Below are 237996 nucleotides of genomic sequence, written 5' to 3'. Positions count from 1 at the left end.
TGGCTAGTGTTGTCTTTTTAGTAAGACAGGAATAGGCCGGGAGCGGTAGCTCACACCTGTAATCACAGCACTTTGGGAGGCCGAGGTGGGCGGATCACAAGGTCAGGAGATTGAGACTATCCTGGCCAACATGGTGAAACCCCGTCTCTACTAAAAATGGAAAAAAAAAAAAAAATCAGCTGGGTGTGGTGGTGCACGCCTGTAGTCCCAGCCACTTGGGAGGCTGAGACAGGAGAATTGCTTGAACCCAGGAGGCGAAGATTGCAGTGAGCCGAGATCGCGCCACTGCACTACAGCCTGGGCGACAGTTCGAGACTCCGTCTCAGAAAAAAAGGAAGGAATCGATTTTGGGGGGAATGAGTAGCTATGTTTTAGCCATGTTAAATTTGTCTCTTAAGCATTCGATTTCAGATACAAAGAATGCAGTTAGACCTTAAAATCTGGAGGTCACAGAAGAGGTGAGGGCTACAGGTAGAAACGTGAGAACCATTTATACACACTTCGTACTTAAAACCATGAAACTGAATGAGATCACTTAGCTCTGACAGGGAGGATAGAGAAACGAAGTATAAGCAACGTGCTCGTGAGTACAGGAGAAAAAGGATGGCTCAGCAGAAGAGACTGAGAAAAACAAGTGACTAGGAAGTGCCCGAATTCAAGATTCCATTTCTGAGGACACAGTAGGTCACGGACAGCCTCTGTAGCAGCTAGGGGGAGAAAGCAAATCATTGCAAAAATCATGTTCAAAGCCTCTGGAGAGCTGTGGAAGCAACCACACTGAAACTGCAGAGAGGAAAGAGCCATGTAACGGCTGATCCTGCCTGTTTTTCTGGAGACATCTGCCAGTTCTAGGCATGCGCTAAGAGCTGGGCTTTCCCCAGGGAAAAGGCGTCATCTAGAGGGAAGAAAAACTAGCAGAGCTTTGGGTGGTCACGTGGGGTTGGTATGAGAAACTGCAAACTCAGAGAAGCCCCAAACGTCTGGCCGGCTTTTCACCCTGGGGCATTTGCTGTTTCAGGTGGGGTCATGCTGCAGGCTGGGGAACTGGATGGAGGCTTTTAAACGCTTAAGTCTCCCATAGGGTACAATGTCCTGCTAGACGGAAGGGCTTTCCACAAGATATTTGTTATTTAGTCTACCCTCAAGATATTTGCTATTTTGGGGACAGGTATAGTGGCTCACACCTGTAATCCCAGCACTTTGGAAGGCCAAGGCAGGTGGGCCACTTGAGGTCAGGAGTTCGAGACCAGCCTGGCCAATATAGCAAAACACTGTCCCTACTAAAAATACAAAAATTAGCCAGGCATAATCCCCAATAATACAAAATTTAGCGAGCTGTAATCCCAGCTACTCAGAGGCTGAGGCACAAGAATCTCTTGAACCTGGAAGGCAGAGACGGCAGTGAGCCAAGACTGTGTCACTGCACTCCAGCCTGGCAACAGAGCAAGACTCCATTTTGAAAAAATTTTTAAAGGTTATTTGCTATTTGTGAATCTACATGGAGGCAGGAGGCTGAGGATCTAAATTCAAAACATGGAGGGGCCAACCTGACTCTCTTTCTGTCTTTCTCAACTGAGGAGACAAATCTTCTAAGCTCCTAGTTAAAAGTCTAGAAGGACAAACATGAATCAAGAGTGGACAGGCCCTTGCAAAAACTCCAGCCCAGGCTGGGTGAGGTGGCTCATGCCTGTAATCCCAGTGCTTTTGGACGTTGAGGCAAGAGGATTGCTTGAGGCCAGGAGCTCAAGGCCAGCCTGGGCAACATTGTGAGACCCATTCTCTACAAAACATTAGCCAGGGCATGGTGGCATGCACCTATAGTCCCCACTACGTGAGAGGCTGAGGCAGGAAGATCACTTTAGACGGGGACTTCAAGGTTGCAATGAGCTGTAAACTGTCACTGCACTCCAGCCTGGGCAACAGAAGGAGACCCTGCATCTCAGCTCAACCCCTGGCTGGATTGAAGTAATTAGTCCCGAGTCCTGTCTGCCTCACAGAGGAAAGAGGACCTTTCTATGGTAACAGTATCATTTGCAGTCTCTATGGTTCTTATATATGCAATGCTTGGCATGTAACAAAGAAAGTTACTAGAGGGCAAAGAGTCAAGAAAATATCACCAGCAATCAAGAGAAAACATAAATAGAAGCAGTCCCCTAGACAACCCAGATAATGGATTTAAGAAACAAGGACTTTATAACTAGTGTGTTAAATGAATAAACTGGATAAAAAGATGGAAAATTTCAACTGAATGTTGGAATCTGCGAAAAAGATTCAAATAGACAACTTAAAATTGAAAGACGCAATATCTGAAATTAACTTATTTGGATGGATTGAAAATGTACCAGACACAGCAGATGTCAGAATTAGTGAATAGGTCAATAGAAAAATATCCACACTAAAGCAAAGAGAAAGTAGACTGGAAACATAAAGCAGCTGATAAAAGACACTTGGGACACAGTCAAGAGTTTAAATAATTATAATAGGAATCAGGAAAGGAGTGGAAGGGAGAGAGGGGTAGAAGTAATATTAGAAGAGAGAATGGCTACAATTTCCCTAAATTGTTAAAAGACATCAAGTTACAGATTTAGGAAGTTCAGTGAACACCAAGGAGATACAGAGAAGGTTACTCTGTAGTTACACTGTGCTCAAACCGCTAAAAACACCGGGGAAAGTCCTTCAGATAACCAGAATTACAAGGACACAGTACTTCCAGAGGAACATTAATAAGATTTACAGCTAACTTTTCCATTAAAAACTGGGGAACCAGAAGACAATAGAATGGTGAAAAAAAAAAACAACCTCTGCCAATCTAGAATTCTATTCCAGTGAATATATCCTGTAAACTTTAAAGTTAAAAGACTTTTCAGGCCAAGCACGGTGGCTCATGCCTCTAATCCCAGCACTTTGGGAGGCCGAGATGGGCAGATCGCTTGAGGTCAGGAGTTCAAGACCAGCTGACCAACACAGCGAAACCCCATCTCTACTAAAAAATACAAACATTAGCCCAGTGTGTTGGCAGGTGCCTGTAATCCCCGCTATTCAGGAGGCTGAGGCAGGAGAATTGCTTGAACCGAGGAGGCGGAGATTGCAGTGAGCCAAGACTGTGTCACTGCACTCCAGCCTGGGCAACAGAGCAAGACTCCATCTCAAAAAAAAAAAAAAAAAAAGACTTTAGACAAGCAAAATTTGAGAAAAGTAATTACCAGACTAGTTCTATAGAAAATGTGAAAAGTCCTACAGGCTAAAAGAAGATGATCCTAGGAAGAAGCGTGAAATGACAGAAACTGATGACAAAGTCAAAAAATAATGAAGAGCACCGGAAAGGTATGGGGATATATAAAAGAATACTATTTAAAACAACAACAATAATAATGCCTTGTGGGGTTTTAAGATACACAGAAATAAAATATTGATCATACTAGTCCACAGATTAGGATTGGGCATTAAACGAAGTTTCCTGTGTCATTCAGACAGTGCTAGACCATAATGTGGGGTGTTTTGCAGAATGTATAATTAAAAATCTAACAGTACAACTAATGAGAATGGAAAGAAGGATCAAATCAGCTGAGTGCAGTGGCTCAAGCCTGTAATCCCAGCACTTTGAGTGGCCGAGGCAGAAGGATTACTTGAAGCCAGGAGTGTTGGCAACAAATTAATACCCTGTCTCTATAAAAAATTAAAAAATAAGCCAGGCATAGTGGCGAGTGCCTGTAGTCCCAGCTCCTCGGGAGGCTGAGGTGGGAGAATCACTTGAACCCAAGAGTTTGAGGCTCCAGTGAGCTATGATGGCACCACTGTACTCCAGCCTGAGTGGCAGAGCAAGACACTGTCTCTGAAAATAAATACACAGATTAATAATAACTAATAAATAAAATAAAAATCACCACTTTGCAACCACCATAATATTAATGAATCCAAGCAAGAATCATCACTGATTGCTAAAGCAGGTGAAGGAACTGTCTGATGACAGTAGCGTATTTACATAGCCCCGAAGTTTTCTCCAGGAATTACTTATTAATTATAAGAGGAAGAATCGTGATTTCATATTGGAGAAACCTAGTGGGACCTTAATCATGACCAAAGTGAACAGAGCCAGTAATGGGATGAATAAAACCCCTGTGCCTCCTGACATGAGGCACGGAAAAGATCGAAGATTACCCGGTCCATATTCCTGCCAAAAACAGAGCCTAAACCGAATCATGAAGAAGCCTCATAAACTGAAGAGCATTTGCTAGAATAACTGGCCTCTACTTTTCAAAAATATCAAGGCCATGAAGGACAAAACCTGTCCGAGGAATTGTCCCAGATAAAGGAAGACTGAAGCAGGCCAGGTGCGGTGACTCACTCCAGTAATCCTAGCAGTTTGAGAAGCCAGGGGTGGGGGGTTGCTTGAGGAGAGGAGTTCAAGACCAGCCTGACCAACATAGTGAGACCCCCGTCTCTACTAAAAATACAAAAAATCAGCTGGGCCTGGTGGTGCGTGCCTGTAATCCCAGCTACTCAGGAGGCTGAGGCAGGAGAATCGGTGGAAGCTGGGAGGCGGAGGTTGCGGTGAGCCGAGATCGCACCATTGCACTCCAGCCTGGGTGACAGTGAGACTCTGACAAGAAAAAAAAAAGAAAGAAGGAAGCAAGAAAGGGAGGGGAAGGGAGGGGAGGTGGAGACCAGAAGGAAGGGGAGGGGAGGAGGAGGAGAGGGAGGAGGGGAGGAGGAGGGGAGGGAGGAGGAGGGGAGGGAGGAGGAGGGGAGGGAGGAGGAGGGGAGGGAGGAAGGGAGGAGGAGGGGAGGGAGGAGGAGGGGAGGGAGGAGGGGAGGAGGAGGGGAGGGAGGAGGGGAGGGGAGAGGTGGAGGGGGGACGGGAGAGGCGGAGGGAGGAGGGGAGGGAGGAGGGGAGGAGGAGGGGAGGGGAGAGGTGGAGGGAGGAGGGGAGGAGGAGGGGAGGGAGGAGGGGAGGAGGAGGGGAGGGAGGAGGGGAGGGGAGAGGTGGAGGGGGGACGGGAGAGGCGGAGGGAGGAGGGGAGGAGGAGGGGAGGGAGGAAGGGAGGGGAGAGGTGGAGGGGGGACGGGAGAGGCGGAGGGAGGAGGGGAGGGGAGGGGAGAAGGGGGAGGAGGGATGAGAGGGTGGGTGGAGACCGGAGGGGAGGGGACGGAGGAAGACTGAAGAGACATGTCAACAAAATGCAATGCATGATCCCTGATGAGATCCGGGACTGGGGAATTTTGCTTTAAAGGACCTTATAGAGACAGCTGGTGAAATGCGACTAGGAATGTACAGATGCTCCTCAACTTGTGATAGGGCTGTGTCCTGATAAAACCCGTTGTTAAAAGTATTACAAGTTGAAAATGCATTTACTACCCTGATATACCGGTCACAAAGATGAAAAATCGTAACTCAAACTATCGTGAAATCCAGACGCTCCTCGACTTACCATAGGGTAAGATTTAACGATAAGGTAAGTCCTAATAAGCTCATCACAAAGCTGAAGAATCAGAGTTGAACAATCATAAGCTGGAGACCATCTATATAAGTATCTGTAAATGCCTCAGTTTTCAGAATTGCACTATGGTTCCATAAGTGAATGTCTTTGTTCCTGAGAGATACACACTGAGGTGTTGTGAGACAGAGGGTCCTGATTTCTGTTCAGAAGAAAGCACACTGAAAAAGCAATGAGAAATGTCAGCAAAGTGGAGCTGAGTGAAGCGTGTGTGCAGTTCCTTTATACTCTTCTCACCACTTTTCTGTAAGTCTGAAATTATTTCAAAATAAAAGTTTTGTTTGTTTGTTTGTTTTTTAAGCAAATGTAGCTGGGCATGGACTTGGGAGGCTGAGGCAGGACGACAGCTTGAGTCCAGGAGCCGGAGGTCACCGTGGGCTGTGATGATTAGTTATTATTTATCTATGTATTTATTTTCAGAGACAGTTACACCGCACTCCGGCCTGGATGATGGAGCAAGACCCCGTATCTAAAAATCATAAATAAATAAAAATATAAAGGTGAATGAAGGACAAAATACAATGATAAAAAAGGCTTGATGAATCCAAAGAAAGGCAGGCAAAGGAGAAGTGAAGGAATAAAGAGCAGATGAACAAAAAGAAAACATGCAGCAAGACAGGACTGGAACCCGATTACATGAGTGATTATGTTGCATCAGTAATTATAAAGAGCAAACTCAGTTATAGTAATAATTACTAAATGCTAGTTATGTTAATACAGCAAATGTAAATAAATACTCCAATTAAGTGACAAAGATTATCGGACTATTAAAAAACAAGACTCAACTACACGTTACTTACAAGAGACACATTTTAAATGCAGTCCTGCACCACATAATATCATTTCAGTCAACAGACCACATATATACACATATATGATGGTGTCCCATAAGATTATAATACCACATTTTTACTGTACCTTTTCTATGTTTAGATAACACAAGAAATGTTGTGTTACAATTGCCTACAGTATGCAGTACAGTAACATGTTGTACACGTTTGTAGCCTAAACTATACAGCACAGACCCCAGTTGTAGTCAATACTCGATTTAAGTACAATCCAGGGTGTTCACACAGCAATGAAATCACCTTACAACACATTTCTCAGAATGTATCCCTGTTGGTAAGTGACATGTGACTATCTAAAGGCACAGATAGTTTGAAAACGAAACAACAGAAAAAGAATGCTAATCAAGGCTGGGTACAGTGGCTCACGCCTGTAATCCCAGCACCTGAGGTCAGGAGTTCGAGATGAGCTTGGCCAACATGGTGAAACCCCGTCTTTACTAAAAATTCAAAAATTAGCTGGACATGGTGGCTCGTGTCTGTAATCCCAGCTCCTCGAGAGGCTGAGGCAGGAGAATAGCTTTAACCCGGGAGGTGGAGGTTGCAGTGAGCCCAGATCGGGCCACTGCACTCCAGCCTGGGCAGTAAGAGTGAAACTTTTTGTCTCAAAAATAATATAAACATTCAGAACGCTTGCTGTAAAGGGGAGTCGAGTGAGACTTGGGGTCAAGAAAAGGTTTATCAAATACATCAGGAAAGCAGGTGGGAGACATCAGACTGGGTGCGAGTAACTAGTGCATTTGGTGGTTAGAAGAAAAGCAAAAGCTCTCGTCTGCGTCTGTGGAAGGGGGAGGAAGGAAATGGGCAGCGGACTTGAGGAGAGAAAATATACAGATCAGTGATACTGGAAGAAGACCATAACTACAGAGGTGTAATAGGATACTTAGGTTGAATGTTAATCTAAGACTTGTGGTCATAAATCAGTAGTGAGTCTGCTCAGCTCAGTGGTATGCTTCTTTTTATTTTATTTTATTTTATTTTAAGACAGAGTCTCGCTCTGTTGCCCAGGCTGGAGTGCAGTGATGTGGTCTCAGCTCACTGCAACCTCCTTCTTCCGGATTCAAGCAATTCCCCTGCCTCAGCCTCCCAAGTAGCTGGGACTACAGGCATGCACCACCACACCTGGCTATGTGTTTCTATTTTAGTAGAGACGGGGTTTCACCATGTTGCCCAGGCTGGTCTCGAAATCCCGACCTCAGGTGATCCACCCAACTCAGTCTCCCAAAGTGCTAGGATTACAGGCAGGAGCCATTGCGCCCAGCCCAGTTGTATGATTTTTAAGAGTTGAGATGGGATTCTAGGCAAGTACCACAGAGAGAAAAAGAAGAAAGGGATTGAGTAAGGGTGTTTACAAGGCTGTGGTGACAGTGTTGAACTGGGAAATCTAAACTAGAGAAGAAAGGAGATAGGGACTCAAGAGTGGAATCGTTAGCGAGAAGTGGGAGAAGGCTGGATGGTGGCAGAGAACGGCAGGAGTGGGCAAAAATAGAAGGAGCTTGTGTCAGGGAATAGGGTATTTGAAATCGGACGTTTGGATGTGTCGCAGTTATTGGTGATGACGAAACTTTGGATATGATCATATGACTTGACGGTTGAGAAGAGATGGGAAATCAAGACAACTGAACTAACGTAGTCACTTGGAAATCGGCGTGTTCAATGTCTGTGCAGGTTAAGGCGTCAGGAATGATCAGCGGGAATAGTGGTAGCTCCAGGTGCTAAAATCAGTGAATCAAGGGAGTGACCAGGAGGGTGACAGCAGTGAGAAGCGCTATCAGCAGCAGCACCTAGGGGCAGCTCTTTCAGGGAGAGAAAGAGGTTTGGGTAGATACGAACCTCAGTAACCCAAGAAGATTAGTATGGAAGTAGCCAACCACACACCGGCTTTTGGAGTTACGGTGCCTAAGGATGATTTAAAAGATGTTCCCCAGCAGCTTGGCCCACGCTAAGACTGGAGAGGCTTCCAGTTGAGCCTTCGTGACCACACTGCTGATGTGCTAGTTTTAAGGGAACACAGTGAGCCTGCTTTTGAGTATTTTGTTCCCTTTTTTTTTTTCACTTGTCTTAGGTTTGAACTTATGAACATGCTTATTTTGCGTCTTCATAGACATACTGAAATTTGAGGGGCACTCATAGACACTTGCTCCTAATTTATAAGACTTTCTCAACTGATTAGTCTCACAAGGATGAACTTTGTTTTACCAAAGGGGTGAGCATTTTTCAGTCATTTGTGATCTTTCACAAAATGAAAACTGCTGGAAAGTAAATATTTTCCTTCCCACTTCCAAGGTAATTCGGGGGCTGGGGGGCAGGAGACGTTGCCACGCTAGCACACAGTGGAAACGATTTTGTTGAATAATATGCAGAATTCAGCCCGGTACCACGTCACCTCATACAGGAACGGATGCCGAAATGAGACGGACTATTTCTGTGAAGCTCTCACGACACTCTCTGTTTCCTTTTTTCCAATAAAAATAAGCAGTATTTGAGTATTGAAACCTTTATTCCCATTTTACTGGAAAGGAAACACAGAACATGAACAATTTACTAGTCAGAAAAACAGTGTTTTATAACCCAAAACAAATATTTGCCAAGAGCTGTAAATTGCTTAAATCGCTTAAACTGGAGATTTCAGTGAGATTTTCAGCAGTAACTAGATTACTAAGCTCCTTAGTTTTATACATTCAAGGCCTAGAAGTGTTTTTCCTACAAAGCATAACTGAAAGGTAGTTTCACTAATGGTTTACAATTCAAATACCAAAGCTGCAAACCATTTAGGGAGTCACCAATTACATATTTTGTACACTTTCAAAAGGCTTACAGCTGGGATGGGTTGTTTATTTTTCAAAGCATGACTGCTTTAAAATCATGTTCATTAGCCTGCCACCTAGGAAGCAGTAAGCATTTACTTGCAGAATGAACAAGCAAGCAAGTTGTCTTGTGTTACGAAGTATCATACGGTTCTTCATTTCAGTTTCTTCATTCGCAGACTACCAGGCTCATTTCATGCCTGCACTTAGAACTGAGTTTTCAGGGAGCAGGAACTCTCCAACATCGTCATCAGAGATACCCAAGAACAGCCATGAACGGGACAGTCGGGGAAGTAGTCAGTGCTTTGTTGTAGATTTGTTGGATAGAGGCACGGGATCATTTCATGTTGCTGAGGAGAAAGGAGAAGTCGTCTCCTCCCACCTGATTAAAAATAGAGATTTTTTAATTTCCTCGAAGTACGGAATCTCAAAAGAGGTAGCTCTAAGGAGAATCCCTCTGGGTCTGAGTGCATCCTCTCGCAGGGGCCTGTTCTATTCTTGGACTGCTTTCCTCAATAGAGAAATCTCTCTGAGCCAAAATCGGCCTCCCCCAACTCCATCCTGTCGGCCCCAGTTTTCTGCTCGGAGACTTCCAGGCCAGTCCCCACTCCTCCTTCAGCCAGTCGGGCCCGCACCCGCGCCAGGCAGGGCCAGCCCTCTCCTCCTCCCGCGCGGCGCAGCACAGGCCCGGGGCGCGCGACCCCAGGCCCTCCGAGCCCCGCGGCCCGCCGCATACTCGCGGCTGGGGGCCCCCGTTCGCGTGGCCCTTCGGGTTACTCCACTAAAGAGCCGCCGCGTCGCCCCATCTCGGCGCGAATCTGAAAGCGTTTTCGGGAAAGAAGATGTTGGGGGCACTGGTGAGTACACTGCACAAGTGACAAAATGTTTTCAGCTCCCGGAGGCGAAGGGTGCAGAGCCGCTCTGAGTCATGAGCCCGGGCGGCGACCTCGCGCAGTCAGCTCCTCGGTCCGCGTCCCCGGGTACGAGGAAAGGCCACAGGGGGCTTCTCTCCGAAAGCGGGTCCCGGACCCCGTGCGGGCTGGCGGGGGCGGGCGGATGACGAGGCGCGGGGGCGTGGATGGGTCTGCGAGGCGGCGGGTCCGGGCGAGTCTCAGGCTCCGGGGCTCCCTCGCTGGCGGCGGCGCGAGGATGGCGCGCCCGGGGGTGAGGGCGCGGCGGGTCACAGGCACTCACAGCCTGCGGCGCAGCAGCCCGGCAGGCACACGCACACGTGCACGCGCGCCCCGCACCAGCCCCCCGTGCGGCCCCCGGCTCGGGGAGGCGGTGGCGGTGGGGGCCGGGGGCGCGCGGGCCGGCGCCGGGCTGGGCCCCGGGGACCCCGCGGGCGGCGGGCGGGCGGGGAAGGCGCTCGAGGGCCAGCCCGCGCGGCTCCCATCCTCCGGGCCGGCCTCGGGCTCTGCGGGGCGAGGGGAGGCGCCCGCGGGCTCCGGGCGCCGCGGGCGGGACACGGGCGCCGGGCGCAGGCGGGCTCCTCCGGCGCGCGCGGGCGCTGAGCGTGGCCTGTCCCGCAGGTCTGGATGCTGGTGGCCGGCTTCCTGCTGGTGCTGCCGCCGGGCTGGGCCGCGGGCGCCCCGAGGGCGGGCAGGCGCCCGGCGCGGCCGCGGGGCTGCGCCGACCGGCCGGAGGAGCTCCTGGAGCAGCTGTACGGGCGCCTGGCGGCCGGCGTGCTCAGCGCCTTCCACCACGCGCTGCAGCTGGGGCCGCGCGAGCAGGCGCGCAACGCGAGCTGCCCGGCCGGGGGCAGATCCGCCGACCGCCGCTTCCGGCCGCCCACCAACCTGCGCAGCGTGTCCCCCTGGGCCTACAGGTGAGCGGCGGGCGCGGCGGGCGCGTCCGGGCGGGGCCGGGCAGGTGGGGAGGGTGGAGCGGGGCCGGGCAGAGGCGGGGCGGGGCGGGGGGGCGACGCGGAGGGGGCGTGGCACGCGGGGCGGGGCGGGGCGAGACACGGGAGGGCGGGGGGGGGGTGCGGGAGGCGCTGCGGTGGGGCGGGGAGGGGCGGGGCAGTTGGCGCGCCGGCGGCCAACTCCGAAACCGCGAAGGCCCGCCCAGCACCTCCCTCGAGAGTCCTGCTTTCCCTCTTCACCCTCCAGCATTGCCTTTGCAACACGCGTCTGTCGAGCCTCTCATCTCCGCCAGGCTGGCTGGGGTCACAAGGCGCTGGTCAGGGACCCTGTGATGTGGACCATGCTCTGTACAGGGGGCCCAGGGAGGTGCTGCTGGACGTGCGCGGTCCTGTCCACGTATTTCCTGAGTCATCCTGTAGTCCAGAGGTGGCTGGAGTGGAGCCCCTCCAGCTCAGTAGCCTGAGAAGGGAAGAGTGGGGATCATTGGGAAGGAAAGCACACCACCCGGCCGAGCATGTTATGACGTGAACAGTTTCCAGGGTGTTCTGGCCTGGAACAGAGGTCATTTCAGAAGAAAGGGACAGCCTGCAAAAGGGGGAGGCTGGAGAAGTTGCGGGCGTGCAGGCGGGGTGCAGCGACGGTGTCCTCGGCAGGCCCCTGTCGCCGTCCCCCATCTAGCTGGAGCAGGAGGAGCTGCCCTAGGGGGTGAGACCTCACACGGCTGCAGAGGTCGAGAACGACTTCGTGAAAGAGCTGAGTCTCGATGGAGGAGAGCAAGTCGCCTGCAAAGGCAGTGCTGAGGGAAGGGACAGCTGATGGCGAGCGGGTACAAAGCGCTTGGAAGCTGGGGAGAGCCGGAAGCCGGGCGGGGGCTGGGGGCAGAGGCGAGGTGTTTGCCTGTGGTGTGGGCGTCGATGTCAGGCTGGAGACAGGCGCCGGAGCTGGATCCCGGCTTTGTCAGCAGTGCGCAGCTTGACACTCATGCCTGGAATCCCAGCACTTTGGGAGGCCGAGGCAGGAGGATTGCAGTCCAGGATTTCGGGACCAGCCTGGGAAACACAGCGAAACCCCGTTTCTCCAAACAATTGTTCAAGATTAGCCAAGAGTGCTGTCTGGTGCCTGTGCTCCCAGCTACTCCAGAGGCTGAAGTGGGAGGACTGGTTGAACCCGGGAGGTTCCGGCTGCAGTGAGCTGTGATGGCGCCACTGCCTTCCAGCCTGGGTGACAGAGCAAGACCCTGTCTCTAAAATAAAAATTAAAGAAAAAGCAAAAAAATAAAAATAAAAAAGCTTAATAGTTATGATCAAAGAAGCCAGCCAGCCGCTCTGGTTTAGGACGGTGTCCCACGGGGCATGGCCTGGACTGTGAGCTACAGCGCTTCCATCCAACGGACCTAGGGCTTCACTGGGGCAGCGTGGTGGGAGGCGGAGATTAGCATCACCGTGAACGATGCTTACTGAAGAAGACAAGTGCAGTGGGGAGTCAGGGCAAATGTGCTGCCTTTTTCTAAAACACATCTGGGCTTCCTCAGAGCCTCTACCTGCTGGCTGCTGGGTAGGGGGATTTCCTTTTACTCGACAACACTCAAGACCCCTAGCCACATGTTAGGGCCTCTTGCTGCCTGGCCACTCTGCAGAGGACCCAGCGCACTGTGGCGAGCCTCCTCAGAGCCCCTGCACACGGGGAAGTCGGGTGGGAGCCCTTCCACCCTTCTCACTCCTGTCCTTCAGCTGGAGCCTGCAGGGCACACGCGAGGTGCCACGCATTCTGGTGATTTGTGCTCTTGCTTTTCCTCTCTCTTTCCTCCATTTCCAGGACCCAAACGGTTGGGCCACGGCATTCTTCTTTCTCCAACCTTGTGTTATGCATCTGATATGCCAAATAGGATTAAAGCCACGTGGGGGATCTCTCCGAACCAGAGTCTAGCTTCTCTGGACACAAGCTGCTGACCCGGCATCTTCCTATATTAGACTGGAACTCTCAGGCAAACCGATGCCCGCCCACAGGCTGGACCGAGGGCCTAAGAGTAGCACATGGCCTCCCGAAGGCATGGGCCCATGTTTCTGGCTTGGGTTGTTGATGATATTTGAGCAAAATAGGAAAATAGACTTAGGAACAAGTGCTGTGGGAGGCAATCATGGCTTTAGTATCAAGCCTGTTGCGTTTTGCCTGAAAGGCATGCAGGTGACGAGAACTGAGCAGAGCTCAGGAGACAGAGCAGAGCTGGGGACACACAGAGCTAGCAGCCCTGGCGCTCTGTGCGTGGGAAGTCAAATTAGCTGCCCTTGCTACAGATGTGTCACCCCAGGCAGGATCCGGGAGCAGAGGGAGGTTATGGATGACGATGACGCACAGGTTCGGGGAGCATGGTCTGGGCCACCCGAAAAAGCCCATGTGTGGAGCCTCAGTGCTGGGTGGTCCCAGGAGCAGGAGTGACAGCTGCAGCAGGTGGCTGAAGGTGTCACGTGCATCATTTTTCATATTTAACAACAGTGATGAGATCACTTTCCATGGGTAAATGGAGGTGGGAGGCTTATATTTGCTGAAGGAGAGAGTCTCCAGGGGATGGCTGCTGGGCTGGGACCTCAGAATGCCGACTGCCAAAGCTGCTCCTGCCTTTTTCTGCCAGGAGAGCCCTCTCTGCCCTCCTCCTTGTGATGGCCTCTCACCATCTCCTGGGTTATTGGGAAGATTAGAAAAAGCGAGACCCAGCCAGGCCCAGTGGCTCACACCTGTAAATCCCAGCTATTCAGGAGGCCAAGGCAGGAGGATCACTTGAGCTGAGGAGTTTGAGACCAGCCTGGGCAACATAGTGAGACCCCATCACTACAAAACAATTACCAATGAGTCGGGCGCGGTGGCTCACGCCTGTAATCCTAGCACTTTGGGAGGCCGAGGCAGTGGATTGCCTGAGCTCAGGAGTTTGAGACCAGCCTGGACAACACGGTGAAACCCCATCTCTAGTAAAATACAAAAAAAAAAAAAAAAATTAATCGAGCATGGTGGTATGCGCCTGTACTCCCAGCTACTTGGGAGGCTGAGGCAGAATTGCTTGAACCTGGGACATGAAGGGTACAGTGAGCCAAGATTGACCCCCTACACTCCAGCCTGGGTGACAGAGTAAGACTCCGTCTCCAAAAAACAAATAAAAATGATTAGCCAGGTGTGGTTGTGTTTGCCTGTGGTCCCAGCTACTTGGGAAGCGTGAGCCGGGGATGCTGTAGTGAGGACTGTACCACTGCACTCCGGCCTCGGCGACAGCCTGAGAAAAGGAAAAGTGAGCCTGTGCAAGTGAGAGTCTCCTAAAAGGTGTTGTGGAAGGACACGCTTTTTTTCTTCTTTGTGAGACAATCTTGCTGTGCCACCCAGGCTGGAGTGCAGTGACACAAACACAGCTCACTGCATGCAGCCTTGACCTCCTGGGCTCAAGTGACACTCCTGCCCCAGCCTCTCATAGTGCTGGGATGCTGGGATTACAGGCACGAGCCATAGTGCCAGGCCAGGCCTTGTTCCTTGGTGGAGTGTCTGAGGGTAGGGCCGGGGGGGGAGGAGTTCCCACCTGCAGGCTGGGCACAGGGTCGGGTGGGCTTTCTTTCCCTCCCTCCCTCCCTCCCTTCTTTCTTTCTCCCTCTCTCTCTCTTTCTTCCTTTCTTTTCTTCTTTCCTCTTGCTCTTCTTTCCCTTCTTTTGAGACAGGGTCTTACTCTGTCACCAAGACTGGAGTGCAGTGGCGTGACCTCAGCTCACTGCAGCCACCACCTCCCGGGTTCAAGTGATTCTCCTGTCTCAGCCTCCAGAGTAGCTGGGATTATAAAGGCATGCCACCACACCTGGCTAATTTTTGTATTTTTAGTAGAGACAAGGTTTTGCCATGTTGGCCAGGCTGGTCTCGTACTCCTGGCCTCAAGTGATCAGCCAGCCTTGGCCTCCTGAGTTGCAGGCAGGACAGGCCTGAGCCGCTGCACTCAGCCTCAGGGTGGTGTTTCTGAAGGCTCAGCAGTCAGAGAGAGTGCCGACAAAGACAGATGGGGAGATGGACTGAAAATCAGGAGTACTGGCCGGGCGCGGTGGCTCAAGCCTGTAATCCCAGCACTTTGGGAGGCCGAGGCGGGTGGATCACAAGGTCGAGAGATCGAGACCAACCTGGTCAACATGGTGAAACCCCGTCTCTACTAAAAATACAAAAAATTAGCTGGGCATGGTGGCGCGTGCCTATAATCCCAGCTACTCAGGAGGCTGAGGCAGGAGAATTGCCTGAACCCAGGAGGCGGAGGTTGCGGTGAGCCGAGATCGCGCCATTGCACTCCGGCCTGGGTAACAAGAGCGAAACTCCGTCTCAAAAAAAAAAAAAAAAAAAAAGAAAATCAGGAGTACTGACGGGCACAGCAAGGATCACTTTAGGAGGATCAGTTTTAAACCAGGCATGTGGAAGGTGGCGTTCATATGGATGGAATGGAGACATGGTCATTCAGTAGATGATGTTGGGACAGCCTGGGCCTCCCTCGCTCCTCTGTGAAAATAAATTCCAGATGAATGAAAGATTTAAGAGTAAAAAATAAAACCACAGAAGTAGAGAAAAACACAAGCAATTATATTTATAATCCTGGAGTGGAGGAGGCCCTAGTTAGCTTCGCACAGTCCCCAAAAGTCATAAAAGACAAGGTTGAGAAATGAAGTTACATAATTATGCACCGTTTCTTCTTGGCAAAGCAAAATGAGAAAATACAAAGGGCAAACTGGGAAAGAGTGTTTGCAACCCAAGTCACAAAGAGCTCATTCCGAAAGAGCTTCCATAAATCAGGAAGAAAAGGACCAGTGATGTCACGGAAAGATGAGCGAAGATCGGACTGTTCCCAGGAAAGGAAGGTCAGATGACTCAACTGCTCGACACAGGAGGCAGCGCTGGCCTCAGGCATCAGCAAAGTGCATGTGGAGATTACACTGAGAAGCCCTTTTTTTTCCCCTGGCACCCAGCAGGCTACACTGGCAAGGTGGTGAAGGAAAGGCATTCTCATCCAAGTCCAGGGGGATGAATCGGCACAACTTTTATGGAGGAGGATTTGGCATTAAATATCGAGATTTGAAACTGACACACCTTTGACTTAGTATTTCCCCTTTAGACGCACTTGCCCACGTGCCAAATGATATGTGTACAAGGATATGTGTTCATTGCTGTACTAGCAAGAGATGGAAAGCTACCTAAACACCCACCAAAAAGCAGTTAGATGTTATATACTACAAGGAAGAAGGAGGCAGCTCTAAAAGTCATAACTGGATCAATCAAGCGCCAGAAAGAAGCGGGGAAAGGTGTATATAGCATGCTGCTGTTTTCTTTTGCTTTTGCTTTTTTTCTTTTTGAGACGGAGTTTCACTCTTGTTGACCAGGCTGGAGTGTAATGGTGAGATCTCGGCTCACCGTGGCCTCTGCCTCCTGAGTTCAAGTAATTCTCCTGCTTCAGCCTTCCGAGTAGCTGGGATTACAGGCACGTGCCACCATATCTGGCTAATTTTGTATTTTTAGTAGAGACGGGGTTTCTCCATGTTGGTCAGGCTGGTCTTGAACTCCTGACCTCAGGTGATCCGCCCACCTCGGCCTCCCAAAGTGCTGGAATTACAGGTGTGAGCACCGCACCCGGCCACATGCTGCCATTTCTATGTTAAAAGGGAAAATATGACATAACGTGTATACAAGATAAATTCTGTTTTAAATGCCTATATATATGTACACACACGGCATCCTTAAAACGTGGATATCGTGGTGCCTCTTATGAGGGGCTCTGAAGGTGACCTTCTTTTTACTATTGTATTTTTTAAACTTTCTGCCATGTGAACATATTCCTTATTTCAAAGACACGTTAATTTATTTTTTATTTATTTATTTTTTTTGAGACAGTCTTGCTCTGTCTCCAGGAGCCAAGCTGGAGTGCCGTGGCGTGAACTTGGCTCACTGCAAACTCCGACTCCTGAGTAGCTGGGACTACAGGTGTGCGCCATGACACTCAGCTAATTTTTTTTTTTTTTTTTTTTTTTTTTAGTTTTTTAGTTTTTTTTTTTTTTTTTTTGAGACGGAGTTTCGCTCTTGTTACCCAGGCTGGAGTGTAATGGCACGATCTCGGCTCACCGCAACCTCCGCCTCCTGGGCTCAGGCAATTCTCCTGCCTCAGCCTCCTGAGTAGCTGGGATTACAGGCACGCGCCACCGTGCCCAGCTAATTTTTTGTATTTTAAGTAGAGACAGGGTTTCACTATGTTGACCAGGATGGTCTCGATCTCTTGACCTCGTGATCCACCCGCCTCGGCCTTCCAAAGTGCTGGGATTACAGGCTTGAGCCACCGTGCCCGGCCGACACTCAGCTAATTTTTGTATTTTAGTAGAGACGGGGTTTCACCAAGTTAGCCAGCATGGTCTTGATCTGACCTTGTGATCCGCCCACCTCAGCCTCCCAAAGTGCTGGGATTACAGGCATGAGCCACCGCGCCCGGCTAGACGTGTTAACTTTTAAGTTGACAGCAGAAAGGGAAATTCTCCAACAATGAGGAAAAAACAGATGCTGAGAAACTAAAGCTTCAGCACAAAGGACAGCCTGGGACATACCAAGGGCATTGGTTGAAGGGCACAATTTGCTTTTTTTTTTTTTTTTTTTTTTGAGACGGAGTTTCACTCTTGTTACCCAGGCCGGAGTGCAATGGCGCGATCTCGGCTCACCGCAACCTCCGCCTCCTGGGTTCAGGCAATTCTCCTGCCTCAGCCTCCCGAGTAGCTGGGATTACAGGCACGCGCCACCATGCCCAGCTAATTTTTTTATGTTTAGTAGAGACGGGGTTTCACCATGTTGACCAGGATGGTCTCGATCTCTTGAGCTCCTGATCCTCCCGCCTCGGCCTCCCAAGTGCTGGGATTACAGGCATGAGTCACCACGCCTGGCCACCATTTGCTCTTAAAGGCTCTGGGGCTTCCTGAAGAGGCACCACAGACATCTGGATGCCTTTTCAGAGCCCCTGCCACTCCACAGCTGGTTTGTGCTCCTGGTTTGGAGCCCAGGCCTGGAGAGATGAGGGCAGTGGCCCCAGGTGACAGACAGGAAATAGTAGAGCCAGGAGCTCATCCTGGACCTGTCTGGTTCCATCTAGCCCACGCCTCACCTGGTGAGCTTAGAAAAGAGCATTCAGCTTTCAGAATATGCAAATATTTGTTCATTTACTTTGTGGCATAATGTTTGTTTCTCTTTAGTTTTGAAAACGAAAATGCCAAAAATAAAGTCAATTGGATTGCTCAGTAAGTTTTTAAAAGTCAAATTGATATATTAAGAAATACGTTGTAAGAACACTGAGGTTAAAAAAAAACCCTGAGGTTTATTACAGTTTAGGATATACATCACTCATTTATGATGAAACCCCAGAAATCAACACCTACCAGAACCGTACTCTAAATATTTTTTAACGGGTTATTTTCCAATTTTTGGTAGTCATCTAAAGATAACTCTTCTCTATGTTATGAGTAATGCACAATAATTTATTTTTAGGCTTTATTTGTTACTTTTTTCTTTAACTGTTTTCCTCTAGACAATTTAAGAGACTACACCTAAATTTATTTTATAGTAAACAACTCTGTGAATAGCTGTAGTCAGGAGGAAAACAGAGACACAGAACCAGGACTGTCCTAGCCTGTTTTCTGTTGCTATCACAGACACCACAGATGGGGTAATTTATAGAGTACAAGTTGGCCAGGCCCGGTGGCTCACACCTGTAATCCCAGCACTTTGGGAGGCCGAGGTGGGTGGATCACCTGAGATCAGGAGTTGGAGACCGGCCTGACCAACATGGTGAAACCTCATCTCTACTAAAAGTTCAAAATTAGCCGAGCTTGGTAGCACATGCCAGTAATCTCAGCTACTCAGGAGGCTGAGGCAGGAGAATCGCTTGACCCCAGGAGGTGGAGATTGCACTGAGCCAAGATCACCCCATTGCACTCCAGCCTGGGTGACAAGAGCGAAATTCCAACTCAAAAAAAAAAAAAAAAAAAAAAAAGAGTACAGATTTATTCTGCTCAGGGCCTGGGGGCTGGAAAGCCCAAGAGTGTGGTGCTGGCATCTGGTGAGAGTCCTCCCACACTGGAAGGTGGAAGCAAGTGGGTGAGACAGAGAGGGAAGGTGGAACTCACCCTTTTCCCAGGAACCCCTCCCAGGATGGCAGAGCCCTCCTGACCAATCACCTCTTCAAGGCCCCGCCTCCCACAGTGTTACCATGGCAACCGAATTCTTCACCCGTCAACTGTTGGGGGGGACACAGTCAAACTGCAGCAGGGAGTAAAGGAGAGTAGGGAGAACAGGGGATGGGAGGTCAAGCGACTTTCAAATAGACACCGTAGGTCACTAATGGCATTGGAAGAGACCCTCCCCAGCAGCCCAGTGCAGCCACAATGCAGGCACCCTGGCCGAAAGCAGCTGACAGTTTCCTGTGGAGAACCCAAGTTACCAGAACTTTCAGCAGATGACAGTTGAGAAGACGGGAACTCAGAAGAAAACAAATTCCCTTCAGGGATTTCATTTGAAAAGCGCCACCTTGGGAAACAGATGTGTGAAGCCGGGAACTGGAAGTCACCTGAACGTCTGCTGATAGGCAGCTGGTCAGATGAAATACTAAACAGCTGTGAAGATGGATGGCTCTCCGTGGACCTAAGGACATCCCCTACTTACTAAATGTGCCCTGGTTCGGCTTCCAGTTACCTGGGGGCAGTTGAGCAATGGCCCATTCACTGCGACCCTCAGGCTCTGGTAAGTCCATCATCTGGTATTGGGCAGTGCTGTAGTTTAGCAATGTCGTCATCAGGAAAGGCTGGATTTATTAAAAGGATATTTTTACTTACCCCTCCTCTAACCCTTACATGTAGCTGGCCCAAGCATCCTGTTTCTGTGTGGGCTGTCCATTAATCCATTAGACCGATGTTGAAACCCAGGGTCACATTCATTCATCAAATATTGACTGGGGGCTGGTGGGCAGGCCTCTGAAGACAGCTGGGACTCACGGACCCTGACACTTGCCCTGCAGTCACAAGGTACTGTTGGCACCACTTTCTCTCCGTCAAATCTTTCTTTAAAAAAAATTTATCCAAGGGGTTATAACAGAGCAGCAAACCCCACCTGCAGGCTGAGGCCGCGCTCCCAGCCGTGGCCGACAGGGGGCAGCACGGCGCCAGAGTCCTCGCCCGACGCCCTGGCCGCCCCCCCAACCCCACCGCGTGGTCTCTGAATTTGGGGACAGGGTTGTTTTTCTTTCTTCCCTTTTCTTTTTTCTTTTTCTTTTATTTCTCTCTCTCCCCCTCCCTCTCCCTCCCATCTCTTTCTCTCTCTCCCTTCCCCTCTCTCTCTTCTCTTTTCTTTCATCGATTTCTTTCTCTTTGGAATTTGGGGACCGGAGGTGCTTTTCTTCTCTTTATTTTTTCTTTCTTTCTCCTTCTTTGCCTGCCTTTTTCTTTCTTTCTTCTTTTTTTTTTTTTTTAATGACATTTTCCTTGGGTCCCTGCCTCCAAACTATGGGTTATTTTCTCTCGTCTGAAAGCAAACGAAGCCTCGCCTTCAGGGAGGATCTGTACGCAGCACGTGGGCGCAGGTGCGGTGACCTTTCACGCCACCCTCTAATGATAACGCTTGGTTGACAAAACGGGGGTGTTAGAGAAAGGGACAGGAAGGAAAAAGGAGAGAGGGCTCGGCTGCCTGGCTGGGACGGTGTCAGCCACAGCCTGTGAGAGGGCTGCTGGAGCACTGCCCATCATCCATTCTCGGAGGAAAGGAGCCCCGCGTTGTTTAAAGCAGCTCATTTAAGAAGGGTTGGTATCTTCCCCTTAAACGGTGTGTGTGGATAAATGACCTTGAATTGGCCAAGGTGTGGCGCAGACTCCCCCCTTGCCCCAGTTTCTTAAAATACCGCAGGCTCTACTGCCCTTATCACTGTTTCACAGGGTAAAAATAAAAGCATTGTCAGGGGCATTGTCAGGGGATTAACGGCTCTCGGTCTGAAAATAGGTATGTTCGTATTGCTTTGATAGCTATGTTCCCCTTACTGCCTGGGTTTTACTTTAGCATTCTTAGAGTAACCAGGGCTGGTGATACTATTTCATTCCGTCAGCGCCTCTTGCCATGCTCCTCACCTGAATCAAACGCATGTGCCCTCATGCCAACAGAATGATCTGGGCAAGTTCAGGAAGTTCTGCACATGGTGTGCAGTGAAATTCCTTATGGTGTCTGTGTTCCAGAGGCGACACATGAAAAACTGGCAGTGAGCACACCGCTCGCTAAATTCGTCAGAGGCCAAGGAGAAAAGAATCTCCTAGAGCTCCTCCGGAATGAAAGAGTCCAGGCTAATGTTCTGATCGTGATTATTCCTCATAACCAGGGTTGTGGCGACAACTGACTGACTGGGGGTCCTGGTGGGGGACTCCTGGCTTGGTGTACACAGGCGCATGCCCCAAGGACGGACACTTCAAAGATGGCTCTGAACCCAGATTCTGCAGCTTCCCCCGGGGCGGATAGTTAAGCCACCTCCTGGGCATGAGTGGTGTTTTTCCTTTGAAGAGACGCTTCCCAGCTGCACTGAATGTGTGGCATTTGCCATGGCAGAAGAATGAAACCCTTTAAGAAATCTGGGTTCTCATTCTCATTTCTTTTTCTCTTTCCCTCTGTAAAACTTTTTTTTTTTTTTTTTTTTCTGAATTATCTTCCAAATTCTTTTCCAAAGCATTCATCTTTCTCTCCTCTTCCCCTACCTCCCAGATGAAGGACTTTCCCCGGAATAAATGGATTTCCTGGTTAAGCTTCACCGCTTAACCAAGTACCTGACTGGTTGCTAAACAGCCACAAACCACGGCACCGCATGTGTTACTACCGTGCGGCTTAGGCAGCTCGGCTGTGTGGGGCACTGCCAGCCGCTAGGTTAACCCAGGAGAGCTGGAAGACTGGACAAGCCCCCTGCTCTGTCGGTGCCTCAGTTTCCCCATGAGTGAAAAGAGAGGGTGGGCAGGCTAAGCTTTCTTGCTCCCAGTAGCCCTGAGCCAGCTCAGTTGGCAGAGGAGCAGGGTTCATTCTGGAGTCCTGACCTTGATGTTAAACTCAGGATCGCACCAAAGTCAACCTCAGTCCCCAGATAGGGCAGGACTGACCGCTAGTTCTCCTTGGCCTGGGGAAGCCAGTGGGGATCAGTGCCTTGGGCAGACCTCGCTGCTATCCCAGGCTGATTTTTCCATGTCCTCTTTCATGAGAAATGCACAACTGATATTTTCTTGTAGGGGCCAGAAAAGCATTTTTCAGAGTTTCTTGGCAGCACATATTGAAGATCTTTGGTTCCCTTCCCTGGGGCCTTAGCGCATGGAAGGAGGGTGGAGCTGATGGGTCTGCTGGCCATAGCTTGGCAACAGGGGAGCTGTTTGTGGTCTCCAGTTACTCCCTGGCCGGCCGACAGAGCCCTACTATACCCAGCCCTGGCCTCACAGCCGGCCTGGCTACACACGGTGCTTCCAACGTGGGGGCCCTGCCCCTTCCTTGCCCTGTGGTCTTATAACCGTTCCCTCTCCCAGCTGCTGGGCTTGTTCCAAAGGGAAAATGAGAGATCAGAAAGCGAACACAAACCCGTCTTCATGACTCATGACTTCTCTTAAACATTTCGACCAACTGGTATACCGGGGCTGTCTATTAGAATTATCTGGGGAGCTTTTAAAAACTACGAATCCCCAGCTCCACTCTAGAGCAGAATCTCTGGGGGTGGGGGGACCCTGATAACTATTTTTTATAAGCTCATTTATGTGCCTCCAGGGAAGCCATCCCATTGGCAATACTGATTGCTTACTGGGTTAATAATGACCTTCTGTATTCATTGGAGGAAATGCAGAAAAAGTCCTGGGCTGGTACAGTCATGAAATTCACACCCACTTGGGAAAATGCCATCGTCCAATTGTTTGCTATCAGCTGCAAATTGATAGATCCACGGTTAGCCAATGGCTAGCTAGCCTTTAGGGATAGCGCTTCTGTTGCTGACCGTGTGGACTACCCGGCTTAAATGAGTACAACAGATCACTTGGACAGCGTGGAGAGCTTCCGACTCCTTGGGTGTGGTGTTAAGTCTGAGAATTTGCATTTATTTATTTTTTTTTTTTATTTTTTTTTTTTTTGAGACAGAGTCTCGCTCTGTCACCAGGCTGTAGTGCAGTGGCATGATCTTGGTTCACCGCAACCTCCGCCTCCCAGGTCCAAGCAATTCTTGTGCCTGAGCCTTAGTAGAGACGGGGTGTCACTATCTTGGCCAGGGTGGCCTTGATCTCTTGACCTCATGATCCACCCACCTTGGCATCCCAAAGTGCTGGGATTACAGGCATGAGCCACCACGCTCAGCCTAAAATTTTTTTTTTTTTTTAACTTAAAACTTTTGAGCTATAGATGTATCTATATATATCTTTTTTTGTTTTTATTTTTTTGAGACAGTTACATTCTGTCACCTAGAGTGCAGTGGTGTGATCATGGCTCACTGCGGCGCGATCTTGGCTCACTGCAACCTCCGCCTCCCAGGTTCAAGCGATCCTCCCACCTCAGCATAAGGAGCTAAGGTGAGACTACAGGCATGCACCACCACACCTGGCTAAATTTTATCCTTTCAAATATTTTTTTGTAGAGATGGGGGTCTCACTGTTGCCCAGGGTGGTCTTGAACTCCTGAGCTCAAGTGGCTCCCAAAAGGCTGGAATTACAGGCAGGAGCCACCACACCCTGCCAGAAGCTACATTTTTAACAAGAGTCCCATTTGGGCTTCCTGCAGGTGGTCTGAAAACCACATTTTGGAAATCTTGTTTATGCGGCCTTCTTTTATCTCCTGCAAAGGTTAGTGTTTTTCAGAGGACCCTCAGCTCTTGGAGAGGGATGCTGCATGTCCCTCAGTGTCCCCAGGGGACAGCAGATGTCTTGGTATTACCATGGTTGTATAACGTCTTGAAATCTGCTGGAGTGATCTGCCCCCTCATTCTTTTTCAAAATTGTCTTGAGTATTCTTGGCCTTTTTCTTGTCTCTCTATGAATTTTAGGATTAGCTTGCCAAGTTCTCAGATAAATCTTTCTGGAATTTGGTTAGAATTGCACTGACTTTATAGATTAATTGGAATTTTCCAAGACCTTAGAGACTGAATGTATTATTGCCAGTGTCTTTTCTAAGCATAAAACATGGGTGAAAATGTTATCTATCAGTCCTGCCGTCAGGACGTTGGGGGAAGTGCTCATCAAATCCATCTCCTTCACTTTGGAGAGAACCAGACAAGGTGGCATTCTCTGCCCAAGGTTACTGGGTGTTGATTAAGTTGGGCCACAGTTTTAGGTCCCAGACTCTTTTTTTTTTTTTTTTTTTTTTTTTTGAGACAGAGTTTCGCTCTTGTTGCCCAGGTTGGAGTGCAATGGCGCGATCTCGGCTCACCGCAACCTCCGCCTCCTGGGTTCAGGCAATTCTCCTGCCTCAGCCTCCTGAGTAGCTGGGATTACAGGCACATGCCACCATGCCCAGCTGATTTTTTGTATTTTTAGTAGAGACGGGGTTTCACCATGTTGACCAGGATGGTCTCGATCTCTCGACCTCGTGATCCACCCGCCTCGGCCTCCCAAAGTGCTGGGATTACAGGCTTGAGCCACCGCGCCCGGCCGGTCCCAGACTCTTAATGACTCCATCCTCCCTTTTTTTTTTTTTTTTTTTTTTTTGAGATGGAGTCTTGCTCTTGTTACCCAGGCTGGAGTGCAGTGGCGCGATATTGGCTCACTGCAACCTCCGCCTCCTGGGTTCAAGCGATTCTCCTGCCTCAGCCTCCCGAGTAGCTGTGACTACAGGTGCATGCCACCATGCCCGGCTAATTTTCGTATTTTTAGTAGAGATGGGGGGGGGGAGTTCACCATATTGCTCAGGCTGGTCTTGAACTCCTGACCTCATGATCTACCACCTCTGCCTCCCAAAGTGCTGGGATTACAGGCATAAGCCACCGCACCCGGCCTCCATCCCCCTTTTTAAGAGAGTCTGCTGGGTTGAACTCATTGACCTTCGGATCTGGCGAGCCACACTACCGAGGCAGCCTGGCTCCATGGACACATTTCGGTGCTGGCCAGAGTTGGAGAAGGCATTTCCTCTGCATTGTTCCGGGCTGGGGTCTTTCCCCTGCTGTGAGAGAAAGTCATCCTGAGCCCCTGCTGCTCTGAAATAATTTCATGTTTCACAAGGTGGGAGGGTGAGCCACATCAAGGCACATGTGCCAGCCAGTGCCCCGGCTATCCTTGGGCATCAGTTAGAGGACACATCAGGTGGCCCAATCCTCCCTCGGAATGCGTTCATTGTTTTCTGAGCTCCGGAGCCGCTTCAAATTGTTTCCTAGCACGTCTGGCCCCGGGGCAGGGCTCTTTTTCTGTCTCTGCTGTCACATTCCTCTCCCAGCTCAGTTTCCATCACCTCTAATCATCCCTGGAGGACTCGTCCTTTGTTCCTGGATTAAGCCGGCCACCTGTCACTCGCTCCAGCCAAGCTTCCCACATGGCCAGGGACACTTTTGAGATCCCACGAGAGGGGAAGATTGATGTGTTTCAAGCATGCCCCCGTGCCAAGCTTCCGCAAGCAGCACGCAGAAAATGTGAAGACAGAAGCATGGCAGCAGGAGGCGCGGGGCAGGGCGGAGCACCGTGTGGTTCTTGTCCCTGTTTGCTAAGAGAAAAGGCTCCCGTTGCACTTTCTCGCTGGGTCGTCTTCTCTCTCTCTCTCTCTCTCTCTCTCTCTCTCTCTCTCTCTCTCTCTCTCTTTTTTTTTTTTTTTGCGGCAGTTTTCCTTAACCAGAAAGCACACCTAGCTGTTGATGTCCACAGATGCCAGGCAGGAGGCTATAGGGTGAGGGACTTCGGATCTGTGTCTGTGCCAGCGAGGGCCCACGGCTTCTCTCGTGACCTCTTTCCTGTGTCCCCGCTGGGTCCTTCTGAAGGCGCAGGCCTTGTCTTTCTGCTGCTCTGGGGCTGCAGGCCTCATGCCGCTGCGCCCTGGGCAGCACCGCATGGTACATGCATGGCACCCCCCTTGGCGGCACCTTTCATAGCGAGAGAACAGCCTGAAACCTGCCCAGCTCATGCCTCTGACCTCCCGCGGCCCAGGGAGCCATGGGAGGAGGGGTCTTGTCAGAGGCCTCAGCCCAGAGGCCTTCCAGCGCTGGGGCAATGCCAGTCCCAAGCCCTCTAGAGGGCTGCAGATGATTTTTTGGCCAGTGAAACTCTGACCCTGACTGCATCCAAGCCACGGTCACCTACAAAACTACCAGGAGTGACGCCTGAGTGACAGTTGTTTCATGAACTCACAGGATGGTGAGACATGAGCAGTCACCTACATACCGAGGGCATGGAAAGACCCGTCCCAGGTGACGAGAACTCAGAGGGCCCGGTGATCCCCGTAGGTAAACTGATCCCACCCGTGAGGAGACTGAGTCCACGGAGGGATGCCTGAGCCGCTCGCCCGCCCGCCTTTGGTCTTCCTGCCACAACCTCTGTGCCGTTCTGACCGCGCCTTTCCAAACCCACATCTCACGTGTGTGCAGCTGCCCGGTGCCCTTCAGGACTTCCCAGAAGCAAGATCACATCCAGACTAACTGCTGGAGTCTGGAGGGCGCCTGTGCACCTCTGAAATAGCTTACCAAGGTTTCAGCCTGGCGCATGCCACGTGTGTGTGAGTACACACACACCTGCCCACGCCCACGCAGATGCCTGCATTCGCCCACGCCCACGCAGATGCCTGCCCTCGCCCACGCCCACACAGATGCCCGCACTCACACACCCGCCCACACTCACGCAGATGCCCGCACTCACACACACCTGCCCACCCTCACACAGGTGCCCGAACTCCCACCCACGCTAAGAGATGCCCGCACTCGCACACACCTGCCCACACTCACAGATGCCTGCACTCGCACCCGCCCATGCTCACAGATGCCCACACTCACACACCCGCCCATGCTCACACAGATGCCCGTACTCCCACCCACGCTCACGGATGCCCGGACTCGCACACACCTGCCCACACAGATACCCACACACATCTACCCACGCTCACACAGATGCCTGCACTCACACACACCTGCCCACCCTCACACAGATGCCCACACATATCTGCCCATGCTCACATAGATGTCAGCACCACACACACCTGCCCATGCTCACACAGATGCCTACACTCACACACCCGCCCATGCTCACCTGTCCACACTCACGCACACCCACCCATGCTCACACAAATGCCTGCACCCACACACTTGCCCACCCTCACACAGATGCCCACACTCACACCCGCCCACACACATGCCCACTTACACACCTGCCCACCCTCACACAGATGCCCACACTCACACCCGCCCACACACATGCCCACACTTGCACACCTGCCCACGCTCAGATGCCCACACTCACACACATCTGCCCACGTTCACACAGATGCCCACACCTGCCCATGCTCAGATGCCCACATTCACCTGCCCATGCTCACAGATACCCACACACACCTGCCATGCTCACAGATGCCCACACACCTGCCCATGCTCACGGATGCCCATACACCTGCCCATGCTCACAGATGCTCACACTCACACACACCTGCCCACGCTCACAGATACCCACACACATCTGCCCATGCTCACACAGATGCCCACATGCACACACACCTGCCCACGCTCACACAGATGTCTTCATGCACACACACCTGCCCACGCTCACAGATGCCCGCACCCACACACACCTGCCCACCCTCACACAGATGCCCGCATTCACACACCTGCCCATGCTCACAGATACCCACAGACATCTGCCCACGCTCACACAGATGCCCACATGCACACACACCTGCCCACACTCACACCCCTGCCTGCACTCACACCTGCCCACCCTCACACAGATGCCCACACACACACCTGCCCACACACATGCCCACACTTGCACATCTGCCCACGCTTACACAGATGCCCACATGCACACACACCTGCCCACCCTCACACAGATGCCCTCATGCACACACACCTGCCCACACTCACACCCCTGCCTGCAATCACACACCTGCCCATGCTTACACAGATGCCCGCACCCACACCTGCCTACACTCACACATCTGCTCACACACACCTGTCCACGCTCACAGATGCCCACACAAACCTTTCCACGCTCATACAGATGCTCACACACACCTGTCCACGCTCACACAGATGCCCACGCTCACACCTCACACACATGCCCGTGCTCACACCCCTGCCCACACTCACATGCCCATGCTCACACCCCTGCCCACGCACACATGACCGTGCTCACACCTGCCCCCCACATGCCTGTGCTCACACACCTGCCCACACACACATGCCCGTGCTCACACCCCTGCTCCCCCCCACACATGCCCGTGCTCACACCCCTGCCCACACACACATGCCCGTGCTCACACCCCTGCCCACACACACGCCCATGCTCACACCCCTGCTCACATTCACATGCCCGTGCTCACACCCCTGCCCACACTCACATGCTCATGCTCACACCCCTGCCCACACACACATGCCCATGCTCACACCTGCCCACACACATGCCCATGCTCATGCACCTGCCCCCCCACACATGCCTGTGCTCATACCTGCTCACGCTCACACCCCTGCCCCCACACCCCTGCCCATGCTCATACACCTGCCCACTCACACCTGCCCACTCATACACCCACACACCTGCCTGTGCTCACATACCTGCCCACTCACTGACACACACATGCACATGCTCACACACGTCTGCACTCACACACACCTGGCCAAACACATACCTGCCCACACACCCACCCACAGCTGTCCACATTCACACACATCTGCCCATGTTCACACTCCTGCCCACACTCACACACACCTGTCCACACTCACACACATCTCATACACAGATGCCCACACACCCATAGATGCCCACACTCATACACACCTGCCCACGCTCACACATACCTCACACTCACATGCCTGGCTCACACCCACACAGATGCCCACACTCTACACACCTGCCCATGCTCACACACAGCTGCCCACACTCACATGCTCACACACGTTCACGCTCACAATCAAATTTCTGTGATTGTCCCATAAGTGATTTTTTTTTTTTTTTTTTTTTGAGACAGAATCTCACTCTGTCTCCCAGGCTGAAGTGCAGTGGCACAATCTCGGCTCACTGCAACTTCCACCTCCTGGGTTCAAGTGACTCTCCTGCCTCAGCCTCCTGAGTAGCTGGGATTAGAGGCACCTGCCACCACACCTGGCTAACTTTTTTTGTATTTTTAGTAGAGACAGGGTTTCACCATGTTGGCCAGGCTGGTCGAGAACGCCTGACCTCATGATCCGCCTGCCCCTGCCTTCTAAAGTGCTGGGATTATAGGCATGACGCCCGGTCTCCATAAATGATTTTTAAAACTTAAAGTTTTCTCTGTATTTTCTTTTTAACACTTCATTTTAAATAATTTCAAACTAACACAACAGTTGTGAAATTAAGACGAATTCCCACATACGGGTTGCCTGGATTCCCCAAATGTCAGCGTCATCACTCAGCACAGTGCTCAAGATCAGGGCATGAACACTGACATGACACTGTCATCTGCCCCACAGGCCTTCTTTAGGGGGTCCCACAAACACCCGCTTCTGCCCTGGGATCCAACCTCTACTGGACACTGCTTTTGTGGAATGTCCCTGAGTCCGGGTGGGCTGTGTTTGCTAAGTGATCGTGCAGGTGGTGACACTGGGAGTGGAAGCGGCTGGCTTCATGTCACTGCGCCAGGAAGGCAGGTGTGGGCCCGGCCAGGACGCCCCAATTTGTGTTCCTCTACTCGGGGCTGTCATGTAGGCCCCCTCCCTCTTGTTTTTCTCCCGAAACCACACGGGATATGTCAAGTTTCCTACATTCTGTCTTTTGCTGGTCACATCCTCATAGTGCCATTTCTCCCTACTTCTGGTAGCCTGGCTCCATCAAGTTCAAGTTCAGGTTTGACCCACTTCCCTCAAGCCTCTGCCTTTCGTGGACCGAGGATGCACCCCGTTACCACCATCAGCCTTCTCCCTGGGAAGTCGGTGCACCCTGCTCTCCTCTGCCTCTATTCTCGCCCATGCACCCACCCCTGGATCATCTTATTTAATCACCATCTGTCAGCGGACAACTTAAAACTCTGCCTTCAACCAAGAGCTCCTTCTGGGGCTCCAGACCATCTTCCACTCCATAGTCTGAGGGCTTTTTCTAAAATTCCCTCTGAGGGGAACTCTTTCTCCTTGTACTTCCTAGTGGTGACAGTCCTTTGACCCTGTGCTTTGACCTCACACCGAAATGCCCTTCTCCCTTCTTCACCTGGCTAAATTCCCCAGGAGCTACCCGGTGGCCACGGGCGGAGTGAGCGCACTCTGTGTTCACCAGCACCTTTATCCCCAGAGAGTGAGTGCTCGGGCACAGGTGCTTCGTCTGTAGCCCCATTGCCTGAAATGGCACTCAGATATCTGTGGGATAAATGTTGAAAGCGATTGGCGATATTACAAATCCTAGGTATTTATGATTACCTTTTCCGTCTAACATTAAGTCAGGGTCTTATACTGACCTCAGGGTATAGGAACAGGAAGCTCGTACAGCCCAGGATCAGCTTCACCCGCTTCCTGGCTGCAGAGCTCCTCCTCTAGAGGGCGCTGAGACAGGGGCATCAGGGCACCAGGTGCAATCACAGCCCAGTCCCTGCCCTTCCCAAGCAGGGCAGACTAGGATCAGGTGTGTTCACAGGTTATGAGCACATGGGGAAGGAAGCAGCTCAACTTGAGGGCCTCTGAAAACTCTTAAGATAATGAATTGGTCCTTAAAATATGGCGAGACTTCGTGGAGTTGACAGTGGCTTGGAGAAGGGGGCATCCTGGCCTTGGGGCCTGCCAGGGGCCTTCCACTTGGAGGTGCCTGGAGCATGGGATGCCAGAGGGAGAGAATGACCCCATGTGTCCTGGTGTGGATAAAGCTATCGTGCCTCAGAGGCCCCCAGCTGCAGAACTGAGGAAACAGCAGCCACAAGGAGCTGAAAAAGAATTTTTTTTCCAGCCTGGGGAACACAGTGAGGCACTCTCTCTACAAAAAAATTGAAAAAAAAAAAAAAATTAGCTGGACATGGTGGTGCACACCTGTAGTCGAAGCTGCTTGGGAGGCTGAGGTGGGAGGATCACTTGAGCCAGGGAGGCCAAGGCTGCAATGAGCCATGATGGTGGCACTGCACTCCAGCCTGGGCGACAGGCCTCACTCCGTCACCCAGGCTGGAGGGCAGCGGCACGAGAACTGTAAAAATAAAAAAATTCTACAACTCTATGTGTATGTTGCAGGAAAGCATGAATAAATGAAGTCAGATTTTGCTTTTTTGTGTTTTTGCTTCAGAGACAACCTGTGCATTTTGCAGGCGGACCCCCCCGCCCTCTCCATTGCCTTCACCCTGGACTCCCACCTCGGGGGCTCCACGGCCAGCAGGGCCACCTGGCCAAGCTCCTGACCTCTGCACTGCCCCATCCTCCAGCCACCCCGACTGGAAGCCTTGGAGTCATTGCTGACTTTCCCTCCAACCTCATCCCCCACATTCACAGTGGCCTGGTGCTTGGAAACGCCCCTCTGGGGTTCAGGGAGCGCACGGGGTGACGGGGTGTGGCCCTGTGTTACCAGTTTCCTCTGAGTGCAGCCTGGTCGGCTGCCTGGACCCAGGACGGCCTCAGGCTCTTCCCACACGAGGCTCCCCCACAGGCCTCCTCCTTAGGACCTAGCACATAGGTGTCACTGGATCCATTTCCACTGGCAAGAACACACTGCATCCAGCCTCTTTACCTCCCAGACATGCTCTAGCCCCCCAGACACAAATGGAGGAGAATCCTGTGCCTTCCTGAGCCCCCCCACTTCACAGGCCGCTGAGAGCTGGCACTCGGCACCGCATCTCCGCGATGGAGAGAGCTCTCATCCTTCATTCCTGTGAGATCCCTGCAGGCCTCTGGCTCCTGGCCCGGTCAGCACTGTCCGCCCCCAGCCCCTCTTTCTCTAGACCTGCCCCAAGCCTGTCCTTGAAACCCACCATAGCTGTCCCCAGCCCAGGCCCCAAGTGGATGCATCCGTTGGGGGCTGCACAGCCTTGCAGTGGGGAGGCGGCGGCTCTGGTGGCACCTATGCACGTGGCATAGATTTTTCTGAGCACATGAGCCCAGACTCTGGAAGTCGTTTTCCGGTCCGGGTCAGGGTCGGCAAGCAGCGCAAGGGAGCGCGCAGCGGATCTGCGGCCTGCGGGGCCTCGCACGCACGTACCCGCAGGCTGAGGCAGGACAGGACCGTCCCGCCGCCCTCCCCGGTGCCTCTCACCAGGGATCTCAGCGCCCGGCGCCGGGCTGTCCCCAGGCGCGACCTCAGCAGTGCTCTCTCCCTGCAGAATCTCCTACGACCCGGCGAGGTACCCCAGGTACCTGCCCGAAGCTTACTGCCTGTGCCGGGGCTGCCTGACCGGGCTGTTCGGCGAGGAGGACGTGCGCTTCCGCAGCGCCCCGGTCTACATGCCCACCGTGGTCCTGCGCCGCACGTCCGCCTGCGCGGGCGGCCGGTCGGTCTACACCGAGGCCTACGTCACCATCCCCGTGGGCTGCACCTGCGTCCCCGAGCCGGAGAAGGACGCAGACAGCATCAACTCCAGCATCGACAAACAGGGCGCCAAGCTCCTGCTGGGTCCCAATGACGCGCCCGCTGGCCCGTGAGCCCCGGTCCTGCCCCAGGAGGTTTCCCGAAGCGCTACGCTGGAGCCGCCTGGAGGGCTCGGTCAGCGACCTCTGCAGAGTGCGCACCGAGCAAACCGAGCGCCTGAGCACCGGCGCCGCCTTTCCATGGACTCAGCAGCTTCACCTGACATGGGCATCCCTGGCTTGCTTTTAGCTACAAGCGGGCAGGGTGGCTGGAAGCTGATGGGAAACGATCCGGCACGGGCATCCTGTGTGTGCCCCGCATGGAGGGTTTGGAAAAGTTCACGGAGGCTTCTGGAGGAACCTCCCAGGCCCGGGGTTGCGGGTGCAGGGCGTGACCCACTGCTGCGTGCTTGCCAAAGAGATAGAGACGCATATGCTTTTTAAAAGAATCTAAAAATAATTTTAAGTAGAGCGACTATATACCTACTTTTTAAATCAACTGTTTTGAATAGAGGCAGAGCTATTTTATATTAGCAAATTAGAGTTACTCTATTACATTTCTTACTTGACATATAAACATTGTTTTTTACTTCTTCTGGAAGTTTTTAAAGCATAAGTGGAATCCTTGGATAATTTTTTTAGCTGGCACACTGTGGCCTGGGTCTCTGAATTCAGCCTGTCACTGACGGCTGACAGTGACGAAATGGACACGTCTGATCTGACCCACTCTTCCTTGCCCTGAAGGTCTTCACTGGCCTCCAGGCGGACCAAAGGGATGCACAGGCATGCCCCAGGGCCTGCGAAGGGTTCCAAAGGTCTCAAACTTGGTTTTAGTCCTGAGTACATAAACTGAGTTTCAAACTTGTACATTTTTTTTTTTCCCTTTTGATAGCCACTGGGGCCCATCTGTGGTTAAGAGGTGGTGAGATAGGAAGTGGAACATGACATCTTTGCCAGTTGTCAGAAGAATCCAAGCAGGTACTGGCTGACTTGTAAGGGCTTTGGGAGCAAGCCAAACATGAGGAGAAAGTGGGCCACGTTAGAATCTGCAGAGATCAATCTGGAGGCTTCTGTTTCTACATTCCGCCATGAGAGCTAGGTCCTTGCTCTTTCGTTTAGGTTGAAAATCTGTCTCTGAACACAATTATTTGTAAAAGTTAGAAGTTCTTTTCAAACCATTAAAACAGTCTTCCTGAAAGATACACTGGCTGTGTGTATTTCTCTCAAATCTCCTTGATGGCCAGACTGATTGTTAAAGGAAATCATGTGTGAACTAAGGTCTTCACATTATCTTGAGGTTTAAATTCATCAAGCTTTGATTTGGTCTTAGAAAGATCAACTTGTCAGGTAAGGTCAATGTCATGGATCTTCTGTGACACCCTCAAGACCAGGAGATGTCTTTTATTCACATGCATTTTGCTCCCAAGCTTCAGCTACTGTGGAAAGACCAACTGGCAGCCTTAGTTTGATCCAGATGAATGGGTCACTCAGAGACTTTTGGCTCCCGCTAAAACTGACAAACTGTGCATGCAAAACACATCACTGAGCAAAATCCACATTTGTTTGAATAAAAAATTCAAAATGGAAAGCAGTAGCTATGGCTAGCTCCACAGACTCTGGGAAATTTTACTTCCCCATTCAAACTCTGGGGGAAAAAGAGGGGGATCCTCTGGCGGTGGTATGTCTAGAGCACATTCCTGTCCAGGAACCAGAAGGTCCAGAGCAACAACACAAATCCATACATGACAAAAAATTGCCTTTTAAAGCAGCGACTTGGGCGCTGTTTCTGTCACCGCTGCTGTTGTCTGACCTTTTCCAGGTCACTCCTCAAATATAAACAGGACGAGCCAGGAGGAAGGGAACACAAGAAGAGGAAATTATCTGCATGAGGAAAATGTCATGATTTTATTCACTGCATTAATGATGAGTTTAACTAACCTCAGCTTCCTAAAAGGTAGCACATTCCCAACACAAGAAATGAGCTTTCTGTCCTAAGATCCAGAAAGACAGTCTCTGTTTTTTCTCTGTACCGTACATTCATCCACTTAGTGATGATCTACTGGGCACCTGCCTGGATCCAGTCACCCAGCTCCTGCAAAGCCGTGGCAAGCAAGACGATCTCCCTCCTCCACTAAAACGATGAAAAGGCAAAGCTGCTCCAGCACCTTGCACCTGGGTGCCGATCTATGAACCCGCTCCCTTCACCTCACTAAGCTTCATTTTCCTTCTGTGTGAAATGAGGTCACAGCACCCCACTCTTAGAGTCCCTGTGAGGATTCAGCACTGTTGATGAAGCACCTGGCACAGTGCCTGGCACATAGTGGGCGTGAACGCATCACCCCAGTCATTTATAAGCCACACTGAAAACAAACATCAAGCTAAGCTTTCTGCATGTTGTGTTGCTTTAGGAGGCATCTGTCACTTACAAGTGACTTTTTTTGTATAAAAGATTAAGTTTAAAATGAAATCTCTGGGCTGGGTGCAGTGGCTTACGCCTGTAATCCCAGCACTTTGGCAGGCGGATCACCTGAGCTCAGGAGTTTAAGACCAGCCTGACCAACACAGTGAAACCCCATCTCTACTACAGATACAAAAAAATTAGCTGGGCTTGATGGTGTGTGACTATAATCCCAACTACTTGGGTGGCTGAGGCAGGAGAATCGCTTGAACCCAGGAGGCAGAGGTGCAGTGAGCCAAGATCGCGTCATTGCACTCCAGCCTGGGCAACAAGAGTAAAACTCCTTCTTGGGAAAAACAAACAAACAAACAAACAAAAAAAAGAAATCACTGACAAATAAAAAAGAAAACAAAATCTAGAATTTTCACTGGGCAGCAGCATTTAAATAGAATATTTTAAAATTACAGGTGGTGGCTAAGTTTGGGAAGGCACTGTTTTAATGAATAATAAGATCTTCCTGGGACAGAATTTTGTTCTCTTGTAAAAACTGAAGGTGGTTTTTTTTTGTGTGTGTGAGGGGGTTTGGGAGTGGGGGGACGGTGCAGAGATGGGAGGTAGGTGTTGTGTTTTATCAAACAAATAAGGAGGTTTACTGGCTAGAGAAATTGTGCCAGCCAAAGTTCAAAGACATCTCCCCACTCCCAGATCCACTTGGCTCATCTCACACATCTCCCTCCATGCCCAGACTTTGTAGAGGAGTAACACATGATACTGTACATTTCAGAGCTTCTTCCCCTCCTTCCAGAAAAGCATGTTTCCTTCACATGAATTCTACCTGGAGGATTCTGTGGAAACCCTTGGAATGGAGATGCTTTGCTGGTTACTGAATATCTTTTTTTTTTTTTTTTTTTTTTTGAGACGGAGTATTGCTCTATCGCCCAGGCTAGAGTGCAGTGGCACGATCTCAGCTCACTGCAACCTCTGCCTCCTGGATTCAAGCAATTCTCCTGCCTCAGCCTCCTGAGTAGCTGAGATTACAGGTGCCCACCACCACGCCTGGCTAATTTTTTGTATTTTTAGTAGAGATGGGGTTTCACCATGTTGGCCAGGCTGGTCTCGAACTTCTGACCCCAAATGATCCACCCACCTCAGACTCCCAAAGTGGTGGGATTACAGGCATGAGCCACAGCACCAGCCCCCAAGTGATAATATTTCAATTATATGGTTGTTCTATACAAATGGAATCATTTGGGAACAGCAACCCAAAAACACTTTGCAAATACCAACAGTTCCATAGTCAGGGACCAGTTATCTCATTATGTCATATCGCATCTCTTTCAGCAGGGAAATTGTCATAATTTTTCTTCTTTTTTTTTTTTTTTTTTTTGAGACAGAGTTTCGCCCTTGTTACCCAGTCTGGAGTGCAATGGTACGATCTCGGCTCACCGCAACCTCCGCCTCCTGGGTTCAGGCAATTCTCCCGCCTCAGCCTCCTGAGTAGCTGGGATTACAGGCACGCGCCACCATGCCCAGCTAATTTTCTGTATTTTAAGTAGAGACGGGGTTTCACCATGTTGACCCCGATGGTCTCGATCTCTTGATCTCGTGATCCACCCGCCTCAGCCTCTCAAAGTGCTGGGATTACAGGCATGAGCCACCGTACCCGGACCCGGAAATTGTCATTTTTAGTAACTGGTGCTAGCTCTGATTTTAGGAAGGAATAGAAGGGGAAAGAGTATAGTACCCCATCTGAAATGGGGTCCTAAAGTTCCCCCTGCCTTTCATCTGTTCTTGCTGTTCAGGTCCGCATCACCCCAGACACACATCTGAGGAGTTTCTGCAAAATACTGGAATTTTGTTAGCAAAACAGAAATTATTATTCTGCCCCTCCCCACTCATCAGGAAGGACTTAAAAAGACGTGGATTGAAGCATTCCTTTTAGGCCGGGCAAGGTAGCTCACGCCTATAATTTCAGCACTTTAGGAGGATGATGCAGGTGGATCACGAGGTCAGGAGATCATGAGGTCATCCTGGTTAACACGGTGAAACCCCAACTCTACTAAAAATACAAAGAATTAGCTGGGTGTGGTGGCCTGTAGTCCCAGCTTTAAAAATCACTCTTTTTGGCTGGGCACAGTGGCTCACCCCTGTAATCCCAGAAACTCTGGGAGGCCAAGACAGGCAGATCACCTGAGATCAGGCGTTCAAGATTAGCCTGGCCAACATAGTGAAACCCTGTCTCTACTAAAAACACAAAAATTTTATTTTTTGTAAATAAAAAATTCCAAAAAACATTTTGGTAAAAATTCAGGAGGCTGAGGCAAGAGAACTGCTTGAACCTGGGAGGCAGAGGCTGCAGTGAGCCAAGATCATGCCACTAAACTCCAGCCTGGGTAACAGAGCAGGCCTCCATCTCAAAAATCAAACAAACAAAAAACATTCCTTTTAAGCTTTGCAGTGCTTTGCTAAGGTACAGGAGGTGAGGGTGCTTTGGGGGTTCCTGATGGCATGACTGACTGTGAGCATTGCGCAGCCCCATGCCTCCCACCTGATTAACTGCCCCAAGGAACACTCTAGACCTAATGAGTTTTATTTCTTTTTTAATATAAGGTTGCAGAGGTACAGAAGGCCTTTTATGAAACCTAGAAGTGGATCATATATAAACACAGATTTCCTAAAATCAAAATCACGCTGAGGTCCAAAGCCATGAAACATGTTGGCTGCTTATTAAACAAAAAAATGTCATTACCTCATTTCATAAGCCTCCTAAGTTACAATGTTTATACATCTTTTGATAGGAATCCAACTTTGTTCCTTCTCTCCCTCCCCTCCTGTGAAGAAATAAGGTTTCTCTTCAACTAAACGCTGGATTTATAGCACAACTGCAATTCTGTTATTTCTAGACTACTATTCGCTCACAGTTCCTAAGTTAAACATTGCATTTCTGTATGTAATTTGTTACTATAATGTAACAAATTACAGTAACAAACTAAATAACCCCTTCCTGCCTTGTTATTATTAACAAAATATAACAAACAAAATAACCCCTACCTTATTATTTCCATATGTACTTTGCTCTGTATGTAATTTGTTACATACTACATACAGAGCAAACTACATATGGAAATAATAAGGTAGGAGTTATTTTTTAAAGAACACTTACTGAATACAGAGGCCAGGTGCTTGTACACTGATAAAAATACCAATGTCTCATAAAAACAGTGACTTTTTGGGTTTGAGACGTTGTTTCGTTCTCATCACCCAGGCTGGAGTACAATGCTGCGATCTCAGCTCACTGCAACCTCTGCCTCCCAGGTTCAAGCGATTCTCTTGCCTCAGCCTCTGAGTAGCTGGGAATACTGGGAATACAGTTGCCTGCCACCACACCCAGCTAATTTTTGTATTTTTAGTAGAGACAGGGTTTCACTATGTTGGCCAGGTTGGTCTCGAACTCCTGACCTCAGGTGATCTGCCCATCTCGGCCTCCCAAAGTGCTGAGGTTATAGGTGTGACCCAATGCACCCAACCAAAAAGAGTGATTTGTTTGTTTGTTGTTGTGTTTTTGGAGATGGAGTTTTGTTTTTGCTGCCCAGGCTGGAGTGCAATGGTGCGATCTTGGCTCACTGCAACCTCCGCCTCCTGGTTTCAAGCAATTCTCCTGCCTCAGCCTCCCAAGTAGCTGAGATTACAGGCATGTGCCACCATGCCCGGCTAATTTTTTTTTCTTTTTGTATTTAGTAGAGATGGGGTTTTACCATGTTGTTCAGACCGGTCTCGAACTCTTGCCCTCAGGTGATACACCTACGTCGGCCTCCCAAAGTGCTGGGATTACAGGCGTGAACCACCACGTCTGGACCACAAAGAGTGATTTTTAAATTAAATTAAAAGTTGTCCAGAAGTTGGGCAGGCGAGGGCTTAGAAACTAGCAAGACCAGGCCTGTTCCCCAACCTGGGCCTCCTTTCTGGCTTGGTCAGAACAGACAGGGTTTTGCTCCAGGGGTGATGAGCCCTGGTTCAATAACACAGGCTCATTTCTGGCTCTCCTCACATCCCTGGCAGGTAGAGGCTGTGGTCCTGCTCCACCCACAGCCAGAGTTTGGAAATGACACATCACTTCCTTTCACATTTTGGGTTTTTTCTGTTCTTGTTTTTGAGACAGGGTCTGGCTCTGTCACTCAGGCTGGAGTGTGGTGGCACAATCATGGGTTCACAGCAGCTTGGCCTCTTGGGCTCAGGTGATCCTCCCACTTCAGCCTCCCAAGTAGCTGGAACCACAGGAGTGTGCCACCATGCCTGGCTAATATATTATATATATATATATAGTATTTTTTGTACAGACAAGATTTCACTATGTTTCCCAGGCTGGTCTCAAATTCCTGGACTCAAGTGATCTGCCTGCCTTGGCCTCCCAAAGTGCTGTGATTATAGGTATGAGCCACCACACCCCGCCTCCTTTCACATTTTGTTGGCTAACGCAAGTCATATGAGGTGGGGAAGTATAATCCTTTCCCAGAAAGAGGGTGCTAATTTTTCAGAAAGTTTTTATTTTGAAATGATTGTAGATTCCCAGGAAATTGCAAAAATATACTGATAGGCCTTATGCCCTTCACCCAGTTTACCTAATGGTAACATCTGATGCAATTACAGGGCAATGTCACAATCAGAAAAAGGACACTGGCTCAACCCACAGACCCCATTCTATGTTCAGCAGTTTCACACGAGCTCATCTCTCTCTCTCTCTCTCTGTGTGTGTGTGTGTGTGTGTGTGTGTGTGTGTCTTTCTACCCAGTGCTGCCACATGTGCAGATTCACGACGAAGCCACCACCACAGACAAGACAAAGAACATACCTGCACCAAGGAGAACTCCCTTTGTGGTCTGCCCAGCCCCTTCTCCCCATCCTGATATTCCCCCTGCACCCACAAGTCTCTCCTCCCTGAGCATGCCACACCTAGACATCCAGTGTGTGACCTTTGCGGGGCGGCTCTTTCACTCAGCATGATGCCCTGGAGACTCAGCCGTGCGGTGTGTTCACTTCCGATTGCTGAGATGTCCTCTGGGGTATGGGCAGAGGAATATTTTCTGCATAGTGAGAATCTAGCATACTCCCCAGCTCCATTTTTTGGTCCTGGTGTTTGATTTACACAATGCACTTTCATTTTCTCGGGCAGTTCAGAGGGAAGGTCCTGAGGCTGAGCCACGTGGGGAGGGCACCTGGGCACCTGTCATCCCTCGCAGCCCCGCTAGAACCTGGAGGAGGAGGAGAGCCCCAGGAAGCTCTCAGATGCTAGTTATTGGATCATTACCTTATTTCATGGAGGTAAGTCTGTCTCCTTGGAGGGCTGGGGTGGGGCATGGGGGTGGGAGTCCTCACAAGTCCTGGGATGCTACCAGACTTCTCTGGCTCGAGGCAGAGGCCAAGGCCCTGTCTCATTCAGCAGCCCTTGGGTAAGCCACGCAACTGTTCTGTTAAATGAGGAGAGTAGACCAAACAGGTTCTAAGGTTTCTTCCAGCTTGAATTCCATGGATTCAGGTTGGCAGAAGACTGAGCTCTAGGGAGGCCCTCCCTAAGGAAACAATAGTGAAGGTCATGTACTTTATTTTGGAAATCAGGCCAGGGAGAGCTCCAGCTTTGGGGGAAGGGGAAGAGATTATAACTTTTCCATCTACTAGGAAAATAGAAAAGGGGGAAGGTGAGAGGCTTCCCGCCTGTGTTATGTCACCATCTGTAATTAGATCAGACAGTCCAGCCCAGAATCATAATTCACGTAACAGCGAAACTCATTTGCCAAGTTCCGGGTGTGTTTTGGAATAAACGTGCACATCTTCACTCCAAGGAGTTCTGCTGCCTGTTCTTCCATGACGGCCCCTGAAGAGAACAAAGCAAGTGAATCCTGAGAGTGACAGCCCAGCAGGAGCTCAGTGCATTGTGAGCTGGGAGAGGGGCCCTAGCAGGACCACTGGGGGCACTTAGGTAACAATTCACAAGTTGGTGGAGGGGGAGCAAGCCTTCTTTACATTCCCTGTCACCTTCTCCAATGTTTTTGCAATTTACCAACTTTTTTCCATGTCTTTTTTATTGAATGAATTATTTTCCTACCTCTACAGAGCCAGGACACTTAGAAATTTAGAAGCAGATTACACACACACACACACACACACACACACACACACACGTATTGTGTGTGTGTGTATGGAAAACAAAAATAATCACTAAAAACTAGCATTTCCCAACGTTGAGCCAAGAGCCTTTTTCAGTAATATTCAATCTTGCAAACAGGTACGAATGCATTCCCACCACCTTTTGCCATCTCCTCCCCATTTTTCCCCGCCCCGGGCCCTCCACGCACGGCCAGCTCCCCTGAGACATCCGGTAAGAGGTGGCATCCATGGCCCTGATTCTTGCCCTCTCTTCCCCTCCACACTCCAGCCTTCATCTTCAAACCAGCTCTGATGCCCCTGCCCTGCCGTGCCCTCCTTGCAGGCCACCGCCCTCCCTGGGGTGGTGGACACCACCGGTGCCGAGAAGTAAAGAGATCGGTCAGTTGCTAACATTTTAGTTCTCAGCAACAGCCCACGGTGCCCAGATCCACGCTCCCCAAAACCTTTTCGGTTACGCTAAAGCAAATGTCTTATGTCTTCAGACAAGTTGTGTTCTGCCATCTTGGGCTTCCAAAGAAAGCCCCAAAGCCCACCGTCCCCTCTGTTAGGCACTGGGGGCTTCCCGCTTCGATACTGTCCTTGTGGGCAGCTGCAACCGTGGCTCCTGACCTTCAGGTCTCTGGGGCATAGTGCAGGTGCCTGGGTCTCTGTTACTCTTCTCAGAGTTAGTGCTTCCTGTCTTTGGTCTATTTTACTTTTTTTTTTTTTTTTTTTTTTTTTTTTTGAGACGGAGTTTCGCTCTTGTTACCCAGGCTGGAGTGCAATGGCGCGATCTCGGCTCACCGCAACCTCCGCCTCCCGGGTTCAAGCGATTCTCCTGCCTCAGCCTCCTGAGTAGCTGGGATTACAGGCACGCGCCACCATGCCCAGCTAGTTTTTGTATTTTTAGTAGAGACGGGGTTTCACCATGTTGACCGGGATGGTCTCGATCTCTTGACCTCGTGATCCACCCGCCTCAGCCTCCCAAAGTGCTGAGATTACAGGCTTGAGCCACCGCGCCCGGCCCTTATTATTATTATTTTTTTAAAGAATCCCCTAAAACTAAAATGTATAGTCCATGAGGCCAGAGCGCCGCCTGCCAGAGCACAAAGCAAAGGGAGCAGCGGAGTGAACGAGTGTGCAGGGAACCGCGGTATGTGTGCAAACAGAGCGGCCCTCCCCACATACGCAGCTCCGTGGCACCAGAACAGGCCCCCCCGGGGCTCCACTCCTGGCCCAGCCCTGCTCCCAGCAGGGTGTCTAGGGGACACGCAAGGCCCTGACGGACTGGGGTATAGCGCCCGGAACAGTACTCAAGGGTGTGGACACCAGGAGTGCCCAGAAGTAAAGAGACCGGCCGGTTGGCAACATTTGAGTTCTCAGATTTTTCTCTGTTATTTGAGACAGTCTTGCTCTGCACCCGGGCTGGAGTGCAGTGGCACCATCACAGCTCACCGTAGTCTCCACCTCCTGGGACTAAGCGATCATCCCACCTCTACCTCCAGTATGGCTGGGACTGTAGGCCCACACAACCACGCCTGGCTGATTTTAAAATTTCTGTTTTTAAAAACAGCCAGGAGTCTTGCTATGTTGCCTAGGCTGGTTTAGAACTCCTGGCCTCATGCAATCCTCCCACCTTAAAGTTCTCCGATTTCCTCTATTGAATTTTGCCATACCTGCCTTAAGAAAGGATATCAAACCCAGACTGGTGGTGCATACCTGTAAGTCCCAGCTACTTGGGAGGCTGAGGTGGGAGGTTGCTTAGCCCAGTGGTTTGAGGTTACAGAGAAAAACAAAAAAAGCGTATCAATCTCAACAGTAAGAAAACTCTTCTACTTTAAGGAACCTAGTCTACTCTTTGAACTCTATAGATCCCAAATTTCTTTTTGATAAAAGTGTAGATGTTGGATCAACAGCACTGCTACTGACGATGATGGAACATAAAAGTAATGCCTGATAGTCATCAAGCAGTCACCATGCACCAGACTCAATGTTGGGTACTTTATGTGTCACTTAATTCTTTAGGACCCTTAATGGCAGAGAATATTATCAGTCCTAGTTTACAGATGAGGAAACCAGGGCACAAAGAGTTAAATCATTTGTTCACAAGTCACACAGGAAGTGGTGGACTCAGGATTTCTTCTTGATCTTTAAGACCTGAATAGCCACTGTCAGTGACTTTCCTGAGGCGTGTAATGCAGCACCTACCTGTGCACAGCAGAATCTTGCCCCGAGTCAGGTACTTGATGGTTTCTGATGTTTTTCTGAGACATTCCTCCGAAAGATAGGGAGGATCTGCTAGTACGATGTCAAAACTATGTGCAGCAATTCTTTCGGGTAAGTCCAATGGATTATTGTAATCATAGAAAATAAACTCCTCTCCATACATGGCAAATCTTTTGTCATATTCAAAGATGTATACAGAAAAGTCTTCTCTGCACATCTCTCTGAGTTTCTGGTAAACACTGGGGGCACTCACACATGCGATTCTAGAAAACAAAATGAACACACTCATGAAACACCTTTAATAGAGAGATTACAGTGTTAACAACTACTTCACTAAAAAATACATATAGGTCTGAATGCTCAGATTTTCTTACAGGAAATAATAATGCAAACTAGTGTAATAGTCAATGTTGAGAAAAAACTTTATAGTGTTTCACTTTTTTTTTTTTTTTTTTTTGAGACGGAGTTTCGCTCTTATTACCCAGGCTGGAGTGCAATGGCGCGATCTCGGCTCACCGCAACCTCCGCCTCCTGGGTTCAGGCAATTCTCCTGCCTCAGCCTCTTGAGTAGCTGGGATTACAGGCACACGCCACCATGCCCAGCTAATTTTTTTTGTATTTTTAGTAGAGATGGGGTTTCACCGTGTTGACCAGGATGGTCTCGATCTCTTGACCTCATGATCCACCCGCCTCGGCCTCCCAAAGTGCTGGGATTACAGGCTTGAGCTACTGCGCCCGGCCTATAGTGTTTCACTTTTAAGGAATTTGGTACTTAAAAGTCTGTATCTTCTACATAGATGATAAAGAGAAGAAAAAGCAAAAAAAAAAAAAAAGTCTGTTTTTTTGTTTTTTTTTGAGATGGAGTCTCGCTCTCTTACCAAGGCTGGAGGGCGGTGGCATGATCTCGGCTCACTGCAACCTCTGCCTCCCGGGTTCAAGTGATTCTCCTGCTACTCCTCCCCAATAGTTGGTATTACAGGCACATGCCACTGCACCTGGGTAATTTTTTTGTATTTTTAGTAAAAATGGGGTTTCATCATGTTGGCCAGGCTGGCCTTGAACTCCTGACCTCAATTGATCTGCCCGCCTCAGCCTCCCAAAGTGCTGGGATTACAGGTGTGAGCCACCTCGCCCAGCCTGTAACTTATAAAGATAAGAAACAGGTTAGAAAACATTAAAAGGAACAGAGATAAGATATTCCACAACGAATAGAGTTCTGAGTGGGTCTCTAAACTCAGTGTTGAAGTGGGTCTTAATTTGTCATGTGCTGCAAATCATGACCTACAATTTTTGCAGATTACAGTTCAGACTTCTTATAAACAATCTGTCATCCAGGAAGGACATTCAAAATATTACATTAGATTATAAGGCAACTAGAGAAACAAAATTTGAATCTCACCTGCCACCTTCTCCTACAGCTGCAATTGCCTCCTGTGCAAGTCGCAGAGCAGTTTCCTGACTATACCAGAACTGACTCAACTGCTGTAACAGAGAAATGGGTTGATAGCATTTTACAACTGGCGTACGCTTTGTTCTTTTAATTTACATCTACTATACCAGTGGTCATATATTTTTTTTAAATTTTTGTTTTGAAAATTAATTTTTCTTTGAAATTAAATTAATACAAGCCCCTAATGAATTAATGGAATCTAGGCATCGATGCCTATTAACATCACAAAAGGAGACCACCGGTGTTCCCTGATAGAACATACCCACACCTTTGTATGAGTTTTGCCAAAAAAAAAAAGAACTTGAATCTGCTTAAGCTTCTAGGTTCAACTAGCAAGTAACAGAATTACAAACACAGAGGATGGAAGAATGAGTTCACTAACACCAGAGGATGCAATTAGCAAAATCCAGACTGTGCCCCTGGTCCACAGCCTCATTTTGCCTTATACATGTTTCCTAAATTACTTGTTTTTCCCTTGGGGGCAAGTTTGTTTTTCATCTTGCTCCTTGTGTTTCATCCTGATTGATGATTTTTAAAAACTTTCTAGTGACCTTTAATTATCTATTCGTATTTATAAATTAATCAGGAGTTTAATGAAAAAGGTAGCATGGTTTTCCTCTGTAATCATACAAACCCATTTCTCCAACAGGCTCTCTCTTCCCTGAATGGCCCTGAATGGCAGGGCTTGGGGCAGCCAGTTGCGTGGGGCATACCAACTGGGGGTTCTCTGCTTTAAAAACCTGCCCTGTGTGGGAACAACTCAAATGCCCATCAACTGATGGATGGACAGACAAAACGTGGTACATCCATACAATGGAATATTATTTGGCCATAAAAAGGAACAAGATACTGATATATGCTATATGGATGAGCGTTGGAAACATTACACTGAACAAAAGAAATCAGACAGAAAAGGCCACATATTGTGCAACTCCATTTATATGAAGTATCCAAAGTAGCAAGTCTACAGAGACAGAAAGTAGATTAGTGGTTGGCGGGCACTGGGAGGATTGGGAAAGCAGGAGGTAGCAGCTGTAGGACATAGGGTTTCTTTTAGAGGGAATGAAAATGTTCTCAAATTGACTGTGGTGACAGTTGGACCCACCTGTGAATTCACTAAAAATCATTCACTTGTACATGTTTAAAAGATGAATTTATGGTATGTGAATTCTATCTCAACAAAACTGAGATCTACTGAAATAAAGAGAGCTTGACTCAGAGTATGGGGGACTTTTGTGTCCTTCCTTCCTGGAAGGAGGTGCCTTTTTCCTATGGTGAAGCTCTGAAGTTATCTTAGACTGTATTCTGTGTCTCTTTCTGGCTTTCCTACCCAAATCAGGGCACCCCAAATCAGATTCTTAGTGAAAACTCCTCTGGGATTCAGCCTGGAGGCAAGTAACTTTGATGCTATTGATGCCTTCAGGATACGATCAGAAATGGAAGAGACCAACTGGCCCAAAGATGTCAGCAGGCCATCCTTGAATTGATCACGCAGAAATCGGCCCATGAGCTACTTTTACCACTTATGTTCACAGGCTCTGAGTTTGAAACCCAGAGTCTCTGGTTCTTTTCTGGAAGGCAGACTCTCATCTGTGCTGCAGTTCTCAGAGAGGCTGGTAGTCTTCTCTGCTGTTCCAAAGACCATCTTACATCCATTTTCTTTCTTCCAGAAATTTACTGAAATTCCTGTCAATAGCATCCTTTGTCTCTCTCTCTTTTTTTTTTTAATCACTGGAATTATTTTTTAAAAACAGATTTACTCTTCATTTAATGGAAAAGAAAAGTGATCACTGAGGTGACTAGTCCACCATCTTGAGTTGAAAAGTAATAATTATACTGAGTAGATACATACCAAAATTTTACCTCTTCAAACTTAACTTTGTAACCTAACATTGCAAGGCATCATAGCTGCGTTTCTTAAATAAAACTAAGAAACTCTATACTTGACCCTTTTTCAGTATTCTAGAGTTTATTATTTCCCCTTTAACAGTGATTTAATTATTCCCGTTTTCACTGTTACAAACATGCCAGAATGACTATTCTAAATATCTCTCTTGTATACGTGTGCATATAACTCTGTGTAGAGATTCTGAGAAATGGAATTCCTAGTTGCAGGGCATACAGAGTCAATATTTTGGTAAATATTGCCAAATTGCCCTCCAAAAAGGTTGGGCCAATTAAAAAAACTACCCACAGTATTTTACTCTTTCAATTTGCACTGCACTGTTGTACAGTTGAGCGTCTTCTCCTGTATTTAATAATTCATTTTTCTTTTTCTTTTGTCAATTGGTTCTAGCCTTCCCTAATTTTTCACGGGGTATACTATTTTATTATTGATTTATAGAAGCTCTTTAAATAGTCAGCGAGAAAAAAAATGATAGGTGTGAAATAGAACTCGCTTGCAGCTAGTACCTAGGTCCAAGGTATTACCTACTTAACAGAAACTATTTCAAAGAACATCAACATCAGACTGAGTTATTCCTGTGATGGAGCAAGACAAAAATATAACCATTCTAAAAAATAAAAATAAAAAAATGGCCATTCTGTAATCATATCTGAGTGCAGATAAAAGAACACTGCGCAAATCACAAAAAATGACAATGAATGCCTCTTTACCAGCTAGCATGAGTGCCTGCTGATACTTCACCAATTACACCTTTAACTTCATTTGATTCCTCCCACCTCCTAGATAATAATTATTCTGGCTTTTTGACAAACTTGCTCCAACACGTAATGCAAGCCAACATCACAAAATAATCTGCTCTTAGAAGCCTCTTACTAAAACGTCCCACAGGCCGCCCATGGTGCACAACCTCTTTTGATAATGAGTTTGCCTACAGGTGTGTTTCCTGGTGTCTTTGGCTGGTGGACACGGACATATGGATACTAACCCTTTGCTCTCAAGCATGATACAAATATTTTCTCCTCATCTTTCTCCTGTCTCTTAAACTTGTTTATGGTATCTTCTGTTATCAATAAGTTTCTAATTTTATATTGTCAACTTTATCAATCTTCTCCTTCATGACTTCTTAGTTTTGACTTGTTTTTCTACCTTAAACCATAAAAATATTATCCTATATTTTCTTTTAATATTGTATTTATTTATTTATTTATTTATTTTTATTGAGACAGAGTCTCACTCTGTTGCCCAGCCTGGAGTGCAGTGGTGCAATCTGGTCTCACTGCAACCTCCACCTCCGAAGTTCAAGCGATTCTCCTGTGTCAGCCTCCCAAGTAGCTGGGATGACAGGCACCCACCACCAGGTCTGGCACATTTTTGTATTTTTAGTAGAGGTGGGGTTTCACCATGTTAATCAGGCTGGTCTCAAACTTCTGACCTCAGGTGATCTGCCTGCCTTGGCTTCCCAAAGCGCTGGGATTACAAGCGTGAGCCACCACACCTGGCCTAATACTTTTATTATTTTTATGTTTAGCTCTTTACTCCACCTTGATTTAATTTTGTGCATGGATTATGATTTTTTTTTTTTCTCCAAATCTAGGATACATCAGGATTCAATTCACACCTGTCACTTTCTCTAGGTGGGTTTCCTTGACTTCCCCTTCACCTCAAAAGTCTGGGGAGGTGTCCTTGCATTTTGCGTCCCATTTTGCTCCAGTCATCACTTCTGTCTTAGAATAGTTTTCTTGAGAGCAAGGGCAGTGTTTTATTTACTGTTCTACTACACCTGACTTTTTTTTTTTTTTTTTTTTTTTTTTTGAGACAGAGTCTCAGTCTCTCACCCAGGCTGGAGTGAAATGGCTCGATCTTGGCTCACTGCAACCTCCGCCTCCTGAGTTCAAGCAATTCTCCTGCCTTAGCCTCCCAAGTAGCTAGGACTACAGGCGTGTGTCACCACACCTGGCTACATATATATATTTTTTAAGTAGAGATGGGGTTTCACTGTGTTAGCCAGGATGGTCTCCATCTCCTGACCTCATGATCCACCTGCCTCGGCCTCCCAAAGTGCTGGGATTACAGGCGTGAGCCACTGTCCCCGGCTTTTTTATTCTTTTTATTTTACGTTCTGGGATACATGTGCAGAACGTGCAGGTTTGTTGTGTAGGTATACATGTACCATGGTGGTTTGGGGCACCAATCAACCCATCATGTAGGTTCTAAGCCCCGCATGCATTAGGGATTTGTCCTCATGCTCTCCCTTCCCTTGTCCCCAGCCCCCTGACAGGCCCCGGTGTGTGATGTTCTCCTTCCTTTGTCCAGGTGTTCTCATTCTCAACTATCACTTATGAGTAAGAACATGCAGTGTTTGGTTTTCTGTTCCTTGTTAGTTTGCTGAGAATGATGGCTTCCAGCTTCATCCACATTCCTGCAAAGGAGATGAACTCATTCTTTTTTATGGCTGCATAGTATTCCATGGTGTGTATGTGCCACATTTTCTTCTTCCAGTCTATCAATGATGGGTATTTGGGTTGGTTCCAAGTCTTTGCTATTGTAAATAGTGCTATAATAAACATACATGTGCATGTGTTTTTATAGTAGAATGGTTTACAATCCTTTGGATATATATCCAGTAATGGGTCAAATGGTATTTCTGGTTCTAGATCCTGGAGGAATCGCCACACTGTCTTCCACAGTGGTTGAACTAATTTACACTCCCATCAACACTGTAAAAGCGTTCCTATTTCTCCACAGCCATGCTAGCATCTGTTGTTCCTGAGTTTTTAATAATTACCATTCTAACTGGCTTAAGATGGCATCTCATTGTGGTTTTGATTTGCAATTCTCTAATGACCAGTGATGAGGAGCTTCTGTTCATGTCTTTTGGCTACATAAATGTCTTTTTTTCTTTTGAGAAGTGTCTGTTCATATCCTTCACCCACTTTTTGATGTTTTTTTTTTTTCCTTGTAAATTTAAGTTCCTTATAGATTCTGGATATTAGACCTTTGTCAGATGAGCAGATTGCAAAAATTTTATTCCATTATGTAGGCTGCCTGTTCACTCTGATGATAGTTTCTTTTGCTGTGAAGAAGCTCTTTAGTTTAATTAGATCCCATTTTGTCAATTTTGGCTTTTCTTGCAATTGCTTTTGGCATTTTAGTCATGAAATCTTTGCCCATACCTATGTCCTGAATGGTATTGCCTAAGTTTTCTTTCAGGGTTTTTACAGTTTTCGGTTTTACATTTAAGTCTTTAATCCATCTTGAGTTAATTTTTGCATAAGGTGTAAGGAAGGGATCCAGTTTCTCTTTTCTACATAGGGCTAACCAGTTTTCCCAGCACCATTTATTAAATGGGGAAACCTTTCCCCATTGCTTGTTTTTGTCAGGTTTGTCAAAGATCAGATGATTGTGGATGTGTGGTTTTATATCTGAGGTTTCTGTTCTGTTCCATTGGTCTATATATCTGTTTGGGCACCAGTGCCATGCTGTTTTAGTTCCATAGCCTTGCAGTATGGTTTGAAGTCAGGTATCATGATGCCTCTAGCTTTGTTCTTTTTGCTTAGAATTGTCTTGGCTATACGAGCTCTTTTTTTGGTTACACATGAAATTTAAAGTAGGCTTTTCTAATTCTATAAAGAAAGTCAATGGTAGCTTGATGGGAACAGCATTGAATCTAAAAATTATATTGGGTGGTATGGCCATTTTCACAATATTGATTCTTACTGTCCACGAGCATGGATTTTTTTTTCCGTTTGTTTATGTCCTCTCTTACTTCCTTGAGCAGTGGTTTGTAGTTCTCCTTAAGGAGGTCCTTCACATCCCTTGTAAGTTGTATTTCTAGGTATTTTATTCTCTTTGTAGCAACTGTGAATGGGAGTTCAGTCATGATTTGGCTCTCTGCTTGTCTATTATTGGACCTTTTAAAAGGTTTATCTGGATGATCTTACTAATATGGAATGATTCTACATCACTCCCAGACACGGTGGGTCACACCTATAATACTAGCACTTTGGGAGGCCGAGGCAGGTGGATCACGAGGTCAGGAGTTCAAGACTAGCCTGGCCAAGATAGTGAAACCCTGTCTCAACTAAAAATAACAAAAATTAGCTGGGCATGGGGGTGGATGCCTGTAATCCCAGCTACTCAGGAGGCTGAGGCAGAGAATTGCTTGAACCTGGGAGGCAGAGGTTGCAGTGAGCCTAGATTGGACCAGTGCATTCCAGCCTGGGTGACAGAGTGAGACTCTGTCTCAAAGAAAAAAAAAAGGTGGCATTCAAAATGACTATAACAATTAAAACAAGGTACAATTCAAAATGGCAAGTGGTATGAATGAAACATATATAGCACATCTTTAAACCAATAAACATTTACTGAATATAATGAAAAACAGAATTGCTTCAAATATTTCCCATCTGGATGTCCGCATGCTATTTACTGAATATTTACTTATAAGCCCAGATTTAAAATGTTTCCAAAGATAAATGTACATATACACGTGGATATATGTATTTATTAATTCACATCTACATCTGTCTATCCATTCTTATCTACAGGAAAAAATGCCTAGCTCTGACCTCTACCTCTGCAAAGGACAGCTGGAAGAAAGCTCCTAGCCTATAGAGAAGGGAAGGGCTTTGAGTTTACTTGATTTGAGAGGTAGCAGACAGTATCTGCTACCATGTACCATAAGTGGTAAGAGCTGTCTGCTCGTTGACTACTGAACTGCCCTTCTTCCCTCACTCCAACACTGTCGGGGCACAATGATAGACTTTGGTTCTCATATTACTCCATAAAGATAAAGAGTCCCACTCCCTTTTTTTTTTTTTTTTTTTTTTTTTTGAGACGGAGTTTCGCTCTTGTTACCCAGGCTGGAGTGCAATGGCGCCATCTCGGCTCACCGCAACCTCCGCCTCCTGGCTTCAGGCAATTCTCCTGCCTCAGCCTCCTGAGTAGCTGGGATTACAGGCATGCGCCACCATGCCCAGCTAATTTTTTGTATTTTTAGTAGAGACGGGGTTTCACCATGTTGACCAGGATGGTCTCGATCTCTCGACCTTGTGATCCACCTGCCTCGGCCTCCCAAAGTGCTGGGATTGCAGGCGTGAGCCACAGCGCCTGGCCCCCCTCCTTTTTAAAGATACTTAAAGATTAAAAAAAAAAAAAACAAAAAACAAAAAATAACAGCAACAACAGAAACTAAAAAAATAATAATAAAGAAAAAAAATAAAGATATTTGAGCCAGGTGCAATGGTTCGTGCCTGTAGTCCCAGCAACTCAGGAGGCTGAGGTGGGAGATCGCTTGAGCCCAGGAGTTCTGGGCTGTAGTGCACTATGGTGATCGGGTGTCTGCACCAAGTTCGGCATCGATATGGTGACCTCCCAGCAGTGAGGGACCACCAGGTTGCCTAAGGAGGGGTGAACCGGCCCAGGTCAGAATCGGAGCACGTCAAAATTCCTGCGCTGATCAGTAGTGGGATCGTGCCTGTGAATAGCCACTGCACTCCAGCCTGGGCAACATAGTGAGACCCCATCTCTTTAAAAAAATAAAAAATAAATAAAGATATTTGAAATACAACCTTATTCTGATTCTAAAGGAAAAGGAATAAGAATGAGAGTAACAAACAAGATTTCACCACTGAGCACTGTGACGTGATTGTAGCAGTCTTGTATTTGAAACTCAAGGAATCATCTGCATTCCAAAACAGCTAAATTTGCAAGTCCAAACAATTAAGATATTTTAAAAACGGAGACATTCACTCTGAAGCCCATTCATCTCCTTCAGCGGTCCACAGATGAAGCACATGTTCTACTTACCTAGATAATAAATGGGCACACATGCTGCACTGCTGACATCACAGGACAAATAAAACTAGACTTCTGATGCTGAGCTCCAGCTTCATTCTTACAGGTCATCATCCTCATCAGGGAGATGATGATGTCTGAGCAACCTCTATCCAAATCGCGCTCCTACTGCACAGCCAAAGCTGGGGCCATGACAGCCTCTGGTGAGGCAAGGGCAGGTATGGCAACAAACTCCAAGTTAGGGTATTTAATGAGCTTCCTAGCAAGCCAGAGGAAGAGCTTTTCAAAGTTGTTGTAACTTTTGGCAGAAATGTCATAGTACCGAAGATTCTTCTTTTGGTGGAAGACAACAGATTTTGCGTTCACTTTCCTGTCCTTAATACCCACTCAGTTGCCCTCAACACAATGGGGATGTTTTTGCATACACGTACCAGATCTCTGTGCCAGTTAGGCACATTCTTGTAAGTAACATCAAACATTATAATGGCATGCTGGGCCTGGATATAATAGCCATCTCTCATTCCACCCAGTTTCTTCTGCCTGGCTGCATCCCATGCAATGAATGGGTCCTCTGGTGTGCAACACAAGGCAATGAACCTCAGTACCCAAGGTAACCACGTACTCCTCAAATTCACCAGACAATTGACATTTCGTAAATGTAGTTTTTTCAGTACCACCATCACCAACAAATACAAGATTGAACTGGACTTGAGACTCTCCTTGGGAGTCATCATGATGCCCATTCCAGAAGCATCTTTATGCCTGTCCAGCTGAGAATCCTGCTCTTAATATGTTACATGAACATGGCTTTAAAAATTAACAGCACTACTAGGCTTATAAAGAAAAACAATAGTCTTCTATCCCATGACTCCTTGCCATTGACCCTCACTCCTCAAAAGCAAGCATTTTCAACTCTTGACTCTTCCTCTGATCATTTATCCCCACATCTCTAAATACTACGTTTTAAATGCTATTCCTTGATAATCCACCTTATATATACTATGTATTTATTGTGACAGATGAGGATTTTGCTCTTATACACATCATTTACATTTCCTTCACCCTGCCAATATAGTTTTTTGAGTTTGTTCGTTTATTTATTTATTTATTTATTTATTTATTTATTTATTTATTTACTGAGACAGAGTCTCACTCTATCGCCCAGGCTGGAGTACAGTGGCATGATCTCGCTCACTGCAACCTCTGCCTCCCAGGCTCAAGTGATCCTCCCACCTCAGCCTCCCAAGTAGCTGGGATCACAGGCATGCACCACCATACCTGGCTAATTTTCATATTTTGAGTAGACATGGGGTTTTGCCATGTTGGTCAGGCTGGTCTCGAACTCCTGACCTCAGGAGATCTACACCCTCATAGGGCTCCCAAAGTGCTGGAATGAGCCACCGTGCCTAGCCCTAATGTAGTTTTAAAGCAAGTTTTGTTTAGTTAGAATTAAGTGTCAGTGTTTATTACTAAGCCAAGTGGTATACTATACTTGTATTTCCTTTCAGTAGAATTTCTTTTTGTTTTTCCTAGAGTAAGTAAATGCATGACTGTTTCATTTGCTTGGTTAGTTTGTACTTATCCCTAATTCTCCTAACATCCTCTATTGGCCTTTCAATATAATTTTCTACATATCGGATATCCTATCACTTTCATTTTTCCCCGCTGATCTCTATCCTGGAACATGCCATCCTCCTACTACAATCTGGATCAACTGCTCTCCAGACTTGCAGCACAACTGTTACACTGGGACATTCTGTGTCACCATCATCCCGGGAATTCCCTCTCCTACTATATGCATCAGATTTCCTGTTCCTTGGAGCTCATGTATTCTTTCTTCTCACTTGCAGCAAACCCTCCTGCAGCTCATGAGAAGGGCACAGGAGGTAAATGTAATGAGACTTGTAATATCTAAAATGTTTTTATTTTATCCTTACATGAGTAATAGGTTAGCTACATATAGAATTCTAGACTATAGTTTGGTATGGTAGTATGTGTGTAATCCCAGCTACTCAGGAAGCTGAGTGGGAGGACTGCTTGAGCCTAGGAGTTTGAGACTAGCCTGGGCAACATAGTGAGACTCCATTTCAAAAAAGAAAACAAAATTCTAGGCTGAACAAAGTTTTCACTCAAAATATGGAAGCCATCATTCTATTTTTTAACATTTCTAATAAAGCTATTGAGAAGTGCCATGTAATTCATAGTCCTGAGACTTTGTAGGAGACCTGTTTTCCTTCTGGAAGGTTCTAGTATCTTGTTTGTCATCTGTATCCATAATTTTCATAATCATCATAATCATGTGTCTTAGTGAGGGTCTTTATTTATTGGAAACTTCTAATATTCTTTAAAGCTTTCCTTCCTTCTTCATTTTTTGTTCCATTTTTCTGGAATCTTATTTGTTGAAAATTGAGCCTACTGGATTTATCTGCTAGTTTTCTAATGTCTACTTTCCTAACTGCACATATTTATAGGGTGCATGTGATATTTTGTTACATGTACAGAATGTATAATAATCAAGTCAGAGTACTTAGGGTATCTATCACCTTGAGTATTTACCATGTGTTGGGAACATTTCAAGTCCTCTCTGCTAGCAATACTGCAATATACAATACACTGTTATGAACTATAGGCACCCTACTCTGCTCTAGAACATTAGATCTTATTCCTTCTATTTAACTATATGTTTGTACTCATTGACCAATCTCTTTTCATCACTCCCATCCCCACAACCCACACAACCTTCCCAGCCTGTGGTATCTATCATTCTATTCTCTATCTTCATGACATCAACATTTTTAGCCTTCATATTTAAAAACATGCAATATTTGTTTTTCTGTGCCTGGCTTATTTCACTTAACATAGTGACCTCCAGTTCCATCCATGTTGCTGCAAATGACATGATTTCACTCTCTTTTTTTTACGGCTAAACAGAGTTCCATTGTGTATATATGCCACATTTTCATTATCCATTAATTTGTTGATGGACAGGTAGATTCCTATCTTTGTTATTGTGAATAGTGCTGCAGGAAACATGTGACAGCAGGTACCTTTTTGATAAACTAATTTCTTTTCTTTTGAATAAATATTCAGTAGTGACATTGCTAGATCATATGGTAGTTCTGGTTTTAGTTTTTTGAGAAATCATCATACTGTTTTCCATAGAGGCTATACTAATTTACATTCCCATCAACAGTGTTAAGAGTTCCCTTTTCTCCACACCTTTACTAATATCTGCTATTTTTAATCTTTTAATAATAGCCATTCTGGGGTAACGTTACATCTCAGTGTGGTTTTGACTTGCATTTCCCTAATGATTAGTAATGTTGAGCCTTTCCTCATATACCAGTTTGTCATTTGTATGTCTTCTTTTGAGAAATGTCTTTTCAGATCCTTTGCCTATATTAATGGGATTATTTGGTTTTTAAATTTTGCTTGAGTTTCTTAAATATTCTAGATATTAGTCCCTTGTCAGATGAATAATTTTCCAACATTGTATACTACTCAATGGGTGGCCTCTCCATTCTGCTGTTTTCTTTGCTGTATAGAAGCATTTAAATTTCATATAGTCCCATTTACCTATTTTTGTTTCTTGTACAGTTTTGAAGTCTTAGCCCTAAAATCTTTGCCTAGACCAATGTTCTGAAGTGTCCCCTATGGTTTTTTCGAGAAGTCTTACAGTTTTAGGCCATATGCTTAAGTCTAATCCATCTTGAGATCACTTTTGCATATGATAAGAGCTAGGGGTCCTGTTTCATTCTTCTGCATATGGATATCTAATATTTCTAGCACCATTTATTGAAGAGGTGTCCTTTCCCCAATGTATGTTCTTGGCACCTTTGTCAAAAATCAGTTGGCTATAGTTATGTGAATTAATTTCTGGGATCTCTATTCTGTTCCATTGGTCTATGTGTCTGTTTTAATACCAGTATCATACTGTTTTGGTTACTATAGCCTTGTAACATAATTTGAACTCAGGTAGTGTGATGCCTCCACCCTTGTTCTATTTGCTTAGGATTACTTTGGCCATTCAGGCTGTTTTTCAGTTCCATAGCCATTTCAAAACTGTTTTTCCATTTCTGTGAAAAATGACATTAGTATTGATAGGGACTGTAGTGAATATACACATTGTTTTGGGTATAATGATTATTTTAACTATGATTATTCTTTCAATCCATGAGCATGGGATGTCTTTCCATTTGTTGCTGTCTTCAATTTCTTTCCTCAGAGTTTTGCAGTTTTCCTTGTAGACACCTTTCACCTCCTTGGTTAAATTTATTGCTAGGTATTTCTTTTTTTGTAGCTATTGTAAATGGGATTGCCGTCTTGATTTCTTTCTCAGCTAGTTCATTAATGGTGTATGGAAATGCTACTGATCTTTGTGTTGATTTTGTATCCTGCAACTTTACTGACTTTATAAGATCTAAAAGTTTTTTCCCAGAGTCTTTAGGTTTCTCTAGGTGTAAGATCATGTCATCTATAAAGAGGAACAAGTTGACTTCCTATTTTCCAATTTAGATGTTTTTTATTTCTCCCCCGCCCCCCATTGTCCCAGTAAGGATTTCGAGTACTATGTTAAATAGCAGTGGTGCATGCTAATCTTGTTCCTGATCTTAGAGGAACGACTTTCAGCTTTTCCCCATTCAGTATGATGTTAGCTGTGGGTTTATCATATATAGTCTTTATTATGATGAGGTATGTTCCTTTATGCCTAGTTTGTTAAAGAGTTTTTTTTTATCATGAAGGGATGTTGAATTTTTTAAAATGCTTTTTCTGCAGCTATTGAGATCAACATATAATATTCTTCAGTTTATTGATATGATGTATTTTGTTTATTGATTTGCAGGTGTTAAACCTTCCTTGCACCTCTAGGATAAATCCCACATGATCATGGTGTAATTTTTTTTATATATACTATTGGATTCTATTTATTAGTATTTTGTTGAGGATTTTTGTGTCTACATCTGGAATGCTGGCCTATAATTTTCTTTATTTCTTACTTACTGGTTTTGGTGTCAGGATAATGCTGGCCTCACAGAACGAGTTAGGGAGAATTCTCTCCACTTCACACTTCTAGAATAATTTAAAGATAATTGGTATTGATAATTCTTTGTAAGTTTGGTAGAATTCAGCAGTAAAGCCACCTGGTCCGGGATTTCAGTTGTAATGTCACCTTTATTTCTGATTGTATTTATTTTTGTCTTTTTTCTCCATTAGACTACCTAGTAGTTTACTAGTTTTGTCTATGTTTTTTTAAAAGCCAACTTTTCACTGATCCTTTGAATTTTTTGTTTATTCTCCATTTTGTTTAGTTCTGTCTGCTCTTTATTATTGCTTTCCTTCTACTAATTTTGGGTCTGGTTTCTTCCTGCCTTTCTAGTTTCTTAAGGTGCACCATTAGATTATTTATTTGAAATCTTCCTACTTCCTAGATATAGATGTTTATTGCTATAAACTTCACTCTTAGCACTGTTTTTGCTGTATTCCATAGGTTTTGGTACGTTATGCTTTGACTTTCCATTGTTTCAAAAAAATTTCTGATTTCCTCTTTAATTTCATCCTTGACCTAATGATCGTTCAGGAGCATATTTAAATTTCTTATATTTTTAGTTTCTGAAGTTCCTCCCGTTACTGACTTCTAGTTTTATTCTGTTATGACCTGAGAAGATACCTGACATTTCAATTTTTCAAAAATTGTTGAGACTTGTTTTCTGTCCTAACATATCCATCCTGGAGAATGCTCCGTATGATGATGAGAAGAATGCATATTCTGTAGCTGTTGGATGATATGTTCTGTGAACATCTCTTAAGTCTATTTGGTCTAAAGTACAATTTAAGTACAATGTTTCTTGGATAATCTGCTATGTAGATGATCTCTCTAATGCTGCAGTATCCAGCTATCACTGTGTTGATGTCTATCTCTCCTTCTAGATGTAATAAGATCTGCTTTATATATCAGGTGCTCCAGTGTTGGGTCCATATATATTTAGAATCATTATATACTCTAGCTGAACTGATCCCTTTATCATTATATAATAACCTAGTTTCTTTGTACTGTTTTTGACTTAAAATCTGCTTTATCTGATATAAGCATAGCTAGTGCTGCTTGTTTTTTTATTTCCTTGTGCATGGAATATGTTTTTCCATCCCTTTACTTTCAGTCTATATGTCTTTACAGGTCAGATGAGTTTCTTGTAGGCACCCCATGTATGTGGATCAGGTTTTTTTGTTGTTGTTTTTTTCTGGTTCATGTTCTCTCATGAGGTTGCAAGGTTTTTTCTTTATGTCTGTTTAGGCAGTCTCTATCTTCTAAGGGGAAAGTGTAATCCATTTACATTCAAGGTTGTCATTGATATGTGAGGGCTTATTCTTATCATTTTATTAATTTATTTCTGGTTGTCTTGTGTATCCTTTGTTCCTTTCTTTCTCTCTTACTGTTTATCATTATGGTTTGGTGGTTTTCTGTGTTTGCTTTACCAGTGGGTTTTATACTTTAGCATGTTTCCATGAATGGTAGATTTCATCCTTTTGGTTCAATGCATAGGACTCTTTAAGTATCTCTTACAGAGCTGGTCTAGAGGTGACGAATTTCCTCAGCTTTTACTTGTCTGGGAGTCTTGATTTCTCTTTCATTTATGAAGAACAATTTTGCTGAGTATACAATCTTTTGCTGGCTTTTTTTTTTTTCTTTCAGCACTTTGAATATATCATCCCATTCTTTCCTGGCATGTAAGATTTCTGCAGAGAATATGCTGGTAGTCTGATGAGGGTTCCCTTATAAGTGAATAGACATTTTTGTCTTGTTTTTCTTTTTTTTTTAATCATTTCATCTTGGATTCATGATAAAATTGTCTTGCTGTTTTTAGAATTCTCTCTTTGCCTTTTGACTCCTGACAGTGTGACAATAATGTGCCATGAAGAAGACTTTTTTGAATTTAATCTGTTTGGGACTCTCTAAGCTTCCTGTATGTGGATGTCTAAATCTCTTGATAGACTTGAGGAAGTTTTCAGCTATTATTTCATTAAATAGGTTTTCTATCCCTTTTGTCTTCTCTTTGCCTTCTGGGACACTGAACATTTTTAAAAAGCGGGCATGGTGGCTGATGCCTGTAATCCCAGCACTTCGGTAGGCCAAGGCAAGTAGATCACTTCAAAACCAGCCTGGCCAACATGGTAAAACCCTGTCTCTATCAAAAATACAAAAAATTACCCAGGCATCATGCCTGTAGGCCAAGAAGCTGAGGCACAAGAACTGCTTGAACCCAGGAAGCAGAGGTTTCAGTGAGCTGAAATTGCATCACTGCACTCCAGCTTGGGTGATAGAGTGAGATTCCACCTCAGAAAAAAAAAACAAATTACAAAAAAAATTGGCCACTTATGGTGTCCCTTACATTACATAGGGGAAGATGGAGCCAGGCTAAGCAGGCCTATACTCTGGACTCCCAGTGGTGGAGGCAGGTGCTGGCTGTGGTTGGCAGGGTCAGGGTAATCCCTGGTTCCCTGGAAAAATGTTCAGGTGGGAACAGCAGTAGCTGTGCTGTTCTTAGGGAGGGCGATGTGGCTTTTAGTGGCAGCAGCCATAAACAGGAGGTTGGGAAGTGAACACTTTAGCCCTAGTCACAGCTATAAGCAGGGTAGCCTTTCCTAAGGGTATGTTTAATTGTGCAGTCCTCCTGGTACTGCAGGCAGTGGGGTTGCTTGACACCAATGGCTCACACTTCAGCTCTAGTGGCAGCAGACCGCAGCAGCCCCAACTGAGTCTGGGGGAAGTCAATGGGGCTCCAGAGATGTGGAGATGCAGGGGCTGTTGGGTGTCATGGCAGGATGCAGTCTTGTCGGGGTTGGGCTCTCAAAATGGTGCCTTGTGTGGGACCTGGCATGTGCTCTCTTGCTGGAGCAATGCCATCACATGGTCTCAGTCAGCTCCCTATATTTGTCTCAGGGCCTGCATGGGTCACAAGGGCTCTTCTGTGGATAGGATTGAAAAATCCATGGTGGGAATATAAACTGCTAGAAGTCACTCAGTTAGCCTTTCCCCACACTGGGTAGCCTCTCCAGGATCCTAACTGATCCCTGTCAAGCAGGTTGCCTCGCTTCCTCTCCTTCCTCACCTTAGGTGTTTCCTGTCACTTCTCTATTGAATTCCAGCACTCTCTCTAAGGTAATCTATTTGAAGTGAGAATACTGTCTCACTATTTTGGTTCTTTTTTGTTGAGGAGGCAAGTACCCAATACCTCTAGTAAGAAATCATGGCTAAATTTTGCCTGTCAGTTTTTATGCTTTCTACATTTTCTCAATTTTATAATCAAACCAAACCAAAGTTTCAAAGTTAGAAAAGGTGTTAATTCTAAGCAGTGGGATTAGGACTAGTTTTTAGAATTAGAAAAAAAGTACATAGTATTTTAAAAATTAAACAGAAGAAAAAAAGAAAAAGACCACCTCAAGAATAATGCAGTACTTCAAATTTCTTATATTTGTTATTTACAGAAGCATCAAGATAGAAGGTAAACAGACATAAAGAAGAGAAATAGTGAGAAAGAGGCCTTAGAATAAGTAGAACATGTGGAGTAAATGGAAAGAAACATGTTTATCACAGTTATTCCAAACAGGGTAAACAGGAAGTTTATATAACTTAGAGATCCAAATTGGACACAAAATGTAAAAGACTATTAAAAATAGATAAGCATGTAGAAGCTTCCCTTCAGTTGCAAAGTGTTGAAGATACGCCCATCATCAAGGACTAGTCACAAACTTCAAACCTTGTCTGTTTCTCAACTATTTCCTTTAAAAATAAATAAATACGGCTGGGCGCGGTGGCTCAAGCCTGTAATCCCAGCACTTTGGGAGGCCGAGGCAGGTGGATCATGAGGTCGAGAGATTGAGACCATCCTGGTCAAGATGATGAAACCCCGTTTCTACTAAAAATACAAAAAATTAGCTGGGCATGGTGGTGTGTGCCTGTAATCCCAGCTACTCAGGAGGCTGAGGCAGGAGAATTGCCTGAAGCCAGGAGGTGTAGGTTGCGGTGAGCCGAGATCGCGCCATTGCACTCCAGCCTGGGTAACGAGAGCGAAACTCCGTCTCAAAAAAATAAATAAATAAATAAATAAATAAACGTAGGCGGGATGCAGTGGCTCATGCCTGTCTTCCCAGCACTTTGAGAGGCCGAGGTGAGCGGATCACTAGGTCAGGAGTTCGAGACCAGCCTGACCAACATGGTGAAACCTTGTCTCTACTGAAAATATAAAAACTAGCTGGGCGTCGTGGCTCATGCCTGTAATCCTAGCTACTGGGGAAGCTGAGGTGGGAGAATCACTTGAACCAGGGAGTCAGAAGTTGCAGTGAGGTGAGATTGTGCCACTGCACTCCAGCCTGGGCAACTGAGTGAGACTCCATCTCAAAAAAACAAAAATAAATTAAATTAAACAAAAATTTATAGGTTCCACATCACGTTACGAGTCTCCTTCAACTTATTTTTTTCGAATCCCTATTGTAATTCAGACTATAAAAATATAATTGAAATATATATTATATACCAGAAGCTATTAATATCTTCTTTAAATCTCTTATCATCAATTCTTCAATACATGTTTTAGTTCCCCCATTTTTGCTCAGTGATAGTATTTTCTCTCACCAGCATTTCTGGGATTCATAAAAGCCAGGAGGGTGTATCTGTATCCAAGAATAAACAGAAGTTTGTGTTGGATATAATAAGGTATTATTGACAGAGGAAGACAAATGCCTATGCAGATGGGGTGGGTCTCCAGTAAAACCCCACCTCCAAGGCAAAGACAGTTTAAAGCCTGAAAGCCAAGCTACAAGTTAAATCCTTGGACCAGACTGAGAACTTGCCTTCCTGTTTGCACACTTTCCTCTGATTGTTCTCTGCCCTTTACCTATTTTATATATACCTACCCTTTCCGACTTGTTTTTTCCACACTGTTGCACCCACCTTTGAATGGTGCCTTCGCTTTAACCTTTTTTGCATACTCACAAACCAGTCAGCACACACTCCCCATTCTGAGTCCATAAAGGGCCCCAGACCCAGCCACATGGGGTAACCATCCCCCAACCCTGCATCCCCTCTCTGCTGAAAGCAGTTTTCATTGTTCATTAGACTTCTTCTCTGCCTTCCTCACCCTCCAATGTCCACCATATCCTCATTCTTCTTGGGCGCAGTACAAGAGCTTGGGAACCGCCAAACATGGGTACAAGCTATAACACAGGCCAGCTGGGGCACACCAGCATGGCTGAGCAAGGCCCGGCCGGGTGTTGCTAGCTAAGGGTCCCTGGCTTGCAAAGTGACCAAGAAGAAAAATCCTGCATCATTATCTCCTTATCTGAAAAACCCCATCTTCTCATCACCAACCAGCCTGACAGAATCAAGAAAAGCTTCATTTACACTGTTGTAAAATGTTCACTGATTGCTTTCTGTCTTAGCTCCCATAGAGAAGTTCAGATCCCAAATGACAGGTGAAAGATTCTGGTTTAAAGTGAGACAAACAAACATTGGACTAAGGCACAGGGTAGGTTCCACATCAATCCTTCCTCATGGCTGTGAAATGTATTTACTTACCCAATTCTCTTCTATTATTCCAATGTTATATTTATCATCCTTGCCTGGGTCAATTTGTTGCTTTTGCTCAGCATAAAATTCCTGGAGAGCTGCTAAGGCGTGGGCAGAAAGCTGGGGTGTCTCATCATCTTCCAAATCACTCATTTCACGAGTTGTTTATAACCTGCAGATCAAGGAATACATGTTCTGTGCAGATTATTTTCCCTTCCCATCCAGTAATAATTTAAAAAAAATTTTTATTTAACAGTAAGGATCCAAACTGAAGTGAGTTTTATACAAGTGTAAACCAAAAATAAAATTCTAAGCCCCCCAGCTGACTGAATAAATCCCTCTTCTGGGCCCAAGTAAACCTGAAAAACCAGTTCTGTCCACTATGGGAAGGACATGCCTCACTATACTCTTATTCCTTTGGAATTCAGGCACAACTGATCAGTATAAACATTAAAACAGGATCTTAAGAGTGACAAAACAGACTCTTTGTAGAAATAAGAGAACAAATTCCAACCTGTTTCTAGTATAGTACACCTGACAGATAACAGGCCCTGACAGAAGTCAAAGATTTTATCCCAAAATATATTTTTTGACCTATTTTGAAATGGCCCTGCAAAGCTGTCTCCTGTGGGGAATATCTACACACTATAGAGAATCTACTTTCCTTTCCAGGTCTTCTCCTGATCCAGGAGAGATTAATTAAGAATCTGTCATTTTTTTGATTTGATAGAGGCATGTAGCATCTCCTTGGTCCTCAAAACCCCTTACGTTAATCCAGACACTCCTTTCCATTGATTCCAAGATAGTAACTTAACTCTTTCAACCAACTGCCAACCAAAACAAATTTTTAATCTATGAGCAGGAAGCCCTCCACTTCCAGTTGTCCTACCTTTCTGAACCATACATGTACGTACCTTACATGTACTGATTGATGTCTTATGTCTCCCTAAAACGTATAAAGCCAATTTCTTCCAAATAGTTTTATTTATATGTACGTCAAACAAATTATGGCATATAAATCATATATCAGTATTTTAGCTAGCTTATATATCCTCAGTATGAGAAACAGATGGTCAACATAAGAGTAAACAATGCTATCCAAAGCAATCTACAGATTCGATGCAATTGCTAATGAATTACAAACACCATTTCTCACAGAATTTAAAAAAAACAATTCTAAAATTCATATGGAACCAAAAAAGAGAATGAATAGCCAAAGCAATCCTAAGCAAAAAAGAACAAAGCCAAAAGCATCCCATTACCTGACTTCAAATTTGACTACAAGGCTATATTGGATACAATGAGTTCTAAATTTCTCTTCAAAGAATCGGAATGTCAGTATGTTCAGTTATTTGTCCACCATTTTAAAGTTCTTCCTTTAAACTACTCCTTGTAGTTTCAGCAAACAACCTTCTCCACCAGTTCTGATCAGTAGTTCACATCATTACCCTGGCCGCCAGCTCCATCCTGACTCATCCTGGTCACCTGCTTTGGTCACCTGCTCCGGTCACCTGCTCTGACCCAGGTCACCGCTGGCTACCTGCTGTGACCTGCCTGTAATCGTTCTTCCCACCAAACCACCCACCCTACCACTCCAGCTGATACCCCTGCTCTCTTGAAAACAGCCAATTGGGATTAGTCTAGCCTGTGTGGTCTAACCCTCATTAATAGGGGAAGGACACAACAGTAGGGGTGATCCCTGTCAGAAATAAGTACCCCTTTTCCTCCCTTGTCTAAGTGTGGGCTCACCATTGCTCCATCCGTGAGCTGTACCCTTCTATAGAAGTAAACTGCCTTGCTGAGAGAATTTATCTTTGAGTGCTATTTCTTCTGAGGCATCAAAATTTTACCTTTAACAATTCTGGTGGCCTGTATGGTGACAAACCGTTCTCCGCTGGGTGGTCTCAGGCACGAGGAGACATATTCCACCACTTCACTGCAGTGGCCTCAGGGGTAAGGAATTGAAACCTACCCAATGTGACGAACAAGCCCAGCCTCTCAGCAATGCAGGATTAAAAAAAAAAAAAAAAAAAAAAAAAAGCCTACAAATACCACGGCAACTAAGCAACTCCATGCACAGACCAAGAAAAAGATACCCCAGTAAAGTATTTCCTTGGTGGTTGGGACCAAGGTAAGAAAAGCCCTGGGGGTTGAGGGGCGTAAATTATTCCTTGGTCAGAATACACCAAGGCAAGAAAAGCTGTGTGGGGTGGGGGGTGTTGTCTGCTCCTCAGAACTTTTAGTCTCTGGAGTAAAAGGGGAAGGATTAAAAAAAATTTTTTTTAGAAAGCACAGAAACCAAATACCAGGATCACTCAGCACATATTCAGTTCTTGTTAATCCCTGAAGCAGGGACTAATTTTATTGGGGAGGAATTTAATGTTAAAGTTAGGCATAGGTCTACAAATTAGCCCAAGAGGATTCCTCACCTCATTAAATCTACTCACCACTGCAGATGAAAAATATATTAATCCTAATGTCTAGTCTAAAGAAGGGAACCAAGGGAAACTCTGAGTCTTTCCAATCCACATCAAGCTAAAGACCCCAGGAGAAGTAGGAAGCAATACCCCATTCCCCTAGAGGGCAGGATAGGGTTGAAACCTATAATTGAAGGCTTTATTAAAGACGGGCTTTTCGAGCCTTGTATGTCCCCTTATAACACCCCGATATTGTCAGTCAAGAATCAGATGGATCATACTGGCTGGATTAGGACCTTAGAGCTATCAACCAAATTGTCCAGACTACCCACCCCACTGTCCCCAATCCTTACACCATTCTCAGCAAGATTCCATATAATCAGCAATGGTTTACTGTAATAGATTTGAAGAATGCTTTTTGGGCACATCCCCTAGCTGAAGATGGCTGAGATATATTTGCTTTTGAGTGGCAGGATCTCCATTCAGGGTGGAAACGACAATATCAATGGACGGTCTTGCCTCAAGGGGTCACAGATTCCCGTAAATTTTTTGGCCAAATCGTAGAACAAGTATTAGAAAAAGTTGTCATCCCAGAGCAAACATGCCTTCTCCAGTATGTGGATGATCTTATATCTGGTGAACAAATAGAGAAGGTAACTAACTTCTCTACACATATTCTTAACCATCTACAGTTTGAGGGGCTATGAGTCTCAAAAAGAAAGCTTCAGTATGTGGAGCCCAAAGTTATTTAGGCCACTTAATTAGTGCAGGTAAGCGAAGAACAGGGCCTGAACGAGTTAAGGGAATCGTGTCCCTATCCTTGCCTCAAACTAAACAAGAACTCAGGAAACCTTTAGGGTTAGTTGGATGCTGCCACTGATGGACTGACTCATATGCCCTACACAGTAAATTGCTGTATCAAAAACTTGCCCAGGAGAAGCCTGACCATCTCCTATGGACTTCTGAGGAAGATGATCAAGTCGAAAGGCTGAAAGGCTCATAACCGCCCCTGTTTTAGCCTTACCCTCCCTAGAAAAGCCATCCCATCTTTTTGTCAACGTAGACAGTGGAGTAGCTTTAGGAGTGCTTACTCAAGAACATGGAGGCTGCTGGGAGCCCGTGGCCTTCCTATCAAAGGTCTTAGATCCAGTCACTTGTGGATGGTCTTAATGCATCCAATCCATTGTAACTACGGCAATATTAGTCAAAGAAAGTGGAAAGTTAACCTTTGGAGGAAAATTGACAGTAAACACCTCTCACCAACTTAGAACTATCTTAAACCAGAAAACAGGAAGATGGCTTACTGACTCAAGAATCTTAAAGTATGAGGCCATTCTGTTAGAAGAAGATGATTTAACATTAATCACTGATAATTCACTCAACCCAGCAGGTTTCCTAACAGGGAATTCAAATCTAAGGAGAGAGCACACATGTTTGGATTTAACTGATTACCATACAAAGTTCGACCAGACCATGGAGAAACTCTCTTGAGGACTGTACAGCACTTATTCATAGATGGTTCCTCCCAGGTGATTGAGGGAAAAAGACACAATGGGTATTCAGTAATTGACAGAGAAACTCTTGTAGAAAGAGAGTCAGGAAGACTGCCTAACAGTTGGTCTGCTGAAACATATGAGCTGTTTGCACTCAGCCAAGGCTTAAAGTATTTACAGAACCAGAAAGGAAGCATTTATACGATTCCAAGTGTGCCTTTGGAGTGACCCATACATTTGGAAAGATTTGGACTGAACAAGGTCCCATTAATAGTAAAGGTCAAGACCTTTTTCATAAGAAGCTAATCACCCAAGCACTGAATAATCTTCAGTTGCTGGAAGAAATAGCTATTGTCCATGTTCCTGGACACCAGCAAAGCCTTTCTTTTGAAAGTCTAGGACAGGCGTCCCCAAACTTTTTACACAGGGGGCCAGTTCACTGTCCCTCAGACGGTTGGAGGGCCGCCACATACTGTGCTCCTCTCACTGACCACCAATGAAAGAGGTGCCCCTTCCTGAAGTGCGGCGGGGGGGCCGGATAAATGGCCTCAGGGGGCCGCATGCGGCCCGTGGGCCGTAGTCTGGGGACGCCTGGTCTAGGAAATAACCTGACAGATCAGACGGCTAAGCTGGCTGCTGTTTCTTCGGAAATGCATATTTTTCACTTAACTCCCTACCTCCCTCCTCCTACCATAATCCCCATTTTCTCTTCCACTGAAAAAGAAAATTTAATAAGAATAGGCACTAAAGAGAATTCAGAAGGAAAATGGATATTGCCAGACCAGAGAGAAATGCTGTCTTATGAGGAAAATCCTATCTCAACTACATCAAGGGACCCACTGGGGGCTCCAACCTATGTGCGATGCAATTCTCGGAGTTTATGGTTGTATGGAAATTTATACCCTGGCCAAACAGGTTACAGATAGTTGCTTAGTATGTAAGAAAACTAATAAACAAACTATAAAAGGATTACCTCTTTCGGGGGAAGGAATCCAGGCTTAAGGCCATTCCAAAGTATCCAAGTTGATTACACAGAAATGCCTCCAACAGGCTGTCTAAAATATTTACTAGTGATAGTAGATCACCTCACTCACTGGGTTGAAGCTATCCCCTTTTCAAATGCAACAGCCAATAATGTAGCCAAGGCCCTAACTGAAAATAAAGTACCCAGGTTTGGGCTAATAGAAAATATTGACTCTGACAATAGAATTCGTTTTACTGCAGACATCATTAAAAAGTTATCCCAAACATTAGACATTAGATGAGAATACTGTATCCCCTGGCACTCACCCTTATCAGGGAGAGCAGAAAGAATGAATCAGACTTGAAAGAGCCACTTAACCAAATTAGTCTTAGAGACTCAGTTACCATGGACCAAGTGATTTCCTATTGCCCTGCTGACAATCCAAAGTGCCCAGCAGTAAGATATTGGTCTTTCTCCTTATGAGATGCTCTACAGATCGCCTTATTTATACTCCACTGCTGACATTCCTACCTTTGAAACAAAAAAATCAATTTCTTAGAAATTATATACTTGGTCTACCTTCTACTTTCTCTTCTCTTAAAACTAAAGGCCTTTTAACACAGACCCTGCCCCTAGAGTTCCCGGTGCATCAGCATCAGCCTGGGGAAGGAAAGAGGAGAAGCTCAAGCTGGCCTGGGAAGGACGTTGCTTAGTGCTCCTAAGTACTGAAACCGCAGTCCGGTCAGCAGAGAGAGGATGGATGCATCACACCTGAGTCAAGAAAGTACCGCCCCCTTTGGAGTCCTGGGCCACAGTCGCAGGAGAAAACCTACCGAACTAAAGCTAAGAAAAATTTAACTCTCTTTCAGCTATGCTATTACTCTCTCTTCTTTCCTTGCTCTATTGCTGACCACCTGGTTATTAATGTAACCCAGTCAATTTCGCCTCAAGCTATTACATTTGATGCTTGCCTTATTATAGCCTGTGGGGACTTGCCTAGTCAAAGACAGCTCTCCACTTCAGAAAAATACCTCTATCCTTCCTTGTTGTCCTCAGACTAGGCATTAGTGAACTGGGACCATTTAGTCTGGGAAGATTGCGATTGAATACTCCAGTGTCAACCACAGGTCTTGCTCTCTCGATACAGAGCTTTTATGCCATAGTTGGTTCAACGTTCTGTGGACCACTAAAGAGCAAGGATGGACTGCTCCAACTAGCAGCTGTAATTTCCTAAAACCATACATTCACTTTACTAAAGGAACAGCTTCCCTTAACTGTCAGCTAACCCAGTGCAATCCTATTATCTCAAACCCTCAAAGTTCTTCCTCCTCTCTAAGCTGGTTCCCTTCACTAAGCTGGTTTTATGGTATGGGGACCGAGGTTTCAGGAAAAGACCCTATCGGATCTTTTAAGATACTTTCTTTGATCCCTCACTGCCTACACCTTCCCCTAAGCCTTCTTCCAAAACCTCTCACAATGAAACAATTGTTCCTCCTCTATTTAAGGACAAGGCCAAGGCAGCTATTGCAGAAGTTAAAGACTTAAAACAAACTTTGGCAGTCAAGACAGGACATCAAGATGCAAATGCCTGGTTGGAATGGATCAAATATTCCGTCTGCATGGTAAACAAAAGCAATCATTATGCTTGTGTGCATGGCAGGCCAGAGGCCCAGATCGCCCCTTTCCCCTAGGATGGTCCTCTAGCCGACTAGGCATGGGCTGTAAAGTAGCTCTTTTCCAGGATTCTACAGCCTGGGGCAACGAGTTGTGCCAAGCTCTTTCTGCTACATCCCGAAGTTCAATACCCTGCAGGTCAGCCCCTGAGGGCCATCCAGCTTCTGTCTCCAGACACTAAGTTCACTTCGTGTCTCTCACGACCAGGAGGGAACTTAGCATTCCTTAGAAACCTAAAGGGATGCAGTGAGCTTAAGACTTTTCAAGAGCTTACCAGTCAATCAGCCCTTGTTCATCCGCGAGCAGACATGTGGTGGTATTGGGGTGGATTTTTACTGGACACTCTGCTAAGTAACCGGAGTGACAGTTGTGCTCTAGTCCAACTGGCTATCCCTTTCACCCTGGCATTTCATCAACTAGAGGGAGGAAAAATACATCGTGAAGCAGGAGAAACCCCTCATGGGTCTTTCAACTCTCACGTCTATTTTGATACAATTGGAGTCCCATGAGGAGTACAAGATAAATTTAAAGCCCGAGATCAAACAGCTGCAAGATTTCAGTCAATATTTTGGTGGGTGGTAATTAATAAAAATGTCGATGGGATAAAACATTTATCACAACCAACAGTGGTTTATTAGCTGCACTAGAGAGGCTGTTAAAGGAATAGCTGAACAATTAGGGACTACTAGCCAGATGGCTTGGGAAAACAGAATAGCCTTAGACATAAAATTGGCCGAAAGAGGAGGAGTTTGCGTCATGATTAAAACTCTGTGTGGTACCTTCACCACAAACAATACCGTCCCTGACGGAAGTATAACAAAGGCATTGCAAGGTCTGACTGCTCTGTTCAGTGAGTTAGCCAACAACTCGAGGGTAAATGACCCCTTCACAGGGTGGCTAGAAAAATGGTTCAGTAAATGGAAAGGAATCACAGCCTCAATTCTTACTTCTCTCACAGCCGCAGTGGGTGTACTCATCCTTGTCGGGTGTTGTGTCATACCATGCATACGTGGGTTGCTGCAGACTCATAAAAGCAACACTTACCAAAACCTCCCTTAACTATCCCCCACCTTATTCAGAGAAGCTTCTTCTTTTAGAAAATCCAGCAGAACAACTAAGCCAAGACACGTTAAGGAAGTTTGAAGAGAAAGAGCTGTAAGGAGAATTCAAGAGGAGGGAATTATTAGCTACAATGAGCTCTAAATTTCTCTTCAAAGCATCAGTGTGTCAGTATGTTCAGTTATTTGTCCTCCATTTTAAAGTTTAGCTTCCCTTGTAGTTTCAATAAACAACCTTCTCCACCAGTTCTGATCAGCAGTTCACATCATTCCCCCTGCCCCCAGCTCCATCCTGACTCATCCTGGTCATCTGCTTTGGTCACCTGCTCCAGTCACCTGCTTTGACCTAGGTCACCCCTGGCAACCTGCTCTGACCTGCCCATAACCATCCTTCCTGCCAAACCACCCACCCCACCACTCCAGCTAGTACCCCTGCTCTCTTTAAAATAGCCAATCGGGATTAGTCTAGCCTGTGTGGTCTAACTCTAGCCAGTAAGAGAATGACACAGGAGTGGAGGTGACTCCCATCAGGAATAAGTACCCCTTTTTCCACCCTTATCCAAGTATGTGCTCACCATTGCTCCATCTGTGAGCCGCATCCTACTATAGAAGTAAACTGCCTTGCTGAGAGGATTTACCTTCGAGTGGTGTTTCTTTTGCGGCATCAAAATTTTACTTATAACAGCTATAATAACCAAAACAGCATGGTACAGGTAAAAAACCAGATACATAATCAATGAAATAGAATGGAGAACCTAGAAATAAAGCCACACATATCCAATCAACTGGTCTTCAAGCAAGTCAACAAAAATAAACAATGCGGAAAGGATATTCTATTCAATCAATGGTGCTGGGAAAACTAGCTAGCCATTTGCAGAAAAGTAAAACTGGACACCTATCTCTTACCAGATACAAAAATTAACTCAAGATGTATTAAAGACTGAAATGTAAGAACTCAAACTATAAAAACTCTAGGAGAAAACCTAAGAAAAACTCTTTTGGACACTGGCTTAGGAAAAGAATTTATGACTATGACCTCAAAAGTAATTGCAACAAAACCAAAAATTGACAATGGGACTTAATTACAGAGCTCTGCACAGCAAAAGCAACAATTAACAGAGTAAAGAGACAATCTACAGAATGGGAAAAAAAATATTTGCAAACTATGCATCCAACAAAGGACTAAAATACAGAATCTACAAGAAACTTAATTAAATCAACAAGAAAAAAAAAGACTCCTATAAAAAAGTGGGCAAAGGACACGATCAAAAGAAGACATACAAGTGGCCAAGAAACATGAAAATATGCTCGGCATCACTAATTGTCAGAGAAGTGCGAATTACAATCACCATGAGATGCTATCTCACACCAGTCAGAACGGCTATTACTAAAAAGTCAAAAAATAACGGATGTTGGCAAAGATATGGAGAAAGGGGAATGCTTATACATCGTTGGTATGAATGTAAATTAGATCAATCCTATGGAAAACAAAAAGACACCTGTACTTTATTGCAGGACTAGTCACAATAGGAAATCCATAAAATTGACCTAAGTGTCTGATCAATGATGGGCTGGATAAAGAAAATGTGGCACATATACAACATGGAATAGTACACAGCCATAAAAAGGAGTGAAATCGTGTCCTTTGCAGCAACATGGATGCAGCTCGAGGCCATTATCCCATGTGAATTAAAAGAGAAACGGAAAACCAAATATCATATGCTCTCACTTGTAAATGGGAGCTAAAGAATGGGTATAAGCAGACATAAAGACAGAAGTAATAGATACTGGGGACTCCAAAAGAAGAGTGGGAAAGAGTGGGGTAAGGACAGAAAAACTACCTATCAGATACTATGTTCAATACTGGGTGATGGGTTCACTAGAAACCCAAACACCAGCATCACCCAATATACCCATGTAAAAAACCTGAACAATGTATGCCCTGAATCTAAACTTAAAAATAAAAGTTTTTAAAATTAAAAAATATACATATTCTAAAAAATAAAAATTAAAAAGAATATAAAGACAAAACAAATAAATCAAAATAATGGAAGTACTTAATGCTGATGAGAATGTAGTGATATTGGTATACTCTCTAATTTAGATAACAATATAAATTGGCATAATCTTTTGGAAAGGAACCTGATAATTTGGACGTAAATATTTCTACTTTCTACCCCAATTCTCATTCCTAAACTTTCTACTCTGAAATAATTAGATTCACAGGAAGTTGCAAAAATAATGGAGATCCCATGTATCTTCCCATCTATTTTTCCACAATGATAACAACTTAGATAACTATAATGCAACGTCAAACCAGGAAATTAAGAGTACAATCCACAGAGCTCGTTCAGTTCACCAGTTTTACACATATTCATTTTCACATGTGTGTGCACATGTGTACAGTTCTATATGCTATCACATGTGTAGATTCATGAAACACTTCCATGGATAAGAGATAGAATAGTCCAGCACCACAGAGATTAGTTGTACTATCTTTTAAAGTCATTCCCATCCTCTCCCACCTCACCCTCCATTCTTAACCCCTGCAAAGCATGGATCTGTTCTCCATTTCAATAATTTTGTCACTTCAAGAATTTTAGATAAATGGAATCACACATTACATAACTCGAGATTGTCATTTTTCACTCAGCATGGTTTAAAATTTACCTATGTTGTTGTATCAATAGCTCATTCCTTTTTATTGATGAGTAGTAATTCATAGTATAGCCACACTTTACTTAACCATTCACCCACTAAAACATTTGGGTTGTTTCTAATTTTAAGCTATTACAAACAGAGCTGCTGTGAACATTCCTGTACATTGTATAGGAATTTTCATTTCTCTGGATAAATGCTCACGAGTATGATGTTGGATTTTATGGTTTGAATATGTTTATTTTGAGAACATCAAAAAACTTATTTCATGATGATAGATTATAAAAGAGGATTTCATCAAATGAAGAACTGAATCCCTGTACTATGAAGTTTACTGTGGCCAGAGAAGCCAGGATTCTCTCTGCAATCATGTACCTTGTTTTTGAAATGCCTCTTGAAGTGAAATATGCAAATTTTAAAACATCTCTATTGAGATATTTTCACATATCATACAATTCATCTATTTAAAGTATACCATTCAGGTGGAATACGGTGGCTCATGCTTGTAATCCTAGAACTTTGGGAGGCTGAAACAGGAGGATCACTTGACCCTAGGAGCTCAAGATCAGCCTAGGAAATACAGAGAGACCATCTTTCTACAAAAATGTTTTTAAAAATTAGCTGAATGTGATGGCATGTGCCTATAGACCCAGCTACATGGGAGGCTGAGGTGGGAGGACTGCTTCAGTCTGGAGGCATAAGTTGCAGTGAGCCAAGATCATACCACTGCACTCCAGCCTGGGCAACAGTATGAGATGCCATCTCAAAAAAAATAAAGATTTAAAAAAATTGCATAATTCAATGATTTTTAGAATATTCGGAGTTGTGCAACCATCACTATAATCAAATTTTAGAACATTTTCAAAACTCCCAAAAGACATCCCATGCCTATTAGCAGTGCACCCCTATCTCACCGTCCACACTTAGCCCTAGGCAACCACTAACCTACTTTGTCTCTATGTATTTGGTTATTCTGGACATAACAAAATCCCATCTACAAATGGAATCATATAATATGTAGTCTTTCTTTAAACGGTTCCGTTTACTTTTGTAAGCAATTGCCAAACTTTTTTTTTTTTAATGTACCATTTTACATTCCCTCCAGCAGTCCCTGAGAGATCCAGTTCCTTTGCATCCTCACTAGGATTTGGTATTTATTTTAGCTATCTCAATATGTGTGTAGTGCTATCTCATGGCAGTGTTAATTCGCATTTCTTGAGTACTTAATGTTGAACATGTTTTCATATTCATATTTGCCATCTGTTTTTATCTCTCGTGAAATTTCTGCTCATGTCTCTTGCTATATAGCACAATGTATCATTTTCTTTTACAGACCTTGCATTTGGTGCTAGGAAGGATTTGTCAACCACTTGGTGCCAAAGAAATTTTTTTGTTTGAGACAGAGTCTCACCGTCTCCCAGGCTGGAGCAATCTTGGCTCACTGCAACCTCTGCCTCCTGGGGTTCAAGTGATTCTCTTGCCTCAGCCTCCCAAGTAGCTGGGATTACAGGTGTGTGCCATGACACCTGGCTAATTTTTATACCTTTGGTAGAGACAGGGTTTCGCCATGTTGGCCAGGCTGGTCTCAAACTCCTGTCTTCAGGTGATCTGCCTGCCTTGGCCCTCCAAAGTGCTGGGATTACAAGCATGAACCACTGCACTTGGCCCCAAATAAGTTTTATGTAAAACTTTTTCTACTATGTCTATAGAACCTTATATTTTAACCTATGATTCATTTTGAATTAATTACTGTTCACATAAGTTAAAGCTTTAGGTCAAGTTCTTTTTTGTTGTTGTTACTGCATGCAGATGTGCAATTGCTCCAACATTTGTGAAGAAGGCTATTTTTGAAACTGCATTTTCACCTTTGCCAAAAATCATTTAGGTACATTTGTATAGGTCTATTTCTGGATTCTCTATTCTGTCCCATTAATCTGTGTCTACTCTGAACATACCATTCTTGATGACTGAAGTCGAATATTGAGTCTTAAAATCAGATGGCATGATTCTTCATATTTTACTCTTCTTATTCAAAAAATGTTTTAATCTAGTTCCTCTGCCTTTCTATATAAAGTTTAGAACATAAACTTGTGTACAGCTACAAAAAGAAATTCCTGGGAATTTGATAAACACTGTGTTAAACCTGTATATCAATTTAGAGAGAATTGACATCTTTATTGTTTTGAGCCTTCCAATCCGTAAAACATGGCACATCGCTCCATTTATCTAGTTCATTGTTTATTTCATGAGCCTTTTATAATTTTCAACACACAGGTTCTACACATGATTTGTTAGACTTACTCCTATTTAGTTTAAGGGATCGGGGGAGGTGGCAATTGTAAATTAATTGTTTCAAATTTGATTCACTGTGTTAAATGTTTATATATAAAAATACTGACTTTTGTGTTTTGATGTATCCTGTAATCATGATGAACTTTTACGTTATTTCCAGTAGATCCCTTAGAGATTCCTTGGAATTTTGTATTTAGAAAATCATCTCTGTAAACAAACCATTTTATTTATTTATTTCCAATTTAGATTCCATTTATTTCCTTTTCTTGCCTTATTGCACTGGCTAGGACTTTTTTTTTCTTTTTTGAGACGGAGGCTCACTCTGTCACTCAGGCTGGAGTGCAATGGCACAATCTCGGCTCACTACAACCTCCACCTCCCAGGTTCAAGTGATTCTCCCTGCATCAACCTCTTGAGTAGCTGGGATTACAGGCACCCACCACCATGCCTGGCCAATTTTTTTTCTTTTTCTTTTTCTTTTTTTTTTTATTGTATTTGGGCTCTGGTGTACATGTGCACATCCCGCATCCTGCAGGACTGTTGCATAGGTACATACATGCCATGGTGGTTTGCTGTCTTCATCCCCCCGCCTCCCACCCCTGCCGTTGCCTACTTTAGGCATTTCTCCCGGTGTTATCCCTCCCCATCCTCACTGCCCTGCCGCTGTCCCTCGCCTCTACCCCCACACCTAGCCCAGTGAGTGCTGTCCTCTTCCCTGTGCCCAAGTGTTCTCACTGTTCATCACCTGCCTATGAGTGAAAACATGTGGTGTTTGGTTTTCTGTTCTTGTGTCAGTTTGCTGAAATTGATGGTTTCTACATTCATCCATGTCTTTACAAAGGACATGAACTCCTCTTTTATGGCTGCCCAGTATTCCATGCTGTAAATGTGCCACATTTTCTTTGTCCAGTCTATCATTGATGGGCATTTGGGTTGGTTTCAGGCCTTTGCTATCATAAACAGCACCGCAACAAACATATGTGTGTGTATGTCTTTATAATAGAGCAATTTATAATCCTTTGGGTATATACCCAGTAATGGGATTGCTGTGTCAAATGGAATTTCTATTTCTAGACCCTTGAGGAATCACCACACTGTCTTCCATAATGGCTGAACTAATTTACACTCTCAGCAACAATGTAAAAGTGTTCCCTTTTCTCCACATCCTCTCTAGCATGTGTTGTCTCCAGGTTTTTTAATGATTGCCATTCTAACTGGTGTGAGACAGTATCTCAATGTGGTTTAGATTTGCATTTCTCTAATGACCAATGATAATGAGCATTTTTTCATATGTTTGTTGGCTGCATATATGCCTTCTTTTGACAAGTGTCTGTTCATATCCTTCACCCACTTTTGAATGGGTTTGTTTTTTTCTTGTAAATCCGCTTTTTAGTTCTTTGTAGATTCTGGATATTAGCCCTTTGTCAGATGGGTAGATTACAAAAAAAAATTTTCCCATTCTGTTGGTTGCCGGTTCACTCTAATGATTGTTTCTTTTGCTGTGAGGAAGCTCTTAAGTTTAATTAGATCCCATTTGTCTATTTTGGCTTTTGTTGCCGTTGCTTTTGGTCTTTTAGTCATTAAGTCCTTGCCTGTGCCTATGTCCTGGATGGTGTTGTCTAGGATTTCTTCTAGGGTTTTTATGGTGTTAGGTCTTGTTTAAATCTTTAATCCATCTGGAGTAAATTTTTGTATAAGGTTTAAGGAAAAGGTCCAGTTTCAGCTTCCTGCATATGGCTAACCAGTTTTCCCATCACCATTTATTAAACAGGGAATCCTTTTCCCAATGCTTGTTTTTGTATGGTTTGTCAAAGATCAGATGGTTGTAGATGTGTGGCATTGTTTCCAAGGCTTCTGTTCTGTTCCATTCGTCTATATCTCTGTTTTGGTACCAGTACCAAGCTGTTTTGATTACTGTAGCCTTGTAGCATAGTTTGAAGTCAGGTAGCATCATGCCTCTAGCTTTGTTCTTTTTGCTTAGGATTGTCTTGGCTATGCAGGCTCTCTTTTGGTTCCATATGAAGTTTAAGGTGTTTTTTTCCATTTCTGTAAAGGTCAACTGTAGCTTGATGGGGATAGCATTGAATCTATAAATTACTTTGGGCAGTATGGTCATTTTCACAATATTGATCCTCCCTAACCATGGGCATGGAATGTTTTTCCATCTGTTTATGTCCTCTCCTATTTCCTTGAGCAGTGGTTTGTAGTTCTCCTTGAAGAGATCTTTTATATCATTTGTCTGTTGTATTCCTAGGTTTTTTTTTTTTTTTTTTTTTTGGTAGCAATTGTAAATGGGAGTTTGCTCATGATTTGGCTGTTTCTCTCTTGTTGGTGTATAGGAAAGCTTGTGATTTCTGCATGTTGATTTTGTGTCCCAAGACTCTGCCAAAGTTGCTTATCAGCTTAAGGAGGTTTTGGGCTGAGATGATGGGGTCCTCTAAATATACGATCATGTCATCTACAAACAGGGACAATTTGACTTCTTCTTTTCCTAATGGAATGTCCTTTATTTCTTTTGCTTGCCTAATTGCTCTGGCTAAAACTTCTAATACTATATTGAATAGTAATGGTGAGAGAGGGCAACCTTGTCTAGTGCCAGTTTTTAAAAGGGAATGCTTCTAGTTTTAGCCCGTTTAGTATGATATTGGCTGTGGGTTTGTCATAAATAACTTTTATTATTTTGAGATACATTCCATCGATATCTAGTTTATTGAGCGTTTTTAGCATAAAAGTGCTGTTGAATTTTGTCGAAGGCCTTCTCTGCATCTATTGAGATAATCATGTGGTTTATGTGATGGATTACATTTACAGATTTGCATATGTTGAACTAGCCTTCATCCCTGAGATGAAGCCCACTTGATCATCGTGGATAAGCTTTTTGATGTGCTGTTGGATTCAGTTTGCCAGTATTTTATTCAAGATTTTTGCATCAATGTTCATCATGGATATTGGCCTGTAGTTTTCTTTTTCAGTTGTGTCTCTGCCAGGTTTTGGTATCAGGATGATATTGGTCTCATAGAAAGAGTTAGGGAGGATTCGCTCTTTTTGTATTGTTTGGAATAGTTTCAAAAGGAATCGTACCAGCTCCTCTTTACACGTCTGGTAGAATTCAGCTGTCAACCCGTCTGGACCTGGACTTTTTTGGTCAGTAGGCTATTAATTGCTGCCTCAACTTCAGACCTTGTTATCGGTCTATTCAGGGTTTCAACTTCTTTCTGGCTTAGTCTTGGGGGTGTGCGAGTGTCCAGGAATTTACCCATTTCTTCCAGATTTACTGGTTTATGTGCATAGAGCTGTTAGTAGTAATCTCTGATGGCAGTTTGTATTTCCAAGGAATTGGTGGTGATCCCCTCTTTATCATTTTTTATTGCATCTATTCGATTCTTCTCTCTTTTCTTTTTCATTAGTCTAGCTAGCGGTCTATTTTATTGATCTTTCCAAAAATCTAGCTCCTGGATTTATTGATTTTTTGAAGGTTCTTTTTGTGTCTCTATCTCCTTCAGTTTTGCTCTTTAGTTATTTCCTGTCTTCTACTTGCTTTTTAGTTTTTTTTTTTTATCTTGCTCCTCTAGCTCTTTCAATTTTGATGATAGTGCCAATTTTAGATCTTTTCTTGTTTCTCATGTGGGCATTTATTGCTATGAATTTCCCTCTACACACTACTTTAAGCGTGTCCCATAGATTCTGGTAAGTTGTGTCTTTGTTCTCATTGGTTTCGAAGAACATTTTTATTTCTGCCTTCATCTCATTGTTTATACATTCATCATTCAGGAGCAAGTTGTTCAGTTTTCATGTGATTGTGCAGTTTTTAGTGCTTTTCTTAATCCTGAGTTCTAATTTGATTGCACTGTGGTCTGAGAGACTGTTTGTTATGATTTCCATTCTTTTGCATTTGCCAAGGAGTGATTTACTTTCAATTATGTGATCAATTTTAGAGTGTGACGTGGTGCTGAGAAGAATGTGTATTCTGTGGATTTCAGGTGGAGTGTTCTGTAAATGTCTATTAGGTCTGCTTGGTCCAGATCTGTGTTCAAGTCCTGGATATCCCTGTTGACTTTCTCTCTCGATCTATCCAATACTGTCAATAGAGTGTTAAAGTCTCCCACTATTATTGTGTGGGAGTCCAAGTCTCTTTGTAGGTCATTAAGAACTTGCTTTATGTATCTGGGTGCTCCTGCATTTGGTGCGTAAATATTTAGGATAGTTAGCTCTTCTTGTTGCATTGATCCTTTTAACCATTATGTAATGCCCTTCTTTGTCTCTTTTGATCTTTGTTGGTTTAAAGTCCATTTTATCAGAGACTAGGATTGCTACTCCTGCTTGGTAGATCTTCTTCCATCTCTTTTTGAGTCTATGTGAGTCTCTGCATGTGAGATGGGTCTCCTGAATACAGCACACCATTGGGTCTTGACATTTTATCCAGTTTGCCAGTTTGTGTTTTTTGATTGGGGCATTTACGCCATTTACATTCAACGTTTATATTGTTATGTTTGAATTTGATCCTGCCATTTTGTTACTGGCTGGCTGTTTTGCCCGTTAGTTGATGTGGTTTCTTCACTGCATCGTTGTTCTTTACCATTTGGTACGTTTTTGCAATGGCTGGTACTAGTTGTTCCTTTCCATGTTTAGTACTTCCTTCAGGAATTCTTGTAAGGCAGGTCTTGTAGTGAAGAAATCTCTCAGCATTTGCTTGTCTGTAAAGGATTTTATTTATCCTTCACTTATGAAGCTTAGTTTGGCCAGATAGGAAATTCTGGGTTGAAAGTTCTTTTCTTTAAGGATGTTGAATATTGGCCCCCACTCCCTTCCAGCTTGTAGAGTTTCTGCCAAGAGATCCTCTGTGAGTCTGATGGTCTTCCCTTTGTGGGTGACTCGACCTTTCTCTCTGGCTGCCCTTGAAGGGGAGGATTTTTCCTTCATGTCAACCCTGATGAATCTGATGATTATGTGCCTTGGGGTTACTCTCCTTGAGGAATATCTTCGTGGTGTCCTCTGTATTTCGTGGATTTGAATGTTGGCCTGCCTTGTTAGGTTGGGGAAGTTCTCTTGGATAATATCATGAGAGTGTTTTCCAACTTGGATTCATTCTCCCTGTCACATTCAGGTACACCGATCAAGTGTAGATTAGGTCTTTTCACATAATCCCATAGTTCTTGGAGGCTTTGTTTCTTTTCACTCTTTTTTCTCCAATCTTGCCTTCTCATTTTATTTCATTGATTTGATCTTCTATTTCTGATATCCTTTCTTCTGCTTGATTGATTTGGCTGTTGAAACGTGTGCATGCCTCGCAAAGTTCTTGTGCTGTGTTTTTCAGCTCCATCAAGTCATTTATGTTCTTCTCTAAGCTGGTTATTCTAGTTAGCATTTTGTCTAACCTTTTTTCAAGGTTCTTAGTTTTTTTGCATTGGGTTAGAACATGGTCTTTTAACTCAGAGAAGTTTATTATTATCCACTTTCTGAAGCCTGCTTCTGCCAATTCATCAAACTCATTTTTTGTCTTGTTTTGTTCCCTTGATGCTGAGGAGTTGTGATCCCTGGAGGGAAGAGGTGTTATGGTCTTTGAAGGTCTCATCCTTTTTGCCCTGGTTTTTTCCCCATCTTCGTGGATTTATCTCCCTTTGACCTTTGAAGTTGGTGATTTCGGGAGAAATCTCTGAGTGAACATCCTTTCTGTTGCGGTTGGAGCTAAACCTTTTTTGGCCTGTAGAGGCACTGCTGGGCTGCCTCGGATTCAGTCAGGTTGCTGGGTGGGTGGTCTTCCCCTGGGGTTTGTTTGCAGGTGAAATTAGCCCCGCCTTCCCAATGGCATCTCTCCTAGCCTGAGCTCAGTCTTCCTGGTTGGGGCCAAACTGGTGTATTCACTGCCAAGCTCTCTGACATGCAGGCTTCAGTTTGAGTTTTGTTGGGAGTGGGGCCTGCCAGCCTTTATGACCTGTTTCCCTGTTTTCAACTCTGCCTCTTTCTGTGGAACAGGTTGTTCCGTCCTACTGGCATCAGTCCAAACTTCTGCCCAGGTCCGGCCAACAGCTTACGGCACCAGGTGGGAGCTATTGCTCAGATTTGCATCGACAAACCACAGTGCCCCTCAGTCTAATGGGGCTCTCATGGACCGTGGGTTGCAGGAGGGATGAGGTAAGCACAGGATCTGAATTGGAGCACTGAGGGGATGAAGTCCCCTGACCCTCCAAGTCAGCTGCATGTTCCAAGTGGGGACGTGCCCTGCCCTGTCTTGGTTAATTCTCCCGGGGCAGCTCTCGCCCTGCTTTGTCTCCTTCCCTGGGCTATTTTGAGAGTCCTTCCAGTCCCCCTGAAACAACCTGGCACCTCACTTGGAATCATGAAGTCCTCTAGCCCTATGCGTCTCATTTGCTGGGAGTTGCATTCTGGTGCTGCCTCCCAATTTTTTTTTTTTTTTTTTTTTGCATTTCTAGTGAAGATGTTGTTTCGCCATGTTGGCTAGGCTGGTCTTGAACTACTGACCTCAGGTGATCTGCCTGTCTCAGCCTCCCAAAGTGCTGGGATTACAGGCATGAGCCACTGCACCTGACTAGGACTTCAAATAAGTTGACTAAGAGTGATAAGAGCAGATATCCTAAACTTGTCCCATATTTTAAGTGGGAAATCATTCAATCTTTCACCATTAAATATGACGCAGCCTCAACCCCCTGGGCTCAAGTGATCTTTCCACCTCAACCTCCCAAGTAGCTGAGACTACAGTCATGTGCCACCATGCCCAGCTAATATTTTTATTTTTTGTAGAGATGGGGTCCCACTTTGGTGCCCATGCTGGTCTCAAACTCCTGAGCTCAAGCAATCCTCCTGCCTCAGCCTTCAAACGTGCTGGGATTACAGGCATGAGCCACTGCACCCAGCCAGTAGATGTTCTATATCAAGATGAGGAAGTTCCCTTTATTAGTAGTTTGCTGAGTTTGGTCATTAATGGGTGTTGAATTTTCATATAACTTTTTGACATCAATTTATATGATCATGTGATTTTTCTTGAATCTCTTGATGTAAATTAAACTGACTGATTTTCTATTAAACCAGTCTCACATTCCTGGAATAGGTCCCACTTAACTGTGGTATGTAATTCTTCTTATGTATTGCTGGATCATATTTAATAATATTTTGCTCATGGTTTTGGCACTTATCTTCATGAGGTAGACTGGTCTATAGTTTTCTGTCTTTGTATTATCTTTGGTTTTGGTAACAGGGTAACATTGGTCTCATCAAATGAACTAGAAATGTCTCCTCTTCTATGTTCTGGAAGAGACTGTTTCAGTGAAATCATATGCTATGGACTCAATCGACCCCCCCCAACTCATTTATATGTTAAAGCAGTAACCCTCATTGTAATTGTATCTGGAGATATTAGGTTGGTGCAAAGGTAATTGTGGTTTCTGCCATTACTTTTACTTTTAAGCCACTTAGTCTATGGTATTTTGTTATAGTAGCCCTAACGTTTAAGGCCTGAATTTTTTTTTTTAAACTGAGTTTCACTATCATCACCCAGGCTGGAGTGTAATGGCTCAATTTTGGTTCACTGCAACCTCTGCCTTCTGGGTTCAAGTGATTCTCCAGCTTCAGCCCCCCAAGTAGCTGGGATTACATGTGCCCAACACCCCACTTGGATAATTTTTGTAATAATCTTTTTAGTGGAGACAGAGTTTTTGTAAAGATTTTGTAATATTTTTAGTAGAGACAGAGTATCACCGTGTTGGCCAGGCTGGTCTCAAACTCCTAACCTCCAGTGATCAGCCTGCCTCAGCCTCCCAAAGTGCTGGGATTACAGGTGTGAGCCAGTGCCATTATTAATTTCATATTGGATACATTCTGGTAGCTTGTAGTTTCAACGAATTCATCCACTTCATCTAAGTTATTAAATTTATCTATACAGAGATGTTTATACTGGTCCCCAATTGTCTCTAATGTCTTTAGGATCTGTACTAATATCCCCATTTCATTCCTAATGTAATTTCTATCTTCTCTTTTTTCTTACTAAAGGTACATCAATGTTATTCATCTCTTTTAAAAATAAGTTTTTGCATCATTGACTTTATTTTCAATTTTATTAATGCCTGCTTTTCATTTCCTTCTTTCCTTCTTTGCATTTATTTTGCTTTTAACTACCTTTTTGACCTAGTTTAGCATACTGTTTTGAGACCTTTCTTCTAATTTATGTGTTTAGTGCTTTAAATCCCCTTTTAGCAACACCCCAGCAAATTTTTATACTTTTTCACTCATTTTCATTCAGGTCAGTGTACTTTTAAATTTATCTCTGGCTCATGTATTATTCAAAAGTACACTGTTTAATTTCCAAGTGTTTAGAGATTTTTCTGTTAGGTTTTCTAGCATGTATAATTTCAACACTTTAAAAATGCTGAAGCTGGTGTAATGTCCCAGGATATGTTCTATGTTGGTGAATGTTCCCTGAATACTTGAAAATAATGTGTATTTTGATGCTGTTGGGTGAAGGGTTATATAAATGTGAATATATCCTTTGGTTAATGGTGTTAAGTCCCCAATATCCTTGCTGGTTTCCCATCTATCTATCAATTGCTGAGAGGGAATTAAGTGCCCAGCTGTAATTGTGGATTTGTCTATTTCCTTTCAGTTCTATCAGTTTTTACTTCATGCTTCATGTAATTTAAATTGTTCTCATTTGTTGCATATATGTTTAGAATTGTTATTCGTTCTTGATGAATTCACTCTTTTTATATTATGTAATTCTGTTGTTGTTGTTCCTGGTGATTTCTTTACATACTCTTATGTTTTCTTTACGTGTTATCAATAAAAGTACTCATGTCTTTTAAAACAAAGTTTCTATGGTATGTATGTTCCTTTCCTTTCACTTTCAATACACACACACCTAATTTTGAAGTGAGTTCCTTGTGGACAGCACAGTTTTCTTTTAAAGAGATCCTTATAGATAATCTCTTTTATTGGTGCATTTGGATAATGTTATTGATATGTTGTGCTTAACCCTGCTATTTCATTATTTGCTGTTTCTTCCCTTGGTTTTCAGTCCTGTTTCATTTTCTAGCTTTCATATATGTTTCTTGAATTTTTTTTTTTTTTTTAGAATTCTTTTATACCAAAAGACAAACAGGCAAAATATGTCAATTGGCACTTCAAAAAAGATGATGTACAAATAATCAAAAATCGTATGAAAAGGTGTTCAATCTTGTCATCAGAGAATGCAAACTATAATCATAATAAGATACCACTATACACCTACCAGACTGACCACAATTAAGAAGTCTAACATCAAGTAGGCATGTAAATATATGAAAAGATGCTAAAAGCAGAAGAATGTAATAGAAAAAAAAAACTCAACTGAAATGTCCAATCACTAGATAGTATATAATGCTGTATATTCCTATAGTTTGTGTGTGTGTGTGTGTGCGTGTGTGTGTGTGTGTGTGTATTCACTATACAGCAGTGAAAACATTTTATGACTCTCTTTCTCCATTGTTGGCTTACTAGCTGTGACTCTGTTACTTAAAAGGTTACTTAAGAATTATGGTATACAGTTGGGTGTGGTAGCTCATGTGTGTAATCCCAGCACTTTGGGAGGCTGAGGTAGGTGGATCACCTGAGGTCAGGAGTGTGAGACCAGCCTGACCAATATGGTGAAGACCTATCTCTACTAAAAGTACAAAAATTAACCAGGTGTGATAGCAGGAGCCTGTAGTCCCAGCTACCCAGGAGGCTTAGACAAAGAGAACTGCTTGAACCTGGGAGGCCAAAAAAAAAAAAAAAAAACCCACAAAACAAAACTTACAATAGTATATATAAATCCTTTTCTTTTCTCCAAAACTTTGTGTTGTTGTTATACATCTTACTTTCACATTTGTTATAAATGCCACACTACATTGTTAAATTAAAAACTCAAATATTTAGCTTTTTATTCATTTGTAGAGATATTTCCAGCTGCTGTCATTGTCATTCTGCTTGAAAGACTTCCTTGAACAGTCCTTGTAGTATATTTCTGATGATGATGCAGTGCTCAGCTTTTTTTCTGAGAATGTCTGTTTAACTGTAGGTGTAGAATTTGAGGTTGACAAGTTTTCCTTTGGTATTTTATAGTCCTCCACAGTCTATTCACTGCATTGTTTCCACACATAAAATCTGCTGTAATTCTTATTTTTTGTCAAGTCTTTCTTTTCTGACGGCTTTTAAGATTTTTCTCTTTATTACTGTTTTTGGGTATTTAACTATGACGTGCCTTGGTGTGGTTTTTTAACATGTTTCTTTTCCTTTGTGTTTATTGAATTTCTTGGATCTGTGGGTTTATAGTTTTTCACCAAATCTGGAAAAACTCTGACCATTATTTCCCAAGTAATCTTCTGCCTCCCTTCCCTTTCAAGGACTCCAATTATACAGGTATGTAGTAGCTTAATATTGTACCACAACTGTCTGATGCTTTCTTCATTTTAAACTTTTTTTCTATTTGTACTTCATTTGTGATAGCTTCTATTTCTAGTCTTCAAGTTTACCAATCTTCTATTGTTTGGCATCTAATTAATCCCATACAGTGTAATTTTTACCACAGACATTTCATCTCAGACATCACCAAAAGTTACATGCGTCTTTATTTGCATATTTCTAGTTAACATGTTCAATCTTTCCTCTAGCTTTTTGAAAGCACAGGATATAAATTTATGTTAGTGTCCTTGTCTGCTACTTCTAACATATATCTACTCTAGGTCAGTTTCAGTGGACTGATTTTTCCCATTATGGGTTCTATTTTCTTGCTTCTTTAAATGTCTGATAATTTTCTTGTTGAATGCCAGACATTGTGAATTCTAACTTTATATTGTATATTTATGCATTCCTATATAAGTATTCTTGAGATTTGCACTGAGACACAGTTTATTTACTTAGAAACGTTTGATTCTTTCAAGTCTCATCTACTGTTAGATAAGAGCAGAGCACTTAGTCTAGACTGATTATACACTACTGAGGCAAAACCCTTTGAAGTACTCTATCCAATGCTCCCTAAATTACGAGGTTTTCCAGTCCAGCTGGTAGAAGAAGACACTATTCTTGACTTTGAATGAGTCAGGTACTGTTCCTTCAAATCTTTTCAGATGTTTCTTTCCCTCTCTTCTAGTAGTTTATCAAGGAGGTCCCTCTGAAGATACCCAGAATTCTTTCTCTATTTTCTCTGGTACTCAGGCTTGCACTGTAGCCATCTTGGCCAGATTCTCAGCTATTGTTAGTGTTAGTGTATTTTATGTGTGGCCCAAGACAATTCTTCTTCCCCTATGGCCCAGGGAAGCCAATAGATTGGACACCCCTGCTCTAGAGTCTATTGGAAGGCTTGGATGGTAAATAATAGTTAATTTCAATGAATTTCAGCTCTCTGCTCAGCAGCAGCAGGTACACTCCTGCCCCCTGACAAGCAGCTATGCATGCATTCTTGTTTTGTGTTATTTATTTATAAAGGTGACAGAGAGAATGGAAAGATCAATGCCATTGAAAAGAAAGTTTAATGTTACAATTCTCCCCAGAAATGAGGGACATGGTATGCCACAGGGGGCCACATGAAACTCTGTCACAAGCAGAGACCAAAAAGCAGAGAGAGGACCTGAGACCATGCCTTTATTGCTAAGTCAGTGGGAAAAATATAGGTGGGGACATCCCCTACTGGGCATAAAGCAAAAACAGACATTCTACGGTTGTTAATGGGACGTCTGTGATATATATTTTGTGCACCCACAAGAGAGGGCTTAAAAAGATGATGCAAACAACTTTGTCCTTTAGTCTGTCCCTGTAATTGATGTATGTCAAATAGGCAAATACAAAATCTAAGTAAACAGAGAATAGTTCCAGGGGCAGCTTGGCTACCCATACATTCTAGAAACACCTTGCATAAAACTTATAGGAGCCACCTATCTCAAATATTGGAATATCTGTCCTGACTGCCTTTGCTGCTGCTTATAAGACAGCCAAAGACACAGGTGGCAGTCATTGTTGCAAGCCCCTCTCCCTCTGGCTAAAGTGACTTCCAGCAGACTTAAAGGGCCAGCACCTTTCCCCAGTGCTTTTACTTTTCTCATTTACTCCTTTGGGAACCCGGATATCTAAGGACTGAGACATTTAAACAGAACTGCATATACAGGGGAATTTAGAAAGTCATCACACAGGGAAAGGCAGGGGCTCAGAAAAGACCTAAGAAGATCTTAAGTTTACAACTCATGCTGATTCCCAGCGAAAGACAGTTTACAACCACCACACCTCACAAATAACAAAACCCCAGCAAAATCTGGTGATGGGGACAATATGTCTTCCAGAGTTATCACATTATTAGATTCAAATACCTAATTTTCAACATAAAAATTACAAGGCACACAAACAGGAAAGTATAGCCCATTCAAAGGAAAAAAATAAATCAACAGAAACCAACCCTGAGAAAGGCTAGATGGTGGGCCTCATAGACAAAGACTTTAAAATAACTATCTTAAAGATTCTCAGATAACTAAAGAATACAGTAAGTAAGGAAAATGATGAATGAACAAAATGAAAACACAGAGACAAAAAACAAAAGAAAACTAAGTAGAAATACTGAAGCTGAAAAATATAATGAAAAACTCACTAGGGGAATTAAAAGCAGTTTTGAGCAGGCAAAAGAAAGAATCAGCAAGCATGAATATTGGAAAAAAGAATATAAGTCCCTTGAAAAAGGAGGAAATGCTGATATATGCTACAATGTGGATAAACCTTGAGGACATTATGCTAAGTGAAATAAGCCAGTCATTTAAAAAAACCCTGCATAATTCCATTTATATGAGGTACCTATAGTAGTCAAAATCAGAGACAGAAAGTAGACTTGTGGTTGCCAGGGATTGGAGGGAGGGAAGAATACAGAGTTGCTTAATGGGTATATTATTTAGTTTTATAAGATGAAGAGAGATGGATTATCTACTTTAAAGGTTATATACTTAGAATTAAAAATAATTTCAGTCAACACAGGAGTTGACTAGACAAGTCCCACCAAAAAATTGTATGAATGCTTGAAATGAATAGTTCTAGTTTACTGCAATAAGCACAAAGAACACATTTTCAGGAAAGCATACCAGGACCTAACAGCCTGGAAAATTTCCAAGTAGAAATTCCAAAGATTAGCTTGTCTGCATGCTGAACTGAGAAAACATGGCAAAATGATCTGCAAACAACTAAAAGGTTTCACTTTGGTATTTCAGAATTGTGACTTCTTTTCATTCCAGAAAAAAATCAGGGAACTATTAAAAACCAATGTTGCCTGGCAAAATCGAAGAGTACAAGTTCCTAATAAAGGCTGCACTACAATACTGCCTAGAACTGACAGAAAAATTAAAGTGTGTTTGTGTTTATATACATGTGTGTCCATATACATATGCAGACACATAATACATGCACACATATGCATATGTATTTATCCTTGACATAGAAGTAACTCCTTTTTTTTGAGAGAAGGTTTCACTCTGTTGCCCAGGCTGGAGTGCAGTGGTGCGATCCGTGGCTCGCTGCAGCTTCAAATTCCCTGGCTCAAGCAATTCTCTCACCTCAGCCTCCTGAGTAGCAGGTGCACCCAACAATGCCCCGCTAATTTTTGTGGAGATGGGGGTCTTGCCACATTGCCCAGGCTGGTCCCAAACTCCTGGACTCAAGTGATACACCCACCTTGTTCTCCCAAAGTGCCAGGATTACGAGCATGAGCCATCGTGCTCAGCCAATTTCATTTTTATTAGTACTTTCTATAGCTGCATCTCTGAAGAATTGTTTTTAAGAAACAGCCTGTAATTTGTTAGCTAATCGCTTAGAAATAAAACATGAAAACCAGCAAAGAACCAGTTGACTTCAAACAAGGAATTCCAAAGAGCAATTTAATAAAATTGTCTTTTTTTTTTTTTTTTTTTTTTGGTGAGACTGAGTCTTACTGTTGCCCAAGCTGGAGTGCAGTGGCATGATCTTGGCTCACTGCAACCTCTGCCTCCCAGGTTCAAGCGATTATCCTGCCTCAGCCTCCCAGGTAGCTGGGACTACAGGTGTGTGCACTCTGTCACCAGGCTGGAGTGCAATGGCACGATTGGCTCACCGCAACCTCTGACTTCCTGGTTCAAGCGATTCTCCTGCCTCACCCTCCCGAGTAGCTGGGATTACAGGCTCGCACCACCACACCCAGCTGATTTTTGTATTTTCGAGTTTCACCATGTTGCCCAGGATGGTCTCCATCTCCTGCCCTCATTATCTGCCTGCCTTGGCCTCCCAAAGTACTGGGATTACAGGCATGAGCCACCACGCCTGGCCAATTTTTTGTATTTTTAGTAGAGATGGGGTTTCACCGTGTTAGTCAGAATGGTCTTGACCTCCTGACCTTGTGATCTGCCTGCCTCGGCCTCCCAAAGTGCTGGGATTACAGGCATGAGCTACCGTACCAGGCCTAAAATTGTCTACCTTCATAGCTGTAAAAGGTGATTAAGTTCCAACCTATGTAAGAATTTGATACCACAATAAAAATTTAAAGTTTATCAAATCAATTCCTTTGATAATCATTTTCTACCATGTAGGAAGCACTGTTTTTGGTGATGAGTCTCAAAGTCCTTATTCTATTGGAGCTTACATTCTAGAGGGGCAGAGACAGACTAAAACAATACATATGAAATAAATGTTAAATGAATAAGATTAATGGAGGAACACATGGAGAGCATAGGCAGCAATTTTAGGAATCATAGAATGTTTCCTATATTGTAAAAGTGAGTTCAAAAGTGCATCACTTCTTCTAATGAAGTGAATGAAATCTGTTAACAAAATAAACATTAAAGATTAAATGAAATGGCCGAGAGTGGTGGCTCACATCTGTAATCCCAGCACTTTGGGAGGCCAAGGCGGGCAGGAGTTTGGGATCAGCCTGGCCAAGACAGTGAAACCCCGTCTCTACTAAAAATACAAAAATTAGCCAGGCATGGTGGCCGGTGCCTGTAGTCCCAGCTATTCAGGAGGCTGAGGCAGGAGAATCACTTGAACTGGGGAGGTGGAGAGATCTTACCATTGCACTCCAGCCTGAGCCACAAGAGTGAGAGTCCATCTCAAAAAAAAAAAAAACTTAAGCAAAATGAACTTATTTTTAGCTATGTTTTAAGTTACTATTTTTATTATTTGTATCTTTATTGTTTTTAGAATTTCTAAGGGGGGGTTGCAAGATTTTTTCAAATCCAAAAGTGCTGTGAAGTACTGTTATATTACTATTATTTTTAAAATTTTTTATGGCTACTCTGGGCATACTGTCTATGGGATAGCCCTGCACCACAAGTGGCAGTTAAAAAGAAATTTTTTTTCTTTAAAAATTTTTACCTATGGATTATATTGTAATTTTATATATATATATATATATATATATATATTTTTTTTTTTTTTTTTTTTGAGACGGAGTTTTCGCTCTTGTCACCCAGGCTGGAGTGCAATGGCGCGATCTCGGCTCACCGCAACCTCCGCCTCCTGGGTTCAGGCAATTCTCCTGCCTCAGCCTCCTGAGTAGCTGGGATTACAGGCATGCACCACTATGCCCAGCTAATTTTTTGTATTTTTAGTAGAGACGGGGTTTCACCTTGTTGACCAGGATGGTCTCGATCTCCTGACCTCATGATCCACCCGCCTTGGCCTCCCAAAGTACTGGGATTACAGGCTTGAGCCACCGCGCCCGGCCCTATATTATTATTAAACTGATCCTGGACCTTATGTAGCTCACACTCTAGATCAGCAGTCCTCACAGAACCAGGAGCCCTTTTGACATCTGGCAATGCCTGGAGACAGTTTTGGTTGCTGTAAATGGAAAGGAGGTTGCTACTGGCATAGAGGCTGCTGAACTTAAAATTCACAGGACAGCGCTCCACGTAAAAGAAGTATCCTGCCCTACAAGCTGCGGCTGAGAAACTCCAGGTTAGGCAGACACATGGCAAACACCAGCGGTAAGGTGGAGGCCTAGCACCACTCTCATTATCAGAGTAGAGGGCGAGTGGAGAGGCGTGAAAGAGCAGGTGGAGCTTCAACTCGGCCTGAGGAAAAGGTAAGGATGAAGAGTGAGGATTTCAGAGGATGGAACAGCGCGAGAAAAGGGGCGGACACGTTGGCTTGCAGCATTAAGCGGGGATTAGCCAGCTTCTGATGGGCTGTGATTCTCTTTTTGTATACAATTATTCAATTTCCATGTTATCAGATTTACAGAGGGCAAAACCACCATACTGTGACTTCCATAATCATTCTCGTGTGAAACTAGGTTAAGAGAGTGTGATCTAGGGGCCGGGCGCGGTGGCTCAAGCCTGTAATCCCAGCACTTTGGGAGGCCGAGGCGGGTGGATCACGAGGTCGAGAGATCGAGACCATCCCGGTCAACATAGTGAAACCCCGTCTCTACTAAAAATACAAAAAATTAGCTGAGCATGGTGGCACGTGCCTGTAATCCCAGCTACTCGGGAGGCTGAGGCAGGAGAATTGCCTGAACCCAGGAGGCGGAGGTTGCGGTGAGCCGAGATCGCGCCATTGCACTCCAGCCTGCAGCCTGGGTAACAAGAGCGAAACTCTGTCTCAAAAAAAAAAAAAAAAAAAAAAAAGAGAGTGTGATCTAGGCCGGGCGCGGTGGCTCAAGCCTGTAATCCCAGCACTTTGGGAGGCCGAGGCGGGTGGATCACGAGGTCAAGAGATCGAGACCATCCTGGTCAACATGGGTGAAACCCCGTCTCTACTAAAAATACAAAAAAATTAGCTGGGCATGGTGGCGCGTGCCTGTCATCCCAGCTACTCAGGAGGCTGAGGCAGGAGAATTGCCTGAACCCAGGAGGCGGAGGTTGCGGTGAGCGGAGATCGCGCCATTGCACTCCAGCCTGGGTAACGAGAGCGAAACTCCGTCTCAAAAAAAAAAAAAAAAAAAAAAAAAAGACAGTGTGATCTCGCAGAAAGAGCATGAACCTAGGAGCTACCCCAGACTTCAGGAAACCGCAGGAGAGCAAAGCTCCCTCCAGGAACGGGGAAGCCTCGATATTCTCATCCTTGTTGTAGATTGCTCTAGGATTCTACCCTTAATCCAATTTACGTCTAGAAAAGGGCCAACGTTTTTCATTCTCTTTGCATCTTTCAGTCCCCCTGCCTCAAACAGTTCTCTCTTGCTTTTCAAAATTCGATTTATTTCTGTTGTTTTAAAATTAACTTTTAAAAGGAGGTAATGCTGACAGTCAAATGCCGGCCGTAGGCGTGCAGCGCGACGTTGCCACGCACCCCCCATCACGACCCCCGCGGGGAAGACCTTCCCGCCCGACACGCGGCTCCCTCCGGGTAGAGGCCCACGGACGTCCCCGCATGTCTCCCGCACCTCGGAAGCGACTGCCCTTTTCCCGCGAAAGCCGCCCGCGTCCTGGTCTCTTCCACCTCCCAAGCCCCGGCACCCGGCAGGGGACCCGCCTCAGAAGCCCCAGCGCCCGGCGCTGCGGACAGCCGCCCTCCAGGGGCGGACAGCAGAGCCCGGCCGGGCACTTCGCGAGCTCCGTCAGCGAACGTCTGAGGGCAAAGATGGAGAGGACAGAGGCCCAGTCCAGCGTCTGCTCGGGAGGGGGGCCTCCACGCGCCGCCATAGCCTGGGGGCTGATTTTCCCCTCGGCGCCAACGTGCGCGGCCCAGGACGCGGCCAGTGCCGGCGACCGGGACACGAGGCCCGGCCGCGGCCAATCAGCAACCCGGGTCCCCTGTCCGGCCGGCGCCAGCTCCCTCCCTCAGGCAGCCGCCAGCCACCGCCAGTCAAAGCTTTCCACCACTGCAGTGCTGGAAAAGGTGAGAAACCGACAGGCAAAAGGAACCCAACCGAGTCCAAAACCCCCGAAGTCCGCGCCCGAACCCGCCACTCACCAGCCGCGCGTGCGCAGTCACCCCGACCAGCCGCGAGCCGCGGGAGGGGCGGGCCGGAGTCGCGCTCGCGCAGGCGCCGACGCAGGCGCAGGCGCACTCGCCTAGGCGCGTGGCTACGCCGGGCAGTTTGCTGGCCGCGTCTCAGTCCCGCGCTGACGACCTTGGGGGCTGTGTCCAGCCCGGAGTCGTTCCCTCACGTGTCTCATCCGTTACCTCCAAGAACGGTGGCAATAAAAATTTAAGGTCCTGGCCGGTCGCGGTGGCTCACACCTGTAATCCCAGCACTTTGGGAGGTCGAGAAGGGGAGATCACCTAAGGTCAGGAAGTTCGAGACCGGCCTGGCCAACATGGTGAAACCCCGTCTGTACTGAAAATACAAAAATTAGCCGAGGGTAGTGGCGCTGGAACCCCAACTACTTGGGTTGGGGGGCGGGGGGCGGGTGAGGAAGGAGAATCCGGGAGGCGGAGGATGCAGTGAGCCGAGATCGCGCCACTAAACTCCACTACACTCTATCAAAAAATAAAATAAATTTAAGATCCTACAGTTAAACCTACTGTTTTGCACTGAATCGTGTCGGTTTTTAAAGTCAAGGCTTCATTGATCTATTGTTTTCTGTCTTTTAATCAAATCAAAACGTTGACTTTAAATGTTGACATCAAATTGAGGCTTTGGTAAAATTTATAGGGTTGGCACGGCGTAAGGGGAATCTTTAAAACTCGCTAATCTTTCAGAGTCCTCGGTGTTGAATGCATTGATCTATATAGATATAGATATAGATATAGATATAGATAGATAGATAGACGTCTACCACTGTTAAGTATATAGGATTTTTGTAAACAATACCTTAATTATCTGGCACACACAGGCACTGATTATATTACAAGGTTTTCTTTCTTTCTTTTCTTTTTTTTTTTTTTTTTTGAGACGTACTTTCATTCTTGTTCCCCAGGCTGGAGTGCAATGGCGCGATCTCGGCTCACCGCAACCTCCGCCTCCTGGGTTCAGGCAATTCTCCTGCCTCAGCCTCCTGAGTAGCTGGGATTACAGGCACGCGCCACCATGCCCAGCTAGTTTTATTATATTTTTAGTAGAGACGGGGTTTCACCATGTTGACCAGGATGGTCTCGATCTCTTAACCTCGTGATCCACCCGCCTCGGCCTCCCAAAGTGCTGGGATTACAGGCGTGAGCCACCGCGCCTGGCCTTATTACAAGGTTTTCTTAGGTTTTGGCAGTTATCAAATTGTAAGTGATACAAAGTATTTGTTTTCAATTCCCCAAGAAATCAATCTATATTATGCTCCTACCTCCCTTTCCTCCATTTTCTTTACCACTTCCGTGATCTTGCCAAGTTATATTCTGCTGAGCAATTTGAAAATCCTTTCTGATATAAGGTAAGGATATAAACGAAATGATCAGCTGGCAAACGATGCCAGTCAGTAAGTAGTTCATTAAACAGCAGGCTTACAATGTTGGGTGTACTATAATTTCTATTTTAAGAACTGTTTCCAGTTTATAATAACCTATGCTACATTTTGACTTTGATTGTTTTGAATTGATGACAAGTCTATTAACCAAATATTTCAAGATGAAGTGTATCCTGGAAAAGGATCAGGAAGAAAATATATAAAACAAACTAAAAGAAATTAACACAAACCAAGAAACAATAACCAACTTTTATAAGGGCATTTTTTACGGAGGTGGTGTTCAATAAAACTGCCTTAGCTTATAATTACTTTAAGAGAGGTTTACATTCAATCAAATTGAGTCTGAACCAGATCATTTTAAGTTTTCAAAGCTTCCATTGCTTTAATTGCATGTAAGACATGCTATCTTCATGTATTTTACTATTTCCTATTTTTACTATTAAAGTGACCACAGATGTTAGAGTTTTTTTTTTTGTTTTTTTTTTTTTAACCTTCACCAGAGCTGATTGCTCAGACAGCATGACAGTAATACAGTAAATGTTTTCCTGGTGGAAACTATGCATTGTAATTTAATGGTTTTTGCAAATCATGAACATGTAAAATATTAAAGGAATACTCATTCTCATTAAAGGGAAATTTTTGTCATTAAATTGGACATGAAGGATCCTTTCAGATCAATTTCAATTCAGCAATTTTCCTTTTGTATTCACCAATGATTTTTGTTCATATTGCTTCTCTTCAGAAATGGTGCAAAACAGAAAGGAAACTAGACTCAGGGCCAGGTGCAGGGCTCACACCAGTAATCCCAGCACTTTGGGAGGCTGAGGCGAGTGGACCACCTGAGGTCAGGGGTTTGAGACCAGCCTGGCCAACATGGCGAAACTGCATCTCTACTAAGTTACAAAAATTAGCCGGGTGTGGTGGCGCACGCCTGTATTCCCAGTTACTTGGGAGGCTGAGGCAGGAGAATCGCTCACACCCAGCAGGTGGAGGTTGTAGTGAGTCCCGATCACGCCACTGCACTCCAGCCTGGGTGACAGAGGGCGTCTCCCGTTTCAAAATAACAAAAACAAACCACACTAGACTCAGTTCTTCTTAACAACAAACAAATTACCTGTAATTACAAAAACAGATTTAGGTGTTTGTTTTTCTTCCATTGATTGAGTGCTTTATCACAGTTACTCAAATTATCCTAAGCATGTTGCAAAGGATATTCTTTAGATTTCTAGTCCTATAAGGTAATTTGAGAAAAGACTGTATTAAATAAAATAAGGAAAATCTGATTAGATTCTTCCGAGTTTCACGATAGGCATTCATGTATTAAAGCCTTCAACTTAATGCACTAAAGAAACCTGTTTTATTTCTCAAAACTTATTTAACAGCAATTATTTTTTTAAAACTACTAAGGCATGAAACTCACTTTGGGAATCAGTGTTAGGATTTTTTCATTGTTGTAGAAAAACAGGTGTATATTCGGCAGAAAATAAAATCGTTGTAGTTTGAATAGCCCCTTGCAAAATTCAAGTGTTACCAATGGGCCAGTATGAAGAGGTGGGGCCTTTAAGAGGTGATTAGGCCAAGAGAATTCCTCCCTTATGAATGAAAATAGGTCCCATTACGAACGGGCTTGAAGGAGGGAGTTGATTGCTTCCTGCCAGCATCTGGTGACAGCTTTCTTGCCTCTTCCACATGATGGAAGGTGAAGGGCGGCCTCCAGAAATGTGAGAAGTAAGTTTCTGTTCTTCAATCTCAGGTACTCTAACAGCACAGACTAAGATGGTTGATTTAAATAGAACAGACTAAGATAGTGGACATAAATAGATCCATTTTTCTCATTTAAAACAAAATATAGTAAGTAATAGGGTGAACTCTGCCCCAATATCCCTAGAGTGGCTGTGGTTAGTGTTATCACGCTGTTATCAGTAGGAAGATATTACACTACGTATTTAAAAGCAATTCACCATTAGGTATCTGACTTAGTGTTAGGATACATTTATCTAATGAAATGTGTTTTCAGAAATAATCTTTAAATACAATGAAATTCATTGAGCATCTACTACTATATTTTTTTTTTTTTTTTTTTTTTTTTTTGAGACGGAGTTTCGCCCTTGTTACCCAGGCTGGAGTGCAATGGCGCGATCTCGGCTCACCGCAACCTCCGCCTCCTGGGTTCAGGCAATTCTCCTGCCTCAGCCTCCTGAGTAGCTGGGATTACAGGCACGAGCCACCATGCCCAGCTAATTTTTTGTATTTTTAGTAGAGACGGGGTTTCACCATGTTGACCAGGATGCTCTCGATCTCTTTACCTCGTGATCCACTCGCCTCGGCCTCCCAAAGTGCTGGGATTACAGGCTTGAGCCACCGCGCCCGGCCTACTACATTTTATCACTGTTTTAAATGTTTTTCTTTGGGAAGAACACTCATGAGCTCATGATATGGACAACAGACCTGTGGAAATTAATGTAAGCCCTAAGTAACTTAGTAAGAATTGAATCTACATCTGCCTCTGCCTTGCACTCTAACAGTTCAAGTAGCTTTACCAGGTCAGTCCTCAGAAATAATCATAACTTCCAGGGCAGTGCAGTTATAAACAGGTGTGCAAATAAGAAGTTCCAGTACTCAACACATCTTGGGCTTACTTAAAGGAGTATTTGAAGTCTAAGACAGTAAAGTAGGCAGAGGTGAACATTATCAAAACAGAAGAAAACTGCTCACTACTATGGGAATAGAAATGTTTACCATATCCTATTTGTTTCAGTTTGTTCTGGGTAACCTCAATGACTTATCTCAGTTCACTCTCATGCTAAATATTAAGAATAATTTACAAGGACACTGTGTAGGAGGTTGAATTACGTGCCAGAACTGAGACAGAATGCTGCCAGAGGTGCTGTGTAGAATTTCCCAGCAGAAGATTCTTTGATTAATTTCACCAAATATGCCATTTCCACTTAGTTTTAAAAGAAAGTCAAACTAAACTGCCATTTGAGATTACATAGAATGCACAAGACCCAATCTGGGATCCTATGTTTAACAAACAAAACTGTTCCATAATCTAATCGGCATGTCAAAGGAGTCACTTATAAGCCACTCAATATAAACCGACTGTATTTTTGGAGAGCACCATTAAAGATGTCTTTTTTTAAGTTATAGATTTTTATATATTTGGGACCTTTGAAATCATCTGTGGCTCTCAAATGACAAATGATTAGCCTGTGTGTATGGCCCCACACCTGGAAATGAAAGAAAAACAAAAATTCAAACTACACTCTAATTGATTTTCTGAAATAACTTTTCTTTATCCACCTTTGGAGTGGAATAAATCTCAATATAACCTAAAAAACAACATTACAAATCAAAGAATATTCAAAGCAAATTCAGGTTAAAAATGAACATTTAAAAAATGTATTTTCTTTAAAAATTAACTTTTCACTTCATATGTTTACAAGATTTAACACTGGACAAAGGGTGGGTCTGTCTAGTACACATTAAGATGGTTAATTCTCCACTTCCCCAAAAGGCCAAAAACAATGACTCAAACTGCTAAAAGTATTTACTAAATATGTGCCAAATCTAAAGATTTAACTAATAACTGTGGAACTGTTTGTAAGACTGTGGGCTGATATAAATATTATAAAATATAGATAAAATTTTCTTATTTTTAATACTAGATGTTCTGTGAGTGCCAGGAGTTCGCCCAGAAGGTAGTGAAAATCTTGATTTTTATCTGTACAGATGTCTTCATTTTTTTTTTGAATTTAAAATTATTTTAGAACTATGTAACGTCCCCAGTGTCAATTGTCCTAGAATGGTAAACAAACTAGCACCATTTCAATGAGTGTCATAAAAGAGTCTAGCTAAATACCCATGAACAAATCACACATGGTCAAAACAAAAATGTAATAAAAATATTTAGTGAAAAGACACATTTTTAACTCCCATTTATGAACTTTAAAAATACAAATAAAATTTTATCAACTTGATACTCAGCCTGTAACTGGCTCAATACATAGCCTTATTTCCTAAAATCATATTGTAGCATCTTCTGAAAAACTAAATGCAACTTTATACCTTCATTAGTTATGTTAATAGAGGTAAATATTTAAACAGTACACTCATCCCTGGGTCTTTAAAAAAAACTGAAGTCTTAGTGTAAGTTTAAAACTTTAATATTTATAAATTTAAAAAATTGTACACGTGCTGAGTGGTAGCAGTGCTAACATTTTTGTGACCATTAAACCACAAACTCACTGCATAGAACTTCTTTCTTTGTACAGAGAATCAAATCACAATACCAACATTTGCAATTTGAAATAATTTTATGTGGTAAAAGACACCACACCCGGAAGCCTGGGCTCAGAAAACACTTGAGGTCAGATCCCCAGTAGGTACATAGTGCAGATGCAGTAATTTCAGGCTAGGAAAATTAGCTACTAGTAGGTATCTGACAGTTCCTAATAGCTAAGAAGAGGCCTAAGAATGCAGACTGGGGGAAAATAAAACAAAACAAAACAAAACAAAACACAAAACACCTCTCCAACTGCTGGGAGGGCCTGGGAATAGGTGAAGAGCAAACCACAGTGAGAGAGGAGGGTAAAGATGTGAGTCTCAAGCGGGTGATGGGCAAACTGAACCTCCTAATTCCTAGGAGGGAATCCCCACAGCTGACTTCAGCGTTCCGGTCTTCACTAAGACTTACCCACAGAGCACTACAGCAGGAAACTGATTTCTTCATCCATCCTCTTTCATAAGAATGAATGCCCAATATTAAACTTCTAGTTTTATTTGAACCAAACATATTATTTGGCTAACTGTGTCATGGGTTTTCATTATAATCAATCAGGCCTGCTTCACATTTTTTAGATCGAAATGAAAATATGCTTAAAGTTCAACTGGACCCACGGCACTTCAAATCAATTTGAGCTGAGCAATATGCCTAATTTGGACAGTTTAATTTTAGAAAATCAATTTTTAAAAATTATTAAATGCAGTGTTTTCAGAATATAGTTACCAAGTCAGAGAATATCCACTTACATTTAAAAATAATTTAAAACATTATATCCTCAAATCAACTATGTTGTTTTGTGGGAAAACTTAGAGAAAATTATAATGTTAAACTTCATATCCAAATTAGTTCCTTATTCTCTGGTTTAAAAACAAAACAAAACAAAACAAAACAAAACCCTAAGAAGTACTAAGGTTCCTTCTGACTTTAATATTTTATTCAGGAACCAGTGACAATAATTCCTCATCAAAGACAGCTAACTTAGTACGGTCTATTGACAACCATCTCTAACAACAGAGATGGCAAACAGATAAAAATTCTAACAGAAAAAAATATCATTTCAGGGTTCAGAATGATGCTGATTACTAGGAGACTCAAACTTGTAATCCTTGAAGCTTATAGCTAGAGTTCCCTTCAATACTTGAGGGGTTCATAGAAGTAGTAACAGAAATGGGAAACATGGTGATTTACAACTATAAAGACCTGACATTTTTGGTAAAAGAGAAAGTTCAAAGACAGTTAAGGGGAGGGTTAAATAATGCTGACTGGGGGGAAATTATATAGACACTTGCTTTTGAAATGGAAATTGTGGAAAAGTAGTAGTAACCATCTCATCTAACAATGTAATGTAATATAATTACACAGTTTACAATGAAATAAGACTAAATTCTTAAAATTAGTTTGAAAAAAACCTGCAGTTTGTTTACATTAATTGTCACACTTGACACCAGACAAAAACTCGGCGCAGCTGTCTTCCAACAGCGACGGCCAGCCGGAACGACCCAAACGACAGTGTTGGAAAGGACGCTGTCAAATACTGTCAAGTAGTTTTGCTTCGGAGGCAGCCACCCATCCAGCCCAAGGACCATAAAAGCAAATCAATCTTTTTAACAGAACAAAAACACAGTTACAGGTGCTACTACATTATCAGACTGTGGACGTCCAAAGTCTTTATAGGGATTGTGCCTTGGAGAACAAATGGGTCAAGGAAAGTAAGAAATAGACAAAGAATGTCTGGGAAACTGGAGGTTAAAGGACACTACGTCAACAACAGAAATCTTATAAAACAAAAATTTAAAAATGAAATACTTGACAGTGTCCCTTTAACATATGTAAAAGAGGGCACAAATAATGTTTTTGTTTTCAAAAATGTTTTAACAACTTAACAGTCAGTTTTAATAGAAAAAAAAAAATCAACTGATTAGAATTAAGCCAGTGTTCTTGAAACCCACTAGGCCAAGAGCATTAAAACGAAACAAGATGAGAGAAGTCAATAAACATAGCTAAAGACAAAACTGGACAAAATAGAAGAGACAACGTGAACAGACATCCGATCAGGCAAACGCGCACACAACCACCCTGGAAAGGTCTAGCCATTGCCACTCAGTGGCATCCCCATCACCTAAAAAATGGTAGTGGCTTCTCCCCACCCCAGTGTGCCAACATTCAACATTCTGGTGATCTCGTTAAGTGTTATTTGGTCCAATCTGAAGAAGGTCTTTTTTTAACTAAAACTGGTCTGATGAAATTACGCCTCAGGAATATGGAGATGAAATTTTCTATTTTTAGTTTTGTAATAGGATCCGGAATTTTGCATATACGTTGCCATCTGAATAAAAGCTATTAAATACGGATGCCTTTTTACTTACCAAGGCATTCCCTTGCCACTCATCTTTATTTTTAATGACTTGATTATAGTTTTCTCATGGCGTGTGGACCTGTCCAGTCAATTGTGTGTTTCAGTGCCCTTTGGTAAGGAGACTGTACTCACCACACACACAGATACATATAATTCACAACAGCTGAGAAAGCTTGAGGGAGCTGGGAAACACAAAACACTAAGAACAATGCAAAACAAATAGATTACTGCTGCATATCACTTCAAGTTTTTTAAGGGAAAAAAAAAAAAACAAAAAAAAAAAACACCTAAAAATAAATGCATCATTCAAAGTATTTTTTAAAAGACAGAAATGTGTACTTCATGAAGACTGGCATTAACTTCCTTCCCAGCAGTCTTTCAAGATGTTTTTGCTTCCCCTTAATTGTGACTCAATAGTGATCAGATTGAGAGACATGTTCCTCAAAAAGTTATGGCCCAAGGCCCTGCATTCACATCTACCTAACATCACATGCACAGGTTGGATGTAATTTAGATGCTCCAGTTTTGTTAACTGTTAATAGCACAGAATTACACAGTTTTGCACAGCATCACATGTAATGACATATATGCTATGTGCAATCAGGTATAAAAACTGTATCTGCAGCATGGTTGAGCAGATAGGTGTCAGGAACGTGGTAGAAGCCGATTTTCATGAGTGCACCTGTGCCAGAGTCCTCTACCTGTCACTGTGCTGTGAAAGTATTGCAGTAGGTGGAGTTTCATATGCCGCTGTTTATAAATTAGCTTTTATTTCCATAATTTAAGCTGGCACACTGAATTAGGGGAGCATGGCAGCTGTATAAAAATCCTGATTAAAAGATCAAAGTAGAGGATCTCAAGTGAATTTTTAATCTCTAAAATTAAATTCACGTGGCTCCCATGACTGGAGAAGAATTATTGCCCCTAATGCCCCAACGTGCAATAGTCTGTGTGAATCAGTAATTCACATCCTTTAAAATAATTATTGCTTAAGCAAGCCATTTAGAGTAGATATGGGCTATGTGGCTGGATAGAAACACACTCAAAAAGTTAGACTAGACGGGAACAAGCCTTTCATTTCACTGATAAACCTACATAAATACACGATCGGAAGGGGCACAGGTTCATAGCAGCTAACACCCTAAACCAACTCTGAAGCATCAAGACGTGGTTTCTTACTAAAACGCGGTTTTTTGTATTTTCCTCTTAAAATTAAGGCAATGAAATGGCTACAGTTCCTAAGGTTATTTTTATGGAACAAAAATATACATGTATATATTCCTCAAGTTCAGGCATCAGAGTATGACTAGTGACTTGTATTACACAAAACCTGCAACACTGGGTTGATGTAAGAGAGAGAGAAAGAAAAGAAAGAGAGAGACACAGAGAGAGAGAAAAAGCAAGAAAGGCAAGAAAGCAAGCAGACAAGCAAGAAAGCAAGCTAAGAAAAAGCCAACAAACCCCTGGTGATGTTTTCCCTTCCTGCTGAATTACAAACCTAATCATCAAAGGGAGGAAAAGCTAGAAAGCACAAAACCTCTTAAGAGTTTTCAATTGATTTCAAACTTTTGGGGTGATGGAAGGGAGAAGCTTCTTAACATGAAGACTCCTGGGCCCAACAACCAGACCTTCTGACTCTGAAGGTCTACAGTTCAGAAGGGCCTAAGAAGGGCCTAAGAAGCTACCTTTTTACCAGCTCCTCAAGTGATGCAGGCGCTCTATGGAGATTTTCAGAAACACTGCCTAGCATATATCCATTGAATATTTAATGACAAAAATTCTAAACTTTGGCTAGCCACCTATGTTAAAAGGAAAAAAGGCACTGCATATGTATTTCATGGTGCCCATATCTGTTTGCACATATATGGAATTTCATTTTGAAAATTTTAAATCACCATTCAAAATCTAAAAGACATATGTATGACAGATTGTGGCTAGCACTTAACAGCAAAAGCTGATTCCAAGTTGGCCTCTCCTGTTTCACTGCATTACATACATACATACATACATATCAAAGTTTCCGGCTCTCCAAAATCCAAAATGGCCAAATGAACTGAGGAACAGGACAAGACTCAAGTCAACTTTTAGCAATTCAGTGCACTTTGCAGAAAGGATCTAAATTAAGCATAAAGTTCTGTTGTTTATTTTACACAAAGGAGACCACCAACATTTGCCATAAATTCTTCTAAACTCTTTAAGAAGGCCATCTTCTGCTTCCGATCCAGCGTTGGAGGAGTGCTGCTTGCAGTGAGCTTGTTGAAGGCATCTGCTAATCTCTGGTAAATAACTGGGTCTTGCTGACTTGACAGTAATGTTTCGACCAGTTCAGAATATTCAGCCTATTGAAGAGATAAAGAATACATAAGAATATATCCTCCAAGAATATCATACAAGTAGATGATGTCAGTTACTGGATTGTGGGGCTCTAAAAGGCAGGGGCACATTTTAACAGTTAACATTTAGGGTAATTCAGCATTTAAGCACTACTGTTTCAAAACCTTTCCACGAGTTGATTCATCTATCATTTAAAAAAAGAAAAAAAATAAAAAAACAAAGAAAAAAGAAAAAAAAAATTCATCTCTCATTTATGGCAATGCTTCAAGACAGGTACTGTTTCTATTCTCATTCCAGAGGTGAAGGTTTCCACACTCAGTGAGGTGAAGTGATACGGCCCAGATCAAGCAAGAATCCAGGCAATTTGGCCCCAAGACCCATGTGATAATCAACTTCGTTATGCTGCCTCTTCAAAGCACATTATTCCTATTTATTTTGTGTATTACACATAATCTAAGTCTGCAATAGTTCCCCAGAGGTTAATAGAGACATCTTGTTCACACAGTTCTGAGGACAGCAATGTGCACAAAGAACAGGCAGCAGCCCTTTGGGAGGAGGGGGCAGAGAAATATATTCCAGGGTCTTCTCCAGGCAGAGCAGAGCACTTTGAAAGCTCCAAGCCAGCACTGTACTCAGCAGCCCTTAGAGAAAGGGCAGGAAAGGGGCTTTAGTCAATATAGGAATATGGAGAGTTTTCTTTTTTTTTTTTTTGAGACAGAGTCTTGCTCTGTCACCAGGCTGGAGTGCAGTGGCACAATCTTGGCTCACTGCAACCTCCGCCTCCTGGGTTCAAGTGATTCTTCCGCCTCAGCCTCCCAAGTAGCTGGGACCACAGGCGTGTGCCACCACACTCGGCTAGTTTTTTGTATTTTTAGTAGCGATGGGGTTTCACCACGTTGGCCAGAATGGTCTCAATCTCTTGACTTCATGATCCGCCCGCCTCAGCCTCCCAAATTGCTGGGATTACAGGCGTGAGCCACCGTGCCCGGCCGAGTTTTCTATTTTTAACACCCTTAAAGGAAAGTGAAAGAAGATATGGGCTTGAGGGAAATTCAACTAGGTCAAAGGTAAGCGCTCCTGAAAAAAGCTGGCCTGGCCAGCACAGTAGCTCAGGCCTTTAATGGCAGCACTTTGGGAGGCTGAGGAGGGAAGACTACTTAAGCTCAGTAATTTGAGATCAGCTTGGGCAACACAGTGAGACCCCATCTCTACAAAAAATTGAAAAATTAGGCAGTTGCGGTGGTGCACACCTATAGTCCCAGCTACCTGGGAGGCTGAGGTGAAATATCACTTGAGTCCAGGAGGCTGAGGCTGCACTGAGCCATGACTGCTCCACTGCACTCCAGCCTGGGCAACAGAGTGAGACCCTGTCTCACTGCAACCTCCACTTCCTTGGCTGAAGTGATCCTCGCATCTCAGCCTCCCAAGAGTTTGGGACTACAGGCATGTGCCACCATGCCTGGCTAATTTTTGTGTTTTTAGTAGAGACAAGGTTTTGCAATGTTGAACAGGCTGGTCTCAAGCTCCTGGCATCAAGCGATCCACCTGCTTTGGCCTCCCAAAGTGCAAAAATTACAGGCATGAGCCACTGCGTTTGGCCTGCTGTTGTTTTTCATTGGCTTCTTGGGATACCATGATAGACCAAAATGGTGAAACCAAATGTTAATTACATTTGGAAAAGACGGGTAAGGTGCAGCATCCCAACCCCCAAACCACGGAGCCATGGTGGCTCCCCTAACTGCCCTTTCCAAGGGACAGTCCTGTTCGCAGGGGACCAAGAATAATCTCCTAGTGTTTCCCTACTCATAAGACATGGTAGAAGTGGCCAGGCTTGGTGGCTCACACCTGTAATCCTAGGCACTTCGGGAGGCTGAGGCGGGTGGATCGCTTGAGTTCAAGAGTTCGATACAAGCCTGGGCAACATGGTGAAACTCCATCTCTACAAAAAACAAGCAGGTGTGGTGGTGCATGCCTGGAGTCCCAGCTACTCGGGGAGATGGGAGGATCGCTTGAAGCCAAGAGGCCAAGGCTGAAAGGAACAGCAATTGCACCACTATACTCCAGCCTCGGTGACAAAGTGAGACCTTGTCTCAAAAAAAAAAAAAAAAAAAAAAAAAAGGCAAGATAGTAGAGCCTCTGAGGCCAGGCAGCAGGTATCATACTCGCCATTCCTAAAACCTGCTCTTTTCTACACTGTGTAAATATGTTAAAAGAAAAAAGAGAGAGAGAGAAATAGAGAAGGAAGGAAAAAAAGAAGGAAGGAAAGGAGGGAGGAAGAGAGGGTGGAAGGGAGAGAGAGAAAAGAAGGGAAAAGGACAAGAAAGAAAGGGAAGGAAGGAAGGAAGGAAGGAAAGAGAAAAGAGAGAAGGGAGGGAGGGAGGAAAGAGAAAGAAGGAAAGGGAAGACGGGAAGGGGATAGGAGGGGAGGAAGAAAGGGAGGGGGGAGGAAGGGGGGAGGGGAGGGGAGGGGAGGGGAGAGGGGAGGGGGAGGGGAAGGGGAGGGGAGGGGAAGGAAGGGGAGGGGAGGGGAGGGGAAGGAAGGGGAGGGGAGGGGAGGGGAGGGGATGGGAGGGGAGGGGAGGGGAAGGAAGGGGAGGGGAGGGGAGGGGAGGGGAAGGAAGGGGAGGGGAGGGGAGGGGAGGGGAGGGGAGGGGAAGGAAGGGGAGGGGAGGGGAGGGGAGGGGAGGGAGAGAATCAGAATGTCATGGTTTAGATCTATGCAAGACTAGCAAGAAGTCTGCCTTGCGAGTGAGCAACAAGTCAGTCAGACGGCAGAAAAAGAGCACAGATGTGAGCACAGCTAACACCTGCAGGAAGTGGCAGCCTGCGGCACAGAGCGAGAAATGAAGTCCCAGAGCACCTTCAAACGGGGACACAGACGTTACGAGGAGTCTGGAGAAAGGAGGTCTCTAAGCAGCACGGAAGACCTTTTCTAAACCCTTTCTTAAAGATGGAAATAAAATGCCAAGTTTCTCTAGTCAATAACTTGGCCATGCTGGGAGGGAGGGAGGGGTGTGTGTGTGTGTGTGTGTGTGTGTGTGTGCGCACGCACGCGCACTCATGGGAGAGGCAGATGGGAAACTGAGGCAGTAAACTATTCAATATGGTCCTTCTCATAAACTTCACAGGCACCTATTCTATCAGAATTGGGGAGAGACGTAAGCTGGCCTAACTTTTATATTAACCCCATTATCAGTGATGCTTCAGAGTCTTTAGAAGACCAACAAAATGAAATAGTAGACTGTTTTTTATAACACAATATGCAATAACGTACTGTCTTCCACACTGTCTGAAGGCAGACTCTTCCCTGTCCGCCACTTTGTCTCCCTTACAAAACCGTGAGCTCCTCACACACCCATTATGTCTTCCTCATTCCTAGCACAGTTGTTTAAGGACAGGCTTGGGGCAGTGAGCATTGCAAAGGATGGTTCCTAATGGTGGAGATGAAAACCTAAATGCTTTGAACTGACAAACAGCTGTCAGATAAACCCAAACTGACGTGAAAGCTAATAAGAAATACTGCCTCGTTGAAACGAAACTGCACTGAGTCACAGATCCTATAAGAAAGCGAGAATTAATGACCCACCATCTATCTCAACAATCTTTTGCAAAACAGCATGAGAAGAGTCCCCGGAAGAGAGGCATGTCCAGTACCTGGTGCAAACACACCAACGTGTAGAAAGCTTCGCCAGCCGCAGTGGTCATCTCTGTGTTGTGCTTTTGCAAAACCAGCATATCAAAAACCAGCTGAAATTACATAAGACTTCTTAATAAAAACATAGGATGATCATATATCCTCCAGTCCCTCCCCAGTCCAAAAAAAAAAAAAAAAAAAAAGAGAGAGAGGGTTGGTTGTTATTCTAGTTATTAAATCAATCTGAAAGTTTTCTTAATGTTTTAAAAAAACAAACAAGCACAGCTTACAGATATTGCTACTTGCTGTGGTATCTGAACAATCAAAAATACCAAATTCCCTCAAATATTACCACATCAATTTTCAAGAACACAAGAAATAGTGGATGAGAATGTGTCCATGAAGAGTTATCTCCAGAAAAAACAGTGAACAGGAAGTCACAGTTTCCCGTCCCCAAAAGAATGGAAGCATTTCCTCATTTGAATGCAGAATTATGTGCACCAACCATACTTCTAAAAATAGATGATTTTCTGACCTACCGCACAGACATCTTACCTTAAGAAAGTGCCGTGTTGCTAGAAAAAGTGGTGAATCTGTTTCTTGTGCTTTTGCACACTGTTCAGCTAATGGTGTCAAGGCCTCCAGGCAAAGCTGGCAAACCTCAGAACTCATTCTGATCATGAAGGTCAAAGAACAAACTAGATTGGATGTACTTGATTTATAAAAGATTTTAAAAAATTATAGCTAGTATTAAATGAATGAGTGTTTCTAGAAATGAATACAGATACACAAGTAGATTCGTGGGGAATATCTTCACTGAGTTATATAAGGAAAGATTTCCAGTGTTTTTCAGATGCCCTGTAAGGGTTTTGGGTTTCAGTCCGCTGATGTATTCCTTGTTTCAGTTTACAATACATACAACTTATTAAAAAGTCGTATTATTCTCTACAATCAGACCTAAGACCAAAGACCCAGCTCAGCATTATTAATGGGACCCTGATGAAGGAGTGACTATGGAACCAGGGACCCAATGCCTCAGAGACCTGTGAAAGGAGAACAGGATGAGGCTAACTAACAAAAGAAACACAGAAATAGAGCAGTTATAGAGGTGACAGAGTTGGTTTCCTTTTTTGTTTTTGAGACAGAGTTTCACTCATCACCCCGGCTGGAGTGCAATGGTGTGATCTTGGCTCCCTGCAACCTCTGCCTCCCAGGTTCAAGTGATTCTCCTGCCTTAGCCTCTGGAGTGGCTGGGATTACAGGTGCCCACTACCACACCCAGCTAATTTTTTATATTTTTAGTAGAGACGGGGTTTCACCATGTTGGCCAGGCTGGTCTTAAACTCCTGACCTCAGGTGATCCACCCACCTCGGTCACCCAAAGTGCTGGGATTACAGGCGTAAGTCACCACACCCAGCCCAGGGTTTTTTTTTTTTTAAGAAATAAAACTGAATCACAAAAGAAAAATGAAAACTTAAAAAGCTTTACAGGAAGATCTTTTTCCCCAAGGGACAAGTAACAATGATGTTCATTTAAAGGATATGATGTCATTCCTAATTCTAGGGAGTACATCAGACTTTTAAACAGATCTTCAGGAAGCTGTGGTATTTTTTCAGGAAAAATCTCACAGATAAACGTGATTAATTTGTAGTACTGATTACAAAGGGTTGGAAACTGAAAAAGAAATATTAAATATTTAGATTCTCATTAGTATCCAATTTTTATTTTCATCAATGCAATAAAATTATGTAACTGACAAGCTTCTAAATATAATGATTTCTTTAAAGCATGTGCAAGATATAGAAAACATGAAGACCAAATTAGATGTAAAAACAGGTTACAATAAAGGGCATATTTTAGTAACTATTATGAAACAAAGTAATAGACAGTAGAAACAATTATCTTCTAGATAGTTAATAAAAGCTAAGGTCAATTCCAGATATTCTGTGTTTACCCTGAATAAGTAAACAAGGCAGCCAGATTTTAAATTATTAAATAGTTTGGGAGTAAAACCTTTTTGTAAATGTATTTCCATTCAAGCATGTTGGAAAAATACAAGAAGGTAATGCAAACCGTTAAGACTATGTACAGAGCATAGTATTCAGTCTTCACGCTTCCAGAAACATTTCTCCACCTGTACTATCCTGGAGAACTGAGGTAAAATTAGGTAGTCTGGTTTAACCACACTTAACAAAAACACACACAGAAATGTTTGATGGCTTATTTGTTCAAACAAACCCTAAATGCAAATCAGTAGAGAGAGCTGACTAAACTTCCTCATCCCACTAGCTGCTGTGTGAATACCAGGGGTCATCAGCATTGTTTCCAATTGTTAGAAGCATTCTCAAGGACAGAAGCACACGGTTAGATCCTGCTATGCTGGCAATCTAACAGCACTCATATTCTTCTCATACTCACCTTCTGGGCACTTCTCAGCCTCTTCTACTCTCTTACTTCCTGCTACTCTCCTTCCTGGTCTTTCTCGCGTGTGTGTGCGTGTGTGTGCCTGTGTGCATGCGTGCACACACACGCACACACACACGCACACACACAAACTCCTCCTTTCCACCCACGTCCTCATCCCCACCCTTATCCTGCTATGGCAACTCATAAGAAGAGACCTCCCTCCTCTACCATACTTATGGAAGGCAGAAAAAAGTTGCCTGACCGCCAGCACACCCTCAATATTAAGCGGTAAAACCAAGGCATAATCTAGTCAGAATGTGCAAAAACTTTAAAACAGCATCAGTCTTGGATGCTTACCATCCCAGTACCTCTTGGAAAATGCCTTCCTTTGCTCAATCCCTCAACCTGAGAATGTTCAGAAAGTATCAGAGGAAAACACTGAAACACAGCTGACTTTATTCCCTTAGTGACAAATTATGAGCTAATCAAAACTGCTAACAGAATGTAGTTTCTAAAAGGACAGGCTTCTTTCTGTAGCACTCCCTGACAAAGCGAGTCACTAATGTGTGGGTACTTGCAGGACTCTGGGGCAGGAACAGAGACTGAGTAAAGGCCCATGTTACTGAGAAGCATGCACAAGTAACCCTTAACGAAAGTGCAAAAATTGCAACTTCATGTGCACTTAACAGATATAACCACTCAATTAAATCACAGATATATTCTTGTCTAAAGTATCTTTGAACATCAAGTACATATAGTTGTATGTTCACATGCAATTACATTAATTACCTTCAAGAGATCCTGTGACATCAAGGGCAGAATTAGGTTTACTCCATACAACACAACATCTGCTGCCGACACAGACCTGTTTGCTGCTTGACCTGGCTCGTGTCCTCTAAACACTTCATCTATTAAAATAAAAGGATCCAGGCTTATGGTGGTAACATCAATCAATCTTCAAAGTGTGTATTCTACCCTTATGAAAATAAATTCACCCCTAGAGCCTAAATAAATCAATGAGTGAATAACAGAGAATCTGATCTCGTCCTGCCCCATCTCTGGCAAGGAGATGGAGGGGACAGCAAATCCAGGGGTGAAAAAAAGATCTGAGACCCCCAACCCTGTGTCATCCTTTTGAGTTTTATTGGGGGATATAAGTACTTGATGCAGAAGTGTTGGGGAGGCTAAAGGGAGGGGACAGTCTAGAAATAAAACTAATAATCAATGTTTTGAAACATAAAATCTACTCTACTGACATACTAGCCATAATATGAATTAAATAAGTTCTATAGAAATATCCACTTGATTTCAATGTGTAAAATATTTCTAAGCTTAAAAGGAATGTGGGGAAATATAGAAATTAAAATGTTACATAAAAAAGTAGTTTACAAAACAACAACCAATAGACAAAGGGTTATTATTAATACATATGAATTATATCCACATATTAATTAATGAAAATACTAAGACCTAAACAGATAAACATTTCTAAATAAACATTTATCAAAGCCTTGACTCTAAAGAAATACAGTCCATTCCAACTATTAATCAAGCAATACAAATTTTAGAAAGATACTTCTGATTCATTACATTAAAAATGATTCATAAATCGTAACATCTCATTGACGGTGAGGACAAAATGTGGTTAATTTCAAAAGCAACATATTAAGACCATTTTATCTATTAAGGATATAATCAAAAATTCAGACAGGCTTGCCCACAGAAATGATCACTGCTTCACCATTTGTAAGAGCAAAAAGTTAAATATTCCTGATGTCCAATATTAGGAAACAGGGTAAATTCTAAAATGTAGGATGCCACATAGCCATTAAAAATATCATCACAAATTCTAATGACAAGGGAAAGGTTAATGCTATGTTAATCAAAACATCGGAATATAAAATGGATTTTAGTTCACAGACTGCCAAGAGTAAAACTAAAACAAAACAAAACTTGTATTTAGAGCATGATCACAAAGAAAACAGCACAAAAATAACCACAAAAAGAAATTCCCAAAATGCAATTATACAATGACTCTGTATGGTATCCAAAAGTAAGCATGATTTTTCTGTCTCTATACTTACAATTTTTTTTTCTATTAAAGGCATGTATCTTAAAACAACAACAACAACAACAAGATCAAATGAGGGAGATGAGTCTACTTAAAATCCACTTGTTAAGCCTAATGCTGAGCCTCTCCCCTGGAATCTTTGTTCTAGCTGGAAGAATCTCATTTGTTCGAGCAGGAGTCACCAAATGTTCCCTGCACATCATACTGGTAAACCTGGATTCCACCCAAAGAACCCCAGCCTGCTCTGGAACAGAAGGCTAGCTGTAGAGCTTGATTCCCTGCTCCAGGTATTTGCCAACAAGATCGATCTCTCAGAACCTGCAAAGGCTGGCCCGTCATGGCTCCAACAGGGCTCAATTTCTATCCATGTGCTCTGCTAAGGAGTCAAGAAAGCAGGTCAGACACTATGTAAAAGAATGTCAGGGCCGGGCACAGTGGCTAACGCCTGTAATTCTAGCATTTTGGGAGGTGGGTGGATCACCTGAGGCCAGGAGTTAAAGACCAGCCTGGCCAACACAGCAAAACCCCATCTCTACTAAAAATACAAAAAATTAGCCGGGCCTGGTAGTGGGTGCCTGTAATCCCAGCTACTCGTGAGGCTGAGGCAGGAGAATCACTTAAACCCAGGAGGCAGGGGCTGCAGTGAGCTGAGACGGTGCCACTGGCACTCCAGTCTGGGCAACAAGAGTGAAACTCCATCTCAAAAAAAGAGAGAGACAGAGAGAGAATGTCAGATGCTGGTTTCCAGGTATGCTTTTAATATCTCACCTAGTCCATTAACTTTGTTTTATAATATTTAAAATATTTGATATTTTGTTTCAGCAATTATCCTTATTTTTAAAATAACAAAATATTTTCTTTTTTACCGTCATTTACCTTATCTGTCAATGCTGTTTCTTTATAATTTTCTACTTTGTCTTCATTTTTGTTTCTTCTGAATTTCAACCCTATATACTCGTTTTGTTTTTACCCTGATTTTGTTCTGTCTAGCTTGAGCATTAGAGCATCAATTTCTTTTATTAACCTTATTCTGAAATCTTTTCACTGCTTATATTTCAAAAATCTCTCCTTCAAATGCTTAGCTTTTCTTGTTTACAATTTGTTCTTAGAATGGCAGATAAGAGGCGTACAGCTGCACCATAAACCTGGGAGACGGTCTTCCAAATGCGTTTAATAGCCCCCCACCTTCAATATAAATGATCCAAAACATTTCACCCTTACCCCAAGAAGACTCCCAGGTCAAAAAATTTTCCAAACATATTAACGGCTATCCCTTATTGTTGGTATAAGTCCTACTGAGTCCAGGGCAAGTAGTACAGAAATTATGGTACATAAAGAAAAAGTCAGGCTGTGCTGCGGAAGGATCCTCCATCTAGACTCCAGTAAGGAAGCAGACAGGCAGTTCTGATTTCCTAAAGGGTCCTTCAAGGAAGGAAGAAGACAGAAGATTCTACAAACTGGCCAGAGCCTCACCATATTACCTCTAAATGTTTACTTCTATTATAATCCTTCCTTTTTCAGTAGGATTATAGAATATTCTGGAAATGTGGACTGTCCCTTCTCCTTTTTCTTATTATATGCTGGCCAGTGCTGGGATCTAATGTAATACTTAAGTAGGTAGGAAACATGAAGGGATCACTATTTTAGGAAAATTATTCTGAAAATAAGACAAATCTGGTAGTATGTCAGAAACAATGAAGAAACTTAGTCAACATATAGATTTCTAGAATTAGTAGGTCTTCGATGGGGCCTGACTTGGGGCATAGAATAAGAACCCATGAAAAAGAAGATACTATGTCTAGAAATGAGAAATTTGAAACAATGAGCTGATTTATGATACTCAAGGATAACCATGACAGTAAATCATCTAAACATATACATGTTTTAGCTTTGGGTCTTAACATTTAGTTAGAGATTCCTCTGGGTACAAGGCTCTTAACCTGGAACATTTATAGAAGAGTTTCCAAGAGTCCATGAACCAGCTAATACTGTATTAGTGAGAGGTTAAGAACGCTAGGCCCAGTGGCTCACACCTGTAATCCCAGCACTTTGGGAGGTTGGGGGAGGAGAACCATTTGAGCCTGAGGTCGAGGCTGCAATGAGTGATCATACCACTGCACTCTAGCCTGGATGACAGAGGGAGACCCTGCCTCTTAAAGCAATAACAAGGAGAGAAAAAAGTTTAAAACTCCAGGATTGTGCAGCACTGACCTGAAGTTAGAAAACTTGGGTGACAGGCTGGGCCTAAAAACAGACCAGAGAGAATTCACTGAGGAAGAATGAATTTGTGCAGTGCTTTTCAGACTATCTCACCTTAGTACCCCTAGTTAACAGCAAAAAAGAACAAAGAATAAACCTTCTGCATTGTGCGGTTGATGGTACCTAGCTCAGAGCAGGTACTAGAAAAACCGTGGTCCAAGAATAAAAAAAAGAAAAACCGTGGTCCAGTGAATAAGGAATATGAAAAAATTAAGGAAACAGAACAATCTCAAGGATTGGGATAAATAAGTCAAGCGGGACATTACAGCACCTAACTTAGAGATTCTTACAAGGAAGAAGTCAAAAATGTCTACTACCATACATGTCTGCACAATATATAATAGGAGAGTCTAGATATGATTCATTTTTTCTCTTATGAAACAACATCTATTTTGCTTGAAGGCAAAGTTGGCAGTGGGATAAGAGGGGAGTGAACTGTATAGCACTGAAACTATACAAATAAATGAGGATTTAAATTACTGATCAGGTTCTTGCCTGTAACAGTAACTACCTTTTACTTACTGATTGTCAGACACAATGCTAGGCACCAAAGACACTCTACAGCTGATCCTTCAATCATGATGAAAGGTATTTATTATCATACCCATTTGACAAGCTTGTAAAGGCACAGGTAGGCTAATCAACTGCCCCCACATCACGCTGTAGGTGAGCTACTAGGCTAGGTCCTCAAAGTGTGTAGCCTGTTAACTCTGAGACCAGTGCTTCCTACCCCAACAGGGCTTTCCAAGCTGTACTCTGGAAAGTGCTAGGGTGTGCTGGGGTGGCCACCTTGGGGGACATGGAGAAGTGATTAGTCAATACAGTGTAACTTTGAAGAGACTGGCATCTGGAGTCATAGGCTGGGATTTGAATCCCAGTCCTGGCTAAGTATCTGTGGCCAAGTGACTTAATCTCTCTGTGCTTCTGTTCCCTCATCCACAAAGTGAGAAGAACAATGGGATCGACTTCACATCATTGTAAGAGGTAAGAATAGTGCTTGGCATTTAGTAAGATCTCAATGAATAAGAGATACTCTTTCTATTATTCTTACAAGAGGAAAGCCAAGCAGAAAAGCCGCTGGTCCCCACCCTCACTTCAGCCACAGAGATCTTCTTTCATTTACGTATTCCATAAATTAGACTTCCTCATGTCACTTACGGAGAACAATCCTTTGCTTTAATAAAAAGGATGACAGCAACGATGTTTAAAAACCATCACGTCACACTTTACCTGTATCACTGAAGTCTATGAATTCTTTTGACAGCAGGTTAGTAAGAAGCTCCATAATGAGAAGCAGGTCTTGGTATTGCTCTTCTTCCGCTGTAACATCTATTCTTTGCCGCCCTAAATTATTCTTAGAATACACTTGCAACAAAGTAAGGCAGGCTTCATATAAGTTCATAGCTTTGGACTGCAAAAAAATGCATAAATTATGCTACTTGGTAGAATCTATTTGAGAAACAAACACTGACATTAAAGAAATTCAAAAATATAATCTAGATACATTGACTCCCAATTCCAAGAGTAGCAATAATTCTTGTTTTAAACTACATTAAAACAACAATAATTTCTAAAAAAGCATATATTAAGAAAACACTATTTTAAAAATATTACTCCTTTTCTAACAATAAAATTTTAGGACAAGAATTTATATTCAGGTGCAGCAAACCACCATAGCACACATATACCTACATAACAAACTGGAATGATTTTTCTTTTTTTTAGAAGAAATATTTTTTAAAATTTATATTCATTCAACACGACTTTCTCAGATTTTTTTTTTTTTTTTTTTTTCTTTTTGAGTCTCTTCAGCCTCTTGATTAAACATTTTGGAAAGGTCTTTTGGAAGAATAAAAATATTATTTAGGATAACACTAATTAAATTTGAAGTAAAGATCTATTATTTTATTATAGCTTTGAAGAGTTTTAATCCTGAGGGGATAAAATTGGAAAGTGCTTACCTCTCCAAGATAGCATATCTGTTTATGTGCAACTTCAACAAAAACTTCTATAATGAGATTGACAGTCTCTGGGGTATTTTTGTAAACCTCCATCAACCCAATGCAATTGGTAAGGAAGTCCATTAAAAAATTAAACAGGATTGCTACGTTGTCAATCTGGGTAGCCTCAGCAATACCACACAGGGCCTCCAGTGTGGCAGTGATTTCCTGCTTGACCTCCTCTTGCTGACACATCTGCTGGAAGTTTTCTTGGTTTATCACTCTTAAGAATCGCTGCTGAAGTGGCTGAAGAACCTATAAAAATAAAGCGGGAATTTTAAAGTTCTGTTCACATGCTTTGTTTCTTCAGCTTAGATAAATACTCACTTTCCAAAACATTTCTAATGGTCAGAAGCACGACAAGCACATAACAAACAATACCGAAACCAGACTTCACACTCCCCATTTTGAGGGTCATCCTAACTTCTGGCTCATGTAAAGGACAGAACACCCAAGGTATGGAACGTAAATTTCTCCCTGCCACTCAAAGAATTCTGTCATTTCCCTCCATCTGTTCCCAAGTAATCGGCCAAAAAGGAAAAAACAAAGATAAACTTTATTTACAAAATCAGACAGCAAGCCACATTTGGCCCGCAGGCTGCAGCCTGCCGCCCTCTACAACATGAAGCCCAACAAAGCGCTCGCCTGTTTTTTCCTTTTTCCGTCATAACTTCAGATAATCAGTCCTGCCCTGTATATAAGAGTACTCATAGTCAAGAGGATAGTATCTTAATTCTACTTAAAGCTGTCCATATGATAATACAATTGTTTAAAATAAAAAATACTTAGTCAGTCTGGTTTCCCCTGGATTTGAAGTCACAAACAATGGCCTAATTCTATGACTGTGCCCCTTCTCAAACACTAAGGGCCCTCTACACACAAGGACTGCAGACTGGCAACCTACACACACACTGGCAACTCTTGGTCCTTGATTTAAAGCCCATTGAATGATGTGCCTATCGTTGTTGTTATGGGTCAAACTATGTACCTCAAAAATTCCTGTGTGGAAATCCAAACCACTGAAAGAAACCATACAAATAAATGAGGTTTAAATTACTGATCAGGTTCTTGCCTGTAACAGTAACTACCTTTTACTTACTGATATGTTTATGTCTCCAGACACTTTTATGGCAACGCATAGATAAAGAAACTACAAGTTACACAGAAGGATGTAATCAAAATAGAAGGTACCGTTACCTCTGTCCAGTACTGCTGTTTGGTTTCCGTGTCCATATGTGCAAAACCTCCTAAGACTAGAGCCTTCATCAATGTCCTCTGCACAGGACTTGACAAGAAATTAAGAGGTGGGCTTCGGCTTGCAAACTGCTTAGCTAAGTTCCACCAGTTCTCACACTGAATTACTAAGTTTGCCCTGCAGGTAGAAATAACAAAACATAAGATGTATTACTTATTTTTTCATATATATATATATATATATATATATATATATGAAGAAAACGAAAATCAAAAATAACCAGATTTAATTAATTTTTAAAGCAAAGTACAGTAAACTTGGTATAGACTTTGAGTCACACAGGCTTACATTCAAATCACACTAGTTGTTTGGCAATGTAAAATTATTTAATCTCTATCAATCATCACTTCTCTACAATCTGCAAAACAGGAATAACAACAGTCTCATGGCTGAGACTGATATAGAATAGTACATAGTAAATTATAAGAATTCAATAAATCAGCCAATCACAATGGTAATAATAACAATGATATTCCTATATAGTAAGAACAAGGCAGCGCTAAAAATTTTACTTTCTAAAATTAAATTTTAAATATCAGTATTTGATTTTTAAAATTGGGATAAGATGGCCAAAAATTCAGATGAGCATATTCCACATAAAAGTGTCTGTAACACTACAAATTACTAACGTGTTATTCATAGGGCTTTGTTGCCAAATCCCGAAGGAGTCAATGCAATACTCAATTATAAGATGGGAAAGCTCCATTTGCATTTGTAATAATAGTGTGACATATTTTTTTAAATGCACTACTCCAAAAATGTATGCTCTATCTGGAATTGAGACTATGTAACCATTTGCCAGTTGAAAGGACTACACTAAAAAGTGAAAAAGAATTTCTCAACCACACACATACACACACAGTCAGCCTCCAACAACGGGCTAACCTTTCTCTTCTTTCCACCAAAGTGACAAGGAGCTGCACAGTGTCATTTGCAAGGTCCTGCTCACTACTCCAGACTGAGAGGTTACTGATGACTTTTTGTAAGAGGTAGCCAATTATCCACTGAGAACCCTCTGTATCTGCTCCAAATGCCGTACTGAATGGCAGACTTATCTTAAGAGAGGAAACAAATTGTTTAAGGTAAGCAAGAAAGATCAACTGAAGAAATCCAGAGAAAAATCAAAGTGAAATTACTATCTAATCGAATAAAGTAGTGCTTACTTCACATGAACTTTATGCATGTAACATCTAACATTTCCATAGGTCAAAAAAAAAAAAAAAAGACATCCTCAATCCGCTCACGTTTTCCAGTGTGATTTTCCCACCAACTTCTATTATTCCCAACGCATTAAAAAACTAACATAATATTTAAACCAAATACAAAAAAGCATAATCTATTCCCAAATAATAATCTGTTATCTTCAACAGTGGTTAAAATAAACTAAATCAAATGATATGCCCTAAAAAGCACATTAAAACAGCATTCCAGTCACATAGTTCTCTTCAATGCGGAAAATGTTAAACTGCTCTTAAACAGTTACATTTTGACAAGAAAACCACCAAGAGAAATGTTCCTGCTTCTATAACTGCCATCATCATAAATCCAAATGAAGTTTTAACAGTTTTACATTCTGACCTGTTCATACAGTTTTTCATCCACCAGGAGATAAGTCTTCGCCCAGCGTTTTAAAAACCAAACAATATCTTTGCCCATCTGGGGACTTAGTAGGTGAGTGAGATCTGCTCTTATTGCTCGAGATTCAACTTCTGAGACTCTGAGAATGGCAGACAACAGCCTGTAGGTATAAAACAGAAGTCGTTTATTCTTTCATTTATTTAGTGGTCGTCCAACCATATTTTTTTTCCCACAAAAGTCCTTTTTCGTCTTTAAAGTATCTGGATTTAGGTCAGGCTATACTTGAAAATTTCATCAGTAGAGTTTTAGACAAGTGTCCCATATTATTTCTGATCTTTCACAGAGTAGGAGATAGGATAAAGAAAAGGAAGAGTCAATACTAGAGACATCTTTCTGCCGAAGTTGTAAACACATGTGAGAATCTCAGCATTACTAGCTAAAGAGAATTTCAGAGTCAAAATTTTCAGATTTTCAGGAGCAATCCATCAAATTAAATCATCAGAGCACATGCCAAATTCTTTTAACTTGTGCTACTTAGCATTACTACTTAAAACTACCCTGGTTTTTTTATATCATGGTCAGGTTACAGTACAAGATCTGGGAGTTATCTAGAAAGTTTTGAGTATTGAGCCGTGTCTAAATCTGATACTTCCTGGTCAATTTGAGTCTTCACGATATTTTTAAATAAAACTCTTGCTAGAAAGATTACCTGTGTAAGCACACATAGTGTCCTTTCCTACACTACAAAATTCATATGGCTGTGTGGTGTTAAGCACATAGCATGACATGCAGACAAGCAGAAATGCCTTTTTGGCGAGGGCACATAATCAGATATGATGTATATTTAACTTGACTTTAGCTAAAAGGCAAGCAAGGAAAGGATGTAATAGAAAGAACACATTATACACCAATGAATATTAGTGCTGAGAAAAGGATTCTAATCACTCAAGTTTGGCTTACGCTCCTTTCCTGGTGCTCTCAGGAAGCCTGAAATGATCTTAGCATGAGATCATACAAACATGTGTCAGTTCTTTACCCCATTGGATGGCCCACTGTCACTGCCCTCATCTTCCTGCGGCCTCCCCGGGGTCACTGCCCTTCCTTCCCTCATCTAGCCATCTGCTTCCTCCTTCCCAGTCTTTATGGCAGCATCCTCTTCTCCTGATCTTCTTCTTGAAATCAGGAGGTTTTAAGGTTCCACCCCAGAATCTCTTCTTTTTCTTCTTTTTGAGACAGAGCTGTTCTCTCGCCCAGGCTGGAGTATAACCCAGGTACAATCACGGCTTACTGCAGCCTTAACTTTTTGGGTTCAAGGGATCCTCCTGCCTGAGTCTCCCAAGTAGCTGGGACTACAGGCACTCACCACCACACGACGCTGATTTTAAAAATTTTTGTAAAGCCAGGGTTTCACCATGTTGCCCAGGCTGGTCTTGAACTGCTGAGCTCAAGCAATCCTCCCACTTTGGCCTAAACAAGTGTTGGGATTACAGGCATGAGCCGCCAATGCCCTGCCTTCTTTACTGTCTGCACACTTCCTATACCACCAGCATTCAAACTTAAAAAAAAAAAAATTTAGGGGGTCTATGAACAACAGCAAAACAAAACCCCAACAATCTCACAATACATTAATACATTTAAGTTGTAGATAGGTCCAACTCTCTGGTAAGAGTAAATCATTTTAAATATCTAATTCCAGCCTAACAATATTTGAAATAAAATGGTTGCATTAACACTTTAAATTTATGCACTGGAGTTTTATTAACATAATGTTCTGATATCCAATATCATCCATTAAAAATATAAAACATAAAAATATAAAAAATATAAAAAAATTTTTATTTCAACTTCATTTCCCCATAGAACATCATCCTACTGTAATAAATTTTTATGTTCCAGCATTTTATTCATCATACAACATACTTTGATACAAATGTCCACATACTGCAAGATAATTTTTAATCATTTTCAATGATCACAAGACCGTAAGTGTTTAAAAATGTCTTCAGGATTGAGTTATCATTATGATACTTAAAAACTACACAATTGAGCAAAACAGTATAAATTTAAATAAATTATTAAACACAAATAATTAAACACAAAAATAAAAGTCTATCTATCTCTTAATGTAATGAACTTAGTAGGATTTGTTCCCCACTTAGTTCATGTATCTTTGAATGAACATTACCCATTGCCACAAGAGTGAGTTGAGCATTTGATGCCTATTTTTCCTTTTAATCTATATAAGTACTGAGAAAACTTCATGAGTAGAACCTATTTTTAAAATAGCAGAGTCACCCAATTATCTGAATTTCTTCCAAGTTATATGCCAAAAATCATAGAGATCCACCAACAAAAATTATTTTTAATCATCTCTTAGTTGACGTGATCAGGTACCCTTCATGTTATTTAATGCAAAGGTCTGAAACCTGCTAACTGTCCACTCACTAGTGACTTAGTCACTTACTCTGTCAATGCCACATCGTCTGCAACTGTCCCTCTCCTCTGTAGGGTTTTACACGCCTGCCAATCTACATGTTCAGAGGTAGGAGTGAGAGCTTTGGCCTTTCTTTTGTAAAGTGGAAGAAACTCAATGAAAGAGCCACTCGGCCTGAGTCAGCCAGGTCCAGGGGAGTTGCCCAGGGGCTTTCTTCTACTTCAGAAATACCTCTTATGACCCAAGAGCCTTTCTCCATTTTCACTCCACGACTACAAAAGAACATGCTTCCTAACTTGCCTTGTTCCCCTTTAAATTGATCACCCATGCAACAGCAACTGTAAAACAATCTGATCACTTCACTTCTCTACTTAAATCCTTGTCAGCATTTTTACTCCCACTTCATCAGCCCCACTCACAGCACCCTCCCTGCCTCGTCCACCCATGAAGGCCATCGTCCTACCCTCCTGGGTTACACACCAGCCACACCTTACGTTCCTCTCACTTGAGCAGGGCTCTCTTACTGTCAGAGGCATCGAACCAGACAGAATCCAACTTGGGTGAGGGCTAGAAAATGGAAGCTGGGACTTAACGGGCTGTATTCCCAAAAAGTGAGGCATTCCCTAGTCTCTAGAAGTTTAGAGTTAAAGGAACAAATCAATAATGTTTACTAAACAGACCCAGACTTGGGAATGTCCAGATAGTCCAACATCTGGAGAACAAAGGCATTCCTAATTTTGCTTTAGAGATAATAATATTGAGTCTTGCAAAATACAGTAATTAAGAAAACGAATCCTGTATCACAGACCCTTGTAGCAGAGCATCTCTCCATGATCTTTTCTGATCCTATATACATATATATACAGCATTGTGCCTATGGTGGACGCGTTCCTCCTCTTTTGGGAACTTCCTGCTCTATGGAGTAGCCATTCTTTTATTCCTTTACTTTCTTAATAAATTTGCTTTCACTTTATAGACTCACCCTGAATTCTTTCTTGCGCAAGATCCAAGAACCCTCACTTGGGGTCTGGATTGGGACCCCTTTAGTGTAACATTACTGCTTATGCTAGTGTCACTGCCTGAAATACTCTTCTGCTTCAAGAAGCCCCTCTGGCTCTCCTCTGCCCATATATCAGGGGAACCAGAAGCTCCTGTAACACCCTTACACACTTCTAACTGTATCCTCAGATCCTGGCACGCAGGGGAGTTGAAGATTCAACTGATAGAAACATCAGAATATTTTTAAATTGTTGATATTCCAAGATTAATATCCCATTCCTACTTCAATTTCTTAAAGCACTGTACCTACAAATATATTCCAGACAGCACTCAGTTTCTTATATTTTCCAAGTCAATCCTTAATTACATTTGTATGTCATAAATCAAAAGTGAGCACAAAAAAAATCAAACAGAGCTTTCCTTAACTTCTTACAACCTCCAGTATATTCACTCCGAGCCACCATCATCTTTCTCTTAGATTACTGCAATTTGTCTCCTAACTGGTCTCCTGGCTTCCAACATTTACTCTTGAGTTTTTGGGGTTTGTTTTTTTGTTTGAGACAGGGTCTCACTCTGTTGTCCAGGCTGAAGTGCAACGGTGCCATCTCAGCTCATTGCAACCTCCACCTGCCGGGTTCAAGTGATTACTGTGCCTCAGCCTCCAGAGTAGCTGGGACTACAGGAGGTGAGCACCATCATGCCTGGCTACATTTTTGTATTTAGTACAGATGGGGTTTCACCATGTTCCCCAGGCTGGTCTCAAACTCCTGACCTCATGAGCCGGCCACCTTGACCTCCCAAAGTGCTGGGTTATAGGTGTGCGCCATCACACACAGCCTCCATCCTTTACTCAATGCAGCAGAGGAAATTTCTTAACATGTAAGTTACTCTTCTGCTCAAAACCCTACAATGGCATGGCGCTTCATTCAGAACAAAAGCCAAAGACGACACAAAGGCCTAAGACCTTATCTATTTTCCTAACTCCATCTCCTACAAAATTCCACCTCACTCTGCTCAACCCACCACGGTATTCTTGCTGTTCATGAACACGCCAAGCAGGCCCAGGGCCTTTGCATTCACTGTTTATTTTGCTTGGAATGCTCTCCCCCCAGACACCTTCATGGCCTCCCTTACCAACCTCACGTCTCTGCTCCCAAGTCACTTTCTAAATGAAGCCAACACTGATCACACTAATAAGAACTACGATAATCCCTACTGACACTCTCACCCTAGCTTTTCACCTGTCACATTTGCTGTCTTCTAACATACGCATAGAGCTCTTTTACAAAGAGCTCTAAAAGAGAAGTGACTTTTATCTGCTTTGTTCAAATACCCAGGCTGCCTGTTACGTAGTCACTAGTCAATTATTTCTCAGATGATACCTGTTTTAAGAAATATGAGCTGCTTTTTTAGTGACACAAGAAATGCTTCTACCATATGCTTTTAAATTTCATATTAATTCTTTGGATTAAAAACATGGTGACTTTGTATTTTTTTTTATTCCAATCCTCCATAGTCTGTGCTCTCAAATACCAAAATGTTTCGCTCCCACACTAACACCTGGGACTGACAAAAATTGAAAAAGCAGTTAAAATACAAGGAAAACATTCCTGATGGTACTGCCCAAGCAAAAAATATAACAATATATAACATGACAGCACCCTGAAATGAAGTGCTTTTTAAATTAACATTCACCACCAACCAAACCAGAGCAAAGCACTGATTTCCAGAGACACTAAATCGAATGACTACGGTAATCCTAAAAGGAAGACATCATTTTTTCAATAAAATATGATTTTATTTCACACAAGAGAATGCAAGAATAAAGGAAATAAATTCCCCAACATTTCCTCGGCATCAGCTTAATATTTCAACTATTTTTTTAAAAATCACATTTTCTATAGCATGTTTGAATGATATTCATATATTTCTGCATATGAGAAAGAATAAAGGGGACAGCATCCTGTTTGACAGAAGTAACTGGTTTTGCAGCTGACAAAAACCAATGTTATTATCATAAATGATGTCTCTGCTTGCAACCTAAATTTAAAATAAAGTTAAAGATACTAAAATTTTAAATGTTTTCAAATCCACTTTTAGAAACTTTTTTTTTTTTTGAGATGGAGTCTCGCTCTGTCACCAGGCTGGAATGCATTGGCCCGATCTCGGCTCACTGCAACCTCCGCCTCCTGGGTTCAGGCAATTCTCCTGCCTCAGCCTCCTGAGTAGCTGGGACTACAGGCACGTGCCACCATGCCCAGCTAATTTTTCTATTTTTCGTAGAGACAGCAGGGTTTCACAATATTGGCCAGGATAGTCTCCATCTCTTGACCTCGTGATCTGCCTGCCTCAGCCTCCCAAAGTGTGGGAACTACAGGCGTGAGCCACAGTGCCCAGCAAGAACATTTTTAATACAGTGTACGCCTCCTTATTTTCACCATTGAGAATTAACAAAAATTTTGCCATTACTATTAGGAAGATTAAAGTGAATCATCTCATTTGAGGTACTCTCCTGTCTTGTAACAGGGCCCTTAACTTTCACATTTAGAATAAAGATTTCCATTTTGTGATATATGAATTATCTATCATCTATCATTTTCCGTAAGAAAGCCACCGAAACGTCGTTTTAGTTTTAATGAAGTAATACTTGTTAAAGTTCATCTGGTTCCCTTCATTTAGGGGGCCTGTATACACGAGTATTGCTCTCTGATAGACAGGCGTTATGTTCAATACTACATTCAGTGTCCCTTCCAAGTCTCGTTGTATCCGAAATTATTTGACATTTGTTTTCTTCAGCACTGGGTATAGCTGTCAACTCTCACTAGAGTGCCATTGCCTAAATATACTGAGTACTTGCCATCCTTGTGTATTTCAAGGCTTCTCCAAGTTTTCATTTTTTTCATGTATCAGACTTACAACCTGCCTATCACTCCAGTCATCTACCCATCAACTCAGAATTTATAAAACAGTATAAAAATTACAAGAGCACAGCTATAGAGTTTATATTACCTAATCACAGAATCTGTTCTGTTGTACCCTGGGATGGAAGAAGCCTTTTCTCCTGGAGATCCCAAAATTTGAAGTGTTGTATTAATGTCAACTTCAGATGAATGCTTAATGGAATATTCCATTATTTCTGGAGGTATTAGCGGAGTCTCTCCCTGAGTATCATCAGCTAAGAGGTAGCCTTCAGTTTAAAAAAAATTAAAAATGAACACTTAACAAATCTACATTTATCAAATTGTACTATAAATGTTTTCAGTTTTATTTGATTTATATACATCATATAAATTGATGTAAAAGTAAATTATAAATGTTAACCTGTTAATTTCAAATTTATGTGAAAAAACTTTCTACGTCTCAGATAAATAACCCTCAAAAATACAGAAAAGAACAAATGTTTTATTCACCAATTTTATAATTCATAGGGGCTTTTTAATCTACTATCTTAAGTAATTTTCAGTACTATATTCTGTAAAGTTAATAAAAAATTCTGCTACTATCTATATTAGAAGCCAATATTAGAGAATTCATTTTCAGAAGTCAAGATTGTTTTCCTCATCATTTAAAATATGGAAACACTAATAGTATGGTGGTCAAGAAAGACGATCCTAAGAGTCAGACTGCCTAGATTTACATTCTGGCTCTGAAAATTAACAGCACTGTGACAATGGGCTAGTTTCTTATACTCTCAAAGACTCAGCTGCTTCATCTATTCGTTGGGGATAAGGACGATGATGACGGTAATAGTAAAAATGCCGAGCAACACTAATTCATTGGGTAGAATGAGATCTATAAAAGATTTGGTATGCAATAGGCACCGCATACATGTTAGCCAGTATTTTTTAAAAAATGCATCCAAGTTCTATGACAGAAAATAGCTCTATCCAGATTTTATCCAATATTATATATAAACTATTGTTTTTAATATTGAAGCTTCTTTTAAGGCTTAAACTGCTCAGTTGGCAATTACGTTTTAAAAAGAAACCACCAACCAACCTGTAACTAAAATAAGCCAGTGAATATCTTCATAGAGATCATCAAGCATTTTGTTGTCAATAGTGCTTGAACCCGGTGAAGCAAGTAATTGCTGCTGATGTTGTTGTAATTGACCATGGAGCCTTGTTACTCTTTCTTCTAATAAACTAAAAGAGGAGAAAACAGTGGCTTCATAAAGTTCAATAAGCAAAGACATGGATCAACTTAAAAATTCCATGTATTAGACAACACGAATTAAATGTTAGCATAAAAACACATATACAAAAACATTATAGTACACAACTGTTCTCGTAGCATTATAGGAATTATGATTTATTTTTTATAACATAGAATTAAAACACTGCTTTACAGACAATCAAGGTTTACAACAGGCATTTGAAAACTGGTTATTCCAAGTTTTTACTGATATGGGTCAAATCATTTCTCATACCATGTTTTCCATAATCTCTCTGCCATCTATGCTGTAGTGCCTGGGCTCCAAATGTCTAAGCCAAGGAACGCAATCATGAGTATGTTTCTGTCCATTTGTTCCAGTGTGCTGGGACACGGGGTGGGGGTGTTTAAAGTCTTTAAACACTTTAAGTGTTCTCCAGGGAATTGTGAATAGAGAGTGTTTGCTCCATGGGGTTTCTTTGGACTGTGTGTACCTTGTCAGAAGAGGTATACAGTGTTCTGCAGCAATTCTTCCTAGCATTCCTACACTGGCCAGTTGATCAGAAAACTGGTCTCGATCATCCTCTTGAAGTTCACTTATTTCTTCCTCCTCACGAGAGGCCACACCATTGGCAGTCTATTGCAAGAGAAAGAAATAAACAATGAGGAACTGCACTACCCACTCAACGTGCATGTCTGTGGCTCCATAGTTTAGCACTGCTTAGCAAAAGGAGAGCGGGACACAGCCAATCTTTGAGAACAGCCAACTTCTAACAATGCTGACAGCCATGGTAGTTCTCAAAAAGGGAACACATACAAGAGAAAGAAGTACAGGAATCACCCCAGGGTGATCAATACAACTAACTGCACACCCAAACCCACCTCCCACATGGGATAATTGAATTTCTGCCACTGAAACGACCGGACACCCATGGTCCAAATTCTTCATATCTCTTGACAGCTAGACAGAAAGAGGTGGGTAACTGAAAACTGAAAAGGAATGACTATACGCAGCCTGCCACATAATAAGAACTCAGAGAATAAGGACCACTTCTGCTCCTAGCAAATCTTCTGAGGGAACCCATCCTAAATTTCTGGTATTATATAATGTATAACACGGTGAATATAGCCTATGATGAAACAGACTGTTAATTACCATCTTGCTTAAAACTCACCAAATTCCTTGTGCCATCTGGAGCAGCTAGGTGGCACTGAATATAGGAATTGAAAACTTGAACTGCATGTTGCGTAAAAAAGCCTTTATGGAAATGTTTGTCATCTTGAACCAAAGTTAGCCAGGACTCCAACAATTTATCATATGCTTCCATGTACACCATGTCATCTTTATCAAGCTTAAAAAAAGAAAAAGAACATTCATAAAACAAATGTCCAGAGAACGATAATGGGCATTATAACAAGAGTCACATAAATACATATAAATAGTTTAAGTTTTTCCTTTAACAGAGCATTAATAAACTATCACCTATTAAAGAGAGATTTTATGGTACAGTTGATCCTCATTTTTTGTAGATTCCATATTTACAAATTCACTTCCTGGCTACAGTTTATTTGTAACCTCAAAATCAACACTCTTGGTACTTTCACGATCACTTGCAAATACCCATGCACATAGAGCCAAAAAATCTGAACCACCATATTTCCAGCTGACATTAAACAAAGTAGCACTCTCCCTTCTTGTTTCAGTCTTTGCTCTGTAAGATGAAACAGCAAAATGTTTCCAGAAAAAGAAGGAATCCCTAGGATCCATAATGTATTTTAGTTATATGAGTCCTAAGTACCCGTGAGCTAACTGCAAGACAGAATGAGTTTTATTCCATTTTCTTTAATGTAAATATCCTTTTTCTTCTCAGATCTCTAAGAAAGAATAGAAGACATAAAAACAAATCAATGGTTTTTTGGTTTTTGGTCGGGTTTTTTTTGAGACGGAGTTTCGCTCTGTCGTTCAGGCTGGAGTGCAGTGGTGCGATCTTGGCTCACTGCAACCTCCGCCTCCTGGGTTCAAGCAATTCTCCTGCCTCAGCCTCCTGAGTAACTGAGATTACAGGCACACACCACCATGGCTGGCTATTCTTTATATTTTTAGTAGAGACAGGGTTTCACCACGTTGGTCAGCCTGGTCTTGAACTCCTGACCTCAGGTGATCCACCCAACCCGGCCTCCCAAAGGGCTGGGATTACAGGCATGAGTCACCGCAACCAGCCACAAATCAATGTTTATAAATAGAACTGCACAAAAAAGAAACTCAAAAACTAACCCCTGATGGTATACTAAAGATTCCACTATTAGTCACTGTCTCCTGGTGAAGCTCTGTTTGGAAGAGATTTTTTTCTTTTATTTTACTTAAAATTTTGACAATTCCTCTAAGGAACATTCCTCTTTTTGCACGAGATCCTATTAAAGAACTGTGTCGCCGGGCGCGGTGGCTCAAGCCTGTAATCCCAGCACTTTGGGAGGCCGAGGCGGGTGGATCACGAGGTCCAGAGATCGAGACCAACCTGGTTAACATGGTGAAACCCCGTCTCTACTAAAAATACAAAAAATTAGCTGGGCATGGTGGCGCGTGCCTGTCATCCCAGCTACTCAGGAGGCTGAGGCAGGAGAATTGCCTGAACCCAGGAGGCGGAGGTTGCGGTGAGCCGAGATCGCGCCATTGCACTCCAGCCTGGGTAACAAGAGCGAAACTCCGTCTCAGAAAAAAGAAAAAAAAAAGAACTGTGTCTTCCTTCCCACGTCAAGACGTTCAAATCAGAAAATGAAAACCAACCTTATTACCTACAGATGAGCTTCCTCCTCATTTCTCCAGTTTTGACTTTCCACTCTGACTTAATCTGGGCTCTCTTTTGCAAGCTTTAAAGAATTATTTCACTTTCAAGGCTCTTTTCACAAGCCACCAGAAATCTTGTACAGAATAAAGAGGGTCAGGAAAGAATTAAGTCATCTCTAATATTGTTTCACTGCTATGCCCATTTACTTTTCTTCCTTCTCTCTGGGATATAGCCACTCTTCCAAAGCCTGCCAGATTGATGGAGGAGCAGCTCTGAAGAGTGGCCTAAAAGTAGAATGAGACACCACTGGAAGAGCTGATCAAAAAACAAACTTAAGCCCTTAAGAATGTCTACTAAACAGGAGAGTGACATGATGAGATACATATATGGTGTGTATATGTGTGTGCATATGTATGTTGCCCAGGCCAGTCCTAAACTCCCAGGCTCGGGCTGGGTGTGGTGGCTCATGCTTGTAATCCCAGCACTTTGAGAGGCTGAGTTTGGTGGATCACTTGAGGTCAGGAGTTAGAGACCAGCCTGGCCAAAATGGTGAGATTTAAAAATACAAAAAAAAAAAAAAAAAAAAAAAGCTGAGTGTGGTGGTGCTTGCCTGTAATCCCAGCTACTTGGGAGGCTGAGACAGGAGAATTGTTTGAACCCAGGAGGCAGAGGTTGTAGAGAGCCAAGATCATGCTACTACACTCCAGCCTGGGCAAAAGTGAGACTCTGTCTCAAAATAAAATAAAATAAAATAAAAAACTAAATAAAAATTCCCAGGCTCAGTGATCCTCCTGCCTCAGCCTCCAGAGCAGACTACAGGTGCACAGCATTGTGCCTAATTTTTCAATTTTCTTGAAGAGATGGGATCTTGCTATGTTGTCCAGGCTGGGGTCTTGAACTCCTGGACTCAAGTGATCCTCCTGTCTCAGCCTCCAAGTAGCCGGGATTACAGGCATGTGCCACTGTGCTTGGCCCACATGATGATTTATATATAAGCATGTTTGCTGCAGCATTACTTAAAATTGTGCAAATAAATTTACTAAACCATTTTTTCATTGTTTTACATTAAAACACAATTTTTGACACTAATTAAGCATATAAAAATGCTTATAGTATTAGGAAAAAGCAATGATTTTATCTTTAATTATAATTCATGCCTTAAAACCTGGAAAAAGATATCAAAACATTAAGAAAACAAGTTTCAGAAAGTGAAACACAAAGTGATTTGGTTTACTTCTAATTTTTAGTTTTTCAAAATTTCTTTAAAAACATTAACAAGTATTAAATTTGCATGATTATGAATAAAGGCATTATATGTGTGAATCAAGAGATGCCAAGGAAGATAGTCACCCAAATGATAACATGATATACGTGACAAGTGATTTTTGGAGAATTTTAACTTTATGTATTATTTGAATCACTTTTTCCAATACGCATACCATTTCACAACATTAAAACTGTATTTTGAAATATCAGTAAGAGGCCAAGAACAGTAGCTCACGTCTGTCATCCCAGCACTTTGGTAGGCTGGGGCCGGCAGATCACCTGAGTTTGGGAGTTTGAGACCAACCTGACCAACATGGAGAAACCCCGTCTCTACTAAAAATACAAAATTAGCCGGGCATGGTGGCTCATGCCTGTAATCCCAGCTACTTGGGAGGCTGAGGCAGAAGAATTGCTTGAACTCGGGAAGCGGAGGTTACAGTGAGCCAAGATTGTGCCATTGCACTCCAGCCTGGGCAACAAGAGCAAAACTCGGCCTCAAAATTAAAAAAAAAAAAAAAAAAAAAAATCAGTAAGAAAAGGGAAATCATAAACATAAAGAACAAAGTAAAAGTAAAAATGACCTGTAAATGGGCAAATTCCAAGAAAAATGTAAGTTGCCGGGCGCGGTGGCTCAAGCCTGTAATCCCAGCACTTTGGGAGGCTGAGGCGGGTGGATCACGAGGTCGAGAGATCAAGACCATCCTGGTCAACATGGTGAAACCCCATCTCTACTAAAAATACAAAAAAATTAGCTGGGCATGGTGGCATGTGCCTGTAATCTCAGCTACTCAGGAGGCTGAGGCAGGAGAATTGCTTGAACCCAGGAGGCGGAGGTTGCGGTGAGCCGAGATCGCGCCATTGCACTCCAGCCTGGGTAACAAGAGCGAAACTCCGTCTCAAAAAAAAAAAAAAAAAAGGTGTGCAAATAGAGAAGAAAAGAATTATATTTAAAAAAAAAAAAAAGAAAGAAAAATGTAAGTTGACAAATTAGACCAAGGGAAAAAAACAAGAAAAACCTGAGTACTCCTATAACTAATCATTTAAAATTTTTGAAGTTTCCCCCAGAGAGAAAATACCAGTCTCAGTAGATTTACAGGTGAGAGCTACTGAACTTGCAAGAACCAAACCAAAACAAAAAACAGCCCATCTTCTTCAAACTGATCCAGAGAAGAGGAAAAAGAGTAAGCAGGTAAGTGATATATGCAGCTGATAAAACTTGCCACCAAATGAATCTAGCAGTGAATTTAAAAATATGATACATCTCAATCAAGTTGGACTCGACTCAGAAATTCAGGGTAATTTTTAACATAAAAAATCTACACATGCAATTCACTACATCAACTGATTAAGCATTTAATAATATTTAATACTCTTTCCTGTTTTGTAAAAACCCTATTAGCAATTCCGATAAAATTTTACTTAACCAGAAAAGATGTCCTCTATCCTTAATCACCTGTATTCAGCACTATATAGTAAGAGAAAGCAAGAAATGTATTAACAAGAAAAGGAATTATATATTGTAGATGGAAAAGAAGCAAAATTGTCATTATTCATGGATGATATGATTATCCATAGAAAACCAAAGGTTTTAAAGGTTTATAAGAATCAGTAAGATTTGTGAAAGGTTAGCAAATATCAACTCAAATGTACTAATATCAAATGCATTTCTCTATGCCAGTAGCAATCTGAAAAATGAGATTTAAAAGATACTATTTATAATAGCAACAAAAACATAAGGTACTTAGGAAAAATATTTTCCTTTATTGATAGACAATTCATAAGACCTAAATTAATATAGAGAATACCACATTTATGGATAGGAAAAGTTACAGTAGAGATGTCTGCTCTTCATAAAGATTCACTATAATCCCAACCACAATCTAACATGATGAGCTCACAAAATTTATATGAAAGAATAAACACAGGCCGGGCGCGGTGGCTCAAGCCTGTAATCCCAGCACTTTGGGAGGCCGAGGCGGGTGGATCACAAGGTCAAGAGATCGAGACCATCTTGGTCAACATGGTGAAACCCCGTCTCTACTAAAAATACAAAAAAAAAAAAAAAAATAGCTGGGCATGGTGGTGCGTGCCTGTAATCCCAGCTACTCAGGAGGCTGAGGCAGGAGAATTGCCTGAACCCAGAAGGCGGAGGTTGCGGTGAGCCGAGATCGCGCCATTGCACTCCAGCCTGGGTAACAAGAGCGAAACTCCATCTCAAAAAAAAAAAAAAAAAAAAAAAAAAAAAAAAAAAAAAAAGAATAAACACAAATATATCCAAGACTTTTTTGAAGACTATGGTAGGGGAACCTATCCACCTATCTAGACTTTGTTTAGGACAAAGTGATATACAAGTGAAGAAATAGACAAACTGACCAAAGTGACTAGCAAGCTTAGGAAAGACACACTCTAATGTAAAAACTACAAGGCGGCAGACCATTGAGGATGAAGGGTTACTCAATAAATGTTGCAGAAAAACCTATTATCCACATGAAGAAAAAAAAATTGCATCCCCGCTGGATTAAACTCCAAGATGTTAAAGTCATAAAAGGCAAATATTAAAGCATTTAGAATAAAACACAGGAAGGGTAGGTGTCTTTAAATTGGAACCAAAATTACAAATTATTAAAAAAAAAAAAACAAAAAACCTTTCAGCTAAACTAAGATGAGGACCACCTGTCCATCAAAAAAAAAAAAAAAAAGATGAAGTCAAAAACGCAATGTGATATCCAGGACTAGGTCCCGGCACAGGAAGAGAACGTTGGTGGAAAAATTGGTGAAATCTAAATAAAGCCTGTAGTTTAGTTACGAATAATATGCCAATTGTTAATTTCTTAGTTCTTACAAACATATCATGGTTACAAAAGATGATACTATTAAGAGAAAACTGAGTACAAGGCACATGGAAACTCTCTGTACCGTCTTTTCAAATTTTCTGTAAATCTATAATTCTTCCAAATTTTAAATAAGGAAAAAAAGATGGCCATGCACTTTGGGAGGCCGAGGTGGGTGGATCACCTAAGGTCAGGAGTTCGAGACCAGCCTCACCAACATGGAGAAACCCCGTCTCTACTAAAAATACAGAATTAGCCAGGCATGGTGGCACATGCCTGTAATCCAGCTACTCGGATGGCTGAGGCAAGAGAATCGCTTAAACCGGGAGGCGGAGGTTGCAATGAGCTGAGATCATGCCATTGCACTCCAGTCTGGGCAACAGGAGCAAAACTCTGTCTCAAAAAAGAAAGAAAAAAGATACTATAAAGTGAAAAAGGAGCCATAAAAAAGAATAGATCTGGCCAGGCACAGTGGTTCACATCTGTAATCTCAGCACTTTGGGAGGCCAAAGCAGGTGGATCACTTGGTCAGGAGGTAAGAGACCATCCTGGCCAATACAGTGAAACCCCATCTCTACTAAAAGACAAAAAGTTAGCCAGGCATGGTGGTGGGCATCTATAGTCCCAGCTACTCAGGAGGCTAAGGTAGGGGAATCGCTTGAACCCAGGAGGTAAAAGTTGCAGTGAGCTGAGATCACACCACTGCACCCCAGTCTGGCAACAGAGTTAAGACTCTGTCTCAAAAAACAAAAAACAAAACAAAACAAAACAAAACAAACTCTGTGTATTAGTTCGTTATCTCACTGCTGTAAAGAATTACTTGAGACTGAGTAATTTATGAAAAAAAGAGGTTTAATTGACTCACAGTTCCTCAGGTTTCACAGGAAGCATGACTGCTCAGGAAACTTACAATCATGGTAGAAGGCAAAGGGAAGCAAGCATGTCTCAATATGGCAGAGTAGGAAAGAGTGAGCGAGGAGAGTACTGCCACACACTTTTAAACTATCAGATCTCATGAGAATTCACTCACTATCCTGAGAACAGCATGTCAGAAACCACCCCCATAATTCAATCACCTCCCACTAGGTCCCCACCCCCGACACGTGGGTATTACAAGATTACAATTCGACATGTGACTTGGGTGGGGACACAGAGCCAAATCATATCAACCTGCAACACATATAACCAACAAAAAACTAGTTCTAGAACATATACAGCCTTTCTACAAATCAGTGAAGAAAAGACAAATATCCTAACAGGAAAATGGGCAATGGACACGAACAAGCATTTCAAAAGAGCAATCATAGAAACTACGTATTTAAATATATGAAAAGATGTTCAATGTTCCTGGTACTTGGGAAGGAAAATTAAGACCATATTTTATACTTGCTAGTTTGGCAGTAAGTGTTGGTGAGGACATGGATCATTGAGAACTCACACACATTTATTAATTCATTGGTCCAATCACTTTAGGAAAAATTTGACACTACTATCTTGTAAAAGTGAACATTCACATATTCTCTGATCAAAAAATTCCACTCCTAGGTTTATACTTTAGGAGACTTCTCAGCCAGGCCTGGTGGCTCATGCCTATAATCCCAGCACTTTGGAAGGCCAAGACAGGTGTATCACCTGAGGTCAGGAGTTCAAGACCAGACTGGCCAATATGGCAGAACCTTGTCTCTACTAAAAACACAAAAATTAATCCAGGCGTGGTGGCACATGCCTGTAGTCCCAGCTACTTGGGAGGCTGAGGCAGGAGAATTGCTTAAACCTGAGAGGCAGAAGTTGCAGTGAGCCAAAATTACATCACTGCACTTCAGCTTGGGTGACAGAGCAAGGCCCTGTCTCAAAAAAAAAATAATAATAAATAAATAAATTGAACTGCTAAGAGCCAGGCACTGGAATATGGAGATGAATAAGATACTTTCTTTCCATAGAAACATCTGTGGCCTGTTTATATACTTAACAAAGCATGTGCTTTGCAGCCATCATTTGTTAAGTCTTAACAGTCTATCTTGCCAAAATAAACAGACTGGTAACATATCACAAGAGGAATTTAGGAATAGCATCCTCTGACCCACCCAGTCTTTAAAAAAAAAAAAAAAAAAAGCAGGTTATTTTCTAAGACCTATCTATGTTGTTTTTAAAATACACATCTAATACATGTTATCTTTGTTTAATTATTCATATACGGAAAAGTATAACTAACAAGTAAAAGTGTTATACGCTTTTCTACTATTAAAAAAAACTTTCAATAATCCCTCCTATTAACACTCTGATATTAGAACAGAAGATCACAGGTACACTGCACAGCCTCAATCCATTGGATGGCAATTTATGGTAAGACTATGAACTTCTAAAGTTCTGGTTCCTTTTGGAGATAATATAACTTATCAAGCAAAGTGTGAGAAAAAATCTGGTTGATGACAATTGGCAACGAAATCTTTCAGTCTAATCTCAGAGAACTGAAACCTAACCTAGCGCTTTTTCATAATACCCTGGCCCTGCTCCATGGCCACTCTGGCCAAAACCCAGCAGCCAAGCCAGCAGCACGTGCACAGAGATGACTAAGGAGACCAGGCTAGATGCTATGTGCTCATGCCCTTGGTATTGTCAGGCCTGCTGCCAGAGAGGCTTTGGAGAGGGGCTTAGAGCTTATGAGACTACTTGACCCCACTTTACTCCATCTGGAAATGGAGGGTGGAGAAGGTAATCAAAATATGACATCAGCACTTCTCTCTCAATGCTCGTAATTAACTTGGAAGTATATATAGCAGCAAATTTGCAACCCTTTAGTCACAGAAAGAAATCTGCTTTTATGTTTTGGTAATTATGTTAAATATATAATTCCAAAATAATGGTTAATTTTATTTATGAAAATGCTGTCAAATGAAGCTTTGAAAAGAAAACCTTCAGTATATGACATCTGTCTCCTTTTTTGACATCAAACTGAATTTCAGACATTAAAATCTAACATCACTATATGACATTCTGAAAAAGGTAAAACCGTGGAGACAGCCGAAAGACGAGTGGTTGCCAGAGGTTTGTCGGAGGGATAAACAGGCAGAACACAGAGGATGTGCTTTGCAGAACAGTGAAACTACTCTGTATGATACCTTAATGGTGGACATCATACACTTGTCCAAACCCACAGAAAGTACAATGCCAAGAGTGAACCCTATGGATACTATGGACTCTGGATGATGATGATGTGTCAGTGTAGTTTCGTCAGCTGTGACAACACACCACTCTTGTGCAGGATGTTGACGGGTGAGGGTGGGGAGGCTCCATGTTTGAGGAGGTTTGTATTTTCACTCCATTTTTGCTGTGAACTCAGATCTGCTCTAAAATATAAAGTCACTATCTATATTGATCTTTATATAAATCTAATATCAGATATTGTAAAAATATGAGCTAAATCTCATGCTAAGGTAGTTACAGACTGTTTTCCTATGAACAGCAACTAATCACCATGACAACTCCACATCCTTTCCATGAAATTGGAAAGCTCTTTCTGTTGATCGTCAAGATTATCTTCATATGGAAACATAAATAACGTGTTAGATCAGTATGTGATTCATAGACAAAAAATGCAGTGAGATGAATACGGGCAATTAATTGTCACAGAAAATCTTATATCTACAGAATATCCTTTAAAAAGTTCCTTCTCTATTACTCTTCACAACAGTTTAGAAGTGAAAACAGCTTCAACCACCAGAGATTGTAGAGGCTGCAAAAAAGTGGCCAAAACACTGGCTGGGAAGTTCACCAGCAGCATCTGCTTATAGACCCACTTGGCAGAAATAAGTAATGCAACAAGCACTTCCATGCAGTAACCAGTGAGGAAAAAAAAAAAAAACACACACACACACACAGGTTAAAAAATGACAGAAAAAGGCTCTATCAATATACTATACTATTTCTTAATCTGGTGGTTGATACATAATTATTCATTATTCTTTACATTTTTATAACATAAAACTAGTACTTTATATGAATAAAACATTTCACAGTAACTTTAAAATTTACAGGCACCATTGGACAACATGTCCAATGACAAATCACAAACAATATTTGTGCTGCACACTGAGGACAACATAAAAAATTAAAGACTCAAAGAGCTATGCTATTAGTTTATGCTGTTATTCATCTGCTATTGGTATTTAGATTCTTTCCTAACGAAGTATCATTTAAGGCCAATATGGCAACAATATAGTGACAAATATCACAAAATTTAACGAACTCTCCACTTAAAAATGCAGGAATTTAGAAATCTTCGAATGTCAAATGTGAAATAAATTAACGCCTTATCTAGTTATTTTTATTTTGTTTTTTCTAGCTAGTCCTTAAAATACAGAATTAATTTAACTTCGGAGTACCTACGCAGCTGACAGTATTCCTGGCTTCTGGAATCCCCCAAGAGAAACTGATTTAGTAGACAAGCATTGTAGCTGCTAGAAAAAATCCCATAGACAGATAACTTAAAAAAACAAACCACCTACCTCACAAAAACACCAGAGTCCAAGCTATAATTTACAGAAAAAGATTTTAAATGCTGCACTACTGGGTTATCATACTTTCTTCCTTTTGAAAACGCACAGGGGTTTCCAAATTCTCAACGCAAAGGAATGCATACATATTAGACATTGTTCCTGGCACATGAGAAGTGCTCAATACAGACTTACGGAGCTGAATAGTGGCTGACATTTCTGGGACTCGCCCGGCTTACATGGGATAAAAGGGCAATCCCTTCTTTCTTTTGTTTTTTTGTTTGTTTAAAAAATTTTTTCCACATACTATGAAAATGCTTTCGAAATCCCTTTTTTTCTACCTCACTCTAGTATTCATTTTTGAACCCCAGGTCCATTGGATCTAATTATGCTTCTAATGCTAGTATAACAAACAGTATAAAGGATACAGCTGGGCGCGGTGGCTCAAGCCTGTAATCCCAGCACTTTGGGAGGCGGAGGCGGGTGGATCACGAGGTCGAGAGATCGAGACCATCCTGGTCAACATGGTGAAACCCCGTCTCTACTAAAGATACAAAAACTTAGCTGGGCATGGTGGCACGAGCCTGTAATCCCAGCTACTCAGGAGGCTGAGGCAGGAGAATTGCCTGAGCCCAGGAGGCGGAGGTTGCGGTGAGCCGAGATCGCGCCATTGCACTCCAGCCTGGGTAACAAGAGCGAAACTCCGTCTCAAAAAAAAAAAAAAGGATACAATATGGAACAATGGTTATGACAGTAAGTAAGCTTTATTCTAAATCCACTGCCCTCTATCTCAGGTGCAAGAATTCCATAAAACTTACACTGGTTCTGTACTAGGAAAGCAGATTTAAACAATCAGAGCTGACTCACACAAGTCACAAAACACTGCATGGTAATATTATCATCCAATTAGAATTAAAACATAAAAATAACTCTTAAAACACTTTTTAAAATAAGAATCTGTCTTTAAGGTAAAATAGTAACAAGTTTTCTTCCAAATATCCTGGTAGAGATAAAAACCATTGCTATTATTTCTGAACAGTATACTTTTAATATGCAAGGTTTACAAAATACTCGTGGATTTCATTTCATTTCTTCTTCCGTCTTTTAAGCAGGGGAAGTGAATGTGCTTGATGGGTGGGGAGCGCTGCACAGCTGGCTTGCTCTCTCAAGTATCATCAGTTTATTATTTTGTAGCTGTAAGAACTGTTTGGTAGGGGAGGCTGGCAGGTGAAACAGCCCATCCTTTCATGGGCGAAGACGCCAGGCAGAGTGCACAGTTGCACTGGACTGACACAGCCATCCCAGAGAATAAGAACTGTTTTCCCTCTTATCGCTGAGATACCCCAAAATGTGTGTTCCCCACCTCTCAATCTGTAATTTGGCTTCAATGTATGGCTTCCTTTGCGTTACAGCACCTCTCTACAAAGTAATCACCCAACAAGTCAGAGAAATTAGATTCTGAATCAAGAATGCTGACCTTTAAATATACCCACTGACTCGACAAATCGCAATTTATTTTATTGCATTACACTCTATAATCAACTTCCTAACAACTTTATCAAGCACCTTTTTAATTACTATCTTGTCCTGCTGGTCTTGAGATTAGGCTACAAATATACTAAAACTAGATGTAAAGTTCTTTCTTTATAAATTGTTATTTACCACCATCGTCCCTATACACAACACACACCAAAATGCACATACAAAATACCTCAGTGCTATGAAGGCTGCTGTGTTCATGTAACAACATACTGCATGATTCTGCTTACAGGGCTGAACTCAAAATGGTTAATTAGAAAAGAAACCAAGCAGCAAACTAGAATACAGAGTTCAAGCCACATTCTCCTTGCATTTCACTGAAACAATTCAAATGCATGTACTATTACACATCTTTTATAAAATAGCTGATGTATTAAAATGAACAATTGTTGTTAGAATTGTGGTGTTGGTGTGTGTGTGTGTGTGTGTGTGTGTGTGTGTGTACAGAGCCTTGCTCTGTTACCCGGGCTGGAGTGCAGTGGCACAATCTCAGCTCACTGCAACCTCTGCCTCCCAAGTTCAGGTAATTCTCCTGCCTCAGGCTCCTGAGTAGCTGGAATTACAGGCAACCACCACCACGCCTGGCTAATTTTTGCATGTTTAGTAGAGACAGAGTTTCACTCTGTTGGCCAGGCTGATCTCAAACTCCTGGCCTCAGGTGATCCACCTGCCTTGGCCTCCCAAGGTACAGGCGAGAGCCTGCCCGGAAGGCTTTTAACCTTCAAGGCAGTATTTTTTCATCTCCACATTCATTATCACCTCTTTGGTTCAGCAACAGATAATGGGGTGTAATGAAAACATTCTTCGCTCCAAGAAGCCTTAAGTAATACCAGGAAACTTTTGCAGCCACAGAGAAACCTGGCTGAATACTGGAATTGCTCTTTGTGAACACAGGCTCTCAGTTAACTCCAAGTCAGGGTACTCACAAACACGTATCTCTTTACTCACATGCTAAAGCCACCAAGCAAGGTGACTTTATGACATGGGTTTCAAAAACACACATTAGTATCAAGAATGTTTCTTCCTAAGAAGATGCTCTTTTTCCCTTGCTACAACAACATAATCACCATCGAAGACATGAATTGCTATTAAAAAAGATGATAATCTGTATGTATTCCTAAACAAACACAGCTCCTAAAAAGTATTCTCACAGTAAAAAGCCTTACATGTGGAACATTTTTCAAGTGAGAAAAGAAACTTTCAATATTTAAGAAAAACAAAAATATTTCACAAAATTAAAATTACAAAAAATATTTTATAATTTATAATAAATTATTTTAAAAATAATTTTTAAAAATTAGAATTTAAAAATTTAAAAATTCTAATTTAAAAATTAGAATTCAAACAAAACTCAACAACTGTTCTTTCATGGTAAGCGTGCACACAAATTTTCAATAAATTCTATTCTTATAAAAGTTCATTTTTAAAATTATTACTCAATGTATTATCGCCTGTAATAATTACTGCACACTATCCAGGTACTTTTCATGCAGTTAATCCGTGTCATAAAGCAATGGAAGGAATTCATATCCCAATTTTACCAATGAGGAAACATGCTCAAAAAAACTGAAGCAGCTTGCCTGGAGCTCTTACACTTCACGACTGCCTGGCCCATAACGGTGCTGTCTCCCTCAAAAGTTCATCACCTTTTCATCCCATGCTAACTCCCAAACTCGTTTTTCTTTACTACGCCTCAATTTTTCAAACTGTACTTAAAAGATCATGTCTTTATATACTTTTCCATCTCAGGACAACCACATATTGTGTACTATCACTGAGTGCCCAAGAAAACAAAAGATGAAATGTCTCTGTCCCAGAGGTCCAACTGGGTTTGGCTGGATTTGTTCCTGTATTTCTGGTATTCGTTGTACACTCCCCTGGCCCTCCACCCCCACCCAGCATACAAAAGATACAATGGAAACCGCCTGAGGCTGACATGACATTTAGGAGATGCAGTCTTCAAGCAAGTCCCCACGCAGGAGTCACCCCCTTAGCCCTCAACTTCACCACACATCCCCGACCTGGTTTCTGTGACTAACGCAAAACTTTAAACAGATATTTTTCCTCTGTCCTTTTCAAGACATAACCAAGTATTTGTAAAAATAACTTTAAATATTATAAACAGCTCAATTAAAAACTAATTCAAAGAGCAAAAGAAATGAAAATAAATACTTTTCTTGAATGAGACCTATCAGGCTCATTATCACTAGAACATGTCTGCTGTGAAATAAGCACAATACACATCTACTTCTCTGCAAATATGTGTAGGCTTTCTATGTTCCAACACTCCTTTGTCAAACCTTGACAGAAAAATTGTCAAGATGTCAGTGTCCTCAAAATAAATTCTGTACTTAAAATTTGCAAAGTAAAGATGCCCTATGTCTTCCAGCAATTCTTTAAAATGTTTAGGAACACTCTTAGCTCACAAACAGAAACTTTAAAAGGTAGCTTAGTTTCTAAATACAGGGATCAACATGCTCTTCAATCCACCTGGTTTAGAAGAGAAAATATAACAAACCAAAGGGGAGAGGGAAAGTACGAGGAACTCATGTTAATACAACCTGACTAGTTCAGAATCTGTCATCATTTGAAAGGGGTTTGAGTAAAGCATAAATACTTAAAATTACCATGGATTTTTTCAAATCTACATTTCATGCCTTTAAACTTCTATTCTTCTCTTACTACATTTTCTCTACCATATAAACACCTGTCTGACCTGGTTCCCTTCCTCATCAAATCACAAAAGTGCCTGATTACATAAACATAATCATTCTCAAGTTCTCTATTCTCTGAAAACCTCTGAAGGGATATGAAAAACTTACACACGTTGGCAGAATCTAACCAAAACAACTTACAATTTAACAAGAAATGCTAACAAAATATCTACATTCCTTTTACTCTTACAGCCTTTCAGAAAGATTCACATTTTGATTCATATAAAGAAAAAGCAGTTGTAACAATTTAATCACTACTTTGTGGAACATGATTAATATAGCTATTCACAGTAACTATTATAAAAGCAGCTGTGTAGTCAAGGGGTTTTAGTAGATGTTTCTAAACTTAAATATAAAATACAGAAAATACACATTTGAAAATTTGTAAAAAAAAAAAAAAAAAAAATTTCAGTATTATTATTGTTCTTAATTTAAATGTAAATTAAATTCTACCAGGATACACTATTAAAGCATTACCATCCAAAAAATTAGAGACCACAGTCTAATCAAAATAAGTAAGGTTACAATGATTTGAACCAAATTATGTTTATATATTGCCAAATAAGTCCAAAGTAAAAAATTCTCAAAAAAAAGAAACATATAAAATTACACGTAATTACACCACACCATAGCAGCACCCTGTAAACAATGTTTTTGCTGTTAGAATGAACTTCGTAAGTTTTAGGTTAAAAATTGTGAAAATTTGTGTTGAACAAACCGCAGCTCATTTCATTCCATCTCCTATATTTGGGTACTAAATCATCTCTAAATTCTTAACACCAATAAATATCACCAACTGAAACTATCTTAACCCGCAAATTTTTAAAGGTCATGTTTCCCAAATAATTTACACACTTAAAACTGACACAATTTATTTTAGAAGAGTCACTCACCACTTCTTCCAATGCAGCACTTCGCCCAAAAGAACAAGTGAGGTGTGTGAGGCAGTTAACGAAGGAAGAGAAAAGTTCACTTGGAATGGCAGTTAAAACATTTCGTGGGAACACGGTTATCAGGTTGCTGATAATGCTGGAGATTCCCACAGCTTCAGAATCTTCTATTTCAATTCTAAAACCAAGGAATGAGTATTATTAAGTGGTAGTGAAAGAAAAATTATTAATATAACTCATTTCCAAACAAGCATTACCGTTACTGATTTTAAAAGGCATGTCTCTGTTTATTAATTTCAAATTACCCATATGACTTTACTTTAAAATATAAGGGGGAAAAATAACTAATTTCTTTTTTTCTTCTACTGTTAAACACAAAACGTAGAGTTCCTTCTTCAGCTGCAAAGGGCAAGTATACCTACCCATTGATAGTATTCAGTAATCCCTCAATGAAGTGTGCTAGATAATCAACTTGTGATCCTTCATCAGGGAAGATGGGTCCATGAAGAGAAGCTAACTGGGCAAGGCACTGCAGAGAATCTTGTGCCATATCTGAATCTTCTCTGATTTTTCGATGTACCTGTTAGAAAGAATTACTAATCCATAAATATAAATTCTTCCTTTGTAAGAGTCACGTGTCTACAATGCCGAATGAGGTAAGAGAAAAATTCACTGTAGCTGGTTATTTCTAGAAAACTAATTCCTGAATTAAACTAAATTGAAAATTGTCCCTCAGTCCACTTTACATTACAGGCATTATTTTAAACATACCAATTAATTTTTAACTGAGGGCTACCTACATTTTGAAAATTGATCCAACTCCAGCATGTTATGACAAAGAGAGAAACAGATGCCAGCCAGTCAGACATACTGCTTCTTCTAAAAACAGCAACAACGACAGTCATCTGTATTATGCTAACTATGCCTAGCTACAGCTTCTTGCTAAAGTTAGCAGACAAGTTCAATCAAGAGTATATAGATACTGCTTTAGTGGAAGTAAACAGTTGCACACTTAGAAAAGCAATATGCCATTGAATCCATAGACATTCACACATTCATTCAACCAAAATATAACAGGCATTCTTTTATTAATGCTCAGATCGTCTACAATTTGTTTGAATCTCGGTTTAACCTACATCATTCTTAGTAATAAATGCTAAAAGTTTTAAATACAAAATATATATTATACTTAAATCCATTTAAATCTCACCTAGATTTTATTTTGGTGATATAATACGGATGTGAAACACCTGGTATGGTGTTCTGTGCGAAGGAAATGCTCCCAAAATACTGCTCCCTAGTTTTATAGTATTAATATTCTCAGATGTTAAAGGTTTCACTTCTGTAATCTGACATAATAGAGCCAAGGAAAATTTAGTGTAGAAATATGATCATTATTAATCCTAATCCTTACTGTTGTATGTACCATTTTGTATTTGCCAAAGCACTTAACTACTCCAGCCCTTTTCTTTCCTATACAAAATTCTCTCTCTACTTTGTAAATGTTGTGTAACATTGAACTCATAGCTTTACATTATGTTCACTTTGACTCGGCAAATTGTTTCTAAATTACTTGAGGTCAGAACCTATTTAAGTATTTGCTAGTATACTGGGCACAATGAACACTCAATAAATCCTTGTTCACTGACTGAGTCCATTAATCCTTAATCCCTGAATTTCCTTTTTTTTCTTTTTTCTTTAGAGACGGGCTTTCTCCATATTGGTAAGGCTGGTCTTGAACTCCCGACCTCAGGTGATCCACCCGCCTCGGCCTCCCAAAGTGCTGGGATTACAGGCATGAGCCACTGTGCCCGGACTATCCCTGAACTTCTTAAGGTTCTAGTAATGAAATTTAAAATACTAAATAATCTCTAAAACTTACAAAGTTAACTGATTCACTGACATGCTTAAATACGCTATACCCTTTTTGGACTAGAACAAACCACAGCCCATAAGCCAAATTTAACCCCCTGCCTGTTTTTGTATGGCTGTGAGCTTAGAATGTTTTTTTCCCCCATTTTTGTATGGTTGAGGGAAAACCAACAAAAATAATATTTTGTGACCTATGAAAGTTATACAAAAGTCACATTTTAATGACCATCAATAAGCTTTCCTAGAACACCACCATGCTTATTTATGTGTCATGTATGGCTGCTTCTGTACTAGAATGGGAGTGTTGAATACGAACATATGACCTGCAAAGCCTAAAGTGTTTACTATCTGGCCCTATACAAAAAAATGTCTGCAAGTCCTTGGTCTAGAATACAAATATTTTTCAAACTATATTCTAATGTATTTTAAGTTTTATACAGTTAATTCTAAGAACAGATAAATTCATATATGCTCACTGTCCAGTTCATAAACTTCTGAACACAACTCACTCCCGTAAGTTCTTTATCTGAAACCTGTAATGAAATTTTTGTCTGGATGCCTTAGAATCTAATCAGCATTTAAGCACGATGTCCAGAGATACAATCTGGGACAATAAGAATCCATCTCACAATCTTGAATGTTCGTTATGGTCTTGAAGTGAGCAATCAAAAGATAGAATACTGTCAATGAAATAGCTAAAAATAAAATTTAAAATAAGTAAATAACTGTCTTTGGAGACTATGTGTACTGTTCAAGCTTAATTTACGTTCCCTGAAATAGAAACCACATAAAACTAATGATAAACGCTTAATTTTTATACAATACAGATTCTTGCCTTTTTTCCAATGTCATCACTACAAGAGTTCCTCTATGTCTGAACATGTATTTCAATATAAACTGTATTAGAAAACTGAAAGCTGAAATCACCACCTGAATATGGGAAAGAGACAGAGGGATAAGGGAAGGCAAAGCCCAGCAGGACGCCCAGCGAGGTGAATGGCAAGGCTACGCACCAAGAAAAAGAACACAAGGAAGGAGAAGCAAGTAAGGAAGAGGACGAATTCTACTGGAACATGCTAAATCTGAGATGTCTGTGGGCCATCCAAAGTAAAACATCCAGTAAGCACTTGGATTATAAGGCTCAGAAACTCTGGAGCTAGCTGTGCTGAATATAGATGTCAGAGTCATCCAGGAACCGGTGCCTGAAGTCCTACGCGTGGAAGCAAGAGCCACAGGAAAGCATACAGAGTCAGCAAAGTTGAGAATTAAGATAGGAATGCCAGCATTTATGTGATGAGCAAAGAAGGAAGAGATCTATAAGCAAGATCAAGAAGCCTCTGATCAAAAAGGTAGGAAGAAAACACAATGAAAGTGTTTTGTTTTTCCCAAGACCTTAGGGAAGGGAAAAAAATCAAGAAGTTTGTCAACCTCTGCAGGGCAGAATGCAACCCAAAGTATTCCACATATTTAAAGTCTTATGACCAACATATTTAAAGTCTTGCTCTTATGCAACAGTATATTGATGCTTATCCAAATCTAGCACAAGTGATATCCAGTGGGAAAGTGCTTTAAATTAGGCAATGAATTCATGTAACTAAAACTAAATTTAACCAAAATTAAATAAAAACATTAGTCACTGTCATTTTTAAAACAAGTAACAAACTTGTTCATAAACTGCTTAAGTAAAATAGCTACAAACACAAAAATTGTTCAAATAAAGCAAAAAAGGGTTAACTTTCAAATTCAAAAGTTCTTTGCGTGTGGTTGTTCACAGCTGACAGGAGCAGCTGTCTGGTTTGTCTAGACAGCTGTTCAGACTTGGTAGAGCTGTTTCCAGTACTGCCAGCAAGTTTTTCACCTTTTCAAAAACTGCTGGAGTGGAATCTACTTTCAGTCAAGTGCATAATACGAAGACTTGGACTTGGATTCGTATCAAAACAATTCCTGTCAGATGAGGCAGGCAACGGAATTTTAAAATTTAGTTACAATTATCTCTTTGATCTTGATAGTGGTTTTAGCCATCATTTCTCTGATTTTAAAAAGAAACCGCAGGGTGATTAATGCTCAGTCCAAATGTTTCCATAGAAAATATATTTTCTATATACCCCTGGATAGATAACCTTTTAGCTATTTTAAAACATATGCCACATAACTACTTTATTGTAAATAGTTCAATCGGAAAAAGGCAGTTGTAGGACTCATCTATATTTTTAAAACAAATGAAAAGAAACTATAATTAACAACTGAGATTAAGCAAAAGAGCTTTCTTTTTTCTTTTTAAGTGGCTTTTACTTGGGCTTTTGTCCACGTCAATGTATCTAACTCGTATATTCACTCTATAACTGCAAATTAGCATCCAACACATACACACACACATGAATTGTTTTCCCAGCTTTTGATTGTTCTATTGGGAATACACATTGACGAATGTGTTAGCAGACTGCTTACATCTTGATATTTGACCAATAATAAAGAGGACTGTCTAAAGTTACATATGAGATAAAATGCTATTCATTAATACCAACTTAAACAATGACTCATGAATATAACATAAAACCAACACTCTAGAACAGCAGTTCTCAAACTGCGGCCCAGGGATCCCTGAAGCTTTTTAAAAGCCTGTCAGATTGCCTATGAGGAAAAAAACTATTGGCATAATAATATGAAAACAGTATCTGCATTTCCCATTCTCACTGTCACACAGGTAAAAAGTGGAATTTCCCCAAGACCACACAATGTGCAATACTGCAATTAATTGAAGGCAGAAGCACATAAGATAACCTGTCTTCTGTTAAGTCTGATATTACAGATTTGCAAAAATGCAAAACAAACCTGCTTTGTTTTTTTAAAACACTGTTAATTAAAATGTTACTTCTGTTAATATGTTAATAGTTTCTTATCGTTACTGTTCGGTACATTATTTTGTAAAGCTTTGTTTGAATTTTTAACAGGATAAATATAACCTACATAAAGAAAAGCTCTTTGGAGTTCTCAATAATTTTTAAGAGTACAGGGGGTCCTGAGATTAAAAGTTTGAGAACTTCTGCTCTAGGATATTAAGCCCTTCCAAACTGTGTGACATTTTTATAAATTAGCAAGAACCTTTTAAAATAATTTCTGTTTAAGCAGCTACATTGATGAAAAGACATGACTTTAGGGGAGAAAAGCAATCTATCTGTTTTACTTAAGAAACATGCCAAGGTATTTCCTCTTTTCTATGGCCCTTGCTACCAGAGACGGCAACTAAGACTTACTGTGAAGAAAAGTTCCATAACTCTGCTGTCCAGAAGAGTCTCCCGCCAGGACTCTGTTGGCTTCAATAGCACATTTTGCGAGGATTCAAACATAGCTATATAATGTCTGCCCAGTTATTTGGTGTCAAGGTCAACAACAATAACATTCTTACTTTGTCTAAAGTATAAGTATATCCTAAATATAACAGGAGCCATCTAGCAAGAATTTGTAATGGTAACAGTTTAAGCCTCTTCACATATGCTACATAATTCATGCATGAAGCTGAGGAATAAAGGGCATTAAGTGTGGTGCTGGCGGGGAAGAATGCTAGAGGAATGTAAGGTAACGCTTTCGTTGTAATTATGTGTCATGTGGTAAGGCATACAGAAACTTTGAGAACCAGAGAATTTAACGGTGGCAACAAACGGAAATATACTTATTGCAAAGCAGCTGCCAAAATTCATGCAAAAACAATCAATTTCTGCAAGTGGATCCCATCATTTCCTCCAATATCTTACAACAATTAACACCATATATTCAAAATATGAGTCTCATATGGTCTACTTGGGAAAATAACATTTTTCCAAAAGAAATACATTCACTGGGAAAACAGAAGAACAAAAAGATTAAACACAGATAATATTAAAGAAAAAAAAACTCCCACAGGTCACAGTTTCTAAATATCAAGACAAAGAAATACTCTGTTGACAAAAAGCTTTATAGATGCTTATTCAGAATTCCCACAGACTAAACGGCAATTTATACAGTGTTCTGGCATTCAATTTCAAACAGGCTTCAAACAGTATACTGTTTCACCATAAATAAAGTAACCATCAAATATTTATAGAATTTTATGAATCCGATTCATACGATTCATTGATACTGCCACAGTAACTGAGGCTTTTTTTCTTTATCTCCGAGTTTCGCTCTTGTTGCCCAGGCTGGAGTGCAATGGTACGACCTCGGCTCACTGAAACGTCCACCTCCCGGGTTCAAGTGATTCTCTTGCCTCAGCCTGGCAAGCAGCTGGGACCACAAGCATGCACCAGCAGGCCCAGCTGGTTTTGTATTTGGTTGAGATGGGGTTTCTCCACGTTGGTCAGGCTGGTCTCGAATTCCCAACCTCAGGTGATCCATCCGCCTCAGCCTCCCAAAGTGCTGGGATTATAGGCGTGAGCCACCATACCTGGCCAACGGAGGCTTTTAAGAAATGAGAAAACTTGGCTGGGCGCGGTGGCTCAAGCCCTGTAATCTCAGCACTCTGGGAAGCCCAGGTGGGTTGATCATCTGAGGTTAGGGGTTAGAGACCAGCCTGGCCAAAACAGTGAAACCCCGTCTCTACTAAAAATAGGCGTGGTGGTACGTGCCTGTAGTCCCAGATACTCCGGAGGCTGAGGCTGCAGTGAGCCGAGATCGCGGCACTGCCCTCCAGCCTGGGCGACAGAGATTCCGTCTCAAAAAAAAAAAAAAAAAAAAAAAATCTAAAAACAAAAGAAATGATAAAACTGCCTGGGGATAAAGACAGTAGTTATGACCCTTCTACCGCTAGCCAAATGCCCAGCTAAAATACTTCGACTATGCAACATTCACATCACTCAATAAGAAATCTTAATGATAATCACCCCGAGCCATCCTCTGAAAAAAGTAGAAATTCAAATACTATATTTTGATTAAAGTCTAAATCATTATTTTTACAGAAAAATTATCATTCACAGAGAAAATTAAAGGCTGTAATAATGCTCTGGATCTTTTGTTTTGTTTTTAAAGATTATTGTTTAACCCCTTTAAAATAGCTAATACTATTCTATCTCTGAAGAGCAAGGAGGGGCACTATGAGTTGTTTCAGGAAGAAAAGTCACTGCTTGTTTCTGAAAAGTCATCCCCAAAATCTTCTGCAACTCTACTTGACTGATTAACAAAAGTGAAACTCAAATCCGGTTCATTTAAACTTCTCACTTCCTTTATCTGCCCCCTTGTGGAGGTACAGGGAAAGAGGGAAGGCCAAAAAAGCCAAAAGAAAGGGGTGATTTTAAAAAGAGGGAAAAAAACCCAGCCCAGGAACACTAAGAGTTATCAGTATAGAGTGAGTTCATTTTCTCATGAGGCACTGATGGTGGTCTAAGGTCAATGCTGTGTTCTTCACCCAATACTACAATATACGGATTTATCTGACACCTAAGATTTGCTACAGACTAGTCCGGGAATGGCAGAGTACAGATGAAACAAGACTGGCTGTTTAAAGCTGGGTATTCTCCCTACTACTGTATAACTTTGAAATTTTCTTCAATAACAGATGGCAGAGGTTTTAGTAGGTGAAATAAATGATCTGAGTAAGGCAATCAATTCTGTCTCTGTGTGTGTGTGTGTGTATTTTTAATGAGACAGGGTATATGTTGCCCGTGGAGGTCTTGAACTCCTGAGCTCAAGTGATCCTCTTGTCTCAGCCTTCCAAAGTGCAAGGACTATAGACACAAGCCAGCACGCCTGGCCAATTCTTTGTACTTCATAAAAAGTTAAATGTATTTCACTTATTATTTTCTAGTTTTATTTCTCTTTATTTTCAATATGCCAAATCTAACAAACAAAACGTATGCATGTAACATTTTCAACTAGGAAAATAACGATTTTGTAATTTCATGTGCTTATAAAAGGTGTTATGATTTTATTTTAAAATTAGGATATGAGACAGATCAATGGGTTCATATAACCACAATAAAATGGTCTCAAACTGACAATTTACCATCTTAGTAGCTAGCAGATGTGTGATCCCTCAGAGTAAGAAGGCAAACACTTCAGGTGCTATAACTGCAAGAGAATGGAAGCCCAAACCTCCCTTCAAGAGCTGCAGACACTTCAAGTAGGGAGGAAGAATACGAGCGGCAGAAGCAAAGCGGGTAATAGAAATTTTGCTACTTCTGGAAATATGAAAAAGTCTATTCCAAGTAAATGAGGAGAGTCTCCCATATTCTAATTGTGCCTTCTAGGTATAATACAGCAAGCAGGGCAACAGAGTCTTTTGGTAAGAGGGAGATGATAACCTAAAGATTCAATAAATCTTACAAAAATATCAGTAAGAAAATACAGAGAGAAATCTTACAAAAGGAAACTATTAAACCTAAACCAAAAGTCTTGTGTATAATTCTCTCCTCTACCTTTTTATAAATTATAAAAAGCATATTCTCTATTAATACTCTGGATATCAATTATTTACATTTAGGGAAAATGGATATGAGTTTTTGTTGTTGTTGTTGTTTTGAGACGGAGTTTCGCTCTTCTTGCCCAGGCTGGAGGGCAGTGGTGGGATCTCAGCTCACCACAACCTCCATCTCCCGATTCAAGCCATTCTCCTGTCTCAGCCTCCCAAGTAGCTGGGATTACAGGGACCTGCCACCACATCCGGCTAATTTTTGTATTTTTAGTAGAGACAGGGTTTCACCATGTTGGTTACGCTGGTCTCGAAATCCTGACCTCGCGATCTGCTCACCTTAGCCTTCCAAAGTGCTGACATTACAGGCGTGAGCCACTGTGCCCGGCTGGATATGAGTTTTAAAAAGGGTTTTTTCCAGATATAAAATGAAATTCATTGCAATGGCTCATGTTAAACATCAGATTCAAAATAATCCTGAAATCTCATTTTTAAAAATCTTGGTTTAGCCTCTCCTGATCATGGTCTGTTTTTCAGTACACTGTCCCTGGTGTCCAACTCTATGGCCAATTTTCTTCAAAAGTTGGTAACCAAAATATTTTTAAGATTAAAATTCCTTATATGTGGCCAAGAGCATGGGAGATTTATGAGTTAGTATGTAATACCTATCAGAAAACACTTTTCCCATGATTATTACAAAGCTCCGTGTGACTTTTTTTTATCTCTGGCATGATGTTTGCCTTCTAGCAAGAATGCACACTTGTAATGTTCCATGCAAAGAGGCTACACTTATCTTCCACTGAAAAATTAATCTACACACTGCAGACTTCACTACCTTCCATCAGCCAGCCTGGCAATATCACTAATAATACCACTATTACATACCATAATAAAAATGCACATGCACTGTATTATAGTTTTTATAAGAGAATTACAATCCTATAACTACAAATCATAACCCACTCTGCTAAAAATTTAATTATTCCCAAAAGCATTTAAATAAAAAGTTAAACATAAAGACAACAAAAACAGAATAATAAATGTTTAAATGGAACAGCATTATAAATGTTTATACAGAACAAATGTTTAAAGACAACGCTATTCTGACAAGAAATATGTTTTAGTTATCAGATTGTACCACGAAACTGCTGAAGTTGCTGCCCCTGAATAAGAGACTATGCTGGCTCTTACGTGGGAGGGGAGCTTACTATGCATTGTTTAATGTTTACTATTACCTAAAATATTGTTATTCAGGTACATGCATTACTTTTCAATTTAAAAAGAAACCTGTGAAAAGCATATCACAATGTGATCAGAATAACGATATACAAATCTGGACCGTATGCTTACATTCAAAATAATATAAATAATTAAGGTTTTTAAATCAGGTATTCTCAAATGACAATTTCTATCTGTATGTATAAAAAATTTAAAAAAAAAAACATTTCAACTCCAGATAATTCTTAACAATTCCCTAAGATATCAAAAAATGTCATTTCTACCCCAGAAAATTTTTAAATTCTTAATTTAAAAAACAAACAGAACCACTACTACCAAAATTTGGAAAGCTAGCACTACTATTCTTCAAACAATATTTTAAAAATCATTTCAAGGCTAAATAAAGCAATACTTCCATTTAAAAATAATTTTAATAAAACAACAGTTTCCTTTTAAAACTTACAAAAGTTTTGGTTCATAGTCACCACTTTAGCATGTTATGGTATCTGGACATTACACTGCTTTATCTTTTGCAAAAACATGCCACCAACAAAAGAACAGTTTGACAATGAACTGATCACTTACTAAACTGTCCTTTATTACATGTTATGTAAAATTTCATGAGACACACAAGTCACAAAAGATTCAAACTAGTTAAATGACTATTATTTCGCCGAAGTTCAAACAAGAGTGTAATTCAACAATTTGCTTGGGCTATGGCTTTATATATTTCTCTAAAATAAATACTGAATGCATGCAATTTATATTTTTATCAGAATAATTTATGTGTAACCAAACAAAACACAATTCCATCAATAAGAAAGCCAAACAGAGATGCTTTCAGTCTTTTGCCAACCCTCTTTCTTTAAAAAAAAATCTGTCATCCACATCTAATCTCACTTTACCTTCCTATCTTTTCACCAAATTAAAGAATCGGGACAATTTTTTTTTTTTTTGGTCACTGTACCAAATATAAGTCCACTCCCTCTTAGCAAGGGTTCCGGCAGGGGATCCAATTCTGAAATGCTAAAAGCCAGCTAGTCTTCTAAGCTCAACGCCATCATAATCCCCTGGAAAATCAGTTCTAACTACATGTAAATTCAGCTGAACCACAGAAGAATGAAGAATCAACTCTGCATTCCCTGCCCCCTCTCCCATAACAATCCTACCTAGCTCTAAAATTCTCCACTTAGGAAAGCTCACCAACTTCTGAGAAATCAAAGGCATATATAAATGTGCCACCTGCCCTATTCTATAACTGCATAGCCAGAGACAAACATACACTAGGCCAAGAGCCAGAAGGACAGCTTAATCGCACCGTGTACTGACTGTCACTGGATAATCCTACTAAATCTTCTGTCTCAAGTTCTCATACAACAAAAGGCATTATCATTAAATACGTACATCTTAACATTAAGGAGGGAAAGCATCATCTTTGGAAATGCACAGGTCCTTAAATATGCAATTAAGTTTATCCACTAACACTTTCAGTAAGGCATCATTTTGTGATTGTGAACAACACTAAAAAAAAAAAAAATTAAATGAGGCATACAATAGCTACACATTATCCTCAAGCAAATATGGACAATCTGAAAATGTCCTTTGCCTATTCTTATAATTACTTTACAATATAGAAAGATCTTGTAGCAACAATGGACACTTCACATAAGCAACACAAATGCTTTACTCTTCATCTTTCCATACTAATTTTTACCCTACTTCATCAGCAAAATAAAGTTTCAAGAGCTAAAGCAAACCCATTCTCTTTCTTAAATATTTAATTCCTTTCACTATTAAATTTTCTAACAACAAAAACTGCTACTTCTCCTTCTGGCACAGCACAAAACCAATGACCCCAGTCTTATAGACAACACAGTCTAAGCAACCACAAATCCTTTGAAATAAAGGAGTGACCTTACCTGAATGTTTTCACAAGCCTTGCCTCCAAATAGTAAGGTTGGCTTTACCGGAAATCCAATTTAGGTGAAAGCTTCTGTTCCCATCACTACTCTACAATCCAGTTAGCTTTCCCCAAGAGATTAAGTCAAAAAAAAAAAAAAAAAAAAAAAAAAAAAGTTTACAAAAACCAAATCAGATCCACAAAAATAGAATACCAATAAAAGGCAGTGTAACCAAACTAAAAAAAGAAATATTACTGAAGCCAACATACCACACATACCTGCCAAACATTCTTGTTACAAAACGATATTGTCATTTATGATTAGCATTGCCAAAACCCTTAAGCATTTATGGACACCAGGTGAACTACTAGCTGAACTATATTTGTAGTAAACAAACATCCAAGAACTGAGCTAATACTTCTGAACTGGCTTCGTTCAAAAATTAAATAATATATATATAACAGTAAATATTTGCTGAACATCTGTGCTAGGGGCTAACAATGCAGTGAGCAAAAGCATGCCCCACGCTTTCATGGAGCTTCGTGCCGTAGGTAAACAGACACTACTATTGTAACCCGTGGTTACCAAAATCCACAGATGCTCTGACATAAATCCAGAGTCTCTGATAGAAAACGGCATCGTATTTGCATGTAACTTATAAACATCCCATATACTTTAAATCACCTATAGATTAATTATAATACCTAATACTGGGTAAGTGCTGTATACATTGTTGTACTGTTTTTAAAATTTGGATAGTTTTTGTTGTTGTTTTGGTGTACTTTTATTTAGAATATTTTTTATCCTCAGTTGAATCCAAGGATGTGGAACCCACAAATTAGGGGGGCTGACTGTACTTAAATAATCTAAGGAATGAAAAAATACAGCTGAGAAGTGAGCTGAATGGGAAAAAAAATCATATACAACACACATAGGGAGAACAGAACAAAAGAAAGCCAACCTGGTCTAGGCTGAAGTACAATTAGGAGGTGATCAGCAAAGACCCAGGCAGAGACGCAGGATGGGCAGGGAACAAGGCAGGGAAAAGCTGGCCTGTGAGTGCAGCTCTACCAGAAAAGCACACAGAAGAGCTGTGAGAGGGAGGCCATGATGAGACCACCCAGGACCCTAGCACCCACTTTCAAACAGAGATGATGGTATGATGGAGGATCACAGGACTAGGACACTTTCTTTGCACAATAGTGATCTAAAATAGAATGAGAAGCAAATGAATTTCATCTCAGGAGTCTCAGAGTAACATGGGGCTACAAAGTCCAGAGGAATTCATTCTCTGGGCCACAGAGCAATTTTTAACATCTACCAAATCCCAGGAGCTGTGAAGTTTGCACCACTCAGTCTGGGTAGGTGGATACTTTTATAAATCACCTGCTGCACATAGAAAACCTACATATAATAATCCTTAACAAATATAGTGGCTTACAGATGACATAATCATGTATATAGAAAACCCAAACAAATTCACTGGCTAAATTAATAAGCAAGTTCAGCAAGCTTAGAGGATACAAGATCAACATACAAAAACCATTTGTATTTTTTCCCTATACACTGTGTAAATGAAATTTAAAAAACAGTTTAGAATTGAATTAATAAAAAAAAAAAATACTCACCAGCCTGGGCAACACAGCAAAACCCCATCTGTACAAAACTCAGCCAGGCATCATGACGCATGCCTATAGTCCCAGCTACTCAGGAGGCTGAAGTTCAGAAGATCGCTTGAGCCCAGGAGGTTGAGGCTGCCGTGAGCCGTGATTACACCCCTGCACTCCAGCCTGGGTGACAGGTGAGACCAAGTCTCAAAAAAATATCTACTTAGAATAAATTTAATAACCTTTTACTATTAAAACTATAAAACAGTGTTGAAAGAAATTAAAAAAAAAAAAAAAAAAAACTTTAATAAATAAATCCAGGTCAAGCACAGTGGCTCACGCCTGCAATTCCAGCACTTTCGCATGTCAAAGCAAAAGGATCACTTGAGCCCAGGAGAGTTCAAGAACAGCCTGGGCAACATAATGGGACCTAGCCTCTATTAAAAGAAATTAAAAATTACCCAGGTGTGGGCTGGGCACAGTGGTTCACACCTGTAATCCCAGCACACAGGGAGGCAGAGGCAGACGGATCACCTGAGGTAGGGAGTTTGAGACCAGCCTGGCAAACATGGAGAAACCCCATTTTTACTGAAAAAAACAGAATTAGCCAGGCGTGGTGGCCCATGCCTGTAATCCCAGCTACTCAGGAAGGCTGAGGCAGGAGAGTCGCTTGAACCCAGAAGGCAAAGGTTGCAGTGAGCCGAAATTGTACCACTGCACTCCAGCTTGGGCAACAACAGCAAAACTGTCTCAAAAACAAACAAACAAAAAAAACAAATAAAAAGCCAGGTGTGGTGACATGTACCTGTGGTTCTAGCTCAGGCGTCCCCAAACTACGGCTCGCGGGCCACATGCGGCCCCCTGAGGCCATTTATCCGGTCCCCCGCCGCACTTCAGGAAGGGGCACCTCTTTCACTGGTGGTCAGTGAGAGGAGCACAGTATGTGGCGGCCCTCCAACGGTCTGAGGGACAGTGAACTGGCCCCCTGTGTAAAAAGTCTGGGGACGCCTGTTCTAGCTACTTGGGAGGCTGAAGCAGGAGGATCATTCGAACTCAGAGGTCAAGACTGCAGTGAGTCACGATCATGCCACTGCACCTCAGCCTGGGTGATAGAGCAAGACCCTATTTCAATAAATAAATATTTTTTTAAATCAGAAAACTAACTTTGTTTTTTCTTTCTTTTTGTTTTAAAAGACAAGTCTTCCTGTGTTGCCCAGGTGGACTGCAGTCGCGCAATCATAGTTCAAGGTAACTTTGAACTCCCAAGCTCAAGCCATCCTCCTGCCTTGGCCTCCCAAAGTGCTGAGATTCAGATGTTAGCCACCATCTGCTGCCTCCACTTTCTTTTTAAAGGGTACAGTGCCGGGTACAAACAGACAACAGTTGGAGGAAATACTACTCAAAAAGAGAGAACAAGCCAGGCATGGTGGCTCAGGCCTGTAATCTCAGCATTTTGGGAGGTCGAGGTGGGCAGATCACAAGGTCAGTAGTTCAAGAACAGCCTGGCCAATATGATGAAACCCTGTCTCTACTAAAAATACAAAAAAATTAGCTGGGCATGGTGGCACGTGCCTGTAATCCCAGCTACTCAGGAGGCTGAGGCAGGAGAATTGCCTGAACCCAGGAGGCGGAGGTTGCGGTGAGCCGAGATCGCGCCACTGCACTCCAGCCTGGGTAACAAGAGCGAAACTCCGTCTCAAAAAAAAGATAATAATAATAATAATAATAATAATAATAAAATAAAATTCTTCATGCTGACTTCTACATGTGTTCTTTTATTTCGGAAGAAACCTAGATAAAGCTGGTCAAATCAGCACTTAATAGCTAAGAAATGTGGATCATCAAGGCAGGCACCCCACACTACCACAGGGCTGCCTACCTCAACCACACATAAAACATAACATTCCCTTGGCACAAACCCCCATTTCCTTGAGCTAGCAGTTGATGCTCTTTGAAATAGCTATACAGTTCAGGTGACCCTTGGATAACATAGGTTTGAACTGCACAGGTCCACTTATACTTTAAATAAAAGTTACCCCAAGTGTGCCTTCCTTTCCTTACCTCCCCTTCACCTCCTCCACCTCTTCTGCCTCTGCTACCACTGAGGCAGCAAGACCAACCCCTCCCGCTCCTCCTCCTCTTAAGCCTAACCAACTAGAAGTCGAGGATAAAGACCTTTATTATTGATCCACTTACACTTAATGAATAGTAAATATCGTTTCTCTTCCTTATGATTGTCTTAACATTTTTTCTCTAGCTTACTTTAAGAATATATTATAGTACAGATAAAACACAAAATACGTGTTAACTGACTGTTTATATTATCAGTAAGTCTTCCAGGCAACCATAAACTATTAGTAAAAGGTTCTGGAGAGACAAAAGTTACACCGGAATTTTTGACTACGTGGGGGTTGCTGTCTCTAACCCCCACATTGTTCAAAGGTCAACTGTATATCACTCCATACTTCATCAATTACTAATCATTACCTGATCACTGAGATATGGCTTTTGCCCCTGTCACTCACATAAACAGACTTCCATATGATTACCTATGTTCTAACTGATATTTGGTGCAGATCAGAAACAATCTACATCTTATCTATCGGTAACAGACGATGTCGACTACCTCATTCCTCGAAACATCATCTGTCTTTGCTTCCCAAACCCTCCTTGCCTTGTTCTCCCATCCACTTGCCTTAACTGGCTTTCTTGTTCCCTTCTGTTCTTCCTCCTTTCTAACTACTGATGTACCTAAAGGTCCCGACGCGGATCCTCTGCTTCTCCTTGGACCATCTCTCCCATTTTCTTAACTTCAGTGGCCCCATCATAGCACATTCCCACAACTTTATTTCCACCCCTAATCTCCCTCTATAATTCTACTGATGGTGCAGGTGACCTGTGTAAAGTGGGTTTCTAAACTGTGGCATGATGGATATTTTTAAAGTCTTCATTAAGACATTAATTCACACACTACGCAATTTACCCGAGCGCACAGCTCAATGGTTTTAGCATATTCACAGATTTGTGCAACCACACCACAATCTAATCTTAGAACATTTCCATTGTACCAAAAAGACCCCATATCCTTTAGCAGTCGTCTCCTACGTTCTCCCAACCACTCCAATTCTAGGTAACCACTAACCTTTCTGTCTCTACAGATTTGCCCATCCTGGACATTTCATAAAAATGCAATCATCTAATTTGTGGTCTTTTGTGAATGGCTTTTTTCACTCAGTGTAATGTTTTCAAAGTTTACACATGTTGTAGTATGTATCAGTAATTCATGCCTTTTTTATGATAAGTAATATTCCCATTATATGGGTATACTACACTTTACCTATCCATCAGCTGATGGACATTTGGGTTGTTTCTATTGATATAGTATGAATAGCCTATTCATATAGTACTGCTCTGAACATCCATGTACAAGTTTTTGTGTGGATGACTACTGACACTCTGGGCCCGATAACTGCTTGTCTGGGGCTGTCTCATGCTTTGTAGGATGTTTAGCAGCATCCCTAGCCTCCACCCACTAGTTGCCAGTAGAACTCCCTGAGTTGTGACAATCAAAATTGCCTCAAGACACCACCAAGTGTCCCAAGTATACAAAATGGCTCCTTAGTTGAGAATAAATGTTAAAAAGCTATGATTAGTTTTCTTTTTATTATTATTATTATTATTATTATTTTGAGACAGAGTCTTGCTCTATCACTCAGGCTGGAGCTAGAATGCAGTGGCGCAATCTCAAGTCACTGCAACCTCTGACTCCTGGACTCAAGCAATTCTCCTGCCTCAGCCTTCCCAATAGTTGGGTCTACAGGTATGTGCCACCATGCCTTGCTAATATTTTGTAAAAGATGGGGTGTATTAGTCTGTTTTCAGGCTGCTGATAAAGACATACCCAAGACCGGGCAATCTACAGAAGAGGTTTAATTGGACTTACAGTTCCACGTGGCTAAGGAAGCCTCACAATCATGGCACAAGGCAAGGAGGAGCAAGTCCCGTCTTACATGGATGGCAGCAGGCAAAGAGAGAATGAGAGAGATGCAAAAGGGGAAACCCCTGATAAAACATCGGATCTTGTGAGACTTGTTCACTACCACGAGAACAGTATGGGGAACCTGCCCTCATGACTCAATTATCTCCCACCAGGTACCTCCCACAACACATGGGAATTACGGGAATACAATTCCAGATGAGATTTGGGTGGGGACACAGAGTCAAACCATATCATGGGGTTCTGCCATGTTGCTCAGGCTGGTCTCAAACTCCTGAGCTTAAGCAATCCATGCACCTTGGCCTCCCAAAGTGCTGGGATACAAGCATGAGCCACTATGCTGGCCGAGTTATGATTTCATTAGTGAAACCTTGAGCGTAAGTCTTGACCTAAGATCACTGTAGTACAAGTTATTAACTAAAACAGCATTAATACCCTTAAATATTAAAAAAAAATATTTACTCTTTGCATTCTTTTGTATCTCTCTATGCACATTCTAGATCCATTGCTCAGTCAGCTCCATCTGGTTTTCCCAATATTATATATACTACTTTCTATAAGAAATCATTTTGGTCTCGCTCTGTTGCCCAGGCTGGAGTGCAGTGCTGTGATTACGGCTCGCTGTAGCCTCAAACTCCTGGCCTCAAACAATCTTCCCACCTTGACCCCCCAAAGAGAAATTAAACCCTAAGTCCACACAAAAATTATAAATGAATGGTTACAGCAGCATTATTATTAATAGCCAAAAAGTGGAAACAACCCAACTGTTCGTCAACTGATAAATGGATTAAAAAATGTGGTATATCCATACAACATAATGGCAATAAAAAGGAATAAAGAATGATTGATGGTGCATGCTACAAAACAGATGAATCTTGAAAACATTATGCTAAGTGAAAGAAGCCAGGATGGGTGCAGTGGCTGACATCTGTAATCCCAGTACTTTGGGAGGTCAAGGCAGGCAGATCACTTGAGGCCAGGAGTTTGAGACCACCCTAACCAACATTCCAAAACTCCATTTCTACTAAAAAAAAACAAAAAACTAGCAGGGTGCAGTACTGTGTGCCTATAGTCCCAGCTACTCAGGAGGCTGAGGCAGGAGAATTGCTTGCACCCAGGAAGTGGAGGTTACAGTGAGCCAAGATGGCACCACTGCATTCCACCTGGGGCAACAGAGTGAAACTCCATCTCAAAAAAAAAAAAAAAAAAAAAGATACCAATCACAAAAGACCACATATTATATGATTCTATTTATATGACATGTCTACATAGACAGAATCAGATTGCTAAGGATCGGAGAAGGTGGAAATGGAGACTAGCTGTTAATGAATACAGGGTTTCTTTTAGGGATAATGAAAATGTTCTAAAACTACTGGCAATGATTATTGTACAAGTCTATGAATACACTACAACACACTAGATAGTACACTCCAAATGGGTATATAGTACAGTGTGTGAATTATATCTCAATAAAGCTATTATTGAGGCTGGGCATGGTGGCTCACCCCTGTAATGCCAACACTTTGCAAGGATTAAGGAAGGAGGAGAATCACATGAAGCCAGGAATTCGAGACCAGCCTGGTCAACACAGCAAGACTCCACCTCCACAAAAACTAAAACCAAAAAATTAGTCAGGGTCAGGCATCGGGGCTCACACTTGTAATCCCAACACTTTGACAGGCCAAGGTGGGTGGACCAACTTGAGGTCAGCAGCTCAAAAGCAGCCTGGTCAACATGACAAAACCCTGCCTCTACCAAAAATACAAAAATTAGCCGGGTGTGGGGTGCACGCCAGTAATCCCAGCTACTTGGATGACTGAGGCATGAGAACAGCTTGAACCCAGGAGGCAGAGGTTGCAGTGAACTAAGATAGTGCCACTGCACTCTAGCCTAGGCGACAGAGCAAAACTCTGTCTCAAGAATGAATGAACAAATAAATAAACAAATAAAATTATCTTAATATAAAAAGATACAAAAAAGAACATCGATTATAAAAAATTATGAATGGGATTATTGATAATTTAACAGTCTCATTTAACATGATACCATTCTAAATTATCAAAATATTTAATGCAAAATACACAAACATTTTCCATGATTTATTATCTGTCTATCCTAAGAGACAAATCTTATTTTATTTTGAGACAGGGTCTCTTCTGTTGCCCAGGGTGAGTGCAGTGGCATGATCACAGCTCACTGCAGCTTCAACCTCCCAGTCTCAAGCGATCGTCCTACCTCAGCCTCCCAAATAGCTGGAACTACAGGCACACACTACCACATCTAGCTAATATTTGTAATTTTTGTAGAGATAGGGTTGTGCTGTGTTGCCCATGCTGGTCTCAAACTCCTGGACTCAAGCAATCCTCCCACCTCACCCTCCCAAAGTCCTGGGATTACAAGAGTTAGCCACCGCATGCAGTCAATAAACCGTCTTTTAAAAGGCATCAATTCAACACTTTTAAACTAAGTTAAATTTGATTATTTAGACTCTTTCCATGGTACAAGGCTGCATAATTATTCCATTCTTTCCTTACTGATTGAATGGTAGATCTCCAGGTAATTTTTAAAATTAGAAATTAGTCAGAATTGAGTTCCTTGAAATTGATTTCCCTAATGAGTGCTAAAACTGTAGCTTAGTTTAATCTCACTGCCAAGTTCTTTCTCCCACACTTAAAGCTAATCCACTCAAAGAAAACTTAGCTGTAGTGCAGTCAGCCAACAAATGGCACTACACAAAAAGGCCACACTTTGTGGCCTTACAACTCTCTTGTAAGCCATGAAGCAAAATATCCTCAAGTCAAAAACCGAGATATACTTTCCTTACACAAGGAATTACTTTCTTTGGCAACACTGCAGTATTGCTTATCATTTCAGATGACAAGTTTTCCAAAGCTTTATCTAAGTACTTCATAAAATATTTTGCGTGTGTGTGCATCTTTTAGACAAACTTTGTTTCCAAACTCACAGAGAACTGTTTCTTTTTATGAAACAGTCACTCTCTACCAACTGTATTTTCCCTTAAAACAGACACTTTAAAATATATGCAGTGTAACTTTTGTTGATTTTTCCCTACATATATAATTAATGTTTTGATAGCTCCATATGGCCTGATACTTTTAAAATCTGTCTCAAGGTTTTTGAATATCTTCCCCCATCACAAGGTGAAAACACTGGAGCAAGAAGTTGAATCCAATCTCTCTCCCCAACTGCAAGATCCTGTTGTTGTGATCCCCACACCTATCACCATTGGCTCCTATGAATAAAGTATGCCTTACCAACTTATATTAAAAAAAAAAAAAAAAATGGAGCAAAAATATTAAAACACTCAAAGGGGAAATTTTTTTTAAAAGCAAACTAAGCAAGTAGGCACCTCTTGACAGCCAAAAAGAATTGTTAATATATTAAAGATAAAAAGTTGTCCCTAGGAGAAAGATGATCACAGAATAAGAATAAAAGCAAACAGTGACTGACCTTACTGTAAGCTTTGCCCCATAACGTGGTAGATCACAGTGACTGCCTTTGGGAAAGAAACCTGGAGAACCCATGGTTGAAGGAGTCTGATTCACTTTATCTGACAGAGCATTTCACAGTTAATATTCTACTATATGAATAGAGTAAGCTGAAATGGAAGAAGGAGTTATACCCCACCACACTTCTTTAAATGTCATAATTTTACCAGCCACAAATAATTAGTGAATTTCGATGTATGTAAATGCAGCTCCTCTTGGCTCTGTTAGAATAAAGATGAGTCTCATCCTAGATCTCTGATCTGATTTCACATCTATTTCCTGTCTGCTTATCATTGGTCTTTTTCTCCTGAACAGACTCCTAAATTAACAGCATCCAGAACAGGTTACATTAAATGTCCTATACCACACAAAGGCATACTGGATCAACAAAGAAGAGTGTAACAGACAGCTAGTTTTATAATGAACTATTTAATTCAAGGAGGCTATTAAGAACTCAATAATAGTAGCTATCTCCTGAGTGTTTTAAATGTATTGTTTCATTTAATTCACACAACAATCCATACCGACATTTTACATTTGGGAAAGCTGAGACACAGAGAGGTTCAGGTGATTTGCCTAAGATCTCAGCAGAGGCTTAAATCCAGATCTTTCAGACTTTATACAACAAATGGGTAGCCACTGTGTATTATTATCAACAGGCAGCAGATGTTCTAGAATAGTAAATCAGAAAGCAGTTCCTTAAAGTTTATGAAATACAAATTTCTCTACTTTAGTAACTAATTTAAAAAGCAGTATATGCATTGATAATATAACCCACTTAAACAATTTTTGTATTACTAGTAAATAATTTCCTAAAAGCAAAATTCTCTTTTTATACTGGTAAAGACCCTTGAAGAATAAACCTATTACTAACTTATTATCTACACTTGAACATCATCATTCATAAAGATTAAATTAGAGCACTCCAAACTAGCTTTAAGTCAGTCAAAAAAAATCAAACATAGTTACATGTCCAAGGAAAAAATAATTCACAGTTTCTTAAAAGGTACCTTCTCCCTGCTTCCTGTTCCTTCCCAAAGAATACTGCTAACCCTAAATTAGCAATAGCTCCATCATCCGCAACACGTTTCTATGTATTCAAACTTCTTCTACAAAGGAGTAAATCAACTTTTAAATCTTCTAGTATTATCCTAGTATCCGCTGTCTTCTGGTATTATAAGATAAAGAAATTCGATTCTATTTCTTAAAAAAAAAAAAAAAAAAATTTTCTTTCAATGTGTTTTGTAAAAGCTGCAGAGGTGAAAGATTCTAAGCCATAATTAAGTCAGCTATGAAAAATTACCATAGATAAACTGTTCATTTGTTAAAAGGATATAATTTGGAGGAAGAAAGTTCCAGCTCAAGACTTGATTGGCAAGTGCAAGGTAACGCTGAAATACTGAAGACATCTGAGCATTGAGGTTTTCCCGCCTGCTGAACTCCTGCAGAACTTCAACAGTTAACATGAAGATCTGACGAAGGTCTTCTTCCTATAGTCAATAAATCGCAGATATTTTATGTGAAAAATTTATTGGAAATGTATTCCCTTTTAGAACCAGGAAACAAAACAAACAAAAACCTTAACATTTCCAATGGAAAGCACTATTTCCTTAAGAACATTTTCCATTTTTAGGCCTCTGCTTGTAATTTACATCACAGTATGCTTTCAAGTGACGCCAGCTGTAAGACATTTACTCGAATATAAACATTACTTCCATAGAAAAGAGAGTCTTTGACAACTAATGCAGAGCTGGAGGAGTCAGTTGCTATAGTGCAGAGCCCTAGGATTTAAGCCAATGCCTTCACATAACTTTACTCCAGAGCCAAACAATACATACGAGACAAAGAGCCCACACCATCTGCAATAACACTTGAAATACATGGCCTTCTGGCATTCCTCCAGACCTATTTTTAAGGCCAGCAGAGTCCCATCAATTGAATTAGTTATATCTAAACACAATAAGAAATAAATAATAAACTAAAGATCTTTTTAGAAGTATTGTTTTTAAGACAAGAATTAAACAAGTAATTTTAAACCATCAACTACATTCATCAAACCTATCACTTTACTATACCCTTTGAAATCACAAAACAAATCCTGAAGTACAGGCTATCATTCAACTACATAAAATAAATACTCTCATGTCATTAGGAATACATTGAGTAAAAAGTGAATGATCCGATAATTAAAATTCAAGGAAAAAAATATCAATACCTGAAAAACTCTTTTGCAGTTACCATGGAATTCCATGCTCAATCCAATGTTGCTAGTTTTACTTGAACTTGAAAATTCACTCAATAGTGCAGTCAGAATAGAACAGGCCAGAGTTTGCTGTAATTATTTGATAAGAAATAATTGCGAGGCATTACTTTTTCAATGCTTTGAAATGCATTTGAACACAATGGAACATAATGGAACATTTTCTCCCTATCTTTAGATCTTTCACTATATCTTTAGATCTTATAACAACCAGTCAAAAAATTAGATATGACAAAATAAATATTAGCTCTCCTTTCTAAGTCGTCTGGTAAGTGTTAATAGTACCTCCTCAACTGCAGTTAAGATTTGAACTCAGGATACACTGCTCCTACTCAATAGTGGAATTCAAACGCTATTTCAAAATAATCAATGTTGACAGTATTATTTTGGTGAATTTGCAGAACAATCTATATCCTCATTTTACATTTGAGAGAAGCGAGTTGGAGAGAGTTAAGTACTTACCTAAGGCCAACTGAGATTTGAACACATTTGTTTGACTCCCTATTCTGTTTGTAAAATGCATTCCCAAATAGATGAAAAGTGAAACAGATTTTATAGTGTCCAAAATATTACAGCCAGGTAATACTCAAAAGTTTTTAAATTAAAAAATGAAGATTTTCCTTCTCATTGGTTCTATCCAACAGGCTCCTAATATCAACTCATTGATTTTATTCCCAGATTATTTAGAGTCAACATACCAAGGATGGAAAGAGGATACAAATTATTTTGGCAACTTTCCAGGAGTTAAACAGAAATATGCACACTACCTCTGAACAACCGAAAGATTAAAGTCAAGATGATACTATTTATGCAAGCTTATCCAACAGCTGAACACAGTCATATCCACCCACCAACTGCAACATCTTTGTTCAGAAATGCTTCTGATGTCAGTACCTTGACCTTACAGACACTTATCGTGGTAAATCTTAGTGAATAATTTAATGATATTAAATTCCTAAAAATTGGCATGAAATATGTTGAAGGTGAGTGATGACTCCATGAGTGACTAATAGACTATTTGTCCATTTTGTATATGTCTAAAATGTTCCTTTAAAAAATGTAAATACAGGCTGGGTGCAGTGGCCTGTAATCCCAACACTTTCAGAGGCTAAGGCAGGCGATCATCTGAGGTCAGAAGTTCGAGACCAGCCTGGGCAACATGGTAAAACCCCGTCTCTACTAAAAATACAAAAAAAAAAAATTAATCAGCTGGGCATGGTGGCGGGCACCTGTAGCCTCAGCTACGTGGGAGGCCGAGGCAGGAGAACTGCTTGAACCCAGGAGGTGGAGGTTGCAGTCAGCCAAGATCATGCCACTGCACTCCAGCCTGGGTAACGGAGTGAGACTCCATCTCAAGAAAAAAAAAGTAAACATAAAATTAAATTTTTATTTGCCTCTTAATCTCAACTAAAACAAGCATGACTATACAGCTAATATTTATGAAAGGCACAAAACCCTATACATTAAACAAGTTTCTGAGACTTTTCCACACTTGGAAATGCAAATTCTCTAGGGAATCCAGGGGTATGATCAAAGATCCCTTCTGCAACAATAAGAGTTCTCCGAATGCTACTGGTTTGGCAGAAACACACACATTTTGTAATTTTACTTCAAAATATATGACTTAATATAAAAACATCCCTTCCCCCTAAAATCTTCAAAACCTCCCAAAATCTACGGCCCTAGGCACTTGGAGAGAAAAAAAAACAGGCACTAAGGCCTCTCACAGAAAAACCAGTCGATCACATATTCCTGTCATTTTACTGTTTAAAGAGACCTCAGAAATTCAGAAAGTACAATCTCTTTGTTTTCAGTTATCAAAATCATTAATTTTCAAAAAAAAAATTTTTAATGATTAATGATTACAGTGCCAGCAATTCACACCAGATAGATACAGTTAAATAACATCAGGATTCCACTCTAAACATGATTTTTAAACACAGCTAGGCTTTGGTGGAGAAAGTAGATGTTGAATCAAATTAATGAGATTCAAAGAAAAAAGCTAACTCACAATGATCTAACGATGAATCCCAAGATCCTAGGATCCTGAAAATAATTTTTCATTTAGACTTGGCTTTTCACTTATCCTTTCTAAGACTTCATTCAATAAAACATTATAAACACAGCTAAATGTTTGAGAAAACTTGTCTTACTAAAACAGGAAATTAATTTCAAAATCTCAGATGAAATAACCTCTTGAAAACAGAATTCACACATAACATAAAAACCTATAAGCTGAAAGAACCTAGAAGCACTCATTAAACACAAATATTTATTCTTACAAATAAATTATATATAAACAAGTAATTTACAACTTTGCACAGAATGTTTTTTACTGCATTCACCGCAAAATGGCTTATTTTAAAACTATCACCATATTCAAGTTTTCAGGAATAGCTCTCTAATTAATTATTACAACCGTACATACTCAAAATAAAGCTTTACTTTTTCACCTGAAATAAACATTTCCCAGGATAACGTAGATGTGTTTACGGTCAAGATGAGAAACAAATGAGTGAAGGAGAGGGGCAGGGCAATGACAGGTGAAAGCCCTGCTAAAGCTACTCCTGCAACTACAAACTTTATCACACAAAACAAGGCATGGAACTGCTTCAAGTTGTAGCAATAAATATTTCCCTCCAAAACAGCAAACGTCCACACTAATGAAGTATAAATTCACCCATAAAAACAAGTACATTCTTAATTGACGAGAATTTAGAACAAAATGCACTATATAGACTTAGTTCCCTGAACACGTAAGAATCTTTTGCTTTCAAATAATTTTTTCATCCTACAAAAATATACCTCTATCTTAGAAAAACTAGAAATTATAGAAAAGCATAAAGAAAATAAAATTGTCTACAATCCTACCATATAGGAGTTATTACTGTAACATTTATAGCTTTCCAATTTTTTAATGCACAGATATAAATTTTTATATACCATTGCTATCAATCCACATGTATTTTTACATTCTACTTTTCCACTTTGTGTCTATGCGATAAAAAAATTTTTAAAACAAGTATGTTCTATTTAAATATACCACTTAAAGACTTAAGAAATACATAAAAATAAATTATCATACAGCATTGTCAGAAGTATTCCAAGAAATCAAATATTCCAGCTTTAACTGTACCTACAATTATCAGCTTTCAAAGAACTAAAATTCAACAGGAATTTTTATCATGAAAAGATACCAAATAGTTTAAGCTCTCCTTAATTTGGAAATCCTGTAGGAATATAAGATTACCGTCATAAATATTAATCATACTACACTGGTCTGACTCAAAGGTGCCAAATGAATAGAGACTCCTGGAGAATGATGAATAATTAAACACTGATTGTACATTTAAGAGAGCAAAGACCTTCAACATATATCAACAAAGTATTTCTCCCTGTTCACAGGGGAATTAAGTATAGTACTAAACGTCTAGGACTCATTTCTAAATATGTTTGCTCATTTTCAATACTTAATTATGGATTAAATCCCCTTAAAATGAAGTCACTCTCACATTGTGTTGTAATGAAGACAGCTAGGGAAGCAAGCCAAAAATAAAACTCCCAAGGGAGAACAGGGGACAACTTCTTCCCAGGACAGAGAGCGGAAAGAAAAAAAATTAAAGCGTCCAGTCTGCCTATGGGAGATCACCAGCTTCAGCTTTTCTTACCCTTGAAGAATGTTCTTATCTGCCTCCTTCAGATTGCTAGGTCTCAACGAGCATCCCAAGTGCACTATCCACTAATTCACCCTCTACTGACCAGTACCTTCAAGTGCTGCCTCCCTGGCCTTTGTCAAAGCCAGAGCTAGATATTTTTCCATATCAGAGACAGTGGCTGATACTTAAGACAGCCGGAAACAAAAGCTGTTGTAATGAATGTCAGTGAAATCAGATCAAAGTTGACTGACTAACTGATTGATAAGAGTACAAGATTGCCATACTAAAATTCACAGGAATTTGCCCAGTATAAAACACCACTAGTACAAATCTTAGATTTCCAAGAGGTTAATACAACAATGCTTCACTTATCTAAGATCATCAAGAATTAAGCTAATATCTGATAATTTTATAAATGCAGCAAGCAAACATTTTTAATGAAAGTGACTTCCTATCCAGTTTTCTTAAAGAATTCTTTATATGGCAACTATTATAAGATATTATAGTAAAGTGACTACTTGGAAGCTATGACAACATAAGGGCCCGCTGGCAACGTGGTGCCAGATCCCAATGCTAGTTGATTTATGTCTGCTTTATAGCTTTGCTCAATCATCCTTTGCTGTTGTCTACCACTCACTGCTGCTGACAATTTGACCACCACTAACAGGTAGTTCTAAATTGATCATTTCCATTTGCCCACCAGTTAGAAACCAAATAAAATTTATTAAAATTACATCTAAAATAAACTATAAACAAAAACACTCTGCAGGACTCTTTTAGGAGTCCAACACAAGGATCCTGTTGTTTGAATCAGCTAGAAAATCTGGGCTCTAACATGCCAAGATTTCCTTCTTCAAATAACTGTGGTCAGAGCCCTTCATATACCTTGACTTCAGCTTCTTATCTATAAGGGGTACCACCCTCTGCCCTGTGTAATTTGCATGAGTGCCCTAAGGCTCTAATTGGATAATGCTTAAAAATACTATGTAATTACACCAGGTTACAAAAAGGTAAAGTGGCAGCAGTATTTTTTATCATTATCATAAAAAATAACAACCACCTATTTCAGCTTTTCTTATTCTATTCCTTGATGATCTACATTCTGCAAAATTAAAATTACTAAATGTGTTGCACCACTTAAGAAAGAGAGCTATAACTGAAGCTGTATCATTAAAGTAATGTAGTAGATATTCAATAAATGCTGTTTGAATTAATGAATCAGTGTTTACTTCTACGCCCAGCACTATGTTAACACAACAGAAGTCGGAAAATAAACGATGTGTTCCCTATTTTTTGGTTGTTTATAAATTTCTACAAGAAAATTTTAATATGTCAAAGAAGTAGAAGACATGGAATGAGGTCTCAAGGTTATTTTAAAAAATCTAATTGTCTTCTTTCATTGAAGTACTGAAAATTCACAATTCATGGGTAACAAGTTAAGTAACTCTTATCTTCACATTGAAAGTCTTACAGCAGCATTCTCATTTATTTCTAGCAAAAGCCATTAATTTCAAGCTAGTGAAAAAATGCCCTTCAAAGATAGCTTGCCTTACTCACCAGCTTACTGTCACAAGCCCAAGATACTCAAACACTAACTCCAGCTGACAAAATAAAATACTCTTGTTCAGAGAGAGGATTGTCTCTTATAATAGCCTGGCTCTTACCCCAGGAGCCTTATTACCAAGAATAAACTTTATGAAAGGTTGCCATACATAAAGCAGACTTCCAGCTGCTCTTCTATGCAAACATCAATGAGACTTATGATAAGAGAGATTAACTTGGCTATCACATCCAGAGACTGCCATAGACAAGTGAATTTCTCACCCACTTCTCTCTAGCATGGCAAAGAGGAAGAAAGGAGACTTAAATGCTATATTAAACGGCTTTAAAAGTGATTTAATGTATGCCCACCACTTTCAAAGGAAATAAGACAAATACGAACTATATTAAAATTTTAGCTTAAAATAAAAAAATTTGCTACTTTCCTAGGAAAGCAAGTTTCCATACCCCCTCCAAATTAGTATTAACAGCAGGTCCAACTATACTGCAAACTGAGATGAAATAGCCATGGTAAGCTTTACAATCATGGAAGGAAAACATCGTAACTGCCCATAGGCACGAAGTAACATATTATTTAATAATCATACGAGCATGAATTAACTAAGAATACATCATTTTTAAAATACAAATTAGATATAATCCTTCCATAAAACTATCTGCAGAGAACCAAGTCTATAAGATACTTCTGAAAGCATTTAAAGAAAACCTAAGGTGTTGGTTACCTGTATTTTTAAAAAATACGCATGAATTGGCTGAGTATGGTGGCTCATGCCTGTTATCCCAGCACTTTGGAAAGCTGAAGTGAGCCGATCACTTGAGGCCAGGAGTTCAAAACCAGCCTGGCCAACACGGCAAAACCCTGTCTCTACTAAAAATAAGAAAATTAGCTGGCATGGTAGCATGCGCTTGTAGTCCCAGCTATTCAGATGACTGAGGCAAGATAATTGCTTGAACCCCGGAGGCAGAGGCTGTAGTAAGCTGAGATGGTGCCAATGTACTCCAGCCTGGGCGGCAGAGCAAGACTTTGTCTCAAAAACAACAACAACAACAACAACAAAAACACACACAAATGATTAGTTTTCATTCACAGATAACACATAAACATTTTCTTCTGCTTTCCCCTGCCTAAAATGTTGTTTGATAGAAAACGAGATGATTCACTATAGTTCACTTCCCAAGATACTATGAAGAAAGCAGTGAGAGGCTACTAGGGAGACAGTACAAATTCTTGCTGAATAGAAGTGAATATTACCACATTTATTTTACATCTTAGGGAACTAATGCCTAGAGAAGTTAATTTAAATTAAGTTGGCGATAAATGGCAGAGCTGGGATTTAAACCCAAGGGTGAATCCAAAATCACTGTCTATTATACTACACTGCCCCTAAATCTGTATAACTGCAAATGTAAGACTAGTACAGTGAAATGGACCATCAAAAATCAATTCTTTTTTTTTTTTTGAGACAGAGTTTCGCCCTTGTTACCCAGGCTGGAGTGCAATGGCGCGATCTCGGCTCACCGCAACCTCCGCCTCCCGGGCTCAGGCAATTCTCCTGCCTCAGCCTCCTGAGTAGTTGGGATTACAGGCACGTGCCACCATGCCCAGCTAATTTTTTGCACTTTTAGTAGAGACGGGGTTTCACCATGTTGACCAGGATGGTCTCGATCTCTTGACCTCGTGATCCACCCGCCTCGGCCTCCCAAAAAATCAATTCTTGGCTAAGTGTGGTGGCTCACACCTATAATCCCAACATTTTGGGAGGCTGAGACTGGAGGAGGATCACCTTGAGGTCAGGAGCTTAAGACAGCCTGGGCAACACAGTGAAACCCCACCTTTACAAAAAATTTTTTTTAATTAGCCAGGTACAGTGGCATGCACCTACAGTCCCAGCTACTCAGGAAGTTGAGGTGGGAGGATCACTTGAGTCCAGGTGATCAAGGTGGCAGTGAGGTATGAACATGTCACTGCACTTCAGCCTGGGCAACAGAGTGAGATTCTGTTTCTAAAACAACAAAACAAACAAACGAAACCAATACTCTTTGAAAGCGAAGGGGGAAAAGCCAGATTACATACAGACAGTATTTGGCCAATGAAGGTAGATGGAAATGTCTTCCTAGAAGAGGTATGAAAGAAAAATTAGTTACCTAATTTAATAGTTCACGAAGTCAACCCTTTCTTCATCTACAGAAAACCTTTAATTTTCTCTACTTTACAAATCTCTCTTACAAATCACCTTTATAAAGAAAGTTTCTAGCCAGTACTAAATCAATGTTCTGATCATTTATCATTCTCCTTTCTTACAGAGGTTTTAATCCTCTTGTTCATTGCCATTTATGTCTGAGACTAAGAAAATCTTAAGTAAATTCTTGAAGCACTTATAAATTTTTTTTTTTTTTTTTTTTTTTTTTAGACAGAGTCTCATTCTGTGGCCCAGGCTGGATTGCAGTGACAAGATTTCGGCTCACTGCAACCTCCGCCCCCTAGATTCAAGCAATTCTCCTGCCTCAGCCTTGAGAGTAGCTGGGATTACAGGCGCAGGCCACCAAGCCCAGCTAACCTGTTGTATTTTTAGTACAGACGGCATTTCACCATGTTAGGATGGTCTTGATCTCCTGACCTCATGATCCATACACATGGGTCTCCCAAAGTGCTGGGATAACAGGCGTGAGCCACTGCACCCAGCCCCATTTACAAATTCTTAACAGTCCAAGTAGGAAGATATATGAAAATGTCTTAACCTCATTTTTTAGGCCTTCCTAATGAGCTACTTTCAAGCTACTGGGCAAGGACAAGCAGGGACAGTGTATGCATTTAACCTGTCTTATAAAGTAGACAGTATTTTTTCACATTTAATGTTTTTAATGTAGTCAACAAGATAAATTCACGCCACAATCCTGAAATTACATTCTATTTCCCACTACTGATTTCCTGCTGCTATAGTAGTTCTCAGCCCTGGTATTAGAAATTTGACTTTTGGCCAGGCATAATGGCTCAAACCTATAATCTTTGGGAGGCAAAGGCGGGTAGATTTCTTGAGCCTGAGAGTTGGAGACCAGCCTGAGCAAAATAGCAAAACCCTGTCTCCACAAAAATACGAAAAAATCAGCTCAGCATGGTGGTGTGCACCTGCAGTCCCAGCTACTCTAGAGGCTGACGTGGGAGAACCACTTGAGTGTGGGGAGGTCAAGGCTGCAGTAAGCCAAGATTGCGCCACTGCACTCCAGGCTAGGCAATAGAGTGAAACCCAGTCTCAAAAACAAAACAAAACAAAACAAAACAAAACAAAAAACACAGAAAGAAAGAAATTTGACGTTAAAAAAAAAAACTCTGGAGTCTTTCATGAGAATATTACATTTGGCCAGGTGCAGTGGCTCAAGCCTGTAATCCCAGCACTTTGGGAGGCCGAGGCGGGTGGATCACGAGGTCAAGCGATCGAGACCATCCCAGTCAACATGGTGAAACCCCATCTCTACTAAAAATACAAAAACTTAGCTGGGTATGGTGGCACATGCCTGTAATCCCAACTACTCAGGAGGCTGAGGCAGGAGAATTGCTTGAACTCAGGAGGCAGAGGTTGCAGTGAGCCGAGATCGCGCCATTGCGCTCCAGCCTGGGTAACAAGAGCCAAACTCCGTCTCAAAAAAAAAAAAAAAAAAAGAGAGAGAGAGAGAATATTACATTTATCTCTTTTCTCAAAATGTACACACTATGAAGAGAGCAAAAATCTTTTTCTTTTCTTTTTTTTTTTCTTTTTTTTTTTTTTTTTAAGATGGGGTTTCACCGTGATGGCCAGGCTGGTCTTGAACTCCTGACCTCAAGTGATCCACCCACCTAGGCCTCCCAAAGTGCTAGGATTACAGGCATGAGCCACCATGCCCAGCCTGAGCAAAATCTTCTCTAAGTGAACAACAGCGAAATCTGTTCCAATCATTCTCAGAAGATCAGTTATTTCAGTGGCTCAAAAAAATCCAATTGTCAGGTTGCAGTGGGACTAATTTTTGTGTTGAGTCAAATTAACCAAGGGGAAAGGAAGCAGAGAACTCAATTCACTAGTATGTGCTCATTCCTGAGAGAGGCAAGGGACTCTCGAACCTTTGCCTTCACCATCCCAGTATCAACAAGCTATTCGTAGGGCAGGCTGCAGAAATTCTACCCCAATACCAAAATCCCGGCTGGAATGATCACCAGACTAACAAGGGAAAGGTATGAGTCATAAATAGATAGATATCAAAGTTACTCATAATGTTCCTCAAGTTTAAATCCTGTCTATCACAATGAGTTGGACTCACTGCAGACCATCAAAATGAAACAAGATGTTCTTAAGTGAAATCTAAAATATGAAGTGCAACTTGATTCAGAGCATTAGGGACAAGGATAATATTTCCAAGTAGCAGCCTCAGTTGCAAACCTTTTCTCTGCTAGTTTTACCTATGTATATCCACCACTTCTTTTTCCCCAGACTACTGATGATGACCACCACTGGATAATACACATGGCCATTAGTTTGGAATCAAATTCTAACAAAATTCACAGAAATGACAAGATTACCATTATGTAACTCATGTAGGCATTGCTGAAGCATCAGCATCTCATGAACAAAGCTTATATTATTTGGTATATAGAATATTATGGTATATTAAATTATAATATTTTATGACAAAATGATTATATTTATGGAAACATGGAAAATACACAATCAAATGCAAAAGCAAAGTATATCACATCTATATTATGTACATATATTGAAAAAGACTAGAAGCAAAGCTGAACAAATGAAAATTGCTTGACTGATAGCTTTTTCACTTTTCCTTTTAGGTAGGTATCCATTACTCTTGCTATAATGCTATTTGTGTAACAGAAAATATAAATTGTTAATATTTATAAATACAAATAGCACACTTACCACAGTGGGATTGCCACTACTTATCAACTGGCTGACTTCATGAAAAATGCTTTTGCAGTCAATTGATTTATCTAATGATCCTCTTTTTACAATTACTGCTACTGCTAGTAGAATCTGTTCCCGAACATACTTTTGAAGGCTGTAAAACATAAAAATCATTGTGAAAACATTTACCTAAATCTAACACAAGAATACTCCCAACTCCTCTCTATGCCTGACACTACTGAAAACATTGCTGGCACGTGAGGGTAGTAAAGCCAAATGGTTATGTCCAGACTCCAAAGTCAGGAAGTCTGGGGGTTCAATCCCAGGCTCCATTGTGGACTGGCTGTATGACCCTGGGGAAGACAGTTAGCATTCAGGGCCTTGGTTTTCTCATCTGTAAAATGGCAGTAACACTACTAGTGTTATTATAAGGGTTAAATGTTCCTAGAATTGTGCCCAGTACATACTAAGCACTATACGAGTATTATTTGCGTCAGGCAATATTCCAATAGATGTAAGTCAGCTCCCTGTTAAATATTTGTAGGGAAAAAAGAATCACTAAGATTAAAATTCCACTAGTTTTGAGATAAATTCTGTCTAACCTACATCTACAACCACTAATCTAATCCTAAATCCCATTTCCCTTTAATGTGAAAAGGCAACATGCTAGCTATCCAAAATACATCATTATGGAAACATAAAATTGTAAAACACACATACACACACACACACACACACACACACACACACACACACACACGCTCAGAATGTTCATATCTAGGTTCTGCTCCTCCATGTGATGATAGAAGCACCCATCTGAAATGCAGGCATTCTACCAAACCCATTTGACCAGGAGGGCACAGAAACTTTTCACAATCTTTTCTGAAAGATAAGGATCAAAAAACATAACCCCAAACTTTATAATCTAGTCTCTAGAATACCGCAAAGATACAACCACCATGTGCCCCTGGAACAAACCCAAACCTCTTAACATGGCTTATAAGCAGTAGGAATCATTCTAACTTTCCTAGGACAGCCTCAATTTATCTGTTGCTCCAGGTAATTATTAATAGTTCTTTATTTCACTGTCAAAAGTGTCCCAGTTTGGACATCCACCTATAGCCACCTGGTTGCTACTCCTCTCCTTGACCTCGGCCCTTCCACATGCACTCACAACTGCAGATACATCGACCTTTCAGTTCCTCACTGAACACTCTTGCAGTTTCAGGCCTCTGAACTTCTATTCCCTCTACCAAGATTGTGATGTCACTTTCTCCAGAAAGTTGTTATTAGGGGTTCCCACAGCACCCTCACATGACGTGACATATCTGTTACCACTGTTCACTGGCTCCCGGATCAGCCACCCATTCTAAGCACACTAGCACACTGCCTCCAACAGAATAAGCCTTTATTTGGTATTTATACAGATGAATAAATGTGTCTCCCTATTGTCGAGACTAAAGTGAAAAAACATTCCTTCCAAATATAGACTTGAACAAGTCATCTTTCATTCATTAAGCAAATAAACGCAGAGATCCTACTAGGCATAAGAATATTAGTTGGTCAAAGGGAATTTTTGTACTTTTAGGGATACAGAAGAGTTTCATAGGCACCTACTTCTACTAGAAAACGTATATAAAGCTGAAGACTATGACTACAAATGTACACAAAGCTAGTTTTAAATATCTCTATTGGCAAGAATTAGAAACCATTAGTATAAAAAATAGCTACCATTTACTGAATGCTTCTGATATGCAAGAATTTATGTGAACTAATTTCACAAATATTAACACAGCTAATCCTTATAATACTACTACTATTATTCACTCCATTTAAAAATCAAATCAGGCCGGGCGCGGTGGCTCAAGCCTGTAATCCCAGCACTTTGGGAGGCCGAGGCAGGTGGATCACGAGGTCGAGAGATCGAGACCATCCTGGTCAACATGGTGAAACCCCGTCTCTACTAAAAGTGCAAAAAATTAGCTGGGCATGGTGGCACGTGCCTGTAATCCCAGCTACTCAGGAGGCTGAGGAAGGAGAATTGCCTGAGCCCAGGAGGCGGAGGTTGCGGTGAGCCGAGATCGCGCCATTGCACTCCAGCCTGGGTAACAAGGGCGAAACTCAGTCTCAAAAAAAAAAAAAAAAAAAAAATCAAATCAGAAAATTAAGGCACAAAGAAGTAATCTGCCCAATGTTGCAGAGTTAAGTGGCAGATGTGAGATGCAAATCCCTTTCTTGACCACTATGCTACACTTGGCTCTTTAATAAAGGGCATTGTGCATTTCATTCTATACAAATTTTATTTCAGTTAAGAGGAAGAAAAAAGAAAAAAAATTCTGTGCATGCCATGGGAAGCACACAACATTATTTATGTAATTGTCTGTTACATAGCGTATAGTATTCTACCTGTGCAGTATGCCAAAAACATTTAACTTGACTCTAATCCACACCGTAGGGCGTTCTACAAGATACAAATATCTGTGTCATTAAAGGCAAAAAAGAGCACACAATAATTCTAGATTAAAAGAGACAAAAGAGACATGACAACTAAATATAATATAATCTCTGGGTCACCTGTATTAAAAAAAAAAACCTACTGTACCTAAATAAAGCAAATATTAATTGATCTGAAGTGACAGACTGCAATACAAAAAAAAAAAAACTACAAAAAGGAAAAAGGATATAAATCTTATTCAGGCAATTGGGAAACTCAGAATATGGAATCAGAATTACTAGCTCATATAAACGTACCAATTATATCAGGAGTATTGAGACTATACTTTCAGAAGAGACAGGTTCAAGGACTTTAAGGCTAAAGTATCATTATGTCTGTGGCACGCTCAGATAGTTAGGGGTAAAAAAATGCATATATACATAAGAGACAAATCAAATGTGACAAAATGTTAACTGAGCCTCTACTGGAAAAAGGGTTGTGTGTCACCAGACAATTCTTTCACCTTTGCTCAAAGTTTACCATTGCACTCCAGCCTGGGCAACACAGTGAGACTCTGTCTCTTAAAAAAAAAGTTTCCTGTAATCCCAGCACTTTGGGAGGCTGAGGCAGGCAGATTACAAGGTCAGGAGTTCAAAACCAGCTTGACCAACATGGTGAAACCCCATTTCTACTAAAAATACAAAAATTAGCTGGGCGTGGTGGTACATGCCTGTATTCTCAGCTACTCAGGAGGCTGAGGCAGGAGAATCGCTTGAACCTGGGAGGCAGAGGTTACAGTGAGTCAAGATCACGCCATTGTACTCCAGCCTGGGTGACAGAGCAAGACTCCATCTTGAGGGGGGCAGGGAATATATGTATGTATATATATGTATAAGCTATTTCATATATATATATATATATATATATATATATATATATATATATAAGCTATTTCAATGTGGAACCCTACAATCAAGCTAATTAATTTAGCTTCTAAATTAATCAATGATTTTTAAAATGAGATTATTTTGGGCCAGGCATGGTGGCTCATTCCTGTAATCCCAGCACTTTGGGAGAATGAGGCAGGAGGATTGCTTGAGCTCAGGAGTTCAAGACCAGCCTGGGCAACACAGCAAGACCCTGTCTCAATTTAAAAAAATTAAAAGGGAAAAAAAAAGAATGAGATTATTTTGGATAATACAAGAGACCACACACATACACATAATGAAAATCTGTTACACATTTAAGTCTACCACAGTCTCCAGAGTTCAGTGGTTCTCCGGTTGGGGATAACTCAGCAGCTCCAGAAAAGAAAACCTGTCTAGTTGGCCAGAAGCTCCCCTGCTGGCCCTGACTCCTTAAGGAAGGCTGGTCCAGATGATGACGGCTGCAGCAGCCAGAGCTTTTACTGCCCCCCAGGCACTGTGCTGAACTGTCTCATGTAATCCTAACACCAACCTTATGAGATGGGTACTGCAACCATGAGTCCCTGTTCTACAGCTAAAACAGAATATTTAAGAAAAGACTTTACGTTACTTTCCCAAGGTCACATAAATAGATTGCTCTTCAGAAAACTGACATTTTAGGCCTAGATGCCAAAAATAACTTTTTTAACCTTCCCACATATAAACTACTATAAACACAGAGGCCCTAAGGCTTATTTTCTTTATTACATAAATATAAATAAATCTGAAGGTTTCTCAACTTGTGTTCAATAATAAGTATACTATCACAATTGATTTCAAAATATTTTAGTAGGGTAAAGAAAAACATCAAAACAAGTATCATTTTAGTAGAATTCAACAAAACACAAACCTCTTCCATGGTTGCAATTGATAATACAAATTTTGATGTGTCTGAGTTACACTGCATGCAAAACAATGAACAAAATAACGGAACAAACATTTGCTGATGTTGTCAAGACCTCTACTCACCTCTACTTACCTTTCTTTCGGTACAGAGGGGTCAAAAGAAAAACAGCCCTATCAGATCTAACAAGTACAGTCAAATAAAAAACACAAAAAGGCAAACTAGTATCACATCCAAATGGACCCGCCAAACAAAAATCAACCAATCAATCCAGCATGACAGAGAAAAGAAAGGTTTCAAGCCAGGAACAAGTCCTCGTTACTCTAAGAATAACCGGAAAAAAACTACCCATGCCCTCCTCACAAACATGTATATCCACTTATCTACAGGACACATCATCCACTAAACCTGCAATGCTAATAGGCTACAGAAACCTTGCCTTCGTTCTCTTACGCATTTTTTTTTTTTTTTTTTTTGGTATGTAAGGCAGTTGGCAGTTAACAAAGTGTGGAAGTCATGTCAGATATTATTAAATATTATTAACTAAGACTGCCAGGATACAGTCAACAGAAACAAATGCATGACAGTATGCTCTAAAATTAAAACTGTATGTATATACTTATTGCCATTAATCACCATTCCTAAGCACACATATTTCTGATTACATAACAAAATGTTTTCTTCAATGACTCTGGAAATGAACATCTACAGTATCAATTGCACAAACAGTAAACATACAAGGGCATTGTCTATTCTTAAAAGAATACATGGTCTTTGGGGAACTTAATGAAAAAAGGTAAATAGTAAATCAATTTCTCCCCAAAAGCTATGTAGTTATAGTTTTCCTTTTTTTTTTTTTTTTTTTTTTTTTTTTGAGACGGAGTTTCGCTCTTGTTACCCAGGCTGGAGTGCAATGGCGCGATCTCGGCTCACCGCAACCTCCGCCTCCTGGGTTCAGGCAATTCTCCTGCCTCAGCCTCCTGAGTAGCTGGGATTACAGGCACGCACCACCATGCCCAGCTAATTTTTTGTATTTTTAGTAGAGACGGGGTTTCACCATGTTGACCAGGTTGGTCTCGATCTCTCGACCTTGTGATCCACCCGCCTCGGCCTCCCAAAGTGCTGGGATTACAGGCTTGAGCCACCGCGCCCGGCTTTTTTTTTTTTTTTTTTTGAGACAAAGTCCCACTCTGTCAGCTACTGCAACCTCCACCTCCCAGGTTCAAGTGATTCTCCTGCTTCAGCCTCCCAAGTAGCTGGCACTACACACATGCACTACCACGCCTGGCCAATTTTTGTATTTTTAGTAGAGCTAGGGTTTTACCACATGGCCAGGCTGGTCTTGAGCCCTTGACCTCAAATGATTCAGCCGCCTCAGCCTCCCAAAGTCCTGGAATTACAGGCAAGAGCCAACGCACCCGCCCTCATATTTAAAAAAAAAAACAAAACACTCAAGAAATCAACGTAAAACATTTTGTGACATGCATAAGCCATACAGATATGTATAATATAAAAAGAAAATTTACTTTCACCCCATTCCTCAAACCTGATCCTACTTTCAATGGAAGCTACTTAAAGATTTTGGAACTTCTTAGAGAGCCTTTCCCATGCATATTGTTTTTTTCAAGACAGAGTCTCGCTCTGTCATCAGGCTGGAGTGCAGTGGTGTGATCTTGGCTCAGTGAAACCTCTGCCTCCCAGGTTCAAACGATGCTCCTGCCTCAGCCTCCCGAGTGGCTGGGACTTCAGGTGCGCACCACCATACCCAGCTAATTTTTGTATTTTCCATAGAAACAGGGTTTCACCATGTTGGCCAGGCTGGTCTCAATCTCTTGACCTGGTGATCCGCCTACTGCGGACTCCCAAAGTGCTAGGATCACAGCCACCGCACTCAGCCCTCTACTCACATTTCTACACACATACATATGTAACATTTGATTTGTTAGTGGTACTTAGCATCCTCCTGCTCCCTGTTTTAGGATACTCACCTGTATTATACTAAAACCATTTTTAATTTAAAACACATTAAAATAAATAATCACCACTACTAAGCATCAAAAGAAGAAGCAAATATAAAGGTTCTTCATCTAAATCTAAGGTCAACTTTTATTTATAACTCAATTCTTCAGAACTCAACAACAACAAAACATAATTTCCGGCACAACCTTTTCAAAGAAACAAAACATAGTATCATAAACTTAACTAAAAAGTATTATTTCATTAAGCACTAAAGCGACCTACAATTATGTCAAGTGTTTAAAATACGAGCCACACACAGAACTTAACCTTAAACATCTATAGCTTTTTAAATTTTTTTTCTTTTTTTGTACTTTGTAGAGATGGAGCCTCACTATGTTGCCCAGACTGATCGCAAACTCTTGGGCTCCCTCTCGGCTTCCCAAAATGCTGAGATTACAGTTCTGAACAACTATACCCAGCCAGAAGTTTTTAAAATGCAAACCAAAAACAATTCTGAAGAGATACACAGAAGCTCCCCAAAAGTATTTCAGCAGTACCCCTCCATGTACTTACTTGGGCCTTTGTAAGACATAGGTTAAAAGGAATGTTCGCAGAGACTCGATGCTACCTTTTTCCAAGAGAATCCACTCTCGGACAACTGCTTCCATTATGGCTGTGGCAGCTTGAAAAAGGACATAGTCCACTTTACTAGTTTCTGAGGAGAAAATTAAAAACTTCCTTTAAACAATAGTTCATTTTACCTTGAACATTTTGCATTTATTAATTTTAAAACAGAACTTTTCAGACAAGGAATAAGATGGTTACCTGTTCTTTTTTTAATCCAGTGACCTTGCTCTAGCACCACAAAGAGGTTAGTTCCTCTCAGAAGACACCTCAGGCAGGTGGCAGCTAATCACCGATCACAATTTTCACAAACTTTCCTCACCTCTCTTCAACTGTTACTTCCAAAGCATGAAGAACTAAAAAATAACACAGCTTTAAAAAAAATAAAAATAAAAATATAAAGCGATCAGAAAATTTCCTAAGATTCTCACCCTGTGCAAAATAGAGCTTTGTATCTGAAAAATATTTTAATAAACTAGTCATTGAACATTACTATCTGTGATGAGCCATGCTGTTAAAGTATTTTCAGTTTAAGTATTAAGCTTTCAGCAGGATGACCCATCTCTAATAGCAAGTTCAGAAATAGAAATGATCATGTTTAGGTTTTCTTTCTCAAAATGTAAAAAAACAAAATAAGTCACATTTACACAAGGTGAGAAGTGCTTGTGAATTTTCTGATTGCAGTACTGATCAAACTGAGTAAAATCCCAAAGCTACACTTAGGAAGACCCAGCCTTAGCTAGCAAGTTATAGTATCTGATCTAAAATCTAAATCAGGGCAGAAAAAAATAGAAAATTAACACACTTTAAACATTTTTTATATTAATTTTCTATTTTTTCTTTTATTCACCAATACCACTACAATCAGTTTCCAAACAGCATTATCAACAGGGAGAAACAGTCAAAATGAAGTCAAGAAAAAGTAGAAATTTTCTGAAGCTCTAAAAAATAACCATCATGTGAAATCCATGAAAAGTCCACAATTAGACTCCAGATTATTTGCCAAGATCACTGGACATGCATGTCTGAAAGCCATGAGAAATTAACTCTAGGCATAGACTGGCATCTTCAAGAATTTATCAGAAGAGCATGAAGATATATATATAGTCAAGCACACTGTTTTCTCTCCTATTCAAGCTCAGGTCATTTAAAAATCTTACAAGTGTTCTTGACACATTAGCTATAAAAATGTAGGAGAAAAGGCATACCCTACATAAATTTCTATCACATTAGACTACTACATAGGAGTTTTGATCATATCAAAACTACTAAGAAACCAATTTGAACTTTTTAAAGTTTTGATTCTATGCTATCTTAACATGAACTCTAATTGAGATGATTATCAGAATTGATACAAATTTAGAAATTTAAAATATAATAATTAAAATAAAGCAATAGCTTCTAAAAATGTGAACCTATTAGAAAAAAAAGAGGATTTGAACAGAAACCCAGCTCCATCTATTTAGATCAACTAAAGAGAAACATGGTACTGTCTCATGAAGGTAATTTAAATAATCTCTCATAAAACTCTTCTTAAAGAAAATGATCTTTGTTTGCCTATCTTCATTTTCTACTGCAATAGTAAAAATTTTAAGGACAAGAAACCAGAAATCCTTAACCATAGATTTCAACAAGGAAGCAAAATCTCAGGGACTCTCAGGATTTTAGAAATAGAACTCAAGATCATCTAAATCAATTCCTGCATTTTACAGGAGCTGAAGAAACCGATGCCGCAAGACACAGGAAATTTGAGGTCACATGGCTGGTAAATGTTCCTTCGGCAATACTAATCTACCCTGAAACACACATGCCACTGAAGACAAGAGCAAATAAGCACCTTCAATGTTAATGATCACTGAAACGTTCCTATTTCTAACTATTTGTTTTTATGTCCAAGCCTTTTTCTGCCCTTTGGAGGGAGTAGGTGTTAGATGTGAGGAAGATGTGAAGATGAACACTCAGAAGTTTTCAAGAGACAAAAGTTTCTTAACTCTTTCTTAGATACCTCTGCAGGTGGTATTAAATGAAGATCTCTAAATGACTACTCCCGTAAGAAGCTAACTCTAAGAGTGAAGAAATAAAAAGAAAAAAAGGCCAAATTCCTAATTTAAAAGAAGAAATTTTCTTAAGCTAATAAATTACCCTTTCTCATAAAAACCATTATTAGCTGTCGCAAATTTAACTTATACATAGTAGAAGTATGCAAGAGATGCTAGAAGGGACTCTAGAAGCCTACCAGTATGAAATTAGAACTTCACAAATACATATGAGTTTTATTTTTACTCTGTTATAAAGATGTTTGGAACCACAGGAACTCACAATTCATCTAAAATTTTTTTTCTTTTCTTTTCTTTTTTTGAGATGGAGTTTCATTCTTGTTGCCCAGCCTGGAGTGCAATGGCACGATCTCGGCTCACCAAAACCCTCACCTCCCACTTCAAGCAATTCTCCTGCTTCAGCCTCCCAAAGTGTTGGGATTACAGGCATGTAACACTGCTCCCAGCCTCATCAAGAATTTCTAAACTAACTACTTTCAGGAAGATCTGCCACTGACTAGGACACTGTCCAGAGACTAAATTACTTTAGGTGACTTCGGAAGAATGTTTTCATTTGCTACCACAGTAATTTTCTTGAATAACAATTACATAAATAAAATTCATTTGCATTTTGTCAGCCATCTGAAACTAGACAGAAACATGAAGACAAAAGTTAAAGTTAATAATAGAGGAAAAGCACCACATTTTGACCAAAAAGTTTTTGAAAAAAGAAAACAAAACCCCAGTAGTGAAGCTACAGATATACAACTACTACAATCAACTCTCTGGCCTTAAAGATTTCTGTCCAAAGCACAGGCAATATAAGCTCCAAAAATCTGCTCTTTGACTCAGTGATACCTATGCCCACATGCTAATGACAAAAAGTCCAGATGGAAGATGATTTACTAATTCCCCATGACTGACAGCGCTAAGGAAACAGTCTTCCAGAGATGTAAAACTTTTCTAGTCTAACTGACTTTTCGGTAGCTTATTATTTTGTTTTGGCTACTTCTGAAATCAGAAGTCAAAGAAATCCATTTCTCCCTGAGAAAGGAGCACAAGGATGTCACCAAGTTAGCTCCAGAAGAAGTAAACCAATTATTCGCTGTTCTTGATTATGTCTTTAACAAGAATAGAACTCATTGGTTTTTTTAAAGGAACATCTGACCCTAAAAAAATATAAATTCCTAAGTGCCAAAGACTTCTGAAGTGAAGAAGTCTAAAAGTGCTCTTCTGACAAAATGCGCAAGCATGCCGCATGCACGCACAGATAGATCCACCACACACACAAACACAGAAAAGGGCAAAGAACATAAAAACTAGAATAAAAACAAAAGGATAAGAAGAGAGAGAAATGAGGAAAAATTAGCAACATATAAAACTGAAGTCAGAAGTTGAGAAGGAAGAATTTTAAGAGGCTAGAAAAGGGAAGCATCAAAGAGAAAGTCTCCCCTTTAGTAGAATATACTACCCAGACCTTCTATAAAAATGATCACATAGTCCCTAAACAAGAATGTGAAAATTCTGAACTGCGATTGACTGCCACTTGTATGAGAAGTCTTCTTAGAGGAATTTACCCTTCTGTGCTGGTGGCAACTGAATAAGGAGTGAAAAGATTTTCCGTGAAGTTTAGATGTAAACATTAATGTAACACAGGGCTTTGCAGTACATTAATGATTATGCTTGTAATACATGCACTCCACCTTTTAAATAGTCAAGTCTCAAAACCCAAACTGATTTTAAAAGCATGGCCGGAACTAGCAATACTACTCTTTGAAAAATTTTATCAGGAAAACAAAAGTATTCCAAAACAAGCTCAATCATAACAACGCAACAATACTTCATAAAATTTACATATTCTAAAAAGGAAGGTGGTATAAACAAATACGCTCTAATAAAATACGTATAACTTAGATCAACTATTTCCCAACTAGTGTAGAATGAATGACACTGAATTCCAATACAAAGTCAGATGAAACACTGATGGAATCCTAGTCAATGTCATTAAGGCATATGCCATGAAAACCAGACTCAAATTATTTTAGGTTAATAGTTTAACAGGATGGTTTTCTAAATCTATTAATCCTGAACAATTTCAAGGCAGTAAGGATGAGTTAATGCCCCCTTAAACTCTTTATGCTGTTTAGTTTTGCTTCATTTAACATTGACTTAAATATCCTGCACAGGTATAAGATAAATCTTCTTAGTGCCAGAAACAAATCCATCCAACTATAAAAGCTGACCACTGAAATAAGTGAATTCATTAATTAAAATGGCTTCAGGGAGTATTTAAAAGGTAGTTGTTGAACCTGTTCCTCTGCTAAGACCTAACTCTTGAATGAGACCAGAGCCACCTTCACCACTGCTGCTAATCCCTTGCAAACAGAGAACACATCATTTCTTAAGCCAATTACATTTTTTGAAAGCTGTTTAAAATCAAGTATATGGCCATGACTTTTACCTTACTGTTCACATAGTGCTTTTACATAATGAAAAGTAATTATATTTTTACCTCATGAAACAACTTCAGATAGCAAATCCATTAAGACAAACGGTATCATTATTGCCATAAGGCAGATGCAAAAGAGGCCCAGAGAGGTGAAGTGACTTCCTCAAGGTGCACCACTGGCACCTAGATGTCATAGATGCTACAGCATCACTCTGTCCACTACAATCAAACAACTTTCTTTCATAAGCCCTTATATGTAAAACATTTTTAACACATAACTTCAGTTGTAGTTTATTTCAATCTGGAAACTAGCCTACTGGTAGCTATTGATAAGCCTTACTAAAAGCACAAGAATAAAAGGTCAGATGTTTTAGTTCCTAATACTCAACTAACCAATTTTATGGTCACAGATGACTCAAGTAGCCTTCCAGAGCCTTACAAAAGATGGCTCCCACTAAAAAAAAAAATCAGCCAACAGTAATCAGGTTATAAAACAACAATAACCAATGAAGTCTCTCTGTTACTGAAAAATACCTAAGAGACAGATGGCAACATCATATATAACTCTTAGAAAATGCCATCTTTGGATAAGAGAGTTATATTTCTTGCAATTGTTTTAGAGGAAATCTTTTCTGTACATGTCAGACAGAAGATACTTATAAAACATATTTGACAAAAGTAAAAATTGGTGTTTTATTTTAGGATATATACAGCAATACCCTATCCAGACATGACTAATATTCATTAAGCAAGCTGAGTACAAACTAAATGGTTAAAAAACAAAAACAAAAAAAAAACTATGGAAAACAACTAAAAGGAAATGTAGAAAACTCCAAAAACAATCTTAATTTTAAAACTAACACTGGGCTAAAAGATATTATAGTACATATCCTGTAATAATTGACATTTGAAAATAATTGAAAAATTACATTTTTTTCTCTACTATTAACAGCCTTCATGTTATGGTCAATAATAAAACAAATTACAGAACACTATCTCTAGGAGGGAAAAAATGCAATGTGAAAACAAAGTTTCCTGCCTGGCTTTACAGAATATCTTTAAAGCCACTCCAGTAGAATGATTATTAATTTAAAAATTATAACTGTATAAACCTGATTTTTAAAAAGTAATTTAAATAATATTTAAGACAGCAAACCCAGATCTGATTATGCCAAAATACTTCATATTTTTTAAGTGAATACTTACCCAAAATATGCTTGCAAACTGCAAATGGTGATTTTGATTTCCTAAATGATAAGAATATGTGCTCTGCATGCTGGCGTTGTTCATTATTGACCATGGAAGGTGGTGCCTTGAGAGTTAAAAACAAAAACAGATACACTTATTTAATGAGAAAGCTTGAATAATAGCAATATTTTAACCCACAAGAACAGAAAATGCTTGCATTTTTGGGAGCAAGAGTGACAAATTCTTGTTTAACTTTTTAAAGAACTATAGTATAAAACTTGATAATAAATGTTTCAAATATGGTTTCAGAAAAAAAAAAAAAAAAAATCCTGGCAAGGTTTGAGTCAGAATACTTTAAAGGTTTTTAAAAACTTGCATTTTTAAAAAACAGATACTTATCTAACTTTTCTGTACTTTTTTAAACATTTAGCTGACTTATTATCACCTTTTATTCCAAAATATACCACTTGGACTAACTTGACCTAGTTCAAATAATTTGAAAATTCTGCAGGACAGGAGAAATTTAATCCAAGTTACTAAAAATCAGTTTTCAAAAGCAATCCTTTAATTCAGAGGATCAAATAACTCCACCTTAAGTTTTCTAAAATCACTATCAAGCCAGAAAAAATTTGAAAACAGTTTAAGTTTGGAATTTATGGAACATATTTCTGAATAATAAATTAATCACTCAAAAAATCCAGACTTCTAACTTAACAAAAACAATTTTTAAAGTTTGTCCCCAAGTTTTTAAATACCATTTTGGTTTAACAATCATTCTTCTACAGATAATAATCTTCTGAACCAGATCTACATAAAATGTACATTTCTGTACTTTTAAACTATTAAGACTTACAAATACTAAATTTGGGAAAGGGGGTTGGAGATAGATGGCAGGAAAATAAACCTTTATTATTCAAACCGTTGTATGAAGGCAAGTCATAATTTCAACTATATCAAATAATCTAGAAAATGAAAAATGTTATAATCGATTATATTAGATCAACATTCATTATAAATTATATCAATTATGCAACATCAGTCACTCTAATTTCGGTCAAAATAGTAAAAAAAAAAAAAAAAAAAAAACTTCACACAAGAAAAATTAACTACTGTGAAGCTCTGGCTTCAGAGAATTCTTACAATTAGTTAAAGCCGGTTCAGTGCTATTTCTAATGAAATAGCACCCTCTACAGTTCTCTAGATAAAAATGAAAATATTTCCATTAAAGAATTGTGTTGGCTGGTTGCCGTGGCTCACTCCTGTAATCCCAGCACTTTAGGTCAAGGCGCGCGGATGACTTGAGATCAGGAATTTGAGACCAGGCTGCGCAACATGGTGAAACCCAGTCTTTGCAAAAAATGCAAAAATATAAACTGAGTGTGGTGGTGCACACCTGTCATCCCAGCTACGTGGAGGCAGAGGCATGAGAATCGTTTGAACCCGAGGGGTGGAGGTTGCAATGAGCCCATATGGCGCCACTGCACTCCAGCCTGGGTGACCGAGTAAAACTCGGTCTCAAAAAAAAAAAAAAAAAAAAAGAAAGAAAGAGAGATAAAGAGAAAGAATTGTGTTAAATTCTTTAATATTTTTTAAAAAAGAATTTGGGCATGGTGGCTCACACCTGTAATCTCAGCACTTTGGGAGGCCGAGGCGGGCAGATCACCTGAGGTCAGGAGTTCGAGACCAGCCTGGCCAACATGGCGAAACCCCGTCTCTACTAAAAATACAAAAAAATTAGCTGGGCATGGTGGTGCACCCCTGTAAATTCCAGCTACTCGGGAGGCTGAGGCACAAGAATCACGTGAAACCAGGCAGTAGAGGTTGCTGAGCTGAGATTCTGCTGCCGCACTCCAACCTGGGCAACAGATTGTGAATCCATCTCAATTTTTTTTTAAAAAAGGCCGGGCGTGGTGGCTCATGCCTGTAATCCCAGCACTTTGGGAGGCCGAGGTGAGCAGATCACAAGATAGGGGTTTGAGACCAGCCTGGCCAACATGGCCAAACCCCATCTCTAACAAAAATACAAAAAAATTAGCTGGGCATGGTGGCACATGCCTGTAATCCCAGCTACCTAGGAGGCTGAGGCAGGAGAATTGCTTGAACCCAGGAGGCGGAGGTTACAGTGAGCTGAGATCCTGCCACTACACTCCAGCCTGGGAGACAAAGAGTCTGTCTCAAAAAAAAAAAAAAAAAAAAAGCCGAGTGTGGCTCATGCCTGTAATCCCAGCACTTTAAGAGGCAGAGGTGAGAGGATCATGAGGTAAGGAGTTCAAGACCAGCCTGACCAACAGGGTGAAAACCGATCTCTACTAGAAAATACAAAAATTAGCTGGGTGCCATGGCAGGCGCCTGTAATCCCAGCTACTTAGGAGACTGAGGCAGGAGAATCACATCAGGGAGGCAGAGGTTGCAGTGAGCAGATACTGTGCCACTGCACTCTAGCCTGGGCGACAGAGCAAGACTCCATCTCAAAAAAAAAAAAAAAGAATTTACTAATAAAACTGAGGGTCAGGGGTGTGGTGGCTCATGCCTGTAATCTCAACACTTTGGGAGGCCAAGGTGGGGGAATCACCTAGGGTCAGGAGTTCGAAACCAGCCTGGCTAACACGGTGAAACCCCATCTCTATGTACAAATACATAAAAATTAGCCGGGCGTGGTAGGGGACACATAATCCCAGCTATTTGGGAGGCTGAGGTAAGAGAATTGCTAGAACCCTGGAGGTGGAGGTTGCAGTGAGCCGAGATGGCACCACTGCACACTCCAACCTTCAAGACAGAGTGAGACTCTGAGTAGGGAAGCCGGGGAGGGTGGGGAACTGTGAAGCCCGGTGTGGCGGCTCAAGTCTATAATCCCCAGCACTTTGGGAGGCCAAGGCAGGTGGATCTTCTGAGGTCAGGAGTTCAAGATCAGCCTCGCCAACATGATGAACCTTGTCTCTACTAAAAACACCAAATTAGCTGGGCATGGTGGTAGGAGTCTGTAATCCCAGCTACCAGGGAGGCAGAGGCAGGAGAATCACTTGAACTGGGGAGACAGAGGTTGCAGTGAGCCAAGATCATGCCACTGCACTCCAGGCTGTGTGAAAGAGTAAGAGCTTATATCCAAAACAAACAAACAAACAAAAACAAACAAAAAAACTGAACGGCTAACTATATTCTAAAAGTAGGTATTTTTGTCTTTCCATTTTCAAATTATTTTGTTTGTCTGCTTTTTGGGTTTTTTGTCTGTTTTTGAGACCTGTTCTGTTGCCCAGACTGGAATACAGTAGCATGATCATGGCTCACTGCAGCCTCAACCTCCAGGGCTCTAGTGATCCTCCTGCCTCAGCCTCCTCAGTAGCTGGGACTATAGGCACATGCCACAAAGCCCAGCTAATTTTTGTATTTTTTTTGTAGAGACAGGGTCTCACTATGCTGCCCAACCTGCCCTCCAACTCCTGTCCTTCAGTGATCTCCTGCCTTGGCCTCCCAAAGTGCTAGGATTACAGGTGGAAGCCATCAAGCCCAGCCAATTTTCTAATTTTTTATTCCCACCACTTTCTCTAAGTTCAACAAGATGAGTTGATGGAGTTTTTGTTTTATTGTTTTGTTTTGTTTTTTGATTTTTTTTTTTTTTTTAGAGATGGAGCCTTACTCTGTCTCCCACGATGGAGTGCAGTGGCATGATCTCAGCTCACTGCGACCTCCGCCTCGGCCTCCCAAAGTGCCAGGATTACAGGCATGGGCCACCGTACTCAGCCTTTTTGTTCTGTTTTTTAAGACAGGGTGTGGAGTGCAGTGGCATGATCACAGTTCACTGTGACCTCAAAGGTTTGGAAGCAATAGGAGGTGGTAGTAGAGAGCCAAGACCATCCCAAGGATCTTCAGGAAAATAAAAACAAGGACGGGAAAAAACTGAGATGTGTTTCCAGAGTTGGAGCTCACAAATTCCTAGCTCAATTGACTGGGGTTTCTAGCCCCAAACTGCAGCATTAGCCTCTAGCCCAGCTCAGCTGCCTTCAGTTCACAAAATCTCCTGGAGAATACCATCAGTGTTCTAGAGGCATCCAAAATTAGAACTCTAAAGATTATTTACTAACATCTAAATTATTTACTAACACCATAACTGTCTCTTAAATCTATGTCCTCCCTCTCTCACATAAAGTCGCAGTTTCTTCTTTGTCTCTCTCTATTCAAAGAGTATTTTTAAGGGCTGACTGTATGCCAAGCACCATACCAGAAACTAGGGATGCTAGAGGGAAAAAGCCCTGCCCTTATGGAATTCTATTAGGAAAGACAGGCACTAAACAGTCACATAATAATTCATCGAGTCTATAATTTCTGCCTGCACTGATTCATTCTCCATCATGTTACTAATCCTTTCCTCAAAAAAGTCAGGAATCCCAATTGTCAAATCCTTCAGGACCTGTTTTGTTTTGTTTTGTTTTAAGACAGTCTCACTCTGTTGCCCATGCTGAAGTGCAGCGGTGCAATCTCAGTTCGCTGCAACCTCCGCCTCCCAGGTTCAAGCGATTCTCATGCCTCAGCTCCTCGAGTAACTGGGGACTACAGGCACACACCAGCACACCCAGCTAATTTTCTACAGGACCTTTAGACTCTTCTTTTCCCTGGGCAGCAATAATTGTAACTTTTTTACTACTGTTAACAACCTCTACTACTTATTTGCCAGGCAGAGGGCTAAACACTTTACATACATCATCTCATTTAAACCCCAAACATCCCTGTAGGAATTATTTCCCCCCTTTTACATATGGAGAAAATAGGATTCAGATAGTGTTGCACATCCAAGATGACAAAGTTAACAAGTATCATAACCAGAATTTGACCTTAAGTCTGTATGATGTTAAAGCCCATGCTTTGAACCTCCTTAAGTATTACTGTGCTGGGGACACACAGTTTGGTAGAATAATATCTTTCAGATACCTAGTAGAGAAATCTGAATATTCCTGGCTAAATATACGTATCACTTATAGGACCATTAAAAACACACACACAAAAAACGTGAGAATATTAAAGTCAGACTGAAAACCAGGCACTACTGGTAGATATGAAATAACCTACAAAACTAGAAAAGAAAATACGTGTTCAAGTCATATTATAGAGCTCATTTAAGGATTTCTTAGGTTTAATTTCTTATTTATCTTTCAGAGAGATATGGTGCTATGGTTCGAATCTGTTCACCAAAACCCATGTTAAAATTTAATTGCCATTTTAACAGTATTGGGAGATGGGGCCATGATTAGGTGATTAGGTCATGAGTGTTTGGCCCTTATTAATAGACTAATGCCATCAACTCAAGAGTGGGGTCCTGATAAAAGGTTAAATTCAGCCCTCTTTCTCTCTTCCTGCCTTCCTCCCTCTCTCTCTCTTATGCTCACTTGTCCTTCTGCCACAGGATAACACAGCTAGAAGGCCTTCATCAGATGCTGGCACCATGCTCTTGGCCTTCCCAGCCTCCAGAGCCAAATAAATTTCTGTTCTTAGCCAGGCGAGATGGCTCATGCCTATAATCCCAACACTTTGGGAGGCTGAGGCAGGGGATCACCTGAGGTCATGAGTTTGAGACCAGCCTGACCAATGTGGTAAAACGCCATCTCTACTGAAAAAAATAAAAATAAGCCGAGCATTATGGCAGGTGCCTATAATCCCAGCTACTCGGGAGGTTGAGGCAGGGGAGGTCAGGAGTTCGAGAGGTCATAAGTTCGAGACCAGCCTGACCAATGTGGAAAAACGCCATCTCTACTGCAAAAATAAAAATAAGCCGAGCATGATGGCAGGTGCCTATAATCCCAGCTACTCGGGAGGCTAAGGCAGGAGAATTGCTTGAAACCCAGGAGGCAGAGGTTGCAGTGAGCCAACATTGCACCACTGCACTCTAGCCTGGGTGACAGAGTGAGACTCCATCTCAAAAAAAAAAAAAAAAAAATTCATTTATAAATCACCCAGTCTGTAGTATTCTGTTCTTGCAGCAGAAAATGGACTAAGACAGATGGCTTAACAGTCTAATTAGAAAATGATAGTTGTACCACCCAAAAACATAAATACTGATAGTCTTTGACTCATTCACTAAAAATTTTAAGTTACTGTTAAAAATTTGCTCAACATTCAGTTTTCCCCCCATAATCTTTCCTTACCCTTTGGAGGTTACCACTGATCCTATCTCAATTTAAATCCACTAACACAAAATAAAATATTTTGTTACTTTAAATTTGCCATAACAGTATTTCATAACATTCCACAAAGAGTACTATAAATTTCAGGTTTTGGATCTTTCTAGCAAAACGAATTTGACAGTCACTGCCCTAAGTATTTCCTGTTTCCCTAGCAAAGCTACCCTTTCACATTTGAAAGTTGTCCTTTCAAAAAAGGCCTTCTGGGGCTGGGCGCGGTGGCTCACGCCTGTAATCCCAGCACTTTGGGAGGCCAAGGCGGGTGGATCACCAGGTCAAGAGATCGAGACCATCCTGGTCAACATGGTGAAACCCTGTCCCTACTAAAAATACAAAAAAAATTAGCTGGGCATGGTGGCGCGTGCCTGTAATCCCAGCTACTCAGGAGGTTGAGGCAGGAGAATTGCCTGAACCCAGGAGGCGGAGGTTGCGGTGAGCCGAGATCGCGCCATTGCACTCCAGCCTGGGTAACAAGAGCGAAACTCTGTCAAAAAAAAATAAATAAATAAAATAAATAAAATAAATTTTAAAAAAAGGCCTTCTAGTAAGACGAGCTCCTTTACATATCTTAAGTCTCTTTTCCTCCCAATGTTCTTCCTCTATCACCTTCTCCAATTTCTCACAAAATATTCTCTCCTCCATAACTGTCTCTTAAATCTATGTCCTCCTCTCTCACATAAAGCCTCAGCTCCTACTTCGTCTCTCTCTTCTCTCCATCTTACCTTAAAAGTTATCCTTAGCAGTGGTCCCTTCTTTCCGTTCACAAACAGGTCTGCCCTATCTCAAAAACCCCTTAACACAATCTCACAGCTACAGAACCAGAAAGACCTGGCTTCTAATCCCATTTCTGTAGCACACTAGTTGAGAAACCTACAAAATGCTGCTGATGAATATCTCATAAGAACTGCACTTAAAAATGTATACACAGGTCTCCCAATATTAATCTATAACAAGTAATACAATTTCAATTAAAATCCCAATAGGGTTTATATGACAAGATAATCCTAACACATGTAAGAGTAAAGGACCAAAAGGGTCAAACTAATTTTAAAAAATAAGAAGGAGGTGGGCCGGGCGCGGTGGCTCAAGCCTGTAATCCCAGCACTTTGGGAGGCCGAGGCGGGTGGATCACGAGGTCAAGAGATCGAGACCATCCTGGTCAACATGGTGAAACCCCGTCTCTACTAAAAATACAAAAAATTAGCTGGGCATGGTGGCACGTGCCTGTAATCCCAGCTACTCAGGAGGCTGAGGCAGGAGAATTGCCTGAACCCAGGAGGCGGAGGTTGCGGTGAGCCAAGATCGCGCCATTGCACTCCAGCCTGGGTAACAAGAGTGAAACTCCGTCTCAAAAAAAAATAAAAAAATAAAAAATAAATAAGAAGGAGGTGATACCCAACTAAATCTAAATACATATGAAGACATAATAGTAATTCTTAAAAATAGTGTTAGAGCAGACAAAAACAATGGAGTAGAGAAAATTCCCAGCAACAGACCTATGACATATGACAAATCAATGAGGAAAAAAACCAGACTTTGTATACTCTGTTTAAATAGTGCTGGAACAAATGGCAATTTCTAAGGAAAAACATAAAATTAGACAGTTATTCATATTGTGTATAAATTCCAGGCGAACTTAAGATTCAAAAATGAAAGGCAAAACTTTAAATAACAGGAAGAAAACATAGGAAAGTATGAAGTCAAAGTAGGGAAAAACTTCTTAATAAATAAAAGGCAAACATCCTTTTTAAAAATTAGTAAATTTGACTATATTAAAATCATAACCTTCTAAATTTAAAGGCACCGTTAAGTAAAGTGAAAGACTAGTCACAGATGAGAAGACAATAATTACACTGGATATAATTAACAAAGGATTAATATTCAGAACATAAAAAACATTCACAAAAGTAAGAAAAAGACAATTTATAGCAGAAACTGACAACTACGCCTTTATTCTTCCCTCCTTCCTTAGTAACAAAACCCTAATTTTATTTGCCCAGCAGCAATGCACCCACCTAAACCCATTTCTAGCTACAAGGATCTATGGAATTAAGTTCTGGCCAGTAAGATATTAGCAAAGTTTCAGGTGGGATTCCCTAAAGAGAGATGATTCAGCTAGGAGCACACCTTCATTCCTGTTCCCTAGAAATAGACATGATAGCTGAAGTTCTACTAATCATCCGGGACCATGAAAAGACTTAAAAGATCAAAGACACCCTTTAAGAATAGTAAAACAGAAAAACAAGAATTGTGAGCCCCTGCAGCCACTAAACCAGATAGACAGATTAGATAGATAGATTATTGATAGATAGATGATAGATATAGATATATCAATATATCCATACTATTTGTGTGAGAAAAACTAAACCTATCTTTTTAAAAAACACTGCAATTCATTTTTTGTTATATACTACCAAACCTAATCCAAACAAATACAAAATGTAATAGAAAAGTTGCCAATGGGGGCCTGGCCTGGTGGCTCAGGCCTGTAATCCCAGCACTTTGGGAGGCCGAGGTGGGTGGATCACGAGGTCAAGAGATCGAGACCATCCTGGCCAGCATGGTGAAACCCTGCCTCTACTAAAAAATACAAAAATTAGCTGGGCGTGGTGGTGCGTGCCTGTAGTCCCAGCTACATGGGAGGCTGAGGCAGGAGAACTGCTTGAACCCAGAAGGCGGAAGTTGCAGTGAGCCGAGATCACGACACTGAACTCCAGCCGAGCAACACAGCGAGACTCCATCTCAAAAAAAAAAAAAAAAAGTTGCCAATGAACAATGGGCTAGACAATTCAGAGTAGAAAGTAAAAATGGAAAATAAACATGACAACACACTCAACCTCAGTAGTAACACTAAGGAAATGCAAATTAAAACAAGGAAATATCATTTCTGACTCATTGGCTGGACAAAAATTAAGTGCAAAAATTAAGTGCAAAATGTGTTTGGGGATGGGCTCGGTAGCTCACACCAGCACTTTGGGAGGCCAAGGCAGGTAGATGGCTTGATGTCAGGAGCTCAAGACCGGCCGGATGGCAAAACCCCATCTCTATAAAAATACAAAAATTAGCCAGGCGTGGTGGCAGGAGCCTGCAGTCCCAACTACACGGGAAGCTGAGATGGGAGAATCACTTGAAGCCAAGATTGTGCCACTGCACTCCAGATTGGGTGACAGAGTCAGACTCCATCTCAAAAAAAAAAGTGTTTGGTGAAGTTTGGGTTATCATTATAAACTGGTAATGGTAATATAAAATGGAACAACCACTTAGAATGGAGACTTATCCAAAAAAGTTGAAGGTGTCAACCAGCAAGGTCCACTTCTACCACCTTCCAGGCATTTATTCCCTGGAGAATCTCTCCCCTCTCCTACATACATACGAAGGCCACAAAAATGTTCCTACAATACTATAATAGAAAAAAAAAAAAGGAACAAGAAGTAACAATTTAAATTTCCACCAAGGCCGGGCACAGTGACTTATGTCTGTAATCCCAGCATTTTGGAATGCTGAGGCAGGTGGATCACGTGGTCAAGAGATTGAGACCATCCTGGCCAACATAGTGAAACCTCATCTCTACTAAAACTACAAAAATTAGCTGGGTGTGATGTCTCGTGTCTGTAATCCCAGCTGCTGAGGAGGCTAAGGCAGGGGAATTGCTTAAACTCGGGAGGCAGAGGTTGCAGTGAGCCGAGATCATGCCACTGCACTCCAGCCTGGGCGACAAGATCGAGACTCCGTCTCAAAATAAATAAATAAATAATAAGTTTCCACCAAAAGAGAATACACTGTAGTCATACAGTGGCTTATAAAGACATTAAAAATTGAACTAGAGATGTATTTACCAACCTAGATAGCCCCTGAAAATTATCCTGAATGAAAATGGCAAATGACAAGACATGCACAATAGAAATTTTAAAAACTCAATAGTATGTTATTTACATTTGTGGGAAGAATATAAAAGCATGGAAGGAAGGATAAGCAACTGTGAAGCTGTTGGAGAATGAGGAGGAGGCAGGGAATGATGTCTACAGGGACTCAAAGGGGGCTTCAATTATATCTGTGATATTTATGTATTTTTAAAAGATTATATGCGAAACATCTATTTGAACATTTGCTAATCTAGGAGGTAGGCACATGAGTATAATTTTTATTACTCTATGCCTTTTTCTATCCGTTTAAAACCTTGCATTTCCTTAAATAAGTGGGCCTTCCATTCGCAATGGTACAGCTGACCTTAAACAACTCTTCTGCTAAAACAAACGGTGGACAACATTTCTTTAAAATTTTAAAGGCATAACTGAGCTTAAAAGAAATTAAGGAATCATCAAAAGCTAAAATAGAAGCGAAAGCAGGGATCCAAAGATAAATGCAAACACTCTTGTGTTTACCCTGGAGACATGTGCCAATCTCTAGTGACCTTGAACTTCCATTTCGACAGCTGCCTAGGGAGATTAAAGCCAGGGCCCATCTCAGGTAGGGATCTAACAAGATATTCCTCCATATAAAGCTGGGATCCTCAGCGCAAGGGTAAACTATTTAAAAAATAAACAAAACAAACCAGGAAGGAAGGGGGCCAAGAAAGAGAAAAAGAAGGGAGAAGGGAAGGTAGAATTAAATTGCCACTTTGGACCTTGACAGCAGATGGAAGAGGCTAGTTACTTCAAACAATGAACGACCCCAAGCAGGCCCAAAACAGGTCTCTTGCCCATCACAACAGGACCCATGTGGCCCAAAAAACTTCCAGGCGATAAAATTAAAGTAGTCCTCTGTTTATGTACCTAGGCACTTGGAGGAATTCAGGCTTCAGAGTTTTTCATAAACATTTACAAGAGTTAATATGTGTAAATTTCACTAAACACAAGAGGAAATAAGCCACTACAAGTTTATGGAACAACAAACTGAAGAATCAGAAAATCAGACCAACAAAACTCACAAATATTGGAAATATAAGAAACAGAATATAAAATATTTAAAAGAAGAACTAAAAATGTAAAAAGGAGACTTTACCAAAATTAAAAACTTTCGTATATCAAATGACACTATCAAAAGAATGAAAAAGCAATCCACAGAATGGGAGAAAATACTATAAATGATTTACTTAGCTGATAGAAGGTTAGTATCTGTAATCTATAAAGAACTCCTACAACTCCAAGACAAAAAACCATTAATGTGATTAAAAAATAAAAAAAGGCTGGGCACAGTGGTTCACGCTTGTAATCTCGGCACTTTGGGAGGCTGAGGCAGGCAGATCACCTGAGGTGGGGAGTCTGAGACCAGATTGGGCAACACGGAGAAACCCCGTCTCCATTAAAAATACAAAATTTGAGCCAAGCATGGTGGTGGCTCATGCCTGTAATCCCAGCACTTTGGGAGGCCAAGGTGGGCAGATCACAAGGTGAAGAGATCAAGACCATCCTGGCCAACATGGTGAAACCCCGTCTCTACTAAAAATATGAAAATTACTTGGGCATGGTGGCACGTGCCTAGTCCCAGCTACTCAGGAGGCTGAGGCAGGGGAATCACTTGAACCCAGGAGGTGGAGGTTGCAGGGAGTGGAGATCGTGCCACTGCACTCCAGCCTGGCGACAAAGTGAGACTCCATGTAAAAGAAACTTAAATAAATAAATAAATAAATAAATACAAACTTAGACAGGCATGGTGGCACATGCCTATAATCCCAGCTACTCAGGAGGCTGAGGCAGGAGAATCAGGGAGGCGAGGTTGTGGCGAGCCAAGATCGTGCCATTGCACTCCAGCCTGAGCAACAAGAGTGAAACTCCAGCTCAAAAAAAAAAAAGAAAATTAAAGACAAAAAAATACAAAAAGGAGGTTAACAGACATTTCTCCAAAGAAGACATATAAATAGCCAAGCACATGAAAAGATGCCCAACATACCAAATCATTAGGAAAATCTGAATCAAAACAGCAAGATACCACCTCACATCCATGAGAACAGACATATCAGAAAATAACAAGTGTTGGTGATGTTGTGGTGAAACCGGAACCTTTGTACACTGCTGGTGGGAATGCAGAAATGGTATAGCCAAACAAAAAAAAGGAAGAGCCACTAGGAAAGAGAGTATGGCAGTTTCTCAAAAAAATCAAACATAAAATTATCACATAAGCCAGTAATTCTACTTCCAGCTATACATCCAAAAGAACTGAAAGCAACGGTTTAATAGACTGTACCAAGGTTCATTAATAAATGAATGGATAAACAAAACATGGCATATTCACACAATGGAACATTATTCAGAAATAAAAAAGGAATGAAGTGATAGCAGACAGTGGCTCACATCTGTAATACCAGCATTTTGGGAGGCTAAGGCGGTGGATTGCTGAAATTCTGGGGTTCCAGACCAGCCTGGGAAACATGGCAAACCCTCATCTCTACAAAAACTAGCCAGGCCTGGTGGCTTGCACCTGTAGTCCCAGCTACTGGGCAGGCTGAAGTGGGAAGATCATTTGAGCCTGGGAGGTGAAGACTACAGGAAGCCATGATTGCACCACTGCACTCCAGCCTGTGTGACAGAACAAGACCCTGCCTCAAAACAACACCAACAACAAAGGAATGAAGTACTGAGATACATTACAACATGGATGAACTTTGAAAATATTACACCAAGTAAGATAACCCAGACAAAAAAGCACAAATACTGTATGATTCCCCCTTATATGAGGTAGCTAAAATAGTCAAATTCATAGAAAGTAGAATCATGGTTACCAGGGATTAGAGGGAGGAAGAAATGGGATGTTGCTGTTTAATGGGAATATAGTTCCAGTTTGGGATAATGAAAAAGTTCTGGAGATAGTGATAAATTTTGGTGATAATTACACAACAACATGAATGGTAAATTTTATGTTGAATTTTACAATAATTTTTGTTAAAAAGGAGCAAGATATCACAAGAAAACTTCTGTGAGCAATATAATAAAAGAAATATCTATATCAATAGACATGTTTGATTTATGGTAACTGCAGGGGTACACACAATCACATACCATCACCAAACTGGACAACTGAAATTTGTGAATTTTCTTGTTTTTTTTTTTTTTTTTTTTTTTTGACACAGAGTTTCGCTCTTGTTACCCAGGCTGGAGTGCAATGGTGCGATCTCGGCTCACCGCAACCTCCTCCTCCTGGGTTCAGGCAATTCTCCTGCCTCAGCCTCCTGAGTAGCTGGGATTACAGGCACGCACAACGATGCCCAGCTAATTTTTTGTATTTTTAGTAGAGACGGGGTTTCACCATGTTGACCAGGATGGTCTTGATCTCTTGACCTCGTGATCCACCTGCCTCGGCCTCCCAAAGTGCTGGGATTACAGGCTTGAGCCACCGCGCCCGGCCTTCTTGTATGTTAATATACTTCAATAGAATATACGTTAAAAATTCACTAGGCAGATTAAAAGGCATATTAGACGCACTGAAAAGAAAATTGGGGGCCGGGTGCGGTAGCTCATACTTGTAATCCCTGCACTTTGGGAAGCTGAGGAGGCCAGATCACCTAAGATCAGGAGTTCAAGACAAGCCTGGCCAACATGGTGAAACTCTATTGCTACTAAATACAAAAAAACAAACAAACAAACAAACAATTAGCAGAGCATGGGGGCGGGCACCTGCAATCCCAGCTACTTGGGAGGCTGAGGCAGGATTATTGCTGGAACCCGTGAGGCAGAGGTTGCAGTGAGCCAAAATTGTGCCACTGCACTTCAGCCTGGGTGACAGAGGGAGACTCCGTCTCAAAAACAAACAAACAAGCAAAAAAAAAACCAAAAAGACAGAACTACCAACAAATCCACTAGAGTGGAAGATTAACATGTAAATTTCAGTAACTGTTAGGTTAGGAAGACAAAAAAAATCTAGTGAGTTTGATTTAATACCATAAACACATTGCACCTTTAAGTGGATATCACATTCTTTTCAAACGCTTTCTGAACAAAAACTGAGAAAACACTGGGCTGTAGGCATATCCAAACAAATTTTAAATAACTGGTATGTACATGACATATTCTCTGACCAAAAGTGATTAAGTAAAAAAATTGATTTAACATAACAATAACAAAAACTAGAAAAATTCAAGGATGAAAAAAAGACAACAAAATGGAAATCAGAAAATGCACAGGCCAGGCTGGGCACAGTGGTTCACACCTGTAATCCCAGCACTTTGGGAGGCCAAGGCAGGCAGATCACAAGGTCAGGAATTGGAGACCAGCCTGACCAACATGGTGAAACCCCATATCTCCTAAAAATACAAAAATTAGCCAGGCATGGTGGGGAGCACCGATAATCCAAGCTACTCAGGAGGTTGAGGCAGAAAAATCACTTGAACCTGGGAGGCGGAGGTGGCAGTGAGCCAAGAACAAATTCAGCTGGAGCTACTGCACTCCAGCCTGGGCAACATAACAAGACTCTGACTCAAAAAAACAAAAACAAAAAAAACTATAGGCTGGGTGCAGTGGCTCACATTTGTAATCCCAGCACTTTGAGAGGCTGAGGTGGGTGGATCACCTGAGTTTGGGAGTTCAAGACCAGCCTGACCAACATGGTAAAACCTTGTCTCTACTAAAAATACAAAAAATAAGCTGGAGTGGTGGCTCATGCCTGTAATCCCAGCCACGGGAGGCATAGGCAGGAGAATCGCATAAACCCAGGGTAAGGAGAGTGCAGTGAACCACTGCAGAAATTGAGCCACTGCACTCCAGCCTGGGCAACAGAGCAAGACTCTGTCTCAAAAAAAAAAAAAAAAAAAAAAAAAAAAAAATCCCTATAGTTTACAAATATAGTACTAGAGAAAAAATAGCCTTAAATGCTTACATAAAAATGAATGTGAAACGAAAGAACTAAGCAGCCAACCTAAGAACTCAGAAAGCAGAAACTACCCAAAGAAAAGAGGATGAAGGAAATAATACAGAGCAGAAATTGTTGAAAAAAAGCCAAAAGTTGTTTACTTGGAATAACTAATAAAATTGGAAAGGAAAAACACAAATATGTAAACAAGCAAGAATTAAAAGAGAAAGCAACTATAGATGCCTCAGAAAATAAAAAGACACTGAAAGAAAAACAAATTTATAATGATAAATACAGCAACTCCAATCCTATACAGATTTCTTCAAGAGACTACAAAAGAGTGAACACTCTTCACATTTTAGGAGCCTAGCAGCATATCATTATACAATGCTAATACCAAAACCAGATGAGGACAATTGAAGAAAAGAAATTTATAGGTCAATCCTACTCATGAACACAGAAGAAATCTTAAGATATTTCACAGAAGGAGGTGATGGATATATTAACTTGACTTAATCATTCTGTGTGTGTGTGTGTGTGTGTGTGTGTGTGTGTGTATTCGTTACATTGTACCCTGCAAACATATGCAATTATGAGTCAATTAAAAATATTAATAATAAAAAGATATTTCATAAACCAAATTAACGATAATATACACTGTGACCAAGTCAGGTATCTCAGAAATGCAAAACTAGGTTAACATTAGAAAATAAATAAGGCCAGGTGTAGCTGCTCATGCCTATAATCCCAACACTTTGAGAGGCCGAGGCTGGTGAATCACCTGAGCTCAGGCATTCGCAATCAGCCTGGGCAACATGGCAAAACCTCATCTTTACCAAAAATAAAAAAAGGTTAGCCAGACACGGTGGCACACACCTGTGGTCCTGGCTACTTGGGAGGCTGAGGTGGGAGAATCACTGGAACACAGGAGGCAGAGGTTGCAGTGAGCTGAGATTACACCACTGCACTCCAGCCTGGGTGACAGAGTAAGACCCTGTCACACACAAAAATATAAAATAAAATAAAATAATAACTCACTACATTAACATATTAAAGGAAAGATATCATGTTATTATTTTAAAAACACAGAAACAAGTTAAATAAATTAAGATCCTTATCTAAACTTTTGGCAAAGTAGGAACAGACGGAAGCGTCTCTAACCTGACGAAAAAACAATTTACGAAAAGCTTAAACGAAACATTATACTAATGTCGGTACAATACAGGCATTCCCTTAACTGTCAGTATAACATAATCCAATGGACTCAAATTTTTTTTTTTTTTTTTTTTTTTGAGACGGAGTTTCACTCTTGTTACCCAGGCTGGAGTGCAATGGCGCGATCTCGGCTCACCGCAACCTCCGGCTCCTGGGTTCAGGCAATTCTCCTGCCTCAGCCTCCTGAGTAGCTGGGATTACAGGCATGCGCCACCATGCCCAGCTAATTTTTTGTATTTTTAGTAGAGACGGGATTTCACCATGTTGACCAGGATGGTCTCGATCTCTCAACCCGCCTCGGCCTCTCAAAGTGCTGGGATTACAGGCGTGAGCCACCGTGCCCAGCCTCAATTTTTTTTAATATTTGGAGTTGTTGGTGTTTTCTTGTTTTTTTATTTTTATTTTTATTTTTTTTTTGGTAGTTCTATCTGTAATACTTGATATTTCATGGCTTTTCTTTTTTCTCAGAGGTATTCCAAAAAATAAAGACAAAATTTACTTCTTTTTTTTTTTTTTTGAGATAGTCTTGCTCTGCCTCCCAGGCTGGAGTGCAGTGGTGCAATCTCGGCTCACTGCAACCTGCGCCTCCTGGGTTCAAGCAATTCTGTCTTCACCTCACAAGCAGCTGGGATTGCAGGTGCCCGCCACCACGCCCAGCTAATTTTTTGTATTTTCAGTAGAGACAGGGTTTTACCATGTTGGTCAGGCTGGTTTTGAACTCCTGGCATCGTGTGATATGCCTGCCTTGGCCTCCTCAAGTGCTGGGATTACAGGCCTGAGCCACCACACCTGACCTACTTTTTAAAAATAAACCTCATTGGCCAGGCACGGTGGCTCACACCTGTAATCCTAGCACTTTGGGAGGTCAAGGTGGGTGGATCACCTGGGGTCAGGAGTTCAAGACCAGCCTGGGCATCATGGTGAAACCCCATCTTTTTTAAAAAATATAAAATAAATAAATAAATAAATAAAAATAAACCTCATTCAGCTTGAGAAACTACTTTATGGGACCACTGAACCAGTTTATAAATTTAACATATACAACAGGGTCTTAGTGATCTTATTTTTTCTAAATCTTGACGTATTTTGCTATTTCATCATTTTGAAATTATTTCATCAGAACTCATCAATTAGTCCCAATTTTCCCTACGCTAAGAAAAGACTAGCCTGGGTGCAGTGACTCACATCTGTAATCCCAACACTTTGGGAGGCTGAGGTGGGCAGATTACTTGAGGTCAGGAGTTCAAGGCCAGCCTGCCCAACACAGTGAAACCTCATCTCTACTAAAAATACAAAAATAGCCAGGTGTGGTAGTACACACCTGTAGTCCTAGCTATTCGGGAGGCGGAGGCAGGAAAATCACTTGAATCCCGGAGGTGGAGGTTGTAGTGAGCCAAGATGGTACCACTGCACTACAGCCTGACAAAGCAAGACTCCATCTCAAAGAAAAAAGAGAGAAAAGGGAAAAAAAAAAAAAAAAAAAAAAAAAAAAAAAGGAGGCTGGGCTCGGTGGCTCACGCCTGTAATCCCAGCACTTTGGGAGGCCGAGGCAGGTGAATCATTTGAGGTCAGGAGTTTGAGACCAGCCTGGCCAACATGGAAAAACCTCCTTCTCTACTAAAATATAAAAATACAAAAATCAGCTGGGCCTGGTGTCACGTGCCTGTAATCCCAGCTATTCAGGAGGCTGAGGAAGGAGAATCACTTGAACCCGGGAGGTGGGGGTTGCAGTGACCCGAGATTGTGCCACTGCACTCCAGCCTGGGCAACATGAGCTAAACTCCATCTCAAAAAAATAAAGGAAAAAAAAATGAAAGAACTAAAATAGTAAGAAAATGGAAGAATGATGAAGTGATCTAGAAAGGAGAAGCAATAACTAAGTAAGTCAACCCTATTACATTACCCTCAATTTTTTTTTTCACTACATTGCCCCAAGACCATAGCATGATCTTTTGAGAAAGTATAAAAGAGACCTGGTGGGGGTTTTGTTTTGGGGTTTGGTTTTTGTTTTTGTTTTGAGACAGGGTCTTGCTCTATCATCCAGGCTGGAGTGCAGTGTTGTGATCATAGCTCACTGCAACTTTGACATCCCAGGCTCAGTGGGATGCTGCCACCTCAGCTTCCTGGGTAGCTGAGACGACACGTGTGCACTGCATGCAAGGATAATTTTTAAAAATTTTTTGCAGAGATACAGTTTTCACCATGTTGCCCACGATAGTCTCAAACTCCTGGGCTCAAGTGATCTGCCTGCCTCAGCCTCTCAAAGTACTGCAATTAAAATCATGAGCCACTGCACCTGGCCTGGTGGTCTTTTTTTGAAAGGTTTCATTGAATACTGTTAAGTATTAGAAATTTTTCATTTCCCAACCATAATGACAAAGAGAAGAAAACTGACAAAAGACAATTCACATTCACAATTTTAAGATAAATCAGAAGACGAAGGCAAAAAGATACTTCATCTTTTTTTTTTTTTTGAGACGGAGTTTCGCTCTTGCTGCCCAGGCTGGAGTGCAATGGCGCTATCTCAGCTCACCGCAACCTCCGCCTCCTGGGTTCAGGCTATTCTCCTGCCTCAGCCTCCCAAGTGCGTGGGATCACAGGTACTTAGGGGCTGAGGCTGAAGGACTGCTTGAGCCTGGGTGGCAGAGGTTGCCATGAGCCAAGACTGTGACCCTGCACTCCAGCCTGGGCAACAGAGTGAGACGCTGTCTTAAAAAAAAAAAAAAAAAAAAAAAAAAAAAAAAAAAACCAGCAGGCCAGGAGTAGTGGCTCATGCCTGTAATCCCAGCACTTGGAAAGCCAAGGAGGGCGGATCACCTGAGGTTGGGAATTCAAGACCAGCCTGACCAACATAGAGAAACCCCCGTCTCTACTAAAAATACAATATTAGCCAGGCATGGTGGTGCATGCCTGTAATCCCAGCTAGTCAGGAGGCTGAGGCAGAACTGCTTGAACCTGGGGGCAGAGGTTATGGTGAGCTGAAATCACACCACTGCACTCCAGCCTGGGCAACAAGAGCAAAACTCCCTCTCCAACAAAAAAGCAAGCAGCCACACTCTAGACTTGTGGTGTCATAGACGGTAGCCGCTACCACAGTGGCTCCCTTACACTAGCCGTTACAAGTGCTCAAGACACATGTGGTTAGTGGCTACCATATTGGAGAGAACAAGTAAAGAACACTCCCATCAGCACAGAAAGTTCTATCTGCCAGCACTACTCTAGAAGAAATCTAACTCATATATTTATCAGGTACTTACTATACAGTTATCTTGATTTGATGCCATGTTATTTGATACATTAAAGTACAAAATAGCACCTAACATTTACAGAGCACTTACTATACCCCAGGCACTATACTAAACACTTTTCTTTCAATGTATGTTAAATCATTTTATCTTTGCATTAACCCCCTGAGGTGGTAGTTATTATTTCTCTATTTTTTTTTTTAAAGACAGGGTCTTGGGACAGGCATGGTGGCTCACACGTGTAATCCTATCACTTTGGGAGGCCAAAGCAGGCCAACTGCCTGAGCTCAGGAGTTTAAAACCAGCCTGGGCAACATGGTGAAACCCAATCTCTACTAAAATACAAAAAATTAGCTGGGCGTGGCAGCATATACCTGTAGTCCCAGCTACTTGGGAGGATGAGGCAGGAGAATTGCTTGAACCAGGCAGGGGGAGGTTGCAGTGAGCTGAGATCGCACCACTGCATTCCAGCCTGGGTGACAGTGCAAGAGTCCATCTCCAAAAACAAAAAAAGATGGGGTCTTGCTATGTTGCCCAGGCTGGACTTGAACTCCTGGACTCAAGCAATTCTCCTACCTCAGCCTCTAGAGTAGGTGGAGCTACAGACAAGATTTTTCACACTGCTGCCAGTCAAATATCAAAACCACAAATCTAACAAGTTTTATACTGTGTGAATTCAAGCTACTTATTACAGCAAATAAGACCTTAAGATAACCCAGCCTCTATTTCCCTAGTCTCATTTCACACTACTCCCTTCCTCATTTATTCATTCATTTTTTTTTCATTCAACGAATATTACTGAGCAACAAGGTGCCAAGCCCTGGACTAGATACACATCACCAAGGAAGAGCAAAGAGGGTCCCTGAACAAATATAAAGTCCAGCAAGAGAGACCAACATTCATTAACCAATCACACAAATAAGGTGTTATAAAAGAACTACCAAGAATTTGAGACCAGCCTGGGCAACACAGCAAGACGTCGTCTCTACAAAAACACTGTAACATAGCCAGGTGTGGTGGTGTGCGCCTGTGGTCCCACCTACTTGGGAGGCTGAGGGGAAGGATCACTTCGGCCCAGAAGTCTGAAGCTGCAGTGAGTCACAACTGTACCACTGTATTCCAGTTGGGTTACAGAGAATGACCCCAACTCCAAAAAATGAAAAATATATATATATATACATAAAGGAACTACATCATCATCTGAGTATGTAAGAATGGTGAATCTCACCCTTCAGGCAGGCTCAGGAAGCCTCCCTGAGAAACTGACTACTGAGAGACCTGAAGCATGAGAAGACAATGAAGAAAAGCATTCCAGGCAGGAGGACTAGTGTAGAAGAGGCCCTGTGACAGGACACAGGGCACGAGTGGGAAGGACTGAGAGAAAGCTGGCGTGGCTGATGTAGAGAAAAAGCAACTGGAAAAGAGTGGAGGCTGAGCAAGGTGGTTCACACCTGGAATCCCAGCACTTTGGGAGGCCAGGGTGAGGAGATCATAAGGTGAGTAGTTCAAGACCATCCTGTCCAACCCAGTGAAACCCCATCTGTACTAAAAATACAAAAATTTGCTGTGTGTGGTGGCGGGAGCCTATAATCCCAGCTACTCGGGAGGCTGAGGCAGAGAATTGCTTGAACCCGGGAGGTAGAGGTTGCAGTGAGCTGAAATCGCACCACTGTACTCCAGCCTGGGCGACAGAGACTCCATCTCAAAAGAAAAAAAAAAAAAAAAGAAGAAGCTGGAAAGGCAATTAACTTATCCAAAGCCTCACAAGGTGCAAACATTTTTAAAGAAAAATGCTTTATATTTTATAACATTTAGTGGCACTTCTCCCCTGCTCTTTGTGAACAAGAGGCCTCACATTTTCATTTTCACTGGGCCCTGCAAATTATGTAGGTAGCCCTGACTGGACAACAAAGAGATTGGACAGAAACAGTCTTATGGCTGGGATACAAGGCAGGGGCTATCCACTCACTATGCTCACCCTTCGGACCTACTAAGGACAAAACAGATGAGGATATGAAAGGAAACATGGGCCGGGTGCGGTGGCTCAAGCCTGTAATCCCAGCACTTTGGGAGGCCGAGGCGGGTGGATCACGAGGTCGAGAGATCGAGACCATCCTGGTCAACATGGTGAAACCCCGTCTCTACTAAAAGTGCAAAAAATTAGCTGGGCATGGTGGCACGTGCCTGTAATCCCAGCTACTCAGGAGGCTGAGGCAGGAGAATTGCCTGAGCCCAGGAGGCGGAGGTTGCGGTGAGCCGAGATCGCGCCATTGCACTCCAGCCTGGGTAACAAGGGCGAAACTCCGTCTCAAAAAAAAAAAAAAAAAAAAAGAAAGGAAACATGGCCTCCTAAGTCAGAACCTTCATAGGTAAGGCAAAGGAATCTGCAGTTTTAAAAATCACCCTAAGATTGGTATGCATGTTCTAAACTCTGAAAAACCCTACTCTAAAATATTGTCACTTTACAATGGTTTTCCCCAATTACAAACAAATAGCGAATCCCTACCTCTTTTCCAGAGTAAAGTTTATTAGTTTTCTATTAGCTCTTTCTCACTCAAAAGACATTTTTCCTTTTATTTATTAACAAGGTTATATTATACTTAGTTAGCAGTGATTAAATAAATCTGTGGAAATGGAATGCCCTGCATTTGCATTTGTAAGTCTATAAATGCAAAACCGCAACTCTTGTCTTAACTCAGTCTGAACCACGATACAGCTTTGAACTTTCTTCAACATAAAAATAATTACAGGACATTCAAGAAAGTGGATTTTAAAAGCAGATTTTTTTTTTTTTTTTTTTTTTTGGCGAGGCATGAGGGCTCACGCCTGTAATCTCAGCACTTTGGGAGGCTAAACTGGGTGGATCACCTGAGGGTAAAGAGTTCAAAGCCAGCCTGGCCAACATGGTAAAACGTCGTCTCTACTAAAAATACAAAAAATTAGCCAGGTGTGATGGCAGGTGCCTGTAATCCCAGCTACTGGGGAGGCTAAGGTAGGAGAATCACTTGAACCTAGGAGGCAGAGGTTGCAGTGAGCCAAGATTGCGCCACTGCACTCCAGCCTGGGCAACAAGAGTGCAACTTCATCTCCAAAAAAAAAAAAAAGCAGATTTTTTTTTTTTAAAACACACATGACCTTCAGGCTAGGTGTGGCATCTCACACCTGTAATTCCAGCACTTTGGGAAGTTTAGGCAAGTGGATCACCTGAGGTCAGGAGTTAAAGAGACCAGCCTGGTCAACATGGTAAAATACTGCCTCTACCAAAAATACAAAAATTAGCCAGGAGTGGTGGTGTGTACCACTACTCTACTCTACACCCAGCTACTCTAGAGGCTGAGACAAGATAATGGCTTGAACCCGGGAGGCAGGGGTTGCAGTGAGCCGAAATCAAGCCACTGCACTCCAGCCTGGGCAAGAGAGTGAGACTCCATCCCAAATAAAATAAAATAAAAACACACGCAACATTCAAATTTACTAAAATGGAGTATTAATTTGTGGTCCAATATTTTTATACTGTAAAAAACTCAAACTATATTAAGCACTCCTTCCATTTGCAATCTCATTGCCTATGTAGCCATTCTTAGAAGTTTAGTATAGGCTGGGCACAGTGGCTCACACCTGTAATCCCAGCACTTTGGAAGGTCGAGGTTGGCGGATCACCTGGGATCAGGAGTTTAAAACTAGCCTGGCCAACACATGGTGAAACCCCGTCTCTACTAGAAATACAAAAATTAGCTGGGTGTGTTAGCGCATGCCTATAATCCCAGCTACTCAGCAGATTGAGGGAGGAGAATCACTTGAACCTGGGAGGCAGACGTTGCAATGAGCCAAGATTGTGCCAAAAAAAAAAAAAAAAAAAAAAAAACACGTTGGTACATCAAGTCCCCAAACCCCCAAAGACTTCCAGATACATACATACATACACACACACACACACACACACACACACACACACATTTCTTTTTTTCCACCACAACCTCCACCTCCCGGGTTCAAGCTATTCCCCTGCCTCAGCCTCCTGAGTAGCTGCGACCCAGGCACATGCCAACACACCCGGCTAACTTTTGTCATTTTGGTAGAGACCAGGTTTCACCATGTTGGCCAGGATGGTCTCGATCTCCTGATCTTGTAATCTGCCAGCCTTGGCCTCCCAAAATGCTGGGATTACAGGCATGAGCCACCGTGCCTGCCCTATTTTCAAATCAATTAATATTTCTTCCACCTCAAAAAAGGGTGAGGAGGAAAGAGAGATTTTGATTGACATTATATTCAATTTACAGATAAATGAGGGAGGAATTGCCACCTTAACCGGGTTGACCTTTCAGACCAAAAACCATAGACTTCATTTAATTCAAATCTTTTCTATTCCGCAAATACGCTGTGTCATGTTCTTCATAAAAGTGGCACATTTCTTATCAGTGCCCTATAATTTATTTCTACAGTTTTTCCTTCTAATAGAATGGGATCTTTTTTCCAATTTTAAGCTGATCACTGTTGGCATAAAGGAAATCTTGCAATTGGTTTATTTATCTTGTATATGGTCATCTTTCCAAATAACTAGTGGTTCTAACAGGCTTTTTAGTTATTTTGCTTAAATGTTTTTTCTGGAATGTCATATCACCTGCAAATAATCCTTTTTTGGCTTTGCTTTCCAATATCTGCACTTACGCCCTTTTTTTATATTATTGTATCAGCTAGACCCTCCAGAAGGCGTTAAATAAGTTATCTTAGGACTCCCTGTTTTACTTCTGAGGATATCATCATTTAATACATGGTTTCCGATGACTATCTGTTATCATATTAAGAATTCCCTTCAATTCCTTGTTTACCCAATATTTTTAATCATAAAATGCTGTTAACTGCCTTTTAGGTATCTATGAATGATTTCAAATGTCTTTGCACATTTCTTCTCTGGATCACTGGCTATGTTCCAATTAGTTTGACGCGAGTCCAACTGCAAATACACATTTAATTGAATCTGAAATATGAAGTTTCCATTAACTATTTTTTTTTTTTGAGAAAAAGAACTTAGTGCCAGTTTTCTAATATCTAGTGCCACCGCAGGTACTAAAAGACAAGGATAAGGCCGGGCACAGTGGCTCACGCCTGTAATCTCAGCACTTTGGGAGGCCGAGGCGGGCGGATCACAAATTCAGGAGATAGAGACCAGCCTGGCCAACATAGTGAAACCCCGTTTCTACTAAAAATACAAAAATTAGCCAGGCGTGGTGGCACGTGCCTGTAGTCCCAGCTACTCGGGAGGCTGAGGCAGGAGAATCACCTGAACCCAGGAGGCGGAGGATGCAGTGAGCCAAGATTGCGCAGCCTGGGTGACAGAGCGAGACTCCGTCTCAAAAAATAAATAAATAAAAAGACAGGGTTGAAATAACCAAAAACGTTTACTCACTATAATACATCTTTCAAATAAGAAAAGTAGATTCAATTAATTAAAATTCTCATTTTTATGACATGTATACTGTGGTTACAAAAAAATAAAAGCAGTGCACCTTATACATTGAAGGGCTCAGGGAATCTCTACTATATAAATGCTCAAATATTGCTCAAACTCACTGTATTTCCCCAAACTATATTTTCTCAAACTATCTTCCCCAGAATATCTCTACCTCGGATATCGCTTATCATGATTCAGCTTAAGGGGAACCTACTCCAAGAAGCCCTTTCTCGGTCCCCATTTCAGTCTGAGACAGATGTTTGTACCTACTTCTATTATAACATTACCAACCAACAATTGCTAATATTTTTGCCTCTCTCCATTAAACTACGTACTCCTTAAAAACAAGGTGCTTTTTCTGTCTCCTCAGCATATACAGCATAGTGCCTTACCATGCTGTTTCTATCTGCTGAAGAAATGTTCTAAAACAAATCAATGGCCAGAGACTGGATTCCAGATCCAAACTAGCTATATGACAACAGGCAAATCATTTATCATCTCTGAATATCAGGCTTTCTCATGTATTTATTTATTTTATTTATTTTTTTGAGACAGAGACCTGCTCTGTAGCCCAGGCTGGGGTGCAATGGCACGATCTCGGCTCATTGCAACCTCTACCTCCTGGGTTCAAGTGATTCTCTGGCCTCAGCCTCTCGAGTAGCTGGAATTACATTACAGGCATGTGACATCACACCCAGCTAATTTTTGTATTTTTAGTAGAGACATGGTTTCACCATATTGGCCAAGCTGGTCTCGAACTCCTGACCTCCGGTGTTCCACCCGGCTCGGCCTCCCAAAGTACTAGGAATACAGACGTGAGCCACTACGACTGGCCAGGTTTTCTCATTTATAAGGTTTAGGAGTATCTCATCCTATTTACCTCACAAAACTGATGAGAATCAAGGAAGACAAGCATTTTTGTACAGGACTACAGATGTGCAAGTATTTTTGAAGATATTAACCAAATTCCACTCCAATAAAATCTATGAAAACCAGTCATGAATCTCATTTATTAAAGTTGGATTTATACTTACTAAATCCATCCTGGTTTAAAAACAAATGTATTACAGGCTCACGTCTGTAATCCCAGCATTTTGGGAGGCCAAGATGGGCCAATCACCTGAGGTCAGGAGTTTGAGACCAGCCTGACCAACATGGTGAAACCCCATCTCTACTAAAAATACAAAAATTAGCTGGGCGTGGTGTCAGGCACTGGCAATCCCAGCTACTCGGGAGGCTGAGGCAGGAGAATCGCTTGAACCCGGGAGATGGAGGTTGTGTTAAGCCAAGATCGTACCACTGTACTCCAGCCTGGGCAACAGAATAAGACTGTGTCTCAAAAGAAAAAAAACAAGATATGAAAATTACTTTTCTATAATGTATCAGTTAATATATGTACTCTATCTTACATTATCGCTGCACACAATCACTAAGGACAATCCAAAACAACCTAATGAAGCCAGGGCAACAAAACCAAGAATATTCAAGACAATAAAGCACTCTTTGGACCACAAATGAAGGTGGCATCAATACTATAAGAACACTAAACTTTTTAATAATGTTGTCTCTAAAATCAAAACCTCTCCTACATTTTAGCATATAGGAAGATGTGTATAGGTTATACACAATTACCATACCATTTCATATAAGGAACTCAGCCAGGCACAGTAGCTTATGCCTATAATCCCAGCATTTCAGGAGGCCAAGGCAAGAGTATCACTTGAGTTTAAGACCAGCCTGGGCAACATAGTGATTTCCTCTCTCTACAAAAGAGTGTTTTTTAAAAATTAGCCATTCAAGGCTGCAGTGAGCTATGATCATGCCACTACACCCCAGCTTGGGCAACAGAGACCTTGTCTCAAAAACTTAAGTATCAATCCACAGTTAGTGTTCATGGGTGGAGGCGGCTCCTGGAACTAATCTCTCATGGATACCGAGGGACGACTGTACTACTTTATTTGGCAGTTTATCCAATAAACTAAATGGACTGAATATAGATATAATATATTTAGACATTTTCCATCAAGTAATAAAATGTAACATTTATAGTATATGTTGACTGAGAAGCAACATGGTTGAGTATAAACAATTAAAAAAAAAAGTAAAAGTTCTGAAAGGGGAGTCTGGTTATCTCGGCCTGGATCACTTACATCATTAATTTGCTCTGTGACCTACCTTGGGCAAGTCACTTCTACCTCTTTGAACCTCAGTTTCCCCATCTGTAGAATGGAAGGGAGAATGCTTAGACTCAGTTTATTTTTCAGGGTCTCTAGTCTCTCAGAGATGCTGATAAAAGCTGTAGACCCTTTTACTAAAAATGTATGTTTACACCAAAAAATTTGCTACAGTTTCCTTCTGATACTCATCCTAGACTTCCTAAGACCTCTGTACTAAAACATCTCTTAAGATTGTTCGGTAACATGGTGAGGCAAAAAGAAAAAAGAAAAATAAATAAAAATTTAAAAATTTAAAAAGGCCGGGCGCGGTGGCTCAAACCTGTAATCCCAGCACTTTGGGAGGCCGAGGCGGGTGGATCACAAGGTCAAGAGATCGAGACCATCCTGGTCAACATGGTGAAACCCCGTCTCTACTAAAAATACAAAAAATTAGCTGGGCATAGTGGTACATGCCTGTAATCCCAGCTACTCAGGAGGCTGAGGCAGGAGAATTGCCTGAACCCAGGAGGCGGAGGCTGCAGTGAGCTGAGATCGCGCCATTGCACTCCAGCCTGGGTAAAAAGAGCCAAACTCCGTCTCAAAAAAAAAAAAATTAAAAAAAAAAAAAGATTGTTCTATGTACTAAAATTCTGTGTTGATTTCCAAAAAAGAACTATATGAGCTACCTAATGAAAAATTAAGCAAGCTGGAAGCGGTGGCTCATGCCTGTAATCCCAGCATTTTGGGAGGCTGAGGCAGGTGGATCACCTGAGGTTGGAAGTTCGAGACCAGCCTGACCAACACGGAGAAACCCTGTCTCTACTAAAAACACAAAAAGTATCCGGGTGTGGTGGTGCATGCTTGTAATCTCAGCTACTTGGGAAGCTGAGGCAGGAGAATCACTTGAACCCGGGAGGCAGAGGCTGCAATTAGCCGAGATCGTGCCATTGCACTCCAGCCTGGGCAAGAAGAGCGAAACTCTGTCTCAAAAAAAAAAAAGAAAAAAGAAAGAAAAAGAAAAAGAAAAAATAAGCAAAAACAATTACAAAATACATCACTAATTGCATTTTGAATCTCAAAGCATAACAGTTAAAATACAGCAATTTCCCACAAATAAGATTTATTCAGACCCACAGATAGATAAATGCTAAAATCATTGTATAAAATATGCATTTTAATGCTAAATAATTGAAGGAACATTAGCAGCTTTAATTAGCCCTAGATTAATTAATTTATCTCTTTTCTGATCCCACTATCCTATAGCTTAAGAAAGATCAGGACAGGTGCGGTGGCTCATGCCTGTAATCTCAGCACTTTGGGAGGCCAAGGTGGGTGGATTCCCTGAGATCAGGAGCTCGAGACCAGCCTAACAAAACATGGTGAAACCCCGTCTCTACTAAATCTAAAAACTTAGCCAGGCATGGTGGTGCATGCCTGTAATCGCAGCTAATTGGAAGGCTGAGGCAGGAGAATCACTTGAACCCGTGAGGCAGAGGTTGCAGTGAGCCAAGAGTGCACCACTGCACTCCAGCCTGGGCAACAAGAGCAAAACACTATCTCAAATAAATAAATAAATAAATAAACAAACCACAAACTGGTAACAGACAAACCAGAGTTTGAGTCTCTACTCTACCCCTTGCTATGTAAATTTGTGAAGATTACTTAGCATCCACGTTTGAGTTCCTTAGCCTGTAAAACTGAAAATGAGAATAGCAGGGCAAGGTGGCTCAAGCCTGTAATCCCAGCACTTTAGGAGGCCGAGGCAGGCAAATCACAAGATCAGGAGTTCAAGACCAACCTGACCAACATAATGAAACCCAGTCTCTATTAAAAATACAAAATTAGCTGGGTGTGGTGACACACACCTGTAGTCCCAGCTACTTGGGAGGCTGAGGCAGAAGACTCACTTGTACCCGGGAGGTGGAGGTTTCAGTGAGCCCAGGTCATGAAACTGCACTCCAGCCTGGGCGACAAAGTGAGACTCTGTCTCAAAAAAAAAAAAAAAAAAAAAAAAATGAAAGCAATAATACCTACCTCAGTACTACCTCCAGTACTAAATGGAAAAAAAGAAAATGAAAGTAATAATACCTACCTCAGTATTACCTCCAGTAGGAGAGTTACTGGAGATAAAATATGTAAAGTGCTTGGCATAGCACCTTGAACATAGTATGTACTCAATAAATGGTAGCTACGATTAATAATAATAATTTGGAATACAACTTTCATATTAAGAAATAATATAATAACTGCTACTCTTACACATCTTTGGAACAAATTTCTGAATACTAAAGTAGAAATTTTCAAAAACATCATTTCTTTTTTTTTTTTTTTTGAGATGGAGTCTCACTCTATAACCCAGACTGGAGTGCAGTGGCGTGATCTCTGCTCACTGCAACCTTCACCTACCGGGTTCAAGCGATTCTCCTGTCTTCGCCTCCACAGAAGCTGGGATTACAGGCGCCTGCCACCACGCCCAACTGGTTTTTGTATTTTTAGTAGAGACGGGGCTTCACTGTGTTGGCCAGGCTGGTCTTAGACTCCTGATCTCAGTGATTTGCCCACCTCAGCCTCTCAAAGTGCTGGGATTACAGGCGTGTGCCACTTCGCCCAGCTGTAATTTTTTGTTTTTAATAACACAACATTTTTTTCAATACTCCTCTCCGCTGGAAAGATAAAAAGCACTTAAACAAATTATGTATACAACATATGACAGATGGGGTAGAGTGAAAAAACACACAGCTTTAGAGCCAGACAGAACTGAGTTCAAGACCTAATTCAGCTACTTACTAATTGTGTAACCCAGGCCATCTAAACAATTTCTCAACCTTGTAAAGCTGTTGCAAGGATTAATAAAATATGTAAAGTATGTAAAGCATCAAGCCCAATATCTAGCACTCAGTAAACAGTACTACCACTATTCTTCTCACCTGCCCCTTATAGGTGATTAAAGTAGCTCTGCCAGGAAAGAAGGAAAATATTGGAAAGCACAAATACTAGTTTGTATTAAGCCAATGATGAAGGACACTGATTTTACCTGATGAATGTAAGAACTAAAGCCGTGTTTGGGGTGGCCTCCTCCTTCCAGAATCTAATAGAAACAGAGCCCCTAGCTCCTAGGAAAATTTCAGCAATTTTAGGAAACGCTCTATGTCAGGGAATTTTAAGAATCTTGTATTAAGGGGAATACTAGCTAGTTATTTCTGGACTTAATTTGCAAAAGTGTGAAAACCTTCACTGGTCTGTTTTGTGACAAAACGTACATTAACTTTATTTACAATGAAGCAAGTAAATCCTGCTTTTATAAGACTTCTCGGTTGCAGAAGAAACAAAATACCTGGCGTAAAATATCGGAACTACAAACTACGCTAGAATTAGTTCAAATATTCTTAAATGTGATGCTCAAACACCCTAACACTGCACCATGAAGAAAAAAGTCCAAAAAGGTGACAGACCGGGATGCATACAATTCTTAGAAAGTCTGAATCAATCCAGCTATCAAATGAACCTCTCTTCCAAAAACATCTACAGACACCGAAGTCATAATTTACAAAAACAAAGCTGAGCCAGCAAATACACACACAGTTTACTGAGTAACTGAATGTAGTTGATCCTTACTTCTCCTCCCTGCATGTAATACTTTTATCCTTTGACTCGGCCTTCTCAAATTCCCTGAGTAAACAACCTCATCAAACTGTTTATTGTAGTGTAAGCCTGAAGTCAAAGTGTAGCATAGACTCAGTTCTCCAAATCGCGGGCGACTTAAGGAGCTTAGCACTGGACCAAGTTTTGCCCCAATGACCTTGGTCTCAACGATTCCCCTCCCTCCCTCCTGCCGGCCCTTCCACGTGCTGCCGGCTGCAATTACTCCAGAGGTGGCTGCATGTCAGGGAAGCGCTAGCGGATCCGAATGCACAGGAAACAAGGACCGCCAACAACACGCGAGCTGTGCCATCCATTCCCTCCCGACAGCAACTCCCCAGGGGCGCGCACACAGCCCCACGAATTTGCCCTACTGAAGCCCTGCGGGGACAACCCCAACTTCCTTCCCCGCGTCTTGCTCTGCGACCCGGTCTGCGGGGCAGGGTGTAAGGTGAAGAAATTCTCTTTGCTACACCACTACCTCCCCACGCCCAACTGGGGTGCGGAGCGGCCAGGGGAAGGGGACAGCCCCTGGAAGGAGGGGACGACCGCAGGCGGAAAGTAGGATGAAGAATCCTGCGCCACGCCACCGCCACCTCCTCCTCCACTTCCAGACTCCCTGGAGGCCCCTGCCCATCGCCAGCCCAGTGGGCAGCAAGGCCTGGCGTGGCAGGGCCAGCCGGGGGCCCGCGAACCCCGGGATCTGAGGGGCGCGGCGTCCTCACCATGAGAACTTTAGCCGCGTTCTCCAGCTGAGCGATCACTTCTGGGGGCCCCAGCGCCGCCGCCATCATGGTCTCTCTTCAATGACGCGCCATGCGCTGCATTCTGGGAGCGGGCGCCGGGGCCGGCCAATCGCCGCCGCGACCCCGGAGCCTCACGCGCTCCCGAGGCCGTCGCAGCCGCCGTCGACGCCGGCGTCGCGGTCTCAGCGGGTCTGGCCGGGCTGCCGGGTTCCGGGCGGCGGGGAGGGGACGCGCGTGAGCCGGGCCGCTGCGCTGGGGCGGGGGCGGCCGCGGCGGGCGCCGGGCGAGGCCCGGGCTGTCCGCCCGGAGGACTGCGGCGGCGCGCCCAGCCAGGCTCCCGGCCCGCGCATGCGCGGTGTCCGCGCCCCCCGGCTCCGCGCGGCCCCGGCACAGCCCGCCCCGGGACCGCGGCGCCCGGACGCCGGGACTCGCCCTGGGCTCCCAGCCCTGCGCGCCGCCTCGCCTGGCTCCTCCTGGCCCTTCCACGCTCCAGCGCCCTGCAGGATTTCCTCAACTTGGGATCGCTCTCCCCGTCTTCTCCTCCTGAGAGCGCAGCTCCTTTCGAGCATCTCCGTCTCCTGCTTCTGGTTCCTTCTCGCCATGGGAGAACATTCCAGGATAGAACGCTTCGTTTTCTTTCTTTCTTTCTTTTTTTTTCTTCTGGGTTTTTGTTTTTGTTTTGAGACAAGGTCTCACTCTGTCGCCCAGGCTCACTGCAACGTCCGCCTCCCGGGTTCAAGCGGTTTTCCTGCCTCAGCCTCCCAAGTAGCTCGGATTACAGGCCCGCACCACCGTGCCCTGCCAATTTGTATTTTTAGTAGAGACGGGGTTTTGCCATGTTGGCCGGGCTGGTCTCGAACTCCTGACCTCAGGTGTCCGCCTGCCTCGGCCTCCCAAAGTGCTGGGATTACAGGTGTGAGCCACTGCGCCTGGCCGAACGCTTCATTTTCTTAGTGGAGGGCCTTCTGCAGGAGAATTATCCAAATGTATTTGGGCAGCGAGTCGCTGCGAGACCCTAGGAGGAAAACTCGTCTTTAGTTCTAGCGATTTTCACTCTTGCTGGCTCACATAGGAGAGGGAGAAAGCAGGGACAGGAAAGCCTGGCCTTGACTATCTGGCTTCTCAGATGCAGATCAGCTTTGTCAGCTAGGCGCCGTGGCTCACACCTGTAATCCCAACACTTTGGGAAACTGAAGTGTGTGGATGAATATGGTGAAACCTTGTCTCTACCAAAAATACAAATATATATATGTGTGTGTGTGTGTGTGTGTGTATACACACACACGCATCATGGAGACATGCACCTGTAGTCCTAGCTAATCAGGAGGCTGAGGCAGGAAAGTCACTGGAATCCATTAGGCAAGGGTTGTAGTGAGCCGAGATTGTACAACTGCACTCCAGTCTCGGTGACAGAGCAAGACTCTGTCTCTAAATAAATAAACGACAAAGGACTTGCATAGACATTCCTCCAAAGAAGATATACAAATGGCCAACAAGCATATGCTAAGATGCTCAGCATCACTAATCATTAGGAAAATGCACATCTAAACCGCAAGAGCTGAACACAGCAGCATGCACCTACAGTCCAAGCTTCTTGGGAGGTGGAGGCAGGGACCCTGTCTCTAAAAAAAAAAAATTTTTAATAAAAATTTAAAACCACATGAGATATCATATCACACCCATTAGTATGGCCACTGTGGAAAAAAAAAAATAGAAAAAAAAAGTGTTGGCCGGGCACAGTGGCTTGCGCCTGTAATCCCAGCATTTTGGGAGGCCGAGGCGGCTGGATCACCTTAAGTCAGGAGTTCGAGACCAGCCTGGCCAACATGGCAAAACCCCGTCTCTACTAAAAATACAAAAATTAGCTGGGTGTGGGGGCACGTGCCTGTAATCTCAGCTACTCAGGAGGCTGAGGCAGGAAAATTGCTTGAACCGGTAAGATGGAGGTTTCAGTGAGCCGTGATCATGCCGCTGCACTCCAGCGTGGGTGACAGAGCAAGACTCCGTCTCAAAAAAAGAAAAAAGCAAGTGTTGATGGGTATGTGGAGAAATTAGAACCCTTGTACATTGTTTGAGGGATATAAAGTGGTGCTGTGGCAAATAGTTGGGCAGTTTTGGCAGTTCTTCAAAAAGTTACACGTAGAATAACCATATGATGCAGCAATCCCACGTTTGGATATGTATCCAAAAGAACTGAAAGACACTTGTACACCTGCGTTCACAGCACCACTATTCACAATAGCCAAAAGGCAAAGCAACCCAAATGTCCATTGAGGGATGAATAGAAAAAATGTGGCCTATACATACAATGGAATATTAGCCTTAAAAAGAAAAGAAATTCAGCCGAGCCTGGTGGCTCACGCCTGTAATCCAAGCACTTTGGAGGCCAAGGTGGGCGGATCACCTGAAGTCGGGAGTTCAAGACCAGCCTGACCAACATGGTGAAACCCCATCTTTAAAAAAAAAAAAAAAAAAAAAAAAAAAGGCCGGGCGCGGTGGCTCACGCCTGTAATCCCAGCACTTTGGGAGGCCGAGGCGGGTGGATCACGAGGTCAAGAGATCGAGACCATCCTGGTCAACACGGTGAAACCCCGTCTCTACTAGAAATACAAAAAATTAGCTGGGCATGGTGGCACGTGCCTGTAATCCCAGCTACTCAGGAGGCTGAGGCAGGAGAATTGCCTGAACCCAGGAGGCGGAGGTTGCGGTGAGCCGAGATCGTGCCATAGCACTCCAGCCTGGGTAACAAGAGCGAAACTCCGTCTCAAAAAAAAAAAAAAAAAAAAAAAAAAAAAGAATTAAAAATAAAAAAAAATTCTGACATATGCTACCATCTGAGCAAACCTTGTGCATGTTATAGTAAATGAAATAAGCCAGTCACAGAGAGATAAAATGCTGCGTTCACCTATATGAGATACCTAGAGTAGTCAAACACATAAAAGCAGAAAGTAGAATGGTGGTTGTCAGTGGCCATAGGATGGGGAGTTGTTCAATGGATGTAGAATTTCAGTTTTCTAAGATGAAAAAGTCCTAGAGGTCTGCTGCACAATGATTTGAATATACTTAACAGTATTGAACTGCATGCCTCAAAATGGTTTAGATGGTAGGGTGGGAACCGTGGCTCGTGCCTATAATCCCAGCACTTTGGGAGGCCGAGACAGGCAGATTACTTGAGGTCAGGAGTTGAAGACCAGCCGGGCCAACATGGTAAAACTCCATCTCTACTAAACATGCAAAATTTACCCAGGCACAGTGGTGCACACCTGTAGTCTCAGTTACTCAGAAGGCTGAGGCAGGAGAATCTCTTGAACCCAGGAGGCAGGGTTGCAGTGAGCCAACATTGTGCCACTGGACTTTACCTTGAGTGACAGAGCAAGACTCCATCTCAAAAAAAAAAAAGGCCGGGTACGGTGGCTCAAGCCTGTAATCCCAGCACTTTGGGAGGCCAAGGCGGGTGGATCACGAGGTCAAGAGATCGAGACCATCCTGGTCAACATGGTGAAACCCCGTCTCTACTAAAAATACTAAAAATTAGCTGGGCATGGTGGCACATGCCTGTAATTCCAGGTACTCAGGAGGCTGAGGCAGGAGAATTGCCAGAACCCAGGAGGCGGAGGTTGCGGTGAGCCGAGATCGCGCCATTGCACTCCAGCCTGGGTAACAAGAGCGAAACTCTGTCTCAAAAAAAAAAAAAAAATTTAAATCTATTTTCATAATAAACCTGAGATGATTTATTTGCCTTTTCATTCTATTTTTCCAGTTAACATTTGAGGTTTCTAGAGGCTACATGATATGTAATATCAAAATAGATTGAATGTAGAGACATAGATGAAAATTCAACTCAGAAGGGGGTAACTGCGAGCTGGGTGTGGTGGCTCATGCCTGTAATCCAGCTACTCTTGAGGCTGAAAGGCAGGAGAATCACTTGAACCCAGGAGGCAGAGGCTGCACTGAGCCGAGATCGAGCCACTGTACTCCAGCCTGGGCAACAGAGTGAGATTCTGTCTCAAAAAAAAAAAAAGAAAATTCAGTAACCTTCTGTTAAGACAGACATTATGCCAGGCAGAGTAGCTCACACCTGTAATCCCAGCACATTGGGAGACTGAGGCAGGCGGATCACCTGAGGTCAGGAGTTCAAGACCAGCCTAGCCAATATGGTGAAATACTGTCTGTACTGAAAATACAAAAATTAGCTGGGCATGGTGGTGGGTGCCTGTAATGCCAGCTATTCGAAGGCTGAGGCAGGAGAATCACTTGAACCTGGGACACAGAGGTTGCAGTGGACTGAGATCATGCCACTGCACTCCAGCCTGGGTGACAGAGAGAGACTTTGTCTCAAAAATAAATAAATAAATATATATATATATATATTTATACATATTTATTTATTTATTCATATAGCAATAAACTACAAGTTAACGTTAACTTGTAATCAGTTTATTGCTATATGAATTAATAAATATTTAAAATGTTTTATTACGATAAGCACAAATAAATAAAACCCACATATGCTGTACAAAAGTCTTTTGAAGTCATAGTAAGGTTTGGGTTTTTATGTTTTTGGGGTCATAATAAAGTTTGACTTTTTTTCATTTTAATTGCTTTAATATTTTATTGTTAACATCCTGAATATTTAGGGGTACATAATTTTTTTTTTTAGACAAACTCTTGCACTGTCGCCCAGGCTGTAATGCAGTGGCGCAAACTTGGCTCACTGCAATCTCTGCTCCTGGGTTCAAGTAATTCTGCCTCAGTCTCCCGAGTAGCTGGGACTACAGGAGTGCGCCACCACACCCAGCTAATTTTTTTTTTGTATTTTTAGTAGAGGCGGGTTTCACCATGTTGGCCAGGATGGTCTCAATCTCCTGACCTCGTGATCCACCTGCCACAGCCTCCCAAAGTACTGGGATTACAGGCGTGAGCCACTGCGCCCGGCCCAGACAAGGCTTTTTGTATGACATGTCTACTAGGCAACTCTTAGAGATTTTCTGATACTTTCTACTTTTTCTCCTTCTGTCCCGGGCATACTTTATCCTTTGTATTGCTTCCTGGGAAAGTGGGTTATACACACTAGGCCCTTCTGAACATGGCTTTCTATTCACAGGATAAAGTACCATTTCTTCAGTGTGAATCTGATGCCAACAGATCAGCCAGTCTGGCAGTCACAGGGTGAGGACAAAAGCAGCCTCCTTGCCTGGCTTCTCCCTGGGCATCTGCACAAGACCCCCAGAACAAAAGCTGGAAAAACTCCCCACCCAAACTGACGGTTTCCCAGCATAACTGTAGGCTGAGAAAGGGACTCAACTTCCAGTGAGTCCCCTGTCATTACTTTTTTTTTTTTTTTTTTGAGACCGAGTCTCACTCTGTCACCCAGGCTAGAGTGCAGTGTACTATCTCAGCTCACTGCAGCCTCTGCCGCCTGAGTTCAAGCAATTCTCATGCCTCAGCCTCCCGAGTAGCTGAGATTACAGGCGCCCGACACCGTGCCTGGCTAATTTTTGTAGTTTTTTAGTAGAGACGGGGCTTCACCATGTTGGCCAGGCTGGTCTTGAACTCCTGACCTGGTGGTCTGCCAGCCTCGACCTCCCAAAGTGCTGGGATTACAGGCATGAGCCACGGTGCCCAGCCTCATCATTACTTTTTTGTTTTGGTTTGGTTTAGTTTTTATTTTTTATTTTTGTCTTTTTTAAATTTGAATCTTAATCTTCATCATTACTTTTTAAGAGTGTAAGGAGTTCCAAAACAAAACCTTTGAGAACCACTGTAGCAGAGGGCTCATTGGTTTGGAAGGCTATCTTCTGACACTTCCATCTAGTGAGGAGCACTGCTTTGGCCAAGAGTACGTTTGTTTGCTTGTTAATTGCAGAAATCAAGCTCTGCCTTTGCAGGGCTGGCCCCACTGCCCCAAAGACCAGACACAACAGCTGCACTCTGGCTCCCACCCTGTGACATCATTCCTGCCTCCTGCGAGGATTTTTATCCGATTTCTCTCCCAACAAAGCTCAAGACTCTCTCTTCGCAAAGACTGCCCTATGCAGCTCTTCTGGCTCTGTTGCTACACATTTAGTTAAAAGGAAGTGTCATATTTGAAATAATGCCATGTTCTTTCTGTAGCCTTAAAATAATTCATTATCCAGACGGTCATGGTGGCTCATGTCTGTACTCCTAGCACTTTGGAAGGCTGAGGTGGGAGGATTCCTTGAGCCCAGGAGTTCCAGACAAGCCTGGGCAGCGTGGTGAGACCTCATCCCTACAAAAAATACAAAAATTAGCCAGGTGTGTTGGTGCACACCTGTGGTCCCAGCTACTCCGGAAGCTGAGGTGGGAGAGTCCCTTGAGCCCAGGAGACAGAGGTTACAGTGAGCCGAGATTGCGCCACTGCACTCCAGCCTGGGCAACAGAGCAGGACTCTGTCTCAAAAAAAAAAAAAATTATTCTTGAACATTCAAAATTCTTTTAAATCTGGCAAGTAAATGGTAAAAATTTCAGGTTTGATGGATGTAAATAAAAACGACCTGTAGAACGTAACAGAATTAGATAATCCTATATGCTTTACACCGTTTAACTTGTGACCAATTTATGTAGAGACTCTCTGTGAATTTTACTGACATTTCAAGCTTCAGTTTCAAGCATTTGACATGTCCAAAATAGTGCTCAACACATACGTTGAACATAAGGCTGCTCAATATCTTTTTGTTGGTTTAACATGCAATCCACAAATAGTAGGTGCCCATATGGTTCAAGAACAGAGTAAGCTATGCCATTCAACGGTGTTGTGTTGTTTTGTTATGTTATGTTTTGGACGGTGGGAGACATAATGCATATTTGACTTAATAGAAATTTGCCAAATATTTCTTGTTTCTAAGTGACTGCGTAGGCTCAACGGCACCTTCCTGGAAAACACAGATATAAAAAGAAATAACTAGAAGAACACATTGCAGTTTGCAGGTGGCTTGATTTAAAAAACAAAACAAAACAAAACACCTACTCTCCTCTCCATGGAAACGGCATGCCAAAAAATGTTGTGGACCCTTGAAATGAGCACACATCTCACTTGCAAGAGCACATCACCAGCTCCCTCTGCTGTTTCCTGTTTTGATTTAGAACTCAGAGAAGCTATAGCACTTTTTTAACTAAAATACGATGTAGAGTTCAGGATAATTATATTCTAGATTAGACATAGGCAAGCACATCGATATCAGTACATCCTGTGGTATATGCCCCAGTGAAGGGAATCAAATCATCAAATACATTTGCATCGGAATATTTCTGCATACTCTCTTGTTTTAGTATCTCTGTTTTTGTTTCAACTATAATATGTAACCTATTATTGCAAAGAAATAAGACTTGCAACAGTTATATTTTTACATTTATATAGTATAAACTCCCATGACCTAGAAAAGAAACATGCAAAAAATCTACTCAACAAAATTCAGATGATCTCTGAAAAAGGTATACCTGGAAGATCAGAGCAGAACAACTAAATTCCATTTAGGGAGTTCTAAAACCTTTTGTCCTGTTTTTTGTTGTTGTTGTTGTTTTTTGTTTGTTGTTTGTTTGTTTGTTTGTTTTGTTTTGTTTTGTTTTTTTGAGACGGAGTTTCGCTCTTGTTACCCAGGCTGGAGTGCAATGGCGCGATCTCGGCTCACCGCAACCTCCGCCTCCTGGGTTCAGGCAATTCTCCTGCCTCAGCCTCCTGAGTAGCTGGGATTACAGGCATGCGCCACCACGCCCAGCTGATTTTTTGTATTTTTAGTAGAGACGGGGTTTCACCATGTTGACCAGGATGGTCTCAATCTCTTGACCTCGTGATCCACCCGCCTCAGCCTCCCAAAGTGCTGGGATTACAGGCGTGAGCCACCGCGCCCAGCCCTTTTTTTTGTTATTGTTGTTGTTGTTGTTTGTTTGTTTGTTTGTTTTTGTTTTTTGAAACGGAGTCTAGCACTATCGCCCAGGCTGGAGTGCAATAGTGCAATCTCAGCTCACTGCAACCTCTGCCTCCCGGGTTGATGTGATTCTTCTGCCTCTGCCTCTGGGATTACAGGTGTGTGCCACCATACCCGGATAATTTTTTGCATTTTTTTAGTAGAGACAGGGTTTCACTATGTTGGCCAGACTAGTCTCCAACTCTTGACCTCCTGATCTGCCTGCCTCGGCCTCCCAAGGTGCTGGGATTATAGGTGTGAGCCATTGCACCCAACCTGTTTTGTATTTTCAGTTTTTACCATGTTTGCCAGGATGATCTCAATCTCCTGACTTCGTGATCCACCTGCCTGGGTCTCCCCAAAGTGCTAGGATGACAGGTGTGAGCCACCGCGCCCACCCATGCATGGGGTTTTATAGAGGAGATGGAGAAGGCAGTGCCTGATTTACATAGGCACGAGAGATTGGTCAAACAGGTATGTCATTTGCATGGAGTGTGAAGATGCTGGCCATCCCACCCTAATCTTTCATATGCAGATGGGGTCTCTACCAGGCCGGCACCAGGTTGCATCCTTCTTTTTTTTTTTTTTTTTTTTTTTTTTTTTTGAGATGGAGTTTCGCTCTTGTTACCCAGGCTGGAGTGCAATGGCGCGATCTCGGCTCACCGCAACCTCCGCCTCCTGGGTTCAGGTAATTCTCCTGCCTCGGCCTCCTGAGTAGCTGGGATTACAGGCACGCGCCACCATGCCCAGCTGATTTTTTTGTATTTTTAGTAGAGACGGGGTTTCACCATTTTGACCAGGATGGTCTCGATCTCTCGACCTCGTGATCCACCCGCCTCGGCCTCCCAAAGTGCTGGGATTACAGGCGTGAGCCACCTCGCCCGGCAGCCTCCTTCTTTACTGCACACATGGTTGACAAACAGAACAGAAGATGGAGTGTCGCCGGGCGCGGTGGCTCAAGCCTGTAATCCCAGCACTTTGGGAGGCCGAGGCGGGTGGATCACGAGGTCAAGAGATCGAGACCATCCTGGTCAACATGGTGAAACCCCGTCTCTACTAAAAATACAAAAAATTAGCTGGGCATGGTGGCGCGTGCCTGTAATTCCAGCTACTCAGGAGGCTGAGGCAGGAGAATTGCTTGAACCCAGGAGGCGGAGGCTGCGGTGAGCCGAGATCGCGCCATTGCACTCCAGCCTGGGTAACAAGAGCGAAACTCCGTCTCAAAAAAAAAAAAAAAAAAAAAAAGAAGATGGAGTGTCCATGCTGAACATGCCTGGCCCCCATGTAGCCTTTTCCTAGTAGCACAGCTACAAAGCATTCACCTGTGCAAGCTTCCAGCTTGCTTGTGTGTGTCTGCAGCTGGATTTAACAGGCTGCTCTTTGTTAGAAAACAAGTGATTTGGGGCCTGCTTTTCATTAAAAGGAAAGCCTTACTGAGGACTCTTACCCTCACTGTCTGCTTAAATAATTTCTTTGTAGCTCCTGTTTCAATAACAGCTGCTATGTGATTGTTTGTGTTACAGGTTAGTTATCTGAATTAATCAATAATATTACTGATTAATAAAAGGAATGATAAAAGGAAACTATTATATGAAAAATGGGCAACATTGGATAATTTTAAAATAATGTTTCTACTGGGTGTGGTGGCTCACATCTGTAATCCCAGCACTTCGGAAGGCCAAGGCAGAAGGATTACTTGAGGTCAGGAGTTGGAGACCATCCTGGGCAACATAGTAAGATCCTGTCTCTACAAAAAAATAAGATTAGACAGGCATGGTGGTGCAGCTGTAGTCCTAACTACTCAGGAGGCTGAGGTGGGAGGATTGCTTGAGCCCAGGAGACTGAGGCTACAGTTAGCTGTGATTGCATCACTATACTCCAGCTTAGGTGACAGAGAAAGGCTTAGTATCTTAAAAAAAAAAAAAAAAATGAATAATTGTGCCAGGCACAGTGGCTCACGCCCGTAATCCCAGCACTTTGGGAGGCCAAGGCAGGCGGATCATAAAGTCCGTAGTTTGAGACCAGCCTGGCCAATATGGTGAAACCCCGTCACTACTAAAAATACAAAAATTAGCCCAGCATGGTGACACTTGTCTGTAATCCCAGCGACTCTGGAGGCTGAGACAGAAGAATCGCTTGAACCTGGGAGGCAGAGGTGGCAGTGAGCTGAGATCGTGCCACTGCACTTCAGCCTGGGCAAAAGAGTGAGACTCCGACTCAAAAAAAAAAAAAAAAAAAAAACGCCGGGCGCGGTGGCTCTAGCCTGTAATCCCAGCACTTTGGGAGGCCGAGGCGGGTGGATCACGAGGTCGAGAGATCGAGACCATCCTGGTCAACATGGTGAAACCCCGTCTCTACTAAAAATACAAAAACATTAGCTGGGCATGGTGGCGCATGCCTGTAATCCCAGCTACTCAGGAGGCTGAGGCAGGAGAATTGCCTGAACCCAGGAGGCGGAGGTTGCGGTGAGCCGAGATCACGCCATTGCACTCCAGCCTGGGTAACAAGAGCGAAACTCGGTCTCAAAAAAATAAAATAAAAAAAAAGAATAGCCCAGGCCTGGTGCTTCACACCTGTAATCCCAGCACTTTGGGAGGCTGAGGCAGGTGGATCACCTGAGGTCAGGAGTTCAAGACCAGCCTGAGCAACATGGAGAAACCATCTACAAAAAAACAAAACAAACAAACAAACAAAAAAAAACAATAGCCAGGCATGGTGGAGCACGCCTGTAATCCCAGCTACTCAGGAGGCTGAGGCAGGAGAATCACTTGAACCTGGGAGGCGGAGGTTGCGATGAGCTAAGATCAAGACGTTGCACTCCAGCCTGGCCAAAAAGAACCTGGCCAAAAAGAGCAAAACTCCATCTCAAAATAATCATAACAAAAAATAATAATAATGTATGTGTGTTTTGTTGATTGTTGTTGTTTTAAGACAGGGTCTCACTCTGTTGCCCAGGCTGCGGTACAGGGGCACAATCTCGGCTCGCTGCAACATCTGCCTCCTGGGCTCAAGTGATCCTCGCCTCAGCTTCCCGACTAGGTGGGACCGCAGGTGTGCACCACCATGCCCAGCTAATATTGTCTATATTTTTGTAGCGACGGGGTTTCATCCTGTTGCCCAGGCCAGTTTCCTCAACTGCAGTGATCCGCCCACTTGGCCTCCCAAAGTGCTGGGGTTGCAGGCATGAGCCGGCTCAGCCTAAAACAATAACGTTTTGAGGGGAATTTCTTTAAATTATTTTTATGTTTCGCACCAGTTACGGAGTTCCTCGTTTGCTCACTTTATCTACTGGAACTCAGAAGCTGGAGTTTACTAAATCTATGCCTTCACAATACCAATTCAAATTTATTTCAGTTCACTAAGATAAGGAACAAGATCCCACATGGAGAAATAAAGAGCAATTATCAAAGACAAATTGTAAACATCATTGAAACTTAAACAAGAAAAGGTCACGGGGCGGGGGGGTGGGAAAAAAAAGAAAAGGTCACGAAACATTAGCTTCTTCCTCAGACTTTGAAAAACAAACACTTGTTATTAAAAATTTTTAGATCACATTAAAAATTTTAAATTTCATTAGAAAATTTAAAATCACATCAAGTGATTCCTGTAGCACTTGAAATCTCTGATTGTCCAAGGGCTAAATGTTTTAAGGCTTTTTGATGAGCTAAGGAAATTATTCTCTTTTATTTTGCTCAAATAATCCTTTACATCTTTAAGTGATGAGGTAAAAGTGTGAGATTGGTTCCCTTCCTCCCCCTGCCCTGCTCTGAGGCAGGGTCTCCCTCTGTCCCTCAGGATGGAGTACAGTGATACAATCATAGTTCACTGCAGCCCCAACCTCTTGGGCCCAAGCAATCCTCCTACTTCAGTTTCTCGAGTAACTGGGACCATAGGCGTGTGCCACCACACCTGGCTAATTATAAAAAAAATTATAGAGATGGGGTCTCCCTACATTGCTCAGGCTGGTCTTGAATTCCTGGGCTCAGTTGATCCTCCCACCTCAGCCTCCCAAAAGTGCTGGGATTACGGGTGTGATCCACCACACCTGGCCTAAACTTATAATGGTTTTTTTGTTGTTGTTGTTTTTCTTTGTTTGTTTGTTTGAGACAGAGTCGCCCTCTGTCGCCAGGTGCCAGGCTGGAGTGCAGTGGCACGATTTCGGCTCACTGCAGCCTCAGCCTCCCAGGTTCAAGCAATTCTCCTGCCTCAGCCTCCCAAGTGGTTGGGACTACAGATGCACGCCACCACGCCCAGCTAATTTTTATATTTTATTAGAGGCAGGGTTTCACTATGTTGGTCAGGATGGTCTTGATCTCTTGACCTCATGATCCGCCCACCTCGGCCTCCCAAAGTGCTGGGATTACAGGCGTGAGCCACCATGCCGGGCCAACTTATAATGTTTTAAAAATATATATTAACCTACTAAACTTTACTTATTTACTTATTTATTTATTGTATTTTTTTGAGATGGCATTTCACTCTGTTGCCCAGGCTGGAGTGCAGTGACATGATCTCAGCTTATGGCAAACTGGCTCCCAGGTTCAAGCAAATCTCCTGCCTCAGCCTCCCGCGTAGCTGGGATTACAGGTGTGTGCCACCACACCCAGCTAATTATTGTATTTTTAGTAGATATGGGGTTTCACCATGTTGGCCAAGCTGGTCTTTTTTTTTTTTTTGAGACGGAGTTTCGCTCTTGTTACCCAGGCTGGAGTGCAATGGCACGATCTCGGCTCACCGCAACCTCCGCCTCCTGAGTTCAGGCAATTCTCCTGCCTCAGCCTCCTGAGTAGCTGGGATTATAGGCACGCGCCACCATGCCCAGCTAATTTTTTGTATTTTTAGTAGAGACGGGGTTTCACCGTGTTGACCAGGATGGTCTCGATCTCTTGACCTCGTGATCCACCCGCCTCGGCCTCCCAAAGTGCTGGGATTACAGGCTTGAGCCACCGCGCCCGGCCAACTACCAAGCTGGTCTTGAACTCCTGACCCCAAACAGTCTGCCCACCTCAACGTCCCCGGTGACCTACTAAAATTTAGAGCAGAAGATTCTAGTTAGCCACAATAGTTAGCCTTTCTGCCTGACCAGATACTTCGAAACAATCAACACATTAATTTTGTAGAGAAAACTTCAGAATATGGTGACATTTTATTTATTTATTTATTTTTATTTATTTATTTTTTAAGAGATGGGTCCTGCTGTTGCCCAGGCTGGAGTGCAGTGGCTATTCACAGGTGCGTTTCCGCTACTGAACAGCACTCGAGTTTTGACATGCTCTGTTTCCGACCCAGATCGGTTCACCCCTCCTTAGGCAACCTGGTGGTCCCCCGCTCCCGGGAGGTCAAATATGGCAACATTTTAAAAGCTAAAAAATGTTCACATAGAAGGAAAGTCATGGAAAGAATAACTATAAATGACGGATTAACATATGAAAAATGTTTAAGTTCGCTAATATCCAAACAACTGGGACTTTTCTCTATCAAATTGACATGTTTTATTTATTTTTTCTTCTTCTTTTGTTTTAAGCTCTGGATACGTGTGCAGGTTTGTTACAGAGATAAACCCGTGCTATGGTGGTCTGCTGCACAGATCATCCTGTCACCTAGGTATTAAGCCTGGCATTAATTAGCTGTTCTTCCTGATGCTCTGCCCTCTTCCCACCAGCAGGCCCTGCTCTGTGTTATTCCCATATATGTGTCTATGTGGTCTCATCATTCAGCTCCCACTTGTAAGCGAGAACATGTGGTGTTTGGTTTTCTGTTCCTGCATTAGTCTGCTGAGGATAATGGCTTCCAGCTCCATGCATGTTCCTGCAAAGACATGATCTCATTCCTTTTTATAGCTGCATAGTATTCCATGGTGTCTATGTACCACATTCTCTTCATCCAGTCTATCATTGATGGGCATTTGGGTTGATTCCATGTCTTTGTTATTGCAAATACTTACGCATGCATTTTTTTTTTTTTTTTGAGTTGGAGTCTTGCTTGTCACGCAGGCTGAAGTGCAGTGGCATGATGATCTCAGCTCACTGCAACCTCCTCATCCTGGATTCCAGCCATTCTCCTGCCTCAGCCTCCCCAGCAGCTGGGATTACAGGTATGCACCACCACACCCAGCTAATTTTTGTATTTTTAATAGAGACAGGGTTTCACCATGTTGGCCAGGCTGGTCTCAAACTCCTGACCTCATTATCTGCCCACCATTGCTTCCCAAAGTGTTGGGATTACCGGCATGAGTCGCCGTGCCCAGCCCATGCATTTATCTTTATAATAGAATGATTTATATTCTTTTGGGTATATACCCAGTAATGGGATTGCTGGGTCAAATGGCATTTCTGCCTCTAGATCTTTGAAGAATCAGCACACTATCCTCCACGATGGTCAAAGTAATTTAAACTCCCATCAATAGTGTAAAAGTGGCTTTTTTTTTTCCTCCACAACCTCGCCAGCATCTATAGTTTTTAAAACTATTTATTTATTTATTTTGAGACAGAGTCTTGCTCTGTCACCCAGGCTGGAGGGCAGTGGTGTGATTTTGGCTCCCTGTAACTTCTGCCTCCCAGGTTCAAGAAATTCTCCTGCCTCAGCGTCCTGAGTAGCTGGAATCACAGCCTCATCCCACCACACCCAGCTAATTTTTGTATTTTTAGTAGAGATGAGATGTCGCCAGGTTGGCCAGTCTGGTCTCAAACTCCTGACCTCAGGTGATCTGCCTGCCTTGGTCTCCCAGAGTGCTGAGATTACAGGCATGAGCCATGTGACCAGCTGTTTTTTCACTTATTTTTTTTTCCCTGAGTTGGAGTTTCACTCTTGTTGCCCAGACTACAGTGCAATGGCATGATCTCAGCTCACTGCAACCTCTGCCGCCTGGGTTCAACCAATTCTCCTGCCTCAACCTCACCAGGTAGCTGGGATTACAGGTGCACACCACCATGGCCAGCTTAAGTTTTGTATTTTTAGTAGAGATGGGTTTTCACCATGTTGGCCAGGCTCTTCTGAAACTCCTGACTTCATATGATTCACGTGCCTTGGCCTCCCAAAGTGCTGGGATTACAGGCGTGAGCCACCGTACCTGGTCTCAAATTGACATGTTTTTAAAGATAACCTGGGCACAGTGGCTTGCACCTATATAGTCCCAGCTATATGGGAGGCTCAGGTGGAAGGATGGCTTGAACCCAGGAGATTGAGGCTGCAGTAAGCTAGGATCCTGCCACTGAACTCTAGCCTTGGTGACAGAGTGAGATGCTGACTCTAAAAAATAAATACACAAAGATTTCAAAAAATAAAGACAGCCTGGGCATGGTGGCTGATGTCTATAATCCTAGCACTTTGGTGGGCCAAGGTAGGCGGATCACCTGAAGTTAGGGGTTCAAGACCAGCCTGTCCCACATGGTGAAACCCTGTCTCTACTAAAAATACAAAGGCTAGTAGGGCATGGTGGTGCACGCCTGTAGTCCCAGCTATTTAGGAGACTGAGGCAGGAGCGTGACTTGAACCTGGGAGGCAGAGGCTGCAGTGAGCTGAGATCGTGCCACTGCACTCCAGCCTGAGCCACAGAGGAAGACTGTCTCCAAAAATAAAAAGATAAAGATAAAGATAACATCTAAACTCTGCACAAAGGTAATATAAAGTAGGTTTAAGAGCTCAAACCCTGATGCCACCTCTGTCTAAATGAATTGGAGCTGCTACTTAATCTCTAAAGAAGGAATAATAAGAGTACCTGCGTCATACAGGATCAAATTCATTAAGTACAAAGGACTTAGGTGTATGTGGTTGCCTCAGTGGAGGGGAAAATGTTATCTTTATTTTAATCTTTTTTATTTTTTCTTGAGACAGTCTCTCTCTGTCGCCCAGGCTGAAGTGCAGTGGCACAATCTTGGCTCATTGCAACCTCCACCTCCTGGGTTCAAGCAATCCTCCTGTCTCAGCCTCCCGAGTAGCTGGGATTACAGGCACCAGTCACCAAGCCCAGCTAACTGTCGTAGTTTTAGTAGAGATGCGGTTTCACCTTGTTAGCCAAGCTGATCTCGAACTCCGGACCTCAGGTGATGTGTTCACCTCCGCCTCCCAAAGTGCTAGGATTACAGGTGTGAGCCACCATGCTCGGCCTGTTTTAGTCTCTGATTATTTCGTTTCTGTACTTTGAATAAATGTACTTGTTTCATGCAGGTTTTCTTTTTTTGTGTGTTCCAGAATTATGGCTGAGACACAAAGCTCTAGAAAAAGACATTACTTTATTTTTATTTGTTTATTTTTTGGGGGGGAGGGGATGGAGACCAGTGGTGCCATCTCAGCTCACTACAACCTCCGCCTCCTGGTTCAAGCGATTCTCCTGCCTCAGCCTCCTGAGTAGCTAGGATTACAGGTGCCCACCATCACGCTTCACTAATTTTTGTATTTTTAGTAGAGATAGGGTTTCACTATGTTGGTCAGGCTGGTCTCAAACTCCTGACCCTGTGATCTGCCTGCCTCGGCCTCCCAAAGTGCTGTGATTACAAGCGTGAGCCACTGTTCCCGCCTGACATTTAGAACTCCACATTCTGTGTTTCTGGAGCCTTTGAGATCTCTCTTGGCTTACTGGGAAGCGTATTTTTTTCCTGACAGGAGGATAGAGTCCTACTTACTATTGCACACTCTACGGTCCCAAACCTTCTCATTACACATGCCCGTGGTATCTCAGTCATATTTTCTTGGTGCACCTAGACCAAAAGAATAACCTTCTTAACTACATTCCATCTATTACGTAGCTAGTTCCAGTATCTACTACTTAAGTATTTGTGTCTAAATACCTAACGACCATTTTATCCCCCTTCAGAGACTCGCTATGTTGCCCAGGCTGGAGTACAGTGGCACGATCTCACTCACTGCAACCTCCACCCCCCGGGTCCTGGTTTAAGCAATTCTCCTGCCTCAGCCACCCGAGTAGCTGAGATTACAGGTGCGCACCACCATGCCTAGCTAATTTTTGTATTTTTAGTAGATACCGGGTTTCACCATATTGGCCAGGCTGGTTTTGAATTCCTGACCTTGTGATCCGCCCGCCTCGGCCTCCCAAAGTGCTGGGATTACAGGTGTGAGCTACCGCACCCAGCCCCTAACAGCCATTTTTAGAAGTTCATGCAAATTGAGGCTGGGCGTGGTGGCTCATGCTTGTAATCTCAGCACTTTGGGAGGCTAAGAAGGGTGGATTGCCTGAAGTCAGGAGTTCGAGACCAGCCTGACCAACATGGTAAAACCCTGTATCAAAAAAAAAAAAAAAAAAAAAAAAAGTTCATATAAATGGAAAGAAAAGTGCTATTTTTATTTCATTCTTTTTTTTTTTCTTTTTTTTTGAGAAGAAATCTTGCTCTGTCACCCAGGCTAGCGTGCAGTGGCATGATCTTGGCTCACTGCAACCTCCACCTTCAGGTTTCAAGTGATTCTCCTGCCTCAGACTCCTGAGTAGCTGGGATTACAGGCACCCACTACCACCCTGGCTAATTTTTTGTTTGTTTGTTTTGTTTGTATTTTTAGTAGAAACGGGGTTTCACCATGTTGGCCAGGCTGGTCTCAAACAGGAGTTCGACCTCTAGTGATCTGTCTGCCTTGGCCTCTTAATGTGCTGAGATTATATATGTGAGCCACTGTACCTGCACTATTTCATTCTTTTTTTTTTTTTTTTTTTTTTTTGAGACGGAATTTCGCTCTTGTTCCCCAGGCTGGAGTGCAATGGGGCAATCTCGGCTCACCGCACCCTCCGCCTCCTGGGTTCAGGCAATTCTCCTGCCTCAGCCTCCTGAGTAGCTGGGATTACAGGCACGCGCCACCATGCCCAGCTAATGTTTTTTGTATTTTTAGTAGAGACGGGGTTTCACCATGTTGACCAGGATGGTCTCGATCTCTTGACCTCGTGATCCACCCACCTCGGCCTCCCGAAGTGCTGGGTTTACAGGCTTGAGCCACCGCGCCCGGCCTCTTTTTACTTTTTTTAAGACAGAGTCTCAC

General features: G+C 41.9%; 3 protein-coding genes and 1 pseudogene across 7 annotated transcripts; 1 reads left to right on the top strand and 3 right to left on the bottom strand.

Annotated features, from left to right (window-relative positions):
- The first annotated feature begins 10026 nt into the window (after window positions 1-10026).
- Window positions 10027-34517, top strand: IL17D (interleukin 17D). The gene is made up of 3 exons (XM_039473310.2): window positions 10027-10311; window positions 10680-10975; window positions 32469-34517. Exons 1-3 carry the CDS (start codon window positions 10030-10032, stop codon window positions 32785-32787), a joined length of 897 nt encoding a protein of 298 aa, XP_039329244.1. The 5' UTR covers window positions 10027-10029; the 3' UTR covers window positions 32788-34517.
- A 6175-nt stretch (window positions 34518-40692) lies between these two features.
- Window positions 40693-93685, bottom strand: EEF1AKMT1 (EEF1A lysine methyltransferase 1). Of its 2 annotated transcripts, none has more exons than XM_003944251.4 (5): window positions 93630-93685; window positions 63203-63365; window positions 44877-44959; window positions 43460-43740; window positions 40693-40979 (listed from the first exon to the last, which is right to left on the bottom strand). In XM_003944251.4, the coding sequence occupies exons 2-5, from the start codon at window positions 63344-63346 to the stop codon at window positions 40843-40845; spliced, it is 645 nt and encodes a 214-aa protein (XP_003944300.1). In that variant the 5' UTR covers window positions 63347-63365; window positions 93630-93685; the 3' UTR covers window positions 40693-40842. The 2 variants fall into 2 exon arrangements, with proteins under 2 accessions (XP_003944300.1, XP_039329242.1); XM_039473308.2 differs by lacking the exon at window positions 93630-93685 and adding an exon at window positions 70016-72788.
- LOC141581681 (GTP-binding nuclear protein Ran pseudogene) lies at window positions 44966-63196 on the bottom strand (annotated as a pseudogene).
- A 5519-nt stretch (window positions 93686-99204) lies between the features above and the next one.
- Window positions 99205-220257, bottom strand: XPO4 (exportin 4). 4 transcript variants are annotated; one of them, XM_003944250.4, is made up of 23 exons: window positions 220070-220256; window positions 188705-188810; window positions 182963-183104; window positions 176203-176341; window positions 166038-166154; window positions 165159-165312; window positions 148466-148578; window positions 143762-143919; window positions 143343-143517; window positions 127996-128172; window positions 127315-127457; window positions 126668-126813; window positions 125678-125855; window positions 119236-119395; window positions 118543-118712; window positions 117600-117774; window positions 116364-116657; window positions 115633-115813; window positions 110862-110980; window positions 109210-109340; window positions 108221-108338; window positions 107686-107778; window positions 99205-104036 (listed from the first exon to the last, which is right to left on the bottom strand). In XM_003944250.4, the coding sequence occupies exons 1-23, from the start codon at window positions 220136-220138 to the stop codon at window positions 103839-103841; spliced, it is 3456 nt and encodes a 1151-aa protein (XP_003944299.1). In that variant the 5' UTR covers window positions 220139-220256; the 3' UTR covers window positions 99205-103838. The 4 variants fall into 4 exon arrangements, with proteins under 4 accessions (XP_003944299.1, XP_074244037.1, XP_074244038.1 ...); XM_074387936.1 differs by lacking the exon at window positions 220070-220256 and adding an exon at window positions 183215-183369 and having other exon boundaries at window positions 188705-188795; XM_074387937.1 differs by lacking the exon at window positions 220070-220256 and adding an exon at window positions 183215-183385 and having other exon boundaries at window positions 188705-188786.
- Between the last annotated feature and the right edge of the window lie 17739 nt (window positions 220258-237996).

This window comes from Saimiri boliviensis, chromosome 16, assembly GCF_048565385.1.
Source record: "Saimiri boliviensis isolate mSaiBol1 chromosome 16, mSaiBol1.pri, whole genome shotgun sequence".
In the NCBI taxonomy this organism is placed as follows: domain Eukaryota; kingdom Metazoa; phylum Chordata; class Mammalia; order Primates; family Cebidae; genus Saimiri; species Saimiri boliviensis.
This window is presented reverse-complemented; position numbering and strand designations above follow the sequence as displayed.

Excerpts from the sequence above, each read along its gene's own strand:
- IL17D (XM_039473310.2), top strand. The coding sequence starts at position 10,030 with ATGTTTTCAGCTCCCGGAGGCGAAGGGTGCAGAGCCGCTCTGAGTCAT. Across the intron at positions 10,312-10,679 it reads CGAGGATGGCGCGCCCGGGG|GTCTGGATGCTGGTGGCCGG; the intron begins GTGAGGGCGCGG and ends CCTGTCCCGCAG. Across the intron at positions 10,976-32,468 it reads GTGTCCCCCTGGGCCTACAG|AATCTCCTACGACCCGGCGA; the intron begins GTGAGCGGCGGG and ends CTCTCCCTGCAG.
- EEF1AKMT1 (XM_003944251.4), bottom strand. The coding sequence starts at position 63,346 with ATGAGTGATTTGGAAGATGATGAGACACCCCAGCTTTCTGCCCACGCC. Across the intron at positions 44,960-63,202 it reads GAATAATAGAAGAGAATTGG|CAGTTGAGTCAGTTCTGGTA; the intron begins GTAAGTAAATAC and ends TCTCTGTTACAG. Across the intron at positions 43,741-44,876 it reads GCTGTAGGAGAAGGTGGCAG|AATCGCATGTGTGAGTGCCC; the intron begins GTGAGATTCAAA and ends TTTGTTTTCTAG.
- XPO4 (XM_003944250.4), bottom strand. The coding sequence starts at position 220,138 with ATGATGGCGGCGGCGCTGGGGCCCCCAGAAGTGATCGCTCAGCTGGAG. Across the intron at positions 119,396-125,677 it reads AGAACAGATTCTGTGATTAG|GCTGTTGTCTGCCATTCTCA; the intron begins GTAATATAAACT and ends TTATACCTACAG. Across the intron at positions 104,037-107,685 it reads CGTTGGTGTGTTTGCACCAG|GCTGAATATTCTGAACTGGT; the intron begins GTACTGGACATG and ends TCTCTTCAATAG.